This window comes from Carassius gibelio, chromosome A2, assembly GCF_023724105.1.
Source record: "Carassius gibelio isolate Cgi1373 ecotype wild population from Czech Republic chromosome A2, carGib1.2-hapl.c, whole genome shotgun sequence".
NCBI classification, from domain to species: Eukaryota; Metazoa; Chordata; class Actinopteri; order Cypriniformes; family Cyprinidae; genus Carassius; species Carassius gibelio.
Genome location: NC_068372.1, coordinates 25,255,092 through 25,493,731, shown reverse-complemented (window position 1 = coordinate 25,493,731; position 238,640 = coordinate 25,255,092). Strand labels below are relative to the sequence as shown.

Genomic DNA, 238,640 nt, shown 5'->3' with positions numbered 1-238,640 from the left:
TCCAAATTACTGACTCCAGTGTTTCCCAGCAGGGATCACTTGCGGCAGGCCAGAACAGAATGCAATCCATTCCCGTGAAAATGAGTTTTTAGTATAGAATTACATCCATGTCTATCATATCAGTCAATCAGTTGAGGTGTTGTTCCAAACCATATTACAGTATTACCCCAGAAAGACGTGATGCAAAATGTAGTACTTATAGTGAACGGAAATCTAAAATGAAGCATCAGATTTCTCCCATACGCATCACGGTTTTCAGCTGTACAGAAAACGTTCATATTTCAAGTTTGCGTTGCTCCAACAGAATCCAAAATTGACAGTCCAATGGATTTAGGTATGTAAAATAATAAGACATCCAGTCAAAAAAAAAAAATATTAAGTCCAAAAAGATATGAGAGAGGATTTGACTGTTTATCTTGAAGCCAGAGTGGTTTTTTTTTTTTTTTTGCTTTTTAATGCGGGTGTTCCTCTCATGTAAACATATCAAAACAGTGTTCAGACTGGCAGTCAATGGGCTGTTCGGTCTTCAGCAGTAACTGTCCCGTCTGGGTTTGGTCAAAGTGTTCCTGTGTGTGTGACCTACCAGCCAAATATCGTCTCATATTCTATAAGAACGAGCTCAACGATCTGATTCTGGTAGACCATGTGCACAGCCATATTTGCCGTCTCTACCTCTGGACGTAAGAGCGTTGGTCCGAACACAATGGCTACACTGTGTGTGGTCATCCTATTCTCATCGACATGCTGGATCACTCTACAGAGAGAAAGACTGCTTGTAAACACACAAGGGCAGTTAACATGACATACACCTCCTTTAAAACTATTTCAGCATTTTTCTAAAACAACAACCTAATCATTTCCATTGTTTATGTGCCTTCTAGAGTAAAAAAACAACAACTTTTAAATTTTCAATGATCATTTGTTGTCTCGTTCTCCTTTTATACTCACTTCTTCAGGTGTTTGAAGAGCGCCTGTATGGTGTCGTGGTTTGGCCGTGGCAGTTGCTTCATCAGATCCTTAACCATTTGAACCTTCTGCTTATAATCTGTCATTTCTACACAGAAACACAAAAAACATGTTACATGTGTGCGAAACATCTCCCTCTAGACACCAGGTTCAAATACTGATCTCCACTCACTGATAGCAGTGATGAAGTTGTTGAAGAAAGCGTAGGGGAACAGCGGTTCTGGGAGCTCACGGAAAAACATCTTCAGAGCTCCAGTGGTCACGTGAATGTCCTCCCATTTACTGTCCCCTAAATCCACTTTCTCATCTGTATTCAAATCATGCAGACACAAATCATGTTTTTTTGTTGTTGTTTTTAATACACATCAATAATTATCTGTTACATATAAATCAGTATGAGTTTAAAAGGTGGCAGGGCGTACCGTGATTAACAGCAAATCTCAGTTTTTGTATAATGGCCAAATTTCCACTGACTCTGTACAAACCATCCACTCCTAACCCTGAATAAGGACAGAAAGAGAAAGAAATGACACAAATTACAAAACAATGGAATGCATGTTAGAATGCATGTCACAGCAGAGTATCAACTCAATATTGTGATATTAAGCAGTGTCATTTTACTATCATTGATACTCTGTTATAGATTTTGTTCATATTTCAAAATGTATTTTATTTTTATATTTACTGTTTACTTTAAAGTTTTAGTAATTTTGTTGTAATTTTTAGTAATTATATATATATATATATATATATATATATATATATAAACTTTTTTTATGTGTACATATAGTTTTAATTCATGTTTTAGTTTTAGTTATTTTATTACTTTTAAGTTAAACTAAACAAAACAGAAAAGTTGCCTTGGTAACAGCTGATTTGTTAGATATTTTATTTCGATTAATGATTTTTTTAAGTAACAAAAATATTAATTGTTTTAGTTTTAGTTGGGTATGATAACTCCTTTTTAATATAATTATTAAAAGAATTGAAAATATTTAAAAAATTTAAAATAATGCATATTATTATTATTATTGACTGCACCTTTTCCATTTTGTGGCGTGTTGTTTGAAACTAATAATAACTCGGCATAATGTGTGAAAATACAGATCAGCAACTACAACAACCATGTACACAGGAATATTAAGATGGAATTTGTTGTGCACGTAACCTATGATAGTCAATGACAAGTGTTGAAAATAGCAATTCAAGTTTGATTTCACATTAACATTAAAAGCAGGGGTGAGAGTAAATTTAAGATTTAGATTTAGTCAATATTCAGCTGCACATGGGCTGAACAGAAGAGTACCGTTCTTCTCCACTTGCTCAATGCACAACGAAACAAAGTGAGGGATGGTGGAATTCTCTCTCTGACAAAGACTGCTCAAACTGGAGCCAAACACTTGATCTACAGAGAGAGAGAAACAATCAAACAATAAAACGGTCTTTGAATTTTACCAATGTCCACTTATGTCCACCCAGTTCTGTGTATAGGTACCTTTGATGTAGCCCTTGTCTTTGACGGACTGTAAAGTGGGTCTGCCTTTGAGGAACTTAATCAGCTTGGTCTTCCTCTTCTGCTCTGCATTATCCATGCTTACGCATTTCTTAATATCTAAAGCATCATGGGAATAGAAGTCTAGGTAAGGAATGGTACACAACTCCAGGTGCCCTGAGCTGAATTTGTGAGTGGGCTGTATCATAGATAAATCACCCACCGCTGACCGTGTTTAATAATTTTTAGAGTACAGTGTTAGCTTAGCAATACACTAGACAGCTGCCTAGGTTTTGAAACAGGTCTACACAATCATTAACATTAACGCACACACACCTCTGCCCTTCTTGGAGTTTCTTTGCTCTTTTTCTTTGTCATGTTTCTCAGTGTCAGGAGATTCTGGCATGTCTTCTTCAATGGCCTCATCAGACTCCCATGCCTGCAACATGAAACACACATCAAGGTCAATAATATAATTCAGAATAATTAAAGTGCAAAGAAAAGTAAAGGCATATAGAAGATTGATCTTACATATGTTTGTATGGCTTCAGTCAAAGCCTTGTGCCACTCACTGATGAGACCGTCGTTATCTGACTGCAAGAGGAGCTCCATGCCCTGCCTGGTCTTCAGCTGGACACATGAAGGCAACAAATCAAACAGCACTATTTTCACACAATTAGCAACGTTCAGACATCAAGCTGTTCACCACTGCTTCAGCTGAGCTCTGTGCAAAAATGACAGGATAATCCACTGCAAGACCTTAATAACAGTTCAACATTCATAGCTCTTTTAACCAAATCAAACATAGAAAGTCAATTATATAAATAACACCTGCTGTTTACCAGTTTCCAACCAGCTTTTTACCTCTAGAACATGTTTCTTGCTCGATTTGTCTTTAGATGCATAGTCCACTGAACCTCCTTTGAGATCCACACTGAACTCCAGTTTCTGCTCTCTTCCAAACTGTTGAGAAAGCAACACATTAACACACACACACCAGACATATAAAACTGAGAACATCATGTGGACTACTGATGATTTTCTCTCAGCACTGAACTGTCACTCACCCAACCAGTCCCGCCCCCTTGACCCTTATTAAATAGTAGTGAAGAACCCTGCAAAACTGTCCAATAGGAGATCCAGTTCTTCCTGTGGGCGTGACAAAAGGCAAACAAACAATTACAATATCAGCATGGCACAGTCATACGCATGTGTTTGCTCTGCCAAATGAATGAGAGTATTATTTTTACTTACCGGACCTTTTTTCCGTGTTCAGTGATTTTAGTCATGTTTAAATTGCCACATTTCTCTGATGACTAGAATAAAGAAAAAGATGTGAGAAGAAAGGACAAAACTAAACAAGCTAATATAAAAAGAGTCAGAGTGATGAACAGCATGCAGCCACAGATTTAACCCAGAACAAGAGTGAGAAGAAACCTAAACATTAAGAGAGAAATTACACAAGAACAGTGATGATTTAGGCCTGTTTGCAGTATGTTGTACTGAACTATGTCACAGTCAGTTCTTTAGTATTTATTATAGAAGCAGCTCAACAGACAAAAGCAGTAAATCATGCTTATAAAACGGACCGTTCTAAAATCTGACTGGGCGAGCTGCATTTGAAGCACAATGGAATGCACATGCACACACACTATCAATGCACCAAACTGACATTATTATTAACATCATTGCTAATGTATGCAAGCACTTATTAAACATCACAGTCTTGCCATATTGCTGTGGCTTTCCAAAGGCATTGATCCGTGAGAGGTTGTGCAGTGATTTAAGCATCCATAACCATTAATGCCCTCCACTTCACATTGAGCCTATACAACATCCTTAAACACTTAATGCCAGAGTCATCATGGCTCATTGATTTATTATAAACTCACATCGCAATCACACAGAAGAGTCAGAGGTCAGCATTAAGAGAGGGGTAAAGATAGAGCAGGCCAACAAAGACAAACATAAAGGAGGACAAGGACAAGAAGAGAGGGATGATGCTGATACTAACAGAGTTTGGGTGTTTGGGAGAGGAGGGACAGGAGGAGTCAGAGTCAGGTGAGCTTGTTTTGGTGTCCTGCACAAGAAAACAACAAACCACATGATTCAAACTTGTGTACAATTTCATAAACACCTGTAATAATCAGCAAACTCATCCACAGTTGTCAATAGTCATCAGATATTGCACCTATTAATTCAGATCTGATTAATCACACTGGTGTAAAGCATTTCTCAAATCAATAAAGAGTACATTCAAAAATATAAATTCTGTCATCAGCTCAACTTTATATCACTCAAAACCATCCACTGAAATAAGAAAAAAATCTCCTAAAGATTAAGATAAGTGTGTTCACATGTTGACAGTTGAAATTTTAATGTTGAATGATTCCTTTAAAGGATTATTTATTCACATGCAATTTGTCATGCAGTTTTCTTTGTGTGTGCGGAAATCACTGTATATACTAAAAGGAGTTGCAGTGGGTGAAAGTCTGCATGCATAATCTCAGACGAGGTGATTGGTTGTTGGGATATAGGGGTCGGGCAACACTGACTTGTGGCCTATAAGGATAAAAACGGAAGGTGCTTTTGCGATGCGGGGGTAAGGCTCGCCGGTCCTTGATGGATTTCTGTTTAAACTTCAGTCAAACAGAAAGCACATGTAAACATCATCACCCAAATCAGGATGGTAGTCATTCACATCATTAAAAACCAAAAATGTGTTCACTTCAACCAGACCAGCATCTGACAGTGCTTGTAAATATAATCACCCCTAAGCAGTTTCATGTTGACACAATCAATACCTTATAAATTATTTGAATTATAGTGTATATAATCAACCTTTGAATGTATTTAAATTATTACATTAATTTAGAAACTCGTTTATTTCATACTGATGTTGCCAGCAGAACTTGTGGTAGAAGTTAGAAGCTTGTAGTAGAACTTGTAGTATTTGAAGTAGCAATTAGATATTACCAGCTATCACCATAAATACTTAAAATGAAATAAATCTTCATAAGAAACTTAAAAATAAGAGTTTAACCACTAAATAAAAATAAATAAAACAATGTTCTTGATTGTTTGTTTCATTAAGGTTGCATTTGTATTGAATTTGGGTGATTTTATTACACATGTCGTCAGTGTCTCCTGTGCAATAGTATGATGCCCCTTTTTCTCTCTCTTAGTTTGTACGTATATGCATGTGTACCTTGTCATTGGACTCATGTAAATATACGCTGTGTCTCGGCCTCAAAGGAATGAAATCAGGCAGTCTCCGGTCAAGACTACATGTTTTGTGAGCATCTCCTGGTAGCAGAGGTAAGTGGTTAGACTAAAATAGGTGAAACAAAAAGAGGCAAGATTATTTGGACTGATAATGAGGTATGTCAGAGAATCAAATTTAAATATTCTCAAAACTTGTACATGCACACACAGACACACTTTCAATAAAGCACTGCACAGGGCATTGAAACCGGGATTAGTAAGTCTTAATAAGCCAAATTGAAAGGGATTTCCGGGACTTCCTGACTAGATATTTTCAATGTTGTTAAGCACTGGAATCTGTTGCTAGCATCACCTGTGATTTGAGACCAATTTTAGGAAGTTCCCACAGCTATCTGTGCTGTAGTAATACAGCTGGTACAGTAATACAACCACTACTTAATTATACAAAACACTAACAGGCACTAATTGGTTAGTTGCCTGAAAAACTGGTCGACTAATCAGTCTCAAGAAAGCCCTGTAAGCCAGGTTTCGGGTTCATCTAACCTTATTTGGACGCTCTTTTAACACACGAGCGTATCTAAAGCCACCCTTCCACTATGTCCAACTTTCTAGTACGCGGGGACACAGCATCACAGTATGGTAAGGGGCATAAAATTTCCATCACAAGCTTGAGAAATTCGGCCAATCACAATGCACTGGATAGCTGGCCAATCAGAGCACACCTCGCTTTTCAGAACGATGAGCTTTGTAAAAATTGACGCATTTCAGAAAGGCAGGACATAGAGGAGAAACAATAATGTAGTGTGTGGAAAATAATGTGATTTTTGAACCTTAAACCAAAAAAGCACAATGCATTACACTAAATACACAATATAATGTTCTTTTTGGCAGGATCATATCACCCCTTTAATCATACAAATGAGGAAAAACAAGTGTGGCCATTTGGAAAAGAAAGAAAAAAGAGCCAGCTGTAGATGAAAAAAGTTAGTAGTTTCTCCATTTTTAAGCTTAGTAAGACAAAAATTGTCAACCATGCAGTAACACACTTTGTCTTTGTAGAACAGTCTTTGTACCTTCTCATTAGTATAGTCAGACACATAGAGAATGACTGAGTCCATGCCGATTTCCTCAGACCAGCCTCTAGGGGGCGACACATACTGGCTGCTCAGACAGTTTCCATCTGAAGACAGAAACTTCACCCAGCCAATCACACAAAAGCAAGATGAGTAGAAAGAAATACAGAGAGAAATAGAAACAAAGTAAAAAAAAAAGTTCATTCAGAGAGGCAGTGAAAATAGATGAGAAATAAATCACCAGTCGGTCACAATTAACCCTTAACCTAACAGAGAAAATCAATTACCCAGAATGCTTTTCATGCATATAAATATTCAGCTTAGGTTGAGAAAGAGTTAAGCTACACAATCATGCTTTTTCCAAGACCACAATGGACATTTTGTCTCCTATGAAGTTGTTCTTCCCCTTTGTGTGCCACATTTAATGTAATAATACATGCGTGTGTGTTTGTGCGTGCATGCATCACTGTCTGTTGTGTGGAGTCTAATCTGAGTGTACCTCCATGTCATTCATGTCTTGTTTTGCCTCTTTCCTGGTGAGGCTGTCCCGTGCCCGTGGTGGTTTCCAGGTCCTCTCCTGCGTGCTGCGGTTGTAGTAGAATTGTCTGCCATTCTGGTCTTTGTGAGTCTCCCAGTCGCCATTGGTGTGGAGCGGAGAGGAGGATGGCAGTGGAGGGATGGAGGACTGAGAGATCTTCAGCTCCTGCAGGTTTGCGTAGACAGGAGAGTCAGACTTGCCCTGCCCTGAACTTAAAGTCTGCATTAGAAGAGGGTGATAACCATTGTTAGAATTGGTTGATGTCTGGGAGAACAAATAATCAAACTGTAATCTGGCAAAGGTTGTAGATAAATAAAAAAAATGTGCATGTGGTATGTTAAATATTTATTTCACAATCAAAGAGTAAATTTTAAACATATCTGACAGTATAGGCTATTTTACTTATTTAATACAATGCAATAAGGGTTTTTACAGGATTTATTTTTTTTTTACTAGATCTGGAATTCAGAAAACTAGATTCAGAAACACAGAAGGTACAAAAAGTCTTTAGGGTTTAATTGGAGTGCAGAGCAACACTGTTGGACAATATTTTTTTAATTATAAATTAAAATTATATTAGGGTGTAAAATGTCTGCATCTGGATTATTACACAACTGCCCTCTAGTAATGACAGTATGACATAACAGAGAACTGAAGATGGATAAATTCAACTTATTCTACTGCTTACAGGTTCAATTGAACTACTCGATTCTCATGAAAATACAAGCTTAAACTTGTTTTTCAAATATAGTTGACATAAATGGAGAACTGTATAGAAAGCTACATGTCATTCTTGTGCAAATCATACTTACTGTAAAGTATAACCCTAAAATGTATTACATGATATCACGTGCACACTGACTTTTCTCTGTCAAAGTTCCTGTTATCCAACCTGTTAAAGTTTCAGTTTTTCCAGATTTTTTACATATTTTCTCATTTGAACAAAAACCGAAAATGTGGGTTTTATGGCATTTGTGCACCCAAACTTTCGATGCATCCCTAATTCTCACAGAAACTGATTAGAATAGTATTTTCTTCTTGAGGGACATCAGGAGACTAGAACAATAGAGAGAGTCACAGACAGAGAGACAAACAGAGGGGATAGATTAGAGAGAGAGAGAGAGAGACTGTCATTCATACCTGAAACTTGTTTATAGCTGAACCTGCACAACCACATTCCAGACCCTTACAACACACACCTGAACTCAGACTTACTTAACCACCAGCCCTCTTGACACCATACAGCAAAAAGCACTGAATAAAATGAGAAACCTCTACTCCAACAAGATACTGAAAACAGAGAGAGAACAACTGTGTCCAACCAGTGAACTCTACAGCTTGCCATTCAATCAAAACTGTTACACAACAGCCCCATGGGTAATTTAATTTTGACTAAGCACATTAGAGTAAATTTGTGTGAGAGAGAAAACTCTCTTGATATTTTTGCAAAGACACTAAAGGTTTTTATCAAATTATAATTCAAGTGAAGTGAACCAGCCCAGTCCTAGCTTCCAAAGCCAAAGAATCCCAGCATGCATCACTGCACTCTCTGAAAAAAAGTATGCTGTGCATGATGAACCCGGATGGCATTTAACAGTTTATCCACAGAGGATAATGACACCAGATTAGAGATTCGGCTAAAGCGCACAAACACAAGCTAATGCTGTGGTGTGATCAAACTCTGACTTTTAAGGTCAACGAGAGCAGAAGAAACATGGAGAACCTACACTCAATATCCCAAAAATCTGAATGTGATCAACGATAATGTACTAACTTCATATACAAGACCTCATCTTCAACTGTTCTAAAATTAATGTTAGTCTGTGTGTTAAAGAGAAAGAGTCTTGTGTAGCAACCCTCTATATTCCGAGCAAATCACTTGCATATGCAACTAAACTTTCACCCTGGGTGACTAAATGATGTCTAACATTAGCCATTTGCAAAATAAATTCTTAAGTGTTTACTCCCCAGTGTGGATGCAGCGATTAACCGGTTTCACGATTAACCGTGCTTTAAATGGTAAAGGATCCACTACACCGAGTGTTTTTGTTGCATGGAACGAAACGGTTGCAACAAAAAAACAAAAACAAAAATACACTAGCGGTGCACCAGCTTAAAATGCTGTGCTTATCAGAGACACAGAGGCTTCACACACTAGATTAACTATGAGGATCCAATCCACGATTCTTCATTTCCACCAGAGAAATGACTGAAGTCGACAATTTGGGAATGACATTTAAATACTGCTGTGAAAACGGCTGCTAAAGAGTGAATACACAGCTTTAAAATATTTGTATGCACTTTGTCAAGGCAAGATTGATGCGAAGCTCATTGCTGTTGAATATAATTTAGCAATTCGCGTTTGTGTGCACAGTGCAAATTCACAAACCAAAATAATAGACATGATTTTCTTGGGGCCACATGTAAAATCATATTGTTGATTTCAATAATAGTTCAGCTTATTCCCCTCAATATTAAGTTTCCCTTTTGGGATAAATAAAGTTAATAGTCTTATTAATACTTTATTAACATGTTATATTATGTTATTTATTTATTTTTTACAAATGTTTCCAGTTCCCTGCCTCAGGCCCAAAAAAAAAAAAAAAAATTTAAAGAATGTACAAACTGAAACCACTAAATACTTGTGTGGTCTATTTTCATCAGTTATTTTCAAAATGGAAATACTGACATGGATGTTTACAGAGCAGAGGTCACCTTTTAAATTCCAATTGGAGAGATGGACTTTTGTTTGTTTTCATTATTATTATTTTGTTCTGTATTATTGGTTACTGTGTTATTTATGTTTCAAACGGCAGCAATAAATAACACTTTAATATCTAAAGAGTTTCCATGTACATTAGACTTTATAAATTAATACTTTTGTGAAATGAATAAATGCTTTGATTATTTCTCAGACAATAATCGTACCAACAAAATCTATAATCATTGCATCCCTACCTGCCAGAGTGTGAGTTAGATACTAAGTTAAGCTCAGATATATGTTCACTATCCACACACTCTGACTGAGCGCTTCAAAGATTCACTCTCCATCATGCGATCTGTGCTATTTTTAAAAATTAATCTCTTATGAATGCACAGTGATGGTACATGAGGAGCCTCCAGGCAAAAAAAAAAAAAAAAAATCATCCAACTAGTTTCCACAATGGAAACTCAGCAATAAAGCATTTTACATACACTGAATAACGATCAGTAGACAAAAACATATGCATAACAATGACAACAACAGAAACCCAAACAAAAACAAGCAATATATAAAAACTGATCACAAGCAATATAGAAAATGATCACAAACACAAAGAAAAGCATATCAAAAGAGAGCCAAATTGTTGTTTAGAAATGGTTCACCCAAAAGTAAAACTGATCATCCTGTATCCATAATACTGCTTTCGGCCATGAAAAAGTCTCATCTGGATCAAGAGAGAAGAAATATGCACAGATAAAGCTTCTGACTTGTTACATTTCTCGAAATCTGATCCTATTAAGAAAAACTAATCTACATCTTAGTTTTTAGAGGCCTGAGTGTGAGTAAATTTTCAGCAAATTTTGTAATTTTTGGGTGAACTATTCCTTTAATTAACAAGCCTGCTCTTGATAATTCAAAACACTATTACATTGGAAAGAATAAAAAAAACAGCTCTATGTTGAGAGACATGCAGATACAGCCAGCAGGTGGCGCAATGCTGGACCTGTATGAGTGTAGTTCCTCAAGACTGAGAGCAGGGGACTATGCCCTCAGATGACACATTAAACATGCCACCTCTCATGCCAATCAATGGGCCTTAAATTACTTTAAACATCTGATCATGCTTTCCTAAATTTGTCCATCACTGATTGCATATGGAAAAGCAGAGAAACCACATGTATTCTCTTTGTAGTACTTTCTGGTTCCATCCATTTTTACATATTCATACTGCAAACTCTGGTATAATATAATTTCTTAGATTTAGTAGCTTTAAGTGAACATTCTATGATTTATTTATGATCTGAGCCACAAAAAAAAAAAATAGGATACAGCAGTAAATTGTGTGGTGTATGAAAAATTGTGGCAATAGAAAGACATCCACACAGCACAAACATGTACCATTATGCGTATGTGAGTGTGTGCAAGTAAGAAGATTGCTGGAATGAGGAAGAGTATGTGAAGTTGCAGCATGTCAGGACAGAATCCGTGTAAAGCAGAAGAGACTACAGTTACTTCTGTTTCTCCTTCTCATTACCTCTTAGTACTTCTTGTAGCCCCAATTTCTTTCCCTACCACTATATAAAGAGATATTCCCTCGGTTACTCTTTTTATAACCTTTTTAACTCCCTCTCTTAACCCTATTCTAATTCTTACAAATATATGTACATTATTTACTGCAAAAGCATTTGAAGAAAAAACAGAACTTAATATTCATATTGACCAACATATCAACTGACAGGAAGGGTTTAAGGCGTGACTTTAATAAATCCTTCTCTTTTCACCACACACCTTCCATTCTTTTAACTCCACATTGTCATCATTCATTGTCATCACATTGTCATCTTCCACTCCACATCTGTTTCAGACATGAGACTTCACACCTCAAATCAGCAGAAGACTGTGTGCCAACATGCCCTAAGGACACAGACATGTGTGTATCTGTGCCACTCTCTAACAGGCACACACCAAAAACACAAAAGAATGAGTGTGAGAGTAAAGAAAATAATAACACCCTTAAAATACAGTAATCCAAAGTCTAAATCACACTGAAATATCTACAGCTAGTCCAGCATCATAGTGGAGAGCAGCTGTGGGTAGTTGTGGCCTATTGGTTAGAGACTTGGACTAGTTACCCGAAGGTTGCTAGTTCGAGTCTCGGTGCTGGCAGGAGTTGTAGGTGAGAGGGAGTGAATGAACCATGCTCTCTTCCACCCTCAATACCCATGGCTGAAGTGCCCCTGAGCAAGGCACTGAACCCCCAGTTGCTCCCTGGGCGCTGGATCTATAGCTGCCCATTGCTCCGGGTGTGTGTTCATGGTGTGTTCACTTCTCACTGCTGTGCGTGTGCACTTGGAAATGCAGAGCACCAGTTACAAGTATGGGTTACCATCCTTTGCAAATGTCAGGACTTTCACTTTCATCCCAGCATGCATAAGCAGGATAAGATATAATCTGGTCATCTAATAATGTCTTGAGTTGCTTCTCTCATTCTGTCACATAAGAGCGATCTCTGGGTAACAAATACAAAGTTTTCTCATATATAAATAAACCATCTGTGATCATTTCTAGACCACATAGACACATGCATCATGACTAAACCTTAATCCATTCAGTCACTACTGACCAGCTCTAGAAAGCCCCTTGCCTTATGAAGAGTAAATGCGTGTGTCCTACTGCAAGAGCGATTTTAAAGCATAAGGAGCTTTTGGCTCACAATAGCTCTCATGATACCTTAATGTGATGACATTTTAAAATGTAATGATATTTCATAATATTACTGTTAAAATTGTAAGTATTTTAAAGATCTGTCAGAGTGATAAAAACCTGTGCACCCTGACTCCTTTAAACTAAATAAGGCCAGCCAATCAAACTTTGAGAACCCTCTTGCCATCTTTTTCTGCTATATGTATCAGCTGAGATCAAATCAGTAGCTGAGACTGCAAAAATCCTTTTTTAAAGATGATACAACACCAGTTATCTGAAACTCAGCATGTAAAGTGAAGTGAAGTGAAGTGAAGTGACATTCAGCCAAGTATGGTGACCCATACTCAGAATTTGTGCTCTGCATTTAACCCATCCGAAATGCACACAAACACACACTGTGAGCACACACCCGGAGCAGTGGGCAGCCATTTATGCTGCGGCGCCCGGGGAGCAGTTGGGGGTTCGATGCCTTGCTCAAGGGCACCTCAGTCGTGGTATTGAAGGTGGAGAGAGAACTGTACATGCACTCCCCCCACCCACAATTCCGTCCAGCCCGAGACTAGAACTCACAACCCTTCGATTGGGAGTCCGACCCTCTAACCATTAGGCCACGACTTCCCCTAAAAATCAAGCACTCATCTGTGACAATGTTTCTTTACACAAAATAAACCCTGTGCAGGGATAAACAAAGCCTAAGGCAGGTTAAACTAGTGTTGCTTTCGTCATCGAAAATTATGACTAAATATCGTCGTCAATGAACCTTTATCACGTGACGAAAACGAGATGCAACGTAATTGCTGGTCATGTGACAATGACTATAATTAAATGTGTAATGCAATATTGTTGACAAATAAAAACGAGACTAAATGTGGTTTACAAAATAAAAACTATGCTAAAATGTCTCTTATAACGTTATTTTGTCTCGTTTAGTCCCGTTATTATTATTTTGCAGTATTTATGTTTCCTGTGTCTCACTTCAAGGGCTGCATCAGGTCGCACTACGCAGACACAGGTAAGGTCACTTCCTCAAGACCCAGTCACGGCATTATTTAGAAGAAGACGACAAACAAAGTTAAGTCTAATAACAAATATATAATAACATAACCTTGTTTGAAATGGTCTGGCTAAAATACATTTTTGGTTTCGTCTATACTGCTAGGTACTTATACTATATTGACTGGGTTAAACAGAATTGCATTACTAATAAGAGACTAAAATACCATTTTCATTGACTAAAACTAGACTAAATGTCATCGGTTTTAAAATGCTCAGACTTTTAGTTGACATTAAACTTAACTGGACTAGAAGAGTATGAATCTGACTAAAACTAGTAAAAACTACAAATGACAGCTTCAGACAAAGACTAGACTAAAACTAAAATTAAAACAGGTCGCCAAAAACAATACTAGGTTAAACTTGAGGTCACAGCACCCTTCTAAAAGAAGAATAGGAATCAGCATTATAATGTTGTCTATTTGTACACTTATGTCGAGGGGGCAATTACATTAAAACAAACTTCCACAACCAGCACAATGAAGCTAAATAAATATGTTGCAGCAGTTATAATGATCCATGTTTACAGTGAAGTGTACTAGCAGTAGCTACTGTACAGTATTAGCATAATAATATTATCTTAGCTACCGAACAATAGGCCCATGGAACAGAAGAACACTGAGATTCGGTTGACAGAGCAAACAGATTAAAATAGCTCATGCAGTTTATCTGCTTCAAGGCAGAGGAATCAGAGATCAGATTGTATTTTACAGTCACTATCATTACAGTGATGTAAAAGGCAAAAACAGACAAGTGTCAAAGCTTGGTAATGCTGTGTGTTTTAGTTTCTATGTGTGGAGATGCGGAGTGCATGCTTTCTTAAATTGTGATTATTCCTGATACTGTGTGCATTTGTTTCTCAGGACAGCTGTCCACTGAACTGTAATGTAGCAGAGCTTATGTAATATGGCAATGCACATCACGCACATGCACATCAGCATTTCACAGGAACTCAAGACAATAATACAAGCACCTTATGTTCTGGCTCTGTTTTTTTCTGTGGAAGCAACTGCTGTTTGTGTGTGTGCATGTGTATACTGTGACCTGCGTGAACGTTTATGTTGCACATGCAACCTCAACTGCATTTGCATGGCTAGGTAGAAGAGAGTCCATCATAAACATAAGTTGTACATGTGCCAATAATTAAAGAGATAGTTCACCCAAAAATAACAATCTTTCATCAGTGGAACAAAAAAAAAAAAAAAAAAGATTTTGAAGAAGCATATTTCAACACTGGACTCCAAAAATATTTTTTACATTTCTTCCTCATAAGAAATAAAGTCATACAGGTTCAGAAACATGTGAGGTTGAGCACAATAACAGAACAGTGATATTTGGGTAAACTATCCCTTTAAATTTGTGCATAAGGCAAAAAAGAAAGAAATGAGAAAAAAGAGATATAGCATTTATAGTTGTGTTAAATGCAGAAAAATTGTGTGCATGTGCAAGTCTATTCGCAGACTGCCATGCATGGTGTAAACGGAAGTGTGTGTCTCTCTCTTACCGGTTCCTCTGGGTACATGGTGTCTCTGCAGTGTGCTCAGTGCAGAATATCCTATGACGGGAGACGTAACAGAAAGCGACTCTAAACTGGGCTGGATGCAGGATGCTAGAGCCAGTGCAGAGAGCTAACACACACAAACACACACACACACACCACACACACACACACACCTACACTCTCCTTACCCCCTCCCATTTTACACCGTCACATCATGCGTACATCCTGACCCAAACTCTCTCCCTCTGTTCTCAAAGAGATGAAGCAAATCTTCATATGAATGTAAAGACAATCTCTCTGTTCACATGCACAGATGTTGTAAGGCTCTACAGACTGAGAGTTTTCATCTCTTTCTCCCATCAAACTTTCTCTCAGGAGATCGAGATGTTCTAGTATGTCCTTCATGTTCCTGCAGGTGACCTTTGGTCATGCACATTAACAGACACATTTGCACAAACAGAACACGCCTTACTCAGAGTCTTTACAATAGCATACTCAAGACTACCAAAATGATGATGCCAAGATCCTTATTTTGGTTTGAGGATTTCTGATGTTTAAAGGAAGTAAAAAAAACATTTGACAAAAAAACATGAAATTTGTAAATTGGTGGAGAGATTTTGCTATACCATTTATACCACAGAAGATATATATTTAAGGTAATGTTTAAAAATGTTTTTCAAACAAATCTCTTATGCTTACTAAGGCATTCAAAACAAAGCATTAACGCCATCCTACACATGCCATGATGAGACAACAGCAAGTATTTGCAGTTTAGCAGAAATGCTGTGATGACACTGCAGAAGAAAAAGACAGAAAAACAGTGGGAGGAGATGATGAAAATAAGAGCTTGAGGGAAAGGAGGGAGTGTGACTATGAGAGTCAGGAACATGACTTAAAAAATGATGAGTAACTATGGCGAAACAAGAGTTCAAGGTGGTGTAAGGAATGTATTTAAGAATGAACATGTCTAGGTGTTTGAGTGTATCAAGAAGATGGTTAAGAGTGTCAAATGTTCTTAAATCTTGTCAATTAGACTCTAAATCTAAATCTAAAATGTTAAAAAGGGCTTAAAATAGCAGAATGTCCAAATAGACTTCTGGAAAGAGGAAAACCTTCTAAAAAAAAAAAATTAAAAAGAGAGTTTGTATGATTTCTTAAGGCAAAATACACTCTCTTCATCAAGTTTATTGTTCATTCAGTACTATAAGTAGGGGTGCTCCAATCAGGATTTTTGGGGCCGATCACCGATCTCCAATCACAGACAGCGGTTTCTGGCGATCCGATGACTGAAACCGATCTTTTTAAAGCCTTCTTTTTACCATGTAGAATTATATATAGTGATGATTCAATCAAGATTTAATCAGGGCCTGAATTTTATTTTTGAAAATTAATTATTTTTGAAGGTGGCTCTTTTGAGAGGATTTTTATTTAATAAATATTTTATTCAATAATATTTATTTTTTAGGATTTTTTATTTTATTTGAAGGGTGGAGGGGGCCATTTTTACAGAAATATATATTTATCTTATCTAAATATACATCATGCACTGTATTTTTGTTCTTACAATCGTGTAATTGTTGCACAAAAGCTTACACACAGCGCAAGCCTGATTTTGTGAGCTGCATGCGAGGCTCACACATACACTGTTTGCAGTGCGTATGTAGTCCATCTGAGGTACAGTAGCAGCCACGGACTGTGGTTTCACACAGGAGTCTGCTCCTGATCCATTGCTGTTTATCCATTATTTTATCGTTACTTAAACTTAATGGTTTTTCAACATTGCGATTCTTTTTTTACACAGTAATACAATCTTTCATCAATTATTTAGTGCTTTTTAAATGTATTTTTCGATTCATATATTAAGTTGCTAAAGCAAACATTTTTAACTACTTTTCTCACATTATCACAAACATTCTAAATTAAAACTTACCATTGACAAAAACTGTCAGCTCTAATGCCTTTTCTTTTGCATTTAAATCTTTATTATTAAGCAATCCTGTGATCATAAATAACTTTAATGAACTTTAAAATTATTGCCTTGTTTATCTAAAAGTGCTCTTTTCCTTTAAACGTAGCCTATGTGTTGGCTGTGAAAAACAGTAGACTTTAATTATGTGCATTTCAGCGATCGACATTAAGCTTTGAAGTGATTTACTTGTTGGGGTTAAAAAGGGTGTTTCTTTTCATTTTTTTTGCCTAAAATTGATTGCTGTTATACTTTTTGACTTTATGAAGGACAATATTTTCTTAACTTGATTAAAATGTACACGTTGCCATTTACGTCGAATTCTTAAATTTGATCAATACATTAGGTTAGAATAATAAGATACTATATGGTTGTTACTATTCAACTGAAATCAGTATAAACAAACTCCATCTTTCCACTGCAGAGGAAACACTGTAGCTGCATCAAAAGTGCCGTTTCGTGGTGTATATACTAGTGGGGCTTTTAAAGATGAAGGACTCTGAGGGAATATTTGGGTTTCAATCAAAATGCCAAACTTGCAGTTTCTCCTCAACAGGTAAGCTAAATGTTTGCTACACATTTGCTCTTTACTTTCAAGCCCCAGATAAAATGGTAAGATATTGTGAGGCACGGAAGGACATGATGAGCATAAGGAGCATTTGCAAATGTTGTTTGAGAATAAGCTTTACTTTTGAAATTCTGCTACGTGATACTAGCACAGAAACTGATAACTTCACCTTTAATAAGTGGGTATACAAGTGGTTCTCACCTGTAGGTTATCAGTTGAACCACTGCTGAGATCATCCCCGGATTCTGAATCATTTCGGTTTTTATCCGAGCTGACTCCCTCTCCGGCAAACTCTTCATGAATTGCACCTTTTTCCGGTCCTTGACTGCTCTTCTCCAAATCTTTATCTTTCTCCCAATCTACATTGCGACTTGGGGACTTGGCTCTGGAACGAGGAAGTGAGCCAGGTAAAGTGTTCATTTGTGCTGCTGTCGGGCTACCTGGGCTGCCTCTGTCATCATTGGGCGGCAGTAAAGCATTGCCGGAGGGAGAGGGACACAGGCTCTTTTTGTTCTCATCTGGTCGCTGGATCTCCAAGCCAGATGGTCGAATGGGCCCGGTCCCCCCTCGGCCTGCTCCACTGAGTGGTTTAGGAGGAGGCATGAGAGCCCGTCGCACCTCCCGCACATACTGTGCTGGAACATAGAAGGCCTTACTGGCCTCATCCTTACGCACCTGCCACCAGTCTTCATTAGTCTTCTTCACAAGCAGGTAACTTTCTCCCTGTTTAATGTAGATCACACGCTCTTTGGATCTGTAATCATAGTCGTGCTCCACCTCTATGTATATCTGACCCGGAGCCACCGTACGGTCTGCCATCGCTGTCAGAGGTCAAAGGTCAACAGCAGGAGTAGAGGAGCATGGTGAGGTGTGTTGGGTTGATTTGAAATCAGCTGAAGGAGAAAGAGAGAGACAGAAGACAGTGACTTCTGTATCAGTGTGTGAAGTCAAGGAAGTGTTATGGAAAATTACTGAAGATTTAGAAATAAATGCTTGACAAAACAATTCCCTTTTAAGATAAAGAATTTAACTTAAATTAAATTTATGCAGTTGGTTTTTCATCTTCCTGGAATGTGATGTCATTAAAAACTGGCTAAATGTCATAATAATGAAAAAGATTAACAGAATGGAAAGCAAAATAGAAAAATATATATATTAATACCAGTTAGAATTACAAAGAAATTGTTCAAATCATTTAGATTAAAATGAGAAAAGCATTTAGGATTCACGGCACAACATTCAAATTTTGGACAATAATAAAGAAAAGCTAATAATCAAATGATGTAAACAAGCAGACAAACAAGTTCAATATTTCGGACAATATATTAAAGATATACGTCTCTTTCACATAAACAACTACTCTCATGACTGTCTGAATGGCCACTTTTCTATATAAACCTGCAAATTTAGTCCCCATTTCTCATCTTCTCATCTAATAACATTTTAACACAGAAAACAATTCAATTGAGTAAAACCAGTGTCAAAATAAAAGTAGCCCATTTTTACATAAAGGCATTGTGCTAGAAATATTACCATTATTTAGTAGAATGTATATGATACTGCTACTCCTGTTGAAAAAATTTAATAAAACTTTATTTTTTAAAGAAATAATTCACACAATATTTCTTCCATGTTTAATTTTAATAGCAAATCCTCTTTATTTATCCAAAAAAATAAATGTTTAAATTTCATTAATTGAAAGACAAATTAAATTTGGGTGAAACTTGTTTACCGTTTTTCAAAATTATATTACTTGTAGAAACACTTTAAACATAATTGTAAATAAGTATAAAGAATGGCATTAGTTTTATTTTCAATGTTAAAAAGTGTTTTTATATTTTTGTGTTTTACTTTGGTACCGAAATTAGTACAGAGAACCGTGGATTTTAACTGGTATTGGTACCGAATACTGACATTTTGGTAGCGTGACAACACGGTATTATGTGTAACAAATTAAAAAATGAAGCAAAAAAACTCCTTCCTGTGAGTTCAAAAGATTTATCACTATGAAGAAACCAGGATTTTGAAAGAAAGAGGAATTTGCTTCAGGGTATATAAACATCAGCACAAAGCAAACATCAACACTCAGGTGTCTTTGGCTTGAGCAACTCATCCTGATTGAGACACAGTTAATTATGAGGTCACATAAATTATTCAAAGCAGATTAAGTGGCCTTTTCCGTTATTGTCTACAGGTGACACCTTTAAAACACACACCATACACATTCAGCTATGATAATCATGACAATATTACACAAAACCAAACATATCTGTCTAAATCATTATTCATATCTCCAGGGCCGAAAGTTTTTAATGTAGGCACTTAAACTTTTAGCTTAAGTAAGTAGTTGGGATGTTACAGTATGAAAATTTATTTTCACGATTATAGTGATCAAAATTATCACAGTATTGTTAAAATGTGCTGGAGATGTTTAAAAAGTACCAACACATAAATCACCAAAATGTAAAAATCAGCAGAACACCAAATAAAATGACTTTTTGTTTGCATAATCACTAAAACAATAACATTACTAAAAATGATGTCTAGATTTTAAATAACAACAGTTTCATAGCATGTTCATAGCATGAGATATCTAATGTAAATGTTCAAATAAAGACTTGAAAAAACCTCACATTTCAGACTTTAAATAAAGAAAACATGTCAAATTGATAATTGCTTAATAAATGATTATATATATTTTATCTGCTCCAAAAATAATTCTAGGTAACTTATCTGAATTGTTTAAATGTGAAGAATCCACACAAGCTTGTTTTTTATCAACTGGTCAAAAGTTACAGCAGGGCATGCAAATGTGGTCAGTTTTTGGCCAGACAGAAGCTGCACACAGACTGAATGTAAATATAATTCTTGATAAATCCACTCTCTGACACCAGGTGGCACTTATGGAAAAGCTGAATAACAGCTGTTTCCCGTAACCTCTGTGTACAAAACAACATTGCGATTAAGAACACTTCCTTTAGTTATCGGTTCTCAGTTCCAGTACTTGTGACCCCTTGCTCTGCACATTTTGAATGTCACTCTTTATTAACACACCTGATTCAGAGCACGTTAGAAGTGAGCTCTGTGCATGAACTGTGTTCCCATTGACATGGTCCCTACACATTGTTCCCTACTCCCTGAGCAGGGGAAATCTGTTGACGTTTACCTCACTCCGGAACATTCATTCACAGATTTGCGGTGCACAACGTCTTCACCTTCACTCTCTCTCGTCCCATATGGAAGTGACTAAAACTGGAATTTATCGACTGGCCGCTTGAGGCTGGCTGCAAAAGGAAGTCAATTCCATTGACTCCCAATGTTAAAATGCCCAACTTTACAGCAGAAAAAAAATTGTTTACAGCCTGGTGCAAAAAATTATTTTGGTCTATATAGCTACTTTTACCCTTCGTGACAACTGTGAGGGGGGTGAATTTTTTTTATAACTCATCCGTTTAAATTATATTAAGCCTTAAAGTTCTGCATAACACTATGTCCATGTTTTTATACAGTCTATGGTCTTCACACACGGACAAGTGTGACATCATATTCCTCTGTAAATAAATACAATAAATTCACATCTTGCACACTTCAGTGCACTTTGAATGGAACATATACAGTACATTCACTTCGAACTGGAATCATGGCGGAATATCCTGCGAACTATAATAGCTACATCTGATTTTATGTCTAGAAAAAAAAGACAAAAGTTTTTTAATCCTGCTGAAGTTTCTGTGGATGTCTAATGAGTGCAGGTGTCTTTCCATCCTCATAACTAAAAGCGAGCATCAAAAGAACTCACTGATACACCATGCCAGCATTCTGCCTAACCAGAGAAAAGAAAAAGGTTCCTACAACTTTTGACCAATGAACTTTCATGACTTTTTCCAAGACTTTCTAGTAATTCATGATTACTGTACAAGTTTTTCTATACACAATTTTATAAGGAAACACGATTCTCAAACACAGATAGACAAATCTTTTTTACACTTTTGTTCATTTTCACATGACTTTCCAAGTTTCCCATGTCCTTGGGAAACCTGGAGAAAGATCAAGGCTTTCTTTCATGTTTTTTGGGCTAGAATGCCAACAATGTTTCAATCAAAAGTAATTTTTATTTGTCATGGGAAAACTTTTAATGAATGAAAAGAATCTCAGTAAGCAGTAAGCCAGTGTTTCAGTTAATCAAATAAATAATGCACAATAAGTTTAACAAGAAAATGTAAGAGCAAAGCATGTGTCAGACACTCCTCCCACACAGAGAAAGCTCATCATCTCTCCAACACAATCACTCGCACAGCCTGCAGACTGCCCTCCTGTCAAACATGGACAGATGAAAGCGCTGTCATACAGTTCTTAATCCAGGCTGCCAACTCTTTAAGGCCGTTTAAATTAAGTGTCAAACAGGACAGATAATTTACTGTTTTACAATTTGCCACTGACAATTATAATTTCCCCATAAATATGATAAAACATTAGTAAGTTCCTTGTTATTTTACCTCCGTGTACGACATATTTCTGTATCGTTATACACATTTCAAACAATGACACACCAAAGTCACAAAATAGATAGCTTTCCCAATCAAACTGACAAAATAAAATAATAATTTAAAAAAGTATTTTAAAAAATGGTAAAACAGAATGAGGCTAACGTTAAAGGGAAGCTCTTTAATCTGAGGTGAAATTTCTTCCCTCAGGTAACGTAACTTTAAATTAACGATGAGGGTAACACTTTAAAACTCACCTGTGTGACAGGTTAACCTCTCAAATTAAACTTCAAAATTTAATTTCTCAGGATATTCAGTGTTAAAGTCTGTAAGTTATACATAGTTTTCTCCGCTGGAAAAAGTTGAGTAACTTTTTAGACCTGAGGAAACAGGTTCGCTCTCATTCCTACCTGCTAATCAGCTAACACGTTCACAAAATCCGTAAAACCCTATTAAACACCCATAATTGTTTCTATTTTACAGGTTACCGAGAGATGAACGTACCTCAATGAGTACTCCAGGTGTTTCGTTGGCTACGGCGAAAGAAACCTAATGTATTTCACGTTCATTGGTCTTGCAGGGCAGCTGAGCGTCGAAGTTCCTTGTTCCCGATCCGCGGCGCGAGCGAACGCCTCCCGCAGGTTCGCGCCCACTTTCCCAAAGCGCACTCCCTCGCGCTCCTGACGGGCCGGTGCTTGTCTGCTTGAGTGAACTTCACTTGGACTCTGAGCTGAGGGTCGTATGACGGTAAACTGGCGCCACCGTGAGGCTACTAAATGGAAAACATCACAAATTAAATTAGGAATTTAAACTGTGCTCTGAAAAATTATTTTACTGATTTGCATTGCATTAGATGCCAAATTATCAAAACAAGTGGCGTCTATTGAAAGAAAGGAAAAAAAAAGTACAGATACATTTTCGGGGGCTTGGGGGTGAAAAAACTAAAGGTTTTAAATTATTAAACAATAAATATATAGTTCAAAATTAAGACAGGAGGTATTTGGACACTGTCTGGCTGTCAGATGTTGGTGGAACATACAGGGGAAATTACATTGTAAATTCATTAAATAAATAAATAAATCACGGTCATTCAGAACATGATCTGGATCAGAATTGTCAGACAGAAAACAATGCAATAAAACAATACAAAGATCCATGTATTTGGTTTTTGTAAGTAATTTTAAGCATGTAGTAATATTTTTGTAATTTATTGTTAAACCTTTCATAAAACATGAAAATGTTCATGTCAGAAAGTGCAAAGAATCTGAAGGACCACCACAATAATTGAGCTTCTTCTTCACAGACTCCTCAAAACAATCTGAAAGAGCAAAGGTTACTCATAAATTTCTTCCTGTTTGGACTTTATTCCATCCAGCACACCTTCACTGTCATAAAATACTAAACTATTTTTTCTCCTGCTCAGTCTGACAGTGAAATTTGTGTTTTAACTTTCTGTCTGTGAACTGATGTGTCTGTGTTCAGTAAAATGGCAGAATCCTGTGTTTTTTTGACTCAGTATGAGTTCTACTGAAGGACCCGGTGACTATACCCTGTGGACACAGTTACTGTATAAGCTGTATTACAGACTATTGGGATCAGAAGGGAGTCTACAGCTGCCCTCAGTGCAGACAGACCTTCACTCCTAGACCTGTTTTAGGTAAAAACACCATACTGGCTGAAGTAGTGGAGAAACTCAAGATGACAAAACTCCAGGCTGCTCGTCCTGCTCAGTGTTACTCTGGATCTGGAGATGTGGAGTGTGACGTCTGTACTGGGGACAAAAACAAAGCCATCAAGTCTTGTCTGGTGTGTCTGAACTCTTACTGTCAATAACATCTTGAACAACATGAGACTTTCTTCAGAGGTAAGGGACACAATCTAATGGATGCCACTGGACAACTGCAGGAGATGATCTGTCCTCTACACGATATTAATTTATTTTTAAGATCAATGAATCAATATACTATCTGAACTCCTATCAGTTAACTAACATGAAACTTTATTTGTGTGTTAATCTTAGTTTAATCAGATGAATGAATGTTGATAAAGAAAGACTAGAAGAAAAGATGTTGAAATTTGGAAACTCATCATTGACACCAACAACAGAAATAATACTTGTAATGTAACTGAATTTACTTACTTTCTTTATAAATAAAACAAATTAGAAGCATTAGAAGTGTTGTTATGTTTCCTTCATTATATTAACTGAGTGGATTTACAGGTTCCTCTTCATCTTCAAATATGAAATGTCTAAACAATGTTGGTTTCAACAGCAACACTACAGAAAGACATCTACTTAAATGAGCTTCTGTCACTGCATCTCTGGATCTTCTCATTTTGCCTCAACAGGCTTACAGTAAGCCAATGATCATTTATTTTAACCACAGCAACTTTAACCAATAACAGAAAGGATCAGTCCTGCTCTTTCAGCCTCCGATTAAGAGTACTTACTTAGAGCACAAGGGTGACACACTTGCCCTGTTCCCTGTGTTAAATTAGGATACTTGATTGTAAACCCACTGGATGCTTACACTTTACCTGGACATGATTTTAGAACCTTTATTTAAATTCAGATATAAGTGTGTTACTGCAGTTCCATTCTTCTTCCACAACTGTCACTGGTTCATAATAATTCATAATAATTCCTTACATTTCTATAGCGCTTTTCTAGCCACTCAAAGTGCTTTACATAGTCAGGGGGTATCTCCTCATCCACCACCAGTGTGCAGCATCCACCTGGATGATGCGACGGCAGCCATAGTGCGCCAGAACACCCACCACACACCAGCTTACTGGAGGAGAGGAGACAGAGTGATGAAGCCAATCAGCGGACATAGGGATTGTTAGTAGGCCATGATGGTCAGAGGCCAATGGGCGAATTTAGCCAGGATGCCGAGGATGCCTTCATGCTACCAAATAACCTGAAGGTTTCAAACTTTCTAAATGACAAGACAGTGACGAGACTTTTATTTTTTCATTTATCATGGACATTGTTTAACAAAGTTATCACATGACAATCATGCAGCAGTTCTAAAAGCAACAAACTATTTTAAATTTATTTATGCATATTAAATATAATTTAATAATAAACTGCAATGCAACAGATGTGATAATACTATAAGATGATTAACAGTAGACTCTTTGTAGGGACGCTTAGTAAACAGTGGGAGGAAATATTTGAAGGGTCAACATTATTATTTGTGCTCAAAGGGCAGCAGAGTGTTAGATTGAAACGTTACATGAGAGATCAACTATTAACACAAACATACTTTCAACAGGATGCAGGAAAAATTTAAATGCGTAAAAGACATTCATCTGACCAGCTCTCTCTCGTGAGATTTCCCTCTCTCACTCCCTCTCTTGGCCACTCCTACTTTCAGTTCAGTAAAAGTGAAACTCATCACTACTTCCTTCTTAGTCTGGCTGTGGGATTCAGCAGTTTTGTTGTTGTTGTTGATTTCTGTTTCTAAGATCTAGACTGTTTAAGATATTGTTTTTACAGTAAAATGGCAGAATCCAGTGTTTCTTTGGCTCAGGATGAGTTCAGCTGTTCAATCTGTCTGGATCTACTGAAGGATCCAGTAGCCCTTACCTGTGGACACAGTTACTGTATGAGCTGTATTACAGACTGCTGGGATCAGGATGATCAGAAGGGAGTCTACAGCTGCCCTCAGTGCAGACAGACCTTCACTCCAAGACCTGTTTTAGGTAAAAACACCATGCTGGCTGAAGTAGTGGAGAAACTCAAGATGACAAAACTCCAGGCTGCTCGTCCTGCTCAAAGTCACTCTGGATCTGGAGATGTGGAGTGTGACATCTGTACTGGGGACAAAAACAAAGCCATCAAGTCCTGTCTGGTGTGTCTGAACTCTTACTGTCAATATCATCTTGAACAGCATGAGACTTTCTTCAGAGGTAAGAGGCACAATCTAATGGATGCCACTGGAAAACTGCAGGAGATGATCTGTCCTCTACACGATAAACTACTAGAGATCTTCTGTCATAGTGAACAAATATGTATTTGCTTGCTGTGTATGGTAGAGCAACATAAACATCACAACACTATATCAGTTGCAGCAGAGAGGACTGAGAAACAGGTATAAAATAAAGAAAATGCTTAAATCAATGAGGATCCACTGTTCTGCACATTTCATGTCTTCCTTATTCAACACACTTGATTCAGATCATCAGCTTGAAGGAGAGAGCACTGTGTACTGAACTGTGTATGTCAGTTAAGGGAGACGTACAAAATCTGTAGAGCAGTGGGTCCACAGAACCAGTGAGAACCACTGGATCATAGCACTGCCATTAGTGACTGATGTCTGAAAGCTAATGGTTACACATATACATGTATAACTTTATCTTCTCAACAGAGACAGTTGGAAACTACACAGAAAATGTTCCAGAAGAAGATCCAGGAAAGACAGAAGGAGCTCGAAGAGCTTAAACAGGCAGTAGAGTCTCACAAGGTGAGTTTTGAGCAGAAGAACAGCTGCTGGCTGCTGAAGAGCTGTTTCAGACTCAGTTAGGGCTCTCCTCCAGTCAGTCAGTGAGGAGCCAGTGCTGGTGCTCTTTCAGTCCCACTGAAGTCCACTGTGGGGAACAGACTGTGTGAGGTAGCAGGAAGAGCTGAGTGAATGGACTGATTCTGATTCTTCTCTCTCTGTGTGTCCTGACAGCGCTCTGCACAGACAGCAGTGGAGGACAGTGAGAGGATCTTTACTGAGCTGATCCGCTCCATTGAGAGAAGCCGCTCTGAGGTGACACAGCTGATCAGAGATCAGGAAAAGGCTGAAGTGAGTCGAGCTGAAGGACAACTGGAGCAACTGAAGCAGGAGATTGAAGATCTGAGGAGGAGAGATGCTGAGCTGGAGCAGCTTTCACACACAGACAATCACATCCGTTTCCTCCAGGTAACAGAGATTTTTGTTTCTATCAAATGTTTCTGTGTCTTAAGCTGGTGTTTTGTGTCTTTGTGTAGAGTTTCCAGTCTCTCTCTGTTCCTCCTGGATCTACAGACTCACCCAAAATCGTTGTCAGTTCTTGTCTCTTTTTTGATGATATTAGTAAATCTGTTTCTCACCTGAGAGAGAAACTGGAGCATTTCTGCAGAGAAGAGATGGAGAAGATATCTGATATTGGTAATGCAGGGATCATTTATTTACTCTCAGATATACTGTAGGTCAAGCATCATGCCAGAACATGCATAAATATAAAATGTATATGGGATACATACTACATACTATTTGCTCTTTTCTTTAATATTAAACTAATATTCTTCATTCACTCGGTGTCTGTTGGTTTTCATAGTAAAATACATTGAGTTTATATCAACCCCAGAACCAAAGAAAAGAGAGGAGTTTCTACAATGTAAGTAGAAACACACACAAAGGGGAATAAAATAAAAATTTGCACAGAAAAAATGAAAATCATGCCATCTAATGTAAGTAACTTCAAGATGATTTAGAAGTAGCTTATGTGATTTATCTCTTTCAGATTACCGATGGTTCACGCTGGATGAAAACACAGCGCATAAATACCTCTGTCTGTCTCAGGGGAACAGAATGACTACTAAAACTAACACAGACCAGCTGTATCCTGATCATCCACACAGATTTGATAGATTTACTCAGGTGTTGTGTAGAGAGAGTGTGTGTGGACGCTGTTACTGGGAGGTTGAGTGGAGTGGGATAGGAGTGTATATATCAGTGTCATATAAGAACATCAGCAGGAAGGGATGTGGTAATGAATGTGCATTTGGATATAATGATCAGTCCTGGAGTTTATATTGCTTTCCTTCCAATTACTGCAAATACTCATTCTTGCACAACAACGGATGGACTAAAGTCCCTGAAGTGTCCAGCTCCTCTAGAATAGGAGTGTATGTGGATCACAGTGCAGGAACCCTGTCCTTCTACAGCGTCTCTGACACAATGACCCTCATCCACAGAGTCCAGACCACATTCACTCAGCCTCTCTATGCTGGGTTTAGAGCTTATGGATTAGTGAAACTGTATGACATCACAAGATAGATGAAACAAAGTCATATAGTGCAGCATGTGATATTATCCATAAAAACACAATAAATAATAATGGTTCTAATGTAAAGGTAAACGAAAAACAACAATCTTCATTGTAACCAATGATACAAATGATATACTGTCACTAATGTATGCTGTAATTAAAAATATGAGAGAACAAAAGGACATCATGTCATTTATTTAGGTCATTGCAGACTGAATATATGACAACACAGTTATGAATTAAGAGCAGTTGAAGATGTGGCTGTTCAATCAGTTTATGAAGCGCGGAATGAAAACAGATGAAAGAGTGATCAACATTGAAACAATTAAGATTTTACTTCAATAAACATAAGAAGCAGAGAATGTTTAACTTCCCCCCAGTTTATGAGATAGGAGAATTTGCACATTTTAAGACAAGAAAAAGAAGTAAGAAAAAAGGAATGAAGAAATGCAATTTAATAAAGGTTTAATAAAGATAATAAAGATTTAATAGAATTTCACTGTAAACACCTTAATATGATCACAGATAAATTGTAACAGAAAAATGAATAAAAAGGAATTATCAATATGATTTAGTGTCATTTTTAGTTTAAGGAATTTTTATTTCATTTTTTGGGTGAATTAAGTTATTAGACAGTCATTTTTTTTTGTTTACTTCATAATAATCTATCATTTTGTCCTCATTGTTCTGTTAATCTCTCTCTCTTGTTGTATTAATGCGCAATAACAACACAAGAACATTGTCAATGAATTGCATACAAATACATATAATAAAACAAAGAGAAAAACAAGAATTATACAAGAAAAAAAAACTATGAAAAACAACAGATGACAAGTCAAGGAGACACAAGAATGGATACACTACCATAATTGATATACAGTACAAACATTATATACAGGAAAAGCTTTTAAATGTATTTTCTTTAAACATTTCTTCATAAAATCTTATAAATCTTATGGATTTTTTGTTATTTAATCAAGGGATTTAAGAAGTGATATTAATTCAGTTTTAAAATGGGGATAGGATGGAATATTATCTGCAAACTTTTGTTTATGATTAAAGAATTTGACATATAAAGAAATTAACAACGTACTGAAGTTGTCTATTATAATCATCAATATAATAAAAAAAAACAATGTCTTTTAGCCTGTAAGAATAAGTAACATTGGCAGAATCGAATATTTAGGAGCCAAGGTAGAACAAAAATTGCGTGGATATAGGGCAATCATATAAATTAGTGATGTGCAAAAATCTCTGACGTGAGTCTTCTGTTAATCTCCGTGACGGTGAAGAGTGCGAAGTGACGTCATCGAGCCGGAGGTTGGGTGATCCTCCAACGCGGCTCTTTCTGTAGTCACACGGGCCGGGAAGAAAAACAACCCAGGCCGGGACTTTGGAGCTAGGCGGTGTCCCCACCCATCTGGCCGTGTCTGTATACGTGTGTATGCGTGTGTTCTGGCCGGTGCTCTTGTGATTCGGGAACCGGGGGAAGATGGCGGACCCGGCGGAGTGCACCATTAAAGTTATGTGCCGTTTCAGGCCATTGAATAGCTCGGAGGTGACGAGGGGGGACAAATACATAGCCAAATTTCAAGGAGAGGAGAGCATCGTGATCGGGGTGAGTGATATTTTGGGACGGAGTTATTTTGTATCGGTTTTTTTTTTTGTCTCGATTGATCTCGCGCGAGCGGCTAATGCTAATGACCGCAGTCCAGCAGAACCAGAACTTTTCACGACCTGATATTCTAAATATTTGACACCGACACTAGTCTCTGCATCTGGCCGGTGACACTCGAAAATGACAGTTTTATTCAGATATAAATGTTAATTTAGTTCATTTCAATGTCGTTTCCTCATGAGCTTCATGCTAACCTTGTTAGCCAGCCTTATACATTGAACGCGGAAACTGTTAGTTTTACAATTTCAGAACAGCGAAAACTTATTTTATGTATTTACTATATGTAGTGGTCGCACATTGTAGGTTTATTTTATTATTTTATAACTGTAAATGTAAGTTTGGGTGTGGATATATTTTGAATGAGAAGGAAACGGTCCGTATTTGTGGGCGTTTGCAAATACTGAAGGAAATTCTTTATCAGGAATGTTTTCAAACGTTTTGATATCAAGGACCACCAAATCTGTTCCCATCGCTTAGGTCTCTCTTACTAAAATGTAGCTGTTTTAAATAATAATAAAGTTTGTTTGAAAACTCCTGCTCTTTATAACATCAGCAGTCACATAAAAAAGGGTGTGAATGACAGGTGTAACTGGACACGAGGTTGTAAAATGGAAACAGAAGCTTGGTCAAACCTCTTTTTCTAGCACATATACCTGTTAATATATAACTAGGCTTCTACTGAACCAAAAACCTGAATGTAACACATTTAAAAGAACCAATTAGAAATGCTGATGATCCTGGTGTGATCCATATGTGCAGAAACTCAAGAGTTGTACTGAGATCTATGTGCATTTGTGGGTGGGGAATTAATGAATCATTGTCACTGTGCTTTGATTATCTTTAAACCCAGTTCAAACATGACCGTCTATAAGTCATAAACTTAACTTATCTATGGCATGATGAATGACATTGGAAAACAAACATGTCATGTGGCAAGCTGAATCATACAGGTGACCACCATCCCTTTTAATGTAAATAATGATTATTTCACAGAGCAGTTGTTCTTGTACGTCCTCTTTAATTTCACAGATCTTTTATTATGTTGTTAAGGGTCAGATATTCCTGTCTGCTTACAGTGCATGTACGTTCCTGAAAGACCGGCTTTGAAACGGATATGTTTGTTTTTGTTCAGTCCTAGCTCTCTTAATGGTCCTCTTGTGTGTGTGTAAAGATAACGTGAGAGAATGCCCAGGAACTGGAGACTCCTTCAGGCTAATCCACAGTAATTGTAAATAAAAAAGGGAAAATAGTGTGTGTGAGCACTAGGAGGAAGGTGAGATAATGCTTTGGAAATAGAGAACGCTCCACCCTGCGCAGCCCCTGGGACTCTGTGTGTCTGAGTGAGATGAGAAAATAGTTAGGTAAGAAAGTGCCTCAATTAGAAATCTGGGAAATTTTTCTTTTCTCACTTGAGACTGGCCTTGGTTTTGTATCAGTGTTGTGTTCAGGCCAAGCATAAGAGTACACACACACATCATGATGTGCATTGTAGATTGAAATTGAGAATCTGTTTCACAGATATTTGTCACTTTCACTATCAGTTAATAATACAAATCTGTAAATATGTGTGCAACAGTACTTATATTAGATAAAGCAGCTTTTATCAATTGCATTAATCATATAAATAGTTTTGTTAATAATACTGTTTATTTAATAAATTGTTGTATTATTACTTTATTATGGTGTCATTATTGTGCATTACAATCAGGTTGCTGTTAAACTGAATGAGTACAGGAACATGTATTATTGAACGTGTTTAGTGGCAGTTCCCCCACTGACTCCTTTGTCAGTATTCAAAATCTGCACATTTTAGAAACTTGCAGCCACAGCAGAAACATTTTACAGACTGTAAACCAGTAGCATGCTCGTGAAAAGCTGTTAAACATTACATTTCCACTGTCATTCCCTCTAGACTTTGGTCATCTTAAGAAAGTCATTTTATCCCGATCTATCAAATGAGTCCCTTATTTTTGCCATATTTTAGCATATTGATTGATAATAATAACACTGAACTGTAGGCTTTTTCCACAGAGGTTTGCATCTTTGTTTAGGCTAGCCTTAATTTAGTTGATAAAGTATTCATCAACACAGTAAAGGAGTGTGGTCGGTGCTTATTTGTTTCATTACTAGCCCTGACTTTTCTTTTTGCCCCTGAATAAGGCTCTTAAGTCATTTTATGTCTATGCCTTTGTGATGCATATTTGGTTATATGTGTATAAATTAATCAGAAGTCTCTGATACAGTGTTATATTATAAAACAATGAATTGTCTTCCCTTCAGCAAACTCAATGGAAAAGCTTGTAGTTTGCAGCTAAGGAGTTGGCAGCTTTTCTTGGTCACTTTGCACTTTACCAGAAGCTGAATCTGCAGTATTTTGTTGGCAGCACAGAACATTAACCATTAAGATACTGTCACCCTAACTGGAAAATGTACATAAGTGTTCGAAACTATCACCTTACTTTAGCCCGATTCACAATGGTTAATTTATAATAATGTTTTCTAATTTGAGTGGTTCGGGTAGGTTTTCGCGGGAAATGCGAGCATGGCACTGCGTCATAATGTCACGTCTGTAAACATAAAAAGTTGTCCTGGCTACTGGCAACCAGTTTGATGGGAGCATAGTTTGCTTTTTGCTTTTTTTAAATTTCATTTAAGTTTATGTAAACAGCCTTAGCCATAAGATAAATCACTTGTATTTTCCTTTCATTTGGCGTCATTTGTAAGTTCCTTTGGATAAAAGCATCTGCTTGATAAATAAATGTAATCAAATGAATATTGGTATAGACTGACATTCTTAGGGATATTTTATTTTGGTCCATTCAAGAGTTTTAATCCCAGCAAACCTAAATACCAAGTTTTAGTAATAGTAACTTATTAAATATATTAAAAGTACTATTATTTTATTAATAGTATTCAATATTGTTATGCAATAATAGTATAATATTTTTTTTGTAACCGCATATATATGGTGCAGTAGGATTTGCTTTAAGTTGTAGTTTGTGACTTATGTTGAGAATTGCCAAAACTGTCTACCAAAACCATGTACAAAACACAAAGGTTGATGATTACACTACAGTAGAGCTGTGTTAAAATTAGGAGCCAATAAATGAATGGTTTGAGTTCCTTTGATACAGTAGTATGTCATTTGAATTTATTGTACAAAATAAATCTTCACTCTTTCACTTCTTGTAAGCCAATCAATAAATCCAAGCGGTTTATTCTGCAACAATTAAGGCTGTTGTCTGTTTTGTCACAGTAACTTTTGAAATCCTAAAAAAAATGTTCAATGATCGAATGGCACTTTTCCTAAATGCGCTAAATTTGATATTTATTTGTCTTTTCTCGCCAGGGTAAACCGTACGTGTTTGACAGAGTTTTCCAGTCCAACACGACTCAGGAGCAAGTGTACACGGCCTGCGCTCAACAGATTGTCAAAGGTAAAAGCTGGAAGGTCACTTGATAGACCTCTGAATTAAAGCAAAAGTCAGACCGTGGAATAGGTTTTGAGCGTGATCATGTTCCCACAGATGTACTTGGTGGCTATAATGGAACCATTTTTGCCTATGGTCAGACATCCTCGGGCAAAACACACACAATGGAGGTGAGCGAGAAATACAGTTTTACATAATCGCATGCAAATATCAATATTTTCCCCATACCTTATGTATGGGATGTCTATTGAGTTAATGTGTCAGTATGTACAGTATTACAGTTTTTGACTGTATATTTTGAGAAAATAAATACAGCCTTGGTAAGCATAGACTGGTTCTGTATATTTTACTAGATATACATATTAATTCTAGATATATATGTATATTTCGAATACATTTTACTGACCAAACTCTTGAGCTTTAGTGTGAAGTGAACAATGTCATGAAGCAAACAGGTGTCTTTTCACAACGTTTATTCTGCTTTTAGAAATGAGATATTTATGGTTGTGTTTTAGGGAAATCTTCATGACACAGATGGAATGGGAATCATTCCCAGAATAGTGCAGGACATCTTTAACTACATCTACTCTATGGATGAAAACCTGGAGTTCCACATTAAAGTAAGACATTACCTACCGTCACGAATTATCTTTCTTATTCTTTAACAGCTTGACATATTGCTATCTGCTCTCTTGATGGTGTTATTGCTTTTTGGCAGGTGTCATATTTTGAGATTTATCTGGATAAGATTCGGGATCTGTTGGATGGTGAGTGTGGTGGCTGTTTAAAGCCTCACATTTACTAGCCGCTTGATCTGAACATAATAAGAAATGCTTTTAAGATTAATTAAAATTCAAAGGTAGTAGAACTATAAAGCTGCTCTTGTTGTGACGTAATGTCTTTCTCTCTCTCCCTGTCGTTGTCTTGTAGTTTCAAAGACTAATTTATCTGTACATGAAGACAAAAACAGGGTTCCTTATGTCAAGGTGAGTTCCTGAAACCTGATGTCCCATCACTCTGTCACCAATGTTCAAGAGTGTCCCATTAAAAAACAAAGTGGCAGTTAGCACTGATCTTTAAAGAATGTAAGGTGTTTATTATAATTGTGTGTCTTCCTGGTTTTAGGGCTGCACTGAGCGATTTGTTTGCAGTCCAGAGGAGGTGATGGACACTATTGACGAGGGCAAATCCAACAGACATGTAGCTGTGACAAGTATGAATGCTCCTTTCCAGAAACAGACTAAACCAGATCCTATGAGGAAACTGTAACATCTGCATCCTTCATTTGAGCTGGTGCTTGTAAACAATGTTCTGTGGGTTGATTGTTAATAATGTCTTTGTGTGTTTCAGACATGAATGAACACAGCTCCAGGAGTCACAGTATCTTCCTGATCAATGTGAAGCAGGAGAACACACAGACAGAACAGAAGCTGAGTGGAAAACTCTACCTGGTCGACTTGGCAGGCAGTGAGAAGGTGTGTGTGTGTGTGTGTGATACTTGTCTTGTAGTGCAGTAAAACATGAGCTGAGTGTGTTAAACGTTTGTGTGCTCTCACAGGTCAGTAAAACAGGAGCTGAAGGCGCTGTACTAGATGAAGCCAAAAATATCAACAAGTCTCTGTCATCGCTGGGCAATGTGATATCGGCCTTAGCCGAGGGCTCGGTGAGTCACACACACATATTCTCACACGCATGTCCATTTCAGTTTTGCTGTTCTTTATCGCTATGACCAATAATGCTACTTGTGCATAACCAAAGGACAATATAATGTAACATAATGAATGTATAATTTAAGATAATTTAAAATAATAGAGTATAATTAGTTCATTTTCAGTTTCGGTTGAAACGTGGCTAAATAGGGCTAAAACTGCCTCAATTAAAGCAGCAGCATGCACAATATTTTACATATTTTTTTTGTTTCTTCTATGTATGCAGTCCCCTACAAAGTCACCCCACTAACTATGTCTCATTCTTTCTTATTATATCTCTACAAGTAACCTGGTGAAAATTCCTGTACTTTCATATCGTAGTATGTTGCAGAGAACAATCAATGTTATTGCGAATGTTAATGTACTTGTTCATCATTGTGTCAGTGTTTTATACGCAAAAACAACAAAGTGTCTAAACTCGCTCTCTGGAGCAATTTGTCCATGTAGGGCTACTGTACAAACATGATGGCGTCTTCCGTGAAAGGGAAACCGCGGTGTATGTAGATCGAAATAGCTCAATCTTATGTAATAAAATAACGGCTCATTAAGAAAGGTCTTTATATACCTCTGAAAGCATAGTTATTTATATTTCATTTCTGTAAATAGACCATGGTAAATATTACACATTGCACCTTTAAAAAACACAAGAAAGAATTCAATTACAATTAAAATAATATAAAGAATGCTACTGATGAGACCAGAGCAGGAACATACAGTTCCTCACATGATGGGCACAAACTGTACCGTGCTGATAGGACACCGCAGTCCTTGTGTTCGTTCTCCTCAGAAGCAGGACCGATTTCCACACGAAACACCCAAGTAAAGATTTGAACAAATGTTGTTGTTTTCCCTCTCAGTTAGGGTCATGGGACTTCATTTACATTTACTTCATCATGGAACTTCATTATACATTTAAATCTGCTTTATTAATATCTGATCTAATTTTATCCTGAATCTCGCTTTCTTTCTTTCTCAGACATACGTTCCATACAGAGACAGTAAAATGACAAGGATCTTGCAGGATTCTCTGGGTGGAAACTGCAGGACCACCATCGTCATCTGCTGTTCTCCTTCCTCATACAACGAGGCCGAGACCAAATCCACCCTTATGTTCGGACAGAGGTGAGGAGACACATTCATGCTTTTCAGCTCTTTCGCTTTGTCTGTTCTCATCATTCATAATAAAGGTGTCTCTGGTCTCGCTTGTTTGTTATGCATTTATGAAAGAATAATTAGAGCTCTATGTATTTATGTGAAGACTGTGTGAAGAGAGAGACACCAGTTTACATCTGTGACTGGGTTTGTGTTTGCAGAGCCAAGACGATTAAGAACACAGTGAGCTTGAATGTAGAGCTGACAGCAGAGCAATGGAAGAAGAAATATGAGAGAGAGAAAGAACGAAACAAGAGTTTTCGAAACACTATCACATGGCTGGAGAACGAACTCAACCGCTGGAGAAATGGTCAGACACACATTATGATTCTTATGCATGTTATTATAATATTGTGATACAGTTTGTTCTCAATGCATTCAAAAATTTGCACTGCTGTCTGAAACCACATTTGAAATGATCTGTTTTGCATTTTTGTATCTTAAGTGATTGATATGTTTCATTGTACGTCATAACTTTTCTTTAACATTTTATAATATTTTAATTACCGTATTTTTCGGACTATAAGTCGCACCTGAGTATAAGTCACATCAGTCAAAAAATACGTCATGATGAGGAAAAAAACATAGAAGTCGCACTGGAGTGTAAGTCACATTTATTTAAAACCAAGAACCAAGAGAAAACATTACCGTCTACAGCCGCGAGAGGGCGCTCTATGCTGCTCAGTGGTTAACTACAGGCGCATAGAGTGCTCTCTCGTGGCTGGAGACGGTAATGTTTTCTCTTGGTTCATGTCTCTTATTACATTTCTCTTGGTTCAGGCATGTCAAATTAATTTTGATAAATAGGTCGCACCTGACTATAAGTCGCAGGAGCCAAACTATGAAAAAAAGTGCGACTTATAGTCCGGAAAATACGGTAGGTTTAAACTTTTGAAAGTACACTTTTGCATTTCTTCAGAGTTCTCTGTTGGTGTCCCGCAGGTGAAACGGTCCCTGCAGAGGAGCAGTTTGATAAGGAGAAGATGAATGCTGAAGTGTTGGCGCTGGATAACACAATCAACAATGATAAATTTGCATCCACACCAAGCATGCCGCCCGCTCCAGGGATGCTCGGGACCCGACTCAACGATGTTGAGAAGGAAAAATGTGAGGTTGAACTCACTAAACTTTACAAGCAGCTTGACGACAAGGTACACACATACTCCTACACTCACAATTTCTTTAATAAATATATTCTCAAAAACACCCTAGCTGCTACAGTCACAGAATAAAAGCATGGTGGTTTTTTTCTTTCTAAAGAAGGTGACTGAGCTTGTGTTTTGCGTCTCATCTCTCTCCAGGATGAAGAGATTAATCAGCAGTCTCAGCTGGTGGAGAAGCTCAAGCAGCAGATGTTGGACCAGGAAGAGGTTGGTGAACTCTCGGGTGCACATGTGAAATTGGAGTAAAAGTGTAAACATTGTATATTCATGCTTGGGTATGTTTTGCAGTTGCTGGCCTCGTCACGAAGAGACCATGATAACCTGCAGTCAGAGCTGACTCGTTTACAGCTGGAGAACGATGCCTCTAAAGAGGAGGTGAAGGAGGTGCTGCAGGCCCTGGAGGAGCTCGCTGTCAACTACGACCAGAAAAGTCAGGAGGTGGAGGACAAAACCAAGGAGTTTGAAGCCCTCAGCGAAGAGCTTGGTCAGAAATCTGTAAGTGCAAGAATGGCTAATTATATACAAGTATTTTGCCTGCTGTGACAGTAATGACACTGAACTCGACTTAAAAACATTCCAGAGTATCCTAGCGTCTATAGACTCAGAGCTGCAGAAGCTGAAAGAGATGGCCAATCACCAGAAGAAGAGGGTGACTGAGATGATGTCCTCACTGCTCAAAGATCTGACTGAGATTGGCATTGCTGTGGGCAACAATGATATCAAGGTGAGTGACAGACATAAAGTGTGTCTATAAAGTGTAAATACAAATATATTAATAGATTTTAACATACATTTAAGCACTTCACCTTTTATTGAATAAGCTCCTTTAGTATCTTTAAATCTGCGGTAGGTAACTTTTGATGCTCTAGCGGTTTATAAACAGAACTGCTTGCGTCTTGCGGAAGAACATCGTAGCCGGAACTACTTCTCTCTGTTTATGTCTATGAACAATCACAAAGGTACTGGGTTACTCCGCCGCGGTACCCCCGAAGCAATCTAAAATAGTCCGAATATAAACACTTATTATAGGTGCACCCTAGTGATTCAGGACAAGCCAAAAACATGGTTTGGAAAATGGATTCATGGTGTACTCGCTTATTATATACATTTTTCTACATTTTGAACACAAACAAAGTTACGGACCGCAGCTCTGATTGGTTGTTTCTTACCGGGAGCGGTCCATAACTTCAAATGGGAGGAGCCAGAGGAGCTTGATTTTTTTCACAGATTATCTGTCTCATATTCTACTGTCAGGACATAATGACAGGTCTAACAAATATGTAAAAAAATATATTTTTACAAAAGTTACCTACTGCAGCTTTAAGAACCACAACTAATCGATTTGTGTATGAAATTTAAATGCTAAGTCAAAAAAGAAAAAAAAAGTCAAAAGGGAACATGAAACAATTAAAACTGAGTGATACTGAGAAGTCTCTCTCTCTGTAGCAGCATGAAGGCAGTGGTCTTATAGACGAAGAGTTCACTGTAGCCAGACTCTACATCAGTAAGATGAAGTCAGAAGTCAAGTCGATGGTCAAACGTTGCAAGCAGTTGGAAAACACTCAGTCTGAGGGCAACAAAAAGATGGATGAAACTGAGAAGGAGCTTGCAGCATGCCAGTTACTCATCTCCCAGGTACGGTTTTACGCTCTTGCCTCCTGAAACTCCGTTATTTCTTACATGGCAAACTATAGTCTACTAAACCAATGATGATATGAATAAATAGATATTTGAAATCAACAAATGAATATTTGTTTTGCAGCATGAGGCGAAAATTAAATCTTTGACGGAGTATCTGCATAATGTGGAGCAGAAGAAGAGACAGCTTGAGGAGGATGTGGACTCTCTCAATGAGGAGCTGGTCAAAATCAGTGCACAGGGTACACACAGGATCATATTCAGAAACATTGAGCATTTACAATCACCATTTCAAAGTAATACAGTAGTTGTTTCTGTTTCCAATGTTTGATTTGTGTTTGTGGCAACAGAGAAAGTCCACGCAATGGAGAAAGAGAGTGAGATTCAGAGTGCCAATGAGGTGAAGGTAAGAAATGTGCACACACACACGCATACATACAAATGGGCTTGTTCAATTTCTGGATGCGAGTGAATGTTTGTGTGTTTAGGAGGCGGTTGAGAAACAGATCCACAGTCACAGGGAAGCCCATCAGAAACAGATCAGCAGCCTGAGAGACGAACTGGAAACCAAAGAGAAACTCATAACAGAGCTACAAGAGTACGATACACACATTTCAGTTGACATAAAGCAGTTTCAGTCAGAAACTGAACTAAAGTGTGTAAAAAAAACTGATTTCCATCAAAGTTAAACTTAAGACTTGCAGTTCTTGATTCGCAGCAGTATTAATAATAATACACCAATAGCTAATAAATTCTTTCTTTCTCTCCAGTCTGAATCAGAAGATCTTGTTGGAGCAGGAGCGATTGAGAGTAGAACATGAGAAACTCAAATCCACTGATCAGGAGAAGAGCCGCAAACTACACGAGCTCACGTATGTAATGCACAGTCCAATTACCTCCCTTCTTGTAGCAGCTGAACTGACAAAATCGTTTATGAATCTCTTTATGAAACCCAAATTTCCCTGGTTTCTGTTGGTCATCTAAAGAGCTGAGCAATTTTGCGTGAGGCATAAATACACACCTGCATATTAAATGTGTAATAAATGACAGATGTCCATGGATTGCATGTGTTTAGTGATGAGCTGTTTTAATGGTTCTGTGTGCACATTACAGTTTGATGCAGGACCGCAGAGAACAGGCCAGACAGGATCTGAAAGGCTTGGAGGAGACTGTGGTGAGTGCACTTCCTCCTCTCAGCACTAGAGGGCGACTCAAGCCGACAGTTTTATTCACATCATGCAGTGTGTGTTTTCAAATGCTGTTATTTCTCACCTACTTTAGGCCAAAGAGCTGCAGACTCTTCACAACCTCAGGAAATTGTTTGTTCAGGATCTGGCGACTCGTGTGAAGAAGGTAGGAGTCATCTCTCTTTTTTTGTCCTGTTCTGTGAATGCAAACTTAATGCAGCCATTTAGGTCAGTATGAAGCCGTATGCTTTCTTTCTAAGCAGTTGACTTTGTGGGTATTTAAATAAAGGGCATTTGTTGGTTTTTTTTCATCTGGGTGTAGAGTGCAGAGATGGACTCCGATGAAACTGGTGGCAGTGCTGCTCAGAAGCAAAAGATCTCTTTCCTGGAGAACAATCTAGAACAACTCACCAAGGTCCACAAGCAGGTAAATCCAAACCAGTTCTCTTAAACTTTTTTCCTCTTACTTTTTATATTGCCAATTGTTGTGTGTTTAATGAGCATGACAGATTCATATTGCCAAAGCATTTTCATGGACATAAAACAGTGCAAAATAAAAATTGTTCAAAACAACATGCATAATTTAATTAAAGAATACTGTGTATTTGACAACGAAACAAAGGTGAATATTAAAAAATAGTCTCTCTTACTCATTGGTGTCTGTCTTTGTTCTTTAGCTGGTGCGTGATAATGCTGACCTGCGCTGTGAGCTTCCTAAACTTGAGAAGCGTCTGCGGGCGACGGCGGAGCGTGTGAAGGCTCTAGAGTCAGCTCTCAAAGAGGCCAAAGAGAACTCGGCCCGTGACCGCAAGCGCTACCAGACAGAGGTGGACCGCATTAAAGAGGCAGTGAGAGCCAAAAACATGGCCCGCAGAGGACACTCCGCACAGATAGGTGACTGAACGCTTACACAAACACAGTCACCTTAATTCAAATGAACACAAGAGAAGAAGAAAAGAAAGTCCATGATCTTTTCTCTCATGTTTTGCCTGTTACCTGTGCTTGTAGCTAAACCCATCAGGCCTGGTCAGCAACCAGTAGCTTCTCCTACACACCCCAACGTGCTGCGTGGAGGCGGTGGCGTGCTCTACCAGAACACCCAACCTATGGCTATCAGAGGAGGTGGCGCTAAACTAGAGAAGAGGTTTGCACAGTCTTTAGTAAAGAATCTGGCTTTTGTTTGAAGGAAGACCATAAAGGGAGCACAATTGCTGACCCACTTCTAGTGTAAAAATCTAGTTTTTGGACCATTTTGTTAATTTACTTCAGTGTCTAATAGTTACAGTTATTATTATTATCATGGGCTCCCCTCATGGGAGTATAAAAATCCTTTGGTTTGTTAAACACAACTGTTTTGTATCCTGCATTCTCACTGCCATTTCTTTTTGTTTTGTTTAGCTGAAGATGAGTTGTTGTTTTTCCCTCACTACCGAAGATGCAAGAACACACGGAAGTCTTCATGGAAATCTGTCATTCCATTAATATAATCCCTCCTGCTGGTGCACATGGGAGGACGTCTGAAGGGAAATATTCATGGCTGTACAGTTCCACTCCCCATCTTTTTTTTTTCTTTTCTCTCCAAAGCAAATTATTTTATAAATATTGCACCCTCACACTCGCACTAAACATGATATAAAAAAAAAAAATGAAATCAAGAAATAAATGCAAGCAAAGTGAACAGTTGACACAGAAGCCAGTGCAATCAGCTCTAATCAGCCTTCAGCTGCTCTCTGCACACCTGTAACCTCTGATTCAACTACTGCCTGATAACTGTGCAAAAGACCTCGCTCCCGGCTAGACTTCATACGGGTCAGCGTCTAGACGGCAACAAGCTTGACCAGAAAAATTCCTGAATCTGCAGCGGATCGCCTGTATCACTACAAACTCAGATATTGCTGTTTGAAAGGACTCTAAACAGATTCAGTTCTGAAACCCAATGGTTTTTACTTGGTGTAGTAACTAATGGTTCTAAAGGGGAAGGTGGAGAGGATTGTAGACATGAGTAACCAGGCCTTACACAGCAGGCTAATGCTGGAAGCATCTCAATGTGAACTTCTGATTGCAAAGGCTAATGTTTTGTTCTTGTTGTTGTTTTAGCTAAACAGTTGAAGGTTGTCCTGTCCTGTCCTGCTTTTCACAAAGTTTGCATTGTGCATATCTAAATTCTTATTTTAAGAGTCATTAATGCCTTTATTTAGGTTGCTTGAGTGTATTCATACTTTTTCTGCCTGTATTCTCACCAATACATCAATTTGTATTTGGACTCTGGTATCTGTAGAAGTCCATGTGTGACATCACTGCTTGCTTGCTCTGCCACTGTTACTGATCAGCCAATCAGTCTAGCAGAATATTTGTGTGCACAGACTTGTTTCATACTTTAATATCTTGCAGACATTTGTTGCTTAATTTGAATTTAAGTGAGATTTTGTGTGTGTGGAGGACACGTGCTAATTTGGAAGATTATTATTCAAGATAGCCGTTAATATTATTGTTTAGACTTTACACTCCTGATATTGTTAAAGGAATGCTTATGAATTGTGAATTACAGGACATGACAACCTTCAGTTGTACTTTCAACTGTATCGCTTTCTGGGTGTTTTGTACCGTTAAATGACGTCACAAGCACCATTTAAAAGCGCAGTTGTGTTATTAGCACTAAATTCTTCCCTTTTCAGTGCATGAAGGATAATTAATTTACGTTCAGGGGGAATGCCACACGTTTAATGAAACTTAAAATAAAAAATAGCTAATTTTTTATTACTGTGTAATAGTAACTCCATGACTTGTTGACAGAGAATTTCAGCAGTGGACAGAGGTGCTGGATCATTCCAACAGTACAAGGTGTTTTTGGAAGATTCTGGTTGAAGGAAAAGAGTGAGAGGGGATGAAATTACTGATGACACTTTCTTTCTGGATGAACTGCATGCAAGTATGTGTGATTAAAACAATATTCTGAAACATGATGCGTCATTCTTGTTTTTTTCGGGGGGAGGGGACCAATTTACTTATTTTGATTGCATCATGATTTAAGACCACAACATGACGATCACGCTCTTCATGTAGATGGCAATGATTTTTAATTTTTTTTGCCATTCAGAATTTTATCTGCCATTTTTAATCATTAAAAATGTATATTACTAAAATATAAAAACTTGTTATATTTGTGAACCGTTGCATTGTTATTGTCACTAAGTTAAAAGGGTGGGATTTTAACTTATGTCATTTCATTGGTTGGAGCATAAGAAACAAATGGAGAAAAAATTAGTTTAAAAAAGTTATTCTATGTCCTTTGTAGAGGATGCCAGGATTAAGCTTTTAAAAAATAATTAGATATGAAAAGATATGTATAGGCAAAAACAATGTTTAAATTTTTCATTTACCAATTTATTTATTTTTTTTTTCAGGCTATTTTTAGCCAAACTTTGTACAAAGATGATTCTCAACTATGTAAGATATAACAATGATTTGATATACTACTGTACTCTATGGAATATGTGTGTAAAATGTCATTAAATTGGTATTCTATACATTGCATCTGGTTTGCATATTAAAGTGTTCTTTGGGCAAACCATAATGAAAAAAAGAAGTGTAATAATGGGAGAATAACTTGGCAACATTTTCTAAAGAATATCTCACATTTATCTCACATGTTGACAGGACCGGGCTAATATGGTCATAATTCCTGGTTCTAGTAAGAACTCTTGCTGCTGCATTTTGGACTAGCTGTAGTTTGTTTACTAAGCGTGCAGAACAACCACCCAATAAAGCAATACAATAATCTAAACCTTGAGGTCATAAATGCATGGATTAACATTTCTGCCGTTGACATTGAGAGCATAGGCCGTAATTTAGATATATTTTTGAGATGGAAAAATGCAGTTTTACAAATGCTATAAACATGGCTAAGGAAAGATTGCAATCAAATAGCACACCTAGGTTCCTAACTGATGACGAAGAACTGACAGAGCAGCCATCAAGTCTTAGACAGTGTTCTAATACATGCAGAGTTTTTAGGTCCTATAATTAACTCCTCTTCCTCATCCAGTTTTGCATATTGACTATGCATTCCATTAGTTTTCAAATTGGTGTGTTTCATCGGGCCGTGAAGAAATATAGAGGGGAGTATCATCAGCATAAGAGTGAAAGTGAACATGTTTCCTGATGATATCTCCCAAGGGTAACATATAAAGCGTGAAGAGTAGCAGCCCTGGTACTGAGCCTTGAGGTACTCCATACTGCACTTGTGATCGACATGATACCCCTTCATTCACTGCTAGAAATGACTAAAATCATCTCATCACTACAAATACTTGTTCTAACGTGCCAATGTCTTCAGGCATCCCCCTCCACAAATCCCAAACAAATGACACAGAAAGAGTTGTGCTGGTCAAACACTTAATGCCCTGGGTTTATTAAACATTTGTCATATACGTTTTTTCTTTTAATTATTCATTCTTCCAGGTGGGACTAAAAAAAACACCTCAAAGATAGATGATGCCATTGGAACGGGCATTCAGATTGTGGTACATACAAACAACAACTACGAGTAGCCTTGTGAGGTACCATCCTCTTCACAGAAGAGAGCTCATGCTGGCCCCACAGCACGGGTGCCACCATGAAGTCTTACAGGAAACACAATGTCCCTTTTTTGTTCGTTTTCCTTGTTTTCATATAAAGTGGAATGATGATGATAAAGAAACATACTGAGATGTCACTGTAGTCCTCTCCCTTATGAACTAATGTTACGCACAAATAACAGACTCGCTCCATAACACAGGGGACGTACAATCAGTCATCAAAAACAGAGGTAATAAAAAAATAATCCCACTTAAGTTTCACAAACCCCAAGTGAAAAAGGTTCTCTGATTCCAGAAAAAAGACTCAGAAATCATACAAAAGCAGCATTGATTTAAACAAACAAAAAAAATAAAATAAAATAGTGCTTGAGTGGGAGCAGCCACGAGAGAGAGAGACATAGACAGATGAACCCCTGCTGCTTTTTTTCCAACAAGAGATGTTCACATACAACTGCATTAGCCACACACACGCACACGCTTACACACACTGCACAGAAACCCAGGAGGTTACAGTGTATATATAAAAAAAGATTTTTTTTGAATTTAAAGGGGGGAAAACAAAGAAACCTGTAAACACCTCACAATAAATAGATAAAACAGCAGGTTTTCCACCATGCATGTGACATACATTCAGATACAGTCTCACAAACACTTGAACATTCACAATCTCCAACACACACGCACACTACGAAAAATCGCAGGGGTTTTTTTTTCCGGATTTTTTTTTCCCAAGTGCAAAACATCACAAATGAACAATTTCTGTATTCAAGTAATGTTATATACAAGGGGGGGGTGGTATTACAAATATGTATGTACATAGAATATTTTCCATTTTTCATAATTTACAGATGTTGAGATCTTAACAGTAACAAAATTTTGGAAAAAGACGAAAACAAAAAAGATGAGCATTGCAATTAAGTCCCAACGGCTGCCACGGAAACAGCGTCGCTACGGTGCATAGCACCTAAAGGAGACGCCCCGATTGAGAACGCTTGAGGGGGCGGGGCTACGTGACCTCCATGGCGACAGTGTTGTCTGTCAAACTGTTCAATGGAGGCTTCTCTTGATCGTGATTTTCCCTACAAGACAAATTCAATGAAATCAGCTTATTAGGAGACCTCGAATTAAAACGCTTACTTCAGTCTGACAAATCGCCACTGAAGAATAAAAACAGCTAATGAAGAAACAAACGGTAGTACTGGAGCTTACAGAGTGAACATGAAAGTGTTTGGAATCATTTTTATTCTTCTAATGCAATACAATCCATTTTGCAATCTGGATTAAGATCATGCTATACCTCATAGCTAACATATAGACTTAGAAGAAAAAAAAAATTCAGAAAAAACAAAACAAAAAGTAACTTAGTTTTTCCAAGTGAAACTGCAAAGGTTTGAAAATATTAATAATTGATATTTTGATTTGCTAAAGGTTACACTTGCCAACTGTTTAATTATGAAGATTAACTTCAAGTGAGTATAATATGACAATCAAATAAAAATCTGAAGAATCTGCATTTTGGTTGACCTATAATATTAAATATACACCAATACAATAATTTGTGTTTATGTTGGTGTTTTAAGTTATCAGACTGCTCTCGGAAGCCAAGGACTTCCAAACTATGGAAAAAATATATTTTTGTATATGTTCAGAAGAAGAAATAAACTAACAAGTGGAGGGTGAGTAAATGAGTACATTTTCATTTTGAGGTGAACTTTCTCTTTAATACTTCTCTCTTGTAAATGACACGTGGTACTTTTAATTTCTGTTTAACCAGGAATATTCATTTGACGGCACACTGGTACTCACCTGGGCCCCATGTCGAGGGTAGTTGACCCTGGGGTGACTTTTGGGATGGGTCTGTTGGCGTTGGCAGCGAGTTTCAGGGCAGAGGCGGGAACAGTGAGCTGACGCTGCAGCTGGCGCACACTCAAGGTCCCTGCTGGTGAGGGGACGCTCACTCTCACGGCCCCACCCATCAGCGCTTGACCAGGGGCGGGGCCAGACGTGCCGACGTGATGATTGGCCGAGGAGGTTCCATTGTTAGTGGTGGTGGCAGCAGGGGAGGGGGAAGAGGTGGAGGTAGGGGCGGCAGAAGGAAGGATGGAGGACACTGCAGAGCTCGTGTGATGTAAGCTCTTATAGACACCTGAGGAGTCAAACGATGAAAACTCATCAGAACAGAATTCACTGTATGGCGATACAGAACTATTAGTAATAGTGAAAGCATGTAGTTTGAAAAGACCAACCTGAGGCTGAGATGACTCCATTGACGCCAACTCCCTCCTCTTTGCTCTTGAGCGCCATCAGCTGGTCAGGAGTCATTAGTGCAGAGGCAGCAAACTGAGCACTGGCAGCATCTATCGTCTTTGACACCAAACTCTGAGATCGAAAACAAAAAAACACATCAGGATATTATACAACTGTAACAGCAGATCAGTAAAAGGAAATCGGTTCAGTTGTACAGACTTCATTCTCCTTGAAAACAGCATATTAAAGGATATTTTATTTGATCAACAGAGGTTGTGCTACATTATGGGTTTTGTCATTGGTGTGCCACCACACCTTGACCTTGTTACTGCTTTTATAATCTTTGTGGATATATGAAGGAAGCAGTACTACTCTATAGGTACTCAAGATTAACATGAGATTTAAGGGTCCTTAAACAGCAAAAGTATTTTGGGAACAAGACTTAAATGTCTTTGCCATTGCATTAGTAATCCAAAACAATGTGTCCTCAGACAATGAAGATAGACTGTATGCTCATGATTAATAACCAAAATAAGCCTTAAAACATTATCCCATGTATTACGAACAATGAGAACAAATCTTTCAATTGAAATTAGAAAGCACATCAGCATAAATTCTTACTCAAGACACACCGCAACATGACGAAGCGAGGCACTAGTAAAGTTTCCAGGTTTAATGGACCCAGAAGGCTCACCTGGGGGTTGTTAGTGATGGCTGCGCTGCCGGCCTGCTGCTGGAGCTGAACCTGTTCAAGCTGCTGTTTCTGCATCAGTGCCAGCTGCTCCTGGTGTTGCTGGTACTGCTCCGTGGTGACCGCTGCAGGAGCACAGGGATAGGACATCACAAAGCGGGTTCATGTTAACTGCTCATGTCAAGATTTGCAAACATCACAATACACCAACAAAAAAATGCGAACATTTTCATAGGGGTACTCTGGTTTCCGACTCAGATGTAGTTTACAAACACCTTTGAAAGCAACTTGTTAAAACTAGACAAAATATACATTTAGAGTGAGCTAGACTCAGTAAGTATTTGGCATCAGCGGACTCACCCGGTGTGGGAGGAGGGACGCGTGGTTTGGTGGAGGAGCCAGGGCCTCTCTGTGTCTGGAGCGTGCTGATGGGGCGGATGAGGAAGCCGCGGCGGGGTCTCCGGGCAGACCAGTGCTCAGGATTGTCGGGGTCGTCTGGCGGTGCCGTCCGAGGCTTGAAATGCCTCCAGCGACAGGCTTTGATATTGAGCAGGATTTGTGTGAGGTCTGGTGAGGTGGAGGAGGGGGCAGAGGTATCTGTGCTGGTGTGTGAGGTATCCGTGCTGGGCTGCTGGGTGGGAGACAACGATGGGAATGTGGGGGAATCTGGGTCCAGCCCATGATACACAGTATCGCATTCAGAGTAGGCTCGGTCCAATAAAACCCTACAAACAAATGAGAGAGAATTCAGAAAATTATGTTGCAAAGTGACTTAATAACATGGGTTAAATATTTCAGAAATGCTTACATACAGGTAAAAAAATAATTTGTATAGCCTGAATGCACTGCAGGTCACGTCTGCTAAATGCATAATAGTACATGAAATTGGATGAATCATGAGATATGCCAATAATTAAACAAAAAATGTTATAACAAATAATTGCATAGTATTCGCTGAACAATTTAGATTTTTAACTGCAATTAAATCTCATTAATAAGAGTAATACAAATTGATAACTGCAATTATGTAAAATTCACAAAATTAACTGAAATTAATTTGTATTTGCACAGCAAATTGTCTAAATTAAAATCATTTTATTTGCTGAAATCAAATGAATTTAAACATGTAAATTTAATTGCAAAAAGTACTACATAAATACATTTGCTAAAAGAAAAAAAACTAATCGAATTGTATATTTCATGAAAACAAACCGAATTTACTTGTATTTTTTAACTAATTATAAAATATGTAATTAACAGTCTAATTAGAATAACAATATATGAACATTCAAATATGGTCAAAAGCAATTTAATATCTTAATTTGAAGGAATTTTCCCCCCCGCAGAAAATAAAATGTTAAGTTACAAATTTCAATATGCACGGTTAATTGCAAATATACTGAAATCACATTACTTGCTGAGCAAAGTCTGCAAATGAAACAAATTAAAATTTACTGAATAAAAAAAACAATTACTGGCATATAAAAAAGCATCTGCAGAAAAATCCCAAATTAACAGCAGTTCCTGACTCACCTGCCCCCTCTGCCCACTCGTCGGCGTGCTAACCCCAGACACCGCCGTGGCACTGTGAGCGTGGTGAGAGAATAGCGATATCGCACATCTGCTAGCCCGCCCTCGACAGGGTCCGACCAGGGCCAACCGCCCACGGGTCCCGAACGCGCCTTTGACAAAACCATACAGAATCATTACTAATAACATCCAGCCTTGACTCACTCTAACTCATGCATATCAGGATGCTTCACAACGTACAGCATGATATTGACAGCCTGTTCTCCTCCTGAACCCAAACACACCATCCGGATCGTTCTCCTCCTCAACCTCTGAAGAGCCAGAGAGCATCTGAGGAAACAACAGAGAGTGTGAAGACGAGAGAAAGCAGAATATGATTCCCATGAACGTCTCGGTTACTGAACATGTGTACCTGTGAGTAGGGCTCATCGTCTGAGCTGGGAAAGTCATACTGATTGAGGTCTTTAGTGTTGAAGACTGCCGGGCCAGAATGGGACGAGCCTGCCAACGGCGATGGCTTGGCCTTCTTCTCATACTTCCGTTTCTGCCGCACAACCTCTGGTTTATCCATCTACAGACAAACACAAGAAACAAACCAACATGAGGCGTATTCATTTTTTTTTGCGCATGTGAACAAAACCAGGAATGCACAAAAATACTAATTAAATGAAACAATATTCTAATATAAAACACAGCACCTGTGTACTTGTATGTTTTGGCCAGACAAACGATGATAGGAGTGTGTGTACCTTGATCTTGTAGTCCCGGTCATGCTCTGTGTGTCTGTACTGGTTGCTGTTGGTGATTGGGATCAGAGGGATGACTGGTTTCTCCAGAGCTCTCTGAGCCAGAACCTCAGCCATCACCTCTCCTCCGAAATCAGCCATGCTGTTCCTACACACACACACACACACACCAATGAGCTTAAACGATACACACTCCTGTGCCAAACAACCCACAACAAATGAATTTCCATACATTTTCCCAGGTTCCTATAACTATTAAAATAATTAAATCTTGTTTTTATTTTTTAGGTGCACTAAAGCATTTTAGGCACTGCTACAACTGAATTGCTGAAAATGGGAATTTCCGAAATATCCATGACTTTACCAGGTCTGGACATCTGAGAAAGTAAAAGCCAATTAGATGGGAACTCCTATGACAAAATACATGATGTTCACCCGTACCTCTTCTCTACGATCTCCAGTGTGAGGTGCAGCAGCTCTCGTTTGCTCTTCTCTCGTCTCTTGATCATCTCTAGGATGGTGACGGCTCGGCTCAGGTCTCTGCGCAGCTTCAGCATCTTCTCATAAGAAGCTTCATCATTCTTACGATTCTGTGCATAAAGATAACGTGCAGATTATTTCTCTTGTCATTACATAAGCGGAGCCAATTCGTAGCTGAGTGGTGCCCTCTTACCTTCCGTGTCTGCATCTTCTCCGTCCTGCGCCTGAAGGCCACGTATGGGTCACTGGTGCTGGAGCCGTCACGCTTCTCCTGTTTGACCACAGGAATGAGAGAGCCGCTCTGACATGCTTTCCTCTTCCTGCTCCAGTACTCAAACACTTCCTTTATCAGCTCATCATCCTCCTTCAACAAGAGTTTGGCCTCCTGCAGAGACACCGGCTACGAGAAAGAGAGAAAAAAAAAAAAAAAAATCAAGATAACAGCCTAACAGACCTGGTCACATTTTCACCTGTCCTGCTGGCAGTTTTACTAGCCTCTCCTCAACTATGATAAACAGACATTTTTAACACTTTTTGTGATTATTAAAAATTGTTATAACTGAAGTTCACAACACAACTATGAGAATAAAACCAGTGACAGCCATTCACAAACCATTCAATAACAAAAGTGTGCACTGCATACAATCAACGTTGTTGGCGTAGATGCTAATATAACATTCAGGTCATGTCAAAGCATGTCAAATCAATTATGTTAGTCAGCTAACATAAATGTTCAATAGTTTGGAGTCAGTAAGATTTTGTTGAAAACTTTCATTCAGCAAGGGAAAATTAAATTGATCAAAAATGACAGTAAAGACTTTTGGTGAATATAGCTTTCATAAGAAAAAAAAACACCAATGAAAAATCAAAAAACGCATGCAATACAGTTTCCATAAAAATATTAAGCTGCACTGTTTTCAGCACTGATAAAAAAAAAAAAAAAAAAGAAAGACCCGAAGGATCATATGAAACTCAAGAGTAGTGTAATTACGCTGAAAAATAAGCAATGCCATAACATCAATTACATTATAATATTGTTAAAATACTAAAATTCATTAAAATAATTTTAAATTACTACTGTGCCCTTGGTAAAGGACTTTAAAAATATAACTGAACCCAAACTTTTGAACTGTAGTTCAAGGCAGAATGTGGTGGTGACAGCAATGGTCATGAGTCATGATTCAGTTCAAACAACAAGAGTCACAGGTCACCCCCTCTCGCTCTATTTGAATAAACATTCATGAGGCTGACAACAGATCAGAACGGATTAATAACTGCTCATCAGTTGTCCTGGTCCATACATCAGTCTATGACTAATCTTAAATGCTACATAGCTATAAATTTACCCATAAACCAGCTGCAGAACAGAACTGAAACACACTAGCGCAGGCTAGGAAACTCTTCATTCATTTAAACATATACTTATTTAATATACTTAGTACCAAGCAAAACATGTTACTGCTACACCCTTATCTGAGAATGTTATCAAGTCAAAGCAGTCTTCAAGTCTAAACTGCAAAGCATAGCACTAGCAAAGCCACGGTCACGGGTTCAACTTCAAGGGAATGCATAGACTGATAAAACGTATACCTTCAATGCAATGCAAGTTGCTTTGGATAAAACCATCTGTCAAATTAACAAACGTGCAAATGTAAAAAATTTTTTGAATATATATAAAGCTACCTGCTATTTATACTCTATTATTGTTTTTACAGTTTTTAGAGATGCACCGATCGACTGGCCTGGGACCGTTGTGACATCACAGCTATGCTCACATCTGCATGCAAATATATCATCGGCATGCAAGTTCTTCACTGTGAGTGAAGAAAACACAGAGTTCGCAATTTATAATATGTGTAGGTTCAAAGTAAACCATGGGGGAATCACCAGCTCGATTAATGCTTGTCTGGGCCAAGAGAGATCATTTTACTTGCCTGACAGGAAAAGAAGCCTGATTAAAAAAATTTAATCAATTGGCAAAAATAACTAGAGAAACTTGGCCAACAAGATTTTTAGCAGAAGAATGATTTTACTGCATTCAGTGTAAACGGAGACTGATGATGGATTTATGTCATGCCAGATATGGCTCACATAGCCTGTGTGTGTGTGTGTGTGTGTGTGTGTGTGTGTGTCATGTGCAGAAATCAAAACAAATGACCGCAACAGCACATGTATACTGTCGGTGTTAGAAAAAATATATATTTATATTATATAGATAAGCAACATGACACGACCAAGATGTTTTCCTGAATATCAGCATGACTGCAATGTGACGCTTATTTTATACAGAAGTAGCTCAATAAACAAGTTAGAAGTGGCTTACACTTTAAAACACAATATCGACTGCTTTTGCTCAATTTCACTGACGAAAATCATTCCAATTAAAGCCGGAGCAGAACTGTTGTATCCGAGCTACACAGGTCATTTAGTAACTGTTTTGTTACTAAATGAATCCAAGTTTCAGACTGAATCGAGTGTGTCAATGATTCAGAGAACCATTCATTAAGATTTGAATGAATCGGCTGAATAAATGACTCACTCATTAAAACAGCCATGTGTCACCACCTACTGGTGGTTTGGTTTCATATTTAAAAGTATCATTGCATTTTCCCCAACATTTCTTATTTTTATGCAAAAAAAAAGTACTTAAAACATTAAACTTAAAACTACTTATTAATCTACAATTTTGCAGTGCAAATTCATTTATGGCACCTCTCAGCTTCATTAAACAGTCTTTGTAAAGGCATCTAACACCACTTCAGCTGCAGCTGATGTTTCCCCTGCAGTGGAAAGAAAGTTTGTTGATTTAAGCTGAATCGTAGCAACTGCACAGCGTCTTATTCTAGCTAAATTAATTGAAATTTGATGTGAAAGCTCAGTTAAAATAAATTTTTGCATTAAAAAAAAAAAGTTTTTGTTTGTATATGCATGTCAATTATAGTTCTTAGAACGAAAATCGAAATCAGCAAAAATCGGTATCGGGAGGTCACACTGGCAAAAAAAAATAAAATAAAATATTTGGAATTGGCCAAGAAAATTGCAATCGGTGCATCTCTAAAATCCACCTTAACAGTACAGATCAGCACCAAAACAACCATAAAAAAAACCCAAGCTCAACCACGATTAAAATCCAATTCTTCTGACTATTCCCAATCGTGCCCGTCTCTGGTACCTGCTGTCCGCTGCCTTTCTCCAGCCGGTCGATCATCTCTTCAAACTGCAGGGCTCCCACATCCATCTTCTTCTTCAGTTTATTTACAAATGTCTCGTCCTCAGAGTCCAGGTCATAATCCGGCTGTTCTGTGTCAAGACTGAATGCTGTACGTCAAAAGACCAGTGTGGGGAGCACAAAAAAACAAAACAAAAACCGTTAGAACTGTTTCGCTGTGAACCAAAACCACGATAAACCAAGTTTCACAGCAGGCTACAAACCATGTAGAGTCATTATAGGTGCAACACGCGATTTCTGTGACTATTGCAACACCAAATTGGTTTGAGCGGACATTGCAACACTGACACCAATTACATGAGTTTGGGGCTATCTGTTTGTCTGACCCATCAACATGGTTTAGGATGTTAGACTTGTAAATAGCATCTTTCTCCATTAACAACCATTCAAATGTATCTGTATACCAGTCACAGCTCAGTAATGTCAATTGTAAAAGGCATGAAGGACACCTCAAGTCCTCAATCTGAATGAGATGCATGATCTGGATGAAGGCAGAATGACTCACGCTGTATGTGAATGAGCTGTTTGGGCATCCTGAAGTCCCCCGGATAGAGGGACTCATAGTAAGCGATGTTGCTCTCAGCCTCTGGGACGGGAATCACCATGTTGTCCCTCTTCTCCCCGTACACCTGCTGAGCAGAGATGGCCCGCTGGAGATGGTGTTCCTACACACACACACACACACACACACACACACACACACACACACAGATTAAGTTCAATTGCAACGAATCGAGTGCAAGTTTGTGTGGGCTTTGGGTGGATGTGAGAAGTAGCAGTCTAAAAGGGGGAAGACGCTTTAATATGCAAACTGTCAAACATCACAGTTCATTGTCAGCACAATAAATAAGCTCCTACTTCTAAAAACGTCAAAACCGATACAGACTGTACTAAATGACTTCTGCGACTGAAGCCTAGCTGACAACAAGCAAACTCCTGACACAGCAGAACCGGATCGGTCGGATGCAAACCCAACCAAAACACTGGCACAAACAATTACACGTGCTCCTAAAACAATCCCAGACAGCAGACACTGACCTCTATTTTACTGCATGTAAACATGGGGTAATGTACATAAAACATGGATTGTTATAATGATATAAAATGATGTGAACTGTAATGAAAGCCTCATCACAGACTTATTATTATCCAGCATTAAAAATCCACAGATCAACACTAATGTTGGTCCCTGAAGTATAAAAACCCCACCAAAGCATCATTTGACAGGCCGTGGTCACTCCGACCCCCAGAGACCACTTTATTAGCATATCATAAGACTCTTTAGAGTGGGACGGGGGCATCTTTACTCCAGCGTCTCACACACAAACACCAGAGAGAGTATTGCTCCACACCGGTCCCAGAAAGCTGAAAGTATTCTCACACCAACGCTTCTAGACAGACGTTTACTGCATTTACCCTCGCACATCTGCACACATTATCAGAGCTGCATTCACTCCGACTCATTTTAGAAATGCTTTACAATCACAGATATGTGAAACAAGCACAATTTAGTTTAAAACACAGATTTGTGTTTATGCATTCAAATCACAAAGGAAAAACAGATACAGAAATACACAGGAAAAAAAAAATCAATAATTTAATTTGAATGGATCTCAACTATAAGACAACCTTAGTAGCTGCAAAAAAAACAAAACACAAAAACACCCAGAAGACTGTATTTCATGAGATATGTGCACAATGTTTGCTTGAATGATGTGGATGTACAGATGAAATGCAGGCAGCTGTCAAGAGCTCCGGTTGTCAGTGTTGAGAAAACAAACAAGGCCTCGTGCGCCCCTGCACCGGTCAAACGCATCACTGCATACACCCAAACAGACTGGTAGGGCCAGATAGGCTTCCTCTGTCAATTCAGATATGCATTCTCTAATGCCGTTCACAATGAACATAAATGTAATGCTTTTCATTTATTACCTTTATTAGATACACATCCGATTAAAAATAAATAAACTAATGCTTCAATTGACATGACAACTATTCTCAGTGAACCTTAAGGCTATTTTAAAAAAATAAAAAAATGAGATTTTGGACCATTCAAATATGAGAACACTGCACACAGATTGTTTTTCTGAGTGTTAATTGGTGATCGCTGTATATGTGAGGGAGCAGAGGGCGCCCCCTCATGTCAGCCCGCTGTACTGCACCCACACGAAGCCACTAGATAATCAACAAAATGGTGGCGTTACCCGTGGTCACGTGACTCCTTTGTACTCCGTAAACCGTCTAGAGACAAAAATACTGCGTAATAATTACATCCGAGGTTATATTAGTAGAGTAAAACCTCTAACGTTTGGGCCCAAAATACTAAACCTCGTCCGTCTCGGACGGTAGCGACATATTTGACGCTTTTCTGCAGGAGAAATGGCGGCCATTTTGTGTACACTGGCGCAGAGAAGCAAGGGACGCGCCTCTGACAATAAAACTGAAATTGTCTTCAAAATACATGACTCTAAGCAATAAAACGTACCGATTCCTCCTCTTTCTCCATCCCTGTGGGCATCTGTGGCACTGCCCGGTTAATAGACGCATATTCGTGCAGGTCGGGCAGGTCCTCGCAACGGAAGACGGGGAGAGGCTTGGAAGCGTCCAGCGCTCGCGCCCGAAACGACAGTTTACTCATTTTTCTTTATAATTCGAGATGCAGCATAAATGTATCCGATCCCCTAATGTTCCCTACTGGTCCGATTAAAGTTCTCATGGATGATGCCGGTTCGGTGTCCAGCAGTGCACGGGTCGCTCGGTGGAGGTGGCGGGGCGAGCGGAAGCACAAGGCCGGGTGTGGGTCGCTCTCTCTCGGTGTGTGTCTCCAGCGCGCTCCGGTCCCTGATTCCAGGCTCAGTGCGCCATGGCCAACATGGCGGACATTAAAAACACACTTTAACGGTCCGCTCGTGTTCAGCGGCCCAACCCCCCGATCCCAGATCAGCCATTCCCACATGGGTTTATGACGCATGCGCGCGTGAAAACCACTCCCATACCTTCAGCAGAGCGCGCCTCTTCAAAAACACGAGTCTTTTCCATGGTCTTTTCACCAAAGGTATACAATATAACCGATATGGGAAGAATGACGACAAAGACGCTCGTTCTTAAATAATCAACGTTACTATTTGGCTTTCCAAGTGCTTTTCTGCTAAATCCTTCACAGCACAAGGCAAAAGCAGATGACCCAATGACAGATGAGCTGCTTTTCCTGTCAAATTAATTTCTTATAGAAATATGCATAAGTTTCAAATCAATGTAACATTTGAACAGTAACATCGAAATTAAATATTATAACTAATTTCCAAGTTGCAAAATGCTTGAAGGACTGCTTTTAAAATATGTATATCCATCACCCAGTAAAAAAAAAAAAAGATTTTTTTTTCTTTTGGAAATTGCAGTGAAAACCTCTTAAATGAAAACATATTGTAAAATGTATAGTATATTTTTTAATGCCGTGTCAGCATCCAAGAGTATTTTGCTGTAAATTTTTATGATTTTAAGTAGTGGTGGGCCGTTATCGCTGTTAACGTGTTGTGTTAACGCGAGACTCTTATAGGGCGATAAATAAAATATCGCCGTTAATCCATTCTCAAAGTTGGGTTGGGAGCAGGGTCTATACTAAGCAAGCTATGATGACTTTCACTTTGAAATATTATATAACTGACTCGCTGAGGACAGCCTAAAAAGATGCTCAGGACAGTTGACGGGCCACTGCTGCGCATCGTCACGAAAGCTTATCTTTCTCACATGTTGTTAAGCCGTACCGCTTGTCGATTTAAACATTAAAGCATCCAAAAACTAGACGCGGAAAAGCTGAACAGAGTAGCGCGTGCCGTTAGGTGCGCACGAGATAGAGAGACAGCGACACTGAACCGAGCTCTCTTCTGCGAAGTTCACCTCGAAGTTCCTCCTGCTCCTGAACGAACAAATGCAAATCGCAGTTTGAACAAACAAAAAGATGTGAAAGAGCCCAATTCAACACCACGGTGTTGTGGTGTTCACGCTCGCGCAGAGAAAGGCGTCTCAAAACACTAGAACATCGAATTTGCTTATTTTTGCTCTTGTGCCGACAAATACATACCAAATATGTCAAAATATCCACCTTGGAAATTATGCTCGAAAAAACTGTCAGTCATTTCTTAAGTGAAAGTAAACAGTTGAGGAAAAAAATGGGATGTGTATTATATTTGATGCGTTCATGGACTCTTAAAGTGACTGCGCCTAATTTAGCTGCTGGCTGCTGTAATGTTAATCCAAGAAAGTGAAAATGAAAACCACTCACTGCTCTTGCCTGTTTTTTATTTGTAGTTTAAAGAGTCAAACCAAAAATTATTCAGAAACCAGATATAATTTTTGATATATATAGCAAAACTGTAATATTGTGAGAAATGAAGGTGTCTGAATAAATGTAGGTTTGATTGTATATTTCATTTTTACATTGAAGACTATCCAGTGCTATTATTTGGTTTCTGTACCTTGACACCTACAAACTTGAAGAAAAAAAAACTTAAACATTGGTGTGAAACAGGAGTAATGTTGTTTGCACCTTGTGCAAAGTGGAATTAGTTTACAGCTTTTTCAAGCACTTTGTGATACATTTTGGAAACAGGAGATGAGCCCCTTTTCTAATGCACCACCTAGCTTGATAAACCCCTTCTCAAAGACTTACTGTTTGTCAATTTTATTTGGGTAACACACATATTCCGAATGCCTTCGGCAGAATTCGAATGAGCCATTTTAATCTAGATTAATTTCAAGATCACAGTGAGATTAATCTAGATTAAAAATATTAATCTATGCCCACCTCTAATTTTAAGTAATATCACATTTGATATCCAAACTATCAAGTTATTCAATCATCCTTCTGAAGTGAGATTACTTTTCTAGGTGAACGTCTAATTTGTGTTACTGATCTAAAGTCATTTCACTTCAGAGTAACCTATTTAAAGGTCCCATGGCAAGAAAATTTCACTTTATGAGGATTTTTTACTTTAATATGAGTTTCCCTAGCCTATCTATGGTCCCCCAGTTGCTAGAAATGTCGATAGGTGTAAACCAAGCCCTGGGTCATTTTGGAATCTTCCCCGTATGTCGTCATAAGAGGAAAGGTTACCTCCCCTTTCTCTGCTTTGCCCTCCCCGAGAATTTTGAGAAAATGTATTCAGCTTATTTTTTACATTCAGCTGCAATGTGGATATGGATTCGACAAGTAACAGTGTTCATTAATGCATGATCTGTGATCAGTGATTTCTGATGTGTAGCTAAATTATTCAAGTTCACACAGACTTTTTCTAAATCGTTTTAATACGGTTTATGCATCAGTGAATCCAGCCAGTGACTAAACAATCAACTTCACGTCGTTTCTCTTAGTAGCATGAAACAAATCTGTAATTTATATTGTGATTAACTACAGAGAGCGATCAAAGAACTCTCCCTTTATTTTGTTCGGAGCTGTCACACATCGCGAGTATATCTGCTCACTTGCCCAAACTGCCGTTATAATGAATGATGCTGTTATGCTACACATCGAAGCTCTTACTGTATTCATGTCAATGTAGTGTTTGCTTTTAGTTGTGGTAAAAGCATTTTGTAAGAGAAAATGTGTTGCAATAATGACGAGATCACTGCATTCACGCGATAAACAGACTCTTGTCTACTAGGGATGCACCGGTTGATCGGCCATAAACCTGAACTGGATGGTTTTTGCTTAAAATACGCAATCAGCAATCGGCCGGTTTTTGGCCTTTTTTTTAGCCTGCGTGCACAGACTACATTGTAATCATTCACTATGTCATGTGTGTGAAGTATTTCGAAATCTGTGCGCAGGACAAGGGCAGCCGTTCAGCACTGGAATTGCAGAGCTACACATCTGAAGCACAGATAGCAAGAAGTGAACAGCCGTTGTTGTACTGGCGCTCAAATAAGAGCCTTTCCTGCTCACTGAAGCTGCATGAGCCTATCTGTACCTGTCCGTGCCCTGTGAAGGGATGTTCAGCTCAACTTCTCGCGTTTAACGTTTATAAAAGTGCAAAGTGTTTCATTCATCCAATAAAAAAAAATTAGGGTAATGATTCACATCTATATTTTTAACTTGAGACAATAGTTATTTATTTTTCATTGGCTCAAGTAAAAAAAAATGTGAATCATTACCCTAATTTTTTTTTTTATTGGATGAATGAAACACTTTGCATCTTTGTTTTATTCGCACCAACATTGTTTAACATTTTGGAATGATGTATTTATATAACATACTTATTTTTAATAAAAAATTAGACCTTTTAAAAAACAAACAAATTTAAAAACTAAAATACTGAATGCTGATTAAGAAACATCTTATTGAATGTGTGTTGATTGTGTTGTTTGGACTGTAGAACTATGCAGTTATTGCCTTTAATTTCACATGGTTACAGTTAATCTTTTAACACAAGGGCAGTTCTATGTAGTTTCGACCCAATTCAAAAACAAAAGCTAAATGCTGATGTCTGTAACATCTATGTTTGTACTGAATGTAGGCTACTTACTGTGCATGTACTGCCGTTAATTTCAGATGGTTAAGGTTATCGTTTTCAATAGCCAGTTTGGCCTATTAAAAACCAAACAGACATCTTGTTTATGCACACTTTCCTTCTTTCTTGTTTGTTTCTTAAAGATTAAAAAATAAATAAATAAATAAAAAATAATAATAAAAAAAATCGGCCAGTTTGCTTGTAAAAACTCGGTATCGGCCATGAATAATCATGATCGCGTATCCCTAATGTCTACTCAATGCTTCATGTGATGGGAAAAGATCGAAATAATACTATAAATCAACACTTCCACGATTCATTAATCTCAACAGCTGTAATAGAAAAAAAAACGTAGTAGAAGTATTTGAGAGGGGTTCCACGTGTAATATGCATTTCGAATGCAAAGATGTCAGCCAATCACAATCGTTTACGAGTCTCACAGCAGACACGCCCCTTCAATCAGAGCATTCAAGCCAGAGAGATAAAATCAGGATAAACATGCCTTTTATTCCTAAATTGTTAATGTAAAAATCTTACTAACAATATTAGTATATCTCAGGAAACATAAAAAAAAAACATTACAAAAAAAGGAAAAAAGATCCACATCATGGGACCTTTAACTAGCAATATTCCTTTAATAAGTTCCAACAATGATTTGACAGCTGCATAAATGTTAAATTACTTCTATCAATAGGTTAGGCATATGTATGTTTAAGTTTGTAGCACCATGGCCCTGTGAGGCACAATAGCACAGATGCCGTTATCACAGTAACATTAGGGAAGCATTGCAGCTTGAATCAAGCTTGGTCAAAGATGACAAAGCCAAAATTTCCCTTTAAAAGGAGATTTCTCCCCAGCTTTATCTTTATGATATCACAGCACAATCTCAAACACTAGAACCAAAGAGACAAGTGCCTCATGGCGGTAATGAGATGTCCACAAGATCACGTTTCACTGCAAAAACATTCACCATTCCCCTTCTGTCTGCTAAAGCAGTCATCTATACTTTCTCTTTCATACATCAGTGCACTTACATCATAAAACCACAATACATTAAGCACAAAAAAAAAAATCAGATTTAAGTGTGCAAAAAATAAATAAATAAATGCATTAAGAACATATGATGTAATCGCATGTGTTTAAGGGCGTATTTTCTTATATGTATTGTCTAAGATAAAGCACCCAAGATATGATCTAGTGCAAGTGTGGGTTTACCTCTGCTCCCAGAAGACCCACACCCCTGTGCCCGTCTGACCCTCCAGTGGGGTAACGATCCGTCCGTCACCGTCCATCCCTGTCACACACATGAACATAAACATGAACACTGACCATGACCACTCTCTTGACCTCAAGGGTGAAGGTGCTGGCATATCTCTAGGACAACAGCCAAATTATGACATAAGTGCAAATGCACACAGCTTTCTTGTACCAACAAAGAGGTGCATCATTGCTGCCTGTTGTTTCCTACGTTGAATTCATAAAAGACAGATCTGCAATAGCGCCACCATGTTAAAACACTGAACAATAACGCATTTTCGCTCGCTTTGCACAAATCCGTTTGACCGTTCACAATTATGTAACTGCGATCCGGATTCTCAGTAAAGAACAACGGACGCTCATGAAGCTCTCGAAGCGGAAGAGCATATAAAGCTGCTCCTCTTTTGGCTAACTACGGGGAAGGAAAAATAAACATATAACGCTATATATATATATCTCTGACAGGACAATAAACGAGTCGTGGCAAGCTCTTAAAGAGGCTGACACGTAGACTCGCAGTTAATGTGCGGAGATGATGCGGTCATCCGCAGTCAAAGCCTTCTGCAGATATTTAACCTGCGCGAAAGTGCACCTTCGGCTTTGTTTAACCCCAAACAGCTCGCGAGGGATCACACAATTCCGACATTTTATCAAAGTGTGTCATTATCGAGGCAGAGCTTATTTAGGAAGATATTTTGAGTTTATTTTCCGGACTGATGTGGCATAATGATGTTGGGAATATGCTGACGCTCGCCTGCCAAGTTCACAGTTGGACTCGCTCATTCAGCAAACCTTTATGTTATCAAAACATGAATCGATCAATCCACTTTAAAAACGGGAAACAGGCAGATAGTCGGGACTTACCAGCTCTAGATCCATTGATCTCCGCGGGGCTGTCCTGAATTTCAGTGGTTTAGACGGCGTAACTGTGTAACGCATCTAGGTGGTGTTTGGCAAACAAACGGCACAGTCGTCAGACATACTGTCTCTCCCGCGCGCGCGCCCTCACTCACTCACTCACTCACTCACTCACTCACTCTCTCTCTCTCTCTCTCTCTCTCTCTCTCTCTCTCTCTCTCTCTCTCTCTCTCTCTCTCTCTCTCTCTCTCTCTCTCTCTCTCTCTCTCTCTCGCCTTTTGCCTTCCGTTCGACACAGCGATTAGAGAATCTCCTCGGTTAAATGAAGACAACGCAACCCAGTTAAAAGATTGAGCGGGTAAATAAAGAAGTTACTTGCGTCAGATTGTGCTGTAAGCAGACCATTGGGGACAGTCTGAGACTGCCACAGGGTTAATAACTTTGCGATGGCAGCGAGACACCGCCTGATTGGTCAGTGAGAGGCACCAATCACCTGTGGGAAGCTTCAGGCATATGATCTAATAGCAGCAGCATGAAGAGATGCTGTGGCAGAACTAATTGTTGCAAAAATACACTTAACCCCTTCTATTGTCTTGTTCTATTGTTCAATTTGAACCGATTTCGGTATTGAATACAACTACAAATACTGTGGTAACAGGGAAAACAAGCTCAAAAGAAACTTTTAGTGTAAAAGCCTTTAGTGTGATTGATAAACTTAGTTACACTCCAAAAAAAGGTACAATGTCTGTCGCTCAGGCAGTACATTTTCAAAAGCAACAAATATGTACTATTTGGGAACTAATATCTAGATTTTAGGTGATAATATGTACCTTTAATGTACTTCTATGCACCCTTTAGGAGTAAATTAGGGATAAAGGTGTTGCTACCATTGGTTTAGAAAAGGTACAGCCCCAGTGACGGCTCTTGTACATTTTTTCGTGAGTGTGTAGTTATCATCCAAACAAAATGTAATTTCAGCAGATTTATACTTTGACAGTTTATGGTTTAGGGAATTGGGAAACAAAAACATTGATGACTCATCTTCCACCAGATTGATTTTTGACCAATCAAATGAGAATGCCCCTCCCGCAAATATAAACATCCACTGACTTGCGTGGAGAAACAAAAGTCACCCGCACAATGAGACGATCAATATTGTATGTATTAAACCTGACAATGTTTTATTGGCTTCATAGAAACTTTTCAAAAATAATAATCAATAGTGAATCTTCTTGTGCTCTGGAAAACCATAATCTCACTGGAAATGAGGAGTTTAATATTAACATAGGCTATAAAAATAAAAAAATTTAAAAGGGAGGATAAAACTGTTGTTGACAGCTGAGTGGGTATTTTGGTCCAAAGTCAAAATCTGTCCCAGATTACATTAAATGCTGTTTATGATACTATTAGGTCACTGATGTAAAATCTGGGTGATGAAACAAAGACCATCTGAGAACCACTGCTGAAAGCCATCCTGAAGCTCCATCATTTCCCCTCATATTTGGGGTTTACTACGGTTGTCACAGCACTCTTGTAGATGGGGTTGTCACCCTAAACAGAACAGCAGGTATTATTATCCCAGTATTTTTCTAGTAGCATGTACAGTATGAACCCTTAAAAATGTATTTATTTGCAATATAAAAAAAATAATATTAATAAAGAGGTGCATACTGTGTCCCATCTGGCATTCGACTTCTCTTTCTCGAACTTGGCGAACTCTCTGCGGTCATGAATAATCATGAGCAGCTTCCAGATGAGCAGAAGTGCTAAACCAATCAGAACGATTCCTGCGACCACACCCGCAACGATGGGGATGATGTCAGGGGCAGAGGGACACTCTGTGAACACAGGCACAATGCATTATGTTAAAGGTAGAACTTGTAAACTAGTTATCAATAATAAGAGAGTTGGCATGAAACAGAAGTTGCAGTCATGTTTTTCCACTATTGTGATGTATATCCGAGTCAAACTGTTTCTCAAACAAGAAAATAATGTATGGCGGGACTTGGTTTTATCCATTGGGAATTGATTGGATCATTTTGTTTGCTAATTGCTGCAGTTTCATGAAAGTGAATAGTAAAATCAATCAGATTTACTTTAACAGTTAAGAGTGCAGTACTTATATTTGTTTTTCAGTTTTGAAAAAAAAAATGTTACTTTGTCCATCTTTTTTACCCTTTTGTAAAGCCACATGGACGTAGATTTTTTCATCGTTCTTGGTAGCGTAGGTGAAGAAGAACAAACAGTCATCAACGTCGCGCTCTTTGCAGTGATTGATGTCAATCTGCTGAGGAAGTTCCTCCTTAGTCTTCACTGATGTTACATTAAAGGCACTGCACTCTTTCCCACATGTTTGTTTCTTGCTACCTGTGTTAAATTGAATGCACTCAACACAGTCCCTTTAAGGCAAAACACAGACAAATGTATTTAGTGACACAGTGTTTTAAAGTTATTCAAATACAAAACTGACTACAAGGCAGTACTTCAACAAACTGGGTTATTTATGTTAGCCTAACCTCATTAGAAAATTCTACGTCAATAACTCACTTGTGGTTTCTGCAAATTTTGGAGCAGGTTTGGCAGATTTCACAGGTTGGACCCTCAAATTTTATGTTGGTACATTTACAAGCGCCACATTCGCAGGTACCCCGACCGTTACAGATCTGATTGTTACTGGCCAGACAGGTTGAGGTGTCCAACGGGCAATCGCAAGCACTGCCTGTGTAGTTGGCATCACAGATACACTTTTTGCACTCGCATCGACCATGACCTGTGAGGAAAAGAATTCCTTAATAATAAATATTTCCTAATTCAATGCAAAAACTGAATTTCTTACTCCGTATTGTACAAATATCTTAACAGCAGAATTAATTCACAACTATAACATCTGTGAGAAAACTACAGCAAAAGAAAGAAGAGCGAATTCTCAATGGGTTGTACCTCCGCAGAGCTTGTTGTTGGAGCGGTCGCAGCTGAAGTTGTCACACTCGCAGAACTTCCCGCTGTATCTCTCCTCAGGGTTGTCTCTTGTCTTACACTCACACGTTCCACAGACACATTCTCCATTCTTGCTGCAGACGTCCGTCCCGTTATTCACGCGGCAGCTCGCGTCCAGATCATCTGTCAGGAACTCATCTTGACTGCACTCACATAATCTGCCTAGCCGGCCTTTATTACACCTGATATGAGAGATAACGTTGAATCAGAATATTTGTCAAATTATCTGCATTTGCATATGAGATTAACAGCTTCTCACACCTGCATATTCCACACTCCAGAGTGCCATTACCGCCGCTACACTTCGGACTGTTCTGGATTCCGTCTTTACGACACTCACATTCACAGATGAAGTTGAGGACGATCTCCACCTCCTCATTGAAGCCCTGCGGCTTGATCTTTATAGTCTCTTGTTTATTTGTAGATGGACAGCTTGTAGCCATGATTTCTATATCAAATGTTACCTGTAAGGCACAACACAACACATTGAATTCTAAGGCCTCATGCACATTACAAAGATGTGTCCATATTTAGAGATTCACTAAACAGTGTACTGTAAAAACATTTTACAAAATTTTTACAGACAAAGCTTTTAAACACTACGATAAGAATGTATTGTTTCATTAGACTCATTTATGAAAAATAGAAAATGGTTTACACTATATTTAATTTTACCACAAATCTCTTTTAAATGTATGATTTTTGCAAGTATAAACTATGAATAACATTATAATTTATAGTGAAAAACAGAAAAAAAAAAAATAAAATTTCCAGAGGTCCCTGCCTGGCACATCAACACACATGATTATATTTTATATAATTTAGTTTATTGTCACTTTTGTTATCAGTAATGTATATTATGTTTTGTTTATTTATTTGTTTATTTCATTATTTTATTGTGTGCACTGTAAACCCTAATAAGTTATGAGAGCTCTGTTACATCACAAACAATTTCATGTTGTAAAATGTACAGGCACAAATAAGCCATCTCATAATATTTAAAACATTGTCACATTATTTTTAAGGTGAGTTTCTGGGAATCACAGCTGCCCATTTTTATTTTAAATGTAACCTATTTTTGAATGTGCCACTTGTGGATCAGTATTTCATCTAAAAATCTGCATCTTATACACCATCAGAAAGAGTGCAACATGGAGATTGCTTAGCACTGATATGCACACAACTGAAAATTCAAATAACTAATTAGTTATTTCCTACATCTTCCTCTCCCAGTTCCAAGTCTTTCCTATTGTAATTTCATTGGGTGTTGCTCAGTTCTGCTACAGTCTCAACTGGTGTGTGTCTTAACTAGAATATCATTGGTGAATGGCAATGAGCTGCAATTATGCTACCATATGATAACTTGTGCACTAAGATTAAGCTAAAGCTAGCAAAATAGAGTCATTCTATGAGCACAGACAGTTCATCTTTTGCATTCACTCTCTCACCTGATCTCCAATGGAGATGTTAGAGCATTTTTGACCGTTTTCTCCTTTTTCACTGACTCCATTCTTGCAGTGGGAGATGTAGGACATGGACATTCCAGCAGGTAGCTTGCTGTTCTCCAGAATGACCTCTGAGGACAAAGACTGATGGACACAATTAAACAAAGAGTGCATTAATTAAAGGGATAGTTCACTCAGATTCTGTCATCATTTATTCGCCCTCATGTCATTTTAAACCTGTATGGCTCTCTTTATTGTGTGGGATACAAAAGAAGATATTTGGAATTTCAGTACTTCAAAATATCTTCTTTTTGGTTTTACAGAGGAAGGAAGATTTAGAAAGACACGAGGGTGAGTAAATGACAGAATTGACATTTCTGGGTGCACTGTTCCTTTAAGCTTCTAATTTTACTGGTCGCAGAACTGTTGATCTGACTGAGCAATAAGCCTCTTAAACTGTTCCTGTTCATTCAAATGAACCGGGTACATATTTAAGATTATAAACAACCCTTCGTGGGAACTGGCTGTAAAGTCAAATTCTTTGCAAGTAAAGAGAAACAGCGGTTTTTGGTTTCACTTCCTTTTAACTCTAAGAGGAACTAGAGTTTACCTCAGCCAACCATTACTGACGGAGATATTTGATGCATAACTTGAACTCACATTATATGCATCAATGATGAGCTTGATGACAGATTTGTCAGACAGTATCCCCACTGCCGATTTAGGGATTAGAGTAGACAGTTCCTATTGCACACACACACACACACACACACACACACACACACACACACACATTAATATATGCATTATGAGTCAATACAGACTACAATCTGAGTTAATCCAGAAGCTTATATTATAATATTTTGAACATAATTGTGTAGCAATGCAGAGAAGATATAATATGCACATTGCACACACCTGATAAAGATTCTGGAATTCTTTTGTCACAGCAAAGATGGTCTGAATGTTGTTGGCACTCAGTGTGTCTACCAGCTGAGAGATAGTGGGATAGTCCTAGAAAAAACAATTGAAATGAAAGACACACTCTGACATTTGTCTGTCTATCTATCTATCTATCTATCTATCTATCTATCTATCTATCTATCTATCTATCTATCTATCTATCTATCTATCTATCAATAAAAACTCATATTTATCTATCAATAAAACTCATACTTACAAAGTAGTGGCTCATGGTGTACATATTATTCTCAAGGTGGCATTTCCCATCATTTGGACGAACAATGCCACCAAGTTTTCCATCTCCAGCAAAATGAAATCCAGCATCCGAGGAGAACACAAGGAGGCGAGTGACATTCCTCCAGCCGATCACTTCCTGAGAGACAATCAAAACACAGCAAACAGATCACAGCTTCATGCTGCTCCCTAGGACTAAACGAGAACATTAATTGTGTTTCTAATTTTACAAAGGCTCAGTCACACGTTGACTACATGGTTAATGTTTGATAATTATATCAGAAGCCTCAGGCTACAGTTAGAATTCATTTATGAAGATGGTGATGAAGTAATTTCCTGTTAACATTATCTGTGTATAGCTTCTGAAGCTTTTACTATTAAAAAAACAATTTAATTTGAACAAAAGGAAAGTTGATGTGAACACAGTCATTCGCAGGCCAAATACAACACTACATGTGCAAGCATGACTCTGCCTGTAGTTCTCTGGCATTTATGGAATGTGCAGCTCGACTCACCGAGCAGACAGCGACTTGCATGATTGCATCAAATCCTGCTTCGGGAGAGTCCAGGTTACCAGAGGTTTTCTGCTTACTGACTTCTTGGGAGAACAATGTACCATCAGCCGTCAAGTTCAGGACGTTTTTGTAGCTGAAGGGCGCTGAGCAGTCATTTGGATAACATGGGTTCTTTAGATACTTCGGTGTCATCAGAATGAAAGGCATGACAAGTTTTTCCAAGAATGAACCAAAACCTGCAAGTTAGAGTTAGCAGATCATTTAACAGCTTTAAGATCGTAGGCTGGTGTGAATGTGAGCATGCATGTCCTCCTAACCTATCCGCAGGTCGCTCGTGATGTGCTCCATTTCCCTGGCAAGTTCATTTCCCAGGTTCTTGACATTCTCAAGATTTTTTTGCATGGAGTCGCTGAGATCCATCAGGAAGTACAGATCGATGGGATAATCTTCTGCCCTCTTGAATGTGAGAGCAAACTTCTGAGGTTCACCTGCAGTGTGAAAAGACAAGAGACAAAGAAATATGCTAGGACCAGTTTTCTAAACTTATGTCTTGTGTGATCAGACTCCCATTACAATTTTTACTAACAAATTAATAGTTAACTTAGTAAATCTATTAACATTAACATTAACTATTAACATAGTAAATCATAAAAAAATCAATCATCATTGACACATAATAAATGTAAATGAAGACTGTCAACCACTCACTCCCATGTCATTCCAAAACCCGTAAAAGCTTTGTTCGCCTTCTGAACACAATTTAAGATATTTTGGATGAAAACCGGGAGCCTTTTGTATGCAAAGAAAACTAAAAATAACAGCTTTATTCAACAATTCGTCTCCTCTGTATCTCTCCGTATCACTGTAGTGCTATTTTGGAGAATATAAACTGAACACAAGCAGCTTATGCTCTTCTGTGTCACCCGCGACACAAGGATAGGTTTTCAACATGTATTTACCCTTTGATTTGAATGATATCAGCGCATCTGTGCAGCACAGCTGTCATAGAAAAACTAAACTGTCTGCGCAAAACAGCGTTATGGTGATGTGGGGATAAACTGAGGAGACGAATTGTTGAGTAAAGTCGTTATTTTTGAAGAGATTAATAACAACATTTTTATTTTGGGGTGGAGTATCCCTTTAAATCACATAATAGCTTTACTTGATGAACAGAAATTTGAGTCACTGAGTTAAGATAATCTTCCTTGCCACATCGAGTCGGTAGGTGAACTCAATAACCGAATCAAACATATTCGTGAACGAGGCATTCAGACTGGTTTGGTTAACTAGCTGGATCATTGAAAAGATTTGACTCAAAATAAAGATTTGTTCATTAGTGAGCAGTTGTTTTCTTGCGAACATTTCAATGAGAGTACATGCCATTTTATTTTACAAATCAAGTCATATGGTCCACATTTATAGTACTTTTATGGTAATTCTGTTCTTCAGAAACACTCCTGTGGTCCACTATAGGTTAGGAACAACATAGGGTTGTGTAAATAATGAAATGTAACTTTGAATGAACTTGTCCTGGATTCATAGCTCACAACATGTTGAGACACATCCAGCGATGTTTTTGTGATTCCCAGACGGGGTCCAGTACCTGATCGGAGGTTCAGCGTGAGTTTCTGTGGCTGAATCTGGATGATCTCTTCAGGCCTCAGATTCCGTTTTCCATCAATTTCACGGTTTGTGACGGATTTGTTCTTGTCAATGGAGACGAATCCTCGAGGGTTTTCTATGCCAGGTAGAGTGCAACCAGCCTTTTCCAGAGAATCCTTTTCATCACAGCGTGAAGATTCAAAGTCCTGTTAAGATGCAAGCAGACACTTGCTAAGCACGCATGTTCCGGTAAGACTCGGATCATCTTCCAGAGTCAGGAGAAGACAATCAAACCTTGATGCAAAATAACTTACAAGATCTTTGCACCACGCACACTGTGGCCCAATCTGAATACACTCTGCACATGTTTTGGCATTTGCAGAAATACATCTATTGCTTTCTGAACAGAAAACACAAATGCAGTAAATTAAGAAGGCAAGATCTAACATCAATGTTACACCAGATTCAAATAATCATTTCCCAGTGACTAAAGCATTATGAAAAGAATACAAGTAGATCATTTACAGAAAAGCACAAGAGTAGAGGGTATTTTTTTTAGTTTTTTCTTTGTATTTATGACGACGCAGCTCACTTATTCATACAAAAAACTCATAAACCTAAACATTGAAAGAATGTCTGCCCTAAGGCACTAGAAAGTAGTCATGTTGTTGGCAGTAAATTATTGTATTACCTGTTTTTGCTCTGACATGAGAGATAAATCCCAATAGAGCTGATACTAACAACACCTTCATATCCATCTAAATGCAGAAGAACATAAATTACACAGAAACACATCAAAGAGGGAGAGATAGCAATTGCTTACAAATACACAAAATCCTTGTCTGATGCTCACATAAAGTGTTAACTGTGAATGATTGGTCACTAAAGTTTTTTAAAAATGTGTGTTAATCTTGTATAAGAAATTTAATACTCGTTGCATCAAAAGTAGATTACCATTAAAACAGAAAATGCACACGGTAGTCTCTCTGACTCAATGAAAGAGACAGATAATATAACAAGTATAGATATTGAAAAAGAAACAGCATGCATATATATATATATATATAAATATATATATATATATATATATATATATATATATATATATATATATATATATATATATATATATATATATATATATATATAGTAAGCAAAGAAAGCTTAGTTACTCACCTTAAAACATGCTCCTGGCTCCTCTTAGAATTGTTTATGAAGTAAATGTTTATATGCTCAACTTTCCCTGATGTCTTGAGTTACACTCCAGGTCACGATACACCTTAACAGTACGATGATAGGCATATGAAGAATATTTCAGAAATGTTACACAAAACAAAAGTAATTGTACTGAGCGTGAGTGAGGTAAGAGCAGGTTTTGCAGTAGTCCAGACTGAAATAGCAGCAGCAGTCTCACACCTCACACACACACAACACACACAGGAAACACAAACTGAAGGATTGTAATGTTGGGCGGGACGTGTCAGAGTGAGGCTCCTCCTCCAGAACAAACTCACATTAGAGAGAGAGAAAAAAGAAACTCCCATCAGCCATAAAAATAAAAAATAATTTGAATAATGATTTATGATATACATATACATTTATTTATCATAATGTATAAAATGGACAAAATGAAATCTTATGTAAAGAAGCATGTTCAGGGAAATTTAGGAAAGTGTGCACATATATAAAGATGGATCTAATTGCATGAACCACAGGTATAGGAGCGTATATTTCAGAATTATGTGCAGAAATGTCAAAACATCTAATTTATAAATATATTCTACAGAAACTTACATTTTAATGGGTTTAACAGAGGAGGAAATAAGACTTCAGCAACAAAAATATCTGCCCAGAAATCACCCTTAGAAGATTTAATGAATGAAATATTTGCGCTCTTGTATAGTATTCAAAGGACAGGAGAGGCATTCACACTCTGTTGGGCAAAATAGAGGGATTTCTGGAAATGAAGCTGAGGATGATTTAGTAAAGAAGGCTTTAAAAAGGAATGAAGTGAACACATGCTTAGTTTCATTCATTTATGATGCTCACAAATTATCAGTCATTTCAACTGAAAGGTGATGGATGCAATGCTAACGTTGTCCACTAGAGGCACCTGCGGGATAAGATATCTTGATAAATAAATGCTTAAAACCAGTTTATTTATACAATTGTGGTGCACTGGTAATATATATATATATCAAACACTGTCAGTGAGGTTTCAGTGTGGACTTAAAAAACCATGTCATTAGACACATTTCAGTTGGTTGGTGCTTAGATCCCGATGATTGTTGTTTGTGGCTGTATTTTTCTTTTTCTGCATTAAACTGTCTCGATGTCAGAGACACTAAGTCGTAGTCATTGGCGCTTGGAGGCTGATAATTGCCGCTTATAATTTTGACTATATTTAGCCAGTATTCTGCCAATAACAATCCTCTGACAGTCTAAGTAACTCTTACTTTGAAAGCCTAGAAAGATGGTGAGGGTAGTTTTTCATGCTACTCCAGTGGTTCAGCTGTAATTTTCTGACGCATTGGGAATGCTTTTGCGTGGCAAAAAATAAAAATAATGGCTATGTTTGATATTTTTTTCACCTGGGCTTCAATCACCAGTGCATGTTCATGTTCTATGGTCCACGTGTTGACGCGAGAGCAGAATTTTCTTTTTTGAGTGAAATCAAGATACATTCACTTGATTAAATATTCACTTTTTTTTCTGACAAATTTATCAAAATTAAATGAGTTTATGTTTAAAACTAAAAAAAGGGGGTAAGAAAAACCTGGTTTTCCATCTCCAGCAAAATGAAATCCAGTCGAGTGACATTCCTCCAGCCGATCACTTCCTGAGAAATAATTAAACCAATTTCAAATGGTCCAGACTTGTTGTGTGCTTCACCCTAGGACTGAGAAAACAGTGCGTTTTTCTGATTTCACGACGGCTCAGTCTCACACTGACTACATGGTTTGCGTTTGATAATTAAAGATGATAATGAAGGTGGTGATTTCTTAAATACATTACAATCAAATTTGAGTTTAGCTTCTGAATTTCTAAATTTGAAGCATTTATCATTAGAAAAACTTTTTTATTGGAACAAAAAGAAAGTAGTTGTAGATAGCCATTCGCAGGGCAAGCACAACTCTGCATGTGCAAACATGTTTTGGGGACTTTGCCCGTAGTTCTCTGGCATTTATGGAATGTTCAGCTCAGACTGCAGTTTGCTTCAAACCCTGCCTCGGAAGAGTCCAGGTCTCCAGAGGTTTTCTGCTTGCTGACCTCTTGATTGACCAATGCTGTGTCAAGTTCAGGAAGTTTATGTAGTTGAAGGAGGCTGTGGAAAACATGGTTCCTTCAAATACTTTGATGTTACAAATGAAAGTTTAAGCGTGTTGGGTAGTAGAGGCTATAGAACTCTTCCTCCATGACAGACGTTTTCGAGTACACATGGTAGACAAAAATAGCTCTTGGAGAAGACAAGCAAACGGACTCCCACAGGGGTCTCTTTAACATCTATATTAATGATCTTCCAGTAACACAGTCCCTGCAAATTTATTTACATCCATTTTTTTTTACACTGAGGACAATTGAGGGACTCAAACACAACTATTAAAAAAGGTTCAAACATTCACTGATGCTCCAGAAGGAAACCAGATGCTTTAAGAGTTTTGGAATTTTAAGATCAAGGTAAATTGTACTTAATTTGTATTCCAGGAAACATACTAGTATCTTCTGTTGCTTACGAAGGGCAGAACTAAATGGAAAAAAAATTATATTTCAACAAAAATAGAATTTTTTGCAGCTCTTAATGCATCTTGTTTCCTTCTGGAGCATCAGTGAACGTTTGAACCTTTTTTAATAGTTGTGTTTGAGTCCCTCAATTGTCCTCAGTGTGAAAATATGTATCTCAAAATCACACAGTCACTGCTGGAAAGGGTTCAAATATGCAAAGATGCTGGAAAACTAAAGAATCTGCAGGACCTTAAAGATTTTTCTGAAGAACAGTTCTCAGTTTAACTGTTAACAAACAAGTGTCGTGGAAGTTCTAATTCAATAACAATTTGAAGAGACTGAGAATGAAATATCTTTGTATTGCTTTAATTCTCTGCAGAGAATGATCTGGTTTACACACAGCTTCTGAGTCTGTGTGCCAAGAGATAACACACAGACTTACAGCCCACTTTTTATAGAATGTAAAAGATACATTGCAGGACAGACTAGGACCTTTGAGCCAATCACGTTGCCCAGTGCACATCACCTCATTACTCGTACATCTCATGCACCTCTCCCTGGTACGGACTGTCTCAAAACTAATTGTTCCTGGTACATGGTTCCTCTTTAGAAGTTGTTTTTCAGCCTAAAGCAGTTATGTGCACAGGTTACACAAATAACTCAGTGTCCCTATGGACTATATATACTACCTTGATCATTGCATGTTAAAAAGATTCTTAAATAAGATTAATGCAATCAATGCAAAAATTAACAAAACGAAAAATTTCCATAACACAAGGGACTCATGCACAACCATCACAAAACAGAAAGACAGTCGAGGATCATCAGGTAACAGCACACAGTATTAAGAACCAAGGGTTCCCAAACTTTTGAATGGGGTTATTTTAATAATTTCAGCAATTTTTGGTGTTGTGGACTAAATGTAAACCTCTTTTTATGTACAATATCTTACTCAGTACAGTACTAAATAAAAAATAACATGCATTTAGTATGATCTATCTTATTTTGTTAAACTTTTTCACAGATTCTGCAAGGGGTTCCAAAACTTCTGCATGCCACTGTAGATAGATAGACCAATAGAGATATTTCATAATAAATATATATCAACACAGATGACTGATCTGCATTCTAACAGTTTGCCTTTATGGATTTGTTTAAACAATTTTGATCTTACAAACAGGATATTTACATAGATTTTATGATTTTCTTTAATTTGTAACAGGTAAAATGTCATACAATTCAAGGCCACTTTATAAGAGAGAGAGAAAAAAAAAAAAAAAAAAAAAACCCTTAGTTACTCACCTTAACTCCTAAGGCCATTTCAAGAAATGTGTGTTTATGAAGTAAATATCCACATGCTCAACTTTCCCTGATGTCTTGAGTTACACTCCAGGTCACAATACACCTTAACAGTCCTGTAGGCATATGAAGAATATCTCCGACAAAACAAAAGTGATTGTACCAAGCGTGTGTGAGGTGAGAACAGTTCAGACTGCAACAGCAGCAGCAGTCTCACACCTCACGCCTCACACACCTACACACACCTATGTAGCAGTAACAAGAAAGGACTCTCAAATATTATTAGTTGTGCATTTAAGACCAATGGAAAAACCAATTATTGGCCATTTACGAATAGCATACTAACTCATTATTACTTCTGCAGTATACAGCATATATGATATTCACAGAAAACATAGACGGGATACAAATCAACTAAAAACCTTTATTGAATAAAGTCTACAGATTTAAGTTTAAGTAAACCGTAGGCAGTGTATAGTTTATAGTGTACACTGTGTAATATGAGTTTCAAGCTAGTGATCCATTTTAAACAGCCTTAACACAAACAGCTTTTTTGGTGCAAGGATTCACATAGTTACTGAAATATATATACAATATACAGACCTCACATTCGATTATAATGCACGCAGACTCACAAACAGACACCGATATCAATGCAGTCCAGTGTTTTGGGTTGTTTATTTTTTTTTAAATAAATAACTCCTAGAAACAAAAGACAATGAGCATGATGCAAAAATGACTTTAAAATGCAAAGTGTGTATGTAACATGATTAAGCTTTTCAAAGCTTTAGAGAGAGAGAGAGAAGTAATCTTTCTTTAACACTGGTCTTTACTAAAAATAATATGAGAAGTTATTCTGATTTATGAACAATGTTACAAAGGGACAAATAAAACAAAATAAAAGTGAAGTTCACATCTGGAAAATAGATCATGCACTGTAGACAAAGATTTGGCATCAGTTATAGAGAGAAAATCAGGACCTGAGTTTTCATTTCCTCATTCTTTAAACAAACCTAAAACCTGAAGATCTTTTCATATTTCTCCACATTATAATCATAATAAAAAGTTGATTGTTCCATGCACAGACAATGTTGAAAATCTCTCTCGAACAGCATTCAAACTCAGATGTTATCAAGTCAATGGCATTTAAATCAAACACTTGACACATTAATTCACAATTTTTTTTTTGATGCAATTAAAAAGATATTAAACCTGTCCATTTTAGATTGTTTCAACTCATTAATGTGCACTATAGAAGGTCACTAAGCCACCTGTCTCACAGACCAAAGAAAGGCAAAGTGAGCACACCAATACAAAGTCACACAGACTTAAAAATTATAATATGGTCTCAAATCATCCGGATTTCTGCAGACGACTTAAGCATCTAGATGAAAAGCACCATGTGTGCAAACAGCAGTGGTCGGCTGCAGCTACCTACTACACCAGTGACAGGACACTCCATCCACAGGTTCAGAAAGTTTCCTCTTCCGTCAGAAGACACAAACTGACTCAAATAATTGTGCCTAGTCTTTCTGTATAACATCCTTAATGCATACTTGACCACATCTTACCTACAAAACCCGTCATCTAACTCAAGATCAGTTGTAACATTCAGAAAAACAAGGCAGATCTGTGGCTAAAAATCTAAACTGAACACTGAAATGATTTTGTCTCAGATTGCATAAAGTAAAAACTCAAGTTTTTACATACTGTACAGTTCCAAAACAATGCATAGCAACACAGGTTAATCGATCAAATGCACTGCCAAAAGGTGATTTAAAAAACACAAAAAGAAAATAAACTGAGTGAAGTTCAACTCTTCCATTCCTCTTGAACTGCTCTGCATTCAGTGTTGCTGGAAGATTGACACGTTCGTCCATTACTTGCCCTCATATTTGGGGTTGACCACCGTTGTCACAGCACTCTTGTAAATGGGGTTCTCGCCCTGGAGATCAACATGAGGACAGGATAATTAGATCAACTTTTAACAGAACTACACAATTGGCAGGTTAGGATGCTTCACAGCAAATGCAGTAAACAAACAAACAAACAAACAATTTTAAGAAATGAATACAAAAACCAGCAAGCAATACAAAAGGCAATATTTCTGTAATATTAATTGCACTCTTTAAATAAATAGCTCATCCAGAAATGAAAATGTACTCATCCTCAGATCATGAGATCTGTTTGATATGAGTTTGTCTCTTCATTAGAACAGAGGTATTTAGTAGTTTATCATTTGCTTCATCAGAACAGATTTGGAGAAATGTGCAATGAACGGGTGCCATCAGAATGAGAGTCCATCCCCTAATGTCCCCTCACTTCAAAATCAACCAACATATTTGTTTAGAATAGTTTTGGACTCTTTTTGCTTGTAAACACTGCTTTGGCTGTGCATATTTCTCTCCTGATTTAAATGAGAACTTTTTTCACTGCTAAAATTAAAGAATTCTTAATGATGGATTGGTTTCTTACGAACACGCAGCTTTTCACTTCACAGGATGTTACGTGATGGACTGGAGTGGTGTGGATAATTGTGATATTTTTATCAGCTTTTCAGCTCTCATTCTGATGGCACCCATTCAAATTTCTGCAAAAAACTGCAAATTTCTCCAAATCGGATCTGATGATGAAACAAACTTCTACATCTACATCTTCTACATTTTCATTCTTAGGTGAACTATTCCTATAAGGACCAAGAGTTCATAAAAAATGGAGTTCTGTTCTGAGGTTCTGTGTTTCACAGATCATAATTCATACAGGTATGGAACGACATGTAGGTGAGTAAATGACCTAAAAGTCATGCCCTAATAATAAGTGTACTAGAGTATATAAGTACAAAGGACAATATAGAAGTTGTTCATTTAATTGCTGTTAAAGTGATACAGATAAATAGACAGACAGAGAGGAAAAAAAACATATGTAAGCAGCAAAGAATAGTACAGACTCAGAGTGTGACGCCCTTATTATAATTTATTAATAGGGCTCTTGTATATTGGGTTCTTTTGATAGGACAAGAAGAAAAGGTTTGAAGAGAGCAAGACAGAAGTGAGAAAAACAGAACTTAAATAAAGACAGACAGGTGCTAGAGAGTCCACACCCCCACACCCCACCCAACATTACAACTAACTGACCTGTGCTTTACAGAAATGTAAAAAAAATAATTCTATATGTATATATAACATAAGTTACAGTTCACTGTTTTGTTAAATCTGAAATATGTTTTGCTAAATCATCACAATTAAAAGAACCACTTATACTACTTCAGTCTGTGTGCATTGAATTTATTTAATACACGAGTTTCACAATTTGAGTAGGATTACTGAAATAAATGAACTTTTCCACGACATTCTAATTCATTGAGAAGCACCTGTATATATACATATATATTGGGAAATATTACATATTCGTTTCATGTAGATCTTATTTGCGTTTAATAACTTTGACAGTTTTCTCTAGGCAACTGAAGTGGCTACATAAAGGCATGACTGAATAACTTAAAACAGATAATTGTAATGTAACGTAACATGTAACGTAAATAAAAGAAACTAACCGTGTCCCATCTGGCATTCATCTTCTCCTTCTCGAACTTGGCGAACTCTCTGCGGTCATGAATAATCATGAGCAGCTTCCAGATGAGCAGAAGTGCTAAACCAATCAGAACGATTCCTGCGACCACACCCGCTACGATGGGGATGATGTCAGGGCCAGAGGGACACTCTGTGAACACAGGCACGATGCATTAACAGAAACAAGAGAAATAAAGTTTCAACAAAAAATTATAACTCCAGACCTACTGGTACTTTTTTTTTTTTTTTTTTCATCCTCCACTTACCAAGTTCCTCTACCACATGGACCTCAATGGTGCTGTCGTTCTTAGTAGCGTAGGTGAAGAAAAACCAACAGTCATTAGCATCGCGCTCTTTGCAGTGATTGATGTATGGCTGGTCGTTGGGCTGAGGAAGTTCTTCCTTCTTCTTCTTCTTTACAAGAATGAAGTTGTTACATTGTTCGTTACACGTGTCTTTCTTTTCACCAGTACCAAATGCTCGGCACTGGACGCAATCCCTGTAAGGAAAGACACAGGCGAATATATTTCGTGCCACTAGCTGAGTGTAACAAGCCAGCCGTTCCTGTAAATAACTCACTTGTGTTCAGTACAGACTCCGGGGCAGGTTGGGCAGATTTCACAAGTTGGACCCTGAAACTTTAAGTCGGTACATTTGCACTGGCCGCAGTCGCAGGTGCCCCGACCGTTACAGATCTGTTTGTTACTGGCCAGACAGGTGGAGGTGTCCAGAGAGCAGTCGCACGCACTGCCCGTGTAGTTAGCGTCACACATACACTTTCGGCATTCACAACGACCATGACCTGGAAAGTATAGAAAGTTTGTAACTTCTCATCTGTGTAATCATGTACTGTTCCTCCACATACAGTATGTGAAGATCAGACTGGCGTGTTATTTCAGTGTCACGGTTCAGCATCTTCGTACCTCCGCAGAGCTTGTTGTTGGAGCGGTCACAGCTGAAGTTGTCACACTCGCAGAACTTCCCGCTGTATCTCTCCTCAGGGTTGTCTCTTTTCTTGCACTCACATGTTCCACAAACGCAGTCCCCATTGTTGCTGCAGATGTCCGTCCCGTTATCCATGCGGCAGTTCGCGTCCAGATCATCTGTTCTGACCTCGTCTTTACTACATTCACAAAGTCTGCCGATACGTCCCTCATTGCACCTGAACGCAAGCAGACACAGATAATATTACTGCCAGGTGGAGGTCTTGATTTGGTCTTGTATACAATGTTTGAATAATATTAACTAACCTGCATGCTCCACACTCCAGGGTACCGTTGCCGCCGCTACACTCCGAACTGTTCGGGATTCCCCCTTTATGACACGCACATTCGCAGATGAAGTTGAGGACGATCTCCACCTCCTCCGTGAAGCCCTGCGGCTTGATCTTTATAGTCTCTGGTTTGTCATTAGATGGACAGCCTTTAGCCGTGATCGATACTTCAAACATCACCTGTGACAAGAATCAAGAGCTTTGATTAGACTAGCAGTCTTTGGATTTTTACTCATGTTGTTTTAGGAAACTGTACCCAGTGGAAAGTAGTGAATATCTGATGAAACTGTCATAGATGCTCCATAAGGAGGATATTATTCTCACCTGATCTCCAATGGAGATGTTGGAGCACTTTCGTCCATTTTCTCCTTCTTGGCTCACTCCATTCTTGCAGTGGGAGACGTAGGAGATGGACACACCTTCAGGGAGCCTATTGTTCTCCAGAATGATCTCAGAGGACAGAGACTGAGAAAGAGATTTAGGAAAGGGTTATTTAAGAGTTTATGAAAAATTTTTTTTGGGAAAAACTTTTGTTCGGCATGGATGCTTTCAACTGATTAAAAGTGTCAGTTAATGCATTTATAATTTACAAAAGATTTCTACTTCAAATGAATTTTACATTCATCAAATATAAAAAAAAAAATCATGATTTCCACAAAATATTATGTTTTCAACTCTTTACTGATAATAACACAGCAATAAATTACGTTAAAATATATTAAATAGAAAACAGTTATTTAAAAAAGTAAAAAAAAATTACTTTTTAAAATTGGAACTCAAGATTTTAAATTATCTTTAACAACTATTACTGTTTTTACCCCAAACTGCATTGTCATATTTCCACATATTTTTCTTGGTCAAGAACAAGAAAACTATTCAATGACTTTTAGCCTCTGCTCTCCATAATTATCGTAAGCGTGCAGTATATGCTTATGTTTATATGAAGCCTTTTTGAAAAATTTGTCAGTTTTGGTATTTTTAGCCCCATAAATAAATAAATGTATGAGAAACAGTTTTGCAACCTTAACACAACTTCAAGAAAAAATAAACCTACAGAGCTCCCGTTTATTTAGATACGTTCAGATACGGAACTTTATTCGTAAGCAGTTTTCTAACTTCCCCTTTTTGCCAAATAAAAATGTTCTTGATGATATATTAGACCTTCATACATCTTTGAAAGGGCTACGTTATTGCATTCTTTCTGGTCTAGATCAAAACTGTCAGATTTCTGGAGGAAAGTCTTCTGTTAATTTCCTTTACCAATAGATAGTTTGGTATTTTGCCATAATCTTATTCTTATGAACTGGAAGTCAGCAGCTCCTTCTCCTTAAAAAAATTAGGTTCCAAATAAAAGCCAAAACTTTTTCTAAACGTTTTTTCCTATTTCATTTTATTAGTTATTTATTTAGTGTATAATTATGCTCATCTGGTGTTTCCCTTTTTCTTAATTTGAATTAATGTATGTTGTATGTTTATGTGTATATGTATCTATATTATTTACGTTATTTTTCTAATAACATCTAATCTAAGATAAAGCAAAAAAAAAAAAAACTTTTTAGAGACTTTAATCCATGAGTTACTGAGATCTACTCACTTTATATGCATCAATAATCAGGTTTATCACATTGCCCGAGTCCGAGGATAGCGTTCCCACAGCTGACTTTGGAATGAGGTTTTTCAGCTCCTGAAGACAAATATAAAAACAGGGTTTTTTTTCCCCCATGCAGTATTTTATTTCCAGTAGTGTAACAGCATCAGACTTGCCTATTGATGTGGAGACAAAAGATAGCTGCTTTATTACCTGGTAAACTGGATGGAACTCTTCAGTTACTGCAAAAATGGTCTGAATGTTGTTTTCACTTAATTTTTGAACAAGGTGTGCAATCGAAGGATAGTCCTAGAAGGGATGGAAATAAATTAGACCCCTTGACATGTATACTTTATGCAGTACTGACTTTATGCAGTTACACACACTTACATAGTAATGGCTCATGGTGTACATGTTATCTTGCAGATGGCATTTCCCATCATTAGGAAGCACGATGCCACCCAGTTTTCCGTCTCCAGCGAAGTGGAATCCAGCGTCCGTGGAAAACACAAGCAGACGGGTAACATTCCTCCAGCCGATCTGATTCTGAGGTACAAAAGGAACATAAATTTCAGTTTTAAGTCAGCAGGGTTAGAGGTCATGTCACTTTAGTTTGGTTACATGGCCACATCTACTTAGTAGACACTGGACAATTGGTTACAAATCAATACAACTAAAAAAGTTGGTACAAGTTTCGGCTGTTTTTTTTCCGATTGTGGATCTAATGACGTAGACGATGATGGAACTCCTTATATGAGCGTTTCTCTCGGAAAAGCATGCCCGCGCACACACATTGACCAGAGGAGAGCAAGACCGGGCACATCAATATCATCGGCAACGCTGCATAGGATTTGTTCGAGAATGCCTCCAAATAAGTGCGTTTTTGGATGTGAGGTAAAGTTTACCGTGTTCAGCTTCCCAAAGAACCCAGCGTTACACGAACAGTGGATGCAGTTTGTTTTTCCGGGGCAGAAATGGAGTGTATCAAGTGCGTTTGTGTGTTCTGGTCATTTAAGTGACGAATGTTTTATAATTAAAGCCCAAGTTGACGCTGGATTTGCACATCGTTGGCTATTAAAACATGGAGCCGTCCCTGTGATAAAAGACCCCATTCATGTAAGTACAATTGCATCAGATTTCGGTCTTTTGTTGAAAATCAGCACATAGGTGAATATATGTTAATGGAAACAACACGAAACATCAGTATTATAGCTCCGCTCACGGTACGCCTCCAGGAGCTCGGCTTTTTCTGGAAAGAATCGGAAAGCTGTATTTTCTTTTATAAATATGATAAAACTAAAGACCTTTTGGAGATATGAAGGATGCAGTACTACTCTATAGGTACTCAAGATTAACATGAGATTAGGTGAAACGGTGTATATTATGTACTCTTTAAAGTCGACTTTTATGTGATGAAAGTCGAAGTCGACTAGTTGATGATGACATCATTATTACTACAGCTTAGCTTGGAGCTGTAGAAAACAGCTATATGACATGCGCTGCCCACATAGTTATTGCTCCTATAACAGCTATTTTTTAACAGTTCTTTTGCCTTTGGTTCATTCGATTTCTCACAGATGTCTGCTCTTTCTTCATCATATATAGATAAAGTAGCACAGTAAAGATTACATTTATATGAATGCATTCATGATGCAATTAATTTACCTGTACAATAAGCTGTTTAGAATGCGTGTTCTCCCGTTCAATTTCGAGCGTCCAGTAATAGAATCACACATGGCTTGTGGACCTTTCGGAGTATACATTTATTTGTCCTTTTAACTGTTTGGAAATGTGGAGTGTAAATGTAGAAGTCTTTCAAAGATTTATTATGTTGTGCTCTCTATAGGACCGGCGACTAGTCAAGCTTAAAGCGTCATGGCAGGCCATTGAAGTCGATTAGTCAGTGCAACCACTAATATATATACAAGTATATATCAAAATAACGAACCGCACAGACAGCCACTTGCATGATGGCATCGAACCCTCCCTCTGGTGAGTCCAGGTTTCCCGAGATCTGCTGCTTGCTAACAAGCTCATTAAACTGATATCCTTCTGAAGTCAAACTCAGCACATTTTTATAGCTGAACGGGCTGGTGCAGTTCTGGTCTGATGAGCAGGGGTTTAGCAGTTTGGCTGGTGTTGTGCTGATGTACGGCATGACAGTTTTCTCCACAAAGGAGCCAAAGCCTGGAAACATTGACAAAGAATGCAAGAAAAGGCGTTATGAACTGCAATACAAATGAAGACAAATCCAGCGCGGATCCTCCTTAAGGTTCCTTACCAATCCTGAAGTCTGATGTGATCTTTTGCATTTCACTCATAAGGGCGGTTCCCAGGTTTTTGACGTTCTCTAAATCATCTTTCATTGAGTAGCTGAGGTCCATCAGGTAGTAGAGATCTATAGGATAATCCTCAGCCCTCTTGAATGTCAGATTAAACTTCTGAGCTTCACCTGGGTTGAAATGAGAGAGCATGTGATTAGACTAAAGGGGAGTGAGTGAGCTGATTATTCCTAGAAGGAGAGCATTACTTCACATGACATTCGACTTTATTACATGATGACCTAAATCTTTTAATAATAATTCCTGGAATTGAGGAGGAAGTGAGCAGAACCTGATCTGAGGTCTAGGGTGAGTTTCTGTGGTTGAATCTGGGTGATCTCGTCCGGCTTCAGTTTTACTCCATCCTTTGTGCGGTCGGATAAAGGTTTGTTCTTGTTGACACTAACAGTCCCCCGAGGATTTTGTATGTTGGCTTCAGAGCAGCCCTTCTTAATCAGAGCTTCAATCTCATCACAGCGTGTGGACTTCTGCTCACCCTGTTTCAGAAAGTCCTGCAGAAAGAGTTTATGAAGTTTATTTTCACCCCCTAAAAAATAGCACCAGTTAGAGCACAGCATCAGTAATATTTAATATTACAAAAGATGAAGCGGTTTTAAGGGACATATATAGAGAATTGTGTTCTTTTGAGACAATATCCCGATTGATGAATATCTCGATAATTCAATAACACTACAACTATGGTATCTCTATGGCAGGGATATTCAACTGACCCTTCGCCGGGAGTTCGAAATGTGAATCTTTCACATCACCATATTGCCCAACAAACAAACCAGACAAGAGAGTAGATTACAGCTGGTGGACTTGACTTGAAACGAGGTGTGTATTGACGTCTTTCCATGGTTGAAACAACATACTTTCTAATGCTCATTTATGATTATTTCATGTTATAACTAGTAAAGAGGAAGAGATGATTGGTTCACATGCTCTGTCTTGTCTCAGCGATGTATTTTTCACTGAGTTAGAACATGATGTGTGGCGTGAAAACACCACGGTTTGTTGGACTCACACATACTAAGAAAAGTCCCACCCCAAGCTCAAACTGATGTTGGTGTGTTGGGCTAGTCAGGATGAGTGCCTGTTGAAATAATTAAGAAGGGGCAGTTCCCAACAGAGCTCAAGCCCCCCGCCCTGCATTACATGAAGTTAAGTGATAGTCCACTTCCTTCTTTCTGTAATGTAGTCTAAGATTGCTGTTTTCGGTCCTGCCACAGTCTGCTCCACATGGCAGGAACAGACATGATCACACAGGACGGTGACTCATATACACTGAGGGGGATGATGTGCTCAAGTTCCATTAAAATGACTCAAGAAACTGTCTGTAACAATCAGGGCTGCACGATTAACTGAAATAGAATCGAAAACGACAGAAGCTGGGATTATCATCCGTATCTTTCAGAGAAGCACGGTTCTGTGATCAGCAGTAAAACTCCATCCGAAGGCCAGAGGGCGCACTTGCGATGGTGTTTATTTCGGGAAATGTTTATTTCGCTTCAGCTGAATAAACAGAAGATATAACTGCTTTTATTGATTCAATGCGAGTAGTAAACACATGACTACGACAATATATGGTTTATCGGAGTTCTTATTTTATATTAAAATAAAGTATATTTATAATGCAGTGGCGTTATCTCCGCTTAGAATACTATGAAAAATGTAGAAATATCCTTATTCTGTGTAAGTCACAACACCTCACAGAAGGAATTGTTATGAATTGTCATTTGAATGACGTTAAAAACATGTTCGTAAATGTGGTAATTTCATGTGCTCTCGGGTGGAACAATATTTACTACACAGAGCCATAGTTCACAGAGAAGCTACGCAAACTGCTGTCATTATCGCAAATGATTTCTTCGATTTCATAATTGTGCAATAAAATCATCTATGATTTTTTTGCGAAACTTGTCAGTGAACTAAAGCTCTTTGTAGTAAATGCTGCTCCATCTGAAAGCAGGTGATGATGATTTACTGCTGATTACTAACAAAATGAGCATGACAAATACGGCTTTATTGCATTCTATTAATTGTGCAGCCCTAGTAATAATAAACTACAGGCGAATAAAGGTGGGACAGGAGGTGGATATTTCAATGGATATTTCTCTCTCCCAAAAACAAGTTTTTTGGAGCGAGAATTGTTTGCAGAATCATAGGATATCCTCTAAAGACTTGGATAAACAAAAAAATCTGTTTACAGGAAATGGTTTCCTCTTTACCTTTTTCTACTAAATGCACGGCCATTTTAATCTTTAATGGTTTTGTCTGAACTCACCTTGTCTATACACCAGCCACACTTTTCTCCGGCCTGAATGCATTCTCCACAGGACTGGGCTGAGGCCTTGGTGCACTCGTTACCATCTGCACACACACACACACACACACAACAAAAACATCCATCATTCTCAATTTCCTCCCACCATTAACAGGAAATCCAAATCAAAGAGCATTTAATAACTAACACCATGGGCAGCCATACACAATATGATTCTCTCTCATGAGAGAGTGGCCATACGCAGGTTATGTGAACGGTATTAATAATGGCATACTTACTGCCTTCTCTAAAGACTTAATGCAAACTATGAGGCCAGCACATTCAGAATAAAGCACACAGGACTGGGGGACATTCCTAGAAGATGATGCTGTGCTATGAGATTTTTCTTTTTCGTAGATTTCGCACTGCTGTCATATCTGAGATATTCCTGGAATGAAATGCGCTGAAAATCTCTAACAGATGATCTGGCCAGTATTGCAGGGATTTTTTTTTTTTTTTAAGGCTCTGGCCTGGTGTGTATTCTGAGTGGAAATACTGAGTGTGTGTGTGTGGGGGGGCAAAGATATTCTGCATAGATTTAAGAAGAAAACAAAATAATACTTTGTTAACATGAGGTGAGGGCAAAATCAAAGACTGCATTCAAAACAGTGTAGGAGATTTGGTTAAAAAGTATTTTTAGACAGAGCAGTAGATCACTGAAAAGCTACACACTGTCACGTTCATTATCGAAAGGGGATGCATCTGCGATAATGAACGTGATATTGTGTAGCTTGTCAGTGATCTATGGCTCTAATCCCACTCCATTTGAAGCAGGTGATGGCGATTTAGCAGTTAACACGGACTAGATGAGCGTGATACATCAAGTTCGATATATCATGTACATCAATATGTGTGAATTTGCATAGATCTGTGCAACTGTGTTCTCGCAGACATGATAAATCATCAGCACGTTACGTTACGCTATTGCAGACCAAGTCGAGAATGGACAGCGTTACTATTGTAATATTATGTGCTTTTTACTATAGCATTTTCCCACCGGTGAATAAGACATGAGGTAATCTCTTCGTGTCACTGGTAAGCCTCTGGTCTACCTGTGCATGTTAATGTGTTTTGGAGGAGGTGAGGCTTTGGAGAGTGATTTGCAGGGAGGGTGGGATCTTATTCTTTCAAAGCTAGCCTCCCCAAAATCACTTACCCTTCCTTTAAAGGGGTCATATGATGCGGTTTCAATTTTTCTTTTGAGTGTTACAAGCTCTTGGTGCATAAAGAAGATCTGTGAAGTTGCAAAGACTAAAGTCTCAAATCCAAAGAGATATTCTTTATAAAAGTTAAGAGTCAACCACTCCTACCTAAAACGGCTCATTCTAAAATGGTCCCATGTTACTGTGTGTGAATATTTGCATAACGCCGTCCAAATGTTCACGCAAAGAAAGGTGACATAACTTTTATTCTCGCTGTTGCCACCAGCGCCATGTTGTGGACCAGTTTATGTGAGCGGAGTGGAGCATCAGCAATTTCCCCTTCCTGCTCCCAGCATTTAATAATCACTCCGCTCCAGGTTCAACATTTCCCGCTCATTGGAACACTAATGTGCAAACTTTTTTTCTTACCACGTGACAAATAATACATGTCAGCATTAAAAGGTATAACTTCAGTTTTTTTCCGTTACAAAAATAGTTTGTGATGAAATGTTTTTGTCAGTTTATTTTACATACGGACCGATGCATTTCTTCTACAGATTTTTGCTCATTCAAAATCAGATAAAGATGAAGAAGTAACACTGTAAGATAAGATTTGTTTGAATGCATGATTGAGAGAGCAATTGCATGTGAATTGTTAAGTATTGTAGTAGCTTACTTGTTTAAATCATGCTTTCAGCCGAAAATATTCAGTATCTAGAAGGATCAAGCATCCTTGAGAACTATAACTTCCTGCTCAAAATGTACGCATTTCAGAAATACTGATAACTAATACAACTACAATACTCAGAAAAGCAGCGCATAGAGGAGAAACAATAATGTACAATGTGTAAAAAAAAACTTAAACAACAAATACATTGCATTACACCAAATAATGTTATTTTTCCCCTTTAGCCCACACAAACCTGCAGGGTTCCCACACCCACTTTTTTGACAGAAAATCGCCATGACAGTTTTTTTTTCTTATAATTTAAAATATTTTAAAATTGTGCAATATAAAATATATTCACAACAGAAGCATTTTCACTAGTGGCCCCAGACTTTTGAACCCAACTATATATCTGATGCTTTCCAAATCTGAAGTTCTTACCTTGTTGTGCCCTACTGAGTCCAAGAAGAAGTGAAAACAGGAGCAGCTTCACATCCATCTGAAAACACAATAAAAGGGGTCAACTCAAAACCTTTCATTCTTCTTCTGACTGGTCTTCTCTCTTGTTATTGTTGCCATTTGTTATGTTATTTATAATAATCATACTTTCTCATTTAATTAAATATGAAGCATTTTTGACTAAACCAATATCAGTAAAAAACACTGCAACACAGAGGAAAGGGCGTGTACATGTACCGTATGTGTTTATGACTTCTCAATGTGTAGGCAGAGTGTTGCAAGGTCACTTCCTGTTTCTCCTAGCACAAATGCATGGTCACAGTAAAACTTTCTAACGGTTTGAACAGAACTGCACACACAGATTACTTGTCTTCATTTAAAGTCACTGTACAGTCCCACTGCAGTAACCTGGGGTTAAAACTCACAACAACATACTGTCAAACATTACAGATCAAGTCAAAGCCTATTTATTATTACGATAGTCAGCATAGAGACACGCAGAGCGTTCTACTTTGTGCAAGTCAGACAAGTACGAACAGACATCCAGAAAAAGAGAGAGACTCTACTCCCATTTTTGGTGAACAATGGTAAGACGATGAATCTGTTCTTCCTATGGAACAACCTCACTGATGAAACAAAGAGGAGGTATTCCTTTTATCTAGAGTACAGACATCAGTGCCAAACACAGCAGATTTGGCCTTCTTAGGAACAACAGTGTTTGCACTAACACACAATGCTGTTACTTAGCATCCAAAAAATAAAAAACACTTCAATCACAGACAAGCTACTTTTTCACAATCTAGCATGAGAAATGCACAATCAGCAGGGGCAAATCCAGCAAAACTCTCGCTGTTCTGAAGCAGAAGATACATGTGACATGAATTGTATCAACACAAACTAATATTTCTTTCTTCAAAACACAGGCAGGCATGTGTGCTGTAGAGACTGGATGGGTGGGTGAACTGCAGTAGACTCAACCGTTACTCTATCTACACACACACACACACACACGCGCACACACACACACACACACACAAACCTCAGACCTGTGAACACTTGAAGATAAGCAAACTATAATGCTGCTTTCACTGGTGCCGTTCATTTCGACAACAGATGTGTGTGCCGTAAAAGAGACAACATGAAGAACGGTGTGTGATTTGTCATGGCATATTTACTCAATTTTTTCTTTATTTATCCTTTTGATGCCTCTATAAATTTACAACTTCACTCTAATTTAAAAAAATGCCCCATTTGACATACAGTATTGTTCAAAATAATAGCAGTACAATGTGACTAACCAGAATAATCAAGGTTTTTCGTATATTTTTTTATTGCTACGTGGCAAACAAGTTACCAGTAGGTTCAGTAGATTCTCAGAAAACAAATGAGACCCAGCATTCATGATATGCACGCTCTTAAGGCTGTGCAATTGGGCAATTAGTTGAATTAGTTGAAAGGGGTGTGTTCAAAAAAATAGCAGTGTGGCATTCAATCACTGAGGACATCAATTTTGTGAAGAAACAGGTGTGAATCAGGTGGCCCCTATTTAAGGATGAAGCCAACACTTGTTGAACATGCATTTGAAAGCTGAGGAAAATGGGTCGTTCAAGACATTGTTCAGAAGAACAGCGTACTTTGATTAAAAAGTTGATTAGAGAGGGGAAAACCTATAAAGAGGTGCAAAAAATGATAGGCTGTTCAGCTAAAATGATCTCCAATGCCTTAAAATGGAGAGCAAAACCAGAGAGACGTGGAAGAAAACGGAAGACAACCATCAAAATGGATAGAAGAATAACCAGAATGGCAAAGGCTCAGCCAATGATCACCTCCAGGATGATCAAAGACAGTCTGGAGTTACCTGTAAGTACTGTGACAGTTAGAAGACGTCTGTGTGAAGCTAATCTATTTTCAAGAATCCCCCGCAAAGTCCCTCTGTTAAAGAAAAGGCATGTGCAGAAGAGGTTACAATTTGCCAAAGAACACATCAACTGGCCTAAAGAGAAATGGAGGAACATTTTGTGGACTGATGAGAGTAAAATTGTTCTTTTTGGGTCCAAGGGCCACAGGCAGTTTGTGAGACGACCCCCAAACTCTGAATTCAAGCCACAGTACACAGTGAAGACAGTGAAGCATGGAGGTGCAAGCATCATGATATGGGCATGTTTCTCCTACTATGGTGTTGGGCCTATTTATCGCATACCAGGGATCATGGATCAGTTTGCATATGTTAAAATACTTGAAGAGGTCATGTTGCCCTATGCTGAAGAGGACATGCCCTTGAAATGGTTGTTTCAACAAGACAATGACCCAAAACACACTAGTAAACGGGCAAAGTCTTGGTTCCAAACCAACAAAATTAATGTTATGGAGTGGCCAGCCCAATCTCCAGACCTTAATCCAATTGAGAACTTGTGGGGTGATATCAAAAATGCTGTTTCTGAAGCAAAACCAAGAAATGTGAATGAATTGTGGAATGTTGTTAAAGAATCATGGAGTGGAATAACAGCTGAGAGGTGCCACAAGTTGGTTGACTCCATGCCACACAGATGTCAAGCAGTTTTAAAAAACTGTGGTCATACAACTAAATATTAGTTTAGTGATTCACAGGATTGCTAAATCCCAGAAAAAAAAATGTTTGTACAAAATAGTTTTGAGTTTGTACAGTCAAAGGTAGACACTGCTATTTTTTTGAACACACCCCTTTCAACTAATTGCCCAATTGCACAGCCTTAAGAGCGTGCATATCATGAATGCTGGGTCTTGTTTGTTTTCTGACAATCTACTGAACCTACTGGTAACTTGTTTGCCACGTAGCAATAAAAAATATACTAAAAACCTTGATTATTCTGGTTAGTCACATTGTACTGCTATTATTTTGAACAATACTGTACAAATGAACTTTCCATATTGATTTATAGCATTTAACTTGTATTTAGAATTTCATATTGCATTGTGTTTTAGGGTTGAAGGCAATGTCCATAATGATTATGGCAAGAAAATAACCAGCACCTTCGTTTTAATTTTTTCCACCTTTTTTCTTTCAGTGCATGTAATTTATTCCTTATTGCCTTATTTGTTATTTTATTTATTGACATAATTGGCACTTTTGCTATTTTTTTTTTTATTAACCATTTTACCTTATGTTTCACTTCTTTGGTAATAATGTTTTTGTTGTAGTAATAGAGCTGTTCAGTTATCCAAAAAACAAAGTTGCTAACGCAAGTTTAAAAACATAGGTTGCAAGCAAGCTGCTATAAAAGGACTACAATAGTTGTTAGATTCATTAAAAAAATCATGCAAACTCACGCGGTTTCATAGTTACAGTCCTTTTTAGCAACTTGTTTAAAGAAAATTAAGTATGGATGATCCAATCAGGATTTTTGTAGCTGTTCACCGATAACAGGAAGCAGTATCTGCCAATGTCATGCCAAACCTCTCACTGTAGGTACGTTGTCAGCTTTAGATTGACCTTTATAGAGACCGGTGACCAAACTTCCCAAAGCGATTATCAGCCGATAGTAATTGATCGGTAGCCAATCAATCGGAGTGCCCCCTTAAGTGTGAGGTATTCATGTGCGTCACACAGCAGCACTCAAAAATTGTAATTTTTTTCATGTTTTTAGGACTAAAAAATGTATTTCTCTAAAGCCCACTATATTAGCATTGAAACTAAAACAGAGAGATAAAAAGAGAACCGATGCAGCACAAAACACATCCTAATAGATTTATTTTCTTTCTATACAGACACACACACACGTGGTAACAGAGATGTATAAAGTACTAGAGAACCATACTTGAGTAAAAGTACAAGTGCTCTATCAAAAAAGTGACTTGAGTAGAAGTAGAAGTGCTCTTTAAGCACCACACTTAAGTAGAAGTACTAAAGTATTCAACATTTTTTGTACTTAAGTATTGCAAGTAGTCTATTTTAAAATGTACTACTCAAGTACTGAAAGTAAAAGTAGAAGTATTGTGTTATGTAGCTATTAAAGAAAGTAGTCAAAAGTTTGAACATATTGTTTTTACTATTTCAAATTATTAACCTAAAGGACAATCACAATTCCTTTGACTGTAACTTCTTGTAAACAAAAAAACGGTTACTAGGGTTAGTTAGCCCAATTTGCAAAATGATGTCATTAATAACTTACCCTCATGTTGTTTCAAACTCATAAGACCTCAGAGGGTCATTTAGAATTTTTTAAAGCATCGAAAATACATTTTGGTCCAAAAATAGCAAAAACTACGACTTTATTCAGCATTGTCTTCTCTTCCGTGTCTGTTGTAAGACAGTTAAAAACAAAGCTGTTTGTGATATCCGGTTCGCGAACGAATCATTCGATGTAACCGGATCTTTTTGAAACAGTCCACCAAATCCAACTGAATCGTTTTAAACAGTTCGCGTCTCTAATACGCATTAATCCACAGATGAATTAAGCTTAACTTGTTTAATGTGTCTGACACTCCCTCTGAGTTAAAACAAACCAATTTCCCGGAGTAATTCATTGACTCAAACAGTACACTGACTGAACTGCTGTGAAGAGAGAACTGAAGATGAACACCGAGCCGAGCCAGATAATGACTCGTTCACGAGTCAAGAACCGTTTCTGTCAGACGCGTCCGATTCGTGAACTGATGAGCTGATGATACTGCGCATGTGTGATTTAGCGTGAAGCAAACCGACACACAGAGCGTCTGAAACGAACTGATTCTTTTGGTGATTGATTCTGAACTGATTCTGTGTTAATGTTATGAGCCCAGGTGCAGTCAACGCCAATGACGCCATTGCATCGAGCGCAAAAGAATCGGTGAACTGTTTTCTTCAACTGGTTTATTGAATCGAACTGTCAGAAAGAACTAACGTTACTGGTCATCCGAAAACCGATGCAACTGGTTCTTGACTCGTGAACGAGTCATTATCTGGCTCGGCTCGGTGTTCATCTCTCTCTTCACAGCAGTTCAGTCAGCACGCGCAGTCTTCTTAATCGCTTGATTCGCTCAATGATGTGCCAGCTTCTGAATCTACAGTTCTGGCAGTGGTTTGTAATGGAATGATTCGTAACATTATTATAATTGTAACGAGTAACGATGCAGCACATAAAAAAAAATATCGGAGTAAAAGTATTAAACTCAGCGAAAATATGTACCGAAGTAAAAGTGGAAGTAGGAGAAAAAAATAATACTCCAGTGAAGTACAGATACCGCCTTTTAGTACTTAAGTACAGTAGCGAAGTAGTTCTACTTCGTTACTATACATCTCTGCGTGGTAAATATAAATGATGTAATAATCTCAAAGCCAGCTGTGCAGTTTCAGATCAGAACACTGACGACTCACTGATTGTGGTAAAAGACATCTTCACACCAACTTATTAGGTTGAATTTACACTACTGCTCAAAAGTTATTTCTGTAATGATCCTTCAAATATTATTCTACTATCCTGATTTGCTGCCAAATAAAAATAATTCTTATTATTATCATCATCATCATCACTGTTGACAACAGAAGGCTGCTTAATATTTTTTTGAAACAAAGATTTCGGGAATCTTTGATGAACAAAGATTTTAAAACAACAGCATTTATTTCAAAACGAATTCTAAATTTATTTACTGTCGTTTAATGAATTTAACGCATCCTTTCTGAATAAAATAATTAGATTCCTTAAAAAAAAAATTGTTGATGAACTGAAGTATTCAAAGAACATTGTCTTTGAAAGATGTTTACAGTCATTTGCAGAAATTCTTGGAACCCTTTGCATCTCAAACCAGTGACATCATAGTCAATGAAGTTTCAGATATTTGCTCCTCAGAGTGACCTCACTGGTCAATTATTTGACAGTTTCACATTTACAATTCTCACTGACACAGAGGAAGGGTAAGCTACGAGACAGCTGGCTCTACAGTCTGCCGTTTCATTCTCAGCCGTTCTGTGTTACACTATCTTCAGAGAGAGTATGGTGTGTAGGAGAGACAGAAAGCTTCTCAGTTCTGCCTTGTCTGCTTTCCCCAAGGCTGTGTTGTGTCAAGGCCTTGAAAATGCAGCCCTGGAGTCTCTATATACAAATATGTGTGTGTGAGAACACTCCTTCATCTGCCTGGAGCTTCTTTGATTGTTACTGTTCCAAAGTCCTGCCCACATTAAACAGATTAATCACAGCTCTACCAGTTCTCTGCCTTCGGGCGTCACATTTTCTTGGAAATGTTCTGAGAAGATAAAATTATGTGTGCAAATCAATTCAATCTTTTTGAGTTCTTGGAAAAATAAAAGTGAAAAACAAAAAAATTGTAAGTGAGGTGTCATTCATGTCAATAGCACGGTCAAAAACTGATCGATAGTTCAAAATACCTATATAATACATAAAATATCTACCTTTAACTTAAGTATCACTTTCAGTTGTGTCCATACTGAAACTCATTTAGTAACAGCACAGTTCAGATTTGTCAGATTCAAACCAGTAACTCACTCAAATCTCTTTTTGAATTATTCATTAAAAGAATAATTCATTCAGGAATAAGGGGAGGTTTACACAACAATGTTTACAGCCAAAAACGGGAAACTTTTTAAGCATTTTGATTGTTCCGTTTACACATCAGTGGAATTTTGGGGACTGAAAACGTGTTTCAAAGTTCAAGTTTTTGAAAATGGCGCAGTTATCGTTTCCGTGTAAACACCCAAAAAAATGAAAATGAAAATGGTGACGTTATGCGCGCATAGTATATGTTAGCTATGTAGGCACGCGGAGTACATGTCTACTTTTAAGGCAAACATACACAACAATGGCGGAGTATATGGTACTGTTGTTGATGCTCAAGAGTTTGCTACAACAGTGGACAACATATAATCATCACTTCCCTACAGGTACTGTTTACTAACAAGGTGACGGCGCCAACTACTGGCCTGGCAAACATAATACAGCACTTTTGTCCATTTTCGTGTATGTGTATAATCATAAATTGTTTTCAAAAAGTTGCTGTGTATACACAACGGAAAACCTTTTCCGTTTTTGACTACACCATTGTGTAAACTTGGCCTAAAGCCCCGTTCACACCAAGAACAATAGCTATAAAGATAACGATATTAGCATCCACACAAGCGAACGATATCGTCTGTTTATTCTAAGTGCATGTGAGTCTGCCGCTTTACATTCTCGTGCTCGTCACAGCAGGATGGGTGTCAATGTTTATATCATTCATCACCTGGAAAAAAAATTGTTCTGAAAATGATTCAAACGATATCGTTTCTCTGTGCCTTTATCATTATAGCTGTGGTGTGGACTCTGCTATTCTTTTTTTTTTTTTTTACTATATCTTTATGGTTATCTTTATAGTTATAGTGCTTGGTTTGAATGAATCTTAATTCTATACTGGTCATGCTGCATGTTTTTGATTCACCAAAAAGAACCAGCTAATAAAAGTCTTTCAATTGCATCTGTTTCAATACAGACTGCAAGCACCACTAATACAAGCACATAAAGATGTGTAAAACCTATATGCCTCTCTTACAGCCGGAGCTTCAATTCGGTGTCTTTGCTTTAAGGTTTCTTTTACACATTAATTCTTAAATGGCTTTTCTCAGTTATCCACAACCTGCTGATTAAAGTAACTGTCAAGACAAACATACCACAGAGTGACCATTAACCCCCCTACAGCAGGACGGCCATTTCTGTAATTAAACTGCCTTACCCTGCCAACCCCCCTCCATCACACACACACTGCTAAGTGATGGAGCTTATTTACCGACAGAGGATGACCGACAGACACTGAGTAGGGAATATCCACCTCCAAAAGAGACTCAGACTTCATTGCATTGAAGGTACAGAATCAGTTTTAAGAAGACCTGGCTTTTGTTTTTGTTTTTTTAAGTACTAGAAGCAAGACATTGATTTGCCCTTAAGCAAAAAAAAATAAAAATTGCAGTATTAACAATTGGAGCAGCCAGACATAACGGCATGCAATAGAAATTATTTTGTCCTAAACCCAAACCCCCTGCATTAAGCTTCTACTCACTGAGCATCAATGTGCCAACTGAATGCTATGAAAACATACAGTGCTTAACAATTTATTAGACCACCTGTCATAAGACAAAACAGAAATGGTTGAGGAATCGGTCCAAAAAAAAAAAATCTAAAAAGGTTATTGTAATTTTTGGACTAAATAGTATGTATTCACATAATAACAAAAATGGCCTCCTTTGCCTTTCATCTCAGCTCACATGCTTGCTGGCATTATTTACTTTTTGAATAATCGGGTATCTGAATAAAAAAACACTTTTATAGCACTTGACAATTTTTTGTTGTCTTTCTTTCACAGATAACAGCAATAATTATATCATGGCATTAAAAATAGCTTACTACCGTTACTAAAAAGCTTACATATAATGGAGGTCTAACCAATACAGATAGCTACAAAAATTGTTTTGGTTATTACCAATACTGTTAGTTAAGAGCAGCAGTGGCAGAACCCTTACAAAATTGGTTAAAAACCTTATATACATTTGTTAATCACTAGGCTATATAGTGAATATAGTTTATATCTCTAGATCAAAATTTACAACAATAAAGATAAAAGATGAATAAAATCACAGTAGTTTTGCAGGAAGACACATTGTGAGCACTTTGATCACAGTTAGTCTCATTTTTGCACCGAGGACGCACACACGTATCTGTAAATGTGCCTGACAGGCAATCCATTACACTAATGCATCAGCTTGAAGCGTAAAATAAAGATTCCTCATATTTTGGGCAGGTTGGATCACATACTTTTCCTGCAGGAGCTCATTCGGTTTCCACCAATATTTGCATATCTATAGATATGCATTATTCAGTGCTGTAATTTTATGTGATAATAATTTTCATTATCGAGAATAATCGATTAGTTGTTGCAGCTCGATGATGACCATTTTTTTTTTTTTCAAAGCCCTGCCCCAATCTCAGCTCATTGTAAATGTGTCACACCAGAAATGAGGACAGGAAGTGAGTCAAAGGGCAGTCTGGGCCGCAGCGTTAATATTAGAATCAAACAAGCAGCTCATTCTGACTCCATCTCTCACACACCTTTAACACCCACACTGACTTTTATCAGTCATACATATTCACAACAGCAGGTTACACGACACCATGGCATAATGGCAGACCCTGAACACCTACAATAAAGTCCTGATGAAACTCTGATATTTCATTCTGTATTATGAATACATTTTAGTCTGTCCATGCATCACTCATCACAATGAATCCTCTTCAATCTGCATCACAGAGTCATTAAAGTTGTATGATTTGAACACAGACTCTTTATCCTGTTGCCTTTACATGTTCAGATCCAACCTCTTTCTTATCTTTTGTGGTAAAAGACTATGCTGTTTATAATGGAGCATTACTCAGACACAAACGTGCACACACATGCACAACATCACACACAAGAACACAGGAGAAGCCACGGTCTACCACCTCTGGCTCTTTTTATACCACAGTAAACAGTTAAAATCCACTCGGTCCAAAAAAAAAGAAAGTGAAAAATGCTCTAGTGATTTGTGATAAGAATTTTCTCAAATCTTTTCATAGAGTTGGTAATTTCAAAAGTCCTTATATAGGAAATAGGAAGAAATGACTAATTATTACTGTTTTTGTGCCACAGTTACGTTTTATTATGTACGGAAAGCACATACTGTACTTCTCCCACTCTCTACCTTACAAGCACACACACTTACACACGGAAACATACTTGTGCACAGTAAAGTGTTGTAAGCTCTGCTGTGACAATTTTATCAATAAAATAGCTCAATAACTTCAAAGCTAAAATACGTTTCTCAAAAGAGAGGTAATAATGGTGCTGTTCTTGAAACAGATAAACTTACATTTTCAATATTAGTAGAGATGCTAACTCTGCTGCCAATCACTGTTGAGAGATAAACAGACTTCGTATAATTCACACCCGCTTTCTCATAACTGCATTAGTCTGCTATCAACGGTTCAAGCCTCCATTGCTAGGGTCTAAATGACGTTTTGGAATTAGCAACGGAGGAGTTAGATGAGATGCATAAGAAATTAAGTAATTAAAGGACAAAAACCTGATGAATGTCTTTAAATTAGTGCTGTCAATCGATTAAAAAAAATTAACTAATTAATCGCAATTAAAAGACTGAAACTTTTTGGATATGTAAATGTAAAATGTAAATAATTAATGTAAACTCAAGACAAAGAAACTATTTAAATTCAAAATATGATTGTTTATTGGAATTTTTGTTTAACTTGTAACACAGATTTTCTCATGTAAACAACATACCTGCAATAAACCATCAATATCCTCCAAATTAACTGTTGGCTTGAAAGCCATATTTATTACAGAAATAAAAACACAGGCATGTAAGTACCATTTGAATTTCAAAACAATCAATGCCAATAAAAAACATATGATTTCCATGTTGAATTCTAAGTGGACTGAAAAAAAATTCCAAAGTATAGTCATTGCCAGTGCTTTAAGTGGGCCGGTACACACCGGTACTCAGTACTGCCACTTCCAAATATAGCTCTTGAGCGTACCGCCACCTCTCCATGTGCCCAGAACGTGCTTTTAGCGTACCGGTACGCTCATTTGGATATCTGTTTTAATAGAGGTTTTAATCTTTTACCTGCACTGCCGATTTTCAGAGCGCCCTTCACAATGCAATCTTCCTAATTCATCCCACCCAGAGCAGAAACTACATTACCCATTCACCCTTAAGTTATACTAGTGAATAGCGCATGTGTCGCTTTTCCCACTGTTAAGTGTCAACAACTCAACGTGGCCGGAGAAGGTGTGTGAAACTCGTTGTGAGTTATACTAAAGCAAAATCTTGAGTATTTATTGTCTGATAAACATTAAAAACTGTCTGCGGAGGTTGAGTCGTCCTGCAGCCCCCGCTGGCTGTTCATTGGCTGCAGCATCTTTTTTCTAAGTTCTAAAAAAATACCGTAGACGGCAAGGCACAAATTTAGATATTCATTTATCTAATTAATCTATAGCCTATGCACAAAGACAATATGATCTTTTTGTCCCCTTTTTGTTTTAAAGCTTGATGAAGAGAGAGAGCGCAAGTTGCTGCAGCTGCGAGGAGGACAGTGATGCACGCGCACAGGAGTTATTGACAGTTCGCGGCACTGTGTACAAAAAATACTCCGCTACACAATTATTTCGTTATTTTCGTTTAAGCTTATTAACGTTAGCGTTACAGAAAGGTCTGATTTACGCACTGTTACAGTCATTGTTTTTTTTGTTTTTTTTTAAACAATGACATTTGAGTTCATGATTTTAATGTTGCTGTTTCTTGTGGCAGACTAAATGAAGAGTAATGTTTCTTGTGACTGAAGAGTAATCCGGCAGAGTTTTATACTGAAACTTTCCGTCTAAAAGTCCTTCCTTGGTCTTATCCATATTTCTTTGCACGTTGAACACACATAGGCCACAACTGGAAATAAAAAAAACTGCAACCGCGTTAATTGCGTTATTTTTTTTTAACGCGTTAAATATTTCAAATTAATCGAATGCGTTAACGCGCTAATTTTGACAGCACTACTTTAAATACATAGAACAATATTTGAGCTGTGGTAACCACAGTATAAGCAGAATAATTGACTCTGGTTATTGAATTATTAGAAAATGCAAAAAAAGAAAAAGTTGTAATTATTCAACTGACTGTCTCAATAATCTTTTACTTATTACATTATAATTATTAAAAAATAATAATCAAAAAAAATATAATAAAAAACTATTTTCCCTGATATTTCAACTTTCAACCAAAATAACAGCTACCACAGTTACTGTTACTGCTAACCCATAATCAATATGGACCTTCATTTAAAGTGAACCAAGCTTTGAATTTTTTTCTTTTTGTGGAGGCTGACACCAAGTTCCCATTTTTTGCAGCAGCAGCAACAGTTGTAGTAACAATAGCAAAGATTGTGGTTACCATGTTTCTATAAGGGTGGGTTCTGTCAGAATAGGAGACAGAATACACCAGTCTGAACCTTAAATCACATACATGTAAAGTACCCTAAATATTTTATTTATTTAACTTTTTGATATTGCAGGAATGTGCTATTTTCAGTCAGCTAAGATTAATTAATGAGCAAAAGAGTCCAACAAAGATAATATTCAGCTGGTCACGTGATGATGGCCAGATGAGGCGACCCGCTCTAGGCTACTGATATGACTTAGTGTACCTTTAAAATATATTTCAATTTTTTTTTATGTCGGAAACCTTTAAATGAGGAAAAATGTACTAATGCAGCTTTAAGACATCCGGCAAATATACAAAATTCTTCCACACGATTACGTGACCTGAATATCATTTTCGATATGAGAGTTTAATGCCGTTTCGCGGCGGGATATTTCTTTGTAAAATTGGGCCGAAAGCACTTCACAGCGCTGTTCATGTCTAAAGCCATTTTCAATTTCTCCTAACGCATCTCAAATCACGGGCACAATGCCTCCAAGCATATAATGCAGTCATATTTAGCACTGTTGCAGTAACAATGCAAAAGTTCACAATATGATCCTTTAAGTGTGTTCATATCAGTTCATATAAAGTCAATGGTGGTCTAATGTCAGAAACAGGATCGTGAGAAAAAGGCCATATCATTTAGACTTCTAGGGAATCATATTTACACAAGCGACTACCAAAAAAAAAAAAAAGCATTTTTCAACCCCAACAGCCCCCCTCGGACCTTTTCTACCAGGACTAAAGCAGTTAACTAAGTTAGTTGACTTGCAAAAGACGTTGGGGACACACACGACACACAGATCCAAAACAACAGACGTCTGGGAAAGACATAGCCTGAAGGAACACTATTCGCATATGATCTGCGAATCAGTTCTGGGGCAGATCCACGTCTGTCCTTTGAAGTGCAATGGATGGGACATCCCTTCCCGAAGTTCTTACCCCAAGATGACTCTCCAGATCAAACCCTAAAGCTCAAACCCCCTGGCTTACTCTTAGATATAATGCATTTGACAAACGGTGCTGGCACTAAGGTTTGTTTAAACAAAAAAAGTGATATTTTGACGTTCCTTACCTTAACAAGTGTCCGCGACTATTTAGCAAACTACCATGCGTTATTTTATTTATTTTAAAATTGCATTTGCAATGGAATAAACCTCCTGCAATGCTCGGATCAACAGTACAGTTTCTCGTCCGTGTCTGTGGAGTCTTTGTTTCGTGGCTACTTTGAATCAACAGCTGGTTTAAAAAAAAACGAAGAAAAAAACCCACTGAAAACACGCGATTCCCTTGCAACCAACAACGGGACAGATAAATGGCTAAATGAGGGCAGGTAGTCCAGCTCGCCGTTCCTCGTCCCGGCCTGTCCTGTCTTGTCCTCTGACCAGATGGTTAATGTGTTTGTATCTGTGGTCGATGGACTGTGAGACGAGTTTGCGATAGCAAGCCTCTCCCTTCCTCCTTCCACAGGAAATAAAGCTAACGTGAACAAACTAATGGATTCTGATTCAATGGATTCATTAAGTGATTTGATTCTTTTGAATCATTTTACAAAACGATTCATTCGGAGACTTTGAACTCAAGCGGCTAGTGTTTTGTATATTATGAACGAGTCATTGAATCAGTACCCGGGCATATTACATTTACATTTATATTTATGTTTACATTTATTCAATAAGCAGACGCTTTTATCCAAAGAGACTTACAACTGAGGAATACAATGAAGGGATTCACCATAAAGAGACAAATAAACACAGGAAGTGCTTGTAATGCAACATTTCAAATATTGTTCAGTACAAGCTAGGGAGGGATTAAGGAAAGAGAAGCAAAGTTGTTTTTGTTTTTTTCCTTTCATTTTTTTTAATAGGCTATTGGGATGCAAGTCAGTTGTTGACGAAAGAGATGAGTTTTCATCTGTCACTAAAAAATTGTCAGGGATTTAGCATTCTTGATGGGAGAGGGAACATCATTCCAGCAGCCGGGGTAAAATGTTCTGGAAAGTGATTTTGTGCCTCTCTGTGATGGTACATGAGGCACCGCTCACTTGTAGATCTCAAGCTTCTGGAGGGGATGTAGATTCGTAAATGGAAATAGGAGGGTGCTCAGTCCTTGGCTGTTCTATATGCAAGCATCAATCTCTTGAACTTGATGTGAGCCACAACCGGAAGCCAGTGCAGGGAGATAAAGATAGGTGTGACACGGGCCCTTTCGGGTTCCTTGAGACCAGTTGTGCTGCTGCATTCTGAATCAGTTGTGACTGAATGTTTGAGAAAAATCGAGTTCAAGTTTTCTGAAGGTTACAAAGCATAATCACAGAGCAGCGTTGCTTCTTTTCCTCCAGATCTTTTCTTAATAATAATTACTATATCAATAATTCACAATATAGCTATTTTTTATTATAAAAAAATATTAGTTTTCATTATAAATAAGAACAGATGAAAAAAAAAGTCAGATCAGCTTGAGAAACGAGCAGAGGAATGGTACTCCTCTCAGAAAACGTACAAATAAAGGTAATTAAACATCTAAAACATCTAAAATGACTGCATCATTACACACCTTGACTATTGTCTAAACAGTGATAAGAACTCATAGTATTGAGGAAATGTCAAGCTTATGGCAGTCAAGATGACTTTCCTAGCCATGAGCAACTAGTCGTATTCTTACTCATGACTATTGCATTGAGCTGAACAATGAGCAAACAGGGTAAAACGCTTAATGCAACAAAGGCCTGATACTCTTAAATAACCCTGACTCTGTGATAAGCAGTAACCGCTGTGGGAAACACCACCTGACTTGCAAGCAAACAGAGCCTGAAGGTGTGAAAATACTTAAAGCATTTCCTGTTCAGAGAAACTTTACATTACTGTTCTTTAATTAATCTCATGTGTGAGATTCAAATATGATTCAAAAATGCTATCTCTCTCTCACACATACTGTAAATATAAACAAAACTGGATTTGTACATAACATCAAACAAATAAGTCTTGTGAAACCTAGAGCTAGCTGACAAGCTTTATCTAATATCAATGCATTGTAGATGATATACCGCCATATTCATTTCTGATTAAACAGGAAAAAATATCAAAAATGTTTGGTTTACAGAAAGTTTTGGGGGAAAATAAAGAAACATTTTCTGGCTTTGGAGAATGTTAGAACGATGTCTGTTTTGGATAATGGAACTATTAACTAACATTATTAGAACGTTCCCAAAACATACAAGAACAGAACATTCACTGTTTGGAGGAAGTTCCCTTAACACTGGCAATATTTTCCCAGAACGTTCCCTTAAGGTGTTTTTTATTCTGATATTATTTACCCTGTTGTACATCAGGAATCATCCAGCAGTCCCGTGGTCCCATATAAACGGAATAGGCTATTTTAAAAGCAGCCTGTTTGGTGGTTACTGGTTTATCTGTGGCAACATCTTTAAGGAAGTGGGACCTTGGCGACATATTCTCAGTGATGAACTAATAATGCAATCACACAGTACAAACTCAGTGGTCTAGAAGCGGTTTGGATGTGAAACCGCACCATGCTCGTTCACATAGGCAACCTTGTTACCACGACGACAGCACAACAAACTTCACAATTTCCGCTCAAAAAAATACATGTTCTGCCTAACTTCCCTATTAGCGAAACAATTCACTTGAAGATTCTGATAAACGGATATGCGGTCATTCCTTAGATTAACTGTACAAAACTTTATATTTGGCTTCACCCGGATGTGGGAAAGCAACGTTCAGCTTCGGGAATGGAGATTACGCGCATGATAGTGCCAGGAGTCGCGAGGACCTTATAGAGCAGCGCCATCTAGTGGCAGAGAAACAGATACTGCACGACCTCGAGGCTGAAGGAGCATGAGAAACAAACAGAAGTCATTCGCCTCAGTGAACCATCAATGATTTTGAAACTGTTCTGTCAATGTCGCTTTATCAAGTCAACACAATAAAATCACACTGGCAATAATTAAAATTATAATATTATAAAGTAAAATATTTATTTGAAGGTAGAATTTAATCTAAAAAAGCTGAAAAAGTTCAACTGTTTTCTGTTCTATTGTTCTAAATGTGGGTTTAGATTATTCTAAGTCGTCCTATCAAACAGCAGCTGGCTTGTAGACCTAATGCATTTTAAAAGTAAATTAAAGACAATTCTTTAGATATTATCGATGAACAATAAGGCTCTTATTGCAGAATGTACCCAATATTAGTTGATAATATGAATTTAAATAAACTGTTTATACACAAACAATACTTTCTCTGTATAAAGATAGTTATTTCAAACAAAATCTTTATAAAAACTTTATTAACTTCGCTCTTTGGAATGTTGTTGTTGTTGAGAAATTCATAAATCCAGTTGGTCAAGATGCCGAGGGACACAAGTCTCATCACAAAACTGTGAGTACAAAACAGCCACCAGACAGATTGGACTTCATAACATCAAGTGAAATTGATTTTTTTTTTTTTTTGTTTAGAGTCTGTGATGAAAAGCCAGTTGAGTCACTTCAGTTCCTCAGAACACAAGAACTATTACAATTAAGAAAAATACCATTTCATTTTAAATAACATTAAAAAAGTGAGCTGTTACACTAACAGTTGGATTTCTCTTACCATTTAAAGTAGTTAACACTTTTATTACAATCTAAATATAATTCTCAGTGCAAAATGACACGTTGGTTCATTTGAAGAGAAAAGTTTCTGGTGTCTCCTTCAAAAAGCTGCTTTCCTGCTGTGTGTGAAATATACCCAGATGCCTTTGTCAGCACTTGTCGTCTTGTCTTTCTTAAGCTGTGCTGACAATGTTTAAGAACATGGATCAGTTTGTGCATTTTACATCCTTCAAACAGAATATTTCATTGGGGAGATGGTCCTACATTAGCGCTCTGAGATGCTTCATTTGCTTTGTCTCCACTTCCATTCCCAGACGTTCCCAGAGTGAGCTTCTCCCCAGCGTCTCCTGATCAGTCTAGAAGACACTATTTTCACAGATGGTCTGCAGACACTGTGATGTCATTCTGAAATATGATGTCACTCGATACCATGGCAACACAAGTTTACAGACATGTCACATGGGCAGCTGAAAGAAGATTTACACACTTGACTCTTGGAACGTCATATGAACTGTTGTTTTACAATATATAGAGTGAGGATGGACCAAATAAAGCAGAAGAATCTTTTTCTAGCTGCTTAACATTGAGAAAGACATCATGCGTATTAGATTTTACATATTTAAACCCTTTGACCTGTATCATGAACCTGAAGTAGGACTGTAATTTTATAGTTTAGCCATCATTATAATAAATATTTGATTGCAGAATGCCAAGCGCATTTTAAAAATAAAATAAAATCTTATATTCATGAGTACTTTTGACTTGTTACCAGCGAAATATCTAAACATCCTTAAAATTATATATTTAATTGAGAAGCAAAATGTATTAAAAAATACTACAATTTAAGAGAGAATATCTTTAAGTACTGAATGAAATATTTTTCCTATAATCCATTAGCAATTCTGTTTTGAATATATATCAGTAAAACTAATTTTATGACATCTTTAAAACAAGAAAAACTATATGACGTTGGGTTTAATATCTTATACAATTTTGCTTGTCAAGTAAACATTTTTAGCAGAGAGCCATGTAAAAAAATCAATAAATCATGAAATTCAGTCATATAATGATTCCCCAACAAAATATTTTCTGACCTGTTGTTTTACAATATAGCATGAAAATTAACAAAATAAAAAGATACCTAATCTAGATGACATGTCTTGTGAATGTTCTGTTGAGATATCTTAGATCTGATTAGATCTGACCTGTATTATCCTGCATCTCAGGAGCATGACTGTGTGTGTAAGGAGGAACCCATGTGCACAAAGGCAACAAAAACATGTTTAAAGGCACCATTGGAATGAAGTGCGAGTTACCAACTGAACAAACACGTCTCCGAGGATAAATGAGCACAATAACACTTGAAACCCAGTTTTGTACAGCTCTGAAAAAGGGGCTTGTAGAAGAAAAATATCCAACTGCGTGAAAGGATACATCATTTTGTCTTGGTCTCATCACCAGCAACAAATGTACAAACAAACAAGTAGACAATCATCGTCTGGCTGTACAGTCTATACACGGTGCCCTCTAGACGCAGGTCCCTCTTCCTTCACGTCCTGAGAATAACGCTCAGTCTCGACCTTGAGAAACGTCACAACGTTCTAAAAACGTTCCTCCAGCAAACGTTTCCTGGGTTTATCCAGCATTCCTCATGCTTCCGAGTAAGATTTCTGTGCACTGAGTTTTTCTTTCTTTAGTTTGACTCCGTCCACCAGCTCAAAGTTGTAGTTCTCCAGAGCAGAGAGGTTCCTGTTTGTACTGTGAGCGCACGCGCAGTAAAACAGCACCCCGCACACGGCACCCAGCAGGACTCCCACGGCGCTCATCACGATGATGGTGATCAGGATGGGGTCTAAACTCTTCAGCATGGAGCCGCGTCCTAAACTCCACAAGGTGTTGTGAGCCCCCTCACAGCTCACTATTGAGAGTCAAGAGACAGAAACGGAAAATACCGATTAAGGAAATATATATTTTTTTGTTGTATAGAGTAGTGCAATAAATAATTAAATTTGATCTCATTATATAAAACTTTCCCAATAAAAATGTGGGTCTTACCGATCTCATAAACTTTATCTTCATCACCTTCTGTATTATCTGGGTCTGAAACATAAACACAATCAAACAAGGAGATATATATATCATATATCAGATATATCATAAATCATAAAATATCATCTTCCACAGGAGAAAGAAATACACAGAGGTTTGGTTCAGCTTTTGTTTTTGGATAGACTATCTCTTTAAGATCACTGAGTAGTGGGTGGTCACTGTTGTGCTTGATTATTATTATTATCATTCAGTTATTAATATAAGGGATGCGGGTATTTGAGGATGTGCAAAATACCCTAAAGGCATATTAATGAAGGTTACGGACTGGTGAGAAAATCTGCCAATAAAAGTACTAAAATAGAAAAGAGGAGGAGCCTAAAGGGGGTGTGGCTAAACATACCCTTGCACTCTTCAGGATCCACTTCATCCAGGATCTTTATATCATCCAGTGAGATGTAACCAGATCCTGTATGATTCACTTGAGCCTCGATGATCACCTACCATGCACACACAGAAAAAGAGTTCGTATCACGTTGTAAACGGGAAGGTTCTGTCCATAAAGTGGGCAACAGTACCTGATAAGGAGTTTTGGCACTGGGAATCAGAACTCTTCCTTCCCTCCATCTGCTCTTCACCTGGCCGTTCACAGAGCGGATCAGAACCTCACTGTCCTCTCTCTCCTCCTCCTCCACCTCTATCTTTTGCTTGATGTTCAGAGTCCCTGTGTGTTTCTCAGTGAAATGGTACCAGAAAGACATGCACAGGTTTGAATCCGGGGCCGTGACCGGCAAACTGGTCAGTCTCGCCACCCTTCCTTGTCTCGCCGGTTCTTCATCCGTCTCCGTTTCAGTTTCCCTCTCCATCTCTATCTGTGTGTTTGTGTTAGAAGCCGCGTAAATGAAGTTGTGGGGCATCCCTGAAACAGAAGAGAGGAACCATCAGGTTGTGAATGCATAAATGCATCTGTTTGACTTCCTCTTCCTGCAATCATTTTATAGCAATCATCTTTAACCTCAAATTAGTTCTGATGTTTTAAAAGTGCATTTAGGAATTTATTAATCTATATTTCATTTTAGTGTGATGGACAAGCCAATTATACGTACCTGTGTGGTCCAGATAAGGCAGTTTGTGATCATTGTATTTGGTGTTGTTATTTATATGCCATTCGGCTCCTTCACCTCCATCTTGGCTCCATCCACAGTAGGAGGGGTTATCAGCCAAGCCAAAGTCACAGGCAAACCAGATATATGCTAAACAGGAACACAAACAACTAATATTCAACCCCACTGAAGATGCTTAAGTTAGCTACAGTTAATGCAGTATGGTACTGAACTCCCTCTGTGCTTCTTGGACTGCCGGTAGCTTATTAGTCAAAGCTTTTGGCAGGTGTTCAAAAGATTGTAGGTTTAGATCCCTAAGGGGAGTGAAGTGCATTGAGCAAGCCTGTATCTGCAAATAGTTACTGCAGCGAAATCTGCTAAATCACCAAAAACCAGTAGCCAACTGCACAGCACTGCATCTAGATATCACATTCTCCAGTAAATCATGATCTAGGTAGTTTTTAGGAAATGTGAACTTTTTACATCCGTTTCTGTGGTGTTATAAACGGCTAAGCATCCTTAAAACAAGACACATTTAACAGAGAAGTAAAATTCAGAGATTTCAGAAAATATATCTTGAACTGAGAATTTAAATAAATATTTTTCTCTTGAATTTCTCTTATTGGCAATTTATTTATTTTACTAAGTATAAATCTGTATAACAAAATCTATTGTTATAAGTTTATGCTTAAAAAAAAAAAAAGAAACCAAGTAAACTTTGTGATCTTATAGAGAAAGGCAGCTTTTAGAAACCATGATCCTTTCACAACTGACATTTTTCTGTGGTGTTGGTGTTTTAAGTTTTTTTTTTTGTGGGAATTTTCTTTTTAGGCATGCATTTATGCTGTTTTGCGAGTTACAAAGTGTCCTTAGTCATCCTGAAGGTGACAGTCAGAAGTAACAGCCTATGTGCAGTGTTTGAATCTTTGAGTAAGGCTTTTATAAAGTTCAACAGCAGGAGATTTTATCATGCAATTATGCAGCATAACACTTGGTGGCAGTGGTTGCAAATTGTTATTGCCACTAATTGTCTATTATGTGTGTATGTAGCTTCTCACCAGGTACCAGGCCTGCTTCCAATTCCTGAATCGGCTCTGCAACTGCAGTTTCTATGGAAATCAAAATGCAGAATGTTCTATTAAAGCTAAAGAGTTAGTGAAATACAGACTAGTTGAATTCCATTCAATTAGGTGGACAATTTTTATGAGATTTTTTATGTGCATATAAATATGAAATAATCCAAACAATAATTAGTGAATGAGGCTTCATTGTCTTCATTCTACAATGTGTTTGAAATGATAAACATGTATTTGTGTTTTTGTGTAAACTGATAGGTCACAGTCTATCTCTTTGTTTGTGTGTAACCTACGGGTCGTAGAATGTTGCTGTTTTGCTAAGCGTATACATAACCTTCTGGGTCGTAGTTAGTCTGTATTTCGCCATCTGGGTGTTTGTATTTGTAACCTTTTGGGTCATAGTCTGTCTCTGTGTGGATGTATGTGAGGTTTTGCTTTCCTTGTGGGGACTTAAATGTCCCGCAGAGATAGTAAAACCTGAAATTACCAACGTTATTGGGACCTCCCAACAGGCACTATTATGTAAACATCATAATAAAGAGAGTAATGTCTTAATGAAAATCAAAAAATACAATAAGGTTTCTCTAAGGAGCTGAGATAGTGTTATGGTTTAGCCAACATAATTAGCCCATAGATGTTGTGTGTGTGTGTGTTTGTGTTTGTGTGTGTGTGTGTGTGTGTGTGTATGTATCTAACCTGTTGTGTCATAGTCTGGCATTGCTTCACTATGGCAGTTGCCATCATCATCACAACTCTCTACTGTCATTGGAAAAAAGGTGGTTGTTGGTGTACTGCCTGGAGCGCTAGTGACACTAGCTACTGTAGTTTCCATAGAGGTGGTGAGGGGAACAGGCGTTGTGGGCTCTGAAAAGAGAAGGTTTAGACAATTATTTAAGGCAAAGGAAGCTTTCACAAATTATACACCATTTAAATATGTTAAAACCATTTAAACATGTCATGTTAATTTGGAGTAGATAGCCTGAGGATGAGATTCCTCTGATCTCTGTGATTGGTTGGTTTGGTTTTTACTCACCTTGCAGGTCACATCCTAAAACCTCCAGCCTTAACCCCATCCCCTCAGGAGTGCTACGCTCAGGGTAGATACGCAGGAAACGCATCAGCACTGGATCAAAGGTGCATACTTCTGGTGTGTCATGATTCTGATTACCCAGAAACACCTGAATGTGTGAAAAAATAACATTTTGTGTCTGTCTGCTTAAACAAATGAAACAAATTGCATTTCATACACATCAAGAATAATAAATATGAAGATAACTATGATGATAACTATAATGTTTACTATTATTAGTGTCCACACAAATAGACGATAATGTTAAATATGCAATGCAGGCATGTTCTCCCGCTGCTTTAAAAGCTAGAGGTGGATTCTGACCGGCTCTCAATATTTTCATTCTTCATAAGCTGGAAAAATCTGCTGAAAGTGATTCCAGTGATATGATTTTTCTGTGTCATTATGTTACAGCTGTCTGGATTTCCCTATTCTTGTACATTATTGTTATGGTTTTCATTATAGTTATCATCGTTGGTGTGAACAACCCTCACCTATAACAATAATTATAAACATTTCACCATTTTACTAATCATTCCAATTCTACAAGAACAGTGACGTCCAGATCACAGCAATAAGGTTAATGACAGAAAAACAACATCGTTGTTTTAACAACATAAATGCAGTGAGTGGTTGTAATAAACAGAATGTTATTGTTCATTGGTGTGGGAGTTAATATAATTACAGTTATCATTCTCTGGCATTTACACATGCAATACCTTCACTTTGTTGCTGTTCTTCTCTAGTATGTGGCTCCAGTCCGTTCCATTCGTGCTGTATGTAACTCTGAAGCGTTTGATGAAAATATTCACATCTCTGTATTTCCCTCCCTGCAGGATGAGACCCGTTACCATCCGCCGGGACCCCAGATCCAGCTCCAGTGACTGGTTCTTCCCCAGATTCTGCGGGTGAGCAACCACCCAGCCCGTTCGGCCGGTTAGGAGCCGGGCCTGTTCTGGGAGCCAGCCCCTCTCTGCCGATGGCCACACTGTGATCTGAGAGTCCGAAATCTGACCCGAAATCATCCCTAGCATACTGGAGCATGCAGCGTCTGAGAGAAGAAGAGAGCATATGAGCATATGAGCTATTTTAATGAAAGGAGCACCAATATTCTGAGCCACAGGAAATAGACATACAGGCTACTTCTACCTGTTAGAAATGGTTAGAATTTATTAAAACACACACACACACACATGCAGATGGGACCTCTTGATGTCAGTATTAGGTGTCAGTGAATAGAGAGGGGAGTCTTTCTCTAATGATCTCACACAGAGTGAGCGAATCTGGGAAATTGAAAGTGACTATACGTCCTGCTGGGATTTCATAGTGACTTCATTGGCTGAATCTCACCACAGAAACCCTCTGCTGTAAGTGTGTGTGTGTGATGAGATACCTGATATTTTACATCCGTACACCTCGAAACGCATGCAGATGCCCTGTTCCCAGCTCTGAGGTCGTATCCGTAGATAACGGGTGAGGGTGGGTTTGGGCAGCCTGGCACGGACCTCATCTGTGGGATTTTGATTTCCATGAAACACCTGAGAAAAAGAGAGATGACACATGTAACACTTTTCCCTCTCCTTTTCCTTTCCAGTGTTCAACTTAATTTTTTTCGGCATGACTGTTTTTCACACAGTTGCCAAACCAGCTACATAAATAACAAAACAAAGACAGAAAAATGTAAGAAATAGTACTAGTAGTGATAATAATAAATATAAAATAATATAAAAAATAAATAAATAACAAATAGCCTATATAAAAATTTTATCAAAAACAAAGCAAAATAAAAAAGAATAAGAAGTATCCTATGTTCACGAAAGCTGTATTAATTTAAATTTTAATATATCGTAATTTATTTGTGTGATGCAAAGCTACATGTTTAACAGCATCACACGATCCTTCCGAAATCATTCTAATATGCTGATTTGACGTTCAAGAAATGTATTCCTTTTATTATTGATGTTGAACTCAGTTGTACCGTGTAATATTTTTGTGAAAACTACATTTATATATTAATTCAGATTTATTTGAAATAAAATCTTGTTATATTATAATGTCTATACTTCAGTTTTAATAAATTTAATGCATTCTTGCTGAATTAAAAGTATTAAAAGACTGACACCAAAATGTTTTACATAAGAGTATATAAAATAATTTAAAAAATCGTATAAAAATCAAAGACATTAAAAATACATGATATTAATATTACAATAATGATAAAAATGTAAATACTCGCCATCTGTTTTGTTTTGTCTTTCAGGGTAATCCAGTCCTCTCCGTTTGAGCTCACACTGATCTTGTATGTTCTTACGTAGTAAGCTTTTTTTGTTTCCTTTGAAATGGCACCTTGTGTTCCTATGGCCGTCACATACCGCAAGAAACCCAAGTCCACCTGTGAGAGACAGACAAAGACTGTTAAAAAAGGGCTGTTAATCTCTGGTGAGTGTTTTTGTGCGGACTCTTCACTTCGTGTGTTGGGGCATTTGTCATGTAACTGCTAGTTAATCACACTGCACTGATTCACAGTTAGTATGATCTATGATGTGTTCACTGCATAGCAGAAGGGCACTGCAGTGTCTGGACAGGAGGGGATGAAAGCTTAACATCATTTACCACAGTAAAACATGTTCCTGGATCAACATCCTTGTTCCTCATGGAACAACATTCCTAAAATCCCAACCGAGCAGCATTTTAGGTTTAAGACTCGGACTCTCTCTGCTTTTGGAGGGTATGTTAAGGGTTAAAGCTATGGCAGAGTCATAATTTTGATCCAGGAACATGTGCTACTTGGAATAATCATGTTGAGTCATATTGCACAAATACACACACTAAGCAAAACACTGCACAATCTATGTGAATATGGTTTAATTAGAGCAAATAAATTGCTGGAAGAAAAATACGAACCAGTAATAAAAAATGAGCTTCCCATTGTAAAACTATGACTTCAGCTTCACACCTTGAACAAATTAACACAATTATCAAACGTATACAATTTGACTAGACTTGGCAGCCACTTCAAAATATTAACCACTTCATTGCTTAATTTCTTTTTATTTGATTTCAAAAAGTTTAGGTCAGTATTTCTAATCTCATTCCAAGTGCATGAAATGTAACCTTCTGCCTTCATGTCTATACTGACAATCAATTTCCTCTGTCGTAATCTGAATAACTTGCAACAATAACTGGCCAATGAAGCTATACACACACTTAAAATATTCAAAGCATCATCTATCATGGTCTTATATTGTGTTTCAACTTCCGAGAATCTTAATTTCCTTCCCTCCTCAAGTATTACATGAAGTCTGTTCTAAGGGTCTAGAGACCTCCAATAACTTTATAGTAACAATGACCACCTCAAACTAAAACATGGTCAAAGATCCATGTCACAATGACAAATTATATTGTCATGGAGCAATTCCTGCATTAAATCTAGCATGTCCGTTATTGCCTGTATCTCGAGTGTGTGTGCGTGGCTCTCGAGATAAAATAAACTCAATTGACGCAACAGAAGTGTGCATAAATAGCCTATTGAGAGAGAGCGTTTGGCTCAATGCAAGCATTCCTGGCACAAAAGTTCACATCTCTCTCCCACTGGTTTCCACCCAAGTCTCAGTGAGCAGATGTACCAAAACCACACTGTTCCCATTCCCTTTCTCTCTGAACAGGAAGGTATTATGAGGCTAATTGCTTTTCAATATTGTGTCGTTTCAGAAGCGACTGAGCTGCCAACTTGAGTCAGCCACAGCTAACAAGATCAACAAGTGTTAAAAATGAAGGAACAATGGCAGGACAGAAGAAGAGCCCCTCAAATGCCAGGATCTAAAGACAAACATGGACACTTCTTGTAGAAAACAGGATATTGGTGGGTGTGTGAGAGAAAGAGAAATAGCGAACTCAAGCAAGAAAGGGAAGAGGCATAAGGAAAGATGAAGACGGTACTTTACTGACCCTCATGCCGCTTTGCTTTCTTGGGATAGTCTCCAGACTGAGGCCAAAAGACAAGACATGGTGTGATTCAAAAGTGCCCCGGGATATGGATCACTTGACTTGTTCAAAGGCAGGAATATGAAGAATTTAGACCGGGAATTTAGACCGATGGTTTGAGAGAGGAAAGAAGGAGGCCATCTAATCGGAAATGGAGCAGGCATCTGAAAAAGCTTTGACATTGCTTTCCAGACAGTTTTCCTGAGTTTACACATTCGTTCTGCTTCTCACCAAAGGGGGAATAACCCCAACACTAATTCACCATTCTTATAAGACCTGGCTGAGTGGTTAGGTTAAAAGTACAGTTTACCCAAACATTCATATTCTGCCATTTCATTCATTCAAAACATTTCAGTTAAGTGCCAATGTCTAGGTTTCCTTTCCTTACAATGAAAGTGTGCTATAAGGTACTAAAATGTATTATAAATGTAGTTTATATTCATTATATGTGCTACTACCAGTATGAGTATATTCATCTCACTCCTGCTACTGAAAAGAAATCTGTGCTAGAACCTCATGATCTGTTTTGAAGGAATCTCTCTGTCCGTGTCAGAATGAAATGTGTTGTCCAGATGTGTGTCTGGATCGTCAGAAACTGTCTACAGTCGCTGCTCTTTCAGAGAGGAAACCCTTCCTGCATGTACTGCTGTGAAAATGACAACATGCCAGTCACATTCTTTGTAGAAACAAAGAGCCAGGAAAAACCCTTTCCTTCTGTGTGTGTATGAGTGTGTCTGACTAAAGTGGTTTTGCAGATTTTACATTCATCCCATAAATGTCTAAAAATGTGACATCAAATCATAGCAAGATATGTGATATTAAATCATACTTTTATTATTTTATAAATAGAATTGAAAACATTTTTTATTATTTATACCTGGTCAGTAAGAATTAGTTTAGAAAGAAATTACCCCTAAAACTTTTTATTCAGGAAGGACACATTCAATGGATCATAAGTTACAATAAAGATCTTCCTATTTGAAATAAACGCTATTCTTTTAAACATTCAGCAAATAACAATTTTCTTTTTTTACATTTTTATCACGGTTTCTATAAAAATAGTGTTTTCAACATTGATGATAAATAAAAAAAATGTTTCTTGAGCAGCGAATCTTCATATCAGAATGATTTCTGAAGCAACATGTGCTGAAAATGCAGCTTTGCCATCACAAGAATAAATTACATCTTGAAAATGTTAAAATAAAAAAAAGTCATTTTAAATTGTAATAAAATTTGTTAAAAAAAATTATACCAATGTCACACTGAAGTGAAGTGACATACAGCCAAGTATGGTGACCCATACTCAGAATTTGTGCTCTGCATTTATCCCATCCAAAGTGCACACACACAGCAGTGAACTCACACACACACCGTGAACACACACCCGGGACAGTGGGCAGCCATTTATGCTGCGGCGCCTGGGGAGCAGTTGGGGGTCCGGTGCCTTGTTCAAGAGCACTTCAGTTGTGGTATTGCCGGCCCATACTCAAACCCACAAGCTTAAGTTTAGGAGTCAAACTCTCAAACCATTAGGCCATGACTTCCCCATTATCCAATTTGCACATGTAGTGGACATGGAAGTTTGAGTCTGACCTGTGATGTTCTATCCCATCTCTCCGTCTCTCTTTTATAATTCCATGACACAACTGTGTACTGTCCATTGCAAAGTCCAAAATAAATAACAGGGGCATACTATCATTTTCAGGTTATAATGACTTTACAAGTGTAAAGGTCATGTCTTTTCTGGTAAGTTGTTCCTTATTAAATTAGAGAATGACTGTGTGTTTGTACCTGTATCCACTCCCGAGCAGAATCCTCTGACGGCGTCCAACCGTTTTCAGGGAAATTGAGTCTGGAGCGCAGTGGAGACCAGCTGGGATTATACTGTGACGATGCAGATATCCTGTCTTCTGTGATCTCACCACTTTCCATCCCTAATGGAGACATACACTCACCTACACACACACACACACACACACAGAAATAAACTGTTATGTCATGTTTTTTGAAGTAATATCTGTCAGACCCATAAATCATGCTTTGGTGAATCTGATACTGTCAGAAGGTTTAGGTTTGGTAAATATAATTTCTTAGTGTCTGTCTAAGTGCGTTTGATTGTGTATGTGTGAGAAAGAAATAGAGTCAGATCTGCTCTCTTCTCACCACAGGACGTTAATATAAGTCTTTCATGTTTGGCCACAGATGTAGTGACCCATGTGACCCTTCTGCCCTGTGTGGCAGGGCGATGAAGATGAATTATAAACAGACAGCCTCACTGCACTTTATTACACTGAACTGAAAGCACACACATACACAGTTTTGTGAAGTGAATCTGAGCCGGGATCATGGGTGTTACTTCGGTGCCTTCAAGCACATTATTGCTAACAGTCTTAGTTAGTGTATGATTCTCTGAAAATTTGACATATGGGTTTAATAAAAGCCCCAGATTGGGTGAGCTGAGAGTGCTGAAATATCAACAGCATTATTTTCATTCTCACCTTCACATATATAATGGTCATAAAATTTGAAAAAACTTCTCACTTGATTTTTTTAAATGAATGTTACATAATTCTATCCTGCCATGAAAAATGTAAATTATTATTATTTTAAATAAAAAAAGAGTTTTACACAACATGGCAACGTGATAAACATCACTGAACTGTGATTTAAACTTCTGGCTCCATTTCTCGCAGAGCTAAAGACGATTTTCCTTTTAACTGAGATCTTGCACTCCCAAACCTGGAGGACGATCAAGTGCTTGAGCTTAAAGATGAAGATAAATCTGGTCTATGTTTCCCAAAAGCATTGTAAGTGTAAACAGGAACCATTGCCACCACTTTTCTCTGTAATCAATTTAGGCTCATGATGCTTTTGGGAAACGCAGCCCTGGGAATTATATCCATCAACTGAGTGTAGAAAACCTTTTCTTATTGACTAAAGAAAAAAAAAAAAAACGAAAGAATGACAAAATATGATTTCTTTATCAAATCAATGGATAAGAAAATGTGATGCAGAATATGTGTAAAAACAACTGAAAACTAATATTTAATTCTTCAAATAACATAAGCAACCTAAATGAATTTTAGATAGTAAACATTAATGAACAACCCTGCACAGATTACAAAAAAAAAAAAAACAGCATTAAGGGACCAGTGGACGGAGTTTATTTTTACAGAGCATCAACGGAGTTGTGCAAGTGTTTTTGTTTGTTCCCTGCATTTCGAAGATGCTTGTTTTACAAACAAGGCCCAGTTTGACAACGGATTTGCGTATTGTTTATTTCTTAAGGATAATGCAGTCCCAACGAAAAAGGGTCACGATCGTGTGTTGGAACCGCAGGCGGTGAGTAAAAACTGCTATAAATATCTCTGTGTTGTTAACTTAGCTATCGGCGCGTAAGCACATCAAGTAAACAACATGCGATGTTGTCATCAAACTGCACTTCCCACATGTACAGCTTAAAAAAAAAAAATAAAAAAAAAAAGACGACAAAAAGTGGAACTTAGTCATTTTCCAAAACCGCTAAGCAAATATATACAGTTTCAGTACATACCACATAGAGATGTCCTGCTGTAGTCATTGCTGATGCTGCTCTTGTTAAATTTCAGCCTCTGGATCTGATTCTGGATCATAAATAAACGGCTGAATCTGACTGTTAGCCATGGTTTGTTTTGGATGATGGTTTTTTCCTCATGGTAATGTCACTCAAACGCTCTCAACGCAAAAGCTTACTCGCGCTCGTGATTCTTTAGCTCCGCCCACACGTCACACCTCCAGCCACTCGTGTTTTTCCGGGAAAAAACGGTACAGCCTATCTTTCTCTTATAAATATGATAAAACTAAAGACTTTTTGGAGTTATGAAGGTTGCAGTACTACTCTATAGGTACTCAAGATTAACAGGATGTTGAGTGAAAACGAGCATTTCACCCCCCCTTTAAAGTTGTTTAGGCTTTTGCTTTTCACACAATCCAATATGAATTAGACCGTCTTACTAAAGACAACCATGAGCTTATTTTATGAAACAGGCTTTTCCTATACTTAGATGCAGTCACAGAACTCAAAGCTCTTATCATGGTCTAAAAAGACTATTTAATGAAACTAAGCTGCAAAAACATCTCCTTCACTATTGTGATGTCACAGTCACCAAGACATTAACATTTGCATTTAAATATCAACTGTTCAGTACTGGACCCAGCAGCAAATTCACAATGCATATGCTTTGTTATTGTACTAGTAAATAAGTCATAACAGAGGTCACTTATACAGACAAGCCTTAAAAAAATATGACTTGACAAACATAATGAATTGACAAGTTATAAAGCCTCACACAAACCTTGGTGTGTCTGAGATGAGTCTGAACTGGTGCGGATGCTGTAATTGGCTGAAAAGCCTTCTTTGGTGATGGCGTTGTCTGTGTGGATGCTGAGAGAGAGAATACCGGTGTACGAGATCACACGACCTGGCTGTCTGGAACCACAGTATCGACCGATATGAGGACCCACTGAGAGAGAGAGAAATGAGATTTGAGCAACTTAGTTCACAGTGCAATCAAAAACTCAATATTTCATCATGCAGAGCAATCCTAATAATTATAAGAGTCATACTGTTTTAGGGTTGTGTATGTGTGTCTTGGGCTGTTCTGTTCTTTAAAAAAAAAAGCCTTTCCTCCAGATCTAAGACTTTTCAAACTTCCTGCTTCTCTCAGCATGAAGTCTGAAAGTCAGCACTGTTTTTATCCTTAAGTTCCTCTATTTTGTTTCGTCTCTACCTGTAGGATATCCGTCCCATATCTCCAGATAGTCAAATCTGCAGACAGCCCCCACAGGTGCGGTTGTGTCCGGTTCCATATCAAAGCTCTGGAAGTCCAAAACGATCTCTGCCATCTTGGGTGCAAAGATGATGAAGGTGCACTCCAGGTTGTTTGGATACTTATCAGGGAAACCAGGGGTTTGAATCACTCCGTGTGGTTCTGTGAAGTTTCTGGAACATTCAGTGCCTGCACAGAATGCAAAAGAACGAGTTGCATTAAAGCATGTTTTTAAAGCATCTCTGAACAGTATATATCAAAGAATTACAAAGTAACATGCACGCTCGAAAAGTATTTTCAGAGAATGAAAAGAGATTAAAACATTAAAAGATAATTAATATCTTGATTAAAAGATATTCATTTTGTTAGTGTTTGTGCATGAGCAATATAAGATCTTTGACTGTGTCTGTGTGTTTTTTGGTACCTGTGCGATGTATTTCATAGCGGATGCTGAATCCTGCTCCACTGCTTTCATAGTCGGTGGTGAATTTGATGAGTAAAGAGTTTCCACTAGAGATAATCGGAGATGGAGCGATTTTGCCGCAGAACCTCCCAAGAGAGAAAGCGTTCTCATCCACACCATCAAACACCTGTACAAAATCATACCTACACACACACACACACACACACACACACACACATCATTGAAATAATTGTGTTTATGTGTATTGCAATACATTTACCAGTGAGTTATTGTAAAAAGTGTTGTTTACAGTTCAGTTATGGATAATAAAAATATAATATAATATAATATAATATAATATAATATAATATAATATAATATAATATAATATAATATAATTCGAAAATTATTTGTTACAGTGTTTAATGCATTCATAATGCCTTTATAATAAACCTTATAATCAGTTGTATGTTCTAATCAGTAAATGTAATCCACTGTTTTAATGTGCATAAATCTAAATATACATTATAATACACTATTCTATCTATGTTAATGTATTTGAAGACTATAATGTAATAATTGTTATTTTTATATAATTTATTTTATAATCCTGATGTTCTTAATGGCACCATGAATACATATTATAATAATGCATTATGAATACCTTTGAAATGCTTTTAAAATGCATTAAATTGACATGTTTCATAGAAAGCACAACTGGAATCTCTGGAACCTCCTCCCCCTGGTTTCGTCCTAGAGGAACTTTTGCGTGACTCATTTAGATTTATTTTGATGACTCCTACAGCATCAGCTCCAACAAAACCCCCCGAAACACGAGGCATTTCTGGCTGACCTGACACGGGTTTTACACACAGAAGCCCCTCTGAGTACAATCGTGCTCTCTTGCTCTCCTGTAACCCAAGACACTGACGGTCACTGTGACCTCTGACCTCTCACCATGACGCGACCCTCTGTGGGAGCCGAAGCGTGCTTCCTGCCATCGCTTCCAACCTGGACTCGACTTAAACTGATGATCTGGGTAATTTAATGAATCATAAACTATATAACAGGAAACCTGGCAGAAAAATATGTCCCAGCTTGTTAAATACATTTATATTCTTCTAATCTTAAAGGGATAATTCACTCAACAATTAAATCTTGTCATCTTTTACTCACCCTCAATCTGTTCCAAATCTGTGTAGGTTTCTTTCATTGTTTTCTTTCATTTATTTTATTGGTGAGCACATAAAATATATATTTTGACGAATTTTGTTAACCAATCAGTTGCTGGAAGCCACTGACTTCCATAGTGTTTTTAAATCGATGGCTACCGTCAGCTGTTTGGTTACCAAAATTCTATATTTAAAATTAGAAATTTTAATTTAATTTAATTTTTGGGAGTTAAAACAAAGGGGTGATTAAGTTTATGCATGTTTCTAATGAACTGAATGAGAGTTCTGTGCTGCAGTGTGTTTTATCTGCAGTGATTACAACACACTCTTTCAACAGAGACAGAAACTCAGAAACACAATGTCTGTGATTTTGGATTGAAAAATATACTGCTATTGAGCAAGACACACAGGAGGATGTGAAAGCTGCTGATATAGTGACTTATTGAGAGTAAAATAAGCCAACAATGAAACTGTCATGGGTTCTGTTCTGGAGGTTTGCAGCTGATTCAGTCCCTACAGAGATGAGAATGTATCAAAGAGAAAGGAAAATGATAAAGTGTGAGTGTCTGATTATGTTTTACAATAAATCCCTGAAAGATAGAGGCAGAAAATAATAAGAAATAAATCATAGCTCATAACAATAGTTCATAACACTAAACTATTAAAATCATGACAATAGAATGGTGACTGCTGCTTGTGTGTTGTGGCTGATAAATTGGTGGTTTCTGCGGTTGCTAGAATATTCTGAGTGTTTTTTGTTGCAGTTGAACAGTGTTCTGTGTGGTTTTAGCTCATTGCTAAAATTTTTGGTGTTCTGAGTGTTTTTAACACATTGCCATGTGGTAGCTGGAGTGTTTTTAACATGCATTAACTAGGATGGCATCGTTCACATCCATTAATCAGTGCAAAGTAAGGAAACAATTTAATACTTAAGAGTTAGTAGTTTGTTAATATATCTAACACTATGTATAAATAATAGTAATAGTGATGCTTGCCTTAGCAATAATAATGTGTGTGTGTGTGTGTGTGTGTAAGAGAGAGTGTTCTGGAGGGCTGTTAAGAAGGCGCAGAGAGAGGAACAGAGTGTCATTAATGATTAATATGCAGAGAATTATTAAAGCATTCCCACACAACAAAGCCACTGATGATGAACATTATTTCTACTCTGTAAGTGTGTGTGTAGAGGGACTGAGAGGAATCAATCCTCATGAATCCTGCAGCAAACTACTTGTGTTTTCTCTCCTGGAACACACATCACAAAACTGAAATGGAAAACTGCATTTCTGTCTCTACATGATATATGAAGGTTAGAGATTATGTGTGTGTATGTGTGTGTGTGTGTGTGTGTTGTGGCACAGGAACACATGTGACTGATTTCACACTAATTACATTACTGACTAGGGCCAGAGGCATTTGCTGGACCGACAGCTCAGACAAGACAAAAAATGTATTAGAAACACACACACTGACCTACGACTACCTACTACTACTACTACAGTAAACAAACCAGGCAGGCTGAGCTAAATAAAGGCTTACATTAGAAAGAAAAAGTATAACAGCAACACACCCCTGAACTCAATACTAAAATATCTGATCTCTTTGCATGTCTATTGTGTCTTTTTTGATTAACAAGATACTATATTGTTCAGCTTTTGTGTCCAGAGAGAAACTATGAAGCTTTTTCAACGAGAACTTTGAATGCAATATTCTGTAGTTTAATGCTGCATTCATGCCATGTTGGAATTACCATAATTACGAGATGACAATTTGGAGATTCTACTTGGAGCTGTTCACATCCTCAGACACATACTCATAATTTGTTTCCATGGCAACATTCATAACGCCAACATTGATCCATGTGCAGCTTTGTTGTTGATGACAGCAAAATAATTAAGCACTACTTTTATTCACCATTATAAGAATAAAGAAAGCGTACCAGGTAACACTGGCTATAATAAAATGGTATATCAAATATGAATATGTAGTGTTATCTAACTACATTTACAACTACATGCTAGCATTTTTGTCATCATGTCTTAATTACAACTTGTAATTAAAAGTTCAATGAAGACGTGAAAGGTTTTCATTACACAGAAACTCACGCAGCATCTGAAAGCTGTAAGCAGCTCTGCTCTGTTATATAATATGTTGAAATAAAAGGCTGTTAGATTGTCTGATATGTTTGTTCTCTGCAGTGCAGCGCAGGAAGGAACGAATACAGTGTTTGTGGTGGTCTCCTGGGCTTTTCCGCAGGGTTCGTTCAATAATGTTTCTCTATAAACTCTGCAAGTTTTGCCACGGCTTAAAAACTGATGTCCAGTCCAAGAACAATACAGCAGCATCTGGTCCATGTTAAAGTGAAGTTCTGATTCACCTTCCTGTTCTGCGATGCACATTCATGGGTGTCTGTCCAAAACACACCAAACATTCCACAGTATTTCAAACAGTCACACACTTCTGTTGGCATCTGGCATTCAGCATTTTGAGACGGAACGTTTAAGCCCAGTGAATGAATGGATGGGAAAGGACTGGAACTCCTTGGAATACTGGGAGAAAATAAATGAATACCATTGCTGCCTCTGAGTTACTGTTTCACACCCAGTTCAGGGTGAGAATGGATGTTTTGAACAGTCTTGACTAATTATCCATCAGTATATCCGTCCAAATTGCAGTCAGAGATGAGTGTCTGTCTCTATGGCAGTTTTTGTATTTAAGCTTTTCAAAGACCTCTGTTACAAGCTTGATAAACATCTGCAGCTGGAATCCTCATTTAAATCCAAAGCAAACACATCGAATGTGATTGAAAATGTGGTTTATTTCTGACGTGTTTCACAATTAGTCGTTTAAACCCGACACCAAACTCAATGAACTTCAGAGTTTATGTTACGATTGATTCGACAGACGATTCAGAATGTCTCTTCACTACAGACTTCTTAGGTTCTTGTTTTTTAGTTTTGATTTCTGTAGGGTTTTTTTTTGGGGGGGGGGGGTCTTTTCTTAAATAAGAAATGACTGTTTATATATTATTTACCATATACTGTATACTTAATGTTAATTGTGATCTCATTACATATTTAGATTTGCAGTAAGCTTCCAATAAGCATCTTTGAAATACAACATGGTTATTTTTAATTTATAAAAAATGTAAATTCAATGCAATTTAAATTAAAATTAAAATTGTTTAAAAAATGTCTAAAGGAGATTTTATTTACTCACCCTCATGTTGTTCCAAACCTGGCTGTGTGACTTTCTTGTGCGCAACACAAACGAAGATATTTTGAAAAATGTCTCAATATTTTTTTGTCAAAACAATGAAATTCAGTGGTCCAAAGATGTTTTAGATGCCAGTGACTGTAATTGTGTAAACAAAAAAGTTAAAACATTCCTCAAAATATATTCTTTCCACAAAAGTTTGAAATGACATGAGGGCAAATTGTCATGTTTGAGTAACCTCTTTAAACTCTTGCAGCCTGATCAAAGAAGTAAAGAAGGCAGAAATACATTCTGGTTCATTTGTCACACTGTATACAGAATTTTTTTTTTTGAGTGGATATAAAAGAAGTTGAGTGCATTGCACTGTAGGATACAGTATTTACACCATTGTGCTCTGAATGTATTGTACAGTTCAGAAAAATATATGTACAGTAGTTCAGTCTGATACAGTGACTAGTCACACAGAAATATCCATACAGTTTGCATATATGTATAGTCTACCTACTGCACACTTCAGAAATAGTATGTGTAGAATAGTGCCGTTCTAAACAATACCCTTCTTTTACATCTCTGTCTCCCTCACACATACATTACACAGACTATAGAAGATGGACTGAAAGAGAAAATGGACATAAAGGGATGGTCATAGTCTGTCTGTTGCTCTTTCAAGCCCCCTCATGGGTCCACAGCAGGACATTCAGCATAACGGACCTTTCATTGGTCCCCAGGCACTGAAATCCAACCCAATACACATCTGTGTGACTGACAGCTGCTGATTTACACCCCTATTTACGAGCTGTTTAAAATGACAGAGAGGCTCGTCAAATCCATCTCATTTATGAGATTTAGTCCACACAAAGCCTTGTGAGTGTTCGCGTGCTGATGCTGTTAACTAAACCACTGAAATGAGCCGCAAGGCAATAACAAGCTCTGCCTCCAACCTCACTATCATTTAATGTCAGTGTCTGCCAGCCTCCTCGTTAACAAAGCAATCAGCTTGATTACTCGTGTGATACTGGAAGCCTCATCAAACTGATGAAGATTAAACCATACACAGTGTTCTATGCACCTTTCACATTTTTTCTGTGTTGACCCCTCGCATTCTTGAGATTTCCCTATTGGGAAAACCATCCCCCTTGTTTTTTCCCCAGGAAAAACATCTCTCTCAGTAATAAATGCAGATCCATTATCATTTGCCAAGGACGTTTGTTATAAAACAGATCTAGTTCAACTCCTAAATCTAAAGCCATACATATTAAGTATTTCATTTTCAACCAACAGGTAGCACACCTCAAGATCTGAGCACCAAATGAATCATCTCTGAAACCAGGCAGACTTTCTGTGATACCAGAGACAGTATTAATACAAAAGAAACCTTGGAGAATACGGAGACACTAGGAAAAGATTGGTTTTCTTAATGAGAATCAATTGCCCAATCCGGTCTTTCCCAATTCAAGTTAACAGTAGCTCTACATGCATCCCTAGCTCACAAACAGACTCGTTCCAGAGCGGACTTTGGTGATATCTGTCGTTTCTGACGCCCTGGTTTCCTTCATGACAGTAATGTTGGTTAGACTTACTTGCATTCCCGACTTTCTAGATCAAAATGTGGGTTAAAGTTGATGAGGATCTTCTGCTGTGGATCAGGTGCCTGGATCAGCCAGCTGCACTGCTGGTTCACCGGGTATGCAGACGGGTAACCGGGAGAGGTCACATAGCCGGCGCTGGAGATCGTGATTTTCCCACCGCAGGGACTTTCTAAAAACCAGAGTGGCACATTTAACATTTTAACTGATACTCGGGGTGTCATACTTAGATATTAGTCATAGTTTCCTCACATTACATACTAGTACAGATAACTGGTGACATATTGCACAAATGTAACTTGACACCCATAATTTCACACACAGCGCGCTCTGATCTCACACTGCTGTTCGATCAGATCAGAGGATCGATTATGCAACTGGAAATTGATCAATGTATCTGAGCTGAACACAACATTCCGTGGACTAAAAGGGGACACTGTATGGGTGTGGAGACGTGGTGGGCAGATATGCCACGGTGTCTGGGTGTTTGAGTCTGATAACACACACCCAGCTCTCGCGAACACACACTCACACACACACACACACACACACACACACACACACACACACACACACACAAGGTGCATCTATGGTTCAATCGATGCCACAAAATGAATGCTCTTATCTACTTGTTTTAGACAAATTATCTAATTTATAAAAAATTATAAGATGTATACGCTACACAAATAACAAAAAAAATGTTAAATAAAAATATACAACTTAGGTAAAATTCAAAATCAAATAAACGAATAAATAAGAAATACAAAAATCATGTGTAATGTCGAAATGAATTGCTTTTATTCAAATACATAGTATTATTAATATTACTTAATCAGCCTGACCAAGTTTAAGCCAACAAAATGTTTAGGACCAGATCAAATAGGTCCTTATGTTAACAAAATGTACATTTTAACTTTTTGCCTTGTGGAAACAGTGGTGTAAACTTATTTACAGCAATAAATGATAACGAATGATCTCTATCAGACACGGTTTCTGTTTACCTTCTGAAACAGCAGCCCCGCAGGTGAGCATCAATAACAAACGACAGTAATAACCACGACAGAGCTCTCGGGTGCGCAGAGAAACCGTGCCGAAACAACACAACGCGCCACAATAACCAACTCACCCGTTAGAGCGCGAGCCACGGACAATCCCGTTAGAGTCACACAGAGCAAACACCAGTACATCCTCAAAGAAATCTGTTCCGTTATATCCTCAGGATTTCGTGTATGAATAATTTTTGAATCCACGCGGTGGTTTGGAAGCTGGAGAGAGATCTTGTCACGCAGATCTGGGAACCGCTGTCTCCTGTTCCATATCGCGAAAAAGAAAACTCACAGGTTTGAAAAGAGGGAGATTCTTACACAGTCAGTCAGCGCTTTAAAATGTCATAATCCAATGTTGGAGCAGCTTGACAGCGCGTCCAAGGCTCGTTGACAGCGGGCTGTGGGCGCTTCAGCGGGCGCGTCTTCGGGTCACTCCCTTCAAAGACTGATTTCCGTCCTGTCTGTCGTGCGAACCGTTGGGTACCTATATGTAGCAGGTTCTCTCTGGTGTGAAAGTGTCAGCATCCGATCTGAAGACTGTGGGTGTCAAAACTCTCGCAGCACTATTTGCTCTCGTTCCTCCTCCTTGAGTGAGAATGGGCAGGACTGGAAACGAGCAAACCCTCTAACCCTTTCCAGGCTGAGACGCGCGGTCTCTCTGCCAACCAGACACGGAGACAGTGAGCCAAACCAAAGAGACTGTGCGCTCCTCTGCGTGGGAGAGCAGTGCTCAAACAAGATCCTCAAAGCAGGGCGCGAATTAAGAGGGGTTTTGGAGGGGGTTGGCACCCCTAACTCTTGCTTGAAGCCTTAAAAATAAATAAAAAAGACTGAAAACATTCCTAACACTTGTTTTGTACTTATTAAACGTGTTCATAATATGGATATAAATTAAAATACATTTAAATTTATGCATTTAGCAGACGCTTTTATCCAAAGCGACTTACAGTGCATTCAGGCTATCAATTTTTACATATCATGTGTTCCCGGGGAATCGAACCCGATATATATAATAATGTTTTCTTTCTTTAATAATTTCTTTTGTATTTATGTTGTAAGACTTAGGCTATGTGAGTAACTCGTTGCGCATAAATGTGTTTCATAGCAATAAGAGCGCGCCAACTCCAGGAATCCGTTTTTCTGGCTGGAGACACAGTGGCATAAAAATGTGTAGCACGTAGTCAGATTCAAGCTCCGGGCGCACCGGAGCAACCAGCGCTGCAATCTGATCATCCACTGGGACAGAGAGAAGAGAGAGAGAAGGAGAAAGAGGGAGGGGGCAAACTTTTTTTTTTAAGTGCAGTCTCCTCACAGAGGTATATTAAAGAGTTCAGAGAGTGGCACTGACCATCATCTCCAGTAGCATTCAAAGGAATAATTCATTCAATAATGAAAGTTTGGTCTCTGTGAAGTGAATTTCTAATGCCATTCCAAACGCATTTGACTTTTTTATTATGTGTAACGAAACAATTTAATGTATAGAAGAATTTTGACGCTGCTATTTTCAAAAAGACAAAAACATGGTCCATAGTGTTATATTACAGTCATATTGTGAAACATCAGTGATGCCACCGTTCTTGCAGCTCGCATGATCAGTTGTGAAGTTTTGCCAAACATCTGCTTTTGTGCTCCTCAGAAAAACGTAATGGGTTGGTTTGGAACAGGGCCGTACATTTCAAAATGTCTAATAGTTGGAGTGGGGTGGGGTGTGGAGGGTATTGGGCAATAAAAATAAAATTTCTCAAGAGCAATTTTTGAAGGGGACACAAATAACACCCCTTAAATTTTACTTGTAAGGATATGAATAAACAGAGGAAAGCCTTACTACTATTAGTGCAGCAGGGAGACAGTGCCAGATCATACAATGTCAAGCTGTGGTGGTGGTGGGGGGTTCCTGTCCCCACCGTTCCCCCGAGATTTCCACTTATGGAGTGGAATAACATGAGGGTGAGAAAATGATGACAGAATTTTCTTTCACTTATTTATATAGATGATAATTAATTTAATAATTTTCTTAAGATAGCTGTGCAGTTAATAAAAGACATGCTTCTGAAATAAAGGTGCAAATGCAGTTAACCAAGTTATGAAATGTACAATTTCTCCAAATCTAAAGAAGCATCTACATCTTGGGTGACCAGAGGGTTAAAACTGAAATATATTTATTTTTGCATTGGGTGAACTACTCTTTAAATATAAAGGTTCCATAAAAATTAATTTCCATTTTGGTTGCCTCCAAAATCTTTTAGTGAGTAGTTCTTAAAAGAACCAGATAATCCTTTGTGCTATAGAAAGGATTCATAGAGGTTAAAGGCTCTTCATGGAACCACAGATGCCAAAAAGATCCTTTATTTTAAGAGTGTATGCAAGTAAAAGTAGCTGGTATTTTAAATGCTCATGCTTCTATTTTACATAGACAAATTTCCATGCATGCTGTGCATCTGTCATGGTGATAAACATTTACTGATAACACAGAGCTGGTCAGATAACACCAACAATGCTTACTGATTCAAATAAGCTTTTGACAAAGAGATAAAGAGTTGTCACACACATACACACACACACAAATATTATTACATTTTCCAGGACAATTTCCAGCAGCTGGTGAAACTTTAGCATAAGGCTAAAGACTGTTGACATGAATCTGCAGCTTACAGTGCTCTCTGACTTTGTCCGTATGCTTCAGATGGGCTTCTCAATCAGACATTGAGTGAGTGTTAGCCAGAACAGTTGAAATTCCCCAACACACAGTGTGTTAATCTGATCACAAACACTCACTCTCTGTCTGTCTCTCTCTTCTCCAGTCTGTTTTGTGATGCCACTCTCAACAGCGCAGAGATGTCTGCTATCCTGAGTGAGAAAGACAGAATGAAAGAGGGAGAGAGACATAGAGATTTAGAGTTAGCCTGCCTATATATGAGTTTCTGACAAACCTGATATATTAAAGTCACGCTGCTGAAAAAACAAAAGCACAGTTTAATATCCTGACAGTTTTTTTCACGCACGGCTGAATCTGATGAGAACACGTCTGGGTCACATTTGACCCCATAATAAAGCAAGAATCATATTTTGCATAATGAAAGAAGCCTATTAATTTATTTATTTAGCATTGTGACTTTTCTGGACAAGAAATTCTCATTATTTTATATGGTGATTCACATGACTGCAATACAAATAATTTATTTAGATCAAAGACAATACTAGAAATACTAAGGTGTTTAAATAGTACAGAATAACATGTTAAAGAATGTATTAGTATTTTTGCAGAAAAGCAATGAAAATGAGGAGACAGGTAAATAATGTCACAATGCAAACAATTGTAATAATACTTTTTATTTATTCACTTTGATTTTTGGCTGAAATACACTGTGAAAGTGTTTGTCACATAATCTCAAGTGGTAACTTATAAATGAACTGGTTTTGTTAAAAAATAAAAATAAAAGATTAAATCAACCCAAATGCAGTGAGTAACACTATGGGCTTCCCAAACTGGGATTCCTGTGTTGATAAAAAATATTAATTCAGTAATAAAATGAAATAAATTAATGAATAATACATTTAAAATAAAAAAAATCAAGATATGACACTTACTAAAACAATCTGAAAAATGTTATTGGTTTACCTTTAAATCATGTGACCATTAACCAACATCACAGAACCATAACCATGCAAATAAGTTGTTTAATACATGTATAATTTCAGAGGATACTTCAATAAAATATTTAAGGTAAAAAGGGCTTGGCTGATGAAAAAGTTTGGGAATCCCTAATATAGTACAGTGCTATATACAATACAAGTTCTTCAAAGCATCTTCAGTGTAATAAGAAAATAAGAAAATTAATGTTGCAATGTTCCTTAATTATGAAACAAATATAATCTCAGCTGTAAAGTAGCTCTAAAAAGACAATAGTGTCATTATTCAGCTTATTCAGTTCAATGTTGATTCATTCTCACTTTTGCTAATTCATTAGTTATGAACAAATTAATTTAAACTATAAAGCTTTACAAAAGACAAAGTCAGTTCAGATGCACAAGCCACTTTTTAAAAGGAGATTCACTTGCATAACTGGCAAACCATTTAGAACTAAATCAGCAGTTATGCATATACTTTCTGCCTTTCTTTCAATACCTTTCTCTGGCTTTCTCCCCATTGTCTTATTCCTTTCCCATTTAAAATCCCATCCCCAATCATTCATACATGCTTAGAGGCTGTTCTGTTATTCTTTCCTATAGTCTGTCTATAAACAAGAAAGCCCTCCACAGCCACAGAAAGTCTGCTCAGCGGACGGAGCTGATTGGCTATCGGTCAGAATCACAGAGCGGACCCGACATCTGCTGGGACCTAAATCCAAAACTAGATCATTTACATACAGTTTGACCTTCCACACAGTCCTGTGTGTGTATGAGTGAGTGTTACACACTGGTTTCATGAAGCTATTTATCATTCTTTCATGCAGAAAGAGGGAGACTGGGGCGGAGGGGGTTGGACATGTTGCCGCTCTGTTGCTTCAGGCCATTGTGCATGTGGAGAAATGTCTGAAATTACATCATATATCACACAGCGAGCACACATAGTCATACACACATAGCACACTTTAGATAGATGGCAGATACGGAAAGATACTTTACAGGTCCCTGAAGAGAAAAACGTGATATGTGATATTGTCACATATGTGATATTTTGTGTCTCCCCCGTCAGGATTCCCCCCTGATCTGTTGGGACAGAACTGGAACTATTGGGCAGTTGTGAACGGAGACGTCAAAAACACCTACAGCTCAGCATGTATGATCTGCTTTATTGAAACTCAACTGATCAGTCAGAGCAACAGAAAAACCTCTCTCTCTCTCTCACACACACACACACACACACACACACGTGTTCATATTGTGCCCCTGAAAACCACCCCATGTCAACATAGGAACACGGCTTGTTTCCATGGTGACTAATGAAGCTTGTAATCATGACATTGCATCAACAGGTGAGAGTCAATTACTGTCACCCTCTGTTTTACCCTTCTTCCTCACACACACATTCATGCACTGCCTTTTGCTGTTTCCAGCTATTAAGTGAGTGACTCTTTGTGTTTTGAAAAAACCCACAGATATTCCAGATGCTGAAGGTAACATCTGTGGCTCAAACTGCTCTAGAATCATAAAAATGACTTGAGGTAAAAGCTTGACCCTGGACCCATTTAATTCATTATTGAGTAGCTATAGCTTTAATGTTATAAAGCCTACTGAATTATATTTGATGCTTGATACAGGTCTCTGAATTACCAACTTGTTCAAAACATTGCTGAACAAACTGTGGTACACAATCTACTACATGCCTTCTGCCATTAGATTGATAGTTTATACTTTTTAGCTAGTAAAGGGCCTTTTAGTATTATTCTAAAATGTTCACCTTTAGGTCGTGGTCCACATGTCTTTTCGCAGTGAAATCTTTAATGACTTTTTATATTGTTATTTATAAAAAAATCATATTAAAATGTAAGTTTGAAATATGAGTCAACAGGATTTTGAAGAACAATTGTATTGCATTGCATTTGTCCTCCACAATAAAGACTGCAGAGCTTTCACCATGAAGCTAAGCATATAAATGTAATCTTACGAAGACATATTATTGAACTATAAAGTGTGACAACTTGTTTTTTCCCCCCTCACTATATTCTCACTATATAATACTACAGTATATGAAGCATTAAATTCTGATTTATCAAATTTATTTCAAAATGTAAAACACATGCAAACTTTTGAATTCATCAAAATTTCAATCCCCTGTTCCATTAGGAAAAAAATATATTTCTTACAGGAATAAGATGGAGTATCTTCATCTATTGTTTAGAAATAACCTATTTTAAAAAAAATTGTTCACATCATATAACAGTATGTTAATGACTGCAAAACCCTGAAGATTTCTGAATTACAACTTTTGGGAAACCACGATTTTGCCAAAAAGGATGTTTGACTCAAAATTCCTTAACTTCTTGTAAAATCTGAAGGAAATAATAGGTTGATGAGTTGTTTAAGACCCACTTCTAGTGCTAACCCTAAAATATGATTGACATTCAAGCACATGATTATATCTACATACTACATAAAATCTAATTTTCATTTTCAAAGGATCAAGAAAAACTAATTTTTTGATTATAATATGATCACATTATGTTTCTAAATCATCAGTCTCCATCACCATAAAATTTAGAAATAGGTAACAATTTAGAGTAGTGAACACTTGTTCACTATTAACTATGATTTTTCCCTCAATAAATTCCTAATTTGCCATTTATTAATAGTTAGTAGAGTAGTTGTTAAGTAGTTTAGGTATTGGGTAGGATTAGGGATGTAGAAGAAGGTCATGTAGAACAAGTTTATTATTTAATATAATTTGTGCATTAATATGTGCTTAATTAATACTAATGAATGGATAAAATTCTAGTAATATGCATGCTAATGAAATAAAGTGTTACCAAAACATTTAGATCCTCCAACAACCTGATAATTTTCCTACATCAAGCTTTTTTTTTTTTTTTTTTTTAAATGTAGTTTCAGTGTCAGAAATATAAAAATGTCATGAGAGAATATCATCAATATTTCTCAGAGGATATGAAGCATGCGGAGTGACCATCCCCCACAGCTCTGTCACCAGCGTTATCTCCACTCTACTGCAGTAATATCACCTCAATCCACACACAAATCTCCTCAAATGTCAAATAAATGCCACAATTTAAAACTTATGTGTCACCCAAATGATGTGCATGATCTGGATTTATATCTGGATGCCTTTAAATGCTCTACCTCAGAAAAAAAGAAAAATCAGTTCTTTCAGTAAAGCAGAGAAAAATGCACAGGGACATATATATATCTTCTATGATCTATGTGACAGCTACCATGAAATTTCATCATGTCAATGAAGATGTGAATGCGGATGTCCCCAAACGGTCTGAAAAAGAATGATGAACACATTTACATATACACTTTCCACACTTTTCATACACTTTTCTTTTTTCTCTTTCTATGTTTAACACTCACACATACACACACAAACAATGCTTCAACAGCATTAAATAAGCAGAGCATGCTGGGATTTTTTTTGTTCACCACATTCATGGAAGAATGCATGAGAAGACTTTCATTAAAGGCTTTTATACATCAAGGGTTTTTAGCTGAAGGGTTGTTTTCTGAACACACACACACACACACACACACACACACAGGTGACATCTATGCATGCCTTCTGCGCTAAAGCTAACATTTACACATTTTTATAATCTTATCACATGTTGTCTTTGCATTCATCAACTCCTACAAACAAAGTCTTGGTAAACAACCAAACACATCCATCCATTTATCCGTCCTATCTTTCTTGGAAGCAATATCAAACAAAAGCCAGTGTAACCACGGAAACCTCAGGGTTTCACTCTGTGCCCTGAGAAAACAGCTTCTGCTCTCCAAACATCTGCTGGTGCAGACACTGATACACATACTGATGAAGTGAGGGATTCTTTACATGGGGCTTGTTCTGTGTGACGTATTTTAGTAGAACACAAACTAGATTGTTACACGTTCTGAAAAAAAAAAAAAATATTAAAATGTATTTAAGCCAAACATTGGCATAGATATTAAATATATATTAAGGTAATTGAACTTACAACATATTTTTAGCATGTTTTTATGCATCATTTTTGAATGAATCATTTTTAAAATGAATGAATGACTGCATAATTTTGAGTGAGTGAATGAATGAATCATTTTTGAATGAATAATGAATAAATGTGGTTGTCAATGCATACTTTGTGGTTGCTAATGTGTTCTGAGCAATTGCTAGGGCAAAGGTGGTTGCCTACTGGTCCAAATCAAAATAGTGCCCTAGTATACCCAGATATGACCTGGGTCCCTCTTTCAATGTAAATGAATGGAATTTCATTCATGTCTAAAGCTGACACAGTGTGTGACTAGTTACGCACCAAAGTTTTTAGAATTACATGTTTGATCAAACCTCGAACCTTAGAGTAAGCAATAGTGCAAGTGGAGCTTGTTAGTAACTTAAAAATACTGTAATTGTTGCTAAATCTCTCACTGGACAGGCTGTCAAGGAGTTTTTCTGTCCCAGTATCCCAATTCACCACATAAATAAATTATCACACTGAGTTGAGTTTCATTTGTCTCCATTAAACAATGACTCACAAACCTGGAGACAAATATAATGCATTGCACAACCCTGCCAGCAAAAAACAGCCCTGGATATTACGTCACATCTGAAGCGACTCATAGGGGTTGTGCTTGCATGCTAATGGAGGATGTTTCTATGATTTGCACACACATCAAACACCTTGAACTGTTTGGTAATGTCATTTGGTTACAGCGATAGATTTGGATGGGGGAATCAGCTGTTCCACTAGTCAGGCATCTCATCAATAATAATGTGATTAACATCCTTGAAGACTTTATAGCAATCTGGTGTTCAAGATTGGCTGCACCCACATTACTTGCCAATGTCCAAATTAAACCTACGTCAGAAGGTTAAAATGATCACTTTATCCTCTCAATGAATGGCTGAAGCATACTAAACGAAAGCTAATATGAAGAATGCTCTCATAATCTTGATGATGTCATTTCCTTTGTTGACGTGATTATACGGTAATCACAGTGATTTCTTAATTGTTTATGGTATACTGGGACAACGAACAATAAGCAAAGTCCAAATCAACATGCATAAATTGTGTATGAGAAAATCAGAGTGAATGATCAAGAGAGCTTCTCTCAACATGTCATGGTTCCAGCGAACAAAAGGTTTATTAGCATGGTCATGTTCTCTGGAGAGAGGCAGAAAGAGAGAGAAAGAGAGAGACAGAGAGAGGGAGGGAGGAACCTGTGGGAATACTGTCTTTTCTCAAGAGGGCTCTGTCTTGATGCAACGTCCCGAAACCCCAACCAAACCACCCCAGCTGAAAAACAGCAGACTTCAAACCAGCACAGCAACTCTTCTAAAAAATAAACCTTTACACTAACACACTTCTAATCATAATTAATCAATATTTTCATGGTGTTCAGTGTTCATTAAATCCTCAAATATCTGGTAATTATTTACCATTTACTTTTTGTCTTTTATTCTGTTAGTACTTCACACTTGACTGTAATTGCAATTAAACTACATTGGACTCACTCAATTTTCATGAAATCCTTTAAGCTGCTAATATCAGTCTGACTCAAATAGCATCTTTGAACGCTCTTAATGCTAGCAGCTTGTTGTGTTTATGCAGTGCACTAGCAAATCTTTACACAGTTATGCACTCAGCACAATAAGACACTGTATAAAACAACAGAGAGAGAGAAAGAGAGAATGAGAGAAAGCGATAGAGAGCTAGAGAATGAGTGAGCAAAGAAAATAACTCTTATCTCTCTCTTTCTCTGGTTGCTATCTGTGATCTTTGCAGCTTACCTTAGTAATTACCGTGAATTTCAGGCATAAAGTTTCACACATTGCTTATTAATGTACAGAGGTCAAATCTGTGCGTGTGAAAGTGAGGGAGAGAGTGATATTATATGTGTGTGTGTGTGTGCACTGTGTTTTATGCTAATTGTGCAGGAGATGGATGTGCAGTGCAGGTAACAACCTCCCTTGGGTACTACCCTTAAAACTGTGTGTGTTTGAGAAAGGTAGAGTAGAGTATGTTCTCTCTGCACATATTCAAGGAAGAGTGTGGGAAAATAGTGTTAGTGTGTTGTCATAAAACTGATAAATGCTGACTTTGTGCTTCTGTTCCACCTAGAGCCTCGCCATACACAAAAAAAAAAAAAAAAAAACAGCTATTTATTAAATAGCAGAATACTGTGAACACAAATTCACAAAAAATACCAAAAAGTAAAATAGTCTTACTAATAGAGTTCATTTTAGAAATGTACTATGGTATTACAAAACACTAAAAGTCAAGTACTACTACACAGTGAAGAAATAAATAAGAGTGAACTTCAGAGCCGCAGAATCATTAGTATTCAAATAATATAACACCTTCATTAATGTATAATATTATTTTGTTTCCAGTCATGCAGAGAAATCTGGTTCTAGCATTAATTGTTAATCCATTCAGCTCGTCAAAACACAGTTTAATTAACGATATAATCAGTGGAGCAGGGCACCAAAGTCTGATGTTATTAAGCTTCTTAATTCTGTCGTCTCATTAAGATAACGTGTTGCTTTTAATCTAATTACAAAGCAGACTGAAGTCATCATTAAAAACGGGCACACACTAGAGTGAGAGAACCTGTTCTTGAGTCTGTCAGTTGGCCGACTTCAGTTGTTGTTGCACGCAAAGCTCTCAACAAATCTTTGTGCGTTCAAAAGTCCATAGGTGCTGATAAGGAAATTGAAACATCAGTGTGTTTTGCAGCTTAAAAAAAAGATGGTCACTGTGATTTTAGTGCTGAACACAAAATGATTTCAGCAGCACAGATTTTCTTACCACCTCGTCAGCAAGCGAGTGATGTCATGCAACAAAAAGCCCATTATAATTCATGAAGCGTACTACACGGACACAGTATTTCTCATTCCGTTTTGTTCTATTTTTAAAACATTTGCATTCATTATGTTCAACCATTCATTCTGTTTAGAATAAACTTACTGTAGAAAATTATCAAACACATATTTTTACTACTAAATATACATTCATCATTAACTACACACCAACATTAACTACACACCAACAACTCACTTTGAGTGACACAATTTTGTATTTTTTTTTTTAAGTAGATCCTTTTTTTTTTTGGATGATTTCCTTGTAATTACCATATTTAGTAAATAGTTTTTTGCTAAAAAAATGATGACAGCACCAGTTTTGTTGTTGTTTACTAAAACCGAAACTAAAACTATAAAAAAGTTTTTTTGTTAATTGAAATGAACCTAAAATAAATTATCCTAAAATACCTAATAAATTAAAATATAAATATTAGGCATATAAATCAACGAACAAACAAAACTGAAATAAAATAAGTTCAATATGAATGATGAAAATGAATTAAAGATGGATGGATAGATAGATAGATAGATAGATAGATAGATAGATAGATAGATAGATAGATAGATAGATATAAAAATAGTATGCTAGCATATAACAGACAAGGACTTTTAGCCTGAAGTAAAGCCACTAAACTTTAAAGCCACAAAAAGTTTAGATTTCATGGGGTTTTTAAAGAGTTTCAAATCCTATTTGGGCTCCATTTGTGGAAAATGCCAACTGCAGATACACTACAGAGAAAGACAGGAGAGAAAGAGAGGCAAGAGAGAAATCGCTCATTTGTCCCATCATTCATTTCAGTTCGATGACTGGATGCCGTACAGAGCTGATGTTTCTCTCAGGTAGCTAAGACCAGCTGCTTCTTCTCCATTTAGCCTCAAGCTTTCTGTGACAAAGGGACACCACACATGCCAAACAAGCTTTTAATTCAGTTCCCTTCTGGAGGCAGAAGAAATGTCAGGAAAAGGGAGAGAGAAAGAAAGATCCCTCTCTGTATGAGGGGGAATCTTTTCATTTACCACATCCAGACACCCTGCAGAGACCGGAATCCGCCGGGCTGTTTCGTGTGATTTGGGTGTATTGTGTCTGTGTGGAGAGTATGTAAGTGGCGACTTCTATATTGGACTCTTCTGAGCCTCAAATCCAGAAGTTCTCACAGGCTGTGCTAAATCTGTCTGTTAAATAACACTGAACACAATCAGCCCAAGAACCAGAAGCAGAATCATCCCCAAAAGTGAAGATACATGACTGTCCTAGGATCTGTTCCTTTAAAACCAAAAAAAACAACAACATTATAGCTGAGAGCATAATGCTGTTCTGGGATCAATAGTTAGCACATAGCATAATTACTGAGTGGCTTGATGGTGATTTGCAGAGGTTATGATTCACTGGAAGGGTGGAAGATGATGCCATTATGTTGCAGTTATGTTGTGGAAAGGTTAGGAGATTGGGGCTAGTGTTGAAACCAACTGGAAATATTTATGTTAAATAAAATAAAAAAGTGAAGAAAACTGAACTTAGATTAATATAATTGTTTGAGTTCCAAACTAACTGAAATAGAATAAAATCGCCACAAAAAAAGTAAATGGTATATTATAGGTAAGATTTGAATATATATAATTATATATATTATAGGTATCATTACTTGCCTGCATTAAACTTGTAAATTACAAATGAAAGTTAATGGATTAGCTATGGCAAATTACAAAATGTAAAATAAAAACCAATAAAACAAAACTAGAAAGCTAAAAAACTTTATTTTTTTAATTATTGTGTTTATAATAGGGGGAACACTTAAAACCACAATAAACACAGACCACAATGAGCAATTAAAGAGTTAAGACTAACTAAACTGAAAATACTAATTAATAAATAAAAAAACATTGAAAATGATATTTATAACTTGATTTTTTTTTTTAAATATATTCATATAGTTAATGCTTTAATTTTAGTAGCCCTAAAATAGCATAAATAAAAACAAAATATAATGAAACTATAATTTTTTTAACTTAAACTAAAAATGATAAATAAATAAATATAAATAAAATAAATATAAATAAAAAATAAAACTAAAAACTGAAAAGACAACACTTTTTTGAAATATGATCCAATAATATGCTAACAGAATAGTTTGGAGGATATAATTTCTTAAATAATAATAATAATAATAATAATAATAATAATAGATTATCCCAACTAAAAAAATCTCTTCTGATTCAAAGCTCTTGTGACATCCCCCTTGAGGTGGGAAAATAGCCATTTAGACCCAAACCAGTGTCTTAACAAAGCTCCTAGTCTACAGGAAGTGATTGGACCCCATTTCCTGTGCTGTTACTGAGATAACATTGTATCCAGCTGCAAAAGCACTTCCTGTCTCTCTCCCTCTATGTGTTTCCCCGAAACGCCATCTTAAGAACAAACTAAAAATAATCCACAGACGCTTTGTTCATCAGTTGTCCTTCTCGAAGAGGTGATGTCAGACCAGCAATTAGTTCAGCACAATGGGATAAATATAGCTGGGGGTCGAAGGCAAAGCTCTCATGAACAGCAGCGGTCCTGCTGTGGAGGGCTTCCCCTTCTGTCCGAGCATGAAAAATCCATAAGATAAATGAAGGAACGGGAGAAGGACGTTATGAAGGACTTTAGAGAGAGAGGTAAATGCTCTTCCCCTCTCTCATACGACATCCTAGCCTTGCTGGAATCGTCTTTAAGTGGACGTGAAGGCTTCTTAATGAGCCGTGCCGACCGTTTACCATCATTAACCTAGTTAAAGCACGTCACACAGATGTGTTAGAGACAACTTCAGGAAATAAATCAACTGTGGACTGAATGGTTGAGTGGATCAAATACAGTGGGGTCAAACGTCAAAGTGCTTTTTTTCTTGTTATTACAAATTAAACTGGGAAAAGTGAATTTAAAAATGAACACAAATTTCAGAATGTTTTATTATTGAGCATGTCCCCATTTTACAAACAGACAGTCATCTTTTCAATGTGGTCTCAGACTTTAGATTGCTCTGCACCTCTCAGAGCTAAATGATTATATAGAGATAACATTTTGATGTGTGAGCATGTGAAAGGTTTGTATTTGGCTCATGCATCTTGTCTGTCTATATTAAGCATCGTTTTCTTCCACCCAAGCATCGTTTATCCTCTGACAAACTAGTCTGTCATTTTCCATGGTACGAGGCACAATAATCACTCACACTAATGTTTCTGTATGTACACACACTCACGCACAAAATCGGCTGTGCTGCGTCGAATCGATTGTAGTCAGAAATGTGGTTGTACGATTTGCGCGTGTCCTTTAATAGCTCAGTGGGAAATAAGTGACAAGACAAATGAAGAAATTTCATATTGCTGTTTTTAAATCAAATTAGAAGAGCACACGCCTTTGGTTCGTGACCGCACAGAATATTATTTTTGATGTTTCACATATTCTGACATTACTGACTGGATGGAAAAAAAAAGAGTGACTATGAAGGTCAAAAGGAAAGTTTCAGATGGATTGCTATTCTTATTCGAGACACACAGAAAATCCTCTGAGGATATGACATTGAAAAGAAAGAGGGACACAAGAAGGGAGGGAGAGAGAAGTGAAAGGAGACAGAGAGAGGCAGAAAAATAAAGACGAACTGATTGAATGACTCACTGTGTGGTTTGGTATTGCTTTGACTTGCTTCTGAGTTCTGACTGCATTTAAATACAGCCCAAAGCTAAAGAAACACAAGGGAGCACGTGTCTGCGTGTGTCTTTATCTAATTTTCTTTTGTTTTCTCTTCATTGTGATGTGGCAAAAGACACAAGCTATTATTCATCCTCTGAAACAATGCAACAGATGGTTTATTGAAGCATCTGATGTGTCCGCCTGCTTCAGTAGAATGCTACTTTAATTTCTCATCTGATTCCCATGTTGGAGGTCAGAGATAATGAACCTGGAGAGTTGTGCAGTCTGTGGTTATCATTAACAAGGTGTAAGTCCCAGCAGTTAACCCAGCCTGCACTGTCTCTGAACAAGCAGCTAATTTTTAACGACACCTAAAGTGAAAATGCTTCGGCTAGATCGTTCTTGCAAAGCAAATGTCATTTCAGACAGAATCGATGTGTTTCCTGCTAGTTGCCATAGAAACCTCCTTCTGCCAGACTGGAGCTTGGTCACTCGGAAAAGTCGGAGTGAAATAACTGAAGGTGAATAATTAAAGTGGATGAGTGTGTTGACAAATGAGCAAAAGGGCTCTATGTAAAAATGAGCTTTAAAAAATTAAGGAAATTATATTGTAATATATAGTTTAATCTATCTATCTATCTATCTATCTATCTATCTATCTATCTATCTATCTATCTATCTATCTATCTATCTATCTATCTATCTATCTATCTATCTATCTATCGCATATTCATGCCAACAATAAAAGTCATGATAAAATGGAAGTGGCAATGGATATTTTCTTCTGCATTGATGCATATCTAAGTGAAATATTGGGTTTATCATATCTAGATAAAAAATTACAGTTTTTTTTTTTGGTTTTTGATTTGTTTTTACATGTAACACTATGTAAAAAGGTAAGGTAAATTGTAATTTCTTGACAAACAAGACATACTTTAGTTGTTTAGTAGTTATATAAATTGTGTATGAATTCAGTTTAATTTAATTATTCTTTGGTATCATTGCACTGAAAGAAAGGATAATCAAATGTTATTTTTTTATTATTAATGTTCATTTGTTTTTACAAGGGTCATATGATGATTTTTTTTATTTTTCAAATTAAAAGCTGTTTGTGAAAAGATAAGATCTATAAAGTTGCAAAGACTAAAGTCTCGAACCCAAAGAGATATTCTTTATAGAAGTTAATACTCGACCACGCCCTTAAAAAATGGCTTGTTTAAACACGCCCCACATGTCAAGGTCACTGTGTGGGAAGATTTGCATAACACCGCCCAAATGTTCACGCAAAGAAAGAAACCGTATTTTTTATTCTTGCTGTAGTATTGTACTGCCGGCGACATGTTTTGAAGACGCTGTGTGTTTCGTTGTGAAAGTGAAGCTACTTTGTTTAGCCTTCTAAAAGAGGATACAACTAGAAACCAGTGGTTAAGTTGTATTTACAACACTGTTCCAGAACACTTCAACCCAAATATTCTACGGATAAAAAGACAGTATAAGTCATTATAATCAGTAATTATGTCCCCACTGGATGCAACAAATGTCTCGTTTGTAATGGGTTTTATTGGTTTTGTCTCATAACAGTATGGTAAGAGGTGTAAGGTTTCCATCACACGCTTGAGGTATTCAGCCAATCAATGCACTGGATAGCCGGCCAATCAGAGGCGGGGCATAGAGGAGCAACAATAAATTTCATTACATCAAATAATGTTCTTTTTTCAGCAACTTCATATGACCCCTTAAATTTTACTGTATTTCTGACAGTTCACTTGTTTTCACAAAGGTTTTTAATGTGATATACAGGAATTTAGACAAAGTCACAAAAATGCTGCAGCCTCAAGCCTGAAAAACCGTAAAGGGCCATAAATCCAAAAACACCAACCCATAAGCACAACGCTTTTAAAACAAAAAGACCTCTGACTCCCATAATAATCTATAAATCTCCAAACATGTTCCTGTCAGTTCCAAACAAAAGACATAAGAGCTCTCCTTTAGTGTTGAACAAGGTTCAGCTGTTAATTTATCTACTTGTGAGCTGGTAGCATGTTTACGAACTCGCTCGCACTCTTTCTATCATACAATGACCTCTGAGCTCACAGCGGTGGGAAATAAAATGTTTACAGCATGTGGAGAACTTCATCTAACAGCTGATAAACAGCACTACACACGCACACACACAACACTTCTTAGACAGTTCATCAGCTCTAGGCAGCAATAAACACGGTTGAGAGTCTCTCAGTCGAGTGTTTAAATGATGATGAGGATGAAGGAAAGAAAAGCCAGGACTCAGAATGTCGCAGTATGCCGTTAGCATTAACATGAACTTTTTACTTCTTTTCTGTGGGTCACAAGTTAACTGACAATAGACAGGCATTTAAATCATTGGATCAAGTGATACACCCAATCACATCCAAACCACCAGAGAATTGTTCTTAAAGACAGATCTGATTGCAGCAGCTGGCTCAGAGTATGAGAAAAACAGTTAGCAGTTACTAACCTACTAAAAAAGTATTTTCCATGCTGATTCTTGCTGGTTTGGGCTGGTCTACGTAGCTGACAAGCTGACTTGGTCAGTCTGGTCTTTCAGGTGAACCTGTGTAATCGATTTCAACAAGTACAACATGTTCATGGATCAACATCTTCTGATGATTCTGGATCAACATTATTGTCCAAAAACATAAACTTAACCCAATCCCTACCCCTAAACCTAACCCTACCCATAATTTATTCCTAAAATCAGTGGGAAATAATAGCTGACTAACAAGGGTGTAGAAGCACTTAACCCTGATTGTAAGCCTAAAACAGATATTTCCTGAAAAGTTATATCTCAGTTCTGATTAGTTCATTGGAATGTTGTTCCAGGATCAACAAGGATGTTGATCCAGGAACATGTTGTACTTGGTGAAATCACGCCCGCCTAGGCTTATGGATAGGGATTGGGTTAAGTCAATATTTTGGACAATAATGTTGATCCGACTTGGCAAAATTATGGTGAATCCAGTATTTGGTAATAATATAGCATAATGAGAAATTTATAAGCACTTTTTGTAAGCTGGTAATTTTTGACTGAAGAACTCCACAAATGGGGAAAAAATAAAACAAAGTACTAAATTTAAATTTTTTGGGAAGCTGTTATGTGAGTAATGTCAATAAGTTTTAGTCCTGTGCAATAACATTAATTAGGATTTTCCACAAAAAAAAAAAAAAAAAGAAAATTCCTTTTTGAGTCAAAATGACTGAAAAACACTTTTTATTTTTTTTAGGGCAAACCAGCATCCATATCACAACATGTGGTCATTTCAACAGGGTTAACATTTTTTCACTTACCCAGAGCACACATTCGTTTACAAGCATGTTTCCCCCTGGAGCAACGTGAGGTTAAGTTTCTTGATCTAGAGAGCAATGGTAATATGGTTAATCTCCATTTCATGAATCACTCCTCGACTCATTTCTAATCATCATTAACCCAGACCAGTATTTCTTCCCAACAATGATCTAAAAAAGCTTTTCTAATCCAATTTAAATTGGCCAAAGCACAGTCCAAATTACCTTTCTCCAACTGCCAAAAGTGAGTAAAAGTTGGCTTTTGAGAGTAAAAAATATGCCAGTTGGCCAGTTACTTTATTAGAAACTGCAACATAATACATAGTTTATGCTGAACTGTGAAAATAATAGTCAGAATCTTGCTGATGTAAGTAACATGAGCAATAAAAAAAACTACATACAGCACTATTGAAAACACCTGCTATAAATTGTCTTATAATTACTTTAACCTCAAAGATTTATCAGAAGTCTATCAAAGTGGCATGTTTCCCCCAGTGAAAGTGACAAATCTCCATGACTGACACTTTTTTATGTCACCCACAAATTTGTGAACTCTTGTTGACTCACTCATGTCTTTTCAAACCATATGACTTGCTTTCTTCCGGAAAATACAAAAAAAAAACTGTAAAGACTATTTTCCATGCTCTTATTTCCCATGCACTTTAAATAAAAGGTCACAAGCTTCCAAAAGTACCATATAAGCGTCATTAAAAGGAATGCAAAAGTGTTGTGTGAGGAACAGGATTAAATTTAAGTTAGTTTGGAAGTTAATTCATTACATCTTCCCTAGTCTGGTGTGTTTATTAAAAAAGCGAAAAATGTCCAACTTGTGTACAAATAACTTCTTATCTTTTAAATGAATCATTGATTTGGTTCACAAAACAAATTAGACTCATGCAGTTTTTGAGTTCAATGCTTCAACTCAATGTAAATACTGTAACAGATGTAACAGAATAATCTAACGACAAATGCAGAATCCATTTTTAGTGGATGTAAACCCCACAATAGACACCACAAAATGATTTTACATCATTATTCAGGACTGTAACCCTGACTATTCACAGGTTAGTGGCCTGCTGCTGACTTCTTTTGTTAGCGCTGATGCTATTGCTAGCACAGATGTTAATCAACCTGACAGGTTTCATCACTAGTCTGCATGCTTATCAGTCAAAAACATATCCATTCTTTGAATATGCGAGACAGAGAGCGAGAGACATGGACATCCAGTGAGACAGTGTGTCAAAGTTAGTTTGAATATTAGCATTCAGCGTGCGACAATGTGTTTGTATCTGTGTGCCACTGGAGAAGCTCAGTCTAACAGTCTTTTTCCCTAAGGCAGGGCTCTTACAACATGGATAATAATAGAATTATTCACAAAGATGTAATTTAAAATGTTTTATCGCCTCACAGCCAAACAGACTCGTTTCCCCGCAAGCTTAAAGAGACATTCTTGTTTTGTGCTACCAAATGTGTGGTATCAAGTCCTGAATATTGATAGACAGAAATAAGAAAAAGCCCTTGAGATATACCAGATTAAATCGGTGACATTCTTCATGCTGTGCACATTTGCATGCATTTTCAAACCTCAAGTGCCTCTCTTGGGCAAAATCAGCTATTTGTGAGAATATGCTATGCTCTCTGTAACTGCTTGAGAGACGTAAACCTGTCATTCCTGGCCCCTAAGTGTCTCTTGCGTGAAAAGGAAAATAACAGTGGTTAATGTTTGTAGTCAAGTGGTTAATGTGGGCAACACTTTGCTCTCCTTTTTAAGGACGGGTCCATCATGTTGAACATAACATAACACTCAGCCTGTCCTACATCTACTAAATGCACTGCATGTGGTCATTGAATGTAGAGAAACAGATTTACTGAAATTAGCAAAGTTTGCTAAACAGACCAACGTGACAGCAGCTGGTAGTGCATGAGTGTGTGAGTTATGACTCTTGTCTTGTGTCTCTGTCCGTGGTCACGATCAAAGCAGAGTGAAGCAGTCCCATTGCTAACATGATGTAATTCCAGTTAAGACTGACATTTGAATGTGACCTTTGAGTTTAAGCACTGACCTTTGGATCCACATCCAAAGAACTGTGTGGCCTCCGACATATTTCGGAGTTTAAAGAGGTAATACATCACGTTAGAGAAACCCCTAACGACAGCTACACACATGTGAACACATGCCACATACAAAAAGATGTAGTCTCTGTTTAGGCTGAACCTGTTCCAATACAATAGTGAGAAAGAGGGGAAAACTGTGAAAAGGAAAGAGAAAGGAAGCTTTATGTATATGATATATCTCCGGAGATTGTAACAGGTGCTAACTTCACAGCAGAAAAGTGCCAGATGATTTCGGTCTGATGTGTCCGTATGTAGGCAGGATGGTCACTTAAGCTCAGGGATTTCCTTTCTTCTGAGGCAGATGTTCACATTATAGTTTTCATGGTCTCAATGTATGTGTGTGTGTAACTACTGTGCAATATATTACAGCCAGTTAGCATGTTTATTTGGCACGTGGTGCTGAAGAAACAGAAGCCAACGAATGGACAAAATATCCTGCTGCTCTTTGCGGTCTAGACCTTGACATGTCACAACATATGACATGGTTTATGTTCCTGATACTAATGTTGGGACCAACATTAGGAAATCATTTGGGGTTCAAGAAACATTTCTTATCAGCCATGTTGAAACATTTGTGCTGTTTAATATTTTTGTGAAATCAATGATAAATTTCAGCATTCTCTGATGAACAGAACATTCAAAAGAACAGCATTTATTTGAAAAGGAAATCTTTTGTAATATTTTAAATGTCTTTACTGTCACTTTTAGTCAGTTTAATACATCCTTGCTGAATAAAAGTATTATTATTTTTTATGTTACCGACCTTTAAGCTTTGAATGGCAGTGTATTTAATAGGATGATACATTTTTCGCCTTTTTACCTTTACTAATTCATTTGTCCATGTGGTGTGAAAATACTAATTTAGAAAATTCTTTAAAAGACTTTCAATAACTATGGACCTAAAAAAATGTAAAATGCTGCTTAAAATAATTTTGAATGGAACAAAGCATGTCTCACTCCAGGACACTTCGACTTTCCACCTGATTTACAGCTTTACTCGCAGGTTACCGTGTAAGAGTTTAGACAAATTTCACTGATTGAAACAGTGAAGCAGATTTCTGAGATCTTGGTGTGAACACACATAACTAAAGATCCAAAGTTTGTGTTTTATCTGTGTCACGATCTGGCCAGCTGGCAGGTCTCTCCTCCAGACTGTGAGTGACACACAAAGCTGTCATGTGTAACTGGTGACACAGTTCTCCAGGCATGAACAATGACAGGTCATCTGTGTAAAACCCAGCAGTCGGCACTCAGCATAAACAAACCGGTTATCAGCAGCCTGGGCTTTTAGCATAGCAAAAGATAAAATAAAATCTATTGCCATTTGCTGTTCATACATTTACCCTGGGGTGGAATATTCTCTACGCTCCAATCCTGGATTCGTTTTCCATCACTCCATGGACAGAAAAACTGATCCCTGATCAGAGACAAAACAGCACTTAAACCCAACAAAAACTATGTCATGATCCTAAAGCATTTCCTGCATCATATGATTTACTCTGAAAGACATCATATGACAGACATCTGCAATTAGGACAAATCCCTGCTGGTGGGGAAAAAGAGATGGTGTCCCTAAAATGGGTTATTCATTTGTTCTGAAAAACATAAAGCTGAATACAAATACTAAAAAGTAAATAACCACATAATTGTGCGTTAAAAGCATTGTAAAATAAATAGGCACATAAACTTTTAAAAAAGGGGAGACAATGCTTACCACATATTTTGTGGCAGATGTCTTAGACATCATGTTTAATTGGCACAAAATCATCTGGTCACATTGCAGAAGCGTGCCAAATTACGCAGACACCAACATAAACAGGTTGCATGACATCCCCTGATGACCATGAAGAAAATTACCAAGGAAAAAAATTACAATACATACTACATTAAATGAGATTATATATATATATATATACACTGAAAAAAGTGATTTTAGAGAGTGGTAAATATAATCTGTGGAAAATGTACATGATTATTGCAGCCAGCCAACAAATTCTAAAGTAATGGGTAAATTCTACATATGCTACCCATTCATCAACAGTAAGAACCATCACATAGAAAAATGCAGTAAAATATACCCCCAAACCGTGAGTCTTTTTGCTTTAAATTGCGCATGCATCAGCCCGCATTTTTGATTGAGTGTGGACTCATATAAACACTGAAGCAGGGTTGAAAGTAACACTGAAGCAGAGTTGAAGGTAATGAGATAATTAAGAAATTAATTGGGTCATGATTGACCATTATTAAAGACATCTGATGTTAACAAGCAGACTCACCAAACTAGAAAATCACAATTTGTGTGTTACCATTATAGTGGTCAGTGTTTGGAATACAGCATTTTTTGGCATAATATGACATGTTTTTAAAAGTTAGTTCTACATAAATAAAAAAATATTTAGTTTAGAAACGCAGACATCAAGAATCAGCGTGAGCATCACAACAACGGTGACCATCAAAAAAGCATGTAGTAGCCAATAAAAACTCATCCATGGCTCCCATCATGCATTGCGGCATGAATAAATTATGAGCTGAACTGTCTTTTTAACTTTTTAATAACTAAATTTTATTTTTGCTGAGATAATTTTTACCTAATTTTAATGAGTAAGTAGCTGTTGAATATATACATAAATGTGAGGTATTGTTACCCAATTTATGCAAGCATTTAATAGCTTTTTACTTCAGATAGTTTATACTCAATATATGGGATTAAATCTACCCCACCAAAGTCGATGCAAATTGTTACCTCACATTTATTGGGTAAATTCTATAGATTAGTTTTTACAGTGTATATAGAGAGAGAGAGATCATGGATATATATGGACAGCTGTTTTTTTTTTACACTTTAGCAGTCAGTCATCGTATGCAAATATCTGAATGCCACAGTTGTCCAATCAGAATCATGTATTCCAGCTAGTGGCATATTACAATTATGAGTCTGGATTTCAGAGATTTGTATTTCTTATGTGCACCTCCATGTGTCTGCCCCCTTCCCCCATCTCATAAATGGTTTTCTGAGCAAAGCTGAAATTGGAAATCTAATAAGAGCACTTTTCATTGACAACCGCTGACTGAGGACTGAAGCAATTGGCTGCGTTACAGCTGTGCGAGTCGATCTCTTCAAGTGGAGTGAATGGCCACTGAGAGTCTTAGACAATACCACGCTGACAGAGAGACTATTTTAGCGTGGAGCGAGAGAGTGAGGCGTGCAGTAGTGGGATGATTGTCTCTGAGATGATGTGGATGTGTTCATTAACCTCCGAAATCTCTCTTTGCTTCCCACAATAGCAGGACCATTCATTCACCGGCTGTGGCATGAGAAGGATGGCGTGATAAATGAAGGGCAGAGATAAACAGAGGACTGCGCTGCTCTGACACGATGAATGAAGCTGCAATGTGTCCAGTCGGTGCTGAAAACAAGATGCATCTTCATTAAATCTGTAGTATGACAAACACAGGGACAAAAGGGGAATAAATGTCAATGAATGGTGATTTGAGAATGTAGGTCACTCATTCTCCCTTTTCTCTCACCGCATTGTCCTCTGAACTATACAACTTCTTTGCTTCTTTCTCCCTTTTGACCCGCTCACATGATAAACACACACCCCTCAGATCTCCGAAGGAAATGACAGGAGTCGAATACTGAATTAATCTTCAATGTCACGTTACAAAAGAATAGATAGATGTTCGAATTTATAGGATCTAAATGGACGATGTAAGTACTATAAATATAAAAAGTCTGACATTTTTATATGGCTGGTGTAAACAGTCACAGTTGGTTAAATCCAGTTTGCCCCTCTACAAACTGATGCCAGTGTCAAAGCTCAGAAAGAAGCATGTGACAAGTGAGGAAACAAACAGCCACATTTCTGAATGTGTAACTGATTATTTCAATACAAAATTGCAGATAAATTATTGTTATAACACAATAAGGGGGAAAAAAAGAAACCAAGGATTTAGATGAAAAGCTTTAACTTAATGTTAAATGAAATGTTGCATTTCATTTAAGTTCTACAAATAAAATACAGTAAGTGTAAAATTATGTACTAAAAACGGCTAATACTGAAGAATTTCATATATATATATATATATATATATATATATATATATATATATATATATATATATATATATATATTGTTACAGAGACATTTAAAAAAATACAAAAAAGACATGAGCGCACACACTAAAAATATAAAAAAAATAGTGTGTGTGTATATATATATAATAATAATGTTTAATATTGACAATCTTTACCTCCATTAATCTCTGTTTCTGTTCTGTCTGTGAACTAACCATCGAGCCACTGATCCAGGGTCTGCTAAATGTGAACCCACTGGCAGAACAGTTGCCTTTGCATCTCTTGAAATTGCTCTCCAAACTGCATTTGCTCCCGTGCACGCTACTTTGTCTCCGAGATGAGCCTGTCAGCCTCTCCTGCAGTGAGTGTGTGCGTGATCTGCCCCAGGGTCAGAGTAAGCCCTTTTTCTTTTATGAATTTTAAACCTCAAACTCCAGCAAAAACATCTTTTATGCTGAAACGCACACTAAACCTCTCTGCCCCCTCTCAAAATCTCATAAATACTTAAAAGAACTGAAAAAAAAAAATGAAAGTCAGGAACGTCTGGATATTGCTTTTGGTTGCCAGCGAGAAATATTCACTGGTGTTATGTTATTGTTTGTGTGAAAGAGAAAGCACAAGGAGAAGAAAATAAAAAATGTGAGAAAAAAGAAAGTGTGTGTGTTCGTGTGTGTAATTAGCACATCTGTTGCTAGGTTCCAGGTGAGAGTGGCACCTTCAAACATCTGGAAGGACTGCTTCCATCTGCTCCAGTCCAGCGCTCTCGGCCTCTTTCTTTCTTTCGATCTCCATCTTTTCATTATTGTCCTCCTAGCTCCTAAAAATCTGAAGCTCTCTTCTAATAGTGTCTGTGCAATCAGTCAAGTGCCCCCAACTAAGGCGACAGTGGCAAGGAACCAAAACTCCATCGGTGATAGAAATGGCGAGAAACCAAGCTCAGTCTGGCCAGATGAAACCAGCATGGTGTGGAACCCAGAAGACAGCTCTCCACAGCCTGGAGATAAACTGAAAGACATGATGTCTTCGGGATGTCTACATTGGTAACCGAGAACTGTTAGCCATTAAGTTACTGGCACATTTAGGCAATGATTTGAAGGAGATTGTCATTTATTCACAGTATGGACTGCAGTAAGATCCTTGATGTCTGTGATGCCAAACAACTCAACCCTGACAGGACTTTATTATTATTTTTTTTTCTACGATTCGATTTCAAGATCGCATACCATCCAGGTTGTGTGAAAGCTTGCTTTTTGAGGAGGAAACGGTCTAAAGATATCAGACCCCAGAGGAAGACAGATGATTAATGGACAGTGTAGACGTAGCTCTCACACACACGCAAACACAAAGTGTACGGCAAACAGTAGAGCATCCCCTTCCTTTATTTTACAAGAGTTTTGTACAGTCCAAACAGCTGCTGTGTTTCTAAACAACACCGATTTCTGAACAGCGTATAAACAACACAAAATGACAGACACAAAGGCAGAAACAAAAATTCAAAAAACCCTGTACAGAGTCCTGTAAACAAACTAACACAGTAAAGAAAGAAAATCGGACATGAATCCACTTGAAACTCCATATCTCTACCCGCTCATGGCCTCGGACCTTTTAGAACAGCATAATGAGACGCTTGCTGGGATTCACACATAAATAAAAGAATCAAGGCGCCACATATTTAACACTTCTTCATTAAATTTGTTCCAATCTGGAAATCTGACATTTAAAAAAGGTGCAAAAGAGGTTTTGTTCATTTGAAAAGGTTAAAAAAAAGAGGCAAATGTACAAAAACAGGGCAAGATCACAAGCTAATTTCCATATGGAGGAACAAAGACGACAGTAAAATCTGAAATGTCTTGATTGTTTAGTCGTGTTGTACTGAGGCTCTTTTCATGTTATCATCTTGATATCCTCTCTCTCTCGCTCTCTCACACACACACACACACATACACACCAAATGCACCCAACCATCTGTGCCTGGGCAGTAGTGTGTGTTGGGCACCATGTGTCCCACTGTTATGTGTCAAACGAGCATCGGCTGGCTCATATGGCACAACCCCCGCGCACGTACACACACGCACACACACAGAGCAGTGACCTAGCCTCTTACACACCAGTATGTGAGTATCTCAGCTCAACGGGAGCTCTTGATTCAAAGCCCAGAACTTTCAGAGACTCAAAGTTTGAGATCTTAAAACGCATCAGTGTCGGGCAGATTCTGTATCTTGGCAGCTGTTAGGGGCGGGGCTTCAGTGACACTTCCAGTAATGGCTACAAGAGAATGTGAGTAGTTAAAGACTTTCTACAATAATGATCAATAAAGTCCATCAATCTATCCATCTATTTATAGAACGGTGTTTCCAATGGAATTCTAACATACTGTGTATACTATTCTAATTAATATATATACACACACACACACACACACACATACAATACTTTTTTTATGTCACTATTTCAAGTTCACACTCTCTTTCTCTTGCTTTTATTATATTATATACATTTAATTATTTTTAAGCTCACACCCTACATGTGTACAATCACACATGGGGAAAAAATAATGATATTCTTAAAAGTTATTTTATATATTTTACATATTTTATGGATGAAGACAGATGAAGTGGTGGTAGTATGGTATTCCAGACACAGCCTCTGTGTGTCTGTGTGTGTGCACGCATTTATGTATGTTTAAGGGAGAAGGGAAGACAATCTTTTTGTCTGAACTTTCACAGTGCTGTGGTCTGTCAATACAGGGGCAGCTGGTGTGTGTGATGAAAAATTCAGTGTGGGTCATCTGGGAGACAGGGAGTCACGCACACACGCATACACACACACCTGGCAGGCAGCAGTGGGTCGTGGGTTGTGTTTGTGTGTGAAAAAGCTCTAAAGATTTAACGAGGAGCATCAATTAATGACCTGCTATCTGTTACCCCATTTCCTGTCTCTCTTCTTTTCCATTACATTTTTGGGATTTCCTCTTTTTGCTGGATTCCCATGAGTCCTTCACTTTGACTGTGTGTTTTGTACCTATGTTTGTAGTTCTTTAACATCCTTTATTTGACAACATCCAGTGGTTTCGCTAGGTATGCTGGGCCACCTGTACTCAGTCCCACCTTTTCCTCAACTAACAAAATCAAATACGAGTTTAACGGATACATTTTACCTGTTTAAGAATTCATCTGATAAATCTTGGTAAAAAAAAAAAAAAAGCTCTGTTTCACAAAACTTCATCAAAACATGTGCAAAGCAGGAAAACTGCTCATTTAGATGGAGTTCTACATTGTTTTTACAGAGGAACAGGCCAGCGTCCAGCTGATTGTCAGAGCTTGAAGGTCTTCACAGCCAATCAAGATACTTCTTGCCTATGGACACACCAATGAGCTGTCAGATGGGGCCGGACCAATGTGACCTCATGAAGAAAAGGCACTTAGAAGAGTCTCTGCACTAATGGCACACAAACAATTGTTTGTATTTCTGAGCAATTCGCCTCTTCAAAAATTGAAGAAAGTGCCGTCCTTTTTTCTTATGACAAAAATGGGCGCGTTTTCTCAGGTGTGTGTATGCGGCTGAGTCGGACAACCTGGGAAGGGGAAAGTGGGGCGTCCTGTCTGTGGCGCCCTTTGGAATCCTGGGATTCGTAGTCCAACCGCATTGATGGGCCTCTTCCTTTCACTTCCTGCTCCCTGCGTCTCTGTTCTTGTCGCAGGAGCTCCTGGGCCTCCAGAAGGACGCGTGCATTGTAGCCGCCACCCACCGAGGAACCACCAGCTCCTGGGGGAGCAGAGAGGCCATTCCTGCACCCAGGACGAGGAACGGTCCGCGGGACGGAACGAGATCCCTGGTAGCTGGAGTAACGGCCACTGTCTTTGGCTGCCTGGAAACCATCTCCACCTGGACACATTCTCTCCCACTCCCTCTCTGAGGCTGGGGCGGGTGTCTTACGAGGGTGGCTACACACAGGGAGAAATTAGCAAGTGAGATGTTGTGTATGCACGCGAAATTAATACTTTAGACACTATGACTTTTTATTTGAGTTATTGTAGTACTTCATCACGTACCGTGGCAGAGAGCTGTACTGTCTCTGAGCATGTGTGAAAGCATCTCTGGCTTCCTGTCTCTGTAACTGCACCTCCACAGACACGGAGTGTCGGCCAGATGATGTCTGTGAGCTGCAGTTGGACTGTAACACAAGCAGGAGTTATCAACATGTCCATTTAAAACAAACAGGTAAAAGTTCAGTAGAGAAAAGTTTGAAAGAGATTGAGTTGTGGAAAGATTATTAAGGAATAGAAACAAACTCTCAAGCTAAGCACTTACCAGGTTTCAGAGGTGATTTTGTGAACAGGTCTGTGACATTTGTGCAGAAATGTGCATTTGAATGTGACATTATTACCAGTCCTATGACCTTTGGCGCATTACTGCTGTTAATGAAACCATTAGAGTGGATTATAACCGATAAAATATTCATGGAGTTATTTATTACTATTCATAAAATTACTGCTACATTAATGGCCCTCAATAATTATGATAAAAATGAGTACTCATTATTTAAATGACCACATAATTAAAAAGCTAAGCAGTTATTTCAGCAACTTTTTATCTTTAAAAATTTAAAATGACAAGAATTCCCAGAAGCACAATGTGCAAATGAAAACAAAAATTTAAGTATACGTAAATATCAGATTTTTCAGTTTAAAATAAAAATTGAATTAGATAATTATTTTTTATATACATTTACACACATTAAAATATTTATAAAATTCTTATATAAATATATATTTTAATCTCCTGTTGTTCTGGTTTTATTCCTCTAAGATCCAGTGTTTTTCTGTGCATTCAAGGTTTATGTTCATCATCAATTTATATGATTCTTGGGAATCAAGCCCATGACCTTGGCATTGCTAGTGACATGCTCTACCAGTTCTCTAACATACATTATGGACACAAAAGTGAGACTGGAATGAGGACACACGCATAGCAGATGAGATAAATGTTAGATAAATGTTAGCTGGATGTTAGGTGAATGCTAGATAAACATTTAGTGAATATTAGTTCATTTATGGTGAGTGGGATTTGTGGTGATAATGTAATGAAGCACTTCTCCATGTAATTCATTAAGAAAACACACACAGATTCACACTTGGTTGGCACAAAACATAAGGGTGTAATTATAAACAATAAAAGACTTCATTTAAATTTAACGCCGCCTCTTTCTCTCTCTCTCTCTCTCTCTCTCTCTCTCTCTCTCACACACACACACACACACACACACAGCTTTGTTCTGTACTGCAGTAAATTGCTCATGACCCATAAGAATCCATTTCTTTTAAGGCAACATCTACATTGAGTTCCCTGCTCTCGTCACACTCAGTCAAACAGATGAATGTTGTCCCAGGCATGCTCAATCAAGAGCCGATTCACACAGAGATTTCCATTAACTCTAATGAAGGAGAACAGCCTTTTGGGTTTGATTGACAGAGCTTGCCGGCCATGTTGCCGTGGAGACAGAGGAGTTGAAGGTTGAAGGATGTGTGGAGCTGGGTCATTTAGCCCAGTTCATTAACACACACACACACACTTCACTGCCTAAAACAACATCAGTGTCACAGGAACGTACCATTTGTTTGCTAAAAAGATTATGGCATTAAAGGTCTGATATGAATTCATTAACGGTATGAGATTTATAACAGCTGATGATGTTAACACTGGCACACATGCACTCTGGAAATTTTTCCATTTATTCTCACCTGTCATCTCTCTGAAAGAAACATTCCATAAAGAAATGATGGACGTGTTTGAAACACACCTGAATTGGATTTGATTCAGCTACAGGAACAAAACTGGCTCATTAAAGCATACCACTCATTTTTATTCCATTGGCTGTTGTTTTACAAAAAAAGGTTTTTAGGCATAGTTAAAAAAAAAGGGGCTTATGTAATCATGGTGTTTTTAAAAGCTGGGGAAAAATAGGGGATGAAAATGGGGAAGGAAAAGGAAATTTAAGATGTTATTTAATACAGTTACATAATCACTACCATTACAAAGAGAAGCAGCAAAAGTAATTCCATACATTAAAGTTGAGTGAATGAAAAATTTTAAAAGCGAAATTTACATTAAGAAATTTACATTAAGAAAATACACATAATACTGCATGTAACAGTTCAAAGAAACTCTCTCCAAGCAAAGGTTATTACAAATCAATAACGTAAAAAAATCCACACAGAAGTGTTTCTGAAATGATCTTGAAGTGCAACTCATTCCTGACTTAAAAGGATAGTTTACCCAAAAATGTATATTCCACCATCATTTACTCAATTGTTTCAAACCTGTATCACAAAAAAAAAAAAGCTAAGTCATACATGTTGGGAACAACATGAGTAACTAACAAAATAATTTTTGGAACTATCCCTTTATTAAGACTTTTTCTGCTCCATTTTATAGGCATAGAGGTTTAAATTTACCTAAATCCAGATCATCATATTAAGTTCACACTCAATCCAGATTCTATTGATCTGGATTTTAATTTGTTATGTAAATAATAAACAATTTCAGTCTAAAAACATAGATTTTTATACTCAGACACACACACACACACACACACTCTTCCATCTTGCAGACATACATTTAGCCAGTCACAGTTCTTGCCTTAATTCACGATCTGCTGAAGTCATGACAGCGGTGATATGGCTGAACAGATGAATGGATGGGTGAACAGTCCGGATGGATGAACACATGGTGATGTTAGCATTGTTAGCTGATAATGTCAGTGTCAGAGGTGACATGCTCCAGCATGCAGTGATCTCAGGTTAGCGGTTAGTATTAGCCCAGGCTTGGAGGTCGTATATCTAACCGTTCCAGTCCTTGGTCTTATTCTTCCTGGGAGCTCCCAGAGACCATGGGGTGTACGTCCAGTGTTCATGGACATTCAGTGCACATACTCAGCTCAAACACTCACCCAGTGCTGCTCCAAGCTGTAGGCACGGTGGCGATCATCTGGCTCCGTCTCTTCCTGCCTGACCTGCTGGAACTCCTGGCGTAAGCGCTGGATTCGGTCGTGGTTGCTGAGTGTCAGCCTGTCAGGAACAGGAGGAAGAGGGCACATGATGACACATTAGAACATTACATCATAATCCCTTTGATCCTATCCTCCCTGGAACAGGTGTTGGAAGTGTGACCCTTTCTAAAAGGTCATCTAGTTACGCTCCACTACCTTTATGAGAACAAAGGTCAAGGTGTCACACACGGTGCACAGATGGTCCAGATGCCTACATGGACAACAAACATGGTCTCTCTAGGCTACTATGCTCCACAAGATCAGATCAGGAAAGCCCGCAGCGGAATTTACCAGACATGGACAAGTGGCAGATCTCATTACAGTATAGATGTGTGTGCGTATGTGTGTGGATATGAGAACAAGACTGATTTCCAATTATTACGATTTCATAATCACATGTTGAGTGTTTACGATATAGAGGACAGCAACTGGGGCTTTTTACACATGAGCAGATGTCCAGTTTAAAACACACAGATATGCCATATAAACTTAGTTATAGAAGATGACTCTTGATTTAAGAATGCAGACTAATCAGAAAACATGCATGTGTTTAATATGAATAACCTATATATATAGAAATGGCGCTGAACAATTTTCACTCAGAAATTATTAGTAATTTCACAAATAATTACAAAGAAGCCGCAAGAAATCATTCAATTTTGAAGTAGAAAGTCGAAAGTAGCATTTTCTTATTAAATGTACAGCAATAATTTTTGTTTTATTTACAACTCCATGTTTTATCTTCTATATTGGTATATCTTCTATATATATATATATACTGTATATATATGAGCAATCTCACAGTGGGATATGGCTGTATGTCGGCATGGCTCTGATTCGTCCATAGGCAATTGGCCGCGAATGCCGTAGTTAATCACAGCGTGCCGATATACAGCCCTTACAGATTTAATACAGATTTAAGTACCAGAAAGAACTGTTGCATAATATGTATATGTGTGTATGTATGTATACACACACACACACACACACACACACACACATATATGTGTGTGTGTGTGTGTGTGTGTGTACAGATGGATAGACAGACATAAATCTTTAACTAAACTGTCAAAGTAATATCAGTCCATGTCACTTTTTTTAATGAATGATACTTTTCGTACATGTATAATTTCCTTAATTTCGAAAAAGAACAAGACTTGCGGTTCAATGCATGAGGTTTATTCAGTGTTTGCTTTGACATTATATTTTGGACAAATTAATCATTTTAGTGAAGGATTCATTTGACTGATAAAAACAAGTTGTAACCGGAGAGCCTTTTAGTCCAATTTCTTACAACTGGTTTGTAAGTCATTTGTTTGTGAGTCAGACTATACTAGTCACGTTATATAGTTGTTTTTGAATCCAGCAATGCTTAACATTATTTCACAGCACCCAGGTCTTTGTATCTCATCACATTTCAGACTGCAAACTCCCAACAGAAATATAATTTCTCACATTTGCCATGGCAGTGCAGATTCAGCAGCAGCGCCACTGACACATACACATAAAAATTATATAGGTCAAACATTCGCTCTAAAACCACAAATAAACTTTTTCGCTTGGCATTGAAACACTTAGACCTTATCTAAAACATACAGCAATCAATACATACTCATCAAAAATACACAAATACATCAACACCATGGAGCCATTTAATCCAATAAGAGAATCAATGAAGAACTGTAATGTTTCCGGAAAGGCTATAAAGAATAACCTTGCAACATCTAAATGCATTACAATGCCCAGATGAACAAAGAAAGCCAGTGTGAGTGTGCGTCTACATGCTGACGCGGCTGTAACATTACCTGTGTGAAATTACATTTCCATTGTCAGCTGCATTGACTTAAACACATTTGTTCTGTTTTTTCATTTCTTTTACCCGGGCGAGTGCACACATTTATATGGTATAAGCCGGACAGGATGTCCCTCTGACCCCACTATGAGATTACTTTTTTCATTGCCAACAGCTGGAGCCATTTAAAACAGTGGCGTAACTCTCAGATCAGACTGAGAGACTCACTGGAATTACAAACACATTCACTCATGACACAGAGGAGCTTATTTAGCAGTCATGTTTGAGTAGAAAAGTTTGCGTGTGACCTGTTAAGGACGTTACGCTACAAACCTACAAAACAACACTCAAAAGTCCATTCAATACTTTAAATCTGGCAGATGATTATGAAATAACTATATAAGCTAGGCACAAAGCCAGAAAATCTAATCAATTATGAAAATGCAACATTCCTCATGTGTTTCTTTACTTGTGTGCGAGACGTAAACATTACCATAATACATGTGATCTATTTCTGAACTCGAGGGCAAACAGCTTTTATAGTAGAACTAGCATGTGTGTTCCGAATCATTGCAGTGTATATCTGTGTGTGAACATGATGAAACGCTTAAAATGATTAGAAATGTATAAAAAGTCAACAAAATTAAAGCCAGAAATAACTGGCAACGTCTTGAAAGGTAAACAATTATTCATACATTATTTATGCAAAAAATGCATAAAGCTCTCTTTTTAAATTTAAAATTAAATGTAAAATTTCAATTAAATTTAAATTTATTCATTGAATTCAGGCTAACAATTTTTTCTTATCATGTGTTCCCCAGGATTCAAACCCCCAACCTTGCGCTTGTTAACACAATGCTCTACCACTTGAGCTACAGGAACACTCTTATGATTTGAGTTAGTCTGTGTTCATCATGATTAGCTTATATTAAAGGCTAATTTTAGATGTTAAGGTAAAGGTGTATGAGATTCTAAAGTAGAACAAAATGGACCATCTTAAAGGGACATTCAACCCAAAACTCGTGTCATTCCAAACCTGTATGACTTTGTCTCCTGCAGAACACAAAATAAGATATTTTGAAGAATGCTGGGAACCAAACGACACTGGATTTATTGTATGGACAAAAACAGAGACATTTCTCAACTATCTTCTTTTGTGTTCTACTGAAGAAAGTCATGCAGGTGTGGAACAACATTAGGGCGAGCAAATGATAACATTTTCATTTAGGATGGAGAACCCCTTTAAAGATAAGCACTTTCAACAGCGTTCCACATTCTCCTGGCATTTTCATCTAACAGCTGTGAGCTCAAAGCACCAGAATCAGGTCAAAATAATCAATACACAACCAACCATGGATGAAAATGACAACACAATAATTTGTCTCTTTTATTACTTTAAATGATCAGAAAAAAAGAGAGTTGGGAGTAAGAAGGGATGAAACCAGACCCATTTAAAATGACTTTTCACAGGTAAACACACATGCTTTTGAAAAACACACAGTTAAAGTGGGCACTTCACCCTATTATTTTTCTCCAGCCTCATTTAGAGTTCTTCCTCTCACAGCCTCATTTAGAAATCACCTTCACACAGCCTCATACTGCATTCATCCTTTCTCAGCCTCATCCAACATTCATCCTCTCACAGCCTCATTAAGAATCACCCTCTCACAGCCTCATACTGCATTCATCCTTTCACAGCCTCATTCAACATTCATCCTCTCACAGCCTCATTCAACATTCATCCTCTCACAGCCTCATTTAGAAATCACCTTCTCACAGCCTCATTAAGAATCACCCTCTCACAGCCTCATACTGCATTCATCCTCTCACAGCCTCATTTAGAAATCACCCTCTAACAGCCTCATACTGCATTCATCCTCTCACAGCCTCATTAAGAATCACCCTCTCACAGCCTCATACTGCATTCATCCGTTCACAGCCTCATTCAACATTCATCCTCTCACAGCCTCATTCAACATTCATCCTCTCACAGCCTCATTTAGAAATCACCTTCTCACAGCCTCATTAAGAATCACCCTCTCACAGCCTCATACTGCATTCATCCTCTCACAGCCTCATTAAGAATCACCCTCTCACAGCCTCATACTGCATTCATCTGTTCACAGCCTCATTCAACATTCATCCTCTCACAGCCTCATTCAACATTCATCCTCTCACAGCCTCATTTAGAAATCACCTTCTCACAGCCTCATTAAGAATCACCCTCTCACAGCCTCATACTGCATTCATCCTCTCACAGCCTCATTTAGAAATCACCCTCTAACAGCCTCATACTGCATTCATCCTCTCACAGCCCCATTAAGACTCACCCTCTCACAGCCTCATACTGCATTCATCCTTTCTCAGCCTCATTCAACATTCATCCTCTCACAGCCTCATTAAGAATCACCCTCTCACGGCCTCATACTGCATTCATCCTTTCACAGCCTCATTAAAACATTCATCCTCTCACAGCCTCATTAAGAATCACCCTCTCACAGCCTCATACTGCATTCATCCTCTCACAGCCTCATTTAGAAATCACCCTCTAACAGCCTCATACTGCATTCATCCTCTCACAGCCTCATTAAGAATCACCCTCTCACAGCCTCATACTGCATTCATCCGTTCACAGCCTCATTCAACATTCATCCTCTCACAGCCTCATTCAACATTCATCCTCTCACAGCCTCATTTAGAAATCACCTTCTCACAGCCTCATTAAGAATCACCCTCTCACAGCCTCATACTGCATTCATCCTCTCACAGCCTCATTAAGAATCACCCTCTCACAGCCTCATACTGCATTCATCTGTTCACAGCCTCATTCAACATTCATCCTCTCACAGCCTCATTCAACATTCATCCTCTCACAGCCTCATTTAGAAATCACCTTCTCACAGCCTCATTAAGAATCACCCTCTCACAGCCTCATACTGCATTCATCCTCTCACAGCCTCATTTAGAAATCACCCTCTAACAGCCTCATACTGCATTCATCCTCTCACAGCCCCATTAAGACTCACCCTCTCACAGCCTCATACTGCATTCATCCTTTCTCAGCCTCATTCAACATTCATCCTCTCACAGCCTCATTAAGAATCACCCTCTCACGGCCTCATACTGCATTCATCCTTTCACAGCCTCATTAAAACATTCATCCTCTCACAGCCTCATTAAGAATCACCCTCTCACAGCCTCATACTGCATTCATCCTGTCACAGCCTCATTAAGACTCACCCTCTCACAGCCTCATACTGCATTCATCCTTTCTCAGCCTCATTCAACATTCATCCTCTCACAGCCTCATTAAGAATCACCCTCTCACAGCCTCATACTGCATTCATCCTTTCTCAGCCTCATTCAACATTCATCCTCTCACAGCCTCATTAAGAATCACCCTCTCACGGCCTCATACTGCATTCATCCTTTCACAGCCTCATTAAAACAGTCATCCTCTCACACCCTCTTTAGAAATCACCCTCTCACAGCCTCATACTGCATTCAATCTTTCACAGCCTCATCTAACATTCGCCCGGTGCATAGAGGGAGAAGTCTGATTATAATGACTGTTATGATCTGGAGTCATTACTGAAATGGCTCAACTACAGGATGCAAAGTCTCTGCATACAGTCACACAGCAAAGCTTTTAAAACCACTGATACACAAGAATATAGATACAAGCAGAAAAATCCTTTCTCTCTGACGGATCACTTTATAAAAGGAATGAATGTTCGGCCATAGCATATAATGCAGCATCTAATATCAATATGTAAACAGCTTCTAGCTTGTGAAAGGAGATTTGGAGACATATGGTCTCATCATGGGTCATAATTTGTTCTGAGAGCAGTGTGCAAGTGATGTCAGGAATTGTGATAACATCGGTTTTAATGTACTTTAAAAGACCTCCAATCGCCATTAGAGCATATAAGAATCACTATCACCGTAGTAACGATGTCTTCCTGTTGGAAAGACCACATTATTTTGGGCAGTTCAGTGCTTGCTATAAGTGCACAAATGGAAAGATTGTCACAAATGCTGCGGTGCACTCATTGTTTGATTAGGCTGATATTTGAAGCAAGATTACACGTCTTGTTTTTTCTTCATTTGTAACAGTACACTTTTTAATACCAGGGTAAAGGTTATTGGCTATATCATAAATATTATATGAAAATATGTCAAAATTGGTAAATATTCAGCATCATTTTAAAATGTGGATATAGGTAACAAGAAAGCATATTATAAAATCCTACTACAAAGTCATTTCAATATAAACAAATATTTTAAAAAATCAGCACAAATGACTCAAATATAACAACTGTATTGTGACTTACATACACATATACATACATACACATATACATACATATATACATATATATATATACACATACACATACATACATACATATATACATATACATTCAAATACATATACATACATATACATATGTATACATATATATATATACACACACACACACACACACCGTTACCCTGATATTAAAATTTGATATTCTTACACAAACATATATTCTGCAATTCACAGCTGACGGGTCTCTCTAAAGACTCTCACATGAGTTAAACAATATATGCAAACAAATACTGTATGGGAATAATGCAACTGATACACACTTAAGAAAGTCGTGACACTTGCCAAGTACGGTAATCCATACTCAGAATTAATGCTCGGCATTTAACCCATCCAAGTGCGCACACACACACACACACACACACACACACACACACACACAGCGCAGTGGGCAGCAATATATCCAGCACCCGGGGAGCAACTGGGGGTTCAGTGCCTTGCTCAAGGGCACTTCAGCCATGGGTATTGAGGATGAGAGAGTGCTGTTCATTCACTCTCTCCCACCTACAACTCCTGTCAGCACAGAGACTCAAACCTGCAACCTTCGGGTTACAAGCCCAAGTCTCTAACCATTAGGCCACAGCTTCCCAAACACAAACTGATACACATCAGTCTGTATTTCATCTGTTTTTTTGCTCACTGGAAATTGAGAACAGGCATAAAGTCCTGACAGCGAACAGTTCTGCTGAGTGATGGGTCCCAAAAAAATAAAATAAAAAACCAGGCGCCAAGACCATGGTAAACAATTTTACAATGCGCACACACACATACACACACTGTGTGATACTTTAACATTAAACATGGACTGTTTGATTCAAGCAGCTTTTACATTATAAAATACGTATACAAGACATGTATACTGTTACAAAACATTTCTTAAAAAAAAAGTTTCTTACTTGGCCTCCCTTTCGTTTAAACATGCAAGTTGTATTTCAGTCCCGACAGCTTTGTTAAGTCATTAACTCTCGGTAACGTCAGAGCTGTCAATGATTTAATTGTGGTTCTACACTGTACTGCTCTCTGAAATCCCACCACTTCTTTTTAATAAGGCATTTAACTCTGCATTTGCCTTTCAAAGAGTCGAGTTACCCCACCTAAAGGGGATCGATGTTCGTTGACACATCTTTAAAGGGGTTCGAAGGTTATAATGAGTATCTGTTTAAATGATGGTGTTGTGTTTATGTCAGATGTGCTGCTAATTTGAAACATACGGGAGCATAAACTCTTCAGCCATTGTGTGAGGAAAGGATCTTGTGGCCCATTGAGCCTTGAGTTTAAGTCACATCAAAGAATGACCTCACATAAATACACACTCACACAGAGGTGCAGTTTAGGCTTGAGATCGGCCTTGTAAACGGCCCAAAAGGCAGTGGGGTTCAGCTCCCATGAGACACTGGGAGGCAAAGTGGCAGTCAGACTTCACCTTTGAAGACAGAAGAATGTTTACGTGTGTGTTTCTGATCTGTGTATTGCTGGAACACTTGCAGGAATCGCTCACTTTAAGTCCAACCAGTAAGTAAATCAAAAACAGGTTCAGGATGAGTATGCATCTTCGAGCATGTCTGTTTATTAAAGCCACAGACAGCTAAAAAAAAATATAAATATGCTGACTCTAGACTGTTGGAAACAATCAAAGAAACAATAAACCCCAGGACATTCACCACAACAAACAGCATGAAACCCACAGATACCATTTTTTTATCCACACATAAACTTACAAACGCTAATGGTCATAAGTTAGTAATAAGATGTTTTTGTCTTTTTATGTTTTTTAAAGAAGTCTCTTATGCTCACTAAAGCTGCATTCATTTGATAATAATATATAAAGAATACAGCAATATTGTGAAATATGTTTACAATTCAAATAAATTCTATTTTAATAGGTTTTATAATGCAATATATTCTTGCATTGGCAAAGCTGAATTTTCATTGGCCATTACTCTTGTCTTCAGTGTCACATTATCCTTTAATAAATCATTCTAATATGATTTGCATTTTAAAAACGTACAAAGGCATACTGCGGTAGTGTGTTTCTGTAAGTGTAATATCCTTTGAGCCATGCTGTTTTGTACGTGTTAAAACCCCAAGTGACATAAATCAGTGCACCTTTCCTCAACATGATGCACAATTTGAAGGATCATTCATGTTTGTAGTACAAACGTCGTGGTTGCCTTAAAATGTAATAATTACTATGAGCAATTATGATGCCAGTGGCAGTAAACCCTGACTAGAAAATGTTATTACATTTGAAATAATTTAATGATTATAACTGAAAATTCCCTGCATTGAAATACTCTCACATTAGCATAAATACTTTTATGTCCTCTGGGTGACAATACAAGCTGTAGGAGCAAGAGAGGTGAAATTTCAGCAAATAAGTCCATCAACGCTTCTTCCTGAAGTGTCTGAGAGACTGAGAGAGAGCAGAGAAAATATAGCTGCCCTGCTCTCACTCTGACTGGACAAAAGTCAGCAGGAAACCCCCAGACCATGGAACTATCAAGTATACAATGCTCAATGGACACACACACATGAATATACAAACAGATGGGAATTCTCAACTGCCTGACATATCCGGGTTCGGCTTTGGCTTTGACTGCTCTTCGTAGATCCCACCTTCTAGCACAGTACGTTTGATTACGTACAATGCCTGCACATTACTGGTCATAACTAAATTAAGCACTTCAATGGTTGTTAATGCATTAGGAGTCAACAACTAACAACAGCCTACTTATTTTATAAATGTATTAATGAAAGTTTATGTTAATTCCTACATACAGTACAAGACATTTTTAACATTTAACAAGTTTATGATACTATAATATTGTAAAGTACTAGTAAACAGTATATTGCTACCTAGCTTAATGATCCCAATTCATTAAATGACTCATTAGCTGTTTTACCAAGTAAAAACCCCTTTTTTTCTGAAAAGCACAATATGGCAACTCTAAAACACAGAAAACAAAAACTTTTACTCACAGAAAGTCATACATACAAACTGACAATGTAGCATATTCCATTCCATTTCCATGGTTACAGTCAGGCATAAGTGGGCAGATGTGTGTGGTGTAGTTGCCAGGGTTACACCACTGTGCATTGTGGGTAAGAGCTTTCATTAATGTGACCAAAAGATAAGGCTAATGGACTGGCGGTTTACGGGCAAGGAGTGTGTGTTTATGTGTGTGTGTGTGTGTGTGTGTGCGTACTGCTGTGTACGGACTTCTAATAGTATTAATCCTGTGCATTTAAGGGAGTCAGTATTTATTGATTTCTCATTACTTCTGCTAACACAATCATGTGTGAGGTGTGTGTATGTGTGTGTCAGATCGATAGCATCAGAGTGATTCCCCATTCCGATCATTAGATCTGCTTTGCCAATCAGTGTCTTGACATTTTAAGTGGGTTTGAAATACAAAAACATTTATATGTCTGTGATTCAGCAAAGTAAACTTCAATTTCGTCAACATAAGGCCAATTTAAGAAGTCTAAACTCTAAGCGAGACAAACAAAGATGCAGGAATAAAAGAGTATTTTTGAAGCTCTGTTCTAAACATCTATAATTTTGAATAAGCACTGGTTGACTTCAACAGAGCTTGGAGTTAGTATGTTGCTAAATTAATGGCACTGCAGTCTAAATGAGTGTTCACACTGACAACAATTTGAATTTGGATATGAGATTTACAGAAATCCAAGAGAGTTCAACAGTTAAATTTGAAATAAACTGAATTGGCAATTGAATTTATCTTCTTTATTATGGCATCAAGACAAGTGTAACAGATTATCGGGGAAAAAAATATTCTATGTAGTACTTCTTAACTTAATTTTACAATGTTGGTCTTTTACTCAAAAACAGACGTGTTTAAATTGACTAAAAAAATTGGAGTAGTACAGAGAGAAGTCTATTTTGCACTGGATAATGATGAGGTGAATCATTTGCATTAAAACCAACAAGTGTATTTGCAAAATAAACACACATCTTATTTTTCACGATGACTTTAACGGCATCTCTGGGTAATAAAGTTCTTCCCACAATGATCTATAAATTTGCAACTTTAACGTTTCTCTTGACAAGAGTTCATTTTTCTTGGTAATTACTTAATGGGGCTACATTAATTTATTAGATTTTTTTCCCTAATCATTTTAATTTCACTTCCTTGAAGTTAAATTCAAAGGAAGTGTAGTTCCTGTTTACCAAATTATCTCAAATTCAAATTCAGAAATAAGACTGAAGTTTAAAAAGCATTCTCAATTCACTTATAAAAGGGACATTAAATTCCTGACACATTAAACCATGGTTCTAATCTGGTTGATGCAGGTTTGAGTCCACACTTCAGATATGTCTCTGTACCGTTCCACATGTCAGTCAGGTCAAGTGCTGTGAACAGATCACACACAGGCTGAGGAAACTCCTACCAAGTGCTTATGATAAAATCAGCTCATATTTATATTCAAGTCATAATTATGAGTTACAACATTCGAATATAAACTCCCAATGACTCATTCATCTGAGTGACATGTTCTGCAGCAGCCATTAACAACACAGACAGTGAGATAATAATTTTAAGCTAACGCACAAGCACATGCAGAACTCACAGAATGACTGAGCGCAAGCGTCGACAACAGAACCAATTAAATCTGAACATGTAGTCGTGCGCGCAGGGGACAGTTTTAATGTCAAAACTGGAGTCACTCCTTCTCTCTGAAATATGTAGTCACCTACTACCAGTGATACTACAGCTGAACGTGGTTTAACAAAAATGGAATACTCCAAAAAACAAAACAAAAAAGGTTACTTAACTGCATTTTGTAATGAAATAAGACTATCTTTAACTACACACCATGTTAAGTGAATCAGTTCATATGATTTCTGTGATCATCAAAATGCAGATGATAGCTAGAGTGAACTGCCTGCATTCCTTCATCAATAAATACAATAATAATTTATAGCAAATACTAGTATTTTTGAATCATAGTATAGTAAAGTGTATTATACTGAATATATTATATTATTTACAACACTTAAATGTTAATGAATGCTACAGCATACTGAACTAATAAACTGTAATACATACGGTAGTATACTTTAGTGTTTACTAAAGTAAACTGTAGTGTATTGTAGTGTAAACTGTATAGTATACCCTACAGTTGTAAAAAAAACAATTGAATGCTGTGGTTATATTACCACAGCAAGCATAGAATTTCCACAACAAATTAATACAAGTACTTTACTATAGTATGGTTCAAAAACACTATAAAATTTACTATAAATTACCATAGTATTTTTTAATGTGGGTAGTGACAAAGTCAATAAAATAAAGATCAAAGATGGTGTACAAAGTCACATTCAACACCAAAGGCAGAGATGAAAGGCTAAATTAAATTAGAAAAGTACTATTTTATAAAATATATTTGCGTTATTTGAGTGTCATCCCAGATAGCACATATACATCTACAAGATGTCTGTTAAAGATAGTTTCATCTGGAAACCAGATGAAATCTATTTAAGAATCTTAATTTTCAGACTTTTCTAAATGTCTATTTGACATCTAATAGGAAACGTCCTATAGACTTATTGCCGATGACCAGACACTCTAAAAAAATATATGTCTCGCAGATGTAAATGCAGATGTCAAATAGACAAATCCTTGATGAAAGTGTGCTATGTTGGATGCTTTTAGCATGCTAACGCAAAACTCACCAAGAATCTTTTGTGAACAATATGTGGAGTGCTATTTCTACAATTTCTAATGTAACTTCCCAAATCGGAGAGGTGCTATTTTCGTTAACTACAACTAAAACTATGAAAAAGTTTTTGCTAACTGAAATAAATAAATCATACTTTTTACATTTGAAATGACTGAAATGAGTTTAAAATGAAGTACTACAATAACTGAATAACAGAAATACAAATAAATTGAATCTAAATATAACCATTACGATCACAACATTAATAAATACTATAATAGCATATAAATAACAATGCTTAGACAGCAGACATCAAGGCAACTCACTAGGTTTTGGTGGCTACTAATTCTTCCACACGTTCAAACCAGGTGTGTTTCATAACTTTGCAACCGGTCGAACTTGACACAATAGAATAAGGAAGAGGAGAAGAAACTACACACTTGATTCTTATTTTTAGAATGCATACATACAGTACACCGAGAAAGCAGCCTACTTAAAGAGAAACTGTCTCCTGAAAGAAAAAGAGGAAAAAAAGACAGGGAGAGGAGAGGCGCGTCCCCAACAAAAGAACAATGTTCTGTCAGAAAAGTAGGTCGTCTTGTTGAGGGGTCAGAGAAAGGGCATCCACTCAATTCAGCAGAACTCTTCCATTCACACACACACATATAAAGAGCTAGCGAACCATCATTGCACATGCAGCAGACACGCAGGTGAATTTACTCATAGATAAACAGCAAACTGTATCGAGAGCATTGCATCCTAGAAAAAAAAAAAAAAACTCCAAACCCTGTCAGAGCTGTGGCACGGTCATTCAAGTAACAAAATACATTAAATCATGGTACAAAAGTGGCTGTACCGATCATACCTTTTTCCAATAATCTTTCTTTAATTTCTAATAAAAAGATTTAAGTCAACAAACCTAATTCTATTCCAGAAACACTCTAAAGCATCTCTCTTAGGCCATGTCTACACCTGGTATTAACATCCATTTGAACCTTTAAAAAAAACACTCCTCAGCTGATGTTAGATTAAATTTCGATTTGTGAGAAATAATTTAGAGGAAGACAAAAGTAGCACTTTGCTACCAGGTGTAAACAGGGCCACAGACGTCCTTTAGCAATTGCTTTCTAATAAAAGCCACAAAGACAGTCCCAGAAGCAATTAGAGGCACAGTGGTAGAGGCACAGTGGTGATTGAGGAGGTCTGGGAACGTGATAACGTTGGTTTTTGGGTCACCCTGACTCGGTTCTGAACTTTTGACCTCTATTTGACATCACTTCTCCAGCGAGTAAAAGTTAAGCACACGAAGCAGAGAAGATCTGAAACCATATGTCACATTACACAAAACACACAATCTGATGTCTCAGTGGAACATTCAGCTTTTAACAGATGGTTATCATCCACTAATGTCTGTTTATCGCTATACTCAGTTTGTCGTATGCATGTGTGGCCTCATTATTAATAATCAGGAGCTGCGACAGATTAAATCCATTAGATAATATTGCAAATACTGGATTTAGTTACATTAAGGGAGGCCTTGAGAGAAAGATTTCTTCTGTTTGTGTCATTTGTCACTGTTAATCTACACAATATTTTAATTAATAACAGACACACAAGCACACAGATGGAGTTTTGCAAGAGAGATGATTCTTTCTTTTGTTTTCCACAGAAGAATACGAGTTGGAGGGTAATAAATGATATTAATTTTTGGCTGAAGTATTCCTTTAAATGAGCATTCATTGACTAGCCAGAACAAGAAAGAAAGGGAGAGGAAGACAGAAAACATCAGAGTAATTATCTAAACATAAAAAAGGAGTTCTGGAGCTCTATATTGGGTTGATTGTATTTTGATCCATTCATCATTAGAGCATAACTTGGCCCAAATGACAGACTGTTCAACCACCAGCACTGCAGGGCTTCATTAAAGTCACCCCACTGCTGTTCATTTATAAACATTAGACCACAATCAGACACAAACTCTCAGTTGCTGAAACCACAGACCACTAGCTACCACGAAAACCCTGACCCCTCAGTGGATCTTTCCAAAACAAACCATGTGTGTAGTGTGTGGATGAGCCACAGGGTCTGAAATATCATGAATAAAATAACTTCTAATATAAACCTGAAAGACTTGTATAGAATCAAAAGTTTTTGTTGTTGCTCTTTTGACCTAAGATTTTAATGTACTATAACATTCGCAATACAAGCTCCACCCAGAGCAAGTATTCAAACTTAGGCCTGTTTCACAGTAGAGTTTCAATGCATGATAAACCAATGGAAATGCATAATAAACCAATTTAGCTAAAACTTTCTGTAATCTATTCTGTACAGTTATTCAGAACCTTAGAATTAATTTGGCAAATGCTCAATTATAGAAATGTTTTTACTAGTGCTGGGCAACAATTAAAAACAACTTTTTTTTCGCGATTAATCACATTATTATCTGTGATTAATCAAAGACAATAATGTGATTAATCACTATAAAATGTTTTTTTAATCAAGACAACACTTGATGGGCGCGTAGAGACTGTTGTGTGCGGGATGCGGAAGAATAATTAGGGTTAAAGCAATATATTGTGAGAGGGCCATGTGTTACCACGTCCCATACGACTCAAAATAATAAACCACAAAGTTAAAAAAACAATGCACTCCACTGTGTTGAGCGAGAGCATTTCTCTGCTGAAATGAAACGTAATATTTCCAACTTCATGTCATGATTACGAGCTTGCTGCATTTCTGTTACAAATAACAGTGGACAGTAGTTTGTGAATGTTGATGCTAAATAATTTGATAGGGAGCATCCCCACCTGTGACCCATGATTTGTCTGTATGTGTATTCAGAGCCAGTGAGCAATGGATAATAATAAAAAACTGCATTAACGTGCAGTAAAATAATTGTTGGCTTTAATCAGTTAATGCATCAACGTGATAATAACATGTTAACTTGCCCAGCCCTAATTTTTTAATCAAAAGGGTCTGCGAGTTTGTTTCTGACACTTTTTTTTTTCCATGCAGCGTGCCAGGGAATGCTGATAATGAGCTTAAACTTGTGTGTGTATGCATGTGTGTGTGAGCTCTCAGCATGAATGCTGTGGGATTAGTCAGATGTTTACCCTCTGCGTGTGTTTGGCTGCTTTAATTGGCCTTTGCAATGTTCATTCTTTAAAAATTCCCTTCAGGGCTCATAGTCAACTCAGCAAGAGTGCGCACACACACACACAGACACAACTAAAGTTTGTCAGGAGGAAGGAGGAATGTTGATGACACAGGGGCTCCATCGCTGCAGTGGGAGACCAGAGACACAGACAGCGATCTGATAGTCATCAGATCCGATGTGAACAGGAAGGGCTCCGATATCTCTCATAATGACAAAATAAAAAAACATGCAGAAACAGTGCGTATGTGCACGTTGTTCCTCTCTGACTCAAATCTAAGCAGTCAATTTAATAAAACCTGAGAGAATCAGAGAGGAGGGGTCATGAGTGGAAATGAATAAAAGAGATTGAGTTTAATTCATTAAAACTACCTGTCTCTCTATCTCTCGCTCTCTCACACACATCTCTTTTTTTTCTCTCTGATCTATTACATTTCTCTGATCCTTCCATTAACAAAGAAATACTCTGAGCAATTCAAGAAAGAAAAAAAACATATGAACAGACCACAAGAACACCGATTAAACCGATTACAGTCTCAAAGATACAAACACACACGTTCTAACAAAGCCACAGCTAGCCTGGTGGGTGGACAGAGACCCCGGAGAGAGAGAGATATTTATAACTGAACTCACAACCTCAGACATCAGCCACACTCACAGTTTTATTAGCTTTTTGTAGATTTATTTAATTCTACTATGTTTTATTGCAAATTATTATTATTTTGTATCTTTTTGTCACTATTTTATGCATATACTGACACTTTTAAACATATGCATATATTCCTATATAAATATGAATTTTTGTGCATGAAGCACAAATTTTGGGGGAATTTTGTATGTGTGTGCATGCATGATAGAGAGAAACCTTTGCTGTGCACAATCATCTCTCCAAAGACTCCTTACTTCACATCTTAATATCATCATTATACCTCAGCTGGCCTTGAACTGGGTTTGTGTTTGTTTGTGTGTGTATAAGCCCTTTTAATCAGGCTTCAAAAAGAAGTTCTGCTGACTGAACAGATATATTATACAGATATATACTTCAGTATAAATATGTTCTGCACTGAAGGACTTTAACCATACTGCAGCTGACAGCCAGAATGCTAGAACACTCTGATTTCTAGGTCAGATACTGTGTGTGTTTGTGTGTATAAGTGTGTTCCCTGCTAAAGCAGTGACATTGTAAAAATGACTCTTTTATTGTTGGATTTCCACTATAACCTCTTTCACAACTGATGTCAGGAATTGTTCTGAGCGTTCAGAGTCTAACTGATGCCTCTAGATTGCTCATGTTCTGGACCCAACGGTGCATTTCAAGTGTTTACACAAGTTTAGACAAGAAAAAGGACTTGGACTTCAACTTGCCAAAATATGTTTTGTGAATGTGTCCACTTTAATTTGGGGAAAAGTTAAAATGAGAATAAGAAAAAAAAATTTACTAGTAAAAAAGCTTTAGAAATGTGTCAAAAATCTTTTAAAGGGGTCATATGATGCTTTTTTGAAGATCATCATTTTGTGTATTTGGTATAACAGAATATGTTGACATGCTTTGTTTAAAAAACACATTCTTTTTCAAATACTGAGCATTATTGTAAGGTCCTCTATGCCCCATCTCTCTCAAACGCGTCGTTTTCTTCAAAATCCCTCCTTCCGACAAGCACAGTCTGCTCTGATTGGCCAACTGACCCAGTGCACTGTGATTGGCTGAACACAGCAAGCACTCGACGGAAATGTAACATCCCTTTCCATAATCACAAGCTTCATCTTTCAAAATAAATGTAAAGACAGTTGATACTGTCCTTAGTTTTATCATCAGTTCAAGCCTGAAAGAGGAACAGAGTGGAGTGACAGACACAGTGATGAAGCTCGTATGTGTTTGCAGTACACAAGCCACGGACGGTTAAGACCACTGACTGTATTTGTGACCACCTCTCTCTCTTTCTCGCTAACATTTGTGTGCACAATGCTGATGCAAAAAACTAAATCTGAATAAGAAACAAGCAGCATTAGGCTCTTTTCAACAACCCAACTTAGGATGCACACTTAACTGTGAGAACATTCTCTCTTGATAAATTAGGGTGATTAATAAAAGGATTATTGAAATATTAATATCAAAGGAAATGTTAAGACACTCCCGCTTTTGTCAGTTGAAGAGGATTTGCTCCCTAAAAGTTAAGATAATGTTATTTTCCTGCCATTTTAAAGACACTAAAGTATGACTTCCTCTTGATGTCAATGTCATCATGATCAAATGACATAACTTCAATCAGTCTAAATATCCTAAAACATCACATCCGGCATCGGAAAAGGGCCACATCAACAGCTGTTTTAGCTACTTGGTCTCAACTAATATGATCTGACAGCTTGCAATAAAGATGACTGGATGAAACTCAGAAAACAGGAAGGTATAAGATCACTAAAGTATACAGTTTGGATCACACACACACACACACACACACACACACACACACACACTGCTACATAGTGTTTCCCTCTAAAGCCCATAACACACCCACCCAGACAAAGATCCACTTCCCATTCAGATACGCAAGGAGAATTCCCAGAGTTCCATTCTCTACATCTCACTGGAATGAGATGTTCCATTTCCTGTTCCCTGAGGGTTCTTGCAGGAAGTGGCCTTCCGGTCTCTCTCTGCCCGTGTTTGTTTCAGTCTCAAGAAAATATGCACCTCTGACACAGCCCAAACAAAACATTCTCACAAACTGGGTTTTATGAAATACCACAAGAATGCTGTCAATACTTCATACAACTCAAGGAGAGTGTTTAGAAGAGCATTTTGACTTCAAAATTGAAGGTAAACTCATTAATAGCTCAGAAGGTGGAAGGACTATGATATTTAGAAACTAAATACCTGTCTGATGTAGAGGGGTGTCCGTTGTGGGCGTTCTGTTTATGTGTGTATGGTGAGTCCGGAGGCGTGTGGATCCGATGGTACCCGCTGTGTTCCAGCGAGCCGATGCCAGCATACGAGGGCTCCTCAGAAGGAAGTGAGGTCAGGGTGGACCGACTGAAGTCCTGGATCTCAGCATAGTCTCTCTCTCTGGCCTGGCGCTGACGAATCTCTCGTGTTTTAGCCTGGATCCTACATAGACACAAGTAAAAAAAAAAAGAATGACAAAACACACAAAGATAAAAAAAAAAAAAAGATACACAAGTTAAAAAACCTCAGAAAAACAAATAATAATGGACAGATCAGGATTTAGCTAAATGATTAGTATGCATACACGCACAAAATATAAAAGCATCATAATGCTTTAACAAAACAATGATGACAAAGAACAGAACTGAAACAATCACTTAGGAAGAAGGGCTGAGGAAGTGCGTACGGCTGGCAGGTAAAGTGTCAGGAAATGCCTCTGATTAGAGGCTGATGACAGTTAAGATTAGCTCTGACTCTGTATGTGTGTGTGTGTGTATGTGTGTGTGTGTGTACCTCTCTTGTTCTTGTCTCATTCTGCGCGTCTCTTCCTCCGATGCATGAGTTTCCTCTGCCTTCCACTTTGGACCATCCATACGCTCGTCCTTACGGTTCTTCCCGAACCTTCAACACACACACACGTCACAAGATGATGGTGTGTATGACAACACATTCTTCCCAATGAACTGGGAAATTGCATTCAAAAGCTACTTGGTTCAAAACACTAGTCACGTGTCCCTTTCATTTGAATGGGCATCATGCTTCTGAATAAAACTCTTAAACCTGTCGCCTCTAATTAAACCAACATTAAAGCTCTTAATCCATCTATTCTAATTCAGTTAACAAACTAATCACTGTTTTGCAACTCTGCAAAGCGGTGAGCGTGAAAAGTCTTCTTTTCTTTGCAAATCTTTGTTTTATCAAGCATATCGATTCATTAATATTCCGCTGACGTGCGAAGATTGAAGTGTACTGTGCAAGAAAGCTGAATGGAGTTTCAATACCTTTGTATGCCTATGAGTTCTGATTTTTGGCGGAGCTCATTAATATGTAGCAGGTATCTTTGGCTCGGTGAGGCAGATGACAGCCATTAAAACACTCCACTGCCCCAGAAGTGGACTAAAATGATTTAAAAATGATTTATCTATTGCTGACAGATTGAAAAACATTCAAATGAGCTGCGTTCTTGCTTTCTCTCCCCTCCAGTCTTCTCGTATTTCTCGAAACTTCATGGAAACTCAAACTTTTCCTCCGTGTCTTGGATGTGATTGTCCATTCTGCCTAGAGCTCAGGAACATTCTGTCACTCCACAGAGCACAAAAACTCACAGCCTATCAATATTAAATGATTCGATTTCAATCCCATTAGTTTTTTATATTAGTACAGGATGCCGAATACTAGTAGTCGTCTACTGTTTATATACCTGTACACTACACTAATTCAAAAGATGGGGAACGGAAGACAAATATAATATAATTTTTGCAATGTATTGGCTTAAATAAAGCATTAAGCTTGCCAAGGAAACTACAGTCCATATCTAGAAACCAGAATAATAAAGAAACTCAGTGCAACACCCTAGCAACACACCAGAAAACACCCAGAACACCTTTGCAACAGCACAGCACCAGCCCTGCAACCAACCACCTTAGCAATGCGTTAGCAAGATTTGCATGTGCAAAGACCACTCAATTTTCTTCACTCACATCTTTCACCTATTTTGTGTTCTGCCTATTGTTGGCAAAGTCTTTGAGTCAGGAACATGCCTATGATGCGTCGGTGGGCAGCTCTGTGGGCAGCCCTTTTATTCCTTTGTTGGATTTTGAGGTAATTAAGGACATGAAGAAAAAGTGCTCTGGGCTCATCTGCGCTCTTATCTTCATTATTCTTAGTCTCTTTAATCTGACGCAAAAAGCTGTTCAGATCTGCTTTTAATTACCTGAACATCTCTCCAAGACCCTTGAGCATTCCTTTCTTTGTTTTACCCTTCTCTTTCTCTGGCTTCTTTTTGTCCTTCCCCCCTTTTTCTTTCTTCTTGTCGTTTTGAGGCTGACTGCCATTGATAAGCTGTTGCTCGGTGACGGGAAGCGGAGTGAGATCAGCTACCGTGGAAACGGAATCCCGCCCTGATCGAGAGCTTCCTTCATTGTCCTCCTCCACTACAGGAAGAAAAGAAAAAAGGGGGAATGCTGTTATTATGAGTCATAATCAACTAAATTAATACCAATTAATCAAATTAAGTCGTCATCTCAAGATTTGCCATATTTGAGTGTGTTCACTGATTAAACCAGGAGCGGCCATACATGTGTCCATGCACTCCTCTTCATCCTCATTTGCTGCTGGCCTGTCGTACGATTTGTCAATTGCGGCTCGGAAGCTCTCGTTGCAGCCCCGCCCCCGTATGATGCGTGGGCGTGGCCGGTGAAAAGGCATGTCGCCGTTGAGAGTCACCTCAGCGACGGCAGTCTGTAAACTTTCCAGAGAGCTGGACTTCTTTAGGCCGAGAGACGGGCCAACATCATGTGAGGAAGAGCCTGAGGAAGAGTTCGCTAGTTAAACCACAAAGCACAATCAACTAGTTATGCATGCAGTCTGTCCACCAAAAATCTCAACCGTAACCCTGATAAAAGCTGCTATATTTATCTGAACATTATGTGGAGTGTGTGTGTGTGTGTGTGCACGCACATGAGCTGCTATCGTATGTAGTCAGCCATGAAGGCGTGAAGATGCGTTTCTGTATTATGTGATGAAGATAAATGAATGTAAGTGGAAGCCAGGAAAGATTGCATTAATTTATCTTAATCAAGCAGCACTGCCTTATTGAAACCCGTCTGACCTCCCATGCCATTTTTAAATATAATAAAGTTGTGTGCTCATAATACCGCAATATTACAATAAAATGGATTTTCAGAACAAAATGCTTTACAAAAAAACAGTTCAACCTCAATGGCAATAATATACAAAAATAAATGTAAAGAAAATATGTATATATGTAAAGGTGAAAATAAAGTATTTTTATTTTTTTTAATAAATTAATACTTAATCAAGGATACATAAAATTTATTAAAAGTGACAGTATAGACATTTCTAATGTTACAAAAGCTTCTATTTCAAATAAAATGCTATTCTTTCAACTTCTTTGAAAGCAAAGATATCAAGACACTGATGATAATAAGAAGAAACGTTTCTCAAGCACCATTAGACTGCTTTCAAAGCATATCAGAATGACTACAGAAGAATCACGTGACACTAAAAACTGGAGTAATGGCTGCTGAAAACTTCAATTGCCGCCACAGGAATACATTATATTTTAAAACAGGAAAAAAAAGTTATTTAATATATATAATATATAATAACATTTTACAATACTAATTTTTTTTACTCTTTTTGGTAAAAAAAAATGAAGCCTTTACGAGCAAAATAGACTTCTTTCAAAAACATCTATATTTATTTACATAAATATCAATAAAATACAAGTGATTTCCGGGTCACTACATTGGCTAAACTGCAGAGTATGAATGCTGTAACCTGTTTTTATAGGTGCTGAAATATGCTGTTTATTAGAGTGGTGATAAACAGGCCTAGGAAAATAAACAACGGTGATACGGTAGGGAAAAAATTATCTCAACATAGAAGAAAAACAGGCAATTATTAATAATCCTGGAGTGTGGAATAGAAGTGAGTGTGTGTGTGCAGGAACAGAAGTGCAGGAGTGGTCATGCTTACCTGGGTGGTTTTCTGTGTAGTGTGTGAGGTTAATCTCATCAGCCACTGTGTGAAGGGCACACAGACATACACATACATTGACAGGACGGTTAGTGTGACCATTCAACATGCAGCAAGCAACCATGCATGATTCACCATCAACAAACCAGACGACAGAAACAATCATTCAGTGCTCATTAACAAAACTGTGTGTTTCCACAGTGATTCTGCTGATTCAGAGTTATCACTTTTCCACTGAGACCATGCAGGAGCCCAAACCTTCATCCCCATCCCTAACTTGCTAAGCTCAAAAGCAGGAATCACTCACATCAGAAATCAAAATGATAAAAATGTAATTGAAACAAAGTTTTTAAAACAACAATTCAAGCTAGATATCTAGATAGTGTTAACTATATCTAGAAAAATGACCTACAAAAAACAATCAGCAGTGGTCTAGAAACCTAAATTCTAAACTCAAATTAGAAAAAGGTCAAATTAAATAATATGCAAAGAAGTGTAAGTGGTGAAGAAGGCCCACGAGAAAAAAAAAACTTGTTTGAGTCAGTGGAAAGATGGAAGGTTCTGCAGGATCCCTTGTCTGCACTCTGGCACCATTTCAGTGGTAAAGCGTTAAGTGAGGAACATCTAGCAGAATTGCATGAGTGGAAACAGTGTTCAGATTAGAAAGCACATGCACAAGGGAGACCAGTGCAGACTTAGTGACGGTGGAGTGGTGAATGCTGATAACCAGAATGAGAGGCATTCTGAGAAGTGCTCTTATAAAGAGAGGAAAGTAACTTGAGCAATGAATTCGATTTCGAGGTGGGAATTTATTTATTGCGACTGACCTTTACAGCATCTAGGCCCAAGTACTGTGTTTGGGACTGATCTTTAGAGTATTTAGGTCCAATTACTGAGTTTGAGACAGACCTTTAGAGTATCCGAGTCTAAGTAATATGATTTGACTTTATATTTTGAGTAATGAAACCAATTTAAGGGATTTTAAAATTGACCTTTGGAGTATTTAGGTCCAATTAATGTTTTGGAGATTGACCTTTACAGTACTGAAGTCAAAGCAATGTGTTTGGAGATTGACCTTTAGAGTATTTAGGTACAATCACTATGTTTGGGACTGATCTTTAGAGTGATTTTGTCCAAGCACAGTGTTTGGAACTGATGTTTACAGCCTCTTAGTCCAAGCACTGTAATAAAGGCTGGCATTAAAAGTATTATAGATTCAGCCACAGTGATTGGGACTGACCTTAAGAGTATCTAGGTCCAACTACTGTGTTTACTCTGCTCTTAATTTTTAAGACTGACCTTTAGAGTAACTAGGTCAAACTAAGTGTTTTGGGTCGATGTTTACAATATTTAAGACCAAGCACTGAGCTTCAAGTTGATCTTAAGAGTGTATAGGACCAAGCAAGTGTATCTTTAGACTATCTATGTCTAAGTACTGTAAATTGAATGGATGTTCACAGTATCCAAGACCAAGCACTGTGTTTCCAATGATCTTTAGAGTATCTAGGACCAAGCACTGCATTTAGGATTAATCTTTAGAGTACCTAGGTCCATGCTCTTGGACTTGCGGGTCTTGATGATATCGAGTTGGCTTGCGTCTCCATACTGCTTGGTGCGTTTTTCAGACATGCTTTGCCTGCCAAAGCCTTCCCTCTGAAACGCCCCCTCATCATTAGCACTGGAAGAGCTGAGGGAAGGACAGAGAAAGAGAGGGAGATTAAATCATAGCACAGTGTCCAGCCCTTGGCCCTGTTCTAATAACCGAAGCTCCTTTGACAAACAAATAAAAGGCCATGGACTCAATAACAGCAGGAAGATCGTCAGAAGAGTCCGAGAGTTGAAGCTCGAAATAGAAACAAAGACAATAGATACTACAAGAAATTACAAAACTTTCTAAACTGTCCACTTTTATTTACCTGTCTGGAAGTTCTTGGTTCCAGGGTGGTGGTGGCGGAGTCTCCACAGCGAAACCCATGTCTTCGTGAGAACTGGATGACGATTGGTCAGACAGCTGGGCGGGGAGAACATGTGGCCCGTCGTCTTCAATAATGACTGTGTCATCCTGAGGCATGTTGACCGTCGGCGAGAGCTGATAATGATCTACAATGAGATCAGAGCAGGAAGGGGTGTAGAGACAATCAAATTGTTTTATTATTATAAAGTAATCAAGTAATACAGCTAATCCTGGTCATAGTGCGGGTTTCATGATGGTAAAAATAATCCATACAAAAATAAATCGACTCGTTTTGAGCAAAGCAGGTCAGAGAGAATCACAAGAAAGTTGTAGTCCTCCTCATCTGGACATGCTTGCTTGCTCTGGATGCAATTTGCATGGCTGCTTTTTCTATATCATCTTGTGCAAACAAATTTGGCCCTTTTTCCAGTAAATACTGAGAGACATTATGTGGTTTATAGAGAAATAGTGCAGTTAGCTTGTTTGTGTTTTTCTCAGTTCAAAAAATTCCCACCCTAGACTAAAATAAAGCCCATGAGAAACACTTTCTTTTTTTCCAGTACATACTTCAATAAGTGAAATCGTGTGGGATGTAAATGATCACAAAATGCATTATGGTTGGGAACAAAGTGCTTTTTAAAGAAATACTGGTACCAAATGATTCTCTTCACGCTCTTTAGCTTATTAATGGTTCATGAGTATCTTTTTCCATTAAACACTGTAATCTTATTCATTTTCCCAATAGAGATTTTAAGAAGGTTTCATTAATAAGCAATGATACAATCCATAACATTAAAATTTGGATTTGAGGGGAAAAAGACAAAGATACAAGAGTGTGTACTTTACGGATTTAACAAGGGAAAGAGCTACACACCTATAAAGCATTGAAAACTAAATTTTTGTATTAAAAATTATGAAAAAAAAAAAAAAAACAATATGGGCACTATAAAGTTGTTTTGGCACAATTTGAGTGTCACTGATAGGTGGAGATTTCTTTACAGAATCATGGGTAACGTAGTTTTCCCATTAGGAATTCCATTGTTAAATGTGATTGTTTAAAAAATAAGCTGAAATAATGTGGACTGATAGCTTTAACAAAAGAATATACCATTGATTAACAAACTCATAGCTTACCTATGGAGAAAATTACTTTTTTTTTTTTTTTTTACTTCCAGACAGACTAATGCATTCTAGGTCTCTCCACCACGCAAATACCTAAATGCTAATTTCTTTAATAAAAAAAATTCAATTCCTCAAAGCATCTGAAGATGAGACATTAGCCTGCTGTATGTTCATAGAGAGCCTCACTCAAGCAAATCCAAATCCAATCTAACACATTTACTGAGGAGAGTTTGAAAACAGGTCTTTAAATATATGGACAGTCACATTCTGATCAAAGCAAGTTTGTATCTTTCTGCAAGAGTGAGAGCGAGCAACTGAAAGCCTGTCTGTGTTAGTGTAAATGGATGGCATGGTATGAGGATGACTCTACATATATTGAGTAAATGGAAAAGCATAGGCACGTCTCTGTGTGGCACCCTGCTACTGTCATTTCCCATGAGTGGATTCGATTGTTGACAGGGAGGATAACAGCTCCCAGAGAGCTCTCAGTGAACCTCCACGGCTCTGCATCTGTTTGTCCAGGGTAACACTCATATGTTTTGTGTTAGACCACATGTTTCTTACACACTGCAGCCCAGAGATGCCAATTCTACTTCTGAAACCTGATGCTGCATTCAAATGTGGTTGTAGAGAGCACCTGGTGATGGTTAACTTGCAAAATAATGCAAATAATTAACTGCTTAAAAAAAACAACAACAACAAAAAAAAACACTCTGAAACCCAATGTGTTTTAGCTGATCTGAAGGACATATACATGCCTACATATTTCATTTTAAAGAAATTATACATTTATCTATAAACATTACATAATAACATTAATTTATTTTAATATATTCTTATATAACACACACACACACACACACATATATATATATATATATATATATATATATATATATATATATATATATAGAAATAGAAATATAAAATATGCAAAATTACTTTGATTTATTAAGCACAACATTTAATATTTATATATACTTCTCTAAATGTAGCTATGCATATGATTGATCTATCAAAAAGAAAAGAGGATTTGGGGCTTGTTTCATCCGGTCAGGCTGGAAGACCAGCTTTAACTGGCTAAAACCAGCAAACCAGCTTAGACTGTCACAGAGATTACAAATGTAGTCCCTTAAGTATGTTGCTGACTCACTCATTTTATGAGGACTTGTGTTGGCATGTGGCCTAAGATTGTCATCAAGCCCCTCGATTCCATACAGCGAGTGTGAGATCCGTCGCTCGTGGTCATCAGGAGACGGGCTCAGGGTCCGCTCTAAACCTCGGGGACTGCATCGGCTCTCCCCCTGACAGAAACCAGAACAACAAGAGGAACATCAACATTCGAATCACACACCTCTAAATTTACCTTCCGAGAGATTTAACTGGCTATTATTTCAACTCTGGCTTCAGTGGGCTCCGTCTCGTTCAAATGCAGACACTGAACACTCAGCATGATGGGAAAATCTTGGGCAGTTATGATCCTTGTGCAGCTTTTAAATTGTGTCCAAAAATGTGTTTTAAAATCAAGGCAAGACTAGAGGAATTAAAATGATTCATGACAAAATATGACCATAATGTAGCAAGCTCTATATTCTGAAGCACATCAAGTAAAAAAATATACATATATTTAGATGTTTTTTTTAATGCAAACGCCCATTTCTTTTCAACCCAAAATACTAATGAACTATTACTCTCTTGCATAACTAATACATGAACAACGATCAGAGCTTTCAGACTCTCCTTTTCAGATTCTTCTTTCTTTACCTCAAGGCGTTTGTTGATTCGTCTTGCCACAATCAGCTGAATCATCCCTCGCTTGTTGCCCTCCGTTGACATGGACTTGCGCAGTGTTTCCATGGCGTCCTGGTTTGTCTTCCCTAACAACGACTCCCCATTGACTGCGATTAGCTGATCGTTGACTCGCAGCCTTCCATCCTACGCCAGAGAATGAGGTTATTAAGAAGATTCAAGACATTTAATATGTACACTGTGCTACTCATAACAAAACTATAAGACGATGACCGCTACCGATGACCGCTTGGGGCAAGATTTATTTTAAAGAATACAAAATGTTGGTGTGTATACATTTCTAACCTTGCATGCTGCTCCTCCATTGATAATAGACTTGACAAAGATGCCCAGGTCAGCATGGCTCTCCTTTGACCTATTACCCTTGACACTGACTCCTAAACCCGCCGAGCCAGAATCACTCAGAGGCACTTCCAACGTCAGGAACTCACGTGTCCCGTCTGGTGTTAGGACCAACTCCTCATCTTCTACCTTCTACAGAGAAAGAGACATAGGGACATTACGACAACATAGAAATAAAGAAAACTCGGTCATCATTGCATTAAAGATTTTTCATCCTCTTCATCAAACTGAGACAGAAAATTGGGGAACAATGACAGCTAGGAGAGAGATATTTATGGAAAAAAATATATATCTTCATGTTAATACACTATCATGGTTTGCGCACACTACAAATCAGCAATTCAGAATCTATTTAAAGATATTTAATCACCCTTCAGTCCCAAACCCATATGACTTTCTATCCTTCATGGAACACAAAAGGAGCAATTCTCAGAAAGACTCAACTTTCTCTGAAAATAGTCACCAGTGCAATTCTTCAAAATCATCTTTATGTGTTCAACAAATGAAACAAAGTCACACAGGTTCACAATGACAAGAGGGTAAGTAAATCAAAATTCACTTTTGGGTGAGTGTTCTCTTTAAAAGATGACAGAATAGCTCATTTCTCATATCTTGCAGTGAGTAATAGACCCTAGACACTATGAATCTCTGCCATAGAAGTTTAAAATTCAAGTCTCTCTTGTCTATTACCATTTCCCTGACACACAAAGCTGCCATTTTCACCTGCTCTTGAAGGAAATTCAGCACATGTAAATGAGGCGGGGAGGGCAGCTTTCATGAGAAATGATGCCTGACAAACCTCTGCTCTCTGATTCAGACGCACAGATAATAAACCCATTACATCTGCTGCTCTTCTGACCTCTCCAGTGGCTCCCTCGTGTTAGTGCGTGAGTGTTTGTGTGGAAAACAGAGACTAAGAGAGATGAGACAGCTTTAACAACCATCTACTGAACGACTGCTCTATAAACTCTATCTTTATTGAGCTTTAATCACCTTCACTTTATGTAACAACGTCCGAAACACACACAAACACACACTTGTGTTCAGAAGGAAATGGACGGCTTTCATTTAATTCTCTCCTGCACTCTGCACCGCCACTGTTAGAGCAGATCTTATCAGACTTGAGAGGTTTTAATGCACAAACGTGCAAGTTGCATCAAGTCAAAACAACTGCATAACTCAAATCACAGTGAGTAGATTTACAGTAATAATCACAACCAGATGAGGATGAAATAATAATGACTAATTCACTGGGAAAATCACAGCAACATAAAGCTTATACAGCACAAAGACAGAAAAAGATACGGATTGTGATACAGAGAGAGTGAGTCAGATAAATTAGTCATTTATAATCCGTAAATGACTGAAAATGAAATCATTTACTCAACCACATCATCTCAAAGTACTGGATCAGGATCATTAAAGAACTTCAGAGACCCCTGCGCATACTTTGCATGACAACAACGGTTAACAGTTCTTCTCATGAACAGATGTAGAGAAGTATGAGCGGCTCTGAGGGTGTGTGTGCAGTTCTTACCCATTCTCGTGTGTTCTGCATTGCTGGTTCTGTGTTCTAAAGAGAGTGAGGAAGGAGAGGACTAATGGTAATACTGCAAATGAAAACAAACATGCACACAGTGCAACCAAAGATGGTTCTTAAGATCACTCAAACTGGATTTAATATATTAGATCAATTGTTTTTTTTTTTTTGCCCTTAATATGAATGTGAAAATTGACCCAATTTACCTGAATTGACCCTTCTCAAGGGTAAAACAATGATGTTTGAAAACACCAGTAAAAAGAAATACACTGAAAATGGTGTAATAATAATAATCAAATAAAAATAGTCCTCTTTATGGAGCTCTCATTGAAATGCAAATAGTGTGAAGAAAATGTGAAATCGCAAAACTTAACCTTGACTCAAATACACCACATGGTGAGACTTTAAGTGTCAGAGAGGCTGTGCGATATAGTGATGGACAGTTTTATGAAGACATTAGACTTCACACCTCGACACTTTCTCTCTCTCACACACACACACACACACACACACACACACACACACACACACAGTTCCTTACCATCTCTCTGGGTAGAAAGGACTCTTCCTGTCTCATTACCAGAAGACTCACAGTCCCGCCCATGGGCGTCGCCCTCAGCAGAGAAACCACCTCCTCCTGACCACGCCCATTAAGATCCACCCCATTGACCTGTGCCAACCACAAAATCACTCATTGTGTCTATATTTAGATTTTATTCATTTATAATTGTTTCATCATTAATAAATATACTAAAAATGTATTGATTTCCTTTTACCTCTAGCAATCTATCCCCTGCTTTCAGTCTCCCGTCCTGTATGGCAGCTCCTCTTGGCAGAATGTTCTTCACGTAAATAGGGGCGGAGCCTCCAAGAGGGACGTCCCTTGATGTGATGCTGAACCCCAGACCTTCAGGCCCTGACAGACACAGAGAGAGCACAGTAAAAGACAGAGCTAAGGATATATACAGCTATCCATTTCAACCTGAGACACAAGTTGTTGTATGATTAAAACCCTGTGTAATAGCTCTTGGTGACAATTCACTGATTTAATGCCACATTACACGTGCCTGCTGGTATGATGCTGGTAATGCCACGATGGGGAAAAAACTAGGGATGCACCGAAATGAAAATTCTTGGCCGAAACCGAAAACCGAAAAAGAGAAAACCAAGGCCGAAAACCGAAACCGAAACACCTAAAGAAATTATGCCAATTATTAGTACCATTGCATTTATTGCTATGACCGTGTACTAACTTTACTAAAATTAAGACATTGCAATTGCATAAATTAATATTAAAGTTTCAAAGATAATTACAATTACATAATTTATTTTAAAAAACAACAACATAAAAATACATAATTACAAATGATGCAAATATTTATTAAGCACATTGCAACAATGCACAGTATAAAATAAAATTCAAACTAAAAATTTATCCCACTCATGTGTATATTTAATAATAATGTACAGGCCTACTGGCCTGCAGAAAGGTTGTAAAATGAACATTTCTCTCATAAAAACAAAGTGCATTTAGGTGAAGTGCATTTGAAATTGTTCTCTGTAGGACTAGAAAGTGCATCACTTCTCCAGTATAGGCAAGAGGGTTGTCACTTCTGGGGATGGGGACTTCAGACAGATAACCATCTAGCTGTTGAGCAGTTGAGCTTGTCATCTGCCTGACATTTGAGAAATATTTGAGAGAGTGTATTTAAATAGGGCCAGGGCATAAATAAACATTTTTATCAAATTAAAGCAGAAATCTAGCAGAAAATCTAGCATAAATATGGCTACAATCTGATATTATGTATGTGTGTGTGTGTGTGTGTGTGTGTGTGCGTGTGTGTGTGTGTGTGTGTATATATATATATATATATATATATATATATATATATATATATAGTAGCCTAAAGAACAAAATAGCCAACGTATTATTATTATTTGAGGCACTTTCTTGCAGAATTCCACTGAACATATCAGACAACGATGGTGCATGCCACTCATCTGGTGCAGAGACCAGTCTTTTATTCTGCGCTCTGATCTGTCTCCTGCGCCTGGTGCTTCTCCGTCTCCACACGGGTTCTCCCCATCCAGCACGGCCTGGATCATTTCTCGTGCGCGCTGCCTTATTTCCGAATCCAAGAAATGGTCTTTATAACGCGGATCAAGCACATTCGCGAAGAAGTGCAGAGGATCCGACAAGATCTCAGTGAGACGTGTGCTAACAGACTCTATAAGACTGTACTTTTCTTTGTTTTCACTTCGTGGTCCGTCTCAATCTCTTTGTTAGGAGACGCTTTAGTGCTGCGAATAAAGGAATACGAAGAGAGAGAATGTTCTCACTGGTGTTAAGTGAATGTCGCGTGGAGCTCGTGGTCTGCGCTATGCAGGTGCACGTGCAGGTCGCGGTTTCTGTTTGCGTCATCACAACATTTCGGCCGTGTTGTTTCGGTGATAAAAGTCTATCGGCCGAAAACCGAAAAGGCCATTTTCGGCCGAAAATTTTCGGTGGCCGAAATTTCGGTGCATCCCTAGAAAAAACATAATATAAATAAACATTTTAAATAAATACATTAAATTAATAATTAATTTTATAATAACAGGTGTCTACTTTCATGTCAATTGCTTGTTAAATGATCAATGATTCACAATGTGTAACCCAACATCACACTGAGGTCACAATTTACAACTAAATAAAAAAACTGATTTCTGATTTCGAAAAAAAAGAAAAATGAATTTAACAAATAAATTCCTTCATTTGTAAAGTGGTTGACACAGCGAGAACAATTTAGATACAAAAATGCTTAATACATTTTTAAAAATGTATTACATTATATTATGTTTGGAGAACATTAAAAGCAGCTTTTGTTATTAACGTATCACCTCTATTATATTATATTATATTATATTATATTATATTATATTATATTATATTATATTATATTATGTGGCAATTTGAATCTGTACTGTTCTACTACACAATATTCAGAGTCAGATACATAATGAAATTAAAGTACATTTGAAAGGACTGCAGTTTAAATGCATTCATTTAGCTCTCTAGTTTTTAATCCCACACAGTTCTGAGTCTGCTTTCTGTGTCAGATCTCTCTCTGTTTGCATGCGAGTAACATCGGAAGCTTGCAGCTTAGAGAACCATCAAGCAACAGCTTGTTTATGGAGACTACAGGACTGGAACAGAAGCCACCTGGACTACAGGGGTCTGAAAGGCAACACAAGGTCATGACCTATCAACCCAAAAGGCTGGGCTTAAACCTTCTGAGGTTCAGGAATTGGAGACTGTGTGAGAAGACCGAGATAAGAGCCCCTGAGCGTGTGAGAGAGACCGAGAGTGAGAAAGAGAAAGCGTCCCCACAGGTTGAGTCAAATCACACTTTATAAAAAATAAAAAAACACTGCAAGCTCTCCTGTGTGTGTGTGTGTGTGTGTGTTTGTGTGACTTGGGTCCAATGAAACACTGAGAGAATCAGACAGCCATATGGAAACACATCACACTGACACACAGCACTCCCTGCACCGCTGTTCCATAACCCCGCCGCCACCCCATGCACCCGCTGGGCCACCTGTCCACACACAGGTGCCAAGACTTGTGCCAACGGTTGTCAATCATTTCACATTTCACACCTTTACAGCAGGAAAACACACACACACACACACACACCAAACACACACACACACACACACACACACAGAGAAAGGAGATGTTGGCAGATAACAGAGCAACATTCTCCCAGCTGAATCACAGTACAGCAGAATCTGCAGGATTCAGGAAAATATGCTCAGCAATAGGCATCTGGACTCATTAGCACAGCCTTAATCATAAACACATTTTAACATAGCCACAACACATATTAAATCATTTTAATAAAAACAACAAACAAACATAATTTAGTTATCAAGACAGGAAGACTACACTAAAATTATATTCATAGTTTTAGTACAATGAATGATATAAAATTGTGTTAAAATTGTAATGCCTATTCAATCATTTTATTGTCAACAACAGTAATAAAATGTTTCAAATTCATCTTCATGAGATTTTCTCAGCAAATATTAATATATGCGGTAATCAACCAGCATAACGAGCAGTTTATCATCAAGTGACAGCCACTTAATAATTTACAAAAAGCAGCGGGACAGTTTTACTGATACCTTTTCTAAGCTGGATTCCAAGTCTCCGCCCAACCTTCTTGGTAAAGCCAGTTGTGGGGGCGGGGCTTAATCCTCTTTGGGGAGAGGAGGCGTGGCCTGATGGAGGTTTCCCTGATGAGCCAACAGGATGACGGATGGGAGAGCTGGTATCCAAATGGTTATTTGGTGGGTGTGGCATGTGCTGGGCCAATCGGTGAGCAGCGTGATCCAGGCCGACCGGGTCATTTGTGAGGGAGTCAGGGCTGAAACGTCCAGAAAGGTCAATGTTCACTCTGGGGTTGTGTTCATTATGGGATATCTGCTCATACAGGGATCTCATGGTGGTCGGCACCACATGGAACAAGATGACAGGAGAATGCATTGCCTGACGAAACATGTTCTGAGCTCTGAGAACATACAAAAACATACAAACATTTAGGTTTATGGAGTAATACAATTACAATAAATTTTCAGCATTAAAACATTACATTTATTTAAAAAAATGTGGGGGGGAGTTAACGCACTATCAGACACAAAGCAAAATTTAAAATATTAGAGGTTCACTTAATGTCAGAGAATATTTACATTTATGCATTTATAAGACGCTTTTATCCATAAACGACTTGCACTGCATTCAGGTTAGTATATGTGTTCCCTGGGAATCGAACCCATGACCTTTTGTGCTGCTAACCCAATGCTCTACCACTGAGCCACAAGAAAAGGAGATGGATGAATAGGCAGAAGGATGAACAAATGGAAGGATGCACGCATGAATTAATTAATGGATGGACAGATGGATGAAAAGATGAACAAATGGATGACAACTGGATGAACGAATGGAAGAACAAATGGACGAATGGATTAACAGCAGAATGAATGAATGAATGGATGGACATCTGGATGTATGGATAAATGGGACTGATAGATGAACATTGATGGATGGATGAACAGATATGGATTGACGGATGAAAATATGGATTGACGGATGAAATGATGGATGGATGGGGAGATGGGTGGACAGATAGATGAACGAATTGATGGCTGAATGGATGTGTGGATGAACGTTAATGGATGAATGGATGGGGATTCATAGATGAAAGTAAATGATGGATGGATGGATGGATGGATGGATGGATGAACATAAATGGGTGGCTGGATGAACGGATGGATGAACAGATGATGATGGGACAGAATGGAAGGATGAATGGATGAACATATGGAAGAACAAATGAATGAGTGGAGCGAATGAATAGATGAGATAAAAAGTAAGGAGTTAATGGGACAACAAGCACTCTGTACACATCAGAGGTCAGAGGTCAAGTCTTACTGCTCAAATCGGACATTCCGCAGATCTCCATTGTTGATCCGAATGATGCAGTCATTTTCCTGAAACAAACCCTGGACGTCAGCCTTCCCTCCATGCTCCAAACGCTTCACCAGCAGACCCAACGTCCTGCAGCACACACACACACATACACACACACAAACACTTGATCTAAACCTGAGAGTCTGAGATTTATTATTTAGTCATAAACCTCATCCATTTGAAATGAAACATTAATTTGATTGATATTGAATTGAAAGAAACTGAACTTAATGCAGCATCATGAAGCACTTCTGAACCAAAGCTAATTCCTCAAGATAAATAAGATTCTCCATCTTTTTAACTCTGCGTCCTGTTGCGGCAGCTCGCTGCCCGGAGAGAGATGAAGATCACAGAGATATAAAGTGGCTTTTAGCTCGATTAGTCTGCCTGGTGAACATTCACATGCAGATGCTGTTTAGATACTCTATCTCTTCTAGAAAAACTCTTATGGACTCTCTGCAGAGGATTCAATGAATCTTTAGAGACACAAACATTTAGTCACCTCAAATCAAACAGTGGTCACTCAGAATATCAGGTGATTCCAGAGGGGAGACTTTCAGAGCTCAGAATATGCCAGTGACCAAAAAATATCATAAAATGACTATTACATTTATTAATATACTATTACATATGCAAAAAGAACAATTCAGGCAAACATGCATAAAAAAGTTTTTTTTCTTTTGTTTTGAGAGATGGTGATCTTAAGCAAAGTTTATGTTCAGTGGTTGAGTTTCCCAGGTTAAAAAATATATATTTTATTTTAAATTTTGACCCATTTATTGATTTGATAATGGAGTTTGGTGGATGTTACCTGCGGTCTCGTCCGCTGAAAGGCACAACATGGATACCGAGTGGACCTCCGTCATTGGACACTTCCACCAATTTCACAATATCACTGTAGGACAGAAGCAAAAAAAAAAAAAAGAAGAGAAACTATCAGAGAGAGTAAAGAAGCATGTAGTTCTGTGTAACTCCATCACGGTCAAATCAAACGAAGCAGGATGGAGTCAGAACATGCAAAGAGTCAGAATGTTATGAAGCTGTCACACAAAATGCACCTTATGCATACATAGTTAAATGCTATTCATGCATCTATATAGAGTAAAGTTACAAAATATGTCCTAAAATGTGAGCTTGCATTTTAGTCATGTTTGTCAAAGACTCACACTATAACACTAATTTTGGCATCAATCCCAACGCATCTCAAAAGTGTCAGACAGAACTGTGAAAGACTCGACCAAGATTATAGATTAAAGTTTATGAGAGATTACTCCAAAACATTTCACTCTGATCTCAGTGTTTAAGAAAAGAAAGACATTTTATAATAAAACTCAAGAGTCAAAACGTTTCATTACCTGCAAATCAAACTGACAGCATAAAATAAAAGATAATATCACCGCTGCTGCCAGTCAGAGCGTGTGTGGGTTTGTGTGTGTGTGTGTGTGTGCACATGTTTTTGTGAAAAAGCAGGACACAACTTTGTATAATGACATGGGTATGAAACAGGTTTTACAAGGAGAGGGTGACTTATGAGGACATAACCCATGTCCCCATTTTACAAAACGCTTATAAATCATACAGAATGAGTTTTTTGAGAAAGTAAAAATGCCCAAAGTTCCTGTGAGGTTTAGGGTTAGGTGTAGGGTTGGTGTATGGCCATAGAATATACAGTTTGTACAGTATAAAAACATATAAAACATAACGTCTATGGGATGTCCCCACTTTTCACAAAAACAAATGTGTGTGGTGGTGTGTGTGTGTGTGTGTGAGAGAGAGAGAGAGAGAAACACTTACTTGAGCGATCTCACTCCCATGTGCTCTAAACATATATCCGCACGTCCCACTGGCTCTATCCTACCGTTTTCCTCCTCATCCTGCAACAAGAAGAAAACCGCTTAACTCACAATGCATTGCACTCAAACAAACCCTTCCAGAAATACATTTGACATGATTTAACATCAATACATAACAAAAGAAACAATGCATACATGACATGAAAGGACCTGGGTGAGGACTTCTGCAGGGAGATCGGAGTTCTTCTTTTTCTAAACAGTATGAAGGAATTCATTCTCCATTTGTACAGGAGATGTTTCACCTGATACACCACAGATCAGGTGAGATGTACACAAGAGCTCACGCACACTACGGTGTCACTTGATTATTTGAGTAGCACCACAATGCCAGTGACACACACACACATCTGGTTTACTATCCTTGTGGGGACTCTCCATGTACAAACCTTATTTATCACCCTACACTGCCATGACACCACTTATGTTCTCACATACACACTAAGTATGATTTTGAAAGTAGTTGTTATCTTATGTCACTATTTTGTTTCTAATACTTTCATACAAATTAAAAACAAGAAAAAATGATACACACAACTCTAGGTCCAAACACTCAACGGAGCTGTGGTTGGGAACAAAAAGGAAGAAAAAGAAAGAAAAATGATAAGAAAAAAAAGAAAGAAAAAGAGAAATGGCTTAAGAAAAAAAAAACGAGAGAAAAAAAGGAAAATCCAATACGAAAAGAATGAAGAAATAATTGAATAAAGAGAACTATAATTTTTTTTAAGAAAAATAAAAGTACAAGAAAAAGGAAAAAAGAAAAAGAAAAAAAGAATTGAAAACAGAACTAAAAGTACAAAAGGAAAGAAAAAGTAAATATAGGGAAAACAAAACAGAAAAGGAAACAAAAGAATGAACAGAAAAAGCTCTCTCTCAGTGGTTTAGTTTTTTCCATGTTGTCTCTCTGTGCTTTACAAGTCTCTCGATTGCACTTTATTTTACAGTACGTGTACTTACATGTACTTATAGTGTACTTACAGTGTATTTATCTAAGAAGGTTCTGATAATACAAGGTAACTACATGGGGTAGAGTTAGGTTTAGGGGTAGGTTCAGGGTTAGTACCTAGTTATTACATAGTTATTGTAATTACTATAATAAGAACATAGTATGTACATGGGGAACAGGACTGTAAAATAAAGTGCTACCAGTCTCTCCATCTCTCTATCTAGGGCAGTTGGTCAATCACTCTTTTCCTCTGTGACCAAGGGTTTTCAAAAGTGTAATACAGAGGAAAACACAATGGAAGGAAGTGAAGAAAATAGCTGTGATACACAACACACCCTTTACGGCAGACATAACCATCCCATCTTATATAACAGCGGTCTAATATGACAAAAGAGTGTGTGTGTTTGACAGCATAACTGTACGAGTCCAACACCGCTGGCCTTCTGACAGCATCCAACACGCTTAGACTGATCAGAGACTGTTGCCAAGCCATTGTCCTGCTCGGATCGGATCCAAACCTTTCTCCTGGCAAAACGCATTTTGCAGACAGTGATTGTTTTGAGTAGCCAAGTATTTCTCTGGGATTCTCCTAAACTGAAATGACTAATAGCATAAGAACACAGATCCAGAGCAGTCTTTTTTTTATTTTATTTTTTTAGTACCGTCTCCCTCACTGAAGCTGCGCATTTATTTATGCTTTCACCAGCAAAGCCCGATGGGACAAATACATATTCACAGGTTAAAGACCTCGTCCTAATTCTGTCAATTATAAGTTTATGTTTGAGAGTTACTCCTGCTCTTATATCAGCGAGCCTCACTTTAATTTGCTGAGGTGTTGCTATGCATGACAAGAAACGGGGACAGAAGTAACAGTGAAAGCTTTAGTCTGTCAGCCACATCCATTTTTAATAAATGAAAGACAAACAGAACAACCTCTGGAAGAAGAGTGTGAGAATTACAGGAAAAAAAAAATAGTATATTCGTCTATCTATACTGAAGAGAAAAACTGATTACTGAGTTACAACTGACCTACAGCAGCACCTACTGGAGAGAGACAGAGATAGAGAGAAAACTATATATAGTCTTATCTCATTAGCAGTCTAAAGCTGAGAGTGATTTATAATCGCTGTTTTATCTTTATGATTAATTACAGACACACACTCCCCTCCTCCACACAGACCCCGTCTCCCTGGATCCACTCTCTGATACACCACACATCTCTTCTCTCTCTACATACTGAATGCAACAGTGCTTGCACTATACTTCAGTTCCAATCAAAAGAACACAATATAACACAAATGCACATTTCTTTTAAAAACGGTACAATATTACAAGTCGTGGCATGTTTCTTTAATTAAGATTTTTAAGTATGTTTATATATCCTGTTCTTTCTTTTTTTTTTACATTTTAAGCATGCATTTTAATGCAAAAGCATTAAGCTACAGGCAGTTTTGGGGTATAGACTTTTACTCTTATGCAAGATTTCTATTAAAACAAACAGAAACAGACAGTCAAATGAAACTGTACATTTGTGATAAAAACCCACTTGTGATCATCTCTGATTAACATGTGGAAATATTACCAATTTAAATAAAGTGGCGCATGTGTTCTCCTGTCTCATGAATCAGTGTGCTGTTCCTTTAAAAAACATCCTTTTTACATTTCAAGTAAACAGCAACGCTTTGATCTGCGAAGACTGTGGTTTTGCTGTCAAGTCCAATATAGTTTTGTCCTTTAATAACAGCCTTTTTACAAAGATTGCATTACATCATGACATATTCATGAAGCAATCTGTGCTGAAATGTGTGCATTAACTTTTCAAAGAATTGGACATGATTAAACTGTTCTTTCCTAACACTGGGATCTTTCTGAAGGATATGGAGAGCAGCAGGCAGCACACGCAGCCAGAAACTGCAGAGTTTGATGGACTTTCACACATTTTACTGCTATTTTCGCTGGTGTTTAGCAATAATAGGATTTATCCAGCATTCCACTGAATAACCAACAGTGATTGGCCTAGCCAAGTATCTTATGTCCCAGTAGGCATCGCATCACTGACATTATTTTTTTGCACTTATCAATCTAAAATCAAAACAATGTGGACATTAATTGATTCATTTTTACAGCCTGGTTTCAATAAAAGCGCTTTCTGTACTTGGCAGAAAGTTTTAAAACTGTTGATTTCTTAAGAAACACGACCCTTTACATTGGGGTTGCACAATTAATAGAAATAAAACCCAAATGGCTTAGTGGGACTATCAAATGTTAAAACATGGCGTCAATTTATTCATATTGATTTATAAATGATAAAAATGCTATAACTAGATCATTACAGTACAAACCTGTTCCTGTCGCTCCAGCCAGCGGTCCACCATGGGATGATTGGCGCTGAGTGAGGAACGGGCCTTCTCACGCTGAAACTCTTTCTGATTGGACCACTGCCCTGCATCACGAGGAAGACTACGATATGTGTCGACACCTCGGCCCTGAGGAGAGAGAAATTATATTCTTACAGCATTAACTTTCTCTTTATTGCCTACTTAGTACACTGTAAAATAATAATAATGATTCACATGTACATGGATGGTCAGATTACAATATACCAGTAAAAGAAGATTTTTGGTCTATGAGGACACTGTACTGATGGATAAGAAAAAGCTTAAGTCAAAGCCTCGCACTACAAAGGAATAAACCGAGATGAAAGAGAGTGTGAGATGGTAAAAAAGAGCGAGCAAAATCCATAACTCATTGTCTGAAGAGTTTTATGACAAGCATTGACATAAGCATTACCCTGCTAGAAGGAGAACGGACAGAGAAATGATGGTCACATAAGCAAACGCATTAAATGAACTCGCACACACACACAGTAAATTTAACACACAAACAGCAGCTCAACATTCTTGGCTTGTTTATAGAGCTCTTTGAATGACAGTAAATATTCATAGAGATGTCATGAAGGGTGATGTGACCTCTGCCTCTAAAGATGACAGATTTATCGGATATGACACGAGAAATGACACCAGCAGGAAGCCGATTGCCTCTAAACAGCAATACAGCATACAGCCACATTAACAGAGTGCAATAGTGTCAGCCCACTTTTACCATGGCATTGGTTTCGAAAGTATTTTTTCCATTCATTTTTCAAAGTCTTTGTCTAAAGAGTTATTAGACATGAATCAAACCAACCAGCTATAATGAGAATTACACCAATAACAAACTTTTATCTGAAGCAAAAGAGTATTTGACAATCAGACAAGACTCTGTACTTAATGGCTTTAATGAGGGAAAATAACGATCCCATCAAATATACAAATGTTTTAAATTTAAAATAAAAAACAATGGAGAAATAGTAAAAGTTATTAGATTAAAGTTGATATATAGGAAGAACATTTTAAGTTTATTGGAAATATGCATATATATGCAAAAAAAAAAAGTACTGATACAGACTCAATTAAGAGATCTTTTGTTGTGATTTGTTATTGATTAATATAATGCAAATTGGTGTCTTTAACAAAAGCATAGCCATTGATTAACAACCATGAACTCACAACAGGTCTGTCTAACATAGGTTTCAAATTGAATTCTGCCATTATTTAGTAACCCTCATGTCCCTACAAACCTGCATGAATTTCTACTCTGGAACACAAAAGAAGATAATATGAAGAATGTTTGGAACGGTTCGGTCAATAAGGTCCAAAATATGTACAATTAAGCATGTTTTCCCTCAAGATATCCTCATTTTAAGAAGAACGAAAGTCATCTTAAATGATGTTTGTAAATGATGACAGAATTGTAATTTTTCAGAGTGGTCAGTTATGTTCCTCCCCTATAAAGCTTTGGAGCTTCACAGCTGCTTCATACCTTCCTCTCCAGACTGTTGGTGCCGGAAGAGAAACGTGGTTTCAGGAAGCCGGCGGTTGTGGACCAGCGTGTAGGATTTTTTCTGGAAGGTTCTTCGGGTTGTGAACCAGGCTCAGAGAATGACATCGCTGTCAGGTTCAACAATGCCGGATCACTACTGCGACGGACATGCAAAGGCATGTCTGTGAGAAATAGAGAGACCAGTGAGTGACACAAAAGGCCATTTCAACTTCTAAGGTCCTATACTACATTATGAGAGTCTCTTACTGGTTCGAAGCGTGGATGTGGTGACCTCTATCTCGCTGTGGGGCAGGTACGGCTGGAAGGCAGACAGTGGGGTGGAGGTGGACGGCTCTCCAGAGAAGAGCTCCGGCGACTGTGTGCCTGTGGAGCTCGCGCTGGTGCCGTCACCTCCAACATGAGGCTCCTGTTCATCATACACTGCCACCAACTGCAAAGAGAAAACACAGAGAAAAAAAGTCAAAAAAAGGAGAGTGAAACAATTGTAGGATGCCCTTTCTGCTGATTTGTCACCAAAATAATTCTGTCTAGCTGGCTAACATGGATGATTATTTGGGGACTCTTTGGTGTCATGATGTTCAATCAATGCCAACAACCATAAACGACAACAAAAATCATATATTTAAAGATTTTCAATTGATTACTCCTTAGAAACACGGAAACTTGGTTATTCCTGAGTACGAGGAGTCACGTAGCTTTATGAAGTCTGTAGAGAGCTTCAGTGTGTGTGCGGTGTCCTCATTTACAGCAGGACACTCTCATCACTGTGTCCCTTAAGACACTGGTGGATTTGGGACAGAAGGCAACATCTCATGCTACAGAGTGAACATCTGGTCTCAATTATGCGTGTGTGTGTGTGTGTCAACATGAATGATAACGCTTGAGGCACAGGTTCAGTGGGAGGGTTGAAATGGTTGGACACACCCAGTGCATTTGAGGCTTGGACTTGACTGATGGAGGTCTGGACCAATCACAGGAGTGCTGCTGAAGGGCACATTACCCAGAATACGCAGGGATGAGTCTTTTTGTGAGTGTGTTTTGCAATCCACAATCTTGAATGTGGGAAATCAGATACTGAAATGTGTGTGTGACCCCTCTGCATTTATTCAAGATGATTGCTAATGTCTGTAAGAAAATGAGTGGTGATGTCGGTTTTGTATATACTTTTTTAAGAGGAGTCGTCTGGACTATCTCAAACATGACACTTCTGGAAACACACTCATGGGAACGGACATTTACGCAACTATTTGAGGGGGTTTGTACATTAAACATTTACAATTTTGCATTGTTAGAAATACATGAGTGAGGCTTTCGGCGTTTCACAGAAGATCTTCAGAGCGCAGCCATTGTTCAGAAAACACACACACACACACACACACACACACACACACACTGAAAGGCCCCACAGAAACCTATTAAGCGGTGACACATTTTCCCATGAGACAGATCTGCTTTTTGCATGTTTGAGGCTTAAACACTAAATCTGCTCTCTCACTCTCACACACTCTCTCTCACACACACACACACACACACATTAAGCAGCATACCGGTTTTCATTGATTGTAAATAACTGATGATGCTAATAATAAGAAATATTTCTTGAGCACCAAATCAGCATATAAGAACGATTTCTAAAGAATCACGTGACACTGAAGACAGGAATAATGATGTGGATAATTTAATTCGGCTTTAGAGTTATTTTAAACAGTAATAATATGTCACAATATAACTTTTTTACTGTATGTGATTAAATAAATGCACTACTTGTTGAGCAAAACACAAAAAAACAAATCTGAACAGTAATATATGTACACAAACATATTCACCTCTATGGGCTGAAATAGCCATCTTGGTAAACACAATTTTATTGGTCACAAGAAATAGTCCACCCAACAAGAAATCATTTCATATGAACACACTTACATGAGTATATGACTTTTTCCCCCACTACAGAAACAAAAGGCCAGTGCAATAAAAAAGAAAAAAAAAAACAGGGAGATGAAGAAGAAATGTGTATGGTGACGTGAAGAATGTCTTTAGCTGGAGTGTATGCATGTGTGTGTTTCTCGCTGCTTCAAATAATCCAGCAAGGATTACATGAACTTTTCTCAATGAACTTTAGCATTACAAATAACACTGCAGCGCTGTTATTCATAGGGTTGAGTAATTCTTTACTGGTCAACTAAACAAACATGACACCTCATGTATTACTGGAAACACACACACACACACACACACACTATAGCATTACAGCTGAACGGGCACCAGCGCTATTGAGAAACCCCTCCATGTGTTTCACAAAAACAAGGACTCACTGACCCAACAACAACAAATCACATCTTACAAACACATCTTCAGACACACTGGAGGTCAACAGAGGTTTGTGTGCTGACAGGAAGCTCCCAGGAGAACATTTCAATACTGTGAGAATATGAATTTCCTCTCTTTAAAAGGATATGATCTTTGAGCCTCACAAACTGTTGAACCCATCTTACTCACACACACACACACACACACACTCTGCCCTATTGCCTTGTTTACATAAACCTGACCATATGAGCCTGAACCCGACCAAAGGAGACCACGGTTCATCTTCAGCTGGACAGCTGGAGCTGCAAAATCCGTTCGGATGAAAAATTTTGATTCAGATTCAGGTTTATGCAATGGGTAACGAAGTGGTGGGTATCATATGTATATTACCACTAGAATTTGTAGTGTTTTTGTGCCCATTCATCCAGTACAGCATTTGAGGTCAAGATCTGATGTTGGATGAGAAGGCCTGGCTCACAATCACCATTTCAGTTCATTCAGTGTGGTTGAGGTCAGGCAGCCAAACAGAGAAGCATGATTCATCCCTCCACAGCATAAGTTTCCAGAGTCCGGCGGTGGGGTGACACTTGGCATTATACTTGCTGATGTGAGGCTTGCATGCAGCTGCTTGGCCACGTAAACCCATTCCATGAAGCTCCCGTTGCACAGTTTTGTGTTGATATTAATGCCAGTGGAAGTTTGGAACTCTTCAGCTACGGAAACAGCAAAGCGTTGGCGTTTTTTATGCACCATGCTCTGTGACTTTACATGGTCTTTCACTTTGCAGCTGTGTTGCTTCTGTTCCCCACAAACACCCCATCCTTAAAGGTTTTATTGTTGAAGAATGGGCCTAACATCACCACTTAACCCACATAAAACCATTGTCCCTGAAAGCAATCAGCCTCTCGTGGCTCATTGCTTCAATCTCTCATGAGTCCTGTGCTGCTAATGGAAACGAGTTACAGCACTTCACTTATAACACATCTATGCGATGATTAACTGGTCACTGGCGACAGGGGAATCCTTGGTCACACACTGCATGTTCATACACGCAGGCTCCGATTATGTGGTCAGAACTGAACAGAACACTGCCTGCAGGACCAATTCACTGACGCCACAACTCACATACTTCCTCAAGTCTTGAGGAAAACATCCACACGTACACCGGCTGACCAGAAGCAGCACATTTAGATGCTTTAACGTCCTGTTTATAACTGGTGACTGCTTCCTGTCCAGTAGAGGATAGAGGAAGTTATCACAGAAGGGGGTAGAGAGTAAAAAACTTAACATTAAAAGAGCTTTGTGTTGCTCAATACCTGACAGAGGGCCAAAAACAAACAGTTTTGTGGTTCATTAAGACAAGCCATGATGATAAAAAAAAAGGGGGAGGAGAGAGAAAAAGAGAGAAGAGGTGATGCACGTTTTAAAAAAATATAAATAAATAAATAAAAATCAAAGCTGAGTCTCTGGAGCCCTCTGGTGACCTAAGCAGAACTGCATAGGCTGCATTTTTAGGGCCCGAGCACCGAGGTGCGAGGACCCTCTTGTATCTGCTTTGTTTTTTATTAGGGCCCGAGCACCGATGGTGTGAGGACCCTCTTGGAATTGCTCCGTTTATTATTATTATTATTATTATTATTATTATTATTATTATTATTATTATTAGGGCCCGAGCACCGATGGTGTGAGGACCCTCTTGGAATTGCTCCGTTTATTATTATTAGGGCTCAAGCCCAAAGGGCGAGAGGCCTATTGTTTTCCTTAGGATTATTTTTTATTATTATTATTATTATTATTATTATTATTATTTTTTTCCAACGTCTCGGGGGCTTTTGGGGCCCTTAACGTGCTTAAAAAGTCTTGAAAATTGGCACACAGATTGGAACCTGCGGCCATTAGGGCCGGGCAGAGACTGATACACGGGCGTGGCACAGGGGCTCTACAGCGCCCCCTGGAATATGGAGGGCCATATATCATACATTCTTGCTCGTAGACGAATGAAACTCGGTACACATATAAATCTCATCAATCCAAACAACTTTTGTATTGCATATCATAGGCTCCGCCCAACAGGAAGTTGGCTATTTAGGGTTTAGTATTCAAATTTTTCGTCAAAGTTGTGGGGGCTTTTGGGGTCCTTAACATACTCAAAAACTCTTGAAAATTTGCGCACACTTTGGAATCTGTGGCCTTTAGGAGCCTGCAGAGGCTGGGACCCGGGCGTGGCACAGGGGCTCTATGGCGCCCCCTGGAACACAGTCATAAATGTTGATGTATAGCTCACACATACTTGCACATATTCATATGAAACTCAGTACACATATAGATCTCATCGTGCCGAACAACTTTCGTATTGCTTGTCATAGGCTCCACCCAACAGGAAGTCAGCTATTTAGAGTTATGTAAAAAGCGCATGCTCTGGAATTTGAAATACTTGTCATAGGTTTTTTTCTCGATTGCCGCCAAACTTGGTCAACATGATCTCAAGACATTGGGGATGAAAAATTGCCAGGGGATTTTTGATATCTCGAACGGTTTGCTCGTGGCGAGGCGTTGAAATTATGGCGAGAAATGAGAAACAGGAAGTGTCTAATACCGTCCACATACATTTCCTGATTTTAATCAAACTTCATCAGATTATTTGTTGTATGATGTCGATCGCATATATGTGACTATTAGGAGTCAAAGTTATAGCGCCACCAACTGGCAGAAGGAAGTGTGTCATTTTCAAAATGATTTGAATTCAGCATCTTATTATTACTCGATTTGCTTCAAACTTCATCAGAATAATGTTAAAACACAGCCGATATAAATCTGCAAGGGGGATATTGATATCTAAAAAATTGTTGGCGTGGCAACATGTCAAACTGGAATACTTCTCAGGTGATTTTGAGGCAAATAACATACTTAGAATTTCACAAAACTCTGAACACACATCAGTATTTCTGATAGGAACTTAAATTGTGAATGGATTTTGGATAGCTTGAATGGTTTTGCCGTGGTGATTTTTTTAAATGACCTTACAAAGGGAATCATTATTGTATTTTTAAATTGCAGCTTCCAAACACGTCAAAGAATTTTTTCATACAGATGAAAAAGTCATTCTGAGGAAATATGCATAGTTTCACGACTTTACAACACTGTATGGATAACAGAAAACTAAAAAACTGTCAGACATCTCATCTCACTCTGTCCCTCTGTTTGAGTATATGTGCTTCAGACTTCCATTGTCTGAGAGAAATTGCGCCCCTACAGGTTCAATTCCCGGACTTTTACTTTCACTTTTAAATCGGTTAAAAATACAAACAAATACTTAGATTTAATTCACACTGACAAGCTAAACCAACATATCTGATTATTACCGGTTCAGGGCTCATGGATAAATTATTTCTGGCCAGAGATACGTGAGAAATAGGAGAGACGAATCACCGCTGTGATCACGAGCGTCTGGAGTAAAGAGCTCAGAGAAAACGAATTTATTCCTGTTTTATAGCTTTTAAAAATAAATTTTTACAGCGATATCACACAATCAACCAATTAGAACACACCAAGAGCTAAATTCAGATGTTTTTGAACTGTTTGTGTGAAAATGAAATATTTGTGGCTGCCTATCTGAAATCACCGCCTCCGATCAGCGCGTACAGTGTCGAGCTCAAAACAAACGAATTTATTCTGGTTTAAGAGCTTTTTTAAATAAAACATTACCACAAATGCACACAATAAACCCATTGTAACACTACAAGAGCTAAATGCAGGTGTTTGTGACTCGTTTAAGTGTGCAAGACTATTTGAAAGCGACTGGCAGAATAACATATCTCTCGAGCTGCAGGATTCTGGCTTTCGTCGTACGAACGAACACATCACGGACAAGATTATTTCAAAACACAAAATAGCTAAGCGAATATAAACGAAAACAGCCACGTGAACATAAACGGTTGAGAAATATATCTGAAGTGGATCTACTGGATTTGAATATTAAGTGACCGCATATACCAGCTGCTTCTGTCTTCAATTTTAATCTATATAAAAAATAAATTCATTCATCTTGGCTGCTTTTTTAATGTGTGTACGTATTTATTTATTATTTTGCTCTAACAAGAATTAATCTATATTTAATTAAATCAATTACATTTTATTTTACATTTGATTTGTCCATTTCTGCATCTAAACGCCTAAAAACCTAAAACATGCTCTATTATACTATTGTTAGCAATTCCTTTATCGTCCAATTTATCTGGTGTACACACTTTTATTTTCATAATAAACTTGTTTGTTAGATTATACACAGTTACAGTGGTCTATAATAAATATTAACAGGTTTTATTCAAGCTGTTTAGAATGATTGCAGTTGGCTAATTTTTTTTAAATGTAAATCCAAAAAAAAAAAAAATTAATAAAAAACATTGGAAAACAATAACTGTTGTACTTTTTTTATACATTTTGTATAATTTCATAGTTTATGCATTATAGTTATGAAAGCAAATAAATGTAGCCACTCACATAGAAATAGGCTTTATCCTTTTCTGACAGTTTTAGGGATTTTTAAAAATCCTAAAAAACCTTATTTGTGCTGCAAATAATAATTTCAAACTCAAAAAGTAAATAGTCAGTTCATGCTTTATAAAGCCTTGTCCCAATATTAATAGTCAGTAGTAAGCAGTTTATAAATACAGCTATAAATAGCTTGTTCTTGGTTTATAAGCACATTTATTAAAAAGGAGAGTAAAGGATCAGTTATCTTCCTATGAAAAATAAAAAAATAAAAATAAACAAACAACAACACAGATTGATACAGAACTCAGAAATTATATTGTGGATTTATGATAAAATCAGCCTGTACATGATTTCATACTCCTCCAAGAAGACACAAGTAGTTCACACCAAACTTTTTTTAACATGAAGCCAATATACTGAGATGTTAAATTGTGAATGGGTTTAGGATAGCTTAAATGGTGTGGCCATAGCGATTTATTAAAGTAACATAAAACAATACAATAGTTATTTTACTATATCTTTAAATTTTTTCATTCCAAACTCTTGATAATTTTTTATATACGTAGAAGTCATCATTTGAAGGAAGCACAGTAAGTTTCATAGCTTTATCATTTTCAAGAGCCAGCATAAAATTAAAACTATCATAACTTATAAATGAAGCTTGCAATTCTTAGTACCAATAATGGCCACCAGATGGAGGTATAGGATTACTTTTAAATAATTATTGTAGAAACAAGTATGATTTAAATCATTTATAGAAATCTTTCAAAGAACAATAATATGAATTTTATGTATTTTACTGATAAAATGACCCTCACTTAATTAGAATAACAAGCTGAAATATTGTGAACTGTATATTAAGAATAATTCTTTATAGGCTTTATGGACAGACACGTTTTGAGTGACTCTTGAAGGATCAGCACCACATCCTCTTTTACCACTGTTTAAAGAATGTATCTTACAGAACAGATGCAAATTTGTTTTGGATAGCTTGAATGGTTTTGTCGTGGTGATTTTTTGAAATAACAGTAAAAAAGTAACCAGTAAATGTCTTTTATTTTTTTAAAGTGCAGCTTCTAAACACTTCTAAAAAATTTACACATAGAAGACAAGTCATTCTGAGGAAATATGCATAGTTTCATGACTATACAACACTATATGGATGATAGAAAATTAAAAAACTATCATACATCTGATGTCACTCTGTCCCTCTGTCACAGTGGGTAGTGTGTGTGTGTGTGTGTGTGTGTGTGTGTGTGTGTGTGTGTGTGCGTGTTTGTTTGTGTGTGTGTTAAGTGAATTAGGTGTGAAACTATCAGGGAGCATTTAGTCTCCAGCGCCAACATTTTACAGAACTGCCACTTTCCTGGAGTCTCAGAATTACAATGTGTCAGGTTCTGAGAGATCTAAGATTCCAAAAAATGATTTAATTAGAATACCATGAAGTTTTGTGAAATACTAAATATTAAGGCTTTATATATAGGCTTTATGAACAGATTAGAGTGACTCTTGTTCGATGGTTTGAGGAATATATCTTCCAGAATCCGGGATTAAGATTTAGGAGCTCATTTTTAGTCCACCTCCTTTCCTGAAAAGTCTGTCTTGCAGAATTGACTAAAAATTTATCTTCACATTAATTCCTAATTATTTTGCAATTCTTTTTGTCAGTTCTTCTTGACCTGTTTTTCTCTTCCAGCTTTCCTGGACTATTGTATAGCACTCATAAATGATTAAATAAAAAATAATGGTAGTTATTAAGATTGATATGGTTTGGAATTGGTAAAATGTGCTTGGAAAAACATCACAATAAAACAATGTTTTAATGTTTAAGTTTGGAATATTAACTGACATGAATGAATGCTATATAAATATTGTTCATGTTAACATAATGTTTATGAATGGAATCTTATTGTAAAGTGTTACTAAAGTTATATATATATTGTTCTGTGAATGTGATTTTAAAGTCTAGATGATTCGGATTAACCCTTTAACTGCCATATCCTTTAAAACCTCACTGCCAGAGGGATATTGTGAATGCATGTGCCCGCTGGGCACAGTTTACCTGATGCCACCGGGGTGGCGATGGCACTGGTGGCTTGAGCCCGCCATCGCTGCTTGCAGCTATATTTATTATTATTATTCTTCTTCTCTAAGATGAATCGCATTTTTGAGGGCCTAAACATGCTCGAAAAGTCATGAAACTTTGCACACACCTCAGAACTGGCGAAAATTTACGTCTGATATGGGTTTCAGAAGTGGGTGTGGCAAAATGGCTCAACAGCGCCACCTATACACGTTCAACGGTGTGCGCCTCGAGCTACGTTTCATGTACATGTATGAAAATCGGTATACACATGTAACTCTCCAATACCTACAAAAAAGTCTCTTGGAGCAAAATCCGAAACCCAACAGGAAGTCGGTTATTTCTAATATTATGAGCAAATTTTGTGTCATTTTTGTCATTTCCATGCGTTGTATTTTAACGAACTCCTCCTAGAGATTAATTCAGATCAACACCAAATTTGGTATGCCTAATCTAAAGGCCTTTGCGATGTTAAATTGCGAAGCTTTTGAGTTTTCGTTGAAGGGCCTGTGTGTGGCGGCCTGGCGAATTTCGATGATTCGCCATGAAACAGGAAGTTGCTATAACTCAGACATACAATGACCAATCTGCCCCAAACTTCACATGTTTGATGAGACTCCTGTCCTGAACAGTTTGACATGACCATATTCAGTTATAGTCATAGCGCCACCTATTGGCAACAGGAAGTGACATATTTTACGCTGCGACAAACTACTCCTAGAAATTTTTGACATCAATGTCTTTTTTGTCGTCAGTCTAATCTAAAGGCCTGTACGATGTTAAATTGAGAAGATCTTGAGTTTTCGTTAAAGGGCGTGTCCATGGCGCCATGTCAAAGTTCGATGTCTCGCCATGGGAGTAGAAGTTGTTGTAACTCAGTCATAAAATATCAGATCTTGCCCAAACTTCAAATGTTTGATAAGAGTACTGACCTGAACACATCTGGAGGCTAATATTCCATTGGGTGTGGCAAAATGGCTCGATAGCGCCACCTATAAATTTTGAATGGAGTGCGCCTCGAGCTACATGTCATATACATGTACGAAAATCGGTAAACATATGTAACACACCAATAGCTACAAAAAAGTCTCTTGGTACGAAACCCGAATCCCAACAGGAAGTCGGTTATTTTTAATTTTCCCTGCAAAATTGGTGTTGTTTTTGTCATTTTCAGGGGTTGTATTTTAACGAACTCCTCCTAGAGATTTATTCAGATCAACACCAAACTTGGTCAGTGTAATCTAAAGCCCTTTGCCATGTTAAATTGCGAAGGAATTGAGGTTTCGTTAAAGGGCGTGTCCATGGCGGCCTGACAAATTTCGATGATTCGCCATGAAAAATGATGGTGCTATAACTCACACATACAATGTCCAATCCGCCCCAAACTTCACATTTTTGATAAGACTCTACACCTGAACAGATTTACATGCCAATATTCAGTTATAGTCATAGCGCCACCTATTGGCAACTGGAAGTGACATATTTTACACTGTGACAAACTACTCCTAGAAATTTTATGACATAAATGTCTTTTTTGTGGTCAGTCTAATCTAAAGACCTGTGTGATGTTCAGTTGTGAAGATCTTGAGTTTTTGTTAAAAGGCATGTCCATGTCGCCATGACGAAGTTCGATGTCTCGCCATGGGAATAAAAGATGTTATTACTCAGGCATAAAATGTCCGATCTTGCCCAAACTTCACATGTGTGATAAGGGTCCTGGCTTGAACACATCTGAAGGCCAATATTCCATTATAACGATAGCGCCACCTGCTGGCAACAGGAAGATTGGCACACATATGGAATAAACTTTGATATATTGCACTTATATTTATGAGTTTAAATGCATATTTCTCAACGTTCACCTTTTTACTAAAGCCACACGATGGCAGTGAGCCCGGGTGCGAGGGCCCGTTCATCGCTGCTTGCAGCTTTAATTAGGGCCCGAGCACCGATGGTGTGAGGACCCTCTTGGAATTGCTCCGTTTATTAGGGCCCGAGCACCGATGGTGTGAGGACCCTCTTGGAATTGCTCCGTTTATTATTATTATTATTATTATTATTATTATTATTATTATTATTATTATTATTATTATTCTTCTTCTCCAAAATGAATCGCATTTTTGAGGGCCTAAACATGCTCGAAAAGTCATGAAACTTTGCACACACCTCAGAACTGGCGAAAATTTACGTCTGATGTGGGTTTCAGAAGTGGGTGTGGCAAAATGGCTCAACAGCGCCACCTATAAACGTTCAACGGTGTGCGCCTCGAGCTACGTTTCATGTACATGTATGAAAATCGGTATACACATGTAACTCTCCAATACCTACAAAAAAGTCTCTTGGAGCAAAATCCAAAACCCAACAGGAAGTCGGTTATTACTAATATTATGAGCAAATTTTGTGTCATTTTTGTCATTTCCATGCGTTGTATTTTAACGAACTCCTCCTAGAGATTCATTCAGATCAACACCAAATTTGGTATGCCTAATCTGAAGGCCTTTGCGATGTTAAATTGCGAAGCTTTTGAGTTTTCGTTAATGGGCGTGTCCGTGGCGGCCTGGCGATTTTCGATGATTCGCCATGAAACAGGAAGTTGCTATAACTCAGACATACAATGACCAATATGCCCCATACTTCACATGTTTGATGAGTCTCCTAACATGAACAGATTGACATGCCCATATTCAGTTATAGTCATAGCGCCACCTATTGGCAACAGGAAGTGACATATTTTACACTGCGATGAACTACTCCTAGAAATTTTATGACATCAATTTTTTTTTGTGGTCAGTCTAATCTAAAGGCCTGTGCGATGTTAAATTGTGAAGATCTTGAGTTTTCGTAAAAAGGCGTGTCCATGGCGCCGTCACGAAGTTCGATGTCTCGCCATGGGAATAAAAGTTGTTATAACTCAGGCATAAAATGTCTGATCTTCCCCAAACTTCACATGTGTGATAAGAGTCCTGGCCTGAACACATCTGAAGGCCAAAATTCCATCAGTTGTGGCAAAATGGCTCTATAGCGCCACCTATACACTTTCAACAGAGTGCGCCTCGAGCTATGTTTCACGTACATGTACAAAAAACGGTATACACATGTAACACACCAATACCTACAAAAAAGTCTCTTGGTACGAAATCCGTATTCCAACAGGAAGTCGGTTATTTTGAATTTTCTCTGCAAAATTGGCGTTGTTTTTGCCATTTTCAGGGGTTGTACTTTAACGAACTCCTCCTAGAGATTTATTCAGATCAACACCAAACCTGGTCAGTGTAATCTTAAGCCCTTTGCGATGTTAAATTGCGAAGATCTTTAGATTTCGTTAAAGGGCGTGTCCATGGCGGCGTGACAAATTTCGATGTTTCGCCATGAAAAAGGAAGTTGCTGTAACTCAGACATACAATGTCCAATCTGCCCCAAACTTCACATGTTAGATAAAACTTCTGCCCTTAACAGATCTACATGCCCACATTCAGTTATAGTCATAGCGCCACCTATTGGCAACAGGAAGTGACATGTTTTACGCTCCGAAAAACTACTCCTATAATTTTTTTGAGATTAACATATATTTTGTGGTCAGTCTAATCTAAAGACCTGTGCAATGTTAACTTTTGGAGATCTTGAGTTTTTGTTAAAGGGCGTTTCCATGGCGCCATGACAAAATTTGATGTCTTGCCACAAGTTGTTGTAACTCAAGCATAAAATGTTCAATCTTCCCCAAACTTCACATGTGTGATAAGAGTCCTGGCCTGAACACATCTGAAGGCCAATATTCCATTATAATGATAGCGCCACCTGCTGGCAACGGTAAGATTGGCACATATATGGGATATACTTTGATATATTCCACTTATATTTAGGACATTAAATGCATATTTCTCAACGTTCACCTTTTTACTAAAGCAACACTATGGCGGTGAGCCCGGGTGCGAGGGCCCGTTCATCGCTGCTTGCAGCTTTAATTATTATTATTATTATTATTCTTCTTCTCTAAGATGAATCGCATTTTTGAGGGCCTAAACATGCTCGAAAAGTCATGAAACTTTGCACACACCTCAGAACTGGCGAAAATTTACGTCTGATATGGGTTTCAGAAGTGGGTGTGCCAAAATGGCTCAACAGCGCCACCTATACACGTTCAACGGTGTGCGCCTCGAGCTACGTTTCATGTACATGTATGAAAATCGGTATACACATGTAACTCTCCAATACCTACAAAAAAGTCTCTTGGAGCAAAATCCGAAACCCAACAGGAAGTCGGTTATTTCTAATATTATGAGCAAATTTTGTGTCATTTTTGTCATTTCCATGCGTTGTATTTTAACGAACTCCTCCTAGAGATTCATTCAGATCAACACCAAATTTGGTATGCCTAATCTGAAGGCCTTTGCGATGTTAAATTGCGAAGCTTTTGAGTTTTCGTTAATGGGCGTGTCCGTGGCGGCCTGGCGAATTTCGATGATTCGCCATGAAACAGGAAGTTGCTATAACTCAGACATACAATGACCAATCTGCCCCAAACTTCACATGTTTGATGAGACTCCTGACCTGAACAGATTGACATGCCCATATTCAGTTATAGTCATAGCGCCACCTATTGGCAACAGGAAGTGACATATTTTACACTGCGATGAACTACTCCTAGAAATTTTATGACATCAATGTATTTTTTGTGGTCAGTCTAATCTAAAGCCCTGTGCGATGTTAAGTTGTGAAGATCTTGAGTTTTCGTTAAAAGGCGTGTCCATGGCGCCGTCACGAAGTTCGATGTCTCGCCATGGGAATAAAAGATGTTATAACTCAGGCATAAAATGTCCGATCTTCCCCAAACTTCACATGTGTGATAAGAGTCCTGGCCTGAACACATCTGAAGGCCAAAATTCCATCAGGTGTGGCAAAATGGCTCGATAGCGCCACCTATACACTTTCAACAGAGTGCGCCTCGAGCTATGTTTCACGTACATGTACAAAAATCGGTATACACATGTAACACACCAATACCTAAAAAAAAGTCTCTTGGTACGAAATCCGAATCCCAACAGGAAGTCGGTTATTTAGAATTTTCTCTGCAATATTGGCATTGTTTTTGCCATTTTCAGGGGTTGTACTTTAACTAACTCCTCCTAGAGATTTATTCAGATCAACACCAAACCTGGTCAGTGTAATCTTAAGCCCTTTGCGATGTTAAATTGCGAAGATCTTTAGATTTCGTTAAAGGGCGTGTCCATGGTGGCCTGACAAATTTCGATGTTTCGCCATGAAAAAGGAAGTTGCTGTAACTCAGACATACAATGTCCAATCTGCCCCAAACTTCACATGTTAGATAAAACTTCTGCCCTTAACAGATCTACATGCCCACATTCAGTTACAGTCATAGCGCCACCTATTGGCAACAGGAAGTGACATGTTTTACGCTGCAACAAACTACTCCTATAATTTTTTTGAGATTAACATATATTTTGTGGTCAGTCTAATCTAAAGGCCTGTGCAATGTTAACTTTTGGAGATCTTGAGTTTTTGTTAAAGGCCGTTTCCATGGCGCCATGACAAAATTTGATGTCTTGCCACAGCAAGAGAAGTTGTTGTAACTCAAGCATAAAATGTTCAATCTTCCCCAAACTTCACATGTTCGATAAGAGTCCTGGCCTGAACACATCTGAAGGCCAATATTCCATTATAATGATAGCGCCACCTGCTGGCAACGGTAAGATTGGCACATATATGGGATATACTTTGATATATTCCACTTATATTTAGGACATTAAATGCATATTTCTCAACGTTCACCTTTTTACTAAAGCAACACGATGGCGGTGAGCCCGGGTGCGAGGGCCCGTTCATCGCTGCTTGCAGCTTTAATTAGGGCCCGAGCACCGATGGTGTGAGGACCCTATTGGAATTGCTCCGTTTATTATTATTATTATTATTATTATTATTATTATTATTATTCTTCTCCAAAATGAATCGCATTTTTGAGGGCCTAAACATGCTCGAAAAGTCATGAAACTTTGCAGACACCTCAGAACTGGCGAAAATTTACGTCTGATATGGGTTTCAGAAGTGGGTGTGGCAAAATGGCTCAACAGCGCCACCTATACATGTTCAACGGTGTGCGCCTCGAGCTACGTTTCATGTACATGTATGAAAATCGGTATACACATGTAACTCTCCAATACCTACAAAAAAGTCTCTTGGAGCAAAATCCGAAACCCAACAGGAAGTCAGTTATTTCTAATATTATGAGCAAATTTTGTGTCATTTTTGTCATTTCCATGCATTGTATTTTAACGAACTCCTCCTAGAGATTCATTCAGATAAACACCACATTTGGTATGCCTAATCTAAAGGCCTTTGCGATGTTAAATTGCGAAGCTTTTGAGTTTTCGTTGAAGGGCCTGTGTGTGGCGGCCTGGCGAATTTCGATGATTCGCCATGAAACAGGAAGTTGCTATAACTCAGACATACAATGACCAATCTGCCCCAAACTTCACATGTTTGATGAGACTCCTGACCTGAACAGTTTGACATGACCATATTCAGTTATAGTCATAGCGCCACCTGTTGGCAACAGGAAGTGTCATATTTTACGCTGTGACAAACTACTCATAGAAATAGTATGACATCAATGTCTTTTTTGTGGTCAGTCTAATCTAAAGGCCTGTGCGATGTTAAATTGTGAAGATATTGAGTTTTCTTTAAAAGGCGTGTCCATGGCGCCATGACAAAGTTCGATGTCTCGCCATGGGAATAAAACATGTTATAACTCAGGCATAAAATATCTGATCTTGCCCAAACTTCACATGTTTGAAAAGAGTACTGACCTGCACAGATCTGAAGGGTAATATTCCATTGGGTGTGGCAAAATGGCTCGATAGCGCCACCTATACATTTTCAATGGAGTGCACCTCGAGCTACATGTCATGTACATGTACGAAAATCGGTAAACATATGTAACACACCAATAGCTACAAAAAAGTCTCTTGGTACGAAATCCGAATCCCAACAGGAAGTCGGTTATTTGTAATTTTCCCTGCAAAATTGGTGTTGTTTTTGTCATTTTCAGGGGTTGTATTTTAACGAACTCCTCCTAGAGATTTATTCAGATCAACACCAAACTTGATCAGTGTAATCTAAAGCCCTTTGCGATGTTAAATTGCGAAGGAATTGAGGTTTTGTTAAAGGGCGTGTCCATGGCGGCCTGACAAATTTCGATGATTCGCCATGAAAAATGATGGTGCTATAACTCAGACATACAATGTCCAATCTGCCCCAAACTTCACATGTTTGATAAGACTCTTGACCTGAACAGATCTACATGACAATATTCAGTTATAGTCATAGCGCCACCTATTGGCAACAGGAAGTGACATATTTTACACTGTGACAATCTACTCCTAGAAATTTTATGACATCAATGTCTTTTTTGTGGTCAGTCTAATCTAAAGACCTGTGTGATGTTTAGTTGTGAAGATCTTGAGTTTTTGTTAAAAGGCATGTCCATGGCGCCATGACGAATTTCGATGTCTCTCCATGGGAATAAAAGATGTTATAACTCAGGCATAAAATGTCCGATCTTGCCCAAACTTCACATGTGTGATAAGAGTCCTGGCTTGAACACATCTGAAGGCCAATATTCCATTATAATGATAGCGCCATCTGCTGGCAACAGGAAGATTGGCACACATATGGAATAAACTTTGATATGTTGCACTTATATTTATGAGTTTAAATGCATATTTCTCAACTTTCACCTTTTTACTAAAGCCACACGATGGCGGTGAGCCCGGGTGCGAGGGCCCGTTCATCGCTGCTTGCAGCTTTAATTAGGGCTCAAGCCTGGAGGGCGAGAGCCCTATTGTTTTCCTTAGGATTATTTGTTATTATTATTATTATTTATTATTATTATTTTTCTTCAAGGTTTCGGGGGCTTTTGGGGCCCTTAACATGCTTAAAAAGTCTTGAAAATTGGCACACACATTGGAACCTGCGGCCATTAGGGCCGGGCAGAGACTGATACACGGGCGTGGCACAGGGGCTCTACAGCGCCCCCTGGAATATGGAGGGCCATATATCATACATACTTGCACGTAGACATACGAAACTCTGTACACATATAGAACTCATCAATACAAACAACTTTCGTATTGCATATCATAGGCTCCGCCCAACAGGAAGTTGGCTATTTGGGGTTTATTATTCATATTTGTCGTCAAAGTTGTGGGGGCTTTTGGGGTCCTTAACATACTCAAAAACTCTTGAAAGTTTGCACACAATTTGGAATCTGTGGCCTTTAGGAGCCTGCAGAGGCTGGGACACGGGCGTGGCACAGGGGCTCTACAGCGCCCCCTGGAACACAGTCATAAATGTTGATGTATAGCTCACACATACTTGCACGTGTTAATATGAAACTCAGTACACATATAGATCTCATCGTGCCGAACAACTTGCGTATTGCATGTCATAGGCTCCGCCCAACAGGAAGTCAGCTATTTAGAGTTATGTAAAAAGCGCATGCTCTGGAATTTGAAATACTTGTCATAGGTTTTTTACTCGATTGCCGCCAAACTCGGTCAACATGATCTCAAGACACTGGGGATGAAAAATTGCCAGGGGATTTTTGATATCTCAAACGGTTTGCTCGTGGCGAGGCATTGAAATTATGGCGAGAAATGAGAAACAGGAAGTGTCTAATACCATCCACATACATTTCCTGATTTTAATCAAACTTCATCAGATTATTCTTTGTATGATGTCGATCGCATATATGTGACTATTAGGAGTCAAAGTTATAGCGCCACCAACTGGCAGCAGGAAGTGTGTCATTTTCAAAATGCTTTGTATTCAGCATCTTATTTTTACTCGATTTGCTTCAAACTTCATCAGAATAATGTTAAAACACAGCCTATATTAATCTGCTAGGGGGATATTGATATCTAAAAATATTGTTGCCGTGGCAACATGTCAAACTTGAATACTTCTCAGGTGATTTTAAGGCATATAACATGCTTAGAATTTCATCAAACTCAGAACACATATCAGTATTTATGATAACTAGACACTGGCAAAAGTTCATAAGAGGGCGTGGAAGAGGCACTCTATAGCGCCACCTTTTGTCAAAAGTGGGGGGGTTAGTTTTAGCTACAGACACCAAACTCGGTACAAAAATTGTTCTTATCAAGACGGACAACTTTCTAATTCACAGTCATCAGCTACGATCAACAGGAAGTCAGCTATTTTGATTTGAATGTGGATTTTTTTTTACATTTAGCTGTGAATTAATGCATACTGCTCAGAGGAGAGTAACACTATACACACCAAACTTTGTCTACATGATGCCAAAACATTTTAAACAACTTAAATTGCCAAAGGATTTTGGATAGCTTGAACGGTTTTGTCATGGTGATTTTTTTAAATGACAGTAAAAATGAAATTATTAATTGTCCTGCATTTTTAAATTCCAAACACTTCAAAACCTTTTTTCATACAGAAAAAAAGTCATTCTGAATAAATATGGATAGTTTCACGACTTTACAACACTGTATGGATAACAGAAAATTAAAAAACTGTCAGACATCTCATCTCACTCTGTCCATCTGTTTGAGTATTATGTGCTGAGACTTACATTGTCTGAGAGAAAATGCGCCCCTACAGGTGCAATTCCTGAAAGGGATATTCGACTGAAAGGGAGGAGACTCTGTTTTAGTTTCATTTTTAAATCGGTTTAAATACAAATAAATACTTAGATTTAATTCACACTGACAAGCTAAACCAACATATATGATTATTACCAGGTCAGGGCTCATTAATAATTGATGTGTGGTCAGTGATACGTGAGAAACACGAGAGATGAATCACCGCTCTGAGCAAGAGCGTGTGGAATGATGAGCTCAGAAAAAAACGAGTTTATTCTTGTTTTATAGCTTTTAAAATTAAAATATTAAAGCGATATTACACAATTCACCAATTAGAACACACCAGGAGCTAAATTCAGATGTTTTTGAACTGTTTGTGTGAAAATGAAATATTCGCGGCTGCCTATCTGAAATCACTGCCTCCGATCAGCGCGCACAGTGTCACAAGTTCAAAACAAACGAATTTATTCTTGTTTAAGAGCTTTTTCAAATAAAATATTGTCATAAATGCACACAATACACCCATTATAACACAACACGAGCTAAATGCAGGTGTTTGTGACCCGTTTAAGTGTGCAAGACTATTTGAAAGCGCGACTGGCAGAATAACATATATCTCTCGAGCTGCAGGATTCTGCCTTTCGTCGTAAGAACGAACACATCACGGACAAGATTATTTCAAAATACATAATAGCTTGGCGAATATAAACGAAAACAGCCACGTAGACATAAACTGTTGAGTATTAAATCTGAAGTGGATCTACTGGATTTGAATATTAAGTGACCGCATATACCAGCTGCTTCTGTCTTCAATTTTAATCTACATATAAAAAAGGAAACTCATTCATCTTGGCTGCTTTTTTAATGTGTGTACGTATTTATTTATTATTTTGCTCTAACAAAAATTAATCTATATTTAATTAAATCAATTACATTTTATTTTACATTTGATTTGTCCATTTCTGCATCTAAACGACTAAAAACCTAAAACATGCTCTATTATACTATTGTTAGCAATTTCTTTATCGTCCAATTTATCTGGTGTACACACTTTTATTTTCATAATAAACTTGTTTCTTAGACTATACACAGTTACAGTGGTCTATAATAAATATTAACAGGTTTTATTCAAGCTGTTTAGAATGATTGCAGTAGGCTAATTTGTTTTTATGTAAATCCCAAAAAATAAATTAAATAAATAAAAAACATTGGAAAACAATAACTGTTGTACTTTTTTATACATTTTGTATAATTTCATAGTTTATGCATTATAGTTATAAAAACAAATAAATTTAGCCACTCACATAGAAATCTTAGGCCTTATCCTTTTCTGACAGTTTTAGGTTTTTTTAAAAAATCCTAAAAAACCTTATTTGTGCTGCAAATAATAATTTCAAACTCATTTGATACTGACCTCTGACATCCTGTGACATGATATTTATTTGAATTTACATAATCTCATGGATGTAACAGTAAATCTGTTCAGCTCACAGATCAAGACTAAGCTGTAATGCAAGCAGAACTTTCACAAATGCTTGTAGGTCAATAAAATCATTACAAAACACTTACAAATCATTTAAGGATTTGATAACACTGTAAAATAATGTCTAATTTGTTAAGATTAGCAAATGCATTAATAACACTTTATAATAACTGCACTCATTAGTAAATAGTCAGTTCATGCTTTATAAAGCCTTGTCCCAATATTAATAGTCATTAGTAAGCAGTTTATAAATACAGCTATAAATAGCTTGTTCTTGGTTTTATAAGCACATTTATTAAAAAGGAGAGTAAAGGGTCAGTTATCTTCCTATGAAAAATAAAAAAATTAAAATAAACAAACAACAACACAGATTGATACAGAACTAAGAAATGTTATTGTGGATTTATGATAAACTCAGCCTGTAAATGAATTCATACTCCTCCTCATACTACTCCATACTCCTTTTTCAACATGATGCCAATATACTGAGATGTTAAAATGTGAATGGGTTTAGGATAGCTTAAATGGTGTTGCCATAGAGATTTATTAAAGTAACATAAAAAATACAATAGTTATTTTACTATATCTTTAAAATTTTTCATGCTAACTCTTCATAATTTTTTATATAAGTAGAAGTCCTCATTTGAAGGAAGCACAGTAAGTTTCATAGCTTTATCATTTTCAAGAGCCAGCATAAAATTAAAACTATCATAACTTATAAATCAAGCTTGCAATTCTTAGTACCTATAATGGCCACCAGAGGGAGCTATAGGATTACTTTTAAATAATTATTGTAGAAACAAGTATGATTTAAATAATTTATAGAAATCTTTCAAATAAAATAATATGTATTTTAGGAATTTTACTGATAAAATGACCCTCACTTAATTAGAATAACAAGCTGAAGTATTGTGAACTGTATATTAAGAATAATTCTTAATAGGCTTTATGGACAGATACGTTTTAAGTGACTCTTGAAGGTTCAGCACCACATCCTCTTTTACCACTGTTTAAAGAATTAATCTTACAGAACAGGTGTGAATGAATTTTGGATAGCTTGAATGGTTTTGTTGTGGTGATTTTTTGAAATAATAGTAAAAAAGGAACCAGTAAAAAAAAGTGCAGCTTCTAAACACTTCAAAAAAATGTACACATAGAAGACAAGTCATTCTGAGGAAATATGCATAGTTTCATGACTATACAACATTATATGGATGACAGAAAATTAAAAAACATACATCTGATGTCACTCTGTCCCTCTGTCACTGTGTGTGTGTGTTTTAAGTGAATTAGGTGTGAAACTATCAGTGAGCATTTAGTCTCCAGCGCCAACATTTTACAGAACTGCCACTTTCCTGGAGTCTCAGAATTACAATGTGTCAGGTTCTGAGAGATCTAAGATTCCAAAAAAATATTTAATTAGAATACCATGAAGTATTGTGAAATACTATATATTAAGACTTTATATATAGGCTTAATGAACAGATTAGACTGACTCGTGAAGGAACAGCACCACCTCCTCTTGTTTGATGGTTTGAGGAATATATCTTCCAGAATCCGGGATTAAGATTTAGGAGCTCATTTTTATTCCACCTCCTTTCCTGAAAGTCTGTCTTGCAGAATTGACTAAAAATTAATCTTCACATTAATTCCTAATTCTTTTGCAATTCTTTTGTCAGTTCTTCTTGACCTGTTTTTCTCTTCCAGCTTTCCTGGACTATTGTATAGCACTCATCAATGATTAAATAAAAAATAATGGTAGTTATTAAGATTGATATGGTTTGGAATTGGTAAAATGTGCTTGGAAAAAAATCACAATAAAACAATGTTTTAATGTTTAAGTTTGGAATATTAACTGACATGAATGAATGCTATATAAATATTGTTCATGTTAACATAATGTTTATGAATGAAATCTTATTGTAAAGTGTTACTAAAGTTATATATATATATATATATATATATATATATATATATATATATATATATATATATATATATATATATATATTGTTCTGTGAATGTGATTTTAAAGTCTAGATGATTCGGATTAACCCTTTAACTGCCATATCAAGTTCAAGTTCAAGTTCAAGTTCAATTTATTTGTATAGCGCATTTACAACAGCCTCCTGGCTGACCAAAGTGCTTTAACATAAGAGCAAGAATATTACACATACATAAAAATAGACCAGACAAAAAATTTAAAACCACCCATTTCAAAATGTAGCATAACACAGTAGTCAGTACACTAAGGAAAATAAAAAAGTTTTTAGCAAAGATTTAAAAATAGACAAGGAAGGGGCCAGTCTGATCTCTAAAGGCAGGGTATTCCAGAGTCGTGGCCCAGCCACTGCAAATGCACGCTCCCCTCTACGCTCCCCTCTATCCTTTAAAACCTCACTGCCAGAGGGATATTGTGAATGCATGTGCCCGCTGGGCACAGTTTACCTGATGCCACCGGGGTGGTGATGGCATTGGTGGCTTGAGCCCGCCATCGCTGCTTGCAGCTATATTTATTATTATTATTCTTCTTCTCCAAAATGAATCGCATTTTTGAGGGCCTAAACATGCTTGAAAAGTCATGAAACTTTGCACACACCTCAGAACTGGCGAAAATTTACGTCTGATATGGGTTTCAGAAGTGGGTGTGGCAAAATGGCTCAACAGCGCCACCTATACACGTTCAACGGTGTGCGCCTCGAGCTACGTTTCATGTACATGTATGAAAATCGGTACACACATGTAACTCTCCAATACCTACAAAAAAGTCTCTTGGAGCAAAATCCGAAACCCAACAGGAAGTCGGTTATTACTAATATTATGAGCAAATTTTGTGTCATTTTTGTCATTTCCATGCGTTGTATTTTAACGAACTCCTCCTAGAGATTCATTCAGATCAACACCAAATTTGGTATGCCTAATCTGAAGGCCTTTGCGATGTTAAATTGCGAAGCTTTTGAGTTTTCGTTAATGGGCGTGTCCGTGGTGGCCTGGCGAATTTCGATGATTCGCCATGAAACAGGAAGTTGCTATAACTCAGACATACAATGACCAATCTGCCCCAAACTTCACATGTTTGATGAGACTCCTGACCTGAACAGATTGACATGCCCATATACAGTTAGAGTAATAGCGCCACCTATTGGCAACAGGAAGTGAGATATTTTACACTGCGATGAACTACTCCTAGAAATTTTATGACATCAATGTATTTTTTGTGGTCAGTGTAATCTAAAGGCCTGTGCGATGTTAAGTTGTGAAGATCTTGAGTTTTCGTTAAAAGGCGTGTCCATGGCGCCGTCGCGAAGTTCGATGTCTCGCCATGGGAATAAAATATGTTATAACTCAGGCATAAAATGTCCGATCTTCCCCAAACTGCACATGTGTGATAAGAGTCCTGGCCTGAACACATCTGAAGGCCAAAATTCCATCAGATGTGGCAAAATGGCTCGATAGCGCCACCTATACACTTTCAACAGAGTGCGCCTCGAGCTATGTTTCACGTGCATGTACGAAAATCGGTACAAACATGTAACACACCAATACCTACAAAAAAGTCTCTTGGTACGAAATCCTAATCCAAACAGGAAGTCAGTTATTTAGAATTTTCTCTGCAAAATTGGTGTTGTTTTTGCCGTTTTCAGGGGTTGTACTTTAACGAACTCCTCCTAGAGATTTATTCAGATCAACACCAAACTTGGTCAGTGTAATCTAAAGCCATTTGCAATGTTAAATTGCGAAGGACTTGAGGTTTCGTTAAAGGGCGGGTCCATGGCGGCCTGACAAATTTTGATGTTTCGCCATGAAAAAGGAATTTGCTGTAACTCAGACATACAATGTCCAATCTGCCCCAAACTTCACATGTTAGATAAGACTTCTGCACTTAACAGATCTACATGCCCATATTCAGTTATAGTCATAGCGCCACCTGCTGGCAACAGGAAGTCACATGTTTTACACTGCGACAAACTACTCCTAGAACTCTTTTGACATTAATGTATTTTTTGTGGTCAGTCTAATCTAAAGGTCTGTGCAATGTTAAATTGTGGAGAACTTGAGTTTTTGTTAAAGGACGTGTCCATGGCACCATGACAAAATTTGATGTCTCGTCACAGCAAGAGAAGTTGTTGTAACTCAGGCATAAAATGTTCGATCTCCCCCAAACTTCACATGTTAGATAAGAATTCTGCCCTGAACACATCTGAAGGCCAATATTCCATTATAATGATAGCGCCACCTGCTGGCAACAGGAGGACTGGTACAAATAAATGACTTTGACATATTCCACTTATTTTTAAGACTTTAAATGCATATTTCTCACCGTTCACCTTTTTACTAAAGCCAAACGATGGCGGTGAGCCCGGGTGCGAGGGCCCGTTCATCGCTGCTTGCAGCTTTAATTATTATTATTCTTCTTCTTCTTCTTCTCCCGAATGAATCGCATTTTTGAGGGCTTTAACATGCTCAAAAAGTCATGAAACTTTGCACACGCGTCAAACCTGGTGAAAATTTTCGTCTGATATAGGATTCAGAAGAGGGTGTGGCAAAATGGCTCGACAGCGCCACCTATACCAAGAAAATCAACAGCCTTCCAGCTATGTTTCACGTACATGCACGAAAATTGGCACACATATGTAACACACCAATACCTACAAAAAAGACTCTTGGAGCGAAATTCTAAACCCAACAGGAAGTCGGTTATTTTTAATATTATGAGCATATTTTGTGTAATTTTGGTCATTTCCATGTGTTGTATTTTAACGAACTCCTCCTAGAGAGTTCTTCAAATCAACACCAAATTTGGTATGCCTAATCTAAAGGCCTTTGCGATGTTAAATTGCGAAGATCTTGAGTTTTCGTTGAAGGGCGTGTCCGTGGCGGCCTGGCGAATTTCGATGATTCGCCATGAAAAATGAAGTTGCTATAACTCACACATACAATGTCCAATCTGCCCCAAACTTCACATGTTTGATGAGACTCCGAACCTGAACAGATTGACATGCCCATATTCAGTTATAGTCATAGCGCCACCTATTGGCAACAGGAAGTGACATATTTTACGCTGCGACAAACTACTCCTAGAAATTTTATGACATCAATGTCTTTTTTGTGGTCAGTCTAATCTAAAGGCCTGTGCGATGTTCAGTTGTGAAGATCTTGAGTTTTCGTTAAAAGGCTTGTTCATGGCGCAGCGACGAAGTTCAATGTCTCGCCATGGGAATAAAAGATGTTATAACTCAGGCATAAAATGTCCGATCTTCCCCAAACTTCAAATGTGTGATAAGAGTCCTGGCCTGAACAGATCTGCAGGCCAATATTCCACCGGGTGTGGCAGAATGGCTCTATAGCGCCACCTATACACTTTCAACGAAGTGCGCCTCGAGCTATGTTTCACGTACATGTACAAAAATTGGTACACACATGTAACGCTCCAATACCTACAAAAAAGTCTCTTGGTACGATATCCGGATCCCAACAGGAAGTCGGTTATTTTGAATTTTCCCTTCAAAATTGGTGTTGTTTTTGCCATTTTCAGGGGTTGTACTTTAACGAACTCCTCCTAGAGATTTATTCAGATCAACACCAAACTTGGTCAGTGTAATCTAAAGCCCTTTGCGATAATAAATTGCGAAGGACTTGAGGTTTCGTTAAAGGGCGTGTCCATGGCGGCCTGACAAATTTCGATGTTTCGCCATGAAAAAGGAAGTTGCTGTAACTCAGACATACAATGTCCAATCTGCCCCAAACTTCACATGTTGGATAAGACTCTTGACCTGAACAGATCTACATGCCAATATTCAGTTATAGTCATAGCGCCACCTATTGGCAACAGGAAGTTACATATTTTACACTGCGACAAACTACTCCTAGAAATTTTATGACATCAATGTCTTTTTTGTGGTCAGTCTAATCTAAAGACCTGTGTGATGTTTAGTTGTGAAGATCTTGAGTTTTTGTTAAAAGGTGTGTCCATGGCGCTGTGATGAAGTTCGATGTCTCGCCATGGGGATAAAAGATGTTATAACTCAGGCATAAAATGTCCGATCTTGCCCAAACTTCACTTGTGTGATAAGGGTCCTGGCCTAAACAGATCTGAAGGCGAATATTTCATAGAGTGTGGCAAAATGGCTCGATAGCGCCACCTATACACTTTCAACAGAGTGCGTATACACTTTAAACGGAGTGCGCGTCAAGCTATATTTCATGTACATGTACAAAAATCGGTACACACATGTAACACACCAATATCTACGAAAAAATCTCTTGGTACGAAATCCGAATCCCAACAGGAAGTCAGTTATTTAGAATTTTCTCTGCAAAATTAGTGTTGTTTTGGCCATTTTCAGGGGTTGGACTTTAACGAACTCCTCCTAGAGATTTATTCAGATCAACACCAAACTTGGTCAGTGTAATCTAAACCCTTTTGCGATCTTAGATTGCGAAGATCTTGAGGTTTCGTTAAAGGGCGTGTCCATGGCGGCCTGACAAATTTCGATGTTTCGCCATGAAATAGGATGTTGTTGTAACTCAGGCATAAAATGTCCAATATTCCCCAAACCTCACATGTTCGACAAAAGTCCTGCCCTGAACACATCTGAAGGCCAATATTCCACTATAATGATAGCGCCACCTACTGGCAACAGGAAGATTGGCACATATTTGGAATAAACATTGATATATTCTACTTATATTTTATGAGTTTAAACGCATATTTCTCACCGTTCACCTATTAACTAAAGCCACTCGCTGCTGGTGAGCCCGGGTGCGAGGGCCCGTTCATCGCTGCTTGCAGCTTTAATTTTTTTTTTAATTGTTGTTTTTTGTTTGTTTGTTTATTTTTTGTGGTGACCTAAAAATTTGATTCTTACAAAAAAAACAAAAAAACAAAAACAATGTAGACTTGTTCTCCAAATTCACACAACACTTTCCAAAAATTTGTGTCGGTCAACTACATTTTTTTGTTTTGTTTACATGTCTCTCAAACTAACCAAAACTGAATTTATGATCAACAACAGTATTTAAAATAATTGTAATATTTTAAAATGTAATTTATTAAAATTCCTTAGATATTATTATTATTATTATTATCAAATATGAAAATGGTTGTGCTGTTAATATTTTTGTGTTTCTTTTTCAGGATTCTTTGAAGATTCTTGAGTTCCTTTCTGTCACTTTTGATCAATTTATGCATCAATGCTGAACAAGTATTAATAAAAAAATAAAATAATAAAATAAATAAAAATAAAAATATAACTTCTGTGGGTAGTGAAAAAAAAAAAAAACTGAAACTAATATAAGTTTTAATGGCTCCAAAACAAAATATTTGAATATAAATTAAAAAATAAATTTGAATATATTATATATATATATATTTTAGTTAGTTTTTTGGTTTATAAAACATTTATATTATATGCATTAATTTACTAAAATACCATACAATACTTCAACTAAAATATAAAATATAGAATATAGAATATATATATATATATATATATATATATATATATATATATATATATATAAACTAAATCAATCTAAAAATAAAAGGTACTAAGCAAAAGCTAAGAAAAACTAAAGTAAAAAGAGGGACAAGTTAAATTTTTTTAAAAGTAAATTAAGAACACAAATCTATAATAACCCTGCTCTGAATGTGTGTGTGTGTGTGTGTCTGTGGGTGTGTGTGCCTGTATTTGTGTCGTGTTAACCACTGACAATTTCAAAACCGGTTATGGACTGTTAATATTAGACAGTTCACATTTGATCAGAGAATTTAAGATACATGTGTGAGTAACTGGTGGTATGACCTCACACACTCCCACAGGCACAGATGTGAAGTGTCTTTTATTTCACACACAGAACTAAAATAACACGCACACACCCAGACACACCCACCACATCAAACACACAACTACATTCTAGCAAAGTGTGTGTGTGTGGTCTTGGTAAGACGATATCATCTGTTCTGGGTCAGCAGCAATGTTTCAAAGTGAAGAAGAGAGCGCACTGCCCGTGTTCGGCCAGTGGGGGGCAGAGTTACCCTGCAGAAAACTAAAATCACTCATGGACATTTTAATCATTCATTCATTCATTCTGCTCTTTAAATGTTCACAACTGATTACTTTTAAGACTTTGAAGGTAAACAATATTTCTCATTAGAGATGCACTAATATTAACATTCTGCTCAATACCAATAAACCAGTAATTATGTTATGGTCAATAACAGATAAGAATTCTATAAAATTTCGTCATTTATTTTGAATGTGGGGCTTGAGCCATTCAATTATAGAGAATATTATTAACATAATTACAATTTTACTACTACTACTACTACTACTAATAATAATAATAATAACACCATCAGCACCAACAGCTACTTTTATAATAATAATAACAATTATTATTATTATTGTACACTATTTTGTCAAAATAAAAAAATTAAAGACTAAAAAAAAAATATTACTGATATTATTAATAAGGGACCCCAGTCATGTAAGTGTAAGGTAAAGGAAATGTACAACAACACAAAAGACTATTATTAATATAATAATAAATAATTGTTATTGGCATCACAACATTATAATTTACAATATGAAAATTGATATTACATTTTTAAGGATTACAGTTAACAGTGTTATTAAATTATTAATTAATTTTTAAAGATCAACTTTAAGATAAATTTAATTGTTAAAATATTAGAAAAGTTAATGAAAAATAAGTACCCAATATCGAAAGATGTGATCAATTAAAATAATAATATTAATAATAATAAAAGATACTATATTTATATATAGGTAGCTGTCTAACTTGTAGCTGAAGGCATTAGCAAATAATCTCAAATACCTCAAAAACAAACAAACAAAAGGGGTGGGGGGTAGAATTTTATGAATTTTAGGTTGGAACCTGAAACCTGTGGAGTTCTGCAGCTGTAGATTCCATACAGATCTACTGATGCCTAAGCAGAAGGAATCACTGGAGTTCTGAACTGTGTGTGTGCGTGCCCGTGTGTGTGTGTGTGTGTGTGTGTGTGTGTGTGTGCGTGCGTGCGTGCCCGTCCTCAAACTAGGTCACGGTTATTGGGAGACAACAGTCATCTGATACCTGTAACTAAAATATATACGACTAAAGCAACACACAGGAGCGCTGCCCGTTTTAGAAGAGAATGCTAGCAGTGTGTGAGTGTGTGTGTTTGAATGACAGAATGCATGTCTCACTCTGTCTTTGTCATCGGCCACATCACACAGAACATCATCCAGGTCAAGAATTCCTCCATCGCCGTGTTCCAGCCGGTACACCTGAACCCAGTACTCTTCATCCTGAGAGAGAGAGAGACACACACACACAGAGACAACATGGTGAACTCCTGTTTGACTTTTAGCTTAAGCAAAAGCATTCTACCACAGCGGGACCTTAAACAAACACACACACACACACATTTGCATTAGACTCTCCATAGATGTAATGGTTTTTATACTGTACAAACAACCCCTTGCAGGAAACTACTGACAATTTTTGTATGTCTTCTAAGCCTTTTGTTTTACGGGGACACAGGAATTGACCTCATAAACCATGTTTATGTTGTAGTACCCATGTCATTATAAACATTTGTGTCCTCAAAAACCATATATACCAGCACACACACACACACACACACACAGACTCAGGACATTCTAATCAATGAGGAAGAGCACACACACATAATGAGGGTTTAACTAATCAGGATAATGCACCTGAATCTGGACCATCACCCGACAGAACTACACACACCCACACACACACACACACACACACACAATCAGTGCAGACAACACAGAATCTTGTAGGTCAAGGTCACATGGAGAATTTGAACTGAAGTATGGGACCGCAACATCTGTCAGTCAAAACTGAAATGCATATTCCAGACAGAGGTCTGTATAAAAAATAAATCAATAAGTAACAAGAATAAATAATCATCACAGTATTAATGAACTATATAAAATGATCGTGTAATTTTATATAGTATCTAACAGAAATAATAATGTTTAAAGGTGCCATCTGTAATGTTTGGCAAAAAAAATCAAGTCATACTCCACATTCCATAACAGATGGGGGCAGTATGCCTCAATAAAGTGAATTGGTCTACTCTAGAGTAACAAACGAGAAACGGCATATTCTCTATGCTCCGCCCTTCTTTCACAACAACACTACAGCCATAGCTGAAGCATAACTGTGCGTTCAAAACTGGGCAAAAATTGATCTTGCCGCTCTGCTCACGACGCTGCAGAAAGATTTGTGAGCGCTCAGACGCTCTAACGTAGATCGAATGCTTATTTTGTATTGAAAGCGGCCGCAAAGCAAACAAGCTTGTTGATCTCGTGCAGACTAACCACAAGGAGTTATAACCTCATTAAATACTGTTGTGATCCTTTACTTAAAATGAACAATCTCAGACACCTTGGTCCACGTATCACTTTTAATTTATTGTTTATCATAGATTAATACAAACGCTAAACAGCAATAATAAACCTGTCCTTTATTCTGCTTGAGAACTAATGTGCCAACTCTCAAGCATTCACCGTGAGACACACGCAATTGACTCTTTTCACAAGCTTTCACGCCACACATCAATTTTTTCAGTCAAAGAAAAACCACGAAGCAAAGAGGACACGGAGACCAACAGACTAGACAGAGCAGGTTAGTTATGATACATAGGGCTGTGCAAAAAATCGAATGCGATTTTCATGCACCTCTAATCAGTAAAGACGCTCCTGTAATTAGAAGTATATCTCCAGCATGTGCATTCAGATCAGGGTTGCCAGGTTTTCACAACAAATCCTGCCCAGTTGCTTCTTAAAACTAGTCCAAAACTAGCCCAATCGCGTTTCCGGGAGGTTCCCCGATAAAAATTGCTTCCCGGGGTTAAAAAATGAATTTTTGGGAAGGGTTTCCCTGGTAAAATTAGCATTTTTAGGGGGTAAATATCACATTATTGGTATTGGGATTGCTTCAAACCGCGGACATGAAAAACAACCGCAGACTTGGCAACACTGGTTCAGGTGGAGCGGCAGTAACTGCAAAGAGCCTTAGTCTACCGACAACTAACACAAAATAGCTTTCAAAATCGACAAAGAATCGCCAGCGATTTTAACATCGATGTTGTGTAGATTGTCAGTGAATTATGGCTGTGTAGTAAATGCCAACCAGTGTTGCCAAGTCTGTGGTGGTTGTTTTTCATGTCTGCTGGTCACAGCGACCCCAATACAAATAACGTGATATTAAGCCCCTAAAATGCGAATTATACCAAGGAAACCCTGCTAAAAAAAACTATATTTTAACCCCAGGAAGCAATGTTTAATCGGGGAATCTTCTGGAAGCGAGATTGGGCTAGTTTTGAGAAGCAACTGGGCAGGATTTGTTGTGAAAACCTGGCAATCCTGATCTGAACACAGGAGCGTCTTTACTGATGAGATGTACATGAGTAAAGACATTCACAGCCCTATATAATAAAATGGGTAACGTTAAGTTATAGCTAGCTAATTATCAATTACAAAAACATTTCTATGTTATAACTTCCCGAAAACAAATACACAAACATATAAAACAAACTTCTAGCGAAATACTAACAGCATCTAACTTGCAAGTTCTGAGTCGAACCTCATTTCTTTCAGGTCCATCAGTGCCGATGTTTACTCTGGTATTCTTATCAGATGCCAAGGGCTTCAGCTATCCTTCCGCTCTCTTCTCTAAACTGAAAAAGTAGTGGGCTGTACTTTCCACACGATTGACATCAGGTTCAGGTACGCCCTGTGAGTTATTCGTGTATTCGTTGCAGGTTGGTGGTTATGTCGCCCGCATACCGCCTCCCACGGCCGAAACTGGTATTACAACACCTGCCGGGCCGGGGCTAGTAATGCTAATGCTAATTAAGGTTGATATCTCTGCAGCACTATAACTTGACATTTTTTTAATGACATCATCGCCCTTATTTCTTCTCATTCTTTTGATGCGTGTAGGTCATGTTATGGATATTTTTACCTCAATTTCTGCATATGGCACCTTTAATATTCAATTAGTAATATTTAATATATTTTACAGAACTACTACTACTACTACTACATAACCAAACCATATCTGTAGGAATTACCAGGACATTAGAGACTATTATTATTAATATAATTATAATCCTTCAATAATAATGTTTAATATACAACAATTAAGCCATATATAATATTTTATAGAAATAATAATATTATAATGCTGCTACTACTACTAGCATTTACTGATATTTGATACAAGAGCCCATGTCTTATTAAGCAGCACGAGGAGCAGAGACATGTACACAGCCACCAGATATTCAAACTTACTTTACACTGCTATCATAACTGGGTGCATATGTGTGTGATGTTTATTAATGTTTGGTAATGTAATCCCTCATTTATGATGCTAATAAAGCTTCTTAAAATCTCCTGACAGAGAAAGCGCATGTCCACTAACAAAAACACGGAGTCCAACAAGGGAACGTCAGTCTCCCTAACATTGAGGAAAGTGTTTTCATGAGAAAGAGTCTTTATGAAGCCTCTCTTTCTGCAGCATACAGGAAATAAGAGTCATTTTGCAGTGCTAACTCACACACACTCACATTCAGCTTAATGAGTGTTTACTCTAAAGAGGCGTGTGGGCATCTGAAATTTCAAAATGTGACCAACAACAGTAAGGAATGTGTTCTTACCGTTGTTTGCTACATTCTGAAACATGAAAAGGGCATGTTTTTCACAGGCTGGTTCAGAATGTTTGCAATGAGTTGTCATGACAACATATGATATGATATACAGGTGATGGTCATATAATTTGAATATCATCAAAAAGTTGATTTCACTAATCCCATTCAAAAACTTGCATATTATATTCATTCATTACACACAGACTGATATATTTCAAATGTCTTAGTTGTCAGTTATAATCATCAAAAATAAAAGAAACATTTGAAATATATCAGTCTGTGTGTAATTAATGAATATAACAAGTTTCACTTAAAGAATGGAATTAGTGAAATAAATAAATTTTTTGATGATATTCTAATTATATGACCAGCACCTGTATATATACAGGAACATACACCGTAATCGTCTATAAACTACAACTCTGTGAGGAGTAAATGCTTCCATTCGATTCCATTAAATGAAGAACATTCAATTCAAGAAAGGATCATGTTTTACAAGAGATTCATTCAAACTGGAGATTTGAATAAAACAATTTTACATTTTTTGTGTCATAATACATTCCCCTAATAAAATTTATTGTTCATTGACTACTAAAAGTATGCAATTCCTGGATTTATCTCGGCAAAAATTGTAAACATTGAGCCTCTTAAGTCCCTTTCACACTGCACGCCGGACCCGGCATATTCCCTGAACATTGTCGGGTCGCCTTCTGTGTGAAAGCAAACACGTCCCGGGATTCATTCCGGCATTGAACCCGGGTCGGGGACCTAGTAACATTGCCGGGTTCAACCCAGGACGAGCGCTGTGTGAACAAAAGCCAGATCTAATGCCGCGTCGAAGTGATGACGCACGTTATCACGCGACTCTTTTACCGGCTGTTTTGAAGGATGATCAATGTTCGCGACGGAAAAATATGTGCTAACTGTAATGAAGCAGATATCAGTTAGTTCCTCACTTTCCGCGCTGACGCTGAGATCGTTCGCTTGCTTCAGTGAAAGTATAACGTGCCTAACGTTTTTTACTCGTACATTACACCTCACGCCCTGATGTCACATGTCGTTACGGGATCTTTACGGGTTGTGTGTGAAAGCACGCACATATCCCGGGTAATCACTGGCAGTGTGAAAGTGCAAAATCTAGCGACCCGGGAACAATTGCCGGAACACTTTACCCATGTATTTACCCCAAAATTGTAGAGTTTCTTCTTAACAAGTAAGCTAAAATCATGCTTTTGCCACACATTAGCTCTTTACGGTCAAACCCAAGATAAAACAGTAAAATATTGTAATAATTTGTTTTTGAAAAAAGTAATTAATTCCAACTTCACAACAAGGCTTAAAACACCCTTAAAATCCCACCACTTATATCTCTGAACCTTTGCTGCACTCTCCTTTAATAAGCGTATCAGTACACAAGCACAGAAGAGCAAATCCCTGTAGCACAGCTGCACACTTACATAACACACACACAATGCTGTCTGATGTTTTCAGATTTCTGCATTTTCTTTCATTCTGTCTTTCTTTGTGTCCAGCGTTTCAGAACAGATGATACTGAACCATAAACTCCCCCTCTATCTGATCCCATGACACAAGCACACACACACACACACACACACACACACACACACACACACACACAGTCAAACTCATTTCACTGAAACTCAATTAAGTCACATCCATTAATGCTCGTCTAAGAGTTAAAAATAGAACAGCACTCATCTGTCATCAGCTGGATCCGCAGGGAGAAGGACAGACTCCCAAAATCCAAGTTAACCTCATAAAACCAGTCACAGGTTTAGCACAAGAAAATACCAGCGCAGTGATTATATTTACTCACCTTCAGGTTGATCAAAACACGTGTGACTTTTTCTCATGGAAGACAAAATGTCATTAAAAAAAAAAAAATATATATATCCCAATTAATTAACTTAAGTTAATGAGGACTGGGGCTGTCAAGCTTCAAAAAGGACTCGAGGCACCATAAAAGTATTTAAAAAGTAGCTTATAGAATATGAATTGCGTGTTATATTTACATTTTTATAAATATAGTTTATGGGATATTTTCCTCTTTTTAGATAATTAAATTTTTTTCAAATGCAACTATTTTTATCATGGACTTATATTTGAGACTGAAGACAAAGAAAAGTTATGCAACTACAATTCTCTTCAATTTTCATAAACTAATAAGGGGAAGTCGTGGCCTAGTAGTTAGAGAGCTTGAGGTTGTGTGTTCGAGTATAGGGTCAGCAATACAATGACTGAGTCGCCCTTGAGCAAGGCACTGAACCCCCAACTGCTCCTGGGTGCTGCAGCATTAATGGCTGCCCACTGTAGAGCTGAAGATCTTTGCCCGAACCCGACGGGACCCTTAATTTCTATCATCTTACGCGGGCTCAGGCCGGGCTCGGGCTTGCGCTCCGGTTTGCGAGGTAAACGAGCGGTCATGTGATGTGTTTCGATTAGCGCGAGAAAGATGCGAAAATGAATGCTGAGTAGGTGTAACGGAGGCTTGCCTCTGGTGATTACGTTTTGGTTGCACCAGCAACTAAAGCAAAGTCTGAGGTGTGGAAAAGTTTTGACCGTGTTTATAATGAGAATAAAGAGTGAATAATGACGCACCATCAGTGAGCGCAGGAGCGCGCAGAAGACCTATACAGTGGATTCATTCATTTTCCTCCACAAAAACATGTAGACCTAGCCTAATCTCTGTGAGTAAAGGTTTTTCAAATGATAACTAAATATTCATTGAGTCTGAAAAGCATAATGTTGACAGAGTATTTACGCTAATGTTGGCATTATTATTTTATTAAATAAAGCAAATCCGGCGGAGCCTTTATCTTAATTTCGTTATTGCCAAATACCCATCTTAATTTAAAATCTATCTTAATTTTTTTTTTTTTTAAATGACTCGTTTTTATTGGTGCGTTGGTCTATTTATAGGTTAAATGAGCCTATGTCTAGAATGCTGAGATGTTACGATGTCACACAGGACCTATTTTATTTCTTTATTCCAACTTCCAAGTGGTCTAGTCTACGTTAGTTATGAGTAAATTATGTTAAAACATGAATAAATTGCTCATTGTTGGCAAAAGGCAAAAGAGCTGTGTGCGTGCGCACATTTGAATAATGTCGGGCTGTAAACGGGTTCGGGCTTTAAAAAAGCTGTCAATCAAAATGTACTTGTCGGGCTCGGGCCGAAACCTGTCGGGCTCGGGTCCTGTCGGGCCTAACTTTTAAGGCCCGATTACAGCTCTACTGTGCATCCGACTTATATTGCATAAAAAGTATACAGGATGAGAGCATTTAAATGTGATTTCAATGTGACCTTCATAGAACAAAATTAAGTAATTAAAATCTGTTAGTTATAATAAAAACAAACCCTTGGGTTGAGGAAACACCCATATATACACTGAATCCTGTATGTTTTTACACACACTCACAGCTGCTTATAGCAGAAAACTGCCATCTTTGAGTATTCCAGTGACATTGTTGCTGATGTTTTAAATATCGTGACAGAGATCTTACAGACACAACCATATAAAGGCACAATCCCTACATCTCTCCCCCTCTCTCCCTCTCAAACTCACATAGCAGGAGATTCACACAAATGCAAAAACTGTGTTGCTAAAAGCAGTCGCCTGAGGAATAAGTCCTTCATGAGCTTCATGCAGCCTGAAATACCCCTCTGTGGATCTCATGCTATTCAGAATAGCTTGGCACCCCGATAAACAACTTGGACGGCACACTTTACTGACCCACAGACAAAAACACATTGTGTCAGCTTGTAAGGGCAGGTTTTCTACCCTTTTGGGGAAAACTTTTCTGGTTATCAGAATATGTACCTAAAAGAATAGTTAAACCTATCAAAACTAGCACAAATATTCATAAATGGTCTAAATAAGGTTTTGTTTAATATCTACCAAAATGTGTTCCGGTGTTTGTCTACAATTTTAAAAGTAGTGCTACATGGTAAATGTGATGAAATTAAAAAAGGAAATCCCATATTTACACGATTACTAATATATATATATATATATATATATATATATATATATATATATATATATATATAATTAAATTGACAAGAATCATGATATTAATACAGTGCATCTTGAAAAACATGATAATAGCATTATTACTTTTTTTGTAGTAATCATAATTATCTTATTGGAAGAAAGACAGATGTGAAGGGGAAGTACCACAACAACATATTATAGGCTACTGTGTGCATAAATGTCATTTTATGAAGACAACGTTTTGTTTGTACACATCAACATAGGCTATATACAAAGTTGTGTGTCTTCTAAACAGAAGATGGAAGATCAGTCTGAAATTTACACTCAAACAGACACTTACTGGATGCTTGACAACTAACCAGAATCACATGAGTCTGTACAGCCCATCTTAATGTGTTACTGTCACTTTAAGAAGTACTGAACCATGACCTCACCCATGTGTGACCCACAGCAGTACACAGGCACAATAACCCTTTACAAAACCTCATAGAAATTTACAAAAAAAATTCAATTGTCTATATATGCACTTAATTCTCAATATGTGAGAAATAATCTTAAAGAAATCTAAAAATTCAAGAGTTTTCCAACATAGACTCAAATAGAAATGTGTCTCTACCCTCAAAAATTCTAATTTTATTCCTTTTTACACAAATTATGATGACAGGAGCAGATTATTAATTATTAAAGACTTCTTTTGGCGCAGATCCCTGCACAAAACAATGATTCAGCCTAAATACCCTGTTTATACAGTTTGACATTTGCATCGCATAACTAGCTCAATATGTACAGCTTTTTTGTGCTGGGGAGCTCACCTGATTCAGAATTACACTTGCAACACAGAGCACTCTATTTGAATCCAAGGAAAACAAGAGTCACGTTTAAAAAGCTGAAAGACTTGTAGAAGCAAGCTTAGACAGTATGGCTGCTTCAGCAAATGCATTTTTATTTCATGTTTGCTTTTAATAACACTATCAGTTAGGTTAAGGGTAGGGTTTAAACTTTAAAGATGGTATGTAGTTTTCAAGTGCAACATATCAATAACTTTTGGCCCCACTCATCAGACATTTAATTTCTGAACTGACACGATATGTACAACAACCAACCTGATATAATGCTGCCAGAATCATATTCATCAGTTTCAGATAACACGCTTTCAGCACCACTCACTCAACACTTGCAAAATGTACAAAAAGCAATGTAATATTTCACAAAAATGATGCCACAAGCACATTTTTCCATTGAGGTTTCTGAAAGGTCATCTGAGAGTTTTTCCAATGAAAGTTCAACAAGAGGCTTTGGGTCTCTGTAGGGAACTTACTAACACGGTCTTCCAAGAAATCCTCTACTACAACAACGGCTTCATTCCCTGTGGGCAAATCTAGGATTCAGCAGAAGTACGGGGACCCACCAATAAAATAGTGAAGCAGATCACAACTCAAGATTGTCTATGCCACAAAACACTACATACAGTCATTACATACACAACATTCAAACTGACAGATGTAAAGGTTATGTTTACACTAGTTTTTGTATTTTTAACCAACAATAACTATATACAAGCTTTATAGTAAGACAAAACCTCTAGAGGCCTGGAGCACAGTTCCTAGTTGCCAGGATTGGGAATTACCTGGAATCCCATGATAATGATGCCTTTGTAAGTTACCTGTTATAGAGCTACACCAATTATAAAGATATACTATCATTGTTTTTTTTTTATTAGCAGCAATTCTTTGGACTGTAACACTAATTGTCTAAAAAAAAAATAGAAATCTCATATCATATTCATACAGCCCTATTTGTAAGCTATAGAAACAATGCTTTTTGATTTAAACATAAAATATACATCTTTGTACACTGTACATATTTATGATTCTGTTGTCAAAAGACCCGGTACTTCGGTACCAAGTCGGTACAAAAAATGTTTGGTGTCTTTAAGTACCGGTGGTACCGAGTACCCAGTCAACCTGGTTCTTAAAGAAATACAGCTCTATGATTTCCGTGAAGCAGAAAACGCAGATAGAATCTCAAAATCCAGTCATGAAAATGAAACTTACATTTTAAAATGGACAGTCACGGAATTTGTCAAAGTTAGCATAAATTAATCAAATCAAATCTTAATATGGACCAGTATCCGTAAATGTTAAGCCACAAAAGTTGGTTCTTGGTTGAAATATGAATCCTGCATGTTCTGCGCATCTCTGTGTGAATGAATGAATGGTTTGTTTACTAAATAGACTGAAGCGTGTGACACTTGCAGTAATCTGACGTCTCAATGAGGACATAAATACATAACATCACCAGAAATGTTCGAGTCACTTCAGAAGCATTTTACCATTTAATTTGAGTAAAACCAGTGTCAATTTAAAGGTATTCAAGGCAAAATTCATTTTTACATAAAGGCATTGAATAAGGCTAGAAATATTACTAATATTTAGTCAAATGTATGTGATACTGCTACCACTGTTGAAAAAAAGTAATAAAACTTTTTAAAGAAATAAATCACACAATATTTCTTTCATGTTTTAATTTTAATAGCAAATCTTTATTTACCAAAAAATAAAATGTATTTAAAATTCATTAATTAAAAGAGAAATTAAATTTGGCTGCAAATTGTTTACGGTTTTTCATAATTATATTACTTGTAGAAAAACTTTTAACACAATTGTAAATAAGTACCAAGAATTTCGTTGGTTTTATTTTTTGTGATAAAAAGTGTTTTTTTTTTTTTTATTAGCATATTTTTGTGTTTTGCTTTGGTACAAAAATTGGTACAGAGAACCGTGGATTTTCACTGGTATCGGTACCGAATACTGAAATTTTGATACTGTGACAACACTAATCCTGGGTATCAAATAAAACCCAATTGACAGTCAACACAGAAACAACCATGGTAGCTTTTTTTTTTTTTTACCAATTTTTTTATTGTATACATATCGGACACAGTGCATCATTTTTAGGCTTCGTTGGTGTAACTCTTGTTCTATGTCAGTGTGACACCGGAGCCCTCCGTCTACTCAATCACATCACTGGGATATTACAGATACAAATGCTCTTAGTAAGACCAGTGAGAATCAAGTTCATTTGGAGTTTATACAGTTGTCTGATCAGAGCAAAAACACGCTCTGATTCAGTAGTAACTACAACAATCTATAGATTTTCCCACGCTGACCTGAACTCACTTATGCATGAATCACAGATTGAGGGAAACCTGCATTACTTCCCTCTGCTTTTGCATGCATAAAAAATCCAATATTCTGCAATAAATATATCAATTTCTGTCTTATTATTAATGCATTTATCAGATTTTAGTATAAAAATACATGTAAACAAAACAGATATCAAGTTGCTGGCTGACACATAATAATACAATAAAGACAGTCAGGAATCCGTTCAATAGGCATGAACAAATGCAGCATCTGAAAACAAGCCAACCCATTGCCACAAACCAATAGTGATCAGCTGGGATAGCTGAATCTCACATGCAAGATCACACTAAATGTTCACTGGAGAAAGATATTATGGATAGAGGACTATTCATTTTGGCCAGAAGTGACAGTTCAATGTTAAACATCTTAATGATGGATTTGCTCACTACAAAATGCAGCTTTTTGTCAAATTGTTATATATCTAAAATATCTAAATGTTAATTGATGGATTGGAGTCATGTGGATTCCTCTTGTGATGCTTTCATCAGATGTTTGGATTCTCATTCTGACGGCACCCATTCACTGCAGAATAGCTAAATTTGCTAAATTTCTCCAAATCTGTTCCAATGAAGAAACAAACTTATCTACATCTTGGATTGCCCTAGGGTTAGGGCTGGACGATATGGCCAAATTTTATATCACGATATAAATTATATTTTCTTAATTTCGGTCGATACAATATAATTTCGATATCGGTATGAACAATATAAAAGCCTCAGGAAAACTGCCAATAATGCCCACAACGGATGTCTGTACCGACAATCTTCTGAGGTTAATTCA

The 238,640-nt window shown here is 37.6% G+C and overlaps 8 protein-coding genes and 1 long non-coding RNA gene across 18 annotated transcripts in view; 2 read left to right on the top strand and 7 right to left on the bottom strand.

Moving 5' to 3' along the window:
- Positions 1 to 431: 431 nt before the first annotated feature.
- LOC127934689 (rho GTPase-activating protein 12) lies at positions 432 to 23,144 on the bottom strand. Of its 2 annotated transcripts, XM_052532225.1 has the most exons (18): positions 22,778 to 23,144; positions 17,991 to 18,682; positions 7,256 to 7,513; positions 6,757 to 6,876; positions 5,667 to 5,789; positions 5,014 to 5,097; positions 4,473 to 4,538; positions 3,713 to 3,774; positions 3,526 to 3,607; positions 3,323 to 3,421; positions 2,990 to 3,088; positions 2,795 to 2,897; positions 2,462 to 2,578; positions 2,273 to 2,371; positions 1,389 to 1,466; positions 1,139 to 1,273; positions 949 to 1,054; positions 432 to 754 (listed from the first exon to the last, which is right to left on the bottom strand). In XM_052532225.1, the coding sequence occupies exons 2-18, from the start codon at positions 18,606 to 18,608 to the stop codon at positions 580 to 582; spliced, it is 2,424 nt and encodes an 807-aa protein (XP_052388185.1). In that variant the 5' UTR covers positions 18,609 to 18,682; positions 22,778 to 23,144; the 3' UTR covers positions 432 to 579. The 2 variants fall into 2 exon arrangements, with proteins under 2 accessions (XP_052388185.1, XP_052388195.1); XM_052532235.1 differs by lacking the exon at positions 5,014 to 5,097 and having other exon boundaries at positions 22,778 to 23,140.
- A 571-nt stretch (positions 23,145 to 23,715) lies between these two features.
- On the top strand, positions 23,716 to 28,476 carry LOC127934601 (E3 ubiquitin-protein ligase TRIM16). Of its 2 annotated transcripts, XM_052532101.1 has the most exons (7): positions 23,716 to 23,930; positions 25,982 to 26,370; positions 26,647 to 26,742; positions 26,953 to 27,186; positions 27,255 to 27,414; positions 27,584 to 27,643; positions 27,770 to 28,476. In XM_052532101.1, the coding sequence occupies exons 2-7, from the start codon at positions 25,993 to 25,995 to the stop codon at positions 28,303 to 28,305; spliced, it is 1,464 nt and encodes a 487-aa protein (XP_052388061.1). In that variant the 5' UTR covers positions 23,716 to 23,930; positions 25,982 to 25,992; the 3' UTR covers positions 28,306 to 28,476. The 2 variants fall into 2 exon arrangements, with proteins under 2 accessions (XP_052388061.1, XP_052388052.1); XM_052532092.1 differs by lacking the exon at positions 23,716 to 23,930 and having other exon boundaries at positions 25,390 to 26,370.
- Positions 28,477 to 29,593: 1,117 nt separating this feature from the next.
- On the top strand, positions 29,594 to 43,213 carry LOC127934533 (kinesin-1 heavy chain). Of its 2 annotated transcripts, none has more exons than XM_052531986.1 (26): positions 29,594 to 29,915; positions 33,325 to 33,412; positions 33,503 to 33,576; positions 33,922 to 34,026; positions 34,125 to 34,173; positions 34,337 to 34,392; positions 34,532 to 34,619; positions 34,757 to 34,881; positions 34,965 to 35,069; positions 36,092 to 36,237; positions 36,429 to 36,577; positions 37,210 to 37,418; positions 37,569 to 37,637; positions 37,719 to 37,925; positions 38,011 to 38,154; positions 38,877 to 39,065; positions 39,193 to 39,310; positions 39,419 to 39,474; positions 39,557 to 39,666; positions 39,839 to 39,940; positions 40,182 to 40,242; positions 40,350 to 40,421; positions 40,578 to 40,682; positions 40,933 to 41,149; positions 41,264 to 41,399; positions 41,654 to 43,213. In XM_052531986.1, exons 1-26 carry the CDS (start codon positions 29,790 to 29,792, stop codon positions 41,655 to 41,657), a joined length of 2,910 nt encoding a protein of 969 aa, XP_052387946.1. In that variant the 5' UTR covers positions 29,594 to 29,789; the 3' UTR covers positions 41,658 to 43,213. The 2 variants fall into 2 exon arrangements, with proteins under 2 accessions (XP_052387946.1, XP_052387953.1); XM_052531993.1 differs by having other exon boundaries at positions 29,604 to 29,915; positions 38,880 to 39,065.
- Positions 43,214 to 44,633: 1,420 nt separating this feature from the next.
- LOC127934573 (enhancer of polycomb homolog 1) lies at positions 44,634 to 62,514 on the bottom strand. 3 transcript variants are annotated; one of them, XM_052532068.1, is made up of 16 exons: positions 62,383 to 62,514; positions 61,477 to 61,555; positions 54,261 to 54,420; positions 53,699 to 53,844; positions 52,117 to 52,152; positions 50,720 to 50,926; positions 50,488 to 50,636; positions 50,050 to 50,194; positions 49,713 to 49,871; positions 49,541 to 49,630; positions 49,304 to 49,452; positions 48,131 to 48,495; positions 47,774 to 47,895; positions 47,079 to 47,211; positions 46,639 to 46,978; positions 44,634 to 45,911 (listed from the first exon to the last, which is right to left on the bottom strand). In XM_052532068.1, the coding sequence occupies exons 3-16, from the start codon at positions 54,358 to 54,360 to the stop codon at positions 45,839 to 45,841; spliced, it is 2,214 nt and encodes a 737-aa protein (XP_052388028.1). In that variant the 5' UTR covers positions 54,361 to 54,420; positions 61,477 to 61,555; positions 62,383 to 62,514; the 3' UTR covers positions 44,634 to 45,838. The 3 variants fall into 3 exon arrangements, with proteins under 3 accessions (XP_052388028.1, XP_052388013.1, XP_052388021.1); XM_052532053.1 differs by lacking the exons at positions 61,477 to 61,555; positions 62,383 to 62,514 and adding an exon at positions 56,241 to 56,696; XM_052532061.1 differs by lacking the exons at positions 52,117 to 52,152; positions 61,477 to 61,555; positions 62,383 to 62,514 and adding an exon at positions 56,241 to 56,694.
- A 1,017-nt stretch (positions 62,515 to 63,531) lies between these two features.
- On the bottom strand, positions 63,532 to 75,353 carry LOC127934593 (integrin beta-1). The gene is made up of 17 exons (XM_052532079.1): positions 75,158 to 75,353; positions 71,309 to 71,411; positions 70,824 to 70,890; positions 70,447 to 70,532; positions 70,134 to 70,338; positions 68,848 to 69,018; positions 68,531 to 68,766; positions 67,999 to 68,154; positions 67,737 to 67,832; positions 67,479 to 67,562; positions 66,822 to 66,962; positions 65,635 to 65,837; positions 65,317 to 65,555; positions 64,924 to 65,146; positions 64,552 to 64,775; positions 64,048 to 64,214; positions 63,532 to 63,927 (listed from the first exon to the last, which is right to left on the bottom strand). The coding sequence occupies exons 3-17, from the start codon at positions 70,888 to 70,890 to the stop codon at positions 63,862 to 63,864; spliced, it is 2,364 nt and encodes a 787-aa protein (XP_052388039.1). The 5' UTR covers positions 71,309 to 71,411; positions 75,158 to 75,353; the 3' UTR covers positions 63,532 to 63,861.
- A 460-nt stretch (positions 75,354 to 75,813) lies between these two features.
- Positions 75,814 to 101,943, bottom strand: LOC127934554 (integrin beta-1-A-like). 4 transcript variants are annotated; one of them, XM_052532034.1, is made up of 17 exons: positions 101,540 to 101,937; positions 98,344 to 98,384; positions 88,482 to 88,539; positions 86,193 to 86,278; positions 84,198 to 84,417; positions 83,866 to 84,036; positions 83,533 to 83,771; positions 81,975 to 82,130; positions 81,798 to 81,893; positions 81,591 to 81,680; positions 80,321 to 80,461; positions 79,974 to 80,176; positions 79,647 to 79,885; positions 79,303 to 79,525; positions 78,990 to 79,222; positions 78,708 to 78,874; positions 75,814 to 77,099 (listed from the first exon to the last, which is right to left on the bottom strand). In XM_052532034.1, exons 3-17 carry the CDS (start codon positions 88,537 to 88,539, stop codon positions 77,034 to 77,036), a joined length of 2,388 nt encoding a protein of 795 aa, XP_052387994.1. In that variant the 5' UTR covers positions 98,344 to 98,384; positions 101,540 to 101,937; the 3' UTR covers positions 75,814 to 77,033. The 4 variants fall into 4 exon arrangements, with proteins under 4 accessions (XP_052387994.1, XP_052387977.1, XP_052387986.1 ...); XM_052532017.1 differs by having other exon boundaries at positions 101,737 to 101,937; XM_052532026.1 differs by lacking the exon at positions 98,344 to 98,384 and having other exon boundaries at positions 101,540 to 101,943.
- Positions 101,944 to 104,752: 2,809 nt separating this feature from the next.
- Positions 104,753 to 127,301, bottom strand: LOC127934544 (neuropilin-1a). The gene is made up of 17 exons (XM_052532005.1): positions 126,660 to 127,301; positions 125,528 to 125,705; positions 119,584 to 119,765; positions 119,121 to 119,348; positions 118,686 to 118,853; positions 116,143 to 116,306; positions 112,604 to 112,759; positions 111,761 to 111,905; positions 111,087 to 111,418; positions 110,332 to 110,476; positions 109,995 to 110,162; positions 109,281 to 109,331; positions 108,226 to 108,372; positions 107,698 to 108,038; positions 107,523 to 107,619; positions 107,129 to 107,173; positions 104,753 to 106,991 (listed from the first exon to the last, which is right to left on the bottom strand). The coding sequence occupies exons 1-17, from the start codon at positions 126,718 to 126,720 to the stop codon at positions 106,723 to 106,725; spliced, it is 2,877 nt and encodes a 958-aa protein (XP_052387965.1). The 5' UTR covers positions 126,721 to 127,301; the 3' UTR covers positions 104,753 to 106,722.
- A 24,318-nt stretch (positions 127,302 to 151,619) lies between these two features.
- LOC127934521 (partitioning defective 3 homolog) overlaps positions 151,620 to 238,640 on the bottom strand; it is a 93,943-nt gene continuing 6,922 nt past the window's right edge. Inside the window, exons 2-25 of one of the 2 annotated variants that reach the window (XM_052531966.1) lie at positions 227,154 to 227,255; positions 198,186 to 198,369; positions 197,919 to 198,100; positions 196,400 to 196,543; positions 193,056 to 193,135; positions 192,073 to 192,156; positions 191,223 to 191,348; positions 189,917 to 190,302; positions 186,526 to 186,665; positions 186,291 to 186,419; positions 185,747 to 185,782; positions 184,153 to 184,341; positions 183,823 to 183,993; positions 183,212 to 183,362; positions 180,899 to 181,082; positions 180,527 to 180,669; positions 178,983 to 179,027; positions 177,560 to 177,790; positions 177,196 to 177,415; positions 175,776 to 175,883; positions 175,194 to 175,424; positions 157,220 to 157,337; positions 154,323 to 154,444; positions 151,620 to 154,214 (exon numbers count right to left, since the gene is read on the bottom strand). In XM_052531966.1, coding sequence (XP_052387926.1) covers positions 153,788 to 154,214; positions 154,323 to 154,444; positions 157,220 to 157,337; positions 175,194 to 175,424; positions 175,776 to 175,883; positions 177,196 to 177,415; positions 177,560 to 177,790; positions 178,983 to 179,027; positions 180,527 to 180,669; positions 180,899 to 181,082; positions 183,212 to 183,362; positions 183,823 to 183,993; positions 184,153 to 184,341; positions 185,747 to 185,782; positions 186,291 to 186,419; positions 186,526 to 186,665; positions 189,917 to 190,302; positions 191,223 to 191,348; positions 192,073 to 192,156; positions 193,056 to 193,135; positions 196,400 to 196,543; positions 197,919 to 198,100; positions 198,186 to 198,369; positions 227,154 to 227,255 — 3,933 coding nt within the window. In that variant the 3' untranslated portion in view covers positions 151,620 to 153,787. The remainder of the gene's footprint in view (positions 154,215 to 154,322; positions 154,445 to 157,219; positions 157,338 to 175,193; positions 175,425 to 175,775; positions 175,884 to 177,195; positions 177,416 to 177,559; positions 177,791 to 178,982; positions 179,028 to 180,526; positions 180,670 to 180,898; positions 181,083 to 183,211; positions 183,363 to 183,822; positions 183,994 to 184,152; positions 184,342 to 185,746; positions 185,783 to 186,290; positions 186,420 to 186,525; positions 186,666 to 189,916; positions 190,303 to 191,222; positions 191,349 to 192,072; positions 192,157 to 193,055; positions 193,136 to 196,399; positions 196,544 to 197,918; positions 198,101 to 198,185; positions 198,370 to 227,153; positions 227,256 to 238,640) is intronic. The other variant, XM_052531974.1, reaches the window with a different exon arrangement.
- LOC127934649 (uncharacterized) lies at positions 206,570 to 212,405 on the bottom strand. The gene is made up of 3 exons (XR_008147870.1): positions 212,210 to 212,405; positions 209,067 to 210,320; positions 206,570 to 207,030 (listed from the first exon to the last, which is right to left on the bottom strand). It is a non-coding gene; the product is annotated as an uncharacterized LOC127934649 (long non-coding RNA).

Bases quoted from the DNA above. Each gene is read 5' to 3' on its own strand.
- LOC127934689 (XM_052532225.1), bottom strand. From the start codon at position 18,608: ATGGCAGACCGTACGGTGGCTCCGGGTCAGATATACATAGAGGTGGAG. The intron at 6,877-7,255 runs GTACACTCAGAT...GGCTGGGTGAAG, and splicing joins AAGACATGAATGACATGGAG to TTTCTGTCTTCAGATGGAAA. The intron at 3,089-3,322 runs GTAAAAAGCTGG...TCATGTGTCCAG, and splicing joins GCAAGAAACATGTTCTAGAG to CTGAAGACCAGGCAGGGCAT.
- LOC127934601 (XM_052532092.1), top strand. From the start codon at position 25,780: ATGGCAGAATCCAGTGTTTCTTTGGCTCAGGATGAGTTCAGCTGTTCA. The intron at 26,371-26,646 runs GTATAAAATAAA...TCTTCTCAACAG, and splicing joins CAGAGAGGACTGAGAAACAG to AGACAGTTGGAAACTACACA. The intron at 26,743-26,952 runs GTGAGTTTTGAG...GTGTCCTGACAG, and splicing joins AGGCAGTAGAGTCTCACAAG to CGCTCTGCACAGACAGCAGT.
- LOC127934533 (XM_052531986.1), top strand. From the start codon at position 29,790: ATGGCGGACCCGGCGGAGTGCACCATTAAAGTTATGTGCCGTTTCAGG. The intron at 33,577-33,921 runs GTGAGCGAGAAA...GTTGTGTTTTAG, and splicing joins GCAAAACACACACAATGGAG to GGAAATCTTCATGACACAGA. The intron at 39,475-39,556 runs GTAAGAAATGTG...TTGTGTGTTTAG, and splicing joins AGAGTGCCAATGAGGTGAAG to GAGGCGGTTGAGAAACAGAT.
- LOC127934573 (XM_052532053.1), bottom strand. From the start codon at position 56,393: ATGAGTAAACTGTCGTTTCGGGCGCGAGCGCTGGACGCTTCCAAGCCT. The intron at 53,845-54,260 runs GTGAGTCATTCT...TTTGACGTACAG, and splicing joins ACAGCTCATTCACATACAGC to CATTCAGTCTTGACACAGAA. The intron at 47,896-48,130 runs GTGAGTCCGCTG...GTGCTCCTGCAG, and splicing joins CGTCCCTCCTCCCACACCGG to CGGTCACCACGGAGCAGTAC.
- LOC127934593 (XM_052532079.1), bottom strand. From the start codon at position 70,890: ATGGATATGAAGGTGTTGTTAGTATCAGCTCTATTGGGATTTATCTCT. The intron at 66,963-67,478 runs GTGAGTTCAAGT...TGTGTCCATCAG, and splicing joins TCATCATTGATGCATATAAT to TCTTTGTCCTCAGAGGTCAT. The intron at 64,215-64,551 runs GTAAAAAAGATG...CTGTGTTCACAG, and splicing joins CCATGTGGCTTTACAAAAGG to AGTGTCCCTCTGCCCCTGAC.
- LOC127934554 (XM_052532017.1), bottom strand. The intron at 86,279-88,481 runs GTAAGAACTTCA...GTGTGTGTGCAG, and splicing joins ACTCAGTAGGGCACAACAAG to ATGGTAACGAGTGCACCAAG. The intron at 80,462-81,590 runs GTGAGTAGATCT...TCTCTTTCTCAG, and splicing joins TGATTATTGATGCATATAAA to TCTCTGTCCTCTGAGATCAT.
- LOC127934544 (XM_052532005.1), bottom strand. From the start codon at position 126,720: ATGTACTGGTGTTTGCTCTGTGTGACTCTAACGGGATTGTCCGTGGCT. The intron at 110,163-110,331 runs GTGAGTAAAAAC...TTCTCTTTTCAG, and splicing joins TTTAGGATGTGACCTGCAAG to AGCCCACAACGCCTGTTCCC. The intron at 107,620-107,697 runs GTACTGTTGCCC...TGTGCATGGTAG, and splicing joins GTGCCAAAACTCCTTATCAG to GTGATCATCGAGGCTCAAGT.